Genomic DNA, 206,952 nt, shown 5'->3' on the forward strand with positions numbered 1-206,952 from the left:
TGGATGGTGCATGAAACTGATTCACTTCATTTACATTTTTAACATTTTAGGACAGTGGTCCCCAACCACAGGGCCCGCGGTACCGGTCCGGTACTGGTCCGTGGGTCATTTATTACATAATTATTAATATTTTAATTAATTTATTAATAATTACAGATCGCTACATCCATGTATGTATATACTGTATATATCTGCTATACTTATACACTTCACTTTATTTATTCTCATTCATTACCCATTCATGAAGTCACTTTAGTCACCTACATTACTGTAAATACATATTAGTCTATACACTGTACAATCATCATTATCTGTTAAATATTCTTATATGTCTCCTCATTTCACTACCTGGTCACCTCTGTATTATATATATATATAATCTCTATCTTGCACTTCTGGTTAGATGCTACTGCATTTCATTTTACATTTACATTTACATTTTCAGCATTTAGCAGACGCTTTTTATCCAAAGCGACTTACACGATGAGCAATTGAGGGTTAAGGGCCTTGCTCAGGGACCCAACAGTGGCAACTTGGTGGTGGCGGGCAACCTTCTGTTTACTAGTCCAGTACCTTAACCACTGAGCTATCACTGGCCCTTCGTCTGACATTTCGTTGGCTTTGTACTTGCTTACTCTGCACAATGACAATAAAGTTAAATCTAATCTAATCTAATCAGCAGTGAAAACACTGCTTCCATTTCCAACACACGGGTGTTTATCATCTCATATCACCCCCAGGTGGAAGCAGCGTCTCCATGCAGCGAAAAAAGCTCATTTATGAGCAGTATAGTTATTCTATTTTAAATCCTCCTGCCCCGCCGGTCCATGAAATTTTATCTTATATGAAACCGGTCCGTGGTGCAAAAAAGGTTGGGGATCGCTGTTTTAGGAGACGCTTTTATCCATTACAGTACTGTGACAGTATATTGTCTAAGCAATTGAGGGTTAAGGACCTTGCTCAAGGGCCCAACAGTGGGAACCTGGCAGTGGTGGGACTTGAACCAGCAACCTTATGATGATTACTAGTCCAGTACCTTAACCCTCATATTAAGTTCAGCATTTCTAGTAGGATTTTTTGACGTTTAGAGCTTACAAAACAATCAAAGGGGTCTGATTGTTGAAGGTGTCAGTCAGGAGAAGGTACAAAACATGTCCAAAACATTCTGAATACTATGGAGACACAGTTAAGACATAAATATGTAACACCAGTGACATTACCATGAACTGGACGTCCCTTCAGAAATAATAAACAGACCAGAAGAAAACTGGTTCTGGAGGCAGCCAAGAGGCTTAACAGCAACACCAAAGGAACTGCAGGAATTTCTGGCATGCTTTATACTGGTGGTAATGATAGTGCACATAGACATGAGAGGAGAACAACAAGTTTTTTACTTTAACTCAAAATAATGTGGACGGGTGTTATCATAACTGCTGGAATGTATGAATAAATATTTCTCTGTTGGAGATCTTAATTTAATTCTACTCATATAACCACAACAGCTTTCAAGTTGAGTTGAATATTTGTGTATATATACTGTATATATAAATATATACATAGTAGAAACTCCTCATTATTATAATTATTATTACTGTGGTTACTATTATTAATATTATCATTGTTATTATAATTATGGTTGCTACTGTTTTTATAACTGTTGTTATGATTATTATCAAACATTATTATATTAAAATAAATGATTAGTTTTAAGTTGTATTTCAATTTTAAATGTAAACTTTCATTTATCCATCACACAGGTGAACTGATTCCTCTTCAATCCGGGTGTAACACGCCCAGATAACCTGCTGTACTGCTCTCATCCACACAGCGGCGCTCTTTACTAAACTAACACTGAGCAAACAGCGTCGCTGCATCAGGCAAACTGCACATCAGCATTTATTTTTCTTTTAAGTTAAAGTGGAACTGAAAACAAACAAACAACAACAATAAAGCTAAATAGTTCAGATTCATACACACATGAAAAAGAGCGTTTGTATGGCTGGACTCAATGTTGCTCAAGAAAGTCACAGTTGATGTTCCAGTTCATTCCAGAGCTTTTCTTCATGTCTTTATAGAGCTTGCTTTGTGCACAGGGCCACAGTCATGCTGGAACAGCAAAGGGCCTTCCCTAAACTGGTGCTACAAAATTGGAGCATGTAATTTTCTTTATTTAATTGAATTATTACACGTTATATAGGCGGCACAGTGGCTAAGTGGGTAGCACTGTCACCTCACAGCAAGAAGGTCCTGGGTTCGATCCCCAGGTGGGGCGGTCCGGGTCCTTTCTGTGTGGAGTTTGCATGTTCTCCCCGTGTCTGCGTAGGTTTACTCTGGGATCGCCGGTTTCCTCCCACAGTCCAGAGACATGCAAGTGAGGTGAACTGGAGACACTAAATTGTCCATGACTGTGTTCGATATAACCTGTGAACTGATAAACTTTGTGTGAAGATGAACTACCGTTTCCTGTCATGAATGTAACCGAAAGTGTAAAACATGACGTTAAAATCCTAATAAACAAACAGACACGTTATATAAAGTCATATTTCTAACATGCAGTTAAACCGTGAGCCAGTGCAGATATATGATGTGCTTTATCTCAGTCACACCTGATGCAACTAAAAAAGTCCTTGATTAGCAAATGTGCTTGAATGAGTAATTGTATTCAGGGAGTTGAATAAGTCTGAGACCAAAGTCACCATCAAAACTGTTCTTGTTTGATTGGTTTATTGCAAGCAGCTGAAAGTTTGTACATTTAGCTAATAAATCTCATTTGTAAGTGTTGAATTATTTTGATTGAACTGTAGGTTTAAAACTGCATCATCTGTTCTAAACTGCTAAAGCTAAACTATATCAAACATGCTAATATAAAAACACAATAAGTCAGACAGTTTAAATTTCCGTTTAATAGACATAATAAACATGAGGCATGTTGTTGTTCCAGCTCTAACTGTTAAGGGTGTAACTTGTCAGGATGTGGTGCGCTCAGATGCCGTTCTCTTTTTTTCCGCCGCTGTTTCAGAGAAAGTTTTAGGTATTTGGTTAAACTTTTGATGTTTATCGGTCATCAGGAGAGGCCCTGTGTGCTCAGCTTTCATGATTCATCAAAACTAATCAAAAATAAATGCAGGTCAACGTCAATCTACAGTAAAGTGTTTATCCATAAATAAGGAATTGCAAGGGGGTCCAGAGCAACCAGTAAGAACCAGCAATGTGTCAGAAATACGCCTGGGACAAGGTGCCAGTCCATCACAGGAAATCACATCCACACACATTCACTTACTTGTTTATACCTGGGACAGTGGTGGCCTAGTGGGTAGAGCTTTGGACTATCAACTGAAAGGTTGAGAGTTCGAATCCCAGCTCTGCCATGCTGCCACTTATGGGCCCTTGAGCAAGGCCCTTAACCCTCTCTGCTCCAGGGGTGCTGTACAATGGCTTTCAAACAAGCTGAGATATGTGAAGAAGGAAATTCATTGTGCTGTACACGTGTTGATGTACATATGACAAATAAAGGCATTCTATACCTATAGGGGCAGTTTGGGATATAATTAAAAGTCAGGGTGAGCTTGAATTACCCTGTGGAAGTTCATGTAGACATGGTGAGAACATGCTAAAGTGTTTGTATACAGTGACCAGGTCAGGCTGAGGTGCAGCACCCACTTTACCAGCTGAACAAATGCTCCACTCAACAAAACTACAATCATTTATTCTCTTCAATCACTGTTTAATAGTGGTCAGGGTCACAGTGTGTACAGTGTGTGATTCAGTAGGTGAAAAGCAGGAAACAGGTTGCCAGTCCATCACAGGGCACACACACACACACTCACACACACACACTCACACACAAACACACAGACAACACACACACAGCAATTTCTAGTAGCTTTAACTAACCTGACTGGCATGTCTTTGGAATTGTGGCAGAAAACCGGAGCACCTAGAGGACACCCACACATACACAGGGAGAACATGCCAACGTTACACAGAACGGATTCTAACCACCCAGCCAGGGAATCGAACCCAGGCCCCCCTTGCACTACCCACTGTGCCACTGTGCTGCCCTTATCAGCATAACAAATTGAGTAAAGAGGTTTAATATTTGAAACATGCCCCCCCACCCCCCAATTAGGTCTGTATGTAGATGCCTGACTGGCACACCACTGAGGATTCGAACCCTGGATCTTGGCTGGGTCTGGATCCACATCTGGGCTTAACTGCCCAAGGAAGTAAGTAAACAAACGTTTGAGTGTGTGTTGCCATGCATGGATTGATCACCTGTCCGTGAAATCCTGGATAGTGTTCAGTGTTTCTGGGTGGCACCGGACCCACCACAACCCTGATCATTTCTATAACATGCAGATTCTCAAACATCACAGCTTTACTATTTATGTAAATGTTAATGAGAGGATGAATTTCACAACAGCATGTAAGATCTGGTTTCCTCACAGTTTTACTCTCAGATCTCACAGCTGGATGAGGTGAAGTGAGAAATGAAGGGTGGAGCTGCACCACCACGGGTCACCACCGGTCAGCAGGAGTTCCAGTCACTCAGCTGCTTTTGTGAAACCTTTTGTGTAACCAAAGTTTTGTGCTGAGCTTTTGTAAGACCGGTGGCATAATGTTGGGAGAACTGGGCACCTATTGCAATGTCTGTGCTCAGTATTGCAACAGGAACTGCTGGTGAAAATAATTTGCTATTACAATATAATGATAATGAAAAAACATCAAGCTACAGGGTTGGTAAAGTTGGTGCCCCACAGCAGTATGGGTCCAGGTCCAGAGAATCTCATCTCAACTCTATCCTGGCAAAAAGTAATTGGATGCCTGATCATGAGCTTGCTGGACGTCCCATTTCAAAAGCTAGAACAACAGCCACACTTCTGAGAAGGCTTTTCACAGGACTTTGGAGCATGTCTGTGTGTGGGAATTCGTCCCTATTCGGTCAAAAGAGGAAAGCATTTGTACAGCTGATCACTGATGTTGGTGTTCCAGTGCATCCCAGAACATCTGTGCAGGACACTGGACCTCTTCTTCATGTCTTTATAGAGCTCGATCATGCTGCAGCAGGAAAGAGCCTTCCCTAAACTGGAAGCATGTAATTTCCTTGCAACTGATTTATTACATGTTAGCAACTGTGAATTCAAGGGGTGTCCCAATACTTCTGTCCTTATAGTGTGTATTGGATTCAAATCTGGTAACTGGGGTGGTACCTGTTATATGTATGAAACCATTTATTGCTTAATTTTGGGGGTTAGACTCTATGGTTAGGGATTTGGGCTGTCACTCTAAAGGTTAAGGGTTCAAATCCTGGCACTACCAAGCACCCTTCTTTTCCATTTCAGCATGGTGAGATGTGATGTGAGGTCAGAATCCTGATCCCAGTCCTATATAGGATAAACTGAGAGGCCTCGTCTAACATTAACTGTTTTAATCTGTGCATTAAAATGAGAGAAAATCCCTGCAGTCACATTCTAAAGTCTAGTTAATCGACAAGTCACATAAAGCAGCAAAAAAGGGAACGACTCTGTGTTAACGCAGACGGTTCTGGATGTTCTGGATGTTCCTGCAAGAGCATGATGACAGGACCACGCAGACCGTCCTCTGGCAAGACGTCACGACTTTAAAGGCCTGTTAAAGAAAAAAGAACACGTGTAGAAACCATCTGAAAAGTGGAGTGTATTTAGTGCTCGGGTGTGTCAGCTTCCTTCCTCGTTTAAGCTGTGTGTTGTGCATGAGAGCAGGTCAGATCAGAGGATGGACGGCTGCACACACTCCAGCATCACACACACCAGGTAAGATGCATCACACTGATAACAGCAATTCAAACATAAATATTATAAATATTATTTATATAAAAATCAGTTCTCGACAGTGTTTACATGCTGTTTTAAAAATATGAAACTGGGATTTAAAAAAATACTCTTTAATAGCATCTATTATATTTAAACTACTTCTTTAAAAGGCTTATACTGTATAAGTAAAGAAATCAATGTAACATAAAATCTATAGACTCTCACTGAAGTGAAAATATGAGATTTCTGCATCACACCTACATCATTTTATACAGATTTTTATACTGGTGATTCTGTTTGATCTCAGAAAGATTCACATGAATTGACCATAATTCACTATAATTAATTGCACATTATGATTTGAAGCCCTGCAGTATTTCTGATTATGACGTTTTGGACCTTACATCTGTTATGAACAGGGCATTTAAACTGCAAAACACATGCAAGCTTTTCAAAACGGGCAAATAAAGGAAACTCCACCTATAACCACAAGAGTAGTACTGAAACTAACAAGATTTAAATGCACGGTGAAGGCCACGCCAGCCCAGCATCATCACATCTTTACACTTAAAGAAGTACTAAATTAGGCAGTTATGGTACAGATGCTTAAAGAAGCTCAGATTGTGCGTTTACATTATTTCGAGTGGAAAATATGTAAACTATGTAAATGTAGAACAAAATAAATGAGATTCCTGTCCATTTTCATGTTCCTATTTAATCACAGATCCTTTTTAAAGACATTTTACCCGATTCAAAATCAAATCAGGTTTTTTTTTTTAGCTCAAACTAATGTATAAGATATAAATAAGACTGGTGTCTAATGCACAAAACGTTTTGTTGTGGTGCTACCATAAGGTTTCTCTTATCTTTTAACCTACATAACTGAGCATAAGAGAGGCATGATGGTGCATCGGGTAGTGCAGATGCCGCACAGCAGTGTAGTTCCTATGGAGCTGGGTTTGAATGCCAACCCCGGTTACTGTCCATAAAGTGTTTGGCATGTTTCTACTGTCTGTGTGGGATTCTTACAAACATCTCAGAACTCATAATGCTTTGGAGAACCCACTTTACCAGCTGTGCCACCCTGTTGGTAAGTAATTATTATGAATAAACCCCACTAGATGTGATGTTTTATTCAAGGTACTCCACTTGAATATTGGTTTGATTGGTCAAGTAATTCATTCATTTATTATCTGTTTTACTGCTTTATCCTGTTCAGGGTTGCGCTGGGTTTAATTCACTGGGTGAAAGGTAGGAAACACCCTGGACAGGTCCATCACAGGGCAAACACACACACCTAGAAAATGTAGTATGTCTTTGGACTGTGGAAGGAAACCAGAGCTTTTGGAGAAAACCCATGCAGACACAGGGAGAACATGCAAACTCAGCAGTGAAGTATGCTAGCCCACCCTAGTCCAGGGTCGAATGTCAGCGGTGTTGCATGGACACGATTGGCTAATGTCTGAGGGGGGAAGGATGGCCAAAACAGCCTGGCCATCAGAAGGCGCACTTGTCAGTGCTCCCTCAGTGCTGGTCCCAAGTTCAGATAGAAATAGGAGGTATGTGGACCAGATCTGCTGTTGCGACTCCTAAATATGGGAATTGTTAGCCGGTATTGGAACAGTGCACTTTCCATTTATTCGTCAAAATAGCAGATTGCATGTACATTTCATGCACTAAACCCCTGTTTTTCTCCATATTAGCATGCTGTAAGAGGAGCAGAACTCAGAGGAGTGGAGTCTGATTGCCTGACAGTTATTTCAGCGAGAGTCGAACCAATCCTCCTGAATCATTCTTATTTATCAAGCATGGAGTTCCTGCACATGTTCAGCTCTTCAGCATCCTGCCCCACTGAATACAGCTGGGGCAACGCCAGCGTGATCGTGCAGCACTATAACTACACCGGGCGACTGCAGAACAGAACATCCAACAAGTCCAGCATCAGCGTGGGTTCAGCCATCCTCCTCTGTTTCAGCATCCTGATCGTGCTGGAGAACCTGCTGGTGCTGCTAGCTCTTCTGTTCAGACGCCGTTCACTCCAACGCTGGCTTAACATCTGCATAGCTAACATAGCGCTCAGCGATATGCTGACCGGCGTGGCCTACGTGGTCAACATCTGCATGTCAGGTGAACGGACGCTCAGACTGACCCCATCGCTCTGGCTCATGCGTGAAGGACTTCTGTTCGTGGCGCTGGCCGCCTCTGTGTTCAGCCTGCTGCTGATCGCCGTGGAGCGCTACGGCACCATGATGAAGTCTGAGATCCAGAACTCGGACAGGAAGACCTACCGCATCTATCTGATGGTGGTGCTCTGCTGGATTTCGGCATTCGTCATCGGATTCCTGCCGTTCTTCGGTTGGAATTGCGTATGCAACCTGAGCGGCTGCTCCACCCTCCTGCCGCTCTATTCCAAAAGCTACATCCTGTTCACGCTCGTCCTGTTCTTCGTGATACTCATCGCTATCGGTGGGCTCTACTTCTCCATCTACTGGCACGTCCGCAGAAACACAGTTCTGAAGAGCAAGACGCGCTCCATCCGGCTCCTCAAGGCGGTGATCTCGATCGTGGGAGCCTTCTTGGTGTGCTGGGGTCCGCTGTTCATCCTGCTCATGGTGGATTACTATTGCGATTCGCGCCTCTGCGACGCCCTCTTCAGCCCGCAGTGGGTGATCGCGCTGGCTGTCTTAAACTCGGCCGTTAACCCACTGATCTACTCGCTGGGCAGCCATGACCTACGCAAGGCCATCAGGACGTTGCTGTGCTGCATCTGCCACCCCAAGAGCCTCCTGTCCAAGGAGACGTCGAGCACCTCCGTAAGCCGCCACAGCAGCCTGCGCAACAGCTTCAACAAAGTAAAGAACATGAGCACGAGCCCGCAGGGCCGGGACAAAAGCTGCAAGAAGAACAGGCTGAGCTCCACAACCTCCTGTCTGTCCGCATCAAGCAGTTAAACCACAAACCTGCCCCACCTTTCACAACTAGACCGCACAGGAGTCACACCTATCATGCTTGTGCATTCATCCAGGAAACCAGCAAGTCTCTTTGTCAAAATAACCCTCCAAATGCACTGTGTAAAAACAAGATTTATGGAAGGGAGTATTAACAGAATTAGCCCTGGATTTAAGATCATATTTGACCATTTAAAGTCAAATTCTTCGACTTCTAAATACAGCACAAACGATAACTGACAGACCTGCTCAGTGAGGGGCTGTGTCCCAAATCACATGCAATACTTAAGAGTATTTTAAATAAGTGCATGGTCACCAATTGTATCTTTTCAGTTTTTCATACTGTGAAAACATGGACCTGTAGTTTGTTTCTCTTCTCTATTCTAAATATGTACGGGTTTCCCCCCAGGTACCCCTGATTACCTTTCACTTCCTAATGACAAGCAAAAATAGACTAGTTTACTCTTAACTGTCAGTGGGGTTATGAGTAAGCGAGTGAATGTGTTATCATGTGTTGCACTGCTGTGAAACGGCATCTTGTCCTGAAAGTATTGATACATATAAAAATAAAGTGGTTAGGAAAATTCATGCGTGTTAAAAGCACCCAGCAGGCTGTGTGGGTGCTACACAGGACCGGGTTTTTGAGGACCTGGGTTTGATCCTTGCCACTTCTTGTGCATCTGCATGTGTTCCCTCCAGATCTATTTTCTATGTCTGTTTCTTCCCACCAGACACATGCAGAAGGTGGATTGAAATGCAGTAAGTTTTTACAACAGAATCAGGTATTTGAAGCAGTATGTGAAATTTTACCATGCTCCATCACCAGGTGGCACCATAAATAAACAAGTGCATGTGAATTTTAAGCTTGAACGTTTATGGGTTGCATGACAGTAAAGAAGTGAATTATATATAATTTACATTAATTATTAAACTTAAAACTTCTTATTGTTTTAATTCATGTTTGTATATTTTTGTTTTTGTAAGAATGCATGAAATAAAACTGTTAATGAGCATGGATTGTAACTCAGTTACCCACATCTCACCCACATTTAGGTAGAAGTTTGTCTACAGGGTGGCACTGCTGGCACTGTAGGCGTTTAGGTGGCATCAGGAACCCTCACACTGGTGCTTCACGTCAATTACTTGATCCTAGTGCCTGTCAGACATGTGGAACTGATCTCTGATGGTGGTTGAGACCCATCTGACCTAAATTGTTTGTGTTTTTGGACCGTAGTTACCCAGCTTAAACCAACACTGGCCAGTTAAAACCATTTAATGGTTCACTATGGTGCAGCCCTAGTTCTAGCTGGTAGCAAGTTTTTGATGGTGTTTGATGGTTTTGAAAGTGTTTTGAATGCTGGTCAGGATGGTTCTGGTTGTTGGTGGAACCAAGCAGTCACAACATGAAAACATTTAGCTCCAGAATCTGTCTGCTAAGCAAGCCAGCTAGCTAACTTAACAGATGGAATTAGTTAATAAAATATATATTTTACAGACAGGCTTAAAAAAATTTTTTTTGCATAAATTAATGTGAATGTGACATTGCTAAATAAAACTTTGAAACTGAAAATGTGACCTATACTGAATGAGCTAGTTTAGTAGCACTAAGCTAGACGGCTAGCTAACTCGGCTAATGCACTGCCAAACGAAAACAAATGGATGCAAAACAGTAATAAAAATGCAAAAAATGACTTGAGAATTAAAATGATATAATAATATTATTGTTCTTGTGTGTTTATTGGTGGTTGTGGATTGTTAATTATTGTGTTTCAAGACTGTACATGTAAACCGAAGATGTTTGTAAGGTAATGTTATGATCTACATATCTGAAATAAAGGCACATATTTACTTATTAGACTATGTGATTCCTTTATTGAGCCCAATGTGTGAAATTGGGTTACAGCAGCTTCAGTACAGAATAAATACAGTTAAACAATAAAGAATAATAAAAATATAGACTATATGGGCAGTTATTTTACTGTGTCTGTTAATGGGCTTCAAGGTGGCAGTTGGTACAGGATCCAGCACATCAACGTGGGTCCTAAAGACCTGTCTGTGTTTCTTGTGTTCTCCTGGTGTGCCTGTGGTCCTCCTCCCAAAAGAACATTCCAACATTCAGAATACAGTACATGCGTGGATTTACTGTATAATAAAATGTACTAACCACTTCATCTAATCCACCTTCTGCGTGGAGATACTTGAGCACCTAGAGACTAGAGAGAGCATTTTTGACCAGGATAACTGAATGAATGAATGAATGTATGAATGAATGAACGAGAATTCAGTTAGTCAGTTACACGAATTGGCCATACGAGGGAGACTTTCACATGCATACATGTTATTAATATTTAAACCTGCACAATATGGTCAAACGTATGTAGACACCCGACCATGATCTTTTTGGACATCCCATTCCAACTTTCCATTTCTGAAAAGCATTTTGGACTGTGTCTGTGGCAATCTGTGCATTTACTGAAAAAGAGCGTTGGTCAGAACTGGGAAGGTCTTTACCTCTCGAGAGCATTATGTTCATTTTTTCTCAAAACCAGTTGGAAGGTGGAGTTAATAATAGTGTTATGGACTGTAGATTGTGAAATCCAAACATTCCTTGCAGTGTTTTTTGCTCTGTGATAAACTTTCGACTCATCCTTGACTGTAGGAGGAAACCAGAGCTCCTGGAGGAAACCCATGAAGACACGGAGAGAACATGCAAACTCTGTAAAGTATGCTAGCCCACTACTGCTGAGATCTGGGTATCCAGGGTTCGAATCTCAGAGGTGCTGCATGAACATGATTGGCTAATGTCCGGGGGTTTAGCAAAGGTTTCCAAAAATCAATGATAAATAATCTCTTAATGGAATCCCTGTGAAAAACATGCCAGTTTGTTGACTGGATCTCGGCTCTGTTTGAACGACCCGGTGCAGAAACGAGCTGTTTAAATTTAGGACCGTGTTTCTACAAGGTCCATTTGAACCTGCAGCACGCAGCAGACATAACATTTACACCTAGCACTGCAGCGTGGAAGATCTGTCATCATCCAGCCGCCAAGTTTCCAGATTATGTATCGCACGTCACGAGGATCATTAGGAATAAAGAACAGCAAGGCGTGGCAGGCGTTCACGCTCTGGCATCAGCTGGCATCAGTCTGTGCAAATACATCATAACCTGTCATAACAAAGAGCCGCTTTTCCGACTGCTCGATGCCCGGCACATTGGTCGTGACCTAAACTATCTGACCAGTTGCTTATTTTATGTCCTATTCCAAAACATCGAGCATTAATATGGAGTTGTGACCCATTGACCTACTGTACAACAGCCTTCTCACTTCTGAGAAGGCATTTCACTAGATTTTGAAGTGTATCTGTAGGGATTTGGTCCTATTCAGATAGAGGAGTGTTTGTGAGGTCAGGTCATGAACCCCTTTGTAGTGACCTGGTTTTCATTTCTTATAAATGTGGTCTGATCTAACAAATGACCGAGGAGGGCCTTGATTAACCCACTCGACACGTGTCCAGTACCAACCGCTTCTTTTCACCTGCACCAAATTGGTTCATATGGAGTCCCCATTATCCCACCCCCCTCTGTGCAGCACCATCAATCAGCCAGCAGAGGTCGTAATTGCAGCAATGAGGAATCACTACATCCCGCCCTCCCTCACACAAGCCAATCGCTCTCCGTCCAGGTGCCCATCTGGCCGATAGCAGAGCTGAGATTCGAACTCACAAGTCCAAAAACTTTTTAGTCCCAAGTCCAAAAAACACTTGAGTCTATTCCCAAGAAAATGTGATCAGACTAATCTGGAAGTTTCTTTGATAAATTAGATGCATGAATCTATGTTGCTACTGTTCCCAGGAGTGGACAGGCAATGATAAAAGAGGTTGAAAAACAAAAGGACATCAGATACATACCTGCAGAAATCACAAAACCTAAAAGTTTATGTTAAAAGGTATATTATATATACTATTTATTTCATTTAATTGCATTTTTATCAGTTGTTTTATTCTGTTCAGGGTCACAGTGCTGGATTCCTTGGTCTCCATCCACCCAAGCGAACAATAAGCTTAAATTATCTTCCTCGTAAGACTGCATTCACACACCTTACTTCTGAACACCGGAAGGGGCAAAGTAACCTTAGCACGCAACGGCCATAAACCCTACACGTTAGCACCACTGAATAGAACCGGCGGGCGTGGTTAATTGTAACCTTTGATGCATCGTCTGCGGCACTGTTACTGATTGTGACAGATTACGATCACGATAAACAGGTTACAGGATTTTAATGCTTTGACATTTTATGGACTTTTACTGGAACGCTTGGCTAATTTTTAATATCAGAAAGGAATATTTATGGAATATTTGTATGTTATATAAAAGAAATAGTATAAGCTCGTACCCTTCAAGCCACAAGTCTGACTTACAATATGTTGATCCACCTCCCAGGACTTAATGAAGACAGACATCAAGGATTAAATCAGATTAGATTCAACTTTATTGTCATTGAGAAAGTACAAGCCAACGAAACACAGTTTGCATCTAACCAGAAGGGCAAAGTGGATGTGCCGCCCTTCGCTAAACAATATATGTGACCTCATCTGTATCTACACTGCATACATTGTGTAACAGTGTGTGTGTTATTACTAAAGAACTGGATGTAATATACCAGGTGGGTATGTGGGCACTAACCTCCGGTGGGGTTTGATCAGACCAAACCAAGGATCTGTTTCCAGCATGTTGCTAAACACACTTCTGTATGGTGTGTTGCATAATTCAGTATGTCCTAAATCTGTCCTTCCTGAGTGATTGATGCCACCGCGGGTTTCCCTTACCTAATCGTGACCTCATATCTGTGAGAAAATAAACACAGTTGTACGTGTGACTTGTTTAGCTGATTTGCGTAAACTAATGTTTAACAGCGCATTATGAACTTGTTTTGGCTCGTACATCGTTCCTGTAACGGTTAATTGCAAAGTATAGACGTTATATAGACAAAAGTATTGGGACACCGCTTCTAGTGGCTGGTGTTCCGGTTCATCCCAGAGCTGGTGAGTGGGGCTGAGATCAGGGCTGTGTTTCTTCATAGAGTATGCTTTGTGCACAGGAGCACAGGGCCTTCCCTAAATTGTTGCTGCATAGTCAGAAGCATATAATTTCCTTTATATAATTGATTTATTACACCTGAAAGCAATTGATTTGGCTTAAACACAATAATTTGTGCTGGAGTCTCAATACTTTTGTATTATGTAGTGTAGGCCACAGACCAGGGCGGCACAGTGGCTCGGTGGGTAGCACTGTCGCCTCACAGCAAGAAGGTCCTGGGTTCAACCCCCAGGTAGAGTGGTTTAGGTCCTTTCTGTGTGGAGTTTGCATGTTCTCCCCGTGTCTGTGTGGGTTTCCTCCCGGAGCTCTGCTTTCCTTCCACAGTCCAAAAACATGCAGTCTGGTTAATTAGAGACACTGAATTGCCCTATAGGTGAATGGGTGTGTGTGTGCCCTGTGATGGACTGGCGCCCCATCCAGTGTGTTACTGTGTGCCTTGCGCCCATTGAAAAGCTGGAATAGGCTCCAGCACCCTAATTGGATAAGCGGTTAAGAAAGTGACTGAGTGAAACATTCTCAGACCCCCTTGACACGGGTTATGGGGTTATTCTAACACTTTCAGCAAGCATGGCAAAAGGTTTCGTGTTCTTGCTCATGGGAAATTCGATAAATCCACCACGATAAACAGAAATATCTTGGTATTTTCTGATTTGGTTGGTGTAGTTTGTTTACTTCTGGTAAACTGGTGGTGGTAGGAGCTTCCTCACCGTGGTCTCCATCAGCAAGATCTGCATCAACAATTCTGCTCCACCAATTCTGTTGTAGGTGATAGGAGCCCCAGATGGTACCCCAGATCCTGTACAGTGGTCCTGGGTTTGATTCCCAGGTTGAGTGGTCCGGGTCCTTTCTGTGTGGAGTTTGCATGTTCTCCCGTGTCTGCGTGGGTTTCCTCCGACAGTCCCAAGACGTGCAAGTGAGGTGAATTGGAATCAAAAGTGTCTGGGACTGTGTGACATTAAAAACTTCAAACCAAAGTGTGTAAAACATGAGGTTAAAATCTTAATAAATAAATAAATATTCTATCCTGTACTTTTGCTGTAAATATTACTCTGATCTTTCAGAGCACCTCTGGACACGAAGGATCAAAGCTAATGTTAGACCTCAGCGTGTGAAAGTGAGCTGACGGGTGGGCGCACCGGAGATGGATGACGCTCATTATTCACTCACCTTAATGGAGGTGACAAAGATGCTCCAAAATAAGGAGCCGGTCGTAACTCATCCTGACAGCCAGTAATGTCCAGGAACTCCACGGGCGTCTTCTTTTGGATGAGAAAATCAGGTTGAATTAGGCTAAGAGGTGAACCGTTGTGTCCTTTTTATAAAGAAAAGCCAGACTGGAGTCTCGGTAGGAGTCGTGTGAAGTTCTCATCCCTTCATATAAAAGGAAAATGGAGTGGACTGAAGGGGTTGTCCGTTATGATGCTGTTAGCAATTTAACTCATTTGGGTTTTTTCCCTGCATGACGGCCTCTATGCCCATGATGATGTAAAGCTTACTTGACTGTGGACAGTGTCACGTGTGTTCCAGCAGCTTCCAGTTCATATAAGAGGTTCCCTGATTAAATGCGACCATCCAGATAAGATTCCTCTCAGTATCAAGTAAAGGTTTGGGTCTTCTTCTGATGTTGTACAACCAGCTCTATTCGTCTGGGCACAGAGAAGTCACCAGCAGTAATCAATCATGAACATGAACAAAAAATAAGCAGGCAACATCACAAAACTTTATTAAGAAATAAAGATGCTGTATGAATATATTTGTTTGAATAAATAGTGTTCCAATCATTCGTTCATTCACTGTTTGTTTTACCGGCGCTTTATCCTGGTCAGGGTCACGGTGGGTCCGATTCTATGGGTTAAGGCACGAAACACCCCAGACAGGTCGCCAGTCCATCACAGGGCACACAAGGTCAATTTCAAGTTGCTCCAGTTGACCTGGCCGCATGTCTTTGGACTTGTGGGAGGAAATCGCAGCACCATACCTACACTATCCAGTTTTAAAACTATTAAACTGAAAGTTTCAGAAATAGGGTTACCATTTGACTTCATTCTTTCAGTGGTGTTTGAAAGCACTGGGTGGTTTTTCTTGTGGCTAACGCTGCACCACTATCTCTAGGTACAAATCCTGGTGTTCATATATTTACTGTTATTCATTCTTCTAATGCTGGAGCAAACGAACAGTTTATTATTAGGAATAGATCATATTTATTTGTTTCTTTATACTTGCAGGACACAAATTCACACCAAATGGCACGTTTTAGCTTGCATGTTATATATTTTTTCCTGTCAGTTCCTGCTGAGTTGGGTCAGTGGTCTGGTTCCTCTCGGGGTTTCTTCCTGTAATTTTAAGGGAGTTTTTCTTGCCACTGTCCCCCTTGGCTGCTCAACACGGGTTTTGGGTCTGTTGGTCCTGGATGCTGTAAAGCTGCTTTAAGACGATGTCTATTGTAAAAAGCGCTATATAAATAAATTTGACTTGACTTGATATTAGCATGGTATTTTATAGTTGTGAGAGTCTACGTCCATGATTATAACACGTGAGTGGTTTCATGGCTGTGCTGTGAAACATGGTGGTGGCAGCATCATGCTATGAGTGTGCTTCTTGGTGGCAAGACTGAAAGACTGGTAAAAATTGGGTTACCTCCTAAAAGAAAACGTCCTCAGCAAAACCCAAACTCAGTTCACAGCCATACATCCAAAACACTTCAATGAAAGTCTCTCAATGTGCTTTATTGGCCCAGCCAAGGGTCAGACCTAAATCTCATTAGGCATCTGTGGAGAGACCTGAAGATGGCAGGTCAGAGATGCTCACCATCCAATATTGCCATGAAGAACAGGATAAACTGCCCAAATCCAGGTGTGGAAAGCTTGAGACGTATCCCAAAAGACTTGCAGCTGTAATTGCTGGCAAAGAGGATTCTGCAAAGTCAAAGTATTGACTAAAGGGTCTGAATACTTTGGATTTTATAAATATAGATTTTGTAGACTGATGGTAAATACAATGATTCTATCCATTCAAAATCAAATCCACAACACAACTATGTGCAAAAAGTCAAGGGGTCTGAATACTTTCCGAATCCACGGTGTGCATCAATCTCGCCCTGATCTTGGCTGAACAACAAACAAATGAATGATTAAATGAACGTCCTGCGACGTCCTGCCGCGTTCTCCACTGTTGCCTGGCTTGACGGATGACTTTGACCCTGCTAACGCTGGAACGTTCATCAGAAATGCAGCAGACTGACCCTCGGTCCTTCCCTCCATGTCTGCTCATTCATATTTCATTAAGGTCAAACACGTATGTTTAATATTCAGGGTGAGATGATAAACGAGGAGCTGGTAGGACGGACGTTGGTCGGGACTCCTGTTCCTGCTGAGCTGAGCCAGTTCTCTATGGACACACTGATACCAGCTCAGCAGGCACCGGAGGCTCCGACCCTCCACCTCGGGTTTCTGTGTTCCTGTCCGTGCAAAAATGACGGGCATCACGTCGAGAGGTGATCATAAATTCCAAATCATTTCTTATTTTTTACTTCTGTGCAACAACACAATAACTTCTACACATGAGTCCATTATGTACCCAAAAACAAACGTGTGGATATAGCTAAGTACCCCACAAGTACTCTTATGACTGAATGGGCACAAATTTCCACAGACACACTCCATCCTATATTGATGCACATGTCTGGAATTGAACATCCATCCAAGCTCATGGTCAGGTGTCCACATACTTCTGACCATGCTGTTTTAAAATCTAATGGTTTTAAATTCTTTGGGGATTTTAAATGTGGAACATGAGCCTCCGGCTTCAGCTTCAAAGCGTCCATTAACGTCGGTCCGACCCGCTGCCCTCTCCGGTCCGAGGGTGGAACAGGATGTGTGCGTGTAAATCAACGCCGTCGTTTAATGCCAGAACTGCTCTTTAGGGAGCGTCGGAGGAAAGTACCCGAGTTTAATTGGTTTGACATTTCACGTGCATTCAAACACTTCACCTCGATGCCAACCGGGCAGAACCACGAGCCGGTGCCGGTGCCGTCGTCTTCCCAAAGTTGTTCCGCGGTTCCGGGAAATCCAGGAAAGCCTCTCGCTATCCGGTCAGCGCTCTCACTGCAGACGCTGAACTTAGCCACTGTGAACAGGATATTTAAGGGATCAATGCTCACCAATTAGCTAAGCTCTGTGCCTCCAGCAAGCAACAGTCCATGATACCGGGCAGAAATGTGGGTGAAATGCAGAGTGTAGCACCACGAGAGCCGTGCCGGGGTGGAAATCCCTGGCAATGTGATTTTCACTTCAGTGTCTGCACCAAATCACCATGCCAGGAACCCTCCCCACCACAGCTAGTCTGGCATCTAAGGGGGTCCATCAGTGGCACGTCGGGCGCTCCTCTGCCTCTGCGGTGAGAGAAGAAAAGAAGCTGGTAAAAAATCCACAAAATGCCAACTACACACGGTCCGTCATACTGCACATGATAATCAGTCCTGTTTATTTGAGTTCTTTTTCAGGGTGGCATGGTGGCACGGCTGGAACTGTGTATGCCACACGGAAGCATTACATTTACCTGGGTGCTCTGGTTCCCTCCCTGTAACATGCAGAAGGTGAACTGGCTGTACTAAATTTGCCCCGGGGTGTGAGACAGTAATTAATGCCCTGTGATAGATTGGCATCGAACCCGCTGCACACCGACATGAATTTAATACAAATTAATGAATAATGAGTCATGGCGCAGGGCGAGGTGGGAATACAGTCCAGACAGGGCGCCACGCTCCCGCAGGGCACCACCTATTCATTCGCCCACTCACACCTAGTGCCAATATAAAGCAGCCAATTCACCTACCGCATGTTTTGGTACGAGGGAAGAAAACCTACTTGGTAGAAAACAACCTGGAGGGCTCAGATCCGACCTGGGTGTTGATTTGCAGCACCCACACTGCCAACTGTGCCAATGTGCCCTGCTAAAATGTTGCACGGTGTACCAAACAGATTCTCACCAACCTTTATGATGATGTTGGGATGTGTTGTGATGTTGACACCTGGAAACACTGGCTGCGGTGCAGAATTCACCTACCGCATGGTGCCAGTTAAAAGAGGGCAGAGCTGGGACTTGAACCCACAACCTTCCAGGTGGTCACCCACAGCTCTTCCCCCAAATGTTTTTTTTAGCAATTGTATTGCGCTCTTGGAGCTAAGAGTGTTAAGAGCCTTGCTCAAGGGCCCAACAGTGGATTTGAACCCACAACCTTCTACTTGGTAGAAGTAAATGTTTTTTTTACACTTTACATATTAATTTGCTCTATCATTTGTAGGGCAGTTGTAGCCTAGCTGTTAAGGTACTTACCCCACCAAACCTTACCACTTCCAGGTTGTCACTGTTGGGCCCTTGAGCAAGGCCCTTAACTCTCAATTGCTTAGTTTGTATACTGTTTGTATACTGTAAGTCGCTTTGGATAAAAGCGTCTGCTTAATGTAAATATTTCAGCTTGTTTGGAAGCTGGAATCATAGTGCAGGGTCAGCCACTATACAGCACTTCGTGAGCAGACAGGGTTAAGGGCCTTGCTCAAGGGCCCAACAGTTGCTGCACGGCAGAGCTGAGATTCCTTCCATACTGCATCTTTTGACTGAAACCACAAAGCTCTCCACACTAGTCACTTATGAAAGAAAACACAGTAGACGTTCCTCTCAGACATGAAGATCAAGCTCTGGTCCCCAGGGCCCCGAATCTACGGTGCAACTGCAGTCCTCACAATTCAGAGCAAAATAATATTTATAGTCTATAGTCTTGATTAGCATGTTTCTGCTCTTGTATACCACAGTAAATAATCGCTTAGACTCCAAAAATGCCGGAGACAAAATTCTGAGCTCATAACCGGTGATTATTTTGTATTATTGTTGCATCCTGCGCTGTAAAATTCCTCCCCTGCTCCCTCGCAGTGGCTCCGTAGCGACTTGATTATGTCGCAACGATCTCCAAACAGTCTGATTGGCAGACGGCGCAAAACTTTGGAGTTACTGAGCGCCATTAAACCCAGACTTTAAAAGCACAGAACACAGATCATGTTCATCCATTCATTCATTCATTCAATCCACCACTGTATCCTGATCAGGGTCTCGGTGGGTCTGATTCACTGGGAATAATGCAGGAAAAAACACTGACAGGTCGCCAGTCCATCACAGGGCACACACACACTTAGGCCAGTTTAGACTAGTAGCACTCTACACACACACCTGCCACCAGGTGAGGGACAGGTGGTGACCATGTCTCTCACACACACACACACACACACACACACACATATTTACACAAACACACACACACACACACACACACACTTAGGGTAGTTCAGATGTGTGGCTAACAGTACTTTACACACACACCTACCACCAGGTGAGGCACAGGTGGTGACCATGTCTCTCTCTCTCTCTCTCACACACACACATATTTACACAAACACACACACTTAGGGCAGTTTAGATGTGTGACTAGCAGCACTGTACACACACCTGTCACCAGGTGAGGGACAGTGGGTTACCATGTTTCACACACACACACACACACACACACACACACACACACACACACACACACATATTTACACAAACACACACACACAGGGCAGTTTAGATGTGTGACTAGCAGCACCATGTCTCATACACACACACACACACACACACACACATACACCCACCCATGTTGTTGCTTAAATACATGAATTTTAATAATTAGACGGGGTGTACCAATGTTTTTGTCTTAATGTTGTATGTAAACACTTATAATAATTACTAAGTCAGGTGTTTTAGCCACGCCCATTACTGGCAGGTTTATAAAATCAATAATATAATTCAAATCTGCGTTTATAACTTTGTGTCAAGCTCTTTTTTGACTAAACTGGCACAAATCCCTACAGATCCACTCCAGAACCTTATAAAAAGCCTTCACGGAAAATTAAGTCTGTTATGAAGCAGCTCCTTTTACTATTGCCCATGTTTTGGGAATAGGACGTCTTGTGGTCGGGTGTCCACATACTTTTGGCCCTTTTGGAGAGCACTGAGTGCTAATGAACTAGCAAACATTCCACTCTCGCTGGTGTTAGCGAGCGCTCGGAGGCTCAGAGCCTCACCGGACCGTCGGGCGCTGAAAGGTCAGGAGATACGAGCTCTGGACGGATGAGGTGATGCTCACGCCGCGTGGTTTCGGATGTGGGATCAGCGAGAGCAGAGCGAGAGCAGAGCGATCTGTGTTTGAAATGTCAGCTCTCACTCCTACACACGCCATTATAGTTCTGATCACTGGTGAGCTGGTCAGGGTGTGGATCTGCTTACGGGAGGATATGATGCACGTCTTCAAACGTCATCGAGTCTCAACACGCAGACGATGAAAAAGTACGAATAAAAAAAAACTGCCAAAGTGAAGTCTCTTTTTATGTGCCCATGATAGAGCTCAAAAACTTACACTCTTACTGCACTACCGTTTCATGGGCTGTGTTCTAAATAGCCTATCACATATTACATGCTGCACTTAGTCTATACTGCATACTAAACTCAGTATATATACTGCATACTGCACTCTGTTTATACTGCATATTGCAATCAGTATATACTGCATACTGCACTCAGTATATACTGCATACTGCACTCAGTATATACTTCATACTACAATCAGTACCTAATGCTAAACTCAGTGTATACTACGTACATTCAGTATATACTTCATACTGCATACTGAACTCAGTATATACTGTATAAAGCTTGATTTGCGCACAAGGACGCAGTCATGCTGGCACGGGAAAGGCCCTTCCCTAAACTGTTGCTGCAAAGTCGGAGGCATGGGCACGCAGGTGGCGCAGCAGGATGTTCCTTTGGACTTGGACTCGCAACCCTTGCTGCATGAACGTTAACCACAGGCTGGCACAAGCATTCACCACACTGTGTGCATCCAGCCGACTTCCTTTCCTACCAAGAGCCCTACACATGCTGAGTAACATGCCAGGCTCTCTGCATTCCTCTGCTCGTGCCAACGCCTCAGTCAGACAGTAGGCATCACTGTTATGCCGTCAAGGAGTTGATTTACTGTCTGGCCTTTCCAGTTAAGATTGGAGTCTGGATCTTTGCGGTGGCGGGCGAGCACACTAGACTGCTGCGCCACCCGAGCGCAGAATTTTTAGTGTTTTTAATTTAAAATTGATTTAAAATATATTTAAAAAGATTGCAAGTTCACGTTGTGCTCGTTAATCGGACATGCTGTTCAGTGCACGTCCATTCCAAAAGGCGGTCACGTTCATTTTATAAATTTTAACGAGCGTCATGTTCTATATCAGCATGATTAAAAGAAATGAACGAACGACAGCCGGAGGAATTTTAAGAAGCCTGGGCGCCACGTCTGTGAACGTAAACGCTGTAAACATGTTACTCAGGGCCTGTGTGTTTCTGTGCATGTGTGAGCTTGAACCGATCGCATACAGCGGCGCTCTGGTGCAGAGCCGTTTACAGCCTGGTCGTAAAGCTAAAAATGTGGCTGTTAAAGAGGCTTGCTTTTTCGGCAGATGTGTGTGGCTCATGCGGTTGGAAGACGGAGCTGAAAGCTCGAACACGTGAGAGAAATCACGAAGACATTCAGCGGCCCGAGATAAACAATGAGATCCAGTCTGTGGGACTTCACACGCGATTTAGCGTCAGCATGTAAACATCGCGACTCGGCGTGCTTTTATTACCCCTATTGAATAAAACGAGACTAGACAAGTCAGTCTAGTTCAGTTTGACCATAAATGCAGTGAAGGAACATTGTTCGGTTATAAACTATTAATAGGGATAGCTACCTGAAAAACATGTCTGCACGGCGTTAGCCAACGAAAGTCAAATGAGAACAGGGATGATCATCTAACACTCATAATACAGTCACATAATACAGTGGGAATATTTACTTCCAGATGCCTGACTGAAAATACGTGCACATGTTAAAAATCATGTTAAAACTGGGTGGTGCTGCTGTTTGAGTCGGTCATCTTCTAGACCTTCATCAGTGGTCACAGGACGCTGCCCACGGGGCGCTGTTGGCTCCACTCATACCAGCACAACACACACTAACACACCACCACCATGTCAGTGTCACTGCAGTGCTGAGAATGATCCACCACCTAAATAATACCTGCTCTGTGGGGGGTCCTCTGGGGGTCCTGACCATTGAAGAACAGCATGAAAGGGGGTAACAAAGCATGCAGAGAAACAGATAGACTACATTCAGTAATTGTAGAACTACAAAGTGCTTCTATATGGTAAGTGGAGCTGATAAAATGGACAGTGAATGTAGAAACAAGGAGAGCTTGTCAGGTAAAGCGCGGGGAAAATGGTAAATATTAATTTTAGTTTTTGAATAAAATGTATAGGCGCTGTTGCTACAAATGCCTGAGAATCTATATATTTATCTCATAATACATTTATTTATGATAATATGAATTGTCATTCTGAATTGTCATTGTCATAATTTGCTAACATGTCTTAATGGTTAATGTAAAGGAAATGTAGGGTTGCTTTAAACCTAAACAACACACAGAAAAGCTCTTTACTCATCACTAGGTGTTTAAATACGTATGTTGGATGCTTTCATCCTATAGCCAAACAATTAAATACTAACATGCTAGTGGTGGAGTGGGCTCGAACCACTGACATTCTGTTTATTTAATGTTGAAGTTGAAGCCTCTAGTGTAAAGGTAAAAGGACTCATGATTTTGGAGGTGAGAGGAAACCCAGGGTGAAGAATGCAAATTTTCTGGAGGTGAGGATTCCACCCCAGTTCTTGGCACCTATACTAGAAGTCGTGCCAACATTCCCACCTGCAAAAAATCTGACCTTGTAATCTCGTTATTAAGGCTACTTTAAAAATCTGATCACGAGAGACCTCAGCCTACTGTTCCTCACCCCCAAAACCAAACATCTGTGAATAGGATCAGGATGGTTCTTGGGCAACTGCAGCTGGGTTAAACCTTTACCTCTGGTCAAAAATGCTCTTTTGAACAAATGAGTCTTGTCATTATATTCTGAAAAAACACACCTCACTACACCAAGGAGCAATTTAGAGCAACCAAACCAGAAACTGACTGGAGTGAGGATTCTACCTCAGTCTTTACTGCTGGTAAGAAATGCCCTAACTGAATGAGCGCTGATGCCCACAGCCACGATCCAAAATCATGTCGAAAGCCTTTCCACAGGAGTATTTTGGATCTTGGTATGGGCTGTCCAATAAACTCATGGTCAGGTGTCCACATACATGTCCAGTCTCTGCTAATCATGATTTGAGTTTTTACAAGCCGCAGACTTAAATATCCAGTTACGCTTAATTATGGAACCTAAAAAAATCAAACACCACGCAGTAAATGTTATAAGCCAAATCAACAAAGGTCAAGACTAGCAGTGTTTACAGTAACAGCAGGTATTGATGTTCTTAAGTATTCATTGTCTGGAGAGCTGGAACATGCCTGTCCGGGGTGCCCATCCGTCACAGGGCATCCATCACCCTTTCCATTTACACTCACTAGAGTCTGAGATTGAACGCAGAGCTGTGCGGCACCTACACTGTGTGCTGAGCAGCAGCCTGGTAAGGATCGCGTTATGCCTAGCTTCATTCGAAATACACACACACACGGTAAAGTCAGAGCAGCCAATGCACCTTCTGCATGCATTCAGAGTGCCCAAAAGAAACCGCGTGGACGTGGATCGGCGCACCGCACCAGACTCCACTTGCACCAAATGCGCATGAACTCAGGACGTCAAAGCTGTGCGGCACTCACACACGTCGCTCGGAACAAACCCAGCATGTGTGTGTTCAGAAAATAACACATCCTACCGAAATAACGAGAGTGTGGAAACATAGAAGAGACCCCACGCACGAGTTCCACGTTATCGTGGTGATCACGGTTTGGTTTTTCATGTACATAGAAATGATAATAATAATAATAATAATAATTATAATAATGGTATCATACCGTGTTAGAGTGCAGAGGCAGCGCGTTATATTCCACGCAGATTCCACGATCACGTTGTTTCCCGTCGCAGCGGCTGTAAATGTGGACGCGTGAAGCCGGAGTGTCTGAAAAGTTCGAGATGAAGTTCAGACTGAGCGGCAGCGAATAACTGGTACCACCCGACAGCAGAGACTCCAGCCAGAGCAGTGTGTGTGTGTGTGTGTGTGTGTGTGTGAAAGAGAGAGAGTGTGTGTGTGTGTGTGTGTGTGAGAGAGAGTGTGTGAGTGAGAGAGAGAGCATTTAGGGTGTGACTCAGTCATTCATCTCGTCCATATACGTGTTCAGCAACTGTTTTGTTGAGTGGCTCATTACAGAACATTACAGGAACATTAGATGCAGGAACACACCCTGAGCAGGTTGCCAGTCCTTCACAGGGCACAACACACTTACCCACTCACACCTAGGGGCAGAGGTTAAGGTACTGGACTAGCAATCCGGTTAAGGTACTGGACTGGCAATTCAGTTAAAATACTGGACTAGTAATCCGCTCAACATAAGGTACTGGACTAGCAATCCGGTTAAGGAACTGGACTAGTAATCCACTCAGCAGTTAAGTTAAGTTAACTAGTACTAGGACATGGAGGAAAGATTCACACCCTAGACAGGTTGCCAGTCCCTCACAGGGCACCACACACTTACCCACTCACACCTAGGAGCAGCGGTTGAGATACTGGACTAGTAATCTGCTCAAAGATTAAGGTACTGGATTAGTAATCTGAAGATTGCGGGTTTAAGCTCCACTATTGCCAGGAATCCACTGTTGGGCCCCTGAGCCTGACCGCTGCTCATGAACGGCTGCCACCATGTTACAAAGTTCATTATAGATTCGTGATATATTTGTGCCCCTTTACCACTCTGTACATCATTAATAATATAATGTTTTCATGTAGCAGTAGGATCACTGAGCGCTTCATATACGTGCATTTCTCTGTTCATGATTCCCTGGTGTCTTTCCTCCACCACTCTTCCTGTTCAGAGGCCTCCGACCAGAAGCAATTACATTAACCGACGCAGAATGGCATTTTTATTTCTCTCTCTCAGTCGGGTTCTTCAGTCTCTCTGTGTTCGTACATCTCGTACCAAGTGTGCTGTAAAGTACCGTTCATTTATATCAGGAGAACAGCAGGAAAATACAGCAGACAAATTAAATAACAATAATAATAATATTGTTATGATGACATTTACAAATAATTTGTATTAATACTATTATAAAGGGCGGCACGGTGGCTTGGTGGGTAGCACTGTCACCTCACAGCAAGAAGGTCCTGGGTTTGATTGTCAACAATTATGATCACACAACAATTAACCGGATTACTAGTCTGGTGCCTTAACCGAATTACTAGTCCAGTACCTTAACCTTTGAGCTGATTACTAGTCCAGTACCTTAACCGGGTTACTAGATGAATAACTGGTAAGATGAATATGATGAATAAGATGAATATACTAGATGAGTCTGGTACCTTAACTGCTGAGCTGATTACTAGTCCAGTACCTTAACTGCTGAACGGATTACTAGTCCAGTACATTAACTGCTGAGTGGATTACTAGTCCAGTACCTTAACTGCTGAGTGGATTACTAGTCCAGTACCTTAACTGCTGAGCAGATTGCTAGTCCAGTACCTTAACCTTTGCGCGAATAACTAGTCCAGTACCTTAACTGCTGAGTGGATTACTAGTCTAGTACCTTAACTGCTGATAGGATTACTAGTCCAGTACCTTAACTGGATTGCTAGTCCTGTACCTTAACTGCTGTGAGTTACTCATGTGAGTGGATAAGTGTGTGGTGCCCTGTGAGGGATTGGCAACCTGTCCAGGTCGGGGTCCTTTCTGTGTGGAGTTTCTCTGGACTGGCAACCTGTCCAAGTTGTTTCCTACCCTTTGTTCTAAATCAGACCCACTGTGACCCTGACCAGGAAAAAACGGTGGTAAAGCAGACAATTAATGGATTTTTAAATATTTTGCAAAGTTTTTTGGATCAATCACCAGCTTTGAAGTTAATAATTTTATCTTTTAATTAAACCCAGTTGTGACGTCTGTTGTTTTACTAGTAAATCTAGTGTTTGTTTGCTCAGAACTTCTCAGCAGATCGTCGACTTTATATTCACGATGTTCGTTAACGTCGCTTGTCGAGTGACGCTGAATTCTAACGATTGTCGTGAACCACAGAGACGATTTATTTTATGAGAAGCAGCTTGTGTGGATCTCAGCAGAAATGCAGATTTGTGAAATTCCTCCGTCCTCATGGTGGGCTTGTTTACCGAGTGCCAGTCTGTGATGGTTTTCCAGCCTGGGTGCCAGTCGATCTCAGTGTGAGAAGTGCTTGTTGAGATGCCGTGCAAGATGCCGGAAAATACGCCTACCGCATGCATACCCCCCCATCTTATACTCACGCACACACACACACACACACACACACAGTACAGTACTGTTTCCATTGGTGGCCAGTGTGCCACACCCAGTCTCATGCCATTCTCTGCAGGATTGACTTCTTACTATTAACTTACTACTTCCTTCATATCACGTTTTTGTTTTTTACCCCGAGGAGGTTCAGACGGGAACTTTGTTACCCACCTGAGGCTGAAGCCTGAAGCCTGCAGGTTTGATGCTGCCAGCCAACGATGCCAGTCCTGCTGGGTATAATAAAAATCTGCCGTGTCTGCACTCACAAACAGACTTTATTTTCCCCCAGACTGGAATAAACGATGGTGAACTCTGATTAAATTCTTTTTTACTTTATTTTATATGTCTGCTTTACTGGGTGACACGGTGGCTCAGTGGGTAGCACAGTTCAATTCCCGGGTGCATGTTCCTCCTGTGCCCGCGTGGGTTCCTGTATCATTAGTAGCTCCGTTCTCAAATCTAGTCGGGTAAATATAAGGTAATCAAGGACACTTTCAAGGTGTGAATCAGTACCGAACACCCCAGAATACCAAATTCATCCTAAATTAGACCAAATCACTGAGTAGTTTCTGATCTCACCACCTTAAACCCGAGGCTACAAAGTCTCTAACCAGCTCAGATCACCTGAAGTTCCCTGAGGAACCTGAGGACACCCAGACCATCCAAATCACCCGATGATCAATCCAGATCTCCCCAAAATATTCCAGTAATCAACACTATCTATCCCACAATACCACCTCAGTCTAGACCAGAGCTCCTGATGCTGGTAGGGCGGTGGTCTCTCAGAGCTTAGCTCAGACCATGTGTCCATGTGTTTACTGATGAACCAAAACATTAGGACCACCCAAAAAATGTTAACTATTAAACGTTTTATCGCTCCACATGTGGCATGTTTGGAGGATTTAATTACTGATAAGGGCATCATCCCTGCTTAAATACTCTTCTTCAGACCTCCAGCTAGTCTAACTGGGTTTCATTTTATATTTAGGAAATAATGTCTTTTGTGAGGCGTTAGGTACGTAATTCATTCTGGAGTAAGAAGCAGAACAATGGAGAGCATAAAAAATCTATACATTCAGCTCAGAGAGTTTTCTATTCTCATCTGTATCATCCAGACGTGGGTAGTAATGAACCTTATTAACTGACCTAAGTGTCTGAATGCATTAAACGTGCATTTTTAATAGTTAGTACGAGGTCCTAATCCTAACCCTATTAAACCTTTGTGGCCAGACGTAAACACAGCTGTGATCCACCCACTGTGAACTAACCTGCAGAACCTGCTCAGTAATGAGCATAATTTTAGACTTGAATTTTAGATCTGGGACACGACGTTAAGCAACGCGGCCTCAGCGCTGTCTGGTGAGATTTGTTTTGGGAACAAAACAAGGCTGTAAGGCAGGAGTTACGCTCACACAGTGGAACGGTCCGACCCGGGGTGAACTCCTGCTCGAACGCAGTGCCGAGGCGTCTGCAGAGAATTTTCTTCTACATCGTTCTTCAGAGATTAAAGGAAACACTAAGTGCAACCAGACATGAATGGAAATGAGAACGATGCCTTATCGCCAAAAGTATGTGAAAACCTGCCAACAAGCCTGCTGGACGTTTAAGTCCAGAAATCGCCGGCCTATAGAGCAATAACGACCTCCGGTCCTCTGGGAAGGCATTCTACAAGTTTTTGAAGTGTGCCTGTGGGGATTTTGGGCGATGATGGATAAGAAAGCAGGGTTCAGCAGGGTTGAAATCAGGACTCCACACCAAACATAAAAACACATCTTTATAGGCTCCAGTAAAATGCTAAAACAGGAAAGGGCCTTCCCTAAAATGTTGCACAAAATTGGTAGCATATTATGTATTTAATGTTTTGCTTTTCCAGTCAGTTGCTTTCATATTTTGGGGTCGCCACAGTGGGTCATTCTGGTCTGTTAACCATGGGTGTGGCTTAAACACCTGAATGATCGAAGCCCCGATGTTCAGTCCCACTGTGACCCTGACCAGGATAAAGCATTTGATAAAATAAAATGTACCGTGTCATCCTGAACACATCCTGAAGTACCACTGAGGTACACCCCAAAACCAGACAGGTGCATTTTACAGGGGCGCTCATATCGGGCACTCGAGTTCTAATGTGATCTGATCTGCTATCAGCCGGCCGGGCTCCTACACAGACCCACAACTGGATGCGTGTCTGTAGTTGGAGGGGAAATGCCTGAAACAGGGTTCTTCTTGTGACCGATTTATGGATGGTAGTGCGTGACTCTCTGCACTTGATACTGTGCTCTAAGAGACCATGCCCCTGGTAGGTGAAAAGAAGCGGTCGCGGCTGGGCTTGTTACAGCATCGACCCTTTTTAGGATGGCAGACGCACTGAGAGAGAGAAGCTGCAATTGTACACAACTGATTGATAAAAAAGAAAGTAAGGTGCATTTTTCTGTTGTGTAGACGTTAATGAGCAGTAGAAGCATAACCTTCACCTAATGCCACTCGGTCAGTCACCCAGAAAGTACTTCCTGCCCACACCCGCAGATGTGAATGGACTCTTTCTTCTCAGCAGTTAGTCACACACTGCGCCGTAGGAGTTTAATTGCTTTCACTCCTTCAGCGCCGTACCCAGCATGCAGTCTGCCTGGCCCACGCTGCATAGTTCAGGCCTGCTGCAATCTGTTTGTGTGCAGAGGCGTCTGAGTTGCAGCTTGTTCTGGCTCGGTACGCGTGAGAACGCTTCGGGTTTTGCCCTTTCCCCAAATGCAGCTGATTGACCAATGGCACGCCTGACGTCCAGTATCGCCCTAGAACTACAAAACAAGCTAATGGAGGTGTGTCTCACATATCTGCTTTTATAATCAGTCCAATGCTTAAGAATTTCAGCAGCTAATTTATTTATTAGGATTTTAACGTTTTACACTTCATGACAGGACACGTAGCTACTGCTTACGCAAGTCTTTGGACTGTAGGAGTAAACCCACACAGACACGGGGAGAACATGCAAACTCCACACAGGAAGGACCCGGACCACCCCAACTGGGAATCGAACCCATGAGCTTCTTGCTTCATTACGACCACCCCACAAAATCTCATTCTAACACTTTGCAATTTATATCTGACTTTTGTAATAGAATTAAACCTGTTTTAGGGCTGGGTTTGTAAAATAAGCAAAAGTTTTATTATTAATTCAATCAATAATTATACATTGTGCACAACTGTCAGGGTTTTCTAGGTCTCATCTCAGTCTCAATACTTAATTTAAACATCCTTAAATGAAATGAATTAATTATTATGAATATTAATGGCGTGACACATTTTGAATCACATCATTTAATTTAATTCAATTTTCATCAAACGCTTTATCCTGATCAGGGTCACAGTAGGTCCGGTTCTATCTGAAATCATTGTATGAAAGGCATAAACACACCGAGGACAGGGCGCCAATCTATTGCAAAGCTTCACCCTGACCCACTGTGACCCTGATCAGGATAACGTGATGGTAAAACAGACAATGAATGAATGAGTGAATGAATGAATTAAATCATTTTTAGCTGCAGCTGAATGTGAGAATGTGGCTTAATTTCATAATTTTAAATATTTATATTGAAGCAGAATATTTTCCTAAAATACGTGAAATTTCTACTTATTTCTAGTTAATTTCTTGTTATTATTTCTTGTTATTATATCTGGTGGTATGATGGAGCTGTGAACACCACACAGCATCAGGGACTGTCTGAATAGAGTTTAGCGTATGTTCATGTGGGGTTTTTCTACATCATTTGAATTCCTTTCCCTTCCAAGAAACATTAGCACTCTCTGTGTATGTGTTTCAGGTAGGCCTTAGGCCCACTGCAACCCTGACCAGGATGTAAATATATTTTCAGCTGAATTGACTACAGCATGAGTTTGAAGCGATCTGCTGTACACAGGACTGAGCTTCTTATCTATTTTGAATAACACACAGTGCTCGTGTCTGGACGGTTCGGCGGAGGCGAGGGCGAGGGCGAGGATGATAAGTCTATCCTGCTTCCTGCTACTCTGAGCCATTAGTGCAGCGGATCAGTTTCATCACATTACGTTTAGAAATCTGTAGATGTGAGCGTGATGGGGGTTGCTGATTGCCTCCTGAACACCCAGTCTTGCACTGACACACACGGGTGAAGAAACATTTACTCAAGTCACGTTTGTACCTTCTAGTGTTTCAAAATGATAAGTGCAAGTACATTCAGTAGATGGACAAACTTGTTGGACATTCCATTCCAAAACCACAAGCTTTCATATCGAATTGCTCCCTTCTTCCTTTGTAGCTTTAATATTATCCACTTCCTGGGGAAGCCTTTCTACAAGAATCTGGAGTATGACTGTAGGAATTTGTCCCCATTCAGTTGGTAGAGTCCATGAGGTCAGGCACTGATGTTGGAATAGAAGAGTCCGGCTCACAATCCGAGTTAAATTCAGCCTAAAAGTGTTGAGTTGGGATGAGACCAGGCCTTTGTGTAGAGCAACTAAAGCTCCTTTGCAGACAAACCAGGTCTTTATAAGGATTGCTTTGTGCTCAGGGGTATAAACATGCCAAAAGAGAAAGCGGACTTCCCCAAACTGATGCCAAAATGGTAAAAACATAGCAATGAACTGGATGCTCCGCTACTTTATTAGGATTTTAACGTCATGTTTTACACTTTTGTTACACTCATGACAGGAACGGTAGTTACTCATTACACAAGATTCATCAGTTCACAAGTTTAATATCAAACAGTCATGGACAATTTAGTATCTGCAATTCACCTCACTTGCACGTCTTTTGTACTTCAGAGGGAAACCGGAGCTCCCGGAGGAAACCCACGCAGACATGCAAACTCCACACAGAAAGGACCCACTGTCCTGTCCCACTGTCTACCCACTGTCAGTGCTACCCCCCTAAACAGGATAAAGCGATGGTAAAACAGACAAAGGGATGAATAAACGTTGTATGATGAAGCGGTTCACTTTCTGTTGACTGCAGCCCATTAGCGCCCTCCACTGTCTAACTAATGAATAGAATATTATTAGCAACAATAAAAAAGAATAAAGATTTATTTATTTATTTGATAGATTTAATAAATAAAGGACTGAAAGTTATTGAATGATTGAATAAATGAGTGAGTAAGTGAAGAAATTATATCCTAAACAGCCGCATTTGTTCAGTTTATGTTTATTTATGTTAAGTCTTTTCTTCATACTGATCAGGATTGCAGTGGGCCCAACTAGCAACACTGGGCGTAAGGCAGGAAAACTCTGTGAACAGGGCCTCAGTCAATATTTATTGTTTTGTGCCATTGAAATGAGTGAAAATGAATGGATAAATATACGAGTGAATTAATAAATGAATTAAATCTTACAAAACTGCATTAAAGGCACGTTTGGAGCACACTAGCAATAGCACAGTGAAGTGCGATAGATCGTAATCTAGTTTGCTGATTGAGACGTGTCCCGGGCTTCCGTTGATATTGATTGATTGATTGATTGATTGATTGATTAATTCATTTATTTATCTTCAGTCCTTTCTTCATACTGATCAGGATTGCAGTGGGCCCAACTAGCAACACTGGGCGTAAGGCAGGAAAACTCTGTGGACTGGGCCCCAATCTGTATTTATTGTGTTGTGACATTGAAATGAGTGAAAGTATATGAATAAATGAATGAGTGAATGAATTAATTGATTAATGAATGAATGAAATCCTAAAAAAAGCAAAACTATTTTGGAGCACACTAGCATTAGCACAGTGTAGTGCACTAGTCGGTAGACTCGTTTGCGGATTAAGACGTGTCCCGGACACGATTGATTGATTGATTGATTGATTGATTGATTGATTCATTGATTCATTCATTCATTCATTCATTCATTCATCTTCAGTCTTTTCTTCATACTGATCAGGATTGCAGTGGGCCCAACTAGCAACACTGGGCGTAAGGCAGGAAAACTCTGTGGACTGGGCCTCAGTCTGTATTTATTGTTTTGTGCCATTGAAAAGAGTGAAAATTAATAAATTAATGAACGTGTAAATGGATTAATGAATGAATTAAATCCTAAAAAGCAACATTAAGACCGCGTTTGGAGCACACTAGCAATAGCACAGTGAAGTGCACTAGATCGTAATCTCGTTTACGGATTGAGACGCGTCCCAGCGCGTCCATCGACATTGCCGGAGCAGAATAGTTGTGGGTCCTGTGAGCGAACGGTGCAGCGCTGCAGGAGACGGTCTGTCATATTCTGTCCCTGTTTTCATTCATTCTCTCGGTTCTCTCGGTTCTGTCGGCTCGGTTTCGGGTGATAAATGTTCACCATGTTCGAGGAGGCGAGCGAGGTGTTTGAGAACATGCTGAAAGCTTCGTTTCCTCTCACGTTTATCGTCTTTTTACCGGCGGTGTTGATCCTGGTGTCTCCGCTCCCGGCTGACGCGGCTCATGAGTTCACCGTGTACCGCATGCAGCAGTACGACCTGCAGGGTCACAACTACGGTAAAAGAAAGCCAGATATTCTCACTATAATCACCTTAATATCAACATTATCGCTGTAGGAATGTTTAATTGTATATAAATATCTTTGTTATGGGTCAGTAATGTGGATCTGAGTGGGTTTAGAAGGAGGAGGAGGGGGGGGGGGAGAAGTTGTTCACGGCTAGCTGGCTAATGACTACCTGTCGAGTACAGAAGTTTTCACACCCCTGCTCAAATCCCACATTTATTTACTTTAATTCCGAGGCTTATTTATAATAATAATCAAATGAATACAGTCTCTTTAGAAACAGAGCAAACTTCTACACACTTTTATTGTTGATCCTCCTTTAAAAGTTGCATCTGGGCTTGGGACCAGCACTGACAGGTGCACCTTCAGATACACTATATTGCCAAAAGTATTCGCTCGCCTGCCTTCACACGCATGTGAACTTGAGTTCATCCTGAAAAACTTACCATATCGAAGCACTTTGTAGTTCTACAATTACATTTGAACCTGCTTTCACCCTGTTCTTTAGCGGACAGGACCACCACAGAGCAGGTATTATTTAGGTGGTGCAGTGACACTGACATGGTGGTGGTGTGTTAGTGTGTGTTGTGTGCTGGTATGAGTGGATTTTTTTTTTTTTAAATACCTCACTGTCACTGCTGGACTGAGAATAGTACACCAGCCAACAGCGCCTTGTATTCAGCGTCCTGTGACCACTGATGAAGGTCCAGAGAGTCGGTCATCTTCTAGACCTTCATCAGCCAATCGTGTCTGCATGTAGGCTCCCGGCTGGCTGGTAACGGATATGAGGTTCGAACTTGTGAGCTTGAGGGGTCTGATATCATGGTTAAATAATCAACCCTAAATCAAAACCTTACATGCGTACAGATTCTTTTTTTATCAGTTAGTCTTGATATCAGGTTTAGGTGCTTGGATTTGTGGCTCGTTTGGCTCTGCAGGATAAAGCGGGTCTTTAAGAATTGTGTGGCACTTTGGGTGTGTAATTATTAGATATAATTATCTAATCATTGATTTTAATGTGTGGCAGTACGAGTGAATAGTAGATAAATGTACAGATTCCAATACTGAAATCATACTTTTATCCCCCCGCAGGCTCAAGAAATGCCATCTTGAACACGGAGGCTCGTACGGCGGAGGCGGAGGTGCTAAGCCGTCGCTGTGTGATGATGCGACTGGTGGATTTCTCCTACGAGAAATATCAGCAGGCTCTCCGACAGTCCGCCGGAGCCGTGGTCATCATCCTGCCCAAGAACATGTCCACTCTGCCGCAGGACATCGTCCAGGTACGAGCGTCTGCGCGTCTGCGCGTCTGCCGTACCGTGCCCACTGACCGGGCGAGAAAGGTTACGCTGTACTAGCTGTGTGTCTCGTCTCTCTCTGTAGCAGTTTATGGAGCTGGAGCCGGAGCTTCTGGCCACGGAGACCATCGTCCCGGTGTACTTCGCCCTGGAGGACGATGAGCTGCTGAACATTTACACCCAGACGCAGGTCTCCTCTTCCTCCCAGGGTTCTTCGTCTGCAGCAGAAGGTACATGAGGTCGAATTTGATCTTACCAGTGGGTGTGTGGTGTTACAGTGGCGCCTTTAGGCTGGATGGGGGGTGGAGTGGTGTTTGTACTGGCCACAGTGTTGTGGTAAAACGACCAGCAGCAGTTGGAACGTCTTTATTTGTGGTATATACAGACACACGTGTACAGTACAATGAAATACTCTGCTCATCCCAGTGCATCTGGAGCTAAGAGTTGGAAAGTGCTGAGAGGGTTAGGGGCCTTGCTCAAGGGCCCAATCATTAAACCCACAACATTTTGCATTGACGGCCCAAAGCTCTACCCGCTGTCTCAGATCGCTAAGTGCAGTACAAGGTTACTGTGCTGTATATAAAATGGTCTGCAGTAGGCCAAGCCATCCATCCAGCAACCCGTCCATACACTTATTCATTCATTCATCCATCCATTCACATCCATCCATCCATCCAACTGTCCATACACTTATTTATCCATCCATCCATCCATCCATCCACATCCATCTATATTCATCCATTCACAACCATTTATCAATTAATCAATTCACGTCCACCTATTCATCCATGTGTCCATCCGTCTATCAATTCATCCATTTATTCATTCACACATCCATCCATCTATCTATTCACACACCTATTCATCCATCCATTTGTTCACACATTCATTCATTCATCCATCCACATCCACCTATTCATCTATCTATCCACATCCATCCATCCATCCATCCACACACACATCCATCCATCCGTCCACATACCTATTCATCCATTATCTATTTATCCATCCATCCACTCACATCCACCTATTCATCCATCCATCCACACACCTGTTCATCCATGCGTCCATCTATCCTTCTATTAATTCATCCATCCATTCATACACCTGTTCATCCATCCATTCACACACCTGTTCATCCATCCATTCACACACCTGTTCATCCATCCATTCACACACCTGTTCATCCATCCATCCACACACCTGTTTATCCATCCATTCACACACCTGTTTATCCATCCATTCACACACCTGTTCATCCATCCATCCACACACCTGTTTATCCATCCATTCACACACCTGTTCATCCATCCATCCACACACCTGTTCATCCATCCATCCACACACCTGTTCATCCATCCATCCACACACCTGTTCATCCATCCATCCACACACCTGTTCATCCATCCATCCACACACCTGTTCATCCATCCATCCACACACCTGTTCATCCATCCATCCACACACCTGTTTATCCATCCATTCACACACCTGTTCATCCATCCATCCACACACCTGTTCATCCATCCATCCACACACCTGTTCATCCATCCATTCACACACCTGTTCATCCATCCATTCACACACCTGTTCATCCATCCATTCACACACCTGTTCATCCATCCACACACCTGTTCATCCATGCGTCCAAACACAAACCTATTGATACACATCCATTCATCCATCCATTTGTTCACACATGTATCCGTCCATCCACCTATGTATCCATTATCTATCTATCAATCAATCCATCCATCCCTTCATTCACACACCTGTTCATCCATCCACCTATTCATTCATCCATCCATCCGTTCACACACCTATTCATCCATTCAAACATAAACCTATCGATACACATCCTTTCATCCATCCATCCACACACCCATCCATCTATCTTCACAGCCATCCACACACCTATCTATCTATCTATCTATCTATCTATCTATCTATCTATCTATCTATCTATCTATCTATCTATCTATCCATTCATCCATTCACATCCATCTATTCATTCATTCATCCACCTATTAATCCATCATCTGTCCACACATCTAGACACCTATTCATCCATTCATTCATTCACACATCCATCTGTCCTTCTATCCGTTCATACACCTATCCATTCATCCATCCGTTCACACACCAATTCGTCCGTCCATCCATACATCCACTTGTTCACACGTTGCCATACGAACATTTCCTCAGTGTTAATGAGTTGAATGATTTGTGTTGAACACTTTGATAATTAAACACATAAAGAATTCCCTCAAACTCCTGCTGTACGTTATAATCACACACACACGTTTTTGTGTTTCGTTCCAGTGCTGCTGCACTCCGCCACTGCCAACGGCTTTCAGATGGTGACGAGTGGAGCTCAGAGTAAAGCAGTGAGTGACTGGGCCATTACCAGCCTTGAGGTGAGAACTCCTTCATAGATACCTGATACCTAACAGTGATTTGTGCAGCGGTATGTTAACGTCTTTCTGTCTTTCATCATCAGGGAAAATTAGCAGGATCAGGAGCTGAGGAACTGCCGACCATCGTACTGGTGGCTCACTATGATTCGTTTGGCGTGGCTCCGGTAAGCAAGGACACGTTTATTTATTTTCCATGCATTTTTAACCACTTATGGATGGATCTAGAGTTCATGAGGTCATTTCAAGGGCCATAGGTGTATATATGTATACCAATGTGTATAAACATTTAGGTGCTCTTTATTTCTTAGAATTTTTTAGACCCCCTGGACACTGGGTTTGTTCACTGTCAAACACTATTTAGGGAACGATACTGACCTGCTACAGGCTGATTATTAGTTACTGATTCGTGTCCAGCACACACAGCTTGACCTTTAGTAACACATTTTAAAACCGTTACCGTTTTGTGATGTCAGTGGCTGTCGCACGGGGCCGATTCCAACGGCAGTGGTGTTGCGGTGCTTCTGGAACTCGCTCGCCTTTTCTCCAGGCTGTACTCCCACAAAAGGACTCACGCTGGGTAACAGATCCAAACACGCGTTCACTTCCTGTATTCAGGTGTTACTGAGACTCGTTATCGTTGTCATTTGCCGTTTGTGAGCAGAGATTTTTCTTCTGTAGGTATAACCTGCTGTTTTTCCTGTCTGGAGGAGGAAAGTTTAACTATCAGGGTACCAAACGCTGGCTGGAGGACAATCTGGACCACACAGGTGAGCAGCTTCACCTGACAGACAGTTGACAACAGTTTGGGTGTAACGGGAATAGGATCAAATACCCCCAGTGGTGACCAGTTCCTAGAAAAGGCTGCGGCTAATGTACCGGACAGTTTATCAGAGGTTCTGTGGTTTGAGTTGGACCCCTGAGCAGAGCCTTCACTACTGTTCCAATTCAAATTAGATTTTCTCCCAGGTAATTGCTCATCCTTACATCAGACATAAGGGAAAAAATGCTGACAGCAGTGTTGCCTGGTTGGAACCTCAGCAGAGCCACAGACAGATCTGGAGGTCAGATCGGGCTCCTGCGCGAGTGTTTTTGAGGTGGGCTTCCACTGGTACCCTGCTGGTCGGTAGAACTATTAGTGGTCATTGTTAACCTGGGCCTTGATTGATCTGATCTGACCCTGACCTTTGAATGCCTGTCTTGATGCAACCCTCCTATTTTATCTGGGCTTGAGACCGGCACTTTTTAGGTGTTGCTAGTGATATATAAATAATAAAAAATTCAATATTTTAACACACACTGATAAATAATATTCTGATCGCACTTCCAGTGCTTGAGACCCTGTGGTACAGCGAATCAGAAGTTGTCCTGTTGGAGTAAACACTACTGCTGGTGTCTACAGTTAGTTACAACTGTTAGTTTTTGGCAGCCTTAATCTTTAGTAAGCTCCTCGTCGTGAGTACCCATATGTAGCTGGAAACAGACAATAGGTAGGTAAAGGGGTAAGGTGCAGGCAACCGTGGGGAACCGTGCAGTGGAAAAGTGGCTTTAGGTTAAACCATATCAAATAAACGGTAATATGTTAAACAATTACTTCTTAATAATGTGCAGTGTTTTTTTTGTGATGTTTAGAGTCCAGTCTCCTGCAGGACAACGTGGCGTTTGTTCTGTGTTTGGACACATTAGGGAACGGGGACAATCTTCACCTGCACGTGTCTAAACCTCCTAAAGAGGGAACCCCTCAGCACACCCTCCTCAAAGAGCTGCAAACGGTGAGCATCACATTTTCCCTTCCATATTTCTGCACATTACTGCTACATTCTGTACATTAAGCTGTTTTCCTTCAATTTTATGGACCAGTGCACCTCTTTTTAGTCCGTTAAATCAAGGTTCCACTGTAACTAGTTAATGTTTAAAATCAGGAACACGTTTAATTACTGCTCATATGTGTTTTGCAGGTCGTTTCTGAGCAGTACCCCGAACTAAAGTTCTCCATGGTGCATAAGAAGATCAACCTGGCGGACGACACCCTGGCGTGGGAGCACGAGCGCTTCGGGATCCGTCGCCTCCCGTCTTTCACGCTCTCGCACCTGGAGAGCCACCGCAGCACGGCGCGCAACTCCATCATGGACATTCGGTCAGCGGCCGCTCCTACGTCTCTCTTTTTCATCTGACGCGGCTCGTTCCGTTTGTTCCGTTCTCACGCTGTTGGGTTTGTGTTCGTGTTCCAGGTCACACGTGGATCTGCCCAAGCTCAGTAGGAACACAAAACTCATAGCAGAAGCTCTAGCCAGGGTAATCTACAACCTGACTGAAAAGGTAAGGGACCGAACAGTGATGTAGCCTTACCAGACTTGCCCGAATGGCCTTGTCGGTTGCTCTACAGACACGTTCAGCCCTGTCTGAGAGAAACGAAGGGCCGGACCAGGCCAGATCTCATTCATTACGGCAGCAGTTCCTACAGTCTGGCCGAGAGTGGCAGATTTGTGCGATATTGCCCACCAGTAGTCAGTGGCCACCAAAAATACTCACCTCTGATTGACTTGGTGCCTAATTAGAATGCCTGTACAGAAACTAAATTAGTGATACACACTACAAGGTCAAAAGTATGTGCATGCCCCTCTTCATTATTGAATATAGGTGTTTTAGTCACACTCATTGCTAATTCATGTATTAAATTAATAATATGAGGTAGTGGTTTGGGTTTACAGAGCCCTGACATCAAGCCCATCAAACACCTTTAGAATTTGGATGGTGATAACGAGCAGGGTCCATGGTTTTAGGATGGGATGTCCAACAAGCTTATATTCAGGTGTGCCAAAACTTTGGCCATATCAGTGTTTCTAAAAATATATATATGTAATAAAACATTAGGGTAAATAAATTAGGGTTGGGCTTTTGTTGCCCATTTCCTGTCACCTTGTATGAATGTAGATGAATGAAGGAGGCCGATGCCAGTTCGTTTAGCCAGTATAAGCTTAAAAACACCACGCATGGGGTGCGCAGCGGGATTTTGAACTCCCATAGTTCAAAACAGACAGACAGAATTGGCCATTAAGTCTGCTGTGTGGGAAAATACTGGACCGAAAAGGGGACAGGGTTTTCAACACTGTAAGGACTTTGGTTAGTAGCCCGGGGTGCCTGTACAGAAGGTGGAGGAGGTGGCGTGGGCGAATAATAAGGGGTTGTGGACTGCACACACGTCAGAGGGAGCGTGAGGCAGGCAAAATCACCCTCCTCACACACAACTGGAGTCTCTAGCAGCGGAAGACAGGAAAGAAGAAAGAGAAAATGCATAAATATAATAGCAGTGTGTTCTGTTCACACTGTGTGGATGAATGGAAGTGAAGCGAATACTGGACTAACAGGATTCTGTGAATTCCTCAGGGCACAAATGGAGATCTGGAGATCTTCACCGAGCAGATGGTGAGTGGACGATTTTCATCTTGCTGAGCTCTTATCATGACCAAGTTCTATTTTTAGAGCTAGAAACATGATTTCCGAGTCGCCACGCTGGCTCGTGCTGATGTTGGTGTTCTTGTGGTGCTGTGATTAGCAGGTACAGGAGGCGCAGCTGCTCTCTCTGGTGGACTGGTTGAGCTCTCAGCCCCGAGCTGCTCAGCTGGTGGATAAGGACAGCAATGTGGTCAGCACGCTGGAGTATTACCTCGGCCGCTACCTCAAAGACGTCAAGAGGCATTTCGTCAGAGCCGACAAGAGGTGCGTTTAACCTGACGCGAGCAGCCAGCATGTGCACGAAATAACACGCTGGGGTTCCACCACTCCACTCCAGCAGGGACAATAATCTGGGACTGAACGTAAACGTTCTTAAACCCTGTGGGTTGTTAAATTCAAAATGAGTTACGAATGCTCAGCTTATCTGCTTATATGGCCTGTCTGACTCGTTTTCGTTTTTATTTCAAATGTCTGTGAGGTACACAACATCAAACATCAGATTAAAGATCAAAATAAGCTAGAATGAATCCTTAAAAACTGCATTTCTCAGTCCTAGATCAGTCAGTTAGTGGATAAGAGTATTACACTGCTCATTAACATGTAATTAATTCAAGCTTCACATTCAAATTGCAATAAAACGGTACTAATGCGCTAGTGTAAAAATAAAACTTTCATCTGTTTTAATCTGTTGTAAGATTTTTAAAGAAGAACAATTGGGCACCTTTTTTGATTGAGTGGTGCAGCAGTCTAACACTAACCCTAAACCCTTCAACCGTGTGCCCCAAATCCCCAAGTACCTGTCCGGGTTTGGGGCACACGGAAGGGGGCACATGTCCAAAAACCCTGCTGTAGCACATCACAGTGGATTATTAAAATTCACGAGTTGGAATCTCAGGAGAGACGCTGACCTGGACACCTGGCCGAGCGTCCACACAGACACAGTCGGCGGTGTTTGAGGGAGGAAAGGTCGGACGGGGTCTCTTCCCACTGCCTCTGTGGTATGAGATCTTCAGTACACAATACGGGTGTGTGTGGGAACCCAAAACTGGCAGGTGATAAGAAGTGGCCTCAAATAAAAGAAATAAAAGTCTGTAGTGATAAATGAGAAGCTAAAAGGAAGCTGAGTTTTTGTTTTGGTTGATGGACAGGAGATGAAACCACCATGTTCTGCACATCTGAGCCACTTTTGACAGGCATTAATATTTTCCTTTTCTTTATTTCTCCTCAGGGATCCAGAGTTCGTCTTCTATGATCAGCTCAAACAGACCATGAACGCTTACAGGTGGGATTTCAGCACCTAATCCGAACAACTGACTCTTCGTTACAGATGCAGAGCTTCGTATGAATCTATTCTGTGCTTTTTCTTCTCACGTGTTCTAGAGTAAAACCGGCGATCTTCGACCTGCTGCTGGCGCTGTGTATCGCCGCGTATTTGGGAGTGTTGTACCTGGCTGTTCAGGTGAGTGGACGGAGAGCTTTACGAATCCCTACTATATTTAGTATATCGGAGGTGTCGAACTCATTTTCACCGAGGGCCACATCTGCATTATGGTGGCCCTCAAAGAGCCATTTGTAACGTATCTACATTTATATTGTACTCATTTACCAGACACGGCCTCATAACACAAAAGACGTACCGTTTTATGTTCTTAAAGCACAAACTTTGTATTCGCTTTCCCATCTTTCGTTAAATTCTCTTCCTTCTGCTTCAATTTTCTCTTTTTGGAGATTTTGGGATTATTTGTAGATATTTCTGAACATCACTTAGTAGTTCTAAAAAACCACCGTAGTTAAACGCTGATGTAGAAACACTGCCATCTAGTGGTGGGATGCGGTCGCTGCGGGTCACAAGATCATCATGCATTGTGGGAAATCAGAATCAGATTTATTGGCCAAGTATGTGGATACACACAAGGAATTTGGTTCTGGCTGATGGTATCTTTCTAGTATAAATACAGTATACAAGCAGTATATGAGTTGCAGACAATGCACAAGAAATTAAACATTAAACACAAAATTTCTCCAAAAAACTCCCAGAATCAGTGAAAACTGGTGAAAAAACATTAGAGTGAACTGTCTCAAGTTCAGCAGTTCGTCCCTGGTGTAACTGATCGTGTTTGGGTTACAAAACACACAGACAATAAACAAAAACAAGGAAAGTACCAGAGAGCAACGTGCCCAGGCTGCCACACGCGGTGCCGTCATGCACTATGTAGTTTATGTACTACAGTATCTTGGACATAAAATGAGTTTGACACGTGTGCATTATATGAACCAGAATATGTGGACACCCTGGGATGGTTCAGTTCAGTTGTTTTAGCGACACCCTTTGGTATAAAATTAACCCTCCTGTTATGTTTACAGGATGTTTCAAAATATAAAAAGATATAGTTGAAAATATTTTTTGGTATGAAACTTTGTTGATTTAACTTATCAAGCCAAGCAGAAGGAGTTAATAATGAGATATAAACAATTATTATTGGGATTTTTTTTTGGTTTCTGACACTTTTGGATAATTAAACATGCCCTGGGTCAAATTGACGAGAAACGAGGAGGGTTAATAACAATAAGGGGGCAAAATATTAGGACCAGAACAATGCAGTGTGCAGTGCACCAGATAATAATAATTATAATGTTTTATTTATTATGTTTTATTTATATTATATGTGGAAGTACTGAGAAAAAGGTCAGTTTTTAGCTGAGTTTTAAAAGAAGAAATTGAAGAACAGAGGCGGAGAGTTTGGCTTAAGGGCTTTCATAGTTTTGGGGCTGAATGACCTACTGCCAACCAATCCAAATTTCAGAGCGGACAAGACACCAGTATCCGAGGACCTTGGTGTTCGCACAGGGTGCTAAATAGGGCTGTTAAAGGTCTGATCAGTAGACCGGGTCCAGACCACTGAGGGATTTATATGTTAGTAATAGAACTTTACGAACTCGTCGGTTTGAAAGTCTGGGCGCCAACACGAACAACGATTGGCTTGTTGTTCATACAGGGTGGGAGTCGGACAGGGACCTCATAACTGATGCACGTATGACCTTTGCTGGCTGAGAGATAATGCGCTGATCAGGGTGTGTGTCTCCGTACACAAAGCTGATCCGCATATGAACTCATCTCTTGCGGGTAAAAAGATGCAGTCGGCTACTGCGCACGTGTCGGGGGGCGTGTGTCAGTCTCGATGTCCTCAGTCAGGAGTGGAGGTCAACATCAGTAGAGAGGAAGCGTAATGCAATCGGGGTAATTGTATACGACTAAATGAGACCAACATATAATGTTTTGTTTTTGTGTGTGCAGAATTTCGGGCTGTTGTATCTCGTCCTGCGTCGGGTCACGGCACCGAGAGTCAAGCAGCACTAAGCGGCTCCAGCTCTTCTCCTCCCTGCAATATGAGAGACTCGTGCAGTCGTACCACAGAGCCAAGAGTGTGTTCACCTTTCCTCTCTTTCATCACCTGTTCTTTTGTTCTTTTGTTGTTGTTGTTTTTTGCCGTGTGTGTCTTTTCCCGCTCCTCCGCGGGCCGGGAGCCGCCTTTTTGAGTCTTCCTTTCTTCCTAACACTGCCTCGACCCCTCGTCCCCCGGTGTGATCGACCTCTGCCAGCGCCGTGGTCCGTCGTCTTCTCGGCAGCTACAGTCAAAGCGGGCCAAAACGCAGCGCGAGTGTTAGCATACGTGAGAGAGCTCATCAGCCATCCTGTGTAATTTGCATACAAAAGGTACCGCGAGTGTGTTCAACCCTCTCAAACAACAACTAGAGTTTTATTGATCAGCCAATCACAGACCTCATCGTCATTATTGTCTTTATTTACTTAAATTCCACAATATTGGGATCTTTAGCATCTACACAGACACCTTTTATTATCACTAGCTTACATTGGCCAGACTGGACAGGACACAAGAGTAAATTAAACTACTTTAACTTACTAACGACGTAGACTAACCATACGCTGTTACACATCTACTAGCTATTAGTGACAGTGTTAGTGTCATATAGCTCAGTGGTTAAGGTACTGGGCCCCTGAGCAAGGCCCCTAACCTTCACTTGCTCTGATTATTCACACTTACAATTGCAAAATGGCTTTAATTTATGTTTCGGTATTTATCGGAAGCGACTTACAGTAGTGGGACAGTACACAGGCTAAGCAATTGAGGGTTAAGGGCCTTGTTCAAGGGCCCAACAGTGGCAACCTGGCAGTGGTGGGGCTTTAACCAGTGACCTTGAGTGCTAGTCCAGTAGCTTAACCGCTAGGGGGGTCCAGGACCATTATAATATGAATTTATGTGGGTGCAGCAAGTGGTGTTGGTTTCAGGTCCTTCGTTTGCAGTCACTGCCTCTGTAAGGCTAATCCAGTTCCTCTTCCCCAAACCAGTAGGTGGATTGGCTGCTGTATATTTTCCCCTATGCATCACTACAAACAGACTAGCACTAGTTGCATGGATGGGGTGGGTTTTGGATCCAGTGTGGGTGGGTGAAACCAGTAATGCTGTTCCAGCTGTTGTGATGTCATGAGTGCAAGTCTGTGATTGGCTGATCAGTCCGAATATTCAGTTATATGACGTTACACTTCTTGGTGTTTAATTTTCATTACGATTCAAGATCCAGAGTATTACTGTTATTATTTCTTCACTAGGTTTTGTAGTTATTGTCACGTTTGATCAGAATCAGACACTATATACCTCGTCCTTGCTTTCCCTCGTACCCTGTCGGTTACCGGGCGAGAGTCTGTGGTTCAGGTCCTTCTGCTGTAATTTATGGAAGCGGTTGATGCTTCAACTTGCACTGATTTTAAACCTGTTTCCTTTTTTTCCTAACGTTTTATCACAGTGTGTGTGTGTGTGAGCCTGTGTATTAATACTAAAACTAAAAAATGAATAAATAAAACCTGAAAACACAAATTGAGAAATAAAGAACGTCGTTGAAATCATCAGAGACTCAAGTTTTCATTTGACAGATTTTTATTCCCTGGAAAAAAATGTGTACAACAGGACCGGGTCAGCGGAATCACCGAAACGGTTCCGGTATAGAAAAATAGTGCGTTCTCGTTCATACAGCAGTAATCACACCGGTCAGAGCGAAACATCTCAGTCCTTCAAGTTTCCAGATTTGTGGTCCAAATAGAAAAGTGCAAATTACACAAGAAACTAATCGACGCACAATTAACACCAGAAAACAATTCAATTAAAAAGCAGTTTTAGATTCTGCAGAATTTCTTCGTCTGTGCAACATTCCGTCTCTAAAGGCTGCAGGGTTTTATAGCTCCAGTCTGCCTACAGAAAAAGTTGGTACTTATTAGGTATTTATTAATTTTTCCCTTATTTAACCAGTCCAGTTAAGGTCTAGCTCTCTGACATCTCTGCTGCCATTATCTCGCATGCCCTTTCTGGCACGGTGGCTAAGTGGGTAGCACTGACGCCTCACAGCAAGAAGGTCCTGGGTTCGATCCCCAGGTGGGGCGGTCCGGGTCCTTTCTTTGTGGTTTGCATGTTCTCCCCGTGTCTGTGTGGGTTTACTCCGGGTGCTCCGGTTTCCTCCCACAGTCCAAAGACGTGCACGTGAGGTGAATTGGAGATACTAAATCGTCCATGACTGTGTTCGATATAAACTTGAGAAGTGATGAACCTTGTGTAATGAGTAACTACCGTTCCTGTCATGAATGTAACCAAAAGTGTAAAACATGACGTTAAAATCCTAATAAACAAACATGCCCCTTCTGACACACTCAAAACCCATTGATCGCAGTATTCCATGCACAGAGCCACACAGTGCTATCCTTGATCATTCGCCCTGTGCAGGCACCTCGGCTGGGTAGTAAGGGGTCAAGCTTTGACCATTGCTTCCTCTACATACACACAACCCACCAGGCATCTGTGTAGCCACCAGGCCGATCCCAGCAGTGGTGGGCTAACACATTTTACAGCTAAAAAGAGTTGTATATAAATTGGGAACATGCAAGTTTTTGATGGCGTGTCACCTTTGAGATCCGGATTCGAATATCAGCGGTGCTATCGGCCGGCGGGGCATCTATGTTCACATGACTGGCTTTGTCTGAGGGGGGGATTGCTAACGTCCTGTGACTGGTCCACACCCTGACCTTGTGCCCTGTGCTTCCTGGGGGACCCTGACCCTGATTTATATTACATTACATTGAATGAATTATCCTGGTTATTCTGAGGAAAATATGGTAGAAAATAAGTTCAATAATGTTTGTTTTGTTTTTAAGCATATAAAGCGATGATTTAAGAGTGATCATCCTGCTGTTCCACTACTTTACCGGCGGATTTCACAAGAGCAAAAGTACCATGTATATAGAAATATACATATCTGGTAAAACAGTGCAACTGCACGTCAATTTAATTCTGCAGCGTAGTAACGCTTCTGTGCTGTGAACACTCGACCTGAAGTTCTGAAAGTACTAAATGCTCTAAATTTAAACATTAATAGCAAATACTTTCACCCTTTTAGTTCATTTCCTAACCAACAAAGAATAAAACAGCATTAAACAACCGTCTGTTTGCTCTGAATACCTGTTCCATCACTACATATCAACACCTCTCTGTCTCAGGCTAAGCAATCTTCCACTGATGTACAATCACTGACTGGTCCATCTGTTGCTCTGAACAGTGTTTGTGTTGTCAGGACCATCACAGAAGAGGCTCACAGGGGGGCAGAATCTTGTATATGGCAGGTGAATCTGATTAACTAGCAGCTCAGGATGTGTCTACATAATTTTGGCACAGTCAGCGACTTTTTGAACACTGGAAAACATCTCAGGGTACAACCGAATTCATTTCCTTTTAACAAGTAGAATACCTGCTTTATCAGGGCTATTATTAGTATAAATAATGAAGCTGCACTGCAGTGGTTCTGGAGGTCCAGTGGTGCACACATGCTTTCTGTCTGATGGGTTTTTCTGCGTCAGAAAGACAATGGAAGCATCACTCAATAAAACGAGTGTGCCCTTTTCGTTCTAAACTAAAGTTCTTAGCTTTCTAATAAGAGTTCTGAAATGTTTAATGCTTTACATGCTTTTTTACATCCATTTTTTAACTGGGCTGCTTCAGAACCACCACTGCTGAGTGGTAGTAAGGCTAATAAACGGCGGTATTTGGTTGAATAAAGCTCACAGTCAATGAAACGTGACCCTAGTGCCACTAGCTGGCCGCCGGCGATTGTTCACAATGCTCTTATTGTCATTATTGTAAAGACTAAACATTGTCCGGACCAGACGTAAACACACGCTGGAACTAAATGTTTGTTCTGTTGGGCTTCTGGATCAGGTTTTGTTTACCTTCATGCACTTATTAGCAGCTGAGTGTTTACTTTAAGCATGCATTATCCAAAAGCCCTTTTATTATTAATTGGGTTTAATGAAAAAAGCCATTAACCTCATTCCATCTTCCCAAAGGTCATTTAAGGTCTCTGTGTTTGGGCCACCTTCTCTGTCAACCCAGGGCTAGATTACCTATTACATAAAGCTGTTGGGGTCAGGTAAACATTCATACAGTTCTAAAGATTTTAGTGTAGTATCGATAATATACACAGACGAGCTAAAACATTAGGACCAGACCCAAAAATGTGCATGACAATGTCTGTTTTATAACACTGGTGCATGTGAGGATAAGGGATCTATTAGATGTTGATCTGAGGCCAGTCAAAGCGCCCATGCTGACTGATTGTCTAAAGCACCTACAATGTAATCTAACTAAAGCACCTACAATGTGCACACAGGCTTCAGAACTGGACATCAGAGCAATAGAAGAAGTTTATGTGAACGATTCTGTTCATTTACCTGTATTAGGTTTACATTTATGGCATTTACATGCGCTAGTGGGGCTTGAGCAGGCAGCCTTCTGATTGCTAATCCAGCACCCTGACTGCTGATACAGAAGTTCAAAAGACCTGCTGGTAACATCCTGGTACCAGATACCACAGAACTCCTCTAGATGTCTTGTAGGGTCCTGGTCTCCAAGCGGGTGGTCCTAATGTTTTGGCTGGTTGTAATGCATGTTACAGTGTACTGCGTCCAATTACCCCAATTATGCTTTAAAAATTATAATTATGATTTGATACCCATAACCATAAAAAAAACCCCAAAATAATTCTAATCTCAAGCGAGAAATAAAGCAGAAGCAAACATACAGTGCTTGGACATATCCAATAAAAATCTGTCAATCAACGGACGTAAACAAACAGCACATTTATAACCACAAGTAAAAGCCTGAGCAATCCGCTCTCAATAATCCAGTAATCCTAAATAAGCCCTTAAATGTTTCATATTTCTTAATCCTACCCAATTAATTCGACTGACTTTTATACAGGACGAAAGTATTGGGACACCACTTCTAATTTTCCATGTGTTTCAGCCACAAAAGGTGCAAACAGGCGTGTAATATGTTTCAACCAGTCCAGCTTTGGAATGAATTGGAACACCTACTTTCCAGAGGCTTTCTCGACCGACAATATTGTGATTGAACGGGCACAAATTCCCACACACGTCTTGTGAGAGGCCTTCTCAGGAAAGAATAGAGAGCAGTGGTAGCCTGGCGGGTAAATTACTGGACTAGTAATCGAAAGGTCGCTGGTTTAAGCCCAACCACTGCCAGGTTGCCACTGTTGGGCCCTTGAGCAAGGCCCTTAACCCTCAATTGCTTAGACAATATACTGTCACAGTGCTGTAAGTCGCTTTGGATAAAAGTGTCTCCTAAATGCCGAAAATGTAAATGTAAATGTAAATAGAGTGATAATATAATTTGTTTTTGGAATGGGATGTCCGGCAAGCTCATGATCAGGTGTCCGAATACTTTGGGCCATGCGGTGTATAATGGGCCCAAACTTGGACATCAAAGTCCAATCTCTCGGCCCTACATTTGAGGTAAGACGGACACTGTGGGGCCAGATTAAACACGAATGAACAAACGCAAACACGTGGAAATGAATCGATAAGTCAGTAGACAGGTAAAACACACATCAGTCACAGATCTAGACTTCATCATGACACCAGTATTCTAAAATTTTCATAATTAGGTCCCACATTTTGATATTAAAACCAGGAATCGACTGAAATAAAGTTCACAGTGCGTCAAAAAACAAATCTGAAATGATTCCTGCAGAATGATTCTGGAGTGTCTGGTCTGAGTGAAAGAATCTTCACCCTTGTTGTTCCTTCCATGGCTGTTTGGTACCTGCAGGTGGCGCTAGTGATGCACCTACAGCTCTTTCTTCTTGGAGACTCCGTTCTGCACATGATTCCTACAGAAATGACAGATAAAGCCAGTTAAGGACGAGGTGATTGACCTGAAATCTGATGAGATAAGGATGAGCTGAATGCAGCTGTGTGCAGAGGTCAGCGCTTTGATGCGTCCCGTGTTCCACAGGTCAGACTCTATCGTGACTGTTTGGAACGCTGATAGTGAAATTTCTGATTATATATAAGCGCTGAATCTGCGGTAAAAGGCAACAAACAGCACTTTTAACACGTTAAAGCACCGAAATGACTCGACATAACCTGTTCCCCTATTTTTACCCTGTCCAGGAGTCTCTCTTTCTCGTTGCTGCATCCATCCCCACCTAATCAAGGAGGGCTGATGCTGTCACGCCTCCAGCCACAGATGCTGAGATTAGAACCCGAGAGCTCGAAATCTTAGCACTGGTGGGCTAAAAAAGTATTAATAAAAAACGCAATACAGGTTTTTTTTACAGGAAGTGATATAGGTGTTGGATACCATTGTGCCCTCAGTGAATGATCTCATTAATCAGAAAGGGGGTAAATACTTTTTCACAGCACCGTAGCTTATGAAACATCATTAGTGAAGAATCGCTGCTGTCGCGTCTCACCCTTCAGCGGAGTTCCCATTTCCTGGCTTGTGCAACTTGCCGTTGAGAGCCTCCTGACCCTCCTCCTCCTCGTACTCGCGCACATCGTTCACCTCCTTCAGCTGTCCGGTCAGCACCTTCATCACACACTGCACTATGAACTGCAAAACACCGGCGGGTAGCGGGAAGTGGGAAGGGGGTTTTGGGAGAAGGGTGTGGGTTATACCTCAACAACTTCACAAGCTGTGACTTTAATCACTTCTGAGTAATCCGGTCAGTAAGCGACTCACCAGGAACCAGTAGATGTTCATGAGGAGCAGAATGAACAGCAGGATGTTGAAGAAAAAGTAGAAAGGAATTGTGGGTACGGACTGCAGGCTGGTGATACAGGAGGCGTAAAGCACCTTCAGAGGAAACCAGTACAACCTGAACCAGAACCTACAGAGAACAGAACATGGGGGGATTAAAAATAATAATGATTAATAAAAAAAATAAAGAACCAGAAATGTAGTGGCATGGGGCGCCTAAACTTGTACTGACTATCGCTGATCATGTGACTGCCCTACGTTATCGTTTCACATTTTTAAAAGGTTCAGTAGCAGAAGAAAAAGCAGAGCAAGCAGCAATTAAAGTACTGGAACGGTAATCGGAAGGTCTTTTGGACTCTTGAGAAAAGCCTTCAGTCCTCTAATCAATTGCTTGGATTTTATTCGGTCGAATCTGTGCTGAGATCTCGCCTATCAGCCGGTCGGGCGCCTATACAGACACAGGATTGGCTGTGTGCCTGTAGGAGGAGGAGGAATGGCTGAACAGGGTTCCTCATCAACCTCTGCATGAGGTTGCTGATTCACACAGGATACCAGACTGCACCCCCTGACCCTAATCAAACGGGTGGGTGTGGCAGCAGAGACGAGGTTAAGATAAGCTCCAACTGACCACGACTGGACTGTGTGATAAGATATGAGGTTATCACACACTGTCCGAATCACTAGATACGATTCTAACATGTTATTATTATATATGTGTGTGTGTGTGTGTGTGTGCGTGTGTGTGTGTGCGTGTTCTCTACACCAGCCTCACCACGTGACTCCGAAGCTGACGAACGCGATGGTGGACAGGATGTCATTGATCAGGTAGTATTTTCCTCCGCGGCTCTTGAAGTAGACGTTGAGTTTGGTGACCTCCAGCTGGACGTCGTTAATGTCGTGTAGAAACAGCACCAGGAGCCCGATGTTGTGGTACCTAACAGAGGAACGTAAACACAAACCAGCACGTCAGAGGGAATCATTCAAAATCGTCCATTTCAACCAGTTTGTGTGAAGTTAAGCGACTGTTGTGTTGTGTAACCACTTGTGTTGTGTTTTTGTGTATTGTGTTGTTGTGTAGCCACTGTTGTGTTCAGTAGTGACTGCTGTGTTGTTGTGTAGTGACTTGTGTTGTTGTATAGCGAATGTTGTGTTGTTCAGTAGCGACTGTTGTGCTGTTGTGTAGCGGATGTTGTGTTGTTCAGTAGCGACTGTTGTTTTGTTGTGTAGCGACTGTTGTGTTGTTCAGTAGAAACTGTTGTTGTGTAGCGACTGTTGTGTTGTTCAATTGCGACTGTTGTGTAGTGACTGTTGTGTATTTGTGTAGTGACTGCTGTTTTGTTGTGTAATGACTGTTGTGTAGTGACTGTTGTGTCGTGGCTTTTGTGTAGTGACTTGTGCTGTTGTGTAGTGACTGTTGTGTGGTGACTGTTGTGTAGCAACTGTTGTTTTGTTGTGTAACGACTGTTGTGTAGTGACTGTTGTTTTGTTGTGTAGTGGCTTTTGTGTAGTGACTTGTTATTGTGTAGTGACTGTTGTGCTGTTGTGTTGTTGTGTTGTGTGTAACATGGCTCACTGCCGAATTATCTCAGCAGCTGCCACGTTACAGGAATTGTTTACGGAGGGATCCACGAAGCACGAACGCTGTAAACAGCAATATAGAGGTTGATAAAAGGTAAATGTCTGACCTGAAGGCGTAGGAGAAGCTGATCAGTGCCAGCGTGATCACATGATGCAGTAACATGACAGCTGAGTCTTTTCTCCAGGCGTCCATGTACATGGTGGCGTAGATGGAGTGTCCGTAGAAGCTCCCCTGGATCAGGTAGGCAAAAGCAATATCCACAGGCACTGGCATCCCATTCTTCCAGTCTGCAAAGCAAAATAGGCATCGTGATGATGAGGTCTTAATGTGTGGATTTAAAGGTTCACTGCTTACGTTCGGTTTAGCCAATCAGACTCTGGGATTTAACATTTATAAAGTCAATAATGAATACATTGAAATGTAATAAATCACCACTGTTGACATTCATTCATTTTTATCAGCTACTTCGTCCTTGTCAGGCTGGCAGTAAATCCATAAACACTTTTACAAACTACAACCAGCACACAGGGACGACGTACACAACCCCTCACAGACAGCGAATAAAGACGAGGATCAAACCCTGGTACTCGGGACACGGGTTCTTCTGCAGCATCCACACTAGCAGCTGCAACAGGCCTGTTGCCCTGTAATGGACTGGTGATCTGTTTGCTACCTTTTGCCCAGTGAATCAGACCCACGCGACCCTGAACAGGATCAAGCGGTGATAAAACTTTATTCCACTACAATAGATAAAACAGTAACGTATTAAGTTGGCCGGGGAGATACTAGAGCTACTAGTACCAAGAACTGGTACAGAACCCTGGAACAGAACTGGAACAGTACCAAGAACTGGAACAGAAGTTGAACAGTACTAAGAACTGGAACAGAACCAAGAACTGGAACAGAACCCTGGAACAGATCTGGAACAGAACCCTGGAACAGTACCAAGAACTGGTATGAAACCCTGAAACAGAACTGGAACAGAACCAAGAACTGGTACAGAACCCTGGAACAGAACTGGAACAGTACTAAGAACTGGAACAGAACCAAGAACTGGTACAGAACCCTGGAACAGTACTAAGAACTGGAACAGTAATAAGAACTGGTACAGAACCCTGGAACAGAACCAAGAACTGGTACAGAACCCCGGAACAGTACTGGAACAGTACCAAGAACTAGAACAGTACTAAGAACTGGTACAGAACCCTGGAACAGAACTGGAACAGTACTAAGAACTGATACAGAACCCTGGAACAGAACTGGAAGCGTACTAAGAACTGGAACAGAATCTGCAATTTGTGATATTCAATCGTGGATGAAAACAGCTCAGAAGTAGAAAGGTTTTACGTCTGGCAACCCCGTCTGGAGCGCTGTAAGAAAAACAGCTGTCTGATTAGATTGGAGTCTGTACTACAGAGCTTCTCATGGAGCTACGACAATGTGTACACAGATAGGATGGTGTGGGGTTAGATCCCAGGCTGGGATCATAAATACAGAAGGCACATTGTGAAGCGCTTTTAAACATATCAGTGCGCTATTAGTGCTGGACGGATCATCCTGTGTAGCCACGCCCAATAAGAGCATTCAGAAAGGTGCTCTGGCGGCTCAGGGTTCCCGTGTACAGCCGTGAGAGAACTAGTGGGAGAGCTGGAGAGCCATTAACGTTATTGCAGACTTTACAGTCACTAATGTTTATTGATCGGATCTTCCCTTAGCGTTCAGGCTAACGGCGGAGAGCAGAGGAGAGCTTTCAACGTTTCTCTGCAGAGTTCGGCTAAGTGCAAATCAGTCATTTCCTTTCAAGCACGCGACTCATCATGATGTGAGAGAGGAGAACGTGTTCAAGCACTTCTAGTTTTGTTATTTACTCAAAGTACAAACCGCCTCTCCGCCAGCCGTTTACCAAAACGAGTTTCAGCTCCAAAACTGACGCTAATTCAGCAGCAGAAGCAGAACACGGGCGTGAGGTTAACGCCTCTCTGAATTTCTTTTCAGACAAATTGCTAATGTGATAGAGCAACGCGATCCTTACTGTAAAACACAGACGGCGGGTTCTGAAAGAAGTCGTAGTTGCAGCAGAACAGCAGGTAGGTGGTGTAGGACCAGGACATGGAGTAGAAGACCAGCTTCCAAGCACTCTCGGGCATCTTCGCCACGTCTTTAGGCATGAGACGACACCACTGGGCGAACGGCTGAAAACAGAGAGCGAAAAGATCAAACTAAGTTCAGAACCGGCCGGTAATGTGTGTATTTTAATTAATTATATTAAATAAGCCTGAAGCAGGAACACACGGGACCGGCTGCCAATCCATCACATCCAAGCAGGAAAGACATATCACTGAATCCCCACAGACACACTCCAGAATCTTGTGTAAAGCACTTCCGAATGTGACAATGTTACAGTACAGTTGATTGTTTTAATGCGTGTACACACATGATCATATTTTGTTTGATCTTTATTGCACGATCGCAGTGTTCATCATGCAAAGAACCTGCAGTTCATGCATCATCAGCAGAGCAGATCTGCAGTCGCAGGAAACACCTACTGCACTGCTGAAACCTTACTGAGACTGTATGCAGGTATAATAAAGAGAAAGTGAGAGAGCAACCCAGACATACACACATGCACACATGCACACATATTCACAGAGCCACACATGTACATACATACACACTAATATATACACACACACATCACACACACGTACACACACACACACACACACATATTCACAGAGCCACACATACACATACATACACACTAATATATATACATACACACACACACACGTACACACACACACACATATTCACAGAGCCACACACATACATACATACACACTAATACACACATGCATATATATATACACACACACACACATTTATGTATACAAACATGCACACAAATACACACACATAAATACACATACACGCACACACACACATACACGCACAGACACCCATATTACACACACACACACACACATTTATATATACAAACATGCACACAAATACACACACATAAATACACATACACGCACACACCTGCACACACACGTACACACACGCACAAACACAGACACCCATACTACACACACACACACATACGTATATACACATACACACACACGTTTATATATACAAACATGCACACAAATACACACACATAAATACACATACACGCTCACACACCTGCACACACACACACACACACACACAAACACAGACACACGAATCACACACACACACATATTACACAGGCACAAACACAGACACACATATTACACACACACACACACAATTGTTCATCCCAAATCTGCTCAGTGGGGTTCAGTTGGGTGGAGGTCAGAGCTCGGTGGAGGTCACTGGAGTTCCAAAATACCAACATCGTCCAGCCACGTCTTTGTGGACCTCAGTTATATGATTTTTAATGTTTAAGGCGTGGTGTAGTTAATGTTAAGGGCCAATGTCGGGGCCCAACAGAGATAGCTTTACAGTGGTGGGGCTTGATGGAGGGGAGGAGTGTCCACATACTTTTGGCCAGATATAAGTGGTGACACTGAACTGTAAAACACAGAGAAAGGAAGTGAAAAAATAAAGAAACACGCTGCGTTTACTCGACTCTACACACTTCTCAAAACGCAGAACGAGGTTCCTTTTAGATTTACGGTTCTGTTTGTAAAGCGGAAGGACACGAGGAAGTTGCACAGGAAGTTAGCATCGCCAACACGTTCGTACGCGCGGCTCTAAAATTAAAGTGCTATTTATGCACGTCTTTTCAAGAGCCGCTCACAGAGAAGCTCCATTCACTTCCATCCCCTGATGACCGATTATCCGCCTCTCGAAGCGTCACATGACAGGCGGGCATCGTCGCTCAGGCCTGGTGTAATGACAGATGAAGAACGGAAGAATGCGCGGTGTTTAAAAGCGCCACTCTTACCTAATCTCCGGTTTCCCCTGCACTCCGGGGGCAAGATGCACATGTGAAAGGAGGGCAGGCCAAAATGGGTCAGACGGATGGGCACTGCACGGCTTTCTGGTAATCCAGGGCACAGAAATCCTAGGGACTGGAGACGGCCCAGATTTTTGTCTTTGATTGGCCTGCAGTGGTCAGCGCGGTCTCGGAATGACCATGACTATTTTAAAACACTGAGGCATGGACACTATAGGGACAAAAGTATTGGGACACCCTTTCTAATTACAGACACATATATTTATATACACATAGACACACGTATATATATATATATATATATATATATATATATATATATACAGGGGTTGGACAAAATAACTGAAACACCTGGTTTTAGACCACAATAATTTATTAGTATGGTGTAGGGCCTCCTTTTGCGGCCAATACAGCGTCAATTCGTCTTGGAAATGACATATACAAGTCCTGCACAGTGGTCAGAGGGATTTTAAGCCATTCTTCTTGCAGGATAGTGGCCAGGTCACTACGTGATGCTGGTGGAGGAAAACGTTTCCTGACTCGCTTCTCCAAAACACCCCAAAGTGGCTCAATAATATTTAGATCTGGTGACTGTGCAGGCCATGGGAGATGTTCAACTTCACTTTCATGTTCATCAAACCAATCTTTCACCAGTCTTGCTGTGTGTATTGGTGCATTGTCATCCTGATACACGGCACCGCCTTCAGGATACAATGTTTGAACCATTGGATGCACATGGTCCTCCAGAATGGTTCGGTAGTCCTTGGCAGTGACGCGCCCATCTAGCACAAGTATTGGGCCAAGGGAATGCCATGATATGGCAGCCCAAACCATCACTGATCCACCCCCATGCTTCACTCTGGGCATGCAACGGTCTGGGTGGTACGCTTCTTTGGGGCTTCTCCACACCGTAACTCTCCCGGATGTGGGGAAAACAGTAAAGGTGGACTCATCAGAGAACAATACATGTTTCACATTGTCCACAGCCCAAGATTTGCGCTCCTTGCACCATTGAAACCGACGTTTGGCATTGGCACGAGTGACCAAAGGTTTGGCTATAGCAGCCCGGCCGTGTATATCGACCCTGTGGAGCTCCCGACGGACAGTTCTGGTGGAAACAGGAGAGTCGAGGTGCACATTTAATTCTGCCGTGATTTGGGCAGCCGTGGTTTTATGTTTTTTGGATACAATCCGGGTTAGCACCCGAACATCCCTTTCAGACAGCTTCCTCTTGCGTCCACAGTTAATCCTGTTGGATGTGGTTTGTCCTTCTTGATGGTATGCTGACATTACCCTGGATACCGTGGCTCTTGATACATCACAAAGACTTGCTGTCTTGGTCACAGATGCGCCAGCAAGACGTGCACCAACAATTTGTCCTCTTTTGAACTCTGGTATGTCACCCATAATGTTGTGTGGATTGCAATATTTTGAGCAAAACTGTGCTCTTACCCTGCTAATTGAACCTTCACACTCTGCTCTTACTGGTGCAATGTGCAATTAATGAAGATTGGCCACCAGACTGGTCCAATTTAGCCATGAAACCTCCCACACTAAAATGACAGGTGTTTCAGTTATTTTGTCCAACCCCTGTATATATAAACACATACATATACATACATACATACACACTACACACACACATATATATATATATACATACAGTATATACTGTACATGTATTTATATATACACATACTGTATATATATATACATACACATACATATACTGTACATACATATGTATAAACACATACATATATACACATACTGTACATACACACACATATATAATCTAAACTGTAAATAAAGCAACAATTTTGCAGCAACAGTTTAGGGAAGGCCCTTTCCAGCATGTTTCCCGTGCACGAAGCGAGCTTTATAAAGACGTGAAGAAAAGCTCCAGTGTCCTGCACAGAGCCCTGACTCAACAGCTCTGGGATGAACTGGAACGCCAACCAACGTCAGTGCCTAACAGTACAAACGCTGTTTTGCCCAAATGACCGCAAATTCCCACAGACACACTTCAAAGTCTTGTGAGAAGCCCTCTCAGAAGTGTGGCTGTTATTCTAGCTGAAAAAATACAGTCAGGCGTCCAGATACTTTTGGCTGTATATCTCATGTGGTGCATCTACGATCCAACATCCCGTCCTATTATCTGAAGGTATTTATAGGAACGAGCTGCAGTGTTTCCCTGAATCTATTTACCTCTCACTCCAGCCCTGACCCACAGACACACTGGCATCTTATCATTCTGCCAGCCAGCCAGCAGATACCAGCTCCACCCAGCAGGCACGAGACTGGATTACACGTCTGGCCTACAAAGTCAGCCAGTTCCACATTACTGGGATTTGTGCTGGAATATTTGGGACGCCATGGGACGATCCTGACAATCCTGGAAAAATCCACCCAGGGATTCGTTCTGTGTGTCTAACTGCATGTCGGGGATCCCAGTGGGTCCACGCCAATCCCACCAGCCAAACCGTAGGCCGTAGCTATAAATTGAACATTGGAAAGGGGAACGGGACAAATCAATGGGGGAAGGAGGGGGAACCAGCTATTCTGATGGAAACACGGATGGATACAAAAATATTACAATTAAAGAAACACAGACACGGACTGTAACAGAAAGAGAAATGAAAGTGAAGAAAAGTTTCCCCCAATTTAGTCGTATCCAATTCCCTGATCGTATTTCACCTCTACTGCTGCGGACCTCCACTCCTGACCGAGGAGAGTCGTGACTAACACACGACCCCTCCATCACGTGCGCACGGAAAGTCACACTAATCTCTGCTATCCCCCGACTCTATGCAACACCTTCGATCAGCCAGCGGGGGTCATAATTGCAGCAGCAACCCCTCTCTCGGACGAGCTGATCGTTGTCCATTTGGATGCCCGAGATTCAGTGTGAACAAAAATAAATGATTTATTTAATATTAGAAAAAAAAGAAAGTGCTGTGACATTCCAGGGTAATCATTTTATCTAACACACACACACACACACACACACACACACACACATACACACACACACTGGCTACTTGTGAATCCTGTTCTATCTATTCTTTAGTGTATTACAGCACTATTGACGTAAACTGAATGAGGAATTATCTGGGACTAATCCCGGGATTATCCAGGGGGTTTTATATGAGATGGACTTTTACATGCATATAAAGGAAATCCATCAAGATACAACAGAACTAAAGAAGCTTTATTCTCAATAAAACATGAAATTATTAGACATTAGACATTTATAATAAGTGATGATCATGTTGGAAGCTGTGTCAGATAGATGGAGGTTTTGGAGCGGGGTGTGGTCAGGTGTCCATGTATTTTTGGTCGAGAAGTGTCCTGGTTGGCGACTAGAACAAAGATGTTCACAAGTCACAAAATACGAGTCCGAGTCGAGTCACGAGTCATTAGGCTAGAGTCCGAGTCGAGTCCCGAGTCATTAGGCTGGAGTCCGAGTCAAGTCACGAGTCTTTAGGCTAGAGTCCGAGTCAAGTCACGAGTCTTTAGGCTAGAGTCCGAGTCAAGTCACGAGTCTTTAGGCTAGAGTCCGAGTCAAGTCACGAGTCAATATAATCTATTGCCTTTACTTTCCTAGTCATCGTGTAAATGAATGTAATTTCTGTAACAAGAAGGTTCCAGTTAAAAGCTTCAACTGATACGTTTTGTTTTCATTGCAAATTACAGCACAGCGGCCAAAATCCCAAACACAGCAAAATATCCATAACCACTGCTTACCTTAGCTTCTGTTCTTCCAGATGCTATTACATTTATAAGCATGCGTCCCATTAGGAATAGAATCCGTTATTTTGTAAATGTGCTTATAATTAAAAACCTCCAAACTTTTCCCGTAAAGTAAAACAGAAACTTGTTAGAAAGCCGATCGAGCGTTTCATTACCACGTCATCTGTGTGACGCAAACTCATTAGCGCCAATTCTGTAGGAGTGTTCCATGCACCCCAGTTGTTACTGTGAAGTGCACTACGTAGGGTATTCCACCATTTTAAGTAGGGAGCAACGCTTCATCACTACACCAGAAGCTGGCTGGAACATTTACACATTGCGTGCGTTGCGGGTTAAGACGGCCGGAGCGTTATTATTATTAGAGAGCAGAAAATGACACGATCAGAATGATGTCGGATCATATATATATATATATAATTGTCACACATAACTAATGTTGCTGACTTTTGTTGTCCACGAGTCATTTTATTGCGAGTCACGAGTCGAGTCCGAGTCATTTGCAACGAGTCCGAGTCGAGTCTGAAGTCGCTGTGTGTGCAGCAGAAACAGGAAGGAAATGTTCAGAGAGGGCGTAGAGACACGTGTAGTGTTGCGTTTAGCGTGAAAAAAAAAAAAACGAGCTAAAGTGCTGAAATGCTAAAGGGCTCCATCATTACGTGACCTCTCATGAAGTATTAATGCTGCTCTTCATCTTTAAAAGATCACAAATCCTGAATGTGAGGACTAAAGCATCAACGCTGTCCATCAAACACCAACACCAGCATGCTAACAATCTTCTGTAACACCCAGTTCTCCAGATCTGTCCACCAATGCATCAACAAAACCCTTCCTGACTAGTCATATCCAGTTCCCCCTTCTTATTCTCCTCTGCAGTCGTTTTTAACTGCTAGAGACGGAGTCACACAGAGACGCACTACACTCCATGATCCCCCGTCTCTGTGGAACCCATTCGACCAACCCTCCCCACAGACACAGCCAAAGGTTTAACCAACACCAAAATACCAACACCAACACTACTGCCAAAGAGCCAGCAAGCACTCTCCACCGGACACCAACACCCTAACGCTCTCCATCCACCATTAATACTTCAACACCGGTACGTGCACCAGTGTATCAACACCACTTATCTGACACCCACTGGGACCCCTGTCTTCCCAAGGGCCTCGCAATTATCCCACTCACGCTCTCTCTTTAATTATTTGTTTGCACCTATAAATAATGCACCGACGGTGCAACACAACCTGAACGCCGAGCGTCCGGCACAATGGCTGCAGGTTTACAGCCCGGGCAGTGAATGTGAATTCAAGCCGATCCTGGACACAGAGGGAAGGGACCGTTCTTCTCTCCGTCGTCTGTGTGTTTAGCAACATCCCGTGTTTAATAACTCCCATCTGGGTAGAGAATGCCCTGTTGCACCAACAATACGTCCAGATATGAGTCACAGATGGAACCAACATGAGAAAATAATTGCCCTCCCAGTAGACCCGGGTGAACTAGTCCTGCAGTGTCTTATAGCTGGAGGAACATTCGGTTGCTCTGGGTGCAGATCTGGGAGGGCGTACGTGGCTCATCCTCACCACAGGAGGAACAGCAGGGAACCTCTGCAAAACAGCATGGTGTCCACAAACAATAAGGAACTCAAATCAACACAGTCATGGCAGAATGAACCCAAGTTCAACGACCTGGTGTGTGATTTAATCCAGCACAGATGGTTTAGTAGCTCTGATTCATCTAACAGATAAATACTGGCTGGATGTTTTCCGCTGTTCTGGCTCAGAAGCTCGTAAAAGAAGGGGGTGGGATTTGGGACACGCCCACAGTGGGTTGTTGGTGTTTATGCCCACTGTGTTCTGAAGAGGGGATTTGGGACTGTTGGTTTTAAGTCCACTATGTACTGAAGGGGGTGGGATTTGGGACATGCCCACAGTAGACTGTTGATTTTAAGTCCACTATGTACTGAAGGGGGTGGAATTTGGGACACACCCACAGTGGGCTGTTGGTGTTTATGCCCACTGTGTTCTGAAGTGGGTGGCATTTGGGACGTAACCCCAGGGCCCTGCGGCCCTTGGCCTGTGTAGTTAACGGAGTGTGATTTGGGACACGACCAGAGTGAAACGTTGGTTTTTATGTTTGATTTCCTACAATCTTTAATAATGACTGAAACAAGCAGGATGAACCTGGTGGTATGTGGTGAGAGTGAAGATGGGCAGTTGTAGCCTAGCGGTTAAGGTACTGGACTAGTAACCGAAAGGTTGCCGGTTCAAGCCCCACGCCCCAAGCCTTGAGCAAGACCCTTAATCCTCAATTGCTCAGACTGTGTACTGTCACGGTACTGTAAGTCACTTTGGATAAAAGCGTCCGCTAAATGCAGAAAATGTAAATGTAAAAGCCTCTCTCGTTTAGTCAGCGCCTATTTAAACCTGCAACCAACACAAAGATGGTGAGATTAGAACATACTTCCTCCGACGTACGTGAAGCAATCGTCGTTTTTAAAACGTCTGCTCATACAAGCTCATCACAGAGCGGCCGAATCTAAATTCTATTTTGTATAGATAATCAGACCATCAGATCTACCAGACTGGCTAGTGTTCTAATCATCAGGGAGCTGAGAGACGACATCCTTCCCACCCTTTCCTCTAATTATGCCCTCTCGAGCCCCGTCCAGATTTACCATCTGGACAAAAGTATGTGGACGCCCGACAGTGAGCTAGTTAGACGTTCTATTTCAAATCCATGTCTACAGAATTTTGAGTGTTCCTGTGTTTCGGCATAAAAGGCATGTTTGGTTAGGCAGAAATGTTGGACAAGAAGGCTGTACGAACTCCTCATAACCGCTGCAGTTACGACCTCTGCTGGCTGATCCATGGTGCTGCACAGAGACGGGGGATCATGGACATCAGTGCGATACGGATCTCTATATAAACTAAACTGGTGCGGCGCTTGTTAGCAATTGGTGGGGCTCAAACACGAGTTCAATAATTAGAAGTCGTGTCCTAATACTTTTGTCCACACTGGGTCTGTCTGAAAACCTAGTGAGCTGCCTCACTGGAGGCGGGCGTATGTCAGTTTAGAGGCGTCCTCAGTCAGCGGTGAAGGGTCAAATCAGTATAGAGGAGCAATCAGGGTAACTGGACACAACTAGATTAGGGGAGAAAATTGGGACTGAATATATTTATATATAAAAGAATTAAGGTGCCTCAGTAGGAGCATTTTAGAGGATCTAAGAATTTAGACACGCTCTCCACCCAGGAGTGTAGGAGGACATAAAATGTGTCTATGTGGAGAGATCACTATAAAAGATTTCATGCCAAATGATTTGGGCCACTCAGTGACCCCTCACGCCTTGTGCACGGGAGCGCTGTCATCCTAGAAGTGACCACTCACATTATCTTCACCGTATAAATTCGGGTTCTTGGATTCGGCCTCTATTGACCCTTTCGTCTGGGAGGAAGTGTGACGGGAGGGGGGCGCGAGTTCGTCGGGTAACTTTGCATGAAGTTTAGCTTTGGTGGACCATGACGTGAATTTGCATGTTCAGCCAGAATCAAACTGCTTTGTTTTTTTTACTGTGGCACGTCGTCCTCCTAATCGTCTTCAGTAATCACCTTCGTTCAGCGACTTCAAAAATGGTGTAAGTACCTGGAGGAAACCCACATGGACAGGGGGAGACAAAATCCAAAACCAGAAACCAGAGACCAGAGACAGAAGGAAGTCGGGTTCATGAAAAACTGCTGTGTCATCGTCCCACCCTGAAGATGTAAATTCAGATTTAAATCCTGAATTAAAATCACTTAAACCATCGTGGATCTGCCGGGCAACATTTGACAACCAAAATTGCACAAACCACGGTGCCTGGTTTCCAAGAATATCCTATGAATACGTTCAAAAGTATGTGGACGCTTGACCATGAGCTTCTTTTTATACATATTGACCCCATTTGCAGGTCAAAGACACAGGGTGGTGTTGAGGTTTTAATGATAACTGCAGATGTTCTAAAGTTCTTGTGTCTGTAACAAGATCGACAGTGGGTTCAGATTACAGAATCATGCCAGTCTGCCTGCCACTAATGGTCTGCTCCATATGTCCATGTGGGTTTCCTCTGGGTGCTTCAGTTTCCTCCCACAAGTCCAAACATTACTAAACATTGCCCTAAGTGTGTGTGTGTGTGTGTGTGTGTGTGTGTGTGTGTGTCCTGTGATGGACTGGTGACCTGTCCGGTGTGTTTCCTGCCTTTTGCTCAATAAATCAGACCCACCACGACCCTGTGGATAGAACTAGACTAATTATATAATAATAATAATAACAATAAATAATTATTAATAATAACAAATTAATAACAATAATAAATAAATAATTAATAATAAAAAATAATAATAAGGAAATAATAATAGTAATAAATAAATAATTAATAATAATAATAATAGTGAATAATTATTAATAATAACAAAATAATAATAATAAATAAATAATTAATAATAATAAAACATTAAAATAGACTAGAAATGGATGAGGATACGACTGAAACTACTCCAGAGTCCTAACTGACTGCCTTTATATTTACCCATCAGACAAAAAGCCTTTTTTGCAAGATTCTGACAAAGATTGGATCACAATCAGTGTTCCAATTCATCCCAAAAGTGCTCAGCAGGGTTTGGGTTTGGGGTCTGTTTAGGCCACTGGAGTTCCTCTACACCAGGCCATCTCCAAAATGTTGCTACAACATTAGAAGCATTAGCATCATCATTAATAATCATTAAATATTCATTTGTAATCACAAAACTGTGAAGTACCATGTCGATGTTTAGTCCGATTCACTATTTGAAGCTTGAGTTGATGAGGAACGTGACCGCTCCAAATACAAGGTGTGATGTTATGTTAGGTTACAATTGAGCCAATAAATAAGGACCTCGCGTCGTGCATCGCAGCTGGAGGCTCCGTCCACGAGCTGCAGTCGCGTTATGAGCTCGTTTGCATCGAACACATAATGCAACAATCAGATTTTAATCTTTTTAACCTGCACATTTAACTACGAGTGGAGATACATGTGGTTAAGATCGTGTCAGGAAACACAACAGCTAAAAACACACGTATACAGTTGGAGTCTAAAATGAAACGTAGATGTCATGGCAGTCTTGGGCCACGCCTTTGAGTGTAGTGAATGAAGACGAATAATGAGACTGGAAGGGAAGGGAGTGGAACTTTGAGTACGCTGGGCTGGAGATCAGGATCAGGGTGGTTCCTTCTTTATGCTGGGCAGCTAAATACCCGTTTAATTCATTTATTTATTTATTTATTTAGGAAAACAAAAATGTGAAGAGCTGTGGAGGAAATGGGAGTGGGAAGTGGGAGTGAGCATTCGTCAGGATGGAGACGGGAATGATGTTCTACCCGCCTGGTCGCGGTGGCTCTGATTCATTGGGTAAAGGACAGGAAACAAACCACACACACACTTAGGTCAATTTTTAGTATCTCCAATTATCCTGACTGCACGTCTTTGGACTCTTGTGTGGAAACCGGAGCACCCGGAGGAAACTCACACAGACACACAGAGCCGACCATTAGTGGCAAGGCAGACGGGCATGATTCTGTAATCCGAACCCACTGTCGATCTTGTTAAAACCTTGTTAAAACCTGTCGATCTTGCACGCATTCAGTTTAAAACACTGACGCTCGCCTACAAAGCCAAAAATGGACCAGCCCCAAGCTACCTTCGTGGTCTAATCAAATCCCGCTCTGTACCACGCAACCTCCGAGCCTCTAGTCTATCTCGACTTGAGCCTCCATCCAGGACTAAAGGAAGACCATCATCAAGGCTGTTCTCTGTTCTAGCGCCCAAATGGTGGAACGAACTTCCTCTGTCTGTCCGAACATCTGAGTCTCTTGCTGTCTTTAAAAAACGATTAAAAACCCACCTTTTTACTAAACACTTAGGCTGACTTGTACTTATTTACTAACATTTTGTTCCATTCTTTTCCATTTAAAAAAAAAAAAAAAAAAAAAAAAAAAAAAAAAAAAGCAGCACTTTGGTTCTAACAGGTTTTAGCAGATTTGTGTTCTTTGACTGTTGTTTTCCTAAACTTGAGAAATGAAATGTTCACTATAGAAGCACTTCTGTAAGTCGCTCTGGATAAGAGCGTCTGCTAAATGCTAAAAATGTAAATGTAAATGTTAAAACCTCAAAACTGCCCCCTGTGTTTCTAACACTGTGTGTAAACGTTTGACCTGCAAATGGGGTCAATATGTAAAAAAACAAACATCTTACATTCCCATCCGAACTCAAAGTAAATGAAGTCAGTCGTGCACACACAACTAACATCAATAAACCACTTTTATCTTATAAATCACTGAGTTTAAGTCTTGATTGACTTTAATTCCTGCAATTTCACATGATTGAATCGTTCCAAGCCTTTTCTACTCCAGCCTGAATGCCCAACTCATTTCCATTATGGAAACAGCAGGCAAACGCTCGGTCCCTCGGCAGGTGCATGGTAGGTGTGTTTGTGCAGATGGTGCATTTGACTAAAGCTGCTCCATGCAGAGATGGGTCACTGGTGAATATAAATGGTACAGAGTGCGTAACTTAACACATGTGGTCGTGGCTGAGAATGTGCACTTATTGATGATTAATATGTGACCTTTTGTCGCTGAGTGGTGCCCTGTGTACCTCTATTAAAGTAAATAAAGCTGATTGTACAGTATCATGTACCTGACATGACCTTAATGTACAATAAATACAGCAGTACCTTGAAACTGGACTTCAGTTGGTTCTGTGAGTGGCGTTGAGTTTTAAAATCAGACGGTCTGATTGGTTCAGAAAGCGCTCTTTCAACCATTAGCGCCAATTCTTTTTTTTTAATGCATTTCCCTCCCGATTTAGCGACTAAATTTTGTCTTTCGCTGCTGAGAGATACCAGATTGCATCCAAGGAGAGCACGTCGCTATACACGCCTCTTCCGACACGTGTACAGCCCTCCTCTTCTCGCCCCTGCTTTCTGCACAGGTGTCTCTTCCGCCAATCAGGGTCCTTACACAGCGTATGAAGACCCATCCACACATAATCCGGTCCCCACCCTGCAGATAAGGTGGCCAATCTGCTGCAGGCACTGCCAATTATGCCCTCCAGATGGTGCCCAGCCGATCGGTGGCAACACTGAGTTTCGAACCGGGGGGTTCAGCACCAATATATTAGCACCAATTCTGTAGGAGTGTTCCATTCACCCCAGCTGTTCCTCTGAAGTGCACTACGTAGGGTATTCCACCATTTTAAGTGAGATTCCAATCCAAAGGTAACAAAAATGTTCAAATGAAGTGAACTTCATAATGTGTAGGGAGTAGGGAGCGACGTTTCATTAACATAACTAATGTTAACACATGCTCTTGTTGACTCTTGTTGTTTAAGAGTCATTTATTTGCGTCACGAGTCGAGTCATTTGAAACAGGTCCGAGTCGAGTCTGAAGTCGCTGTGTGTGCGACTTACGTGCAACTCGGACTCAGTTCAGTTGTGAACTGAAAATTTTACGTTAGTGATTCAACTAGTAGAAATTATGTCAAGCGATTGTAAAAGAATATTATATTTTAGTCCAGGAATTAAAATTGTTGTTTGCTTTAGTCGTATACATCCTCCTGTATTCAATCTGTTAGAAGCCTTGACTACTAGGATGGGAAATGGGATGGGAGACGTCCAGGGCTTTCGGATGACGGTTTCAAACAGGTACTTTTCATTCCCTGAAAAAAACAAATCCGAGACTATTCCAGACGCCCCCGGTTATTCCAGGTTATTCCGGGTTATTCCAGGTTATTCCAGGTTATCTGTGTTTTTAAAAGCAGGGGCCTGTTTTCATCTCTCTTTAACTGCAGCGCATGTTTGTTCAGCCTAAGGTCACGCAGCTATAGAGGGGGTAGTCGATAGACCCCTTCTTTCAACACAGAGGTTCAGAGAGAGACGTGAACAGAAGGCCAGCGCGGCCCTCCCTAAAGCTTCCCACGTTCTGTGTGGATACAGACAGTGCATGAATCACCGGGTGTTCAGTCTAGTCATGGTACCGTCATCTATAAGCAGCCGGGAGGAGAATAAGATACACACTTAGACAATCTCGTCATATCCAGTTACCCGACTGTATTTCACCTCTGTTGCTGCAGAATCCACCCTGACTGCAAAGTGTACAGCAGCCGACCGCTTCTTTTCACCTGCACCTGGCGGGTTCATGCGGAGATCCGTATCGCGCACTGTGCAGTGCCATCAATCAGCCAGCAGAGGTCATAATTGCAGCAGCTACACAGGGAGAACATGCAAACTCCATACAGAAAGGAACCCGGGCCCTTCTTGCTGTGAGATGACAGCGCTACCCACTGCACCAACGTGCCGCCCCACATTGGAACAGGGATGCCCGATTTTTTTGCCTATCTGACCCTATTTGAGCCAGTGACCCTGTTTACGTTATAAATTAAAAGCATTTAGCACACACGCTCATCCAGAACAATTACATAAGCTGCATATGGAGATCCGTATCGCGCACGGAGAGTCACGAACCGTTCTCCAATAGCAGACAGCACTGACCAGCCAGCAGAGGTGACAGCGCCACCTACTGCGCCAACGTGCCCAATTTCTTTACATATCTGACCCTATTAGATCCAGTGACCCTGTTTACGTTATACATTAAAGAGTATTTAGCAAACGTGCTTATCCTGAACAATTACAGAAGCTGCATATGGAGATCCGTATTGCGCACGGAGTAACGAACCGTTCTCCATTGGCAGACGCCACTGACCAGTCAGCAGAGGTGACAGCGCTACCCATTGTGCCAACGTGCCCAATTTCTTTACCTATTTGACCCTATTTGAGCCAGTGACCCTGTTTACGTTATAAATTAAGAGCATTTAGCACACACGCTCATCTAGAACGGTTACAGAAGCTGCATATGGAGATCCGTATCGCGCACAGAGAGTCACAAACCTTGCTGTGAGGCGACAGCACTACCCACTGCCCCAACGTGCTGCCCCACATTGGAACAGGGCTGATCAATTTTTTTAAATATTTGACCCTATTTGAGCCAGTGACCCTGTTTACATTACACATTAAGAGAATTAATTAAGACTAAAAAAATTACCCTTAATAAACTTTGTGATAAACATGCTGATATATATATAATAAACCTGGACTTGGATAAACACTTTTTCACGGCGCTGCACGACCACAGAAATGCAGTGACTAATAATTTGTGATGAACAGCACGAGTGCTGCGACGTCTCTGTACGCTGGTCAAAGTGCTCGGATAACTCATTAAACCCGGGAGCCTTGAACCTGAGCACTATGTGGTGAATCACTCAGCGCTCCCACAGGCTCCGGTACTGTTTAATAAACATGCGGCGTCACCGAGCGGCCTCAAATATTTCATGAGAGAGAGAGAGAGAGAGAGAGAGAGAGAGAGCAAGAGCAAGAGAGAGAGAGAGAGAGGAATCAAAGCGTTTATCACTGTTTACAATCTGAATCATTAAAACTCATCGTGTGATTTTAGCGTTTAGCAATTCAGCCCCGGAACTGCATAAGCAAAACTTCAGACGTTCTGATTGGACAGATGATTTAAATTTAGATAAAATCTACATTTGTTAAGCTAAATTATTTAAATTGTTTCATATATACAGTGTATCACAAAAGTGAGTACACCCCTCACATTTCTGCAGATATTTAAGTATATCTTTTCATGGGACAACACTGACAAAATGACACTTTGACACAATGAAAAGTAGTCTGTGTGCAGCTTATATAACAGTGTAAATTTATTCTTCCCTCAAAATAACTCAATATACAGCCATTAATGTCTAAACCACCGGCAACAAAAGTGAGTACACCCCTAAGAGACTACACCCCTAAATGTCCAAATTGAGCACTGCTTGTCATTTTCCCTCCAAAATGTCATGTGATTTGTTAGTGTTACTAGGTCTCAGGTGTGCATAGGGAGCAGGTGTGTAGTACAGCTCTCACACTCTCTCATACTGGTCACTGAAAGTTCCAACATGGCACCTCATGGCAAAGAACTCTCTGAGGATCTTAAAAGACGAATTGTTGCGCTACATGAAGATGGCCAAGGCTACAAGAAGATTGCCAACACCCTGAAACTGAGCTGCAGCACAGTGGCCAAGATCATCCAGCGTTTTAAAAGAGCAGGGTCCACTCAGAACAGACCTCGCGTTGGTCGTCCAAAGAAGCTGAGTGCACGTGCTCAGCGTCACATCCAACTGCTGTCTTTGAAAGATAGGCGCAGGAGTGCTGTCAGCATTGCTGCAGAGATTGAAAAGGTGGGGGGTCAGCCTGTCAGTGCTCAGACCATACGCCGCACACTACATCAAATTGGTCTGCATGGCTGTCACCCCAGAAGGAAGCCTCTTCTGAAGTCTCTACACAAGAAAGCCCGCAAACAGTTTGCTGAAGACATGTCAACAAAGGACATGGATTACTGGAACCATGTCCTATGGTCTGATGAGACCAAGATTAATTTGTTTGGTTCAGATGGTCTCAAGCATGTGTGGCGGCAATCAGGTGAGGAGTACAAAGATAAGTGTGTCATGCCTACAGTCAAGCATGGTGGTGGGAATGCCATGGTCTGGGGCTGCATGAGTGCAGCAGGTGTTGGGGAGTTACATTTCATTGAGGGACACATGAACTCCAATATGTACTGTGAAATACTGAAGCAGAGCATGATCCCCTCTCTCCGGAAACTGGGTCGCAGGGCAGTGTTCCTGCATGATAATGACCCCAAACACACCTCTAAGACGACCACTGCTTTATTGAAGAGGCTGAGGGTAAAGGTGATGGACTGGCCAAGCATGTCTCCAGACCTAAACCCAATAGAACATCTTTGGGGCATCCTCAAGCGGAAGGTGGAGGAGCGCAAAGTCTCGAATATCCGCCAGCTCCGTGATGTCGTCATGGAGGAGTGGAAAAGCATTCCAGTGGCAACCTGTGAAGCTCTGGTAAACTCCATGCCCAGGAGAGTTAAGGCAGTTCTGGGAAATAATGGTGGCCACACAAAATATTGACACTTTAGGAACTTTCACTAAGGGGTGTACTCACTTTTGTTGCCGGTGGTTTAGACATTAATGGCTGTATATTGAGTTATTTTGAGGGAAGAATAAATTTACACTGTTATATAAGCCGCACACAGACTACTTTTCATTGTGTCAAAGTGTCATTTTGTCAGTGTTGTCCCATGAAAAGATATACTTAAATATCTGCAGAAATGTGAGGGGTGTACTCACTTTTGTGATACACTGTATATATATACACCGATCAGCCAAAACATTAAAACCACCTCCTTGTTTCTACACTTACTGTCTATTTTATCAGCTCCACTTACCATATAGAAGCACTTTATAGTCCTACAATTACTGACTGTAGTCCATCTGTTTCTCTACATGCTTTGTTTGCCCCCTTTCACCCTGTTCTTCAGTGGTCAGGACCCCCACAGAGCAGGTATTATTTAGGTGGTGGATGATTCTCAGCACTGCAGTGACACTGACATGGTGCTGGTGTGTTAGTGTGTGTTGTGCTGGTATGAGTGGATCAGACACAGCAGCGCTGCTGGAGTTTTTAAATACCGTGTCCACTCACTGTCCACTTTATTAGACACTCCTACCTGGTTGGTCCACCTTGTAGATGTAAAGTCAGAGACGATCGCTCATCTATTGCTGCTGTTTGAGTCGCTCATCTTCTAGACCTTCATCAGTGGTCACAGGACGCTGCCCACGGGGCGCTGTTGGCTGGATAATTTTGGTTGGTGGACGATTCTCAGTCCAGCAGTGACAGTGAGGTGTTTAAAAACTCCAGCAGCACTGTTGTGTCTGATCCACTCATACCAGCACAACACACACTAACACACCACCACCATGTCAGTGTCACTGCAGTGCTGAGAATCATAGACCAATTAAATAATACCTGCTCTGTGGGGGTCCTGACCACTGAAGAACAGGGTGAAAGGGGGCAAACAAAGCATGTAGAGAAACAGATGGACTACAGTTAGTAACCTGCTCTGTGGGGGTCCTGATCATTGAGAAACAGATGGACATGGTTTTAATGTTTAACATTTCCAGAAAAGTTGGGTCATTGTATAAAATGCAGTAAAAAATAATCTGTGATGTGGTCATTTTTTTGATTCCTAGTCTGACTGATAAAAGCAGAAAGCATCACACTTAGTATTTGATGCCTGCAACACACTTCAAAAATGTTGGGACGGGGCAAAATAAGAGTGAAAAGTTGATAGAATATTCGAGTTACAATGAGCAGGTGAACTAATAACAGGTGAAGGAATCAGAATAGAATAGAAGAATAGAGGCGCTTTTATTTGTCATATATACAGATACACACGTGTTCATTCATTCATTCATTTTCTTATCCGATTATACAATCAGGGTCGCGGGGGGGTGCTGGAGCCTATCCAAGCTTTCCAGTGGGCGCAAGGCACTCAGTAACACCCTGGACACCACCTGGGGATCGAACCCAGGTTCGTTTCCTTTTTCACCTATCGCTGCTTGTTTGGAAGCTGGGGTCAGAGCGCAGGGTCAGCCATCGTACGGTGACCCTGGAGCAGACAGGGTTAAGGGCCTTGCTCAAGGGCCCAACAGAGGCTGCAGAACCTTGAAGTCGATAGCCCAAAGCCTTACATACAAGGCTACCACTGTCCCAGGGTTACGATCGGGTATGAAAACAGAATCCACCAAAGGATCAGTCTGTACAAGCAATGATGGGTCAGGGTTCACCACCGTGTTCCAAACTTCAGGAGAGGGTTGTCAGTCAGATTAAAAGAACATTTCTCAGTTTGTGCAAGACTACAAGAAAGCTGATAAAAAACAAGGGTTAAAAACACGCCCCAAGCTCTAAATATGTTTCTATTCACAAGCTACAATAAAATTAATCAGTAAAAGACTTTGTTATCATTTTTCTTCTATTGTTATCAGTTAAATACGATTAAAGAGACTTAACACATCACTGTTTTTTTTTTACTGCATTTTACACGGCGCCACACTTCTTCAAAATGGTGTTTGTAAAAAAACTCCATAAAATATAGGTGCTTTTATCATTTTTACTTTAAAATTTTGAGATTAGAATGAAAATGCTTTTTATTTTTCTCATTAGGGGGGCGGCACAGTGGCTCAGTGGGTAGCACTGTCGCCTCACAGCAAAAAGGTCCTGGGTTCGATCCCCAGGCGGGGAGGTCCGGGTCCTTTCTGTGTGGAGTTTGCTAGAGGATCTGAGAGAACGGTTGGGACAGTAAGGATAAAGAAGCAGACTGAATAAATATGAGTGAGGACATGAAGTAAGCAGGATAATTTTGTATCTGATGCCAGTAAAGCTGACGGAGATACCAAGACAAAGTCAGGGGAGAGTGTGAATGCAGTCCACCACTGTCAGAAATGATACAGTCCTGATTCTTACATTTGGGAAATTCGCAGGGGTCAGCACAACCCGAGTTTGATGGCCGAGCCTTGCCCTGGGTAAACCACCTTCTTGATCATCATCTCGCCCCTACAGGGTAAATAAACTATTTGACAGTCACGAACTGTGCTGCTCGTTAAAAGTTTATCTAGTCAAATTCAAGTCAATTAAATTCTTATTTCTGCTTGATTAAATAACCAAAGAAGCAAATACTTTTTCCACACTGGTCCAGTTGGTATTTGGTTACTAAATTAACGCATCAGAGACACTAAAAAGTGTGACGTGGTACAGCAACACCCTGTGTGACTATTAAAAGCTAATTTACCTACCGACATACAAATAATGTAAGGTATTGCACAGGACACTCCGTGCAGCATCCAGATCTGCATTTCCACAAGCAAACGATGCAAAATTGTGGCTCCTGGACAACTAAAGCTGTCGTTAAACAATGTGCACCTATGAAAATATGATATTCTAAACAAGAAAATATGCAAAATACCAGGATGACCTGGTATGGATGACATCACGTCCCCAGAGGACACTGATGGTGAGACGTTGGGCATATTCCCTTCTCCTTCTGTACCGACATACCTCTAAAACATGACAGTAGGTGGACTGGTTGTGCCGAGCCTAACGTCTTCAGGTCGGCTCCGTGATTGACGGGAGATTATTAAATTAAATGATTAATCCTCTAACAGACCTTCACATGATGGACTTCTGTATTGCTTTAGTTCCCACATCATTTATGCGCCAGCAAAACATGATCACAGCACCCAGTCAGGTCCTAAATGTTCATGATTATTATGTATTCATGGTTTTAAAACACACCATCAGGATCAGTACATGGATTTTCCAATCAGATCTATTGACTTTTCATGCTGTGGATATGGGAGTCATGATTTGGATTCCAAGTTATCATGGTATCAATACTCAAACTACACCAATCAGACAAAAAATTTAACTGGCAATGCCTGTTTCACAATACAGCCGTACCCTGAAACTCGACGTCAGTTGGTTCTGGGAGAGATGTTAAGTTTTAAGGTATTTTTTCCCATAAGGATGTTTGGGAAACTTGTTAATGTGTCCATGGTCCTGTAGAGCTGCAGATATTTTAGTCTCATGTAAAATAATGAGGTTGTTTTTGACACTTAAACACTGAAAATAACACAAATATAATATAAACACACTGAAATACAATAAAAGCTGCACTGTAGTTTTACTTCTTTATTGTTTCCTTATGCTTTTTAATGGTGGAGATGCTCGATGTTGGTTTGTTTTGTTTTGTTAGGAGTTTAACGTCATGTTTTACGCCCTTTACATCCACGACAGAAACGGTAGTTACTCGTTACACAAGATTCATCAGTCCAGACTTGCACGTCTTTGGACTGTGGGAGGAAACCCACGCAAACACAGGGAGAACATGCAAACTCCACACAAAAAGGACCGGACCGCCCCGCCTGGGGATCGAACCCAGGACCTTCTTACTGTGAGGCAACAGTGCTACCCACTTAGCCACCGTGCTGCCCTGCTTGAGCTTGGGATACCGTATTCCGTTCAGTACCGGCGCATTCACATGAGAAGTGGCTTTTTTGACCGTTTGTGAATGTGCCGGTGCTGAACGGAATACGGTATTCCAAGATCAAGCATCTCCACCAAGAATCGTAAATAAACATTAAAGAAGTTAAGCTAAAGTGCAGCTTTTATTATATATTTTTATTAATTTTTAACTGTTTTTAATTGTATTTCAGTGTTTTTATACAGACTTATTGTACAACAGTGAGTGAGGAATGTGATTCATTAAACCACGTTAAGCTTTATTTTTAATCAGAAGCGTTTTAGACTCTGGGAGAAGCTGATTCTGATTCTCACCATTTCTCAGAAGCTGGAGGTGTAACACGAGTTTAAAAGTAAAACAGGGAGGAGAATCCAGATAAACACAGATACGTGTGGAGCTGTAACCCTGGATCTGACGTTTATTTCACACTAATACTCATATTCACACTTTGATGACGTTTTAGCGCTCAAGCTGAGTGCTGAACAAAGCGGCTGTTCATTGTTAATCTGAAGACTGAACACATCGGATTTAAGGGAAACGTCGAGTTTAAGGGTACAGATTTTGAGTTTAGGAGAAGTTGAGTTACAATGTACCGCTGTAGTTGTGCACGTTATGGTCAAAGATCTATTAAACATCGGGCTGATGGAGGTTCCTCATAATTCCTGTGTTGAATGTAGCAGATCTGATCAGCGCAAAGACCTGAGGGACTTTGATAAGAACCAGATCGTTATAGCCAGACAAATGGGTTCAAGTATCTTCCAAACAGCAAGTGGTGAGTACCCACAGACTGTGGTCAGACTGGACAGGCTGTGGGAGGCCAAGGCTCAATAATGCCAGTGGACACAGAAGCTGCGGTGTCTGGTACGGACCTGACAGAAGATCTAGTGCAGATCAAATTGCAGATCCTTTTAATCCTGGTGATGAGTTGAACGTGTCCCAACACAACCCTTCTACAGTCTATACCAGGCTGTGTATATCACAAATGAGTGCATTTTATGAAACAACTGAATAGAGTTCATTCATTTATTGTCTGTTTTTATCAAAACTTTATCTTATTCAGGGTCATGGTGGGTACAATTCACCAAGCATAAGGATGGGTAGGAAACACCCAGGACAGGTCACCAGTCCATCACAGGGCAAACACACACACACACACACACACACATTCACACCTAGGGCAATTTTAGTCGCAGATACAAAGAGAACATGCAAACTCCACACAGAAAGGACCGATCCATCTTGGAACTGAACCCAGCATCTTCATGCTGTGAGACGACAGTGCTACCCACCCAGCCACTGTGCTGCCCATAGGCTGCCCACACAGGTTTATCCATGCCATTATGTCATACTCTATGCAGTAGTGATATATAGTGCATAGGAGGCTGTTTGAGATTTGACAGTCCCAGATACCTCTTTTGGGATTTCTCACGGCTGCCACTGTGGTCCGCATACCAGCCCTGGCACAGTTTTAACCATCCTATTTCTCCCTGGGCTTGGAACCAGTACTGAGAGCGCAGTGACAAGTGCATCCTCAACGGCTAAGCTGTTTCAGCCACACCCCTCCATCCCTGGTCAATACCTTTCTACAAACGGACCATAACTAAGGTCCATGATAATGGTCAACTAGTGGTTCATGATGTCATGTCAGGTAAGGTAAACAAGCCAAGCCATCTACTACATCTATGCAGCATGAGAACAAGCACCATAATAATATAGACAGCATATAGTTTGCTCATGTCAGTTTCTGTGTTCATACATACCACAAACACGTAGGTGGTCAGAGTCCACCTGAGTCCAGTCCACATCACCACGCAGAAGAAGAAGAGCAGGATCTCAGCAGGTCTGATATGAGCATTGTCTATTAGAGTCTGTATGGCCAGTTCGGTGCCACAGTCCTCGCACTCTCGGTAAACCCTGATGATGGTGCTGGAGGCTGTAGAGAACATGTCCAGATAGCCTGGCGTGGGCATCTCAGCTGGCACAGCCATGCTTTGAAACAAATCTGGATCTATTTCAGGGGTTCTTACTTCGTCCCAGATTGTAAAGGCTTACTCGGCTTCCTAAACAAGCACCTTAATCTTCTTAAATGCAATAATAAAAAGGAAGACTAATTGTCCGCACACGCACACGCACACGAAAGCATTATTTATGCATCGTTTAGAAAAGAATCCAGCTGTACAAATGATTCCAAATGATTACAGGATATCAAGGAGACCCAGTTATAAAAAAAAATCAGGAGATTAAATGAAGACCTGAAGGCGTTTTAGTGGAATTAAAGTTGTGCGGCTTGGATGGCGCACATGCGGTGCGTCAATGGCGGGCGCGCGTCTCTCTCCGTTCCGTTATTCGCCTTCATACAGCCGCTGTGTGGTTCATACACACCAGGACCAGCGCTTATAACGCAAGCTATAATCCAGTGTGTCTAAATACCTAAAAATGAATCTAGAGCAGCTATAAAACCGGATAAAAAGAATCCCGAGTGATCCTGAATGAAGCTGTGCGTGCGTTCCAGTGCCGCCGGTCCGCCTCGCATCCACATTATAATAATAATAATAATAATAAAATAAATTTAATATAAATCTTGTCCTGTCCTCGTTTTTCTTTTCAAATCCACTCAACGGAATGAAAGAAATAAACGAAACGAAAGTATTTATATAGAAATTCTAAGCAATAGATGGAGCTTCTGCTTCCTGAGTTTCCGTGCTGTCGGATAGACCTTAGAAAGGCAGAGCAGCATGCTTAAAAATCAGGGGGTGCATGCGAGGGCTCTGCGTCGTGACGTCATAGTGTCGTCCTACGAATCACCAATCAGTCGCAGAGGATCAAACCACTCGGACCGCCGCGCTTGGACCTTGGACACTTGCACTTTGTATCTACAATAAAGCGAGTGCGCAGTTTATCAGCTGTTGACTACCATGCACGCTATACGAGCAAAAGTATTGGGACACCCACTCTGACTTGCATTCGTGTGTTTCAGCCAGAACAAGGTGTACAGGTGTAATAAATACAACCCAAAATCAGAAGAAGTTGGGACAGCATGGTTTCTTACATTTACTTTGACTTTAATTTGATTGCAGACAGGATGAACCTGAGATATTTCATCTTTTATCTGCTCAACTTCATTAATTCATGATTAATAAACATCCATTCCTGCATTTCAGGCCTGCAACACATTCCAAAAAAGTTGGGACAGTAAAGCATTTACCACTTTGTAATGTCGCCGTTCCTTTTCACCACACTTATAAAAGACGTTTTGGCACCGAGGAGACCAAGTGATTTAGTGTTTCAGCTTTTATTTTGTCTCGTTCTTCCTACAAACACGTCTTAAGATGTGCAGCAGTACGGGGGTCGTCGTTGTTTCTAAATCCTCCGCAAGTTCTCTATTGGGGACAGGTCAGGACTGCAGGCAGGTCAGTCCAGCACCCGTACCCTCTTCTTATGCAGCCACGCCTCTGTAATGTGTGCAGCAGGTGGTTTTGCGTCTTGTTGAAAAATGCTGGACATCCCTGGAAAAGTCGACGTCTTGAAGGCAGCACATGTTGCTCTAAGATCTCAGTGTACTTTTCTGTATTAATGCTGCATCACAGAAGTGTTAATGACCTTTACCAAGAGTACTGACACCCCCCATACCATGACAGACCCTGGTACTGACACACCCCCATACCATGACACACCCTGGTACTGACACACCCCCATACCATGACACACCCTGGTTTTTGGACTTGTTGCTGATATCAGTCTGGATGGCCCAGTGTGATGGTCCATCCTAGATGTCTCCGAGCCCAGAGAAGTCAACGCCGCTTCTGAACATGGTAACATAAGGCTTCTTTTTTGCACAGTAAAGTTTTAAGTATCATTTGTGCCGTCTAAGGGATGGAAAATCACGAGCGTTCAGCTTAAGCTTGCACCCTTGACCTTTGTGACCTAAAATTCCTCCCAATTCCTTTAATGGTTTAATGATATTCTGCACTGTAGAGGGAGAAATATGCAGATCCCTTGCAATCTTTCTTTGAGGTTCATTGTTTTTAAACATTTCAATAATTTTCTCACACATTTGTGGACAAACTGGATCCTCTGATCATCTTTACTCATCAGAGACTCTCAGCCTTTCCTGGTGCTGCTTTTGTACCAAACCATGATTACAATCACCTGTTTGGAATCGCATCATTATTATTATTTTTTTTTCACCTCATTACTAGCCCTAAATTGCCCTGTCCCAACTTTTTTGGAATGTGTTGCAGGCCTGAAATGCAGGAATGGATGTTTATTAATAAATGAAATGAAGTTGAGCAGATAAAAGATGAAATATCTCAGCTTCATCCTGTCTGACATCAAATAAAAGTCAAAGTCAATGTAAGAAACTCTGTGTTTTTATTTTATTGGCATTTTCCATACTGTCCCAACTTTGCAGCAACAGTTTAAGGAAGGCCCGTTCCTGTTCCAGCATGACTGTGCCCTTGTGGACAAAGCAAGGTGTATAAAGACATGAAGAAAAGCTCAGCATGAGTGAACCATCTAACAATACATCAAGGACCATCAGGGGTTTCCAGATCCAAGGACGTAGCCTTGAATTGACCATCGGGAAAGAGGGGATGGAGACCTGGAGGGGGGCATTTTAAGCATATGCAAATATGGGAGGGTGGTATGTCCCAGATAACACCTTGAAAACCTCTAATATTGTGCTTTAATACAACCACTGCATATTATAAAGTAGCTGGCAACCCCCATTGGTGGGAACAATCAAGTCCCTGGAACGAACCTGGAAATGAATTTGGCTTCTTATATTATTTAAACATAAATAACTGGGTTGCAAAATCCCCTGAGCTGCACAACTGTTCCACTAGAACCTAAATAATCTTATTTTAATGTCACCTTTTGTCCCAATCAAATCCTTTACAACAGCTTCTCCACATACTCTACAGAAAAGCATATTGTGCCACCTAGTGGTGACATCCTGCATAAACCATTCAATCACTTTCATTAACGTTCATTCATTGCCTGTTTTATGATCGATTTGTCCTGGTCAGGATCGAGGTGAGTGGGTCTGAATCGTTGGGCGGAGGGTAGGAAGCACCCTGGACACACACACACACACACACTCCTAGGATCACTTTAGACCAACAAATCCACCGTCTGCATGTCTTTGTATTCAGAGAAACCCCAGTGCACAGAGACCAGAGGCAAAGGTTAGTAGTGTGTGGCAATTCCTTTCTTTACATTCCCTAACTGCTTTATCCTGGTCAGGATCTCGATGGGTCAGGCACCACCGAGGAAAAAAACAGGCGCAGTGCGAGAATACACCCTGTAGAGGGCGCCAGTACACTGCGGTATGTGGCCAATAATTATCGGGCACCTGACCACGAGCACTACTGCAGGTAACAATGTATTGGACTTGGGATGAACTGGAACGCTGATTTCTAGTTAGGCCTATTTGTTCAACACCAGTGTCTGACTTACCAAATGTTCTGTCGACTCCGAAATCATGTGGAGAGCCTTTACAGAAAAGTGGAGTCTGTCACAGCTGCTCCCAAAAGGCTAAGGCTTTGACATTTTCCAAAAAAGTTGGGACGGTTGTGTGTTTACCACACTATTCCTCTTTTTAACAATGTTCTGTTATTGTTTAGGACTAGAGGCACCAATTTTTGAAGGTTGTGAAAATTGATTTTTTTTTCTATTTTTGCCAGATAAAACACCTAACCCAGCTGCTTAACCCAGGCAGTCAGTGTCCTTTCTGTGTGAGTTTGCATGTTCTCCCTGGGTCTGCCTGGTTTTCCTCCCATATGTGTGTGTATGGTAGAACTGTGACGGCTGGCGGGCTGTCCAGGGTGTGTCCTGTCTTTCACCCAATGAATAAATAAATAGTTATTTAAATAGTTGCACGCCTTATAAAATAAATAAAATATTTGTCTGACATAAAAGTTTAGGCTCTTAACACATTTGGTTTCGTTTACAATACGTGTTATAGCAAAAAAAAATTATTGAATAGGACCGCAAAAAGGCTACAACCAGCTCTCACTTAAACTTTAAGCATAAATCTTCAGCCTCCGGTCCTCCTAAAGTCTGACTCTGCTCTTTGACCTTGAACTTTCTTGTACTGCAATAGTATGAGGAATAAAAACAGGAGTAAAGAAGCAAAACTTACATAGAAAACTATGTTAAATATGAAGTACTTTGCTTGTGATTGTATATTTCTGTTTATCTTTGACTCAAATATTGAACAATAGGCTCTTCTCACCAGTCGTCCATGTGAGCTGCATGTTCGACAGTGTGTATTTGCTAAGCTGATAGCTGCATTTTCCAACTCTGCTACTTTAGTGTAGTGCTACTTTACTTTAGTACTGAATGTTTTACAGTTTCTCTGTTTCAACATGCCATTGTAACCTCAGAAAGGACGTCTGTACACGCTGTGCTATTTCTTTTTACTGTTTACAGCACAAACTGTGCACAGAATGTGGAGGATTTTACAGAATCATGAACATAACAGACACAAATCATCTGATAAAGAAGAAAATAATTAATTAATTAATTTTAACCAAAAACAACACAAAACAAAATAAGCTGAATAAGAAGAATGCAAATAAAACCCCAAGTTTACCGTCTAACATAATTCGAGAATGGCTGCTCACAGTGTCAACACCAAAATTTTCCCCAGATGTAAATACCTACAGTATTTATTTAGGGTTTTTGAGCACACTCCATTGGTAAATCTATATTGTGATCATAAATGTGTAAATTGGATGTTCCAGCTTCCAGCCAAAATAAGGTTCCATTTTACAACATCAGGAAGATTCGTCCATTTCTCTCCATGGAAGCCACTCAGATTCTTGTGCAGTCACTTGTAATCTCACAGTTGGACGACTGCAACTCCATCCTGGAAGGTGCTCCTGTGTCCACTATTAAACCCTTGCTACTAATCCAAAATGCAGCTGCTCAGCTGGTCTTTAACCAACCTGAACACTGCCACATCACCCCACTGCTGCGTTCTCTTCACTGGCTTCCTGTAGCTGCACACATTCAGTTTAAAACTACCATCGTGGTCTAATAAAACCCCGCTCTGTACCACGCAACCTCCGAGCCACTAGTCTCGCGATCCTCCACCCAGAGCTCGAGGAAGACGAGCATCAGCATCAAGGCTCTTCTCTGTACCGGCACCCAAGTGGTGAAACGAGCTTCCCTTGTCTGTCCGAACATCTGAGTCTCTCACTGTCTTCAAAAGATGATTAAAAACCTTCATCACCTCTTTACTAAGCACTCAAGCTGACTTGTACTTACTTACTAACGCTCTTATTTCATTTCTTGGTTCTAACAGGGTTTTAGCAGATTTATATTCTTGGACGGTTGTCTACTTAAACTCGAATAAACTACGTAATGTTCACTATGGAAGCGCTTTTGTAAGTTGCTCTGGATAAGAGCATCTGCTAAATGCCGAAAATGTAAATGTAAATCTAGAGTAAAACAGGGGCTTGACTGGATCAAGTTTTTTCCAGGTTTTCTGGATTAGCACCCAGGTAGCAAAATAAACTTCCTCTGTCTGTTCCAGCTGAATGTCTCTCTGTCTTCGGAAAACGACTACAGACCCACCACTTTGACGACTAAAAATCAAACACCCAGTAAACTAATGGAATAAGAATTATACACTCACTAATGTCTCTTTATTTGGTGTCTAGGAACTCCAGTAGCTTATACAGAGACCTCATACAGAGGTGTTCAGCCCTTCTCATCAACATCAGTCCCTGACCTTACAAATACAAATGCTCTTTTGACCGAATGGGCACACATTTTCACAGACACACTCCAAAATCTTGTGGAACGCTCTCACAGAGGAGTGAAGGCTTTAAAAGGGATGTAGAAATTCCATATTAATGCTCATGGTTTTGGGGTGGGGTGTTTACCAATCTTATGGTCAGGTGTCCACACACTTTTGGCCACATTGTACATGCAAATGAGAAAATCAATGCACAGATCTACAGTTTTAGTACACATTTTTAACTATCTAGACCTGAGAGGTGAACCTGGTGCGTCTGTGAAAGACCTCAGTCATTTCGAGCTCTGCTAATGTCCTGTAGTAATGAGTATCTGGGACTCATTATAGAACAAGTCCAGTTGTAGAAACATATGATTCTCATTCTGTTCAGGTCCAATGTGCTGCTTCTTTAATAATGTACACGGCTGCAGTGCAAACAGTCCTAATGATATTTCAACACACTTTGTGTCATATTGTTTGCGAGTAGAAATTACATCTGTCGTACACAGTTCAGGCTAAAGAGTCGTCCAATCATATTGCAGACGTTTGTTCCTCGCCAATCTATATTTCTTGCATACGAGTGATGGAATTTTTTTTTCCCTTTTTCTCTTCTCAGAGACCATACAGGGCACAAAAATACAGACAAATAGTTATAAAACAAAATGACAACATACTATTAATTTACACAAATATTTGATCAGGTGATAAAAATAGGCACAAAACAAAGATGGGTGATCCAATTGCCCGATTGCATCATGTTTCTTCTCCACAAATGCTGACCCCGCTCTGATTGAGGAGAACAAAGCTAACCCACGCCCCCTCCGACACATGGGCAGCAGACGTATGCATCTTGTCACCCACACTTTGACGAGTGCATATGTGGATCAGCACTGTGTACGGAGAGACACCCTGATCAGCGCACTCTTTCCTGGTCTCTGTGCAGGCACCATCTCTAAATGTCATTGACAGGCTCAGCCAAAGCAAGGACTTAAACCCCATCAAACATCTGCATCCATGGAAAAAGATGTAATTTAAAAACATGTTTTCACTTTGTCATTATGGGTGAATTTGTTTAGATAGGTAGTAAAAAATTACATTCATTCCACACACCAGTGTGTGCAAAACTTCAAGGGATTTAAATACACATGTAAACTTAAGTTAGGCTGTTTTTGATGCTTGTAATGTGGAGAAATGTAATACAACATCGGGTTACAGTAAATATTGACTGTTAAAATAACTCTAATGTCCAAAAGTCAAGACCTTTTCCACACTCTTAATGTGCCGTGTGTAACACCTCATATTCAGATCGTACAGGCATTGTTTAGAGAAAGGCTGTTTCCTTTGATGAGGATGTGCCGTTTTTACAGGACGGAAAACAAAACATGGTTATTTGCTGTCTAGAAAAACATCCGGCAATGGAAATGTTGGCCTACCTGTTTGGGTGCATTATGTTGTTATTCAATGTGGTATTAACAGGAATTATATTTAAAAATGCTGCATTATGTGAGTCTCTTGTGTTCTGTGATTAAGGCACAAATCATAACATCTTTATTCAACAAATGAAAATAATTCTGGTAAAACGAATGCAGACCAATATTTCACCCTGAACATTTCATTCACAATATGTACCAACATTCTCACTATGGTGCTCGGTCCTCATCCTCATGTGCATCCATACAATAAGCATTTCCTGTTTTCTTACAACCGTTTTTGTTGTGTTATTAAGATTTATTAAGGCTCATGGTGCAACTTCCTTCCACCCCAGTTAAATGAATTTTCATTCAATTGTTTATAGAAAAAACCCAACAGGGTCCATGAATTCCCCGTTCTTATTGTTCTCTGTTGGCCATTTCCTTCGGGAAGTTCTCAGCCGTTTTTCCTTCTTCTCTTCTCACAGAACTTACAGAGCATGTACAAAAACACAGACAAATAATGTAGTTATTAAATGAAAATTAAAACCACAACATACTATTAACTTACACAATTACCATTAAATATTTGACCAGGTGCTAAAAAAGCTATCATTTTTAATGTGGCACTAGTAATTTGTTGGTACTTCTTAAAAGTAAATATGATTTTACAAATGTTGTAACTACCACATATGCCAAGAATTGCTGAATATTTTATTAACTTAAATTTTGTTAATAAAATCTCTGCTAAGATGGCAAAAACATTTAAAACTAAAATGAATTATATTTAGCTTTAATGTTTACTATCTCTGAATATGACATTTTGTCTAGACACAAGTTGGTATTTTAATATCGCCCACTCCTTGTTCATAAGATGAAGCATTCTCAAATATTATAGAGTATGTAGAGCCTTTTAATGTCATTTAATGTCACATCATATCAGCACTGATATGAAGCTTTATTTATGTCTTAATAGGGTGTTGTTTAAAGTTTAAAAAATAGTGTAGACCAGCACAAGTTGTTTCCATGTGTCAAATACTGATCTACTTTGGTTTAAGCTCAACATGAACAGCATGAATACACAAGTTCACAAGCTGTAGCAGCTGATTTTTGCTGGTCACCATCCAGTATTCGTTTAATAAAAACATTTTCACTTCAATTTTACTCTCACATTTTTGCACATAACATCTACCTACACAGTCTACTGTCTATTGTTTTATACTGTTCAGTGTCAAGTAATATCTGACGTCCTGCCAACTGTGTAAATACCGTCAGTTGTTTGTACTTTGCTCGAGGTTGTAATGTTTATTGCATGCAATGCATTGAAGTGTTCCTGATTCTAAAAACCAGCATTAGATTAGTACTTGTCTGCAAAAACCATTTCAGACCAGCAGTCATTTTATGCTGGTCTGTTTTAATAGTACATAATAGTTTAGAATTTGTAGCCATATTGCACAAAGGAACAAGAACGATAAACAGTGCAGTGAGATATATGGTGTTTGAGTGCTTTTCGGCATTGAGCTGGAATTTCTGGTGACTGTGGCTGGAAGAAGGACACTGAGCAAACTTCACTCCATCATGGACAATGAGAGCCACCCCCTGAACACAGTTATCATAGAACAGAGGAGTATGTTCAGTGACCGACTGCTGTCACTGAGCTGCTCCACGGACAGATTAAAAAGGTTCTTTGTCCCCAGAGCCATTAGGCTCTATAACTCCAGCAATCGTGGACAGCGGGCGATAGATAGCTAAGGACTGAGGGCCCTATACGCGTAGCCATGTATGTATGCGTATATATACATGTATATTCATACAAATGCGTTTGCATGTTGATATGTAAAATATATGAAGGCAGTGATAGCTCAGTGGTTAAGGTACTGGACTAGTAATCAAAAGGTTGCCGGTTCAAGCCTCACCACCACCAAGTTGCCACTGTTGGGCCCCTGAGCAAGGCCCTTAACCCTCAATTGCTCAAAATCGTGTTCATTCATAATTGTAAGTCGCTTTGGATAAAAGCGTCTGCTAAATGCTGAAAATGTAAATGTAAATGTATATGTAAAACTCAGGTTACTTTCAATCTTGGTTATTATGCTATTTCAAATTCATATGGTTAAATTGTTCAATAACAATGGATTAATAAAGTCAATAAAGTATTTATCTATGTCTATCGGTCTGTCTAGCTATCTGTCTGTCTATATATCTACTGTCTGTCTGTCTACCTATCTATGTATGTCTATCTATCTAGCTGTCTATTTATCTGTCTGTCTGCCTATCTATATACTGTATGTCTGTCTATCTACCTACATACCTATCTAGCTACCTGTCTATCTTCATGTCTGTCTATGTGTCTATCTACTGTCTTTGTCTGTCTATCTATCTATCTATCTATCTATCTATCTATCTATCTATCTATCTATCTATCTATCTATCTATCTATCTATCTATCTATCTATCTGTCTGTCTAGCCATCTGTCTAAGATGTCTAAAATTACATTAAAGAGTTTTATTCCTGATTTAAACTTATTTCGTTACACAAAAATGGTCTTTAAATGTAGTGAATTCACTTTAAAACGAAGATGTTTAATGATTTTATTGGCTAAAAACAATTTCTCGTTTAGCTTTTCCATCGTCCTCACAGATTTGCTAATTACTGGAAACCGTAGGATCGTGGGCGGGGAATGCAGCTTTCTAACGGCAAACTCTGCGTGCTAATTGGCTACACGGCGGCCGAGTCTATGCTCTCATTGGTGGACGTCGGCATCAATCATCAGGTCACTAAGAGCCTGGAGTTTGAAACTTTTGGTTAAAGGTGGAGTCATGTAACAGAAACTGCTGTAACTGATCTACAGCGGCGCAGAGACACAACTGCTTTATTATTTACTACCATAACTAACAGCTTCACGGCTTCAGCGGCGGATTTACTCCTTCATAAGCTTCTAACACGAGGTTTAAGTCTTCTACAGAAGAGTTATGATCGTGTAGAAGAGGTTTAACATGGATCTGACTGGCTGTGGCTGTTAGATGGAGGTTTGAGAGCAGGCTGCTGTACTGCAGTGGATCACGGATCTGACGCCCTGTATCCGCTTCAAATCACACAAGAGGTACTTTTATTTTCTTTTATTTTCTTTAAATATAGTATATACACACACATCTGCATAATGTCTGCTTTTATTATTAATATAACATTCTATCTTGTGCAGTTTACAGCAGCTCAGGTACCGAGTTTACACACTTGTAAGGTGATTGAACTGTATAACAGATTTAAATTGATTTAAATTTTTCATTTGATCAAAACGTGTTTATTTTTTAAGGTTCGGATGTTATAAGTAAGTTGAGTAAAAATATATACCCACAACAGCTTTATTATTAAATTTGGACGTGTAGAAAAGACCTAAATGAACCCATATTGTTTATGGTTACATTTGGGGACTTCTCTGTGCCCAGGTAAATAGGGTTAGTTTGACTGCACCCATTTGAAATGACATTGCTAACTTACAAGGGAAGCCCAGTATGTCAAAAGGTCTAAACTTTCCCGGCTGAAGAAAGTAGTCTGGAAGTTTACATGGCAGTTTTGAAACAGGGGCTTTTTGTGCGCTGATGTAAAACTTGATTGACTGTGGACAGCCTCACTGATGTACCAGCAGCTTCTAGTTCATTTTACCATCAAGACAAATTTGCTGTTAATGAAGGATGAATGTGTTGGGACATCATCGTGATTTAGTCTATATTAGTAATTTAAGATGCATTATTTGTTCTTGTTGGTCAGATGTATAGAACAAAATGTGTACTGGAAATATCAGTTGTATATATTATATAGTATATACACCGATCAGCCATAACATTAAAACCACCTCCTTGTTTCTACACTCACTGTCCATTTTATCAGCTCCACTTACCATATAGAAGCACTTTGTAGTTCTACAATTACTAACTGTAGTCCATCTGTTTCTCTGCATACTTTGTTACCCACTTTCATGCTGTTCTTCAATGGTCAGGACCCCCACAGGACCACCACAGAGCAGGTATTATTTAGGTGGTGGATCATTCTCAGCACTGCAGTGACACTGACATGGTGGTGGTGTGTTAGTGTGTGTAAACACCTCACTGTCACTGCTGGACTGAGAATAGTCCACCAACCAAAAACATCCAGCCGACAGCGCCCGTGGGCAGCGTCCTGTGACCACTGATGAAGGTCTAGAAGATGACCGACTCAAACAGCAGCAATAGATGAGCGATCGTCTCTGACTTTACATCTACAAGGTGGACCGACTAGGTAGGAGTGTCTAATAGAGTGGACAGTGAGTGGACACGGTGTCTGATCCACTCATACCAGCACAACACACACTAACACACCACCACCATGTCAGTGTCACTGCAGTGCTGAGAATGATCCACCACCTAAATAATACCTGCTCTGTGGTGGTCCTGTGGGGGTCCTGACCATTGAAGAACAGGGTGAAAGCAGGCTACTCTCTCTATTATAGGGATTTCTTGAATTTTCATCAACCGCTTTATCCTGGTCAGGGTTGCAGCAGGTCCGGTTTCATCAGGAAACACTAGGCGCAACAAAGGAAAACCCTGGATTGGGCAACAATCCATTGCAGGGCTTTGGGCACCCTTACCCTCAGACATAGCCAGTCATGTCTGCGTAGATGCCAGGCCAGCTGATAGTATGGCTAAGATTTAAACCTAGATCTCAGTGGAGGTGGGATAACATAATAGTGCCAATTTTTATATACGTTTAGTGTACATTTAAAATAGGGTTCAGGGTCAAATCTGGTCAAAGAAAAAAGTGATTTTAAAAGTTTTATTAAAGTTATTCAACATTAATTTGAGGTCTGATTGCTGATTACAACACAGCTATCAGATATAAATGAATACACAACCTTATTATTAAACTTATTAGTTATTAATTTGGTTAAAAGTGTGTGCCATAACACTGTAGAGATGCCCTGATCAGAGACCGAGCCCTGGCATCAGGCCGATATTTAATTAAACTGACTGGATTGGTGTGGAATCAGATTTTGCCAGTATGATTAACTGCTTTATATTAATGTCAATCGACACAAGTCACCCCATTAACACAGGACACGAATCCTATTATATTTACCATCAGCTTTTAAAATGTGGACTTGGTAACTGACCTGTCAATTAAACAAGGTGTGGGCACAGGAAGTACAGTGTGTTTGGCACGTTATCTCATATATTAGAGTCTGGCTGTAGGAAACTGCTGATCCAGATGCCTCCACACACACGTCAGAGGAGGTGTGTGTCAGTCTGAAGCCCTACTTGGCCAGGGTGGTCGTGGTGCACGTGGCACGGACAAGGGTCGACCTACAGGGCATATAGGGAATCCGTCTGACCAGTATTTTAGTGGTGGACAGGAGTTAGCTGTACACATACACATGTGTTGGGATCGTCAGTTTGACTGTTTTCGGTACACGGGTTGTGCCGCCCATAGCCCGTCGGCTTGAACGGCCTGAGGCTAATTGTGTTAGCTTAGTAAGCTAACACGGCAGCGATGTAATTGCCATGTATGTAGAGTGTCTAAATAATCTGCCTAATGAGCTCCACGTCTATTTAGATCCTCTCTACTGAGGCAGCTGATCAGGAATTTCAGACAGACCCGTAGTCCGATGACTCTGAAGGTGTCGATAGGATCCCGGGTAACTCATTTACCAGTAATGGTGACGTGAGCTGATTTACTGGCCCACAAAGTGCTCCCAGAGTTCACCTGTAACCCAGGAAACACTTCTGTATACGTGTGTGTTTATCACCGAGACCGTCTCACTAACAGTCGAATGTTTTTATAGTCGGCGGGACGTGACCTTCCAGCTTACGTCTGAGATCCTGGTTCTTAAACATTCCTGCAGAACACCAGTGCAGTGAGCATCAGCTGATACGGATTTAATCCCTACAGTGACCAAGCAACCGGGCCTTGGCGGCAACCAGACGTACTCGTTTCAATCAAGAAACCGACCAAACGTCAAAGAAATGTTCTGTGTCCATCGTGTCGGTCGACGTTAGCTGCAGTGGATTGGGTTGCAAAATACAGTCGACCCTTGACTTACAAATGTAATTGGTTCTGAAGGGCTGTTCTTAAGTCAAAATGTTCGTTAGTTAAACCTATTTTTCCCATAAGAAATAATGTAAACAGAATTAATCTGTGCCAGACCTCCCAAACCCCCCTTACCCCTAACCTAACCTCTCTAATGTCTTAAATGCTCTTTTTTGTTATAAATACACGTATATTCTCCCTTAAATCTTAAATTATAGAATAGACATTCCTGTAATAAACAATAATAAACAATAATACACAGTAGTACTGTACATAAACACACATCACATTTCAGTTCAGTACGTGTGCTGTATCATACACCATAATACATTTCCTTTTTATTTCAGTAGTGTTGTATTTTGTAGGTGTAATTGCACGAAAGAAAGAATACTTTACTGAGCCGAATTCCTTCTTCTCTCTCTCTCACTGTCCCCTCTGTCTGATACACAGTGACCCCTACTGGCAGGAGTAATTATACAACAACAGATGTAATAGATTTGTTCATTTTCTCGCCACTGCGCTTCCTCTGCACCTTCTTTGAGGCCATTTTAATATTGAATTTTACAAAGTATAAAGAAAACACCGAAAAAACACCGTCAGCTGTTCGAATGTTCATTCACTATATATATATATATATATATATATATATATATATATATATATATATATATATATATATATATATATATACAGTATATTTATAGAGAGACGGTTTAAGTGAACTTGTTCGTGACGTCATGCGTTTCGCGGATTTTGATTCGTAATCCAAAATTTGTTCGTATGTTAAGTTGAAAAAGATCGTTCCTAACCCAAAATGTTCGTATGGTAAACCGTTCCTAACCCAAGGGTCCACTGTACACCATATGGTCAAAAGTATTTGGACACCTGACCATGAGAATTTGTGTTTCAATTATTAGAGATTCATTCTGTCTAATATTAAAGTAAAAGCTTATTTGATGCGTTACTGTTGATGAAAAGTGAAACCGTCAATAGAAATCAATAATTCTAAATTAAACAGCACTAGCTCAAGCTACTTTTAAAGCTGTATACTGTGTCACCTAGACTATATCGTCAAAAGTATTTGGACACCTCACCCTCACCATGAGCTTGTCGGACGTCCCAATGTAAAAACAAACAGTATTGAACAATATAGAGCGACCGCTATGTGATTTATTCTGTTAGTTTATCGGGATTTTAACGTCATGTTTTACACTTTGGTTACACTCACGACAGGAACGGTAGTTACTCATTACACAAGGTTCATCAGTTCATAAGTTTAATATCGAACACAGTTGTGGACAATTTAGTATCTGCAGTTCACCTCGCTTGCACGCGGACACTGGGAGAACATGCAAACTCCACACAGAAAAGACCCGGACCGCACCACCTGGGGATTGAACCCAGGACCTTCTTGCTGTGAGGTAACAGTGCTACCCACTTAGCCACCGTGCCGTCTGATCTATTCAGTTAGAACAACTGACGCTCTTCTGAGAAGCTTCTCACAAGATGTGGGCAAGCTGTAGCCTAGTGGTTAAGGTACTGGACTAGTAGTCAGATGGTCGCTGGTTCTAGCCCCACCACTGCCAGGTTGCAGCTGTTGGGCCCTTGAGCAAGGCCCTTAACTTTCAATTGCTTAGACTGAATACTGTATCTGTAATATAACTGGACTAGTAATCAGATGGTCGCTGGTTCATGCCCCACCACCACCAATTTGCAACTGTTGGGTCTCTGAGCAAGGCCCTCGTGTAAGTCGCTTTGGATAAAAGCGTCTGCTAAATGCTGAAAAAGTAAATGGTACTTTAAAGTACGTCTGTGTATGGGAATTTGTGCCCATTCAGTCTAAACAGCTGTTGAGCAGGACTGAGGTCAGGAGCTTTTCTTCACGTCTTTATAGAGCTGGAACAGGTGCGGACCTTCCCTAAACTGTTGCAGCAAAGTTGGAATCACACCTGTTAGCAACTGTTGTGGCTGAAACATATGAATTCAGGAATTAGAAGGGCGTCCCAATAGTTTTGGTCATATAGTTCATGTCAAATCCATCAGCAGTCCACCAGTCTACACAGACATGATTGGCTGCGTCGGAGTGTGGGTGGATGGGCAAAAGTATTGGGACGCCCCTTCTAGATATTGAATCCGTTGGTTCAGCCACATCAATTGCTAACAGCTTAGGGAAGGTCCTTTCCTGTTCCAGTCTAACTTTGCATCGGTTTAAAGAACCTCCAGCGTCCTGCACAGGTCAGCCCGGCTCAACAGCTCTGGAATGACGTGGAATATCAGTGCCCAGCCACAATTTGGGCACAAATTCCCATACACAGACATACTTCAAAGTCTCCTGAGAAGCTTCTGCTGAAAAGAGCGGCTGTATTTAGCGGACGCTGTTATCCAAAGCGACTTACAGTACTGTGGCAGTATACTAAGCAATTGAGGATTAAGGGCCTTGCTCAAGGGCCCAACAGAAACAACCTGGCAGTAGTGGGGCTTGAACCAATGACCTTTGGATTACATTTACATTTTCAGCATTTAGCAGACGCTTTTATCCAAAGCGACTTACACAATGAGCAATTGAGGGTTAAGGGCCTTGCTCAGGGACCCAACAGCGGCAACTTGGTGGTGACGGGGCTTGAACCGGCAACCTTCTGTTTACTAGTCAAGTACCTTAACCACTGAGCTATCACTGGCCCCCAGATTACTAGTCCAGTACATTAACCACTAGGCTACAACAGCCCTATAAACAAATTTACATTTTACATTTTCGGCATTTAGCAGACGCCGTTATCCCAAGCAACTTACAGTACAGTTACAGTATACAGTTTGAGCAACTCAGGGTTAAGGGCCGTGCTCGGGGGCCCAACAGCAGCAACCTGGCAGTGGTGGTGCTTGAACCAGTGACCTTCTGTTTACTAGTCCAGTACCTTAACCACTAGGCTACGGCTTCTAGCTGACTAGATCACACAGAGGTTTTCGAAATGGGAAACCCGACAAGCTCATGGTCAGGTGTCCAGATACTTTTGGCCGTGTGTAGTGTGTGGGGTTTTGATTGTGTGGTCAGATGGATCATCTCCATCTGGCAGTCACAAAACAGCCATTCAGCGTGTTATTACAGAGCCCGGCGACCGCGAGAGAAAGCTCGGCCCGCAGCCAAATTAGGGCTGTAATCTCAGCCGAACGACTCTGAAGAGAGAATTTGCTTTTTTTTTGCAGAACACGAGCGAGTACACACACACACACACACACACACACACACACACACACACACACACACACACACAGCTACTTTTGTGCAACAGCGGAGTGCACAGGAAACGTTCCCGCCTGTGGTCTGCGCCGTAGCGTTCGGCCCGACAGTCGCCCTGTGTGCACGCCTCACGTGATCCCCAGCACGGGTCTGATTAGGACCGTGTGATTTCCAGCGGGAGGTCACCGTTAATTACCCACGGCTAATCACGCACCCCCCTGCCCGAGCGCCCGCGATTCGGGATGGTTCCTTATACGTTATTTACTCCCGGCTGGTTCTGTGGCGGCTCTGAATTATTCGGCGTGTCGCAGGATCCTGGAGATCCACGTGGAACTGATGAAAACGGGTAGCTGCCGGTGTCTGAGACCCTGTCCATACTAATACGGAGTGTTTTTATTGTTTACCTCTACCTTTTAAGATGCCATTAAGATAGCGGTGCTAGTAATCAGAAGGTTGCCGGTTTAATTTTACAGCTGGGCCCTTGAGCGCGGCCCTTAACCCTCAGTTGCTTGACTTGTATTCGGTCACTTTAAAATGCGTTGGATGAACACTGACCAGAATATAGTGGTGGTAAGCCATAGCTTAGTGGTTAAGGAACAGGACTAGTAATCAGAAGGTCGCTGGTTCAAGCCCTACCACTGCCAGGTTGCCACTGTTGGGCCCTTGAGCAAGGCCCTTAACCCTCAGTTGCTTGACTTGTATTTGGTCACAACTGTAAAATGCTTTGGATGAACACTGACCAGGACATAGTGGTGGTAAGCTGTAGCCTATTGGTTAAGGAACAGGACTGGTAATCAGCAGGTTGCTGGTTTCCCACCACCCAGGTTGCCACTGTTGGGCCCTTGAGCGCGGCCCTTTACCCTCAATTGCTCAGACTTTGTACTGTAACAGTAATGTAAGCTGCTACTATTATTTAAGCTCAATATCAGTGTAATGTGTAAATATTTGATTAACTGAATCAGAAGGTTGCCGGTTTAATTTTACAGCTGGGCCCTTGAGCAAGGCCCTTAACCCTCAATTGCTTGACTTGTATTCAGTCACTGGTATAAAATTTAGCCTAGTGGTTAAGGAACAGGACTAGTAATCAGGGGGTCGCTGGTTCAAGCCTCACTACCCAGGTTGCCATTGCTGGGCCCTTGAGCAAGGCCCTTAACCCTCAATTGCTCAGACTTTGTACTGTAACAGTAATGTAAGCTGCTATTTATTTATATAAATAATTATAAACTATTATTTAAGCTCAATATCGGTGTAATGTGTGATTACTTGACGTTACTCACAGTTATAAATGATCTCCAGATACCTTTAGGTGCTCCTCACCTCACCTCACATCAGATCATTCGCACCTCACACCCATGAAATCTCACATCAGACCAGATCTGCCGCGCGCGTGCTGCTCGTCTGCAGCTCACCACGTCTGGAATGGAGCCGGCAGGGCAGGAAGTGGGTGGAAGTGGGTTTCAGGTGCATCTAATTAGCCACGCCCTTCCTCACCTGAAACGATCAAGCTCCTCAGAACGAGCCGTGTGGACCTGAACGTTCCTCGAGAGCTCCTCAATCTGTGCGGTCTCCAAACAGCAGAACGGAGTCTGAACTAAACATGGAGAGTGTGATTTTATTTCTGCAGGAAGGTGAGCTGAGGTTCAAACACACGACTGGGTTCCTGTAGAGCTGCACAGTTTGTAATTGTTTGCTTTTGATTCTCTACGTTAGCCAAAGTTTTGCTCCTTGTTAGCTCAGATTCTTTAGATCTTAAGCTCCTTATCCATACTATATATTATTTTAAGTGCATTCAGTGGAGGTTTATCTCACTTTGTTGACTTTTACTATTCGAAAGATTTGATTTGATTTGATTATTATTGGTTGTTTATTGGGTACAATATTAAAGTAAAAGCTTTTTTGATGTAACTGTTGATGGAAAATTATACAGTCAATAATAACCAATAGATCTGAATAAAACAGCCTCTCATGGCAAAGTGTAAAGCTCCTTGTGTCTACACTCACTGTCCATTTTATCAGCTCCACTTACCATATACAAGCACTTTGTAGTTCTACAATTACTGACTGTAGTTCATCTGTTTCTCTGCATGCTTTGTTACCCCCTTTCACCCTGTTCTTCAATGGTCAGGACCCCCACAGAGCAGGTATTATTTAGGTGGTGGATGATTCTCAGCACTGCAGTGACACTGACATGGTGGTGGTGTGTTAGTGTGTGTTGTGCTGGTATGAGTGGATCAGACACAGCAGCGCTGCTGGAGTTTTTAAACACCTCACTGTCACTGCTGGACTGAGAATCGTCCACCAACCAAAAACATCCAGCCGACAGCGCCCCGTGGGCAGCATCCTGTGACCGCTGATGAAGGTCTAGAACGGGTATTCAACTAAAATTTAAAGAGGTCCAGTTAGAGAAAATTTCTTAAAGCAAAGGTCCGGAATGTTTAACTATATATATATAACTATATATTTAATGTTTAACTATATATATATATATATATATATATATATATATAAATATATATATATATATATATATATATATATACAGTGTATCACAAAAGTGAGTACACCCCTCACATTTCTGCAGATATTTAAGTATATCTTTTCATGGGACAACACTGACAAAATGACACTTTGACACAATGAAAAGTAGTCTGTGTGCAGCTTATATAACAGTGTAAATTTATTCTTCCCTCAAAAAAACTCAATATACAGCCATTAATGTCTAAACCACCGGCAACAAAAGTGAGTACACCCCTTAGTGAAAGTTCCTGAAGTGTCAATATTTTGTGTGGCCACCATTATTTCCCAGAACTGCCTTAACTCTCCTGGGCATGGAGTTTACCAGAGCTTCACAGGTTGCCACTGGAATGCTTTTCCACTCCTCCATGACGACATCACGGAGCTGGCGGATATTCGAGACTTTGCGCTCCTCCACCTTCCGCTTGAGGATGCCCCAAAGATGTTCTATTGGGTTTAGGTCTGGAGACATGCTTGGCCAGTCCATCACCTTTACCCTCAGCCTCTTCAATAAAGCAGTGGTCGTCTTAGAGGTGTGTTTGGGGTCATTATCATGCTGGAACACTGCCCTGCGACCCAGTTTCCGGAGGGAGGGGATCATGCTCTGCTTCAGTATTTCACAGTACATATTGGAGTTCATGTGTCTTTCAATGAAATGTAACTCCCCAACACCTGCTGCACTCATGCAGCCCCAGACCATGGCATTCCCACCACCATGCTTGACTGTAGGCATGACACACTTATCTTTGTACTCCTCACCTGATTGCCGCCACACATGCTTGAGACCATCTGAACAAAACAAATTAATCTTGGTCTCATCAGACCATAGGACATGGTTCCAGTAATCCATGTCCTTTGTTGACATGTCTTCAGCAAACTGTTTGCGGGCTTTCTTGTGTAGAGACTTCAGAAGAGGCTTCCTTCTGGGGTGACAGCCATGCAGACCAATTTGATGTAGTGTGCGGCGTATGGTCTGAGCACTGACAGGCTGACCCCCCACCTTTTCAATCTCTGCAGCAATGCTGACAGCACTCCTGCGCCTATCTTTCAAAGACAGCAGTTGGATGTGACGCTGAGCACGTGCACTCAGCTTCTTTGGACGACCAACTCGAGGTCTGTTCTGAGTGGACCCTGCTCTTTTAAAACGCTGGATAATCTTGGCCACTGTGCTGCAGCCCAGTTTCAGGGTGTTGGCAATCTTCTTGTAGCCTTGGCCATCTTCATGTAGCGCAACAATTCGTCTTTTAGGATCCTCAGAGAGTTCTTTGCCATGAGGTGCCATGTTGGAACTTTCATGACCAGTATGAGAGAGTGTGAGAGCTGTACTACTAAATTGAACACACCTGCTCCCTATGCACACCTGAGACCTAGTAACACTAACAAATCACATGACATTTTGGAGGGAAAATGACAAGCAGTGCTCAATTTGGACATTTAGGGGTGTAGTCTCTTAGGGGTGTACTCACTTTTGTTGCCGGTGGTTTAGACATTAATGGCTGTATATTGAGTTATTTTGAGGGAAGAATAAATTTACACTGTTATATAAGCTGCACACAGACTACTTTTCATTGTGTCAAAGTGTCATTTTGTCAGTGTTGTCCCATGAAAAGATATACTTAAATATCTGCAGAAATGTGAGGGGTGTACTCACTTTTGTGATACACTGTATATATATATACACACACACGTGTATATATATATATATATATATATATATAACATATATATTGATATATATATAACATATATATTGATATATATTATATATAAATAGCCTAGTAGTTGTATCAACATCTGCATGTAATCAATAACTGACTGTCAAATCAGATGTCTGTTTGTTTATTAGGATTTTAACGTCGTGTTTTACACTTTGGTTACATCATGACAGGAACGGTAGTTACTCATCACACAAGACTCATCAGGTCACAAGTTCATATCGAATACAGTCATGGACAATTTAGTGTCTCCAGTTCACCTCACTTGCACGTCTTTGGACTGTGGGAGGAAACCGGAGCACCTGGAATAAACCCATGCGAACACGGGGAGAACATGCAAACTCCACACAGAGAGGACCCGGGCCGCCCCACCTTATCAAACCTTTCTCTTATCAAATTAAGAGAAAATAAAAATAAATTGTGCTCCAGTGGGAAGTAAGAACAGAAATGAGTCTCTCCATCACGGATTAAATGCTGTATTTTTGCTGTACACGTTTCTTTTTTGGAGAGCGCTATTTGTCTCCTGTCTCACTCGTCTTTTTCTCAACTTTCTCCTGCACAGTCGTCTGTATCTCTCCCTTCGTTTGTTCTACGTTCGCTATCTTTTTTTCTTTCCACCGTCTTTCCACATGTAACTCGCCTCTAACTCTCTCTCATCTGTCTGCACTGTAGAGTCGCAGTGTTTACCGGCTGGAATGCACAGACTTGATTGGCTGAGTGGTGTCACGTGATTGGTCTGTGCGTTTCCTCATCCGCTAAACCGCTACCGTAAAGACTACAAAAGCTGCGCCGGTTAAAATAGAAGTGCTCTGTCAGGTTTCAAATAATAACTTTCTGTTTTGGCTGTAGGTCCGGGTCCGTATGGGACAGCTTCTGGGTCCGGATCCGGACCGCGGTCCGCCTGTTAGTGACCTCTGGTCTAGAAGATGACCGACTCAAACAGCAGCAATAGATGAGCGATCGTCTCTGACTTTACATCTACAAGGTGGACCAACTAGGTAGGAGTGTCTAATAGAGTGGACAGTGAGTGGACACGGTATTTAAAAACTCCAGCAGCGCTGCTGTGTCTGATCCACTCATACCAGCACAACACACACTAACACACCACCACCATGTCGGTGTCACTGCAGTGCTGAGAATGATCCACCACCTAAATAATACCTGCTCTGTGGTGGTCCTGTGGGCGTCCTGACCATTGTAGACCGGGGTGAAAGCAGGCTGAAAAGGCATGCAGAGAAACCGATGGACTACAGTTAGTAATTGTAGAACTACAAAGTGCTTCTATATGGTAAGTGGAGCTGATAACATGGACAGTGAGTGTAGAAACAAGGAGGTGGTTTTAATGTTATGGCTGATCGGTGTATGCGGTCAAAGGTGTTTGGACGCCTGACCATGAGCTTGCTGAACATCCAATTTCAAAAACAGAAAAGGACCTTCCCTAAACTGTTGCTGTACAGTATCATTCATTTATTACACCGGTAAGCAGTTTAGAACACAGGTTGTTTGGAAGCTGGGGTATTTCGTGCCTGGAGCAGACATGGCTAAGGGCCTTGCTCAAGGGCCCAACAATGGAGGCATGACAAAAGTGGGATTTGAACTCGCAACCTTTCGATTGATAGCCCAAAGCTCTACCTACTAGGCTAAATACGTTTGTCCATGTAGTCTGTGTTCCAGAAGCTTGTTATAAAGAAGTGCACGTTCCAGTCATTGTCACAGAAACGGGACTGTTGTGGCGGAAACATTCCAATCCCAGCGTCACCCTCGTGTCCTTTATTATAAGTGTGTGTAAACTTCTGCCTCTGTTGGACGTGTCTGTGTGTAGAAGTCGTAGCAGAAGTGCTTCTCCTCCACCGCCCGTGTTTAATAGGTTCATTTGTGGTGTGAAATTGCTTCTTCGTGCCGTTTTATCAGAACACTCGTTACGTGGGGATTTTCGGCTCGGTGCCGTCGTCCCGGCCGTTATTCCCCCGGCGCTACTTACGTTTATGGAGGTTTTTCTTCACGCTCATGTAAAATCCCACCACAAATTACAGAGCTCCTGACGGCTGCCCGCTGCCCGGTCGTTCCCTGGACCGGCTTCAAAACCATCTTCTGCTACCACAGTTGGCAGCATGAATCCTTCAGCAAGTGTGTTTCTGGCTGAGTTTCACCTCCGCGTTCCAGTCTGGCTAAAGATCTTCTGGAGACTCAGTTTTCTGTCTCTGGGTTCATTTAGAGCTCTGGACAGTGCTGGGATCTCATTCGTTTCCTGGCTGATGTTAGTAAAAGGTAATGTAGATGTGTGCAGTGGAACATAAAACCGAGCACAGGGAAAGGGCCTTCCCTAAACTAATGCTGCAAAGTTGGAGGCACAGAATCAGTTTCCTTTATTTTGTATAATTGATTTATTACACCTGTTGGCAACTATTGTGGTTGAAACCCAAACAGAAAAATCTTTGTTCATACACCGATCAGCCATAACATTAAAACCACCTCCTTGTTTCTACACTCACTGTCCATTTTATCAGCTCCACTTACCATATAGAAGCACTTTGTAGTTCTACAATTACTGACTGTAGTCCATCTGTTTCTCTACATGCTTTGTTACCCACTTTTATGCCACCACAGAGCAGGTATTATTTGGGTGCTGGATCGTTCTCAGCACTGCAGTGACACTGACATGGTGGTGGTGTGTTCGTGTGTGTTGTGCTGGTATGAGTGGATAAGACACAGCAGCGCTGCTGGAGTTTTTAAACACCTCACTGTCACTGCTGGACTGAGAATCGTCCACCAACCAAAAACATCCAGCCAACAGCGCCCCGTGGGCAGCGTCCTGTGACCGCTGATGAAAATTAGAGATCGTCTCTGACTTTACATCTACAAGGTGGACCAACTAGGTAGGAGCGTCTAATACCGTGTCCACTCACTGTCCACTCTATTAACCATGTCAGTGTCACTGCAGTGCTGAGAATGATCCACCACCTAAATAATACCTGCTCTGTGGGGGTCCTGACCACTGAAGAACAGCATGAAAGGAGGTAACAAAGCATGTAGAGAAACAGATGGACTACAGTTAGTAATTGTAGAACTTCAAAGTGCGTCTTTATGGTAAGTGGAGCTGATAAAATGGACAGTGAGTGAATAAACAAGGAGGTGGTTTTAATGTTATGGCTGATCATTGTATAGTGTGTAAGTTGGATATGTTGAGGCTCCTTGGTGGCAAAATCTAAATAAAGCACAATCCCAGTCCTCCTCATGGTGAGGAACGAACGCCCACCCAGACTGACGGCGACTGTTTTACGAGGCGGTGACACTGGTGTCATTTCATTTCGTGAGGACCGGGATTGATATTGATTAGCTCTGCACTCGTGACATCCTGCCAGACAGAAAGCACGCCGGTGCAGATTCCATCTCGCCCTCGTAGATCTCCCGAACGTCTCCGCGCCGCAAAGCCGAGAGGCTCTGACGTCCCGGCGTTCTTTCATCAGGGCTGGATTCTGTCTGGTTAGCTCGGGGCTACGCGGCGTGTGAAGCTGAAGTCCTGACGGTCACGTGAGCCGTCACGAGCCCGAGCTCTAACTGCAGGCTGTAAAACCTCTTTCTTCTCAACAACGTCTATTGTGAGGTCTTGTTTACATTGAGGGCGAGGGCGCGAGCGTCCCGTGTTGCATTACGAGATGCCGCCGTGACGCTATGCGGCCGAATGTATCCGGACAAACCCGTGGCCGCTGGGTGGAAGCAGTTTGGAAAACGTTCTGTCCTGTTCCAGCGAGGTCCTCAGATGTGGTTTGATAGGTTTGTTGTGGAGTAACCATGAGGTACGACCTGCACAGGTCAGAAAACTGACCTCGACCTCACAGAACGATGCTGGGGTGTGAGCTCTGACCTCACAATCCTCAAAGCCAGAAAAGCTTTTTTAGAAAATTGACCATGGTTAGGAATGGGATGTCCACCAAGCTCATGGTCAGCTGTCCACATACTATTGACAAGTCAGCCAAACGGTAGTGCCGGGGACGTCTTTGTTCTGGTTCCCAAATTTCTACCCCAATCTTCAGATCATTGGTGTGCATGGGAACCCCCTCGGTGATGTCCACCCTGAGCTGGAACTCTGTGGGAACGTCTTCAGGATGTACCGATGGTTTTTACTGTCGACTGGACGTTCAGAGTAAACATCTGCTCCACCGATTCAGATGACTGTTGTTTGGGGAGAACTCAGATCCCTGATCCGCCTCCCGCCCTCACTTCCTGTGTTTACTGGTTACTCTTACTGTTCCAGTTTCACGTGATGTTCTGCCTGGTGAAGAACGCTGGTTTGCTAAATCCTGTGATGTTTGGGCGGCTTACAGTTGCTAGTGCTGTTAAGCTACTCAATCAGGTTAAGGTACTGGACTAGTAATCAGAAGGTTGCCGGTTCAAGCCTCACCTCTGCCAGGTTGCCACTGTTGGGCCCTTGAGCAAGGCCCGTAACTATCAATTGCTTAAATTGTATACTGTCACAAAACTGTAAGTCGCTTTGGATAAAAGTGTCTGCTAAATGCCGAAAATGTAAAAATGTAAATCTGTCAGTGTGTCAGTATGAAGCCTGTCGGTCAGTCGGTGTGTCAGTATGAAGCCTGTCGGTCAGTCGGTGTGTCAGTATGAAGCCTGTCGGTCAGTCAGTGTGTCGGTATGAAGCCTGTCGGTCAGTCAGTGTGTCGGTATGAAGCCTGTCGGTCAGTCAGTGTGTCAGTATGAAGCCTGTCGGTCAGTCGGTGTGTCAGTATGAAGCCTGTCGGTCAGTCGGTGTGTCAGTATGAAGCCTGTCGGTCAGTCGGTGTGTCAGTATGAAGCCTGTCGGTCAGTCGGTGTGTCAGTATGAAGCCTGTCGGTCAGTCGGTGTGTCAGTATGAAGCCTGTCGGTCAGTCGGTGTGTCAGTATGAAGCCTGTCGGTCAGTCAGTGTGTCAGTATGAAGCCTGTCGGTCAGTCGGTGTGTCAGTATGAAGCCTGTCGGTCAGTCAGTGTGTCAGTATGAAGCCTGTCGGTCAGTCAGTGTGTCGGTATGAAGCCTGTCGGTCAGTCAGTGTGTCAGTATGAAGCCTGTCGGTCAGTCGGTGTGTCAGTATGAAGCCTGTCGGTCAGTCGGTGTGTCAGTATGAAGCCTGTCGGTCAGTCGGTGTGTCAGTATGAAGCCTGTCGGTCAGTCAGTGTGTCGGTATGAAGCCTGTCGGTCAGTCAGTGTGTCAGTATAAAGTTGGTAGATCAGTGTGTCACTATGCAGCATGTCGCTCGGTCTGTATAAAGCCTGTCGGTCGGTCAGTGTGTCAGTATGAAGTCGGTTGGTCAGTCGGTGTGTCAGTAAGAAGCCTGACGGACAGTCAGTGTGTCAGTATAAAGTTGGGGTCAATCTGTGTGTCACTATGCAGCATGTCGCTCGGTCAGTGTGTCAGTATGAATCCTGACGGTCGGTCAGTGTGTCAGTTTGAAGACGTCTGTGTGTCGGTATGAAGCCTTTCGGTCAGTCGGTGTGTCAGTATGAAGCCTTTCGGTCAGTCGGTGTGTCCGTATGAAGCCTGTTGGTGTGTCAGTATGAAGCCTTTCGGTCAGTCGGTGTGTCAGTATGAAGCCTTTCGGTCAGTCGGTGTGTCAGTATGAAGCCTGTTGGTGTGTCAGTATGAAGCTGGTCGGTCAGTCGGTGTGGCAGTATCAGGCCGGACGGTCAGTCAGTGAAGCTGGTCAGTCAGTCTGTGTGTCAGTATGAAGTCAGTCTGTGGCAGTATTAAGCCAGTCGGTCAGTCAATAAAGCTGGTCAGTCCGTTGGTGTGTCGGTATGAAGCCGGTCGATGTATCAGTCGTTTTTAAACAGATGACTGACAGTCAGCAGAAAACCATTAATTTTTTCGTGATGGTGCAGCTTTAGGTTTTAGTAACGAGGTACTATAACCTACAACCGTAACATAACGAGGTCAGCGGAGTCCGACCTTCACGTTGGAGCATCAGGTGAAACACACCGGACAGTGGGCGTGTCCACGTTTCAGCTAACACGTGATTCACCTGCGCGCCCATTGTTTATTCGGCTGATTGTGTGTGCGCGCGGTAAAGACAGGTGTGTGTGGTACAGTGGGAGTTATGGTTTGTTTGATGTTGCTATGGCAACTTCTGAGTATTCTGAGTAGTGTGGTGAAGGAGGTGCGTGTGTGTGTGTGTGTGTGTGTGTGTGTGCACGGGCGCTCAGGTTTTTCCCACATTTATCAAGTGAACCTGAATATACAGTACGTGTCCAAAAGTATGTGGACATCTGACCCCTGCAACAGTCTCTACTTCTTTGGGAAGGCTTTCCACAAGAATGTGGAGTATGCCTGTGGGAATTTGTACCTATTTTGTAAAAGAAAATGGCACCGATGTTGAATAAGAAGGCCTGACTCACGGGTGACTTTCCGAAACATCCCAATGGTGTTCACTCTGAACCAGGTCTTGCTGACCTGGAGGTTCAGGGGTGCAGTCAAGGCTGAAACAAGAATGGGCCTTCCCCAAACTGTTAGCTCAAGGTTGGAAGCATATTTTATTTGTTTATAAATGTGAGTGTGTGGGTGTGAAGCGCCTGGATTCAGTCATTCGAAGGGATTTCCACACACACACACACACACTTTTCCCGACAGTGCCGCTTATCAAGATCTTCCATGTAAATATCACAAACTCCAAAGCAGCTCAGAGAGGGACTGTAGCGCCGAAATCTGACTCGCCCCTCGATATTCGACACCCTCGGCCGCGCAGGCGTCCTGACGAGCACCACGGCGGTGTCGAATTACAGTCAGTCTCAGTGTTTTATACATAATGAGCAGGGAAACGAGAATCTATTACAATAATTTCAACTGTAACTGAAGGGAGGACGGCGCATTTAAATCATCAACAGGGAAACTTATGTACATTCGGTCATGTCTTTGATGTCTGACCATATAAAAGTCCAGAGGACCTGAGGGGTGATTTTAGTGATACAGGTGGGTGGGACATTATGGTCGGTCGGTCGGTGTGTCGGTATGAAGACGGTCGGTCAGTCGGTGTGTCTGTATGAAGACGGTCGGTCAGTCGGTGTGTCTGTATGAAGACGGTCGGTCAGTCGGTGTGTCTGTATGAAGACGGTCGGTCAGTCGGTGTGTCTGTATGAAGACGGTCGGTCAGTCGGTGTGTCTGTATGAAGACGGTCGGTCAGTCGGTGTGTCTGTATGAAGACGGTCGGTCAGTCGGTGTGTCAGTATGAAGACGGTCGGTCAGTCGGTGTGTCTGTATGAAGACGGTCGGTCAGTCGGTGTGTCAGTATGAAGACGGTCGGTCAGTCGGTGTGTGTATGAAGACGGTCGGTGTGTCTGTATGAAGACGGTCGGTCAGTCGGTGTGTCAGTATGAAGACGGTCGGTCAGTCGGTGTGTCAGTATGAAGACGGTCGGTCAGTCTGTGTTTCAGTATGAAGATGGTCAGTCGGTCGGTATGTCTGTACGAAGCTGGCTGGTCGGTCAGTCGGTGTGTCTGTATAAAGACGGTTGGTCAGTCGGTGTGTCTGTATGAAGATGGTCAGTCGGTTGGTGTGTCTGTATGAAGCTGGTTGGTCGGTCGGTGTGTCAGTATGAAGCTGGTCAGTCTGTGTTTCAGTATGATGATGGTCAGTCAGTCGGTGTGTCTGTATGAAGCTGGTCAGTCTGTGTGTCAGTATGAAGCCGGTCAGTCGGTTGCTGTGTCTATATGAAGCCGGTCGGTCGGTCGGTGTGTCAGTATGAAGCCGGTCGGTCTGTCGGTGTGTCAGTATGAAGCCGGTCGGTCGGTCGGTGTGTTAGTATGAAGTCGGTCGGTTGGTCAGTGTGTCAGTATGATGCTGGTCAGTCAGTCGGTGTGTCTGTATGAGGTCGGTCTGTGTGTCAGTATGAAGCTGGTCAGTTGGTCGGTGTGTCAGTATGAAGTCGGTCATTGGACTTGAGACAGACCCAGTGTGTGAGTGTGTGAGTGTGTGAGTGTGTGAGTGTGTGTGTGTGTGTGTGTGTGTGTGTGTGTGTGTGTGTGTGTGTGTGTGAGTGTGTGTGAGTGTGAGGACATCTTGCCTTGTTTTGTCCTGACCATGAAGTGTACCTTGTGGACACTTGTAGACCCACAAAAAATTTCCAATTAATTTGGATAGAGACAGGTCGACCTTTAAAACCCTAATAAATAAATAAGAACATAAATCCTAATTCTCTCTCTCCTCCCCTCGTGATTTGTTTGCAGAGAACATGGACTCGTTCAGCACCAAGAACCTGGCCCTGCAGGCGCAGAAGAAGCTCATGAGCAAGATGGCGACCAAGTCTGTGGCCAGCCTGTTCATCGACGACACGAGCAGCGAGGTGCTGGACGAGCTGTACCGCGTCACCAAGGAGTACACGCGCAACCGCAAGGAGGCCCAGAAGATCATCAAGAACCTCATCAAGATGGTGGTCAAGCTGGGCGTGCTCTACCGCAACGGGCAGTTCAGCGCCGACGAGCTGCTGATCATCGAGCGCTTCCGCAAGAAGGTCCACACGCTGGCCATGACGGCCGTCAGCTTCCACCAGATCGACTTCACCTTCGACCGGCGCGTCATGAGCGGCCTGCTGAACGACTGCCGCGAGCTGCTGCACCAGGCCATCCAGCGGCACCTGACGGCCAAGTCGCACGCCCGCGTCAACCACGTCTTCAACCACTTCTCCGACTGCGACTTCCTGGCCGAGCTGTACGGCCCGTCCGAGGCGTACCGCGCCCACCTCCAGAGGATCTGCGACGGCGTGAACAAGATGCTGGACGAGGGCGACCTTTGACACCCCCTGTTCCCCTAAATATTGACCTGAGGCGCTTATACGGTGGTGTTTATTTTATATGTGGACTTTTTTTTGGCCTTGTGTCTGTGTTCTTGTTCGGCCGTGTCCACCTTAGAGTCCACTAAGAACTCGTGGGGCTTCTACGGGGTGGGCCGGGCCGGACAGCTGTGGACTTTCCAGTTACGAGGGGCACCACCCTTGTTTTTAAGTAACAAAATCGAGCATTTCAAGCCCTCTGATCATCTCCGACCGGGGATTGAGATTTGTAATCCACCGTGGTTTGTTTTGACTCTGGAAACACGATTCCAGCTTTAATCCCGACCCTCAGAGCTCGTACACGATCGCTCACGATCCCTCGGCGCAAACATTCCAGCCTGTTAAAGCTTCAATACCCGCGTGAGTCACGCGAGGGCGAGGAAGGAGGACCGAACGGAGCCGCACGTGTACAAGAAACCGGTTTGTGAAGTCCGGAACGGTCGCTAGTCCTCGGTTTTATAGGTTTGCGCTGTATTCGATGCAGTTCCTGGCAGGAATGAAGAAAATATGAACATTATTCATGTTTTATATTTGTAATCACTGAGCCTTTATTGGGGTTTTTTTTGTTTGTTTTTTTGTATGTAATACGTCCTCCTCGAGCGCTTCCCTGACCCGATAACTGATTTGTGTCTGTTATGCTGCCCAGTGCTTCTATTTCGGTTTCATTCAGTCCTACTGTACGTGAAGCAGCTACCAAAGATCTCGGGCAGATCAGATCTCGCTCTATTTTTAATGCAGGGAGATAAAACGGTGTAAAACGGCGACGTTGCTGATCTGGAGGATCAGACTGAGCACTCGGTATCTACTCTAATGTAAGAATTTGATTCCAAACTTTATAAACTGTGTACTGTGGATATTTTATTGATTCTACGTCCACGTTGCTCTTCTACTCTGAATATGAAACACTTCCTACACATTTATAAACATCCACATTCACACAAAGTTCCTTTTTGTTTCCCGTTCACTAATTTTAACCCAGAAGTGTAGCGATATTGTATAATTATATAATTTATATTGTATTAAAGTGCCCAACCAAGCCAGAAGCACCACTGAGAAGCTTGTGCACAAACCTTCCTAAAGAGCGCCCCCTTAGGCTGGATTCTACCTACTCGCTGCTTTAAGCGCTACCGTTCACCCTGTACTTGTGGATTTGGTCGTCTTCTGCTTCGAAAGCAGCCACATCACATCTGGGGTCCTGATTTTACATCACAGTCTGTGTTTTACTTACAAACCCGGGGATGGCTTGGTGGGGTAGCACTGTCACCGGGTCCTTTCTGTGTGGAGTTTGCACGTTCTCCCGATGTCCCTGTGGATTGAGTTTCCTCCGGGAGCTCCGGTTTTCCTCCCACAGTCCAAAAACATGCACATTATGACCGGTCGTGTCATAAATGGAACAAAAGTGTAAAACGTGACGTTAAAATGCTAATAAACAAACAAACGAATTTACGAACAGGGAGGGCGAAGGTAACCAAGCCCGAAATCCATCCGTTCATTTAAGAATCAGACGAGCCTCCGAGTTTTGTCAACACGTCAGACTTTAGTGAATCTAAAATTTGGCTTAACGTGGCGGTAACGAAGCCCCGTTACAAACATAAACACCCTAAGATAAACATTATAAAGTGTGAAAGTCAGAAGCTTGCATCTCGCTTTCCAGATGACGTTATTGCAGTCGCACCTTCTAATTGAGAACTCTTGTTGAGAGAGGTGCAGAGGTTAATATAATTCCTCCTCCTTGCACATTGGGAGTTGGGGGCTGATTGGTGCTGCTCTTTGGGTGGGTGGGATGGCGTTTTCGTCCTCCTCGACCATTAGGCAGTGCCAGTCATCCTCAGGCATCTAAAAGCCCGTGCCATCAGAAACGGGCTGGACGCTGCTCTTCCTGGTGTGATGATTTTCTTAACAACATTGCCTGGCCTACAGCTTGTCTTGGAGGAAGCACGTGCTAGCCAAATCTCCCGGATCCTTCTGTTAGCAGGGGGGCAGACCCAAAAAGCGGGTCTATGTAAAGCGTTTAAATAAGGGAGAGAATGATTAAAGGTTTATACACTATATGGACAAAAGTATTGGGACACCCTTTCTAATTTTTTCAATTCATGTGTTTATATGATTGCAATTTTGCAGCAACAGTTTAGGGAAGGCTCTTTCCCGTGCCCCTGTGCTCTATAAAACAAGAAAAGCTCAATCTAAAGAAACGCCAGCGTCCTGCACAGGCTCAACAGCTCTGAGATGAACCGGAACATCAACTGACATCAGTGCCCAGACATACATATGCTGTCGTCTTTTCGCTGAATGGGCACAAATTCCCACACAAGTTTCAAAGTCTCATTAGAAGCCTCTTCAGAAGAGCGGTGGTGGTTCTAGCTGAAAAGGTCACACAGAGGTCGGGCGTCCGAATACTTTTGACCCTATAGCGTGTGCTCGATTTTTGACCGTTTTTATTAAAATAAATGGACGCTGAGATTTTCTCAGGTTAAAACCCGCCGACGCTCAGAGCTCTGATTCAAACGCACCCGAAGACCTCAGCCGATGGGAGGACCGTCGGTCAGCATCCCGATTCGACTCTTTTTTTGTGTGTGTGTTGTCCAGTGTGCCTTCACTTCACATCTGTTGTATATAAATACAGTCTATATAAAGGAAACCTTGTTTTTAATCCAACCCTCGTGGACGTCTTTTATTTTTTCCTCTTAAAGAGTCTTAATGAGGTTTAAATAGGGTTTTTAGGCCTGGATTAATCCGTTAATCCCTGAACTGTGTTGTAATTTACTCCGTCAAATTGGGTCAGTTTGCATCGTAAAGTTCCTCATACGGTCACAAACTAGAGAGAGATGTGATCTGATTACCTGCTTATGTTTGGGTCCCTGCTTCTGTTTAATTGAATTTAGCTGCCGTTCAAACTCTAGGAAAAAAAATGGTGTGCTAGCAGAATATCCCGTTGTGCCGCCTTGGCGCTTTAGCGGGCGTGTTCTTTTGGAAGGGAGCTGACCGTGGAGCCGCCAGGAAGGCCAGAGAGGAGGTTTATGGATGCAGGGCAACTGAAAGACGATCGTTTATGATCTTATTTAAGATTTTTATGCGTGTACACAATACAGTGTCCTGTAGCTGCCTATCAGTGTTGCGATTGTCGGGTGCCCAGGTGGCGCAGCAGGATATTCTGCCATCTAGCGGGCACAATTGGCAGTGCCTGCAGCAGACAGTAATTGGCCACCGTGTCTGCTGAGTGGGAAAATGACTGGACTAAGTGGGTGGGGTCTTCAAACTTAGACGACGATCTGATCCAGAATCCTGGTCATTTTGGCAGTGGTAGCTTAGCAGTTAAAGTACAGGACTAGTAACTGGAGGGCCACTGGTTTAAGCCCCACATCTGCCAGGTTGCCACTGTTGGGCCCTTGCACAAGGCCCTTAACCCTCAATTGCTTGGAATATATACGGTCACAATTGTAAGTCACTTTGGATAAAAGCGTCTGCTAAATGCTAAACATGTAAATGTGATCTTCCTCAGTCAAGGATGTGCCATGTTCGAGAATCCATCGACAGACCGACCCGGATTCTATAGCGGAAGGTTATGAAACTACCTGCATTTTCAGTCGTTTATTATTATTCCCAGCATGGTGCTGAGATCGCCGGGGTACCATCCTCGCCTCTCCTCTCCTCTCCTCTCCTCTCCTCGCCTCGCCTCTCCTCGTCTCTCCGTCCTGTATGCAGATGCCTCTCGCCTCAGGCAGCCGTTACCCGAGACGCGCCGGTAACCCGAGACTCCGCGTCCTATTACGGGGCGGATTCCTTTTGTTTTCCTTTCCTTTGAGGAGCGTCCTGCCAGGACGACCATGACTGACAGGTTTGTTTTGGGTTCAAAGCGGTGAGGTTGAAAAAAAATATGCGAAAAAGTGATGAGAATGTGTTAAATTTCCATACGTGAGTTTAAAAGTCATGCGGAGGAAGGTGAAGGGGAAGACATCGTGACTGGGGATGAATTTTAAGTTTCTTCGCGTCCGTCTCTTCTCCGAGAAGTGATATTTATAACGTCCTGGTTCCATTTTTTTTTTTAATCTGTAGGTTTTGTCTGATCCTAGCACTCGATTTACACTTCTGAGGTTCTCCTGATAGTCTCATCCTGGTAGTTTCCAAAAGTTGGTAAAAAATGAAGCCACTTTTACTGTGAGAACACAGCCTAATTCCAAAGTTTGGACATCCCTGGTTAACCCTTTAATGGTCTCGATTCCCAGGTGGGGCGGTCCGGGTCCTTTCTGTGTGGAGTTTGCATGTACTCCCCGTGTCTGTGTGGGTTTCCTCCGGGTGCTCCGGTTTCCTCCTACAGTCCAAAGACGTGCAAATGAGGTGAACTGGAGATACAAAATTGTCCATGACTGTGTTCGATATAAAAAAGCCGAGCGCTGAGCAAATCGGCTATTTGTACCGAGGGTCGCGGTGAGAGTGAAGCGCAAACCACTTCTCACGTCAATGAACTAAAGAAAACAACAACTCAGACAAACACGTCTACGTCTTCTTATCACCGACAGCTGATCCATGCTTTTTACATAAAAACCAACATCTGTAACAACAGCACAGATGCTCGCAGGTGATCTACATGCTTTGCCATCATGTTACTACTCTTGATGATGCATTTTTGGTTCCCAAAAACTGGTGGAAACGCGGGTTGCTTCTCTACAACACACCAAGTTTTGAAAAATATCTGAACAGAACCGGTTCAAGAACCAGAATTCTTTTGGTGGAAAAGTGCTATTTGGGATTGAGTTTGAGACCTCTGGCATAATCAGTTCAGTTTGGTCTTGACTCTGGTTTAACAATTTCCTCAAACTTCTGTTTCTTCATGACAGATCTGACAGTGGAAACCCTGAGTTAAGCTGTGAGCCTCTTATGTCTCTGTAGCTGTTTCCTGCTTTGTAACCGTCAATAAGCTTCACTTGAAGATCGTTATTCAGCTGCTTGGAGAAGCTTGAGGTCTGAACATTGATCAAACTCTGAAACTGTCTTTGGTTTAGACAAATCACACGTATCGATCGGCCTAACGAGTCCGTTAATGAATTAATCAGGTTCTCTAGAGACTACAGCTGGAAGGGCGTCCAAACCCAAAGAACCAGACTGGTCAGTGTGACATGGAGGTGTGTGTTGTTCTGGTATGAGTGTAGCAGGTGCAGCAGTGTTGGGATTTGAAGCTCCTCAGAAAGGTTCTTGATGATGGGGGTTTAATCCTTGCTTGTGGTCATTGTGGTCCATTTCTCCAAAACATACAGATAGAAAAGGTTTGAGCAGCTGAGAGTTAGGGGCCTTGCTCAGGGGCCCAACAGTGGCATCTTGGCAGAACCACTTCAACCACTGAGCTACCGCTGTTAATGTGTATTGACACCCTGTTCCGATTGGTTTACAGATTCATACCCAGCGTTTCCGGGTGCCGCCGGACACAGTGTGACCCTGACCGTAAGGACCCGGTTTGTAAGACTGGCGAGGGCTTGTGATGGGCAGGCGGTTAGCGGCGCCGTCTCCGCGCCCGTCATGGCGCACCAGCACGTACTTGTCCGAAGCTAATGTGACGTGAAGTGCAGCGCGAGCATTAGCGACTATTTCTGGCGCTCACACACAGTAAGTGGGCGGCGGTGTTGAAGGCTGAGTGTTTACAGAAAGCAGATTCATTAGCCGGGCGTCATCGCGGGCCCCCGTGACAGCGCCGGCACGGAGTTTAGCACGACCGAGGGAGCATGTGATACCCAGAGCTGTTTTTCACCGAGAAGCGCCTGATGTGTTCGGTTCATAACGAGAAATTTGCATGAAGTGACCTTTGTTAGGATCTGATTCACACAGACAAGCGTTTCCTCCTTACTTTGTTTATAAAGTGTAGCGTCGGTGCTGTACTGCTTCACCGACCCGGGTTCCATCCCTTCCTCATGTTACTGTCTGTAAGAAGCTTCGTTCTCTCTGCGTCTGTGTCTGAATCTGTCTTCCAAAAAAAACACCAGCATGTGGTTTCGTTTCATTTTTATGTTTTACCACAAGTTTATCCTCATCCTGGTCAGGGTCATGATGGGTCCAGCTCCCACAGAATCACTGGTTGCAGTGCAGTCCCTGAGGTGCCACTTTGGGCATTTCGGTTTCCTTCCATCACCCAACCATGCAGAAGTCGATTGGCTGCTCCGTATTAACCCTTAGGTTTGCTGTATTCTGACCTTGTGCCCGGTGTTTTCAAAAGGTGCTGGACTAAACGCCACCCCGACCAAGATACAGTAGACCCTTGAGTTACGAAGGGTTTACCATACGAACATTTCGGGTTACGAACGATCTTTTTCAACTTCAACGTAAGAACAAATTTCGGATTACGAACCAAAATTCGCGAAACACGTGACGTCACGAACAAGATGACTCCAACCGTCTCTCTCTCTATATACATACATACAGTGAGCGAACATTCGAACAGCGGACGGTGTTTTTCCGGTGTTTTCTTTATATTTTGTAAAATTCAATATTAAAATGTCCCCAGAGAAGGTGCAGAGAAAGCACTGTGGTGAGAAAATGAACAAATCTTTTATATTTGTTGTTGTATAATTACTCCTGCCAGTAGGTGTCACTGTGTATCAGACAGAGGGGACAGTGAGAGAAAAGAAGGAACTTGGCTCAGTAAAGTATTCTTTCTTCTGTGCAATTACACCTACAAAATACAACACTACTGAAATAAAAAGGAAATGTATTATGGTGTATGATACAGCACACGTACTGAACTGAAATGTGATGTGTGTTTATGTACAGTACTACTGTGTATTATTGTTTATTATTGTTTATTACAGGAATGTCTATTCTATAATTTAAGATTTAAGGGAGAATATACGTGTATTTATAACAAAAAAGAGCATTTAAGACATTAGAGAGGTTAGGTTAGGGGTAAGGGGGGGGGGGGGTTTGGGAGGTCTGGCACAGATTAATTCTGTTTACATTATTTCTTATGGGAAAAATAGGTCTAACTAACGAACATTTTGACTTAAGAACAGCCCTTCAGAACCAATTACATTTGTAAGTCAAGGGTCGACTGTATTAGGTAAACTTTAAAAGGTTCTGGTGTGTGAATGAAGAAATTCGAAATGGTTTTGGGCTTAAAATACAAACGTCTGCTGTTGCACAACAACCTCCCTTGCGCAGCTTTTGGATCCAGTTCTGATGACGCAACTGCACCGGAAAACTAAAGGACGCGTTTTTGGAAAGATCCGGTGGATGTGCTGCGTAGTGTTTAAGTGGAGATTTTTATATCTGATGGAGAACGTGCAAGTGCTGTAACATGAAGAGGATGAGCTGAGCTTAGGATGCAAATACACCCCCCCCCCTCCCTTCCGGGGGTGATACTTTCTCAAATCCTGTCTTTAATTGCAGCACTGTAGCGTAAGCCATGCAGGGACGGGAGGCGCAAGACAAAAACGGAGACAAAAGATGCGACGTATCGAGATGCGACCTACCGAAAAAAAAGCCCTGATAAAGTCGTCCTGTAAGAGACGGGGAAGAGCTGCGAGAGCCGGTGGGAGGTTGAAAACGCGAGCGAATGCGATGCGAGAGAGGAAGTGAGAGAGGGATGGAGGAGGGGGTCGAGCGAGGCGAGCAATAGACAGGAAATGTGCAACAGCCACTAAAGCCGCTAAGCCTGGAAGGCAGAAGGACTGAAGGGAAGGAGCAGAAGACGGAGGCTTATTGCCGGGCGAAGGCGTGATAGGAGACGAGGAAATTCCCGTATGGGAGGAGGGAGGGAGCCGGGCGACGGTCCAGCTGCAGAGAACAACGTGGGGACAGCATCCGAAAGGAGTGCGGACAGGAGACGGAGGGTACGAGCCGAGGAACACGTCAGGAACACTCGGAGAAGAAAGTTTTCAGCTCGGGCGAGACTCCCGAGCATTGGCATGATGGAGAATCTCAATATGAAGCCATCGACCCGCTGTCACTATGTTTACTGAGACGAGGGGACTTGGACGGCGTGCCGCCTCACGTCACTTCCGGCTCCTACAAAAGATGGGTCACTCCGTAAAGACCAGAAAAGAACCTTTGGCGAACGAGGACTATAAGACGAGTTCCGGCGGATCTGCCAACACCCCCAATAATGGGCACACCCATCTGTCCAGGTTCTCCCTGGCCACCCTGAAGCTCTTCAAGCCTGTCAGCAAGTCGAGCGGGACAAGGTGGCGCAAGTGTCAACACAACAGCTCCTCTGTGGATGAATGCAGCTTTGTGGAGAACCCTCGCCAAGCCCAGACTCCCCTCCCTCCGAGAAAATGCGCTCTGGATTTGCCGGCGCAGTTCAGAGGTCAGAAAAACTGTGGCGCGCCTGTTTGCGTGGCGCACCAACAATCCGGCTCTGTTCCGCAGCCCCAGACGCCCGAGGTTAACGGACACACCTTCGACAGACGTCACGGAACTAAAAACAGCTGTCGGGTCGAGCAGGAGACCTGCAGCGTGGACAGCTCGATGGGACAAGTTCAGGAGGAGGAGGACGGTGATGGGACCAGGTCCCTGAAGGCTATATTTGCTACTGAAGTTCCTCAGAACTCCACCGTCAACCGGCAGAAACGTTCTCAACCAGGATTTGAAGAAACGGACCTGCCGAGCACGCCCGACACCAACGGAGAGACGAAGACGTTTCAGACGGTTCTCCAGGAGCGGATCAGTAAGGTGGTCGTGAATCTTGAGGAAGTTCTCCGAGGTCTGAAGGAGGTGCATCTGGAAATGAAGGAGGTAATTCATCCGGAGTTTGTGATTGTGCTCACACCTGTTTCTGATCATGTAGAACAGAGGCGTGGCACTCTCTACAGAGTAGCGTCCAAACATTTTGTGGGAGTAGAACAACTCAGTTGCTTGTTTCTAATCTCCCTCCCATTTTTTTTCTTATAGTTTGGGTCAAAGTGAAGAGTAACTGTTCTGCAGGTTGGAATCCCAGTCCACATTAACATAACTGCTAGTCTTAAAGTATTGGGACACCCATTCTAATTTTTAATAATTCTTCCAATTATATGAAGGGAATTATACACTTCCAACTTTGCAGCAACAGTTTAGGGAAGGTCCTTTCCTGTCCGGTTTCAGTAGTTCAAGCCCTACCACTGCCAGGTTGCCACTGCTGGACCCTTAACCCTCGATTGCTTGGACAGTATACTGTAATTTGCTTTGGATAAAAGCATCTGCTAAGTGCCAAAAAATTTAAATAAAACTATCACACAGACGTCGCTCTGTTTTAATATTTTTTGTTTTTGAAATGGGACGTCCAACGAGCTCAGGTCAAGCTTTGGTCAGGTGTCCAAATACTTTTGGCCATGTAGTGTATGTCTTGACAATATAGCATGTCCGGAGAAGAAGACTTATACTTGGAAACATCGGACAACCCTGGACATTTCACTCTCATTTTAACCGAGAGGCAACGTAGCCCCATGCAACTCCTTACAGAACTTACAGAAAGTGACCAGAGGTGAGGACTGAACCCGGGTTTTCGCACTAGAGTTGCTGTGCAGCACCCACCACATTTCCCAGTGTGTCTACATGAGCTTACGTCTCAGTTCTAACTCCAACAAATCAAACAAATGTTCTTTCACTCTCAGATTCATTAAAGGCTCAGTTATGAAACGATCATTTTACTTACATTACAGTTACAGTATACATTCTGAGCAATTGTTGAGCAAAGGTTAAGGGCCTTGCTCAAGGGCCCAACAGCAGCAACCTGGCAGTGGTAAGGCTTGAACCAGCGACCTTCTTATTTACTAGTCCAGTACCTTAACCACTAAGCTACAACTGCCTGCTGGTGATCATCTTTCCACCACTAAAATACATCATCATTTTCAATACATACACTATATGGCCAAAAGTATTTGGACGCCTGACCATGAGCATGATGGACAAATGGTATTAAAATAGAGTGACCTCTGTGTGATCTTTCAGCTAGAACAACAACCGCTCCTCTGAGAAGGCTTCTCACAAGACTTTGAAGTATGTCTGTGGGAATCTGCCTCAGTTGGCGTTCCGGTTCATCCCAGAGCTGTTGCATGGGGCTGAGGTCAGTGTTCTGTGCAGGACACTGGAGCTTTTCTTCATGTCTTTATAGAACTCGCTTTGTGCACAGGGGCACAGTCATGCTGGAACAGGGAAGGTCCTTCCCTAAACTGTTGCTGCAAAGTCGGAAGCATATAATTTCCTTTATATCATTGATATAACATTTACATTTAAATTATCAGCATTTGGCAGACGCCTTTATACTAAGCGACTTACAGTTGTGACAGTATACAGTCTGAGCAATTGAGGGTTAAGGGCCTTGCTCGAGGGTCCAACAGCAGCAACCTGGCAGTGGTAGGGCTTGAACCAGCGACCTTCTTATTACTAGTCCAGTACCTGAACCACTAAGCTACAACTGCCTGATGGTGATCATCTTTCTACCACTAAAATACGTCATTATTTTCATTACATACGCTATATGGCCAATAGTATTTGGACACCTGAGCTTGATGGACGTCCCATTTCAAAAACAAACAATATTAAAACTGAGTGGCCTCTATGTGATCTTTTCAGCTAGAACAGGGGTGTCAAACTCATTTTCACCGAGGGCCACATCTGCATTACGGTGGCCCTCAAAGTGCCGATTGTAACGTATCCTGATGTGACTGCAGTCGCCTTTGAAGTCTTGGACAATTTGTTGTTTTTCTTGGAGGCTAAATTCTGTGTTTTGTGTCAAAATGCCACATTTATCCTGTATATTTATAATGTATATCATTTATATTGTCCTCCTTTACCACAGACACGGCCTCATAATACGACAGATGTACCGGTTTCTCTTCCTGAAGCACAAACTTGTTTTCACTTTCACATCTTTCATTAAATTTCCTCCTTCTGCTTCAATTTTCTCTTCTTGTACATTTTGGGATTATTTGTAAATATTTCTCATCATCACTTGTTGGAAAATCGCTTCAGTTAAGCGCTGATGTGGAAACACCGCCATCTAGTGGTGGGATGCGGTCACTTTGCAGGTCACAAAATCGGCATGCATTGTAGGAGATGCAGTTTATGTACGAGTTTACAGCGTATTTTAAGACAGTTATACATCTTCTAAGCTCTCGCCTTGAGTTTGACACGAGTTAGAACAACAACCACTTTTCTGAGAAGCTTCTCATAGGACGTTGAAGTATAGTTGAGTTGGGCTGAGGTCAGGGTTTCAATGCAGGACTGGATTTTCTTGGTTTATAACCGAGCTTTTCTTCATGTCTTTATAGAACTCGCTTTGTGCACGGGGCACGGTCATACTGGAAAAGGGAAGGTCCTTCCCTAAACTGTTGCTGCAAAGTCTGAAGCATATAATTTCCTTTATATCATTGATATAAAACCTGAACCTTTCATCCAACATTAGTGCCTGATCTCAGGGCAGTTGTAGCCTAGGGGTTAAGGTCCTGGACTGGTAATCAAAAGGTCGCTGGTTTAAGCCCGACCACTGCCAGGTTGCCACCGTTGGGCCCTTGAGCAAGACCCTTAACCCTGCAAATGTAAATGTAAAAATCTCACAAACACAGTCTAAAATACTAGCCATGGTTTTGGAACGACATGCCCATCAAGATCATGATTAGGTGTCCATATACTCTTGGACTCGTGTCGTAGTACCATGTGATGAGCGAATTGTAATTACAGCGTGAGAAACCTGTCCAATAACGTTCCCCAGCTAAAACAGGTGCAGTTTCAGAGGAACAGGGGTAAGCGGCACGTACTAGAGCTACCTGCTCCACTTCTCTGATAAATGCGGCGCTGGTGAAGGATGGTGCACCTTTTTTATCATCGTCCCTCGTCAGCAGGTAGAGTGGGGCAGCTGGAACGCAGGGTAACCGCCTATTTTTAGCCCTGCTGCTGCCGCAATCGCTGCTGTGGTCTAATCTCATTTACACAAAGCATCTCGTTGGCGTCATGGCACGTTTTCCGTGTCCGTGTGGCCCTGATTGTTTGGCGTGTTGGCGTGTTGGACCTGGAAAGGATTCAGGCTTTCATGAATGTGAGCTGGGTAGGTTGGTACATCAGATGAAGCATCAAAGCAATTCTAGTTCCGGGCAGCCGAACAGCCCACATCTTGAAGCGCCAACTGTCCCAATGGGTTCCTGTAGGCTCCGGGCATGGAGCGGACGCCAAGCTGGGCGTAAAAGCCCTCCTGGTGTTCCGCCACCAGCATACCCGACCAAATTTACAAACGGAAAACACATAGAGGTCCGTGTGGCCCTGATTGTTTGGGCGTGTTGGACCTGTAAAGGTTCCAGGCTTTCACATATGTGAGCTGGGTAGGTTGGCAGGTTGATGATGATGCCAATTGTGTTTTAAAATGCAGGTGGTCCAACAGATCGATCAGCTGACGTCCAAAATTGACCTGAACCTGAAGGACGGGCCCGAGGCTTCGAGATGCCACGGTTCCTGTGGAACCTCCAGAGCTTCGACATCAGAAGAGGCATCGAAGCCGAACAGCCCACATCTCGAAGCGCCGACTGTCCCACGGGGTTCCTGTAGGCTCGGGGCATGGAGCGGACGCCAAGCCGAGCGTAAAAGCCGTCCCGGTGTTCCGCCACCAGCGTACCCGACCGAATTTACACACGTAAAGGAGAAATCTAATCGTGGAGCGGCGCCGCTCAGGGCAAGAAGCAAGAAGCCTCCTCCGTACCCCTCGGACGACAAAGCCTGGAGGGTAAATAGAGAAAAAACTCCTCACGCGGGCAAGCGAATACATCTCTCGACTACGGTGTGACAGGTCAAGCTGCTCCAGGGCAGCTAGAGGAAGATTGCGGTCAGTATGCGGTATCCTGGGCGACGGGCAGCGCTCGGGTGAGTACACTCGATTTGTCTCCGCATGCCGTCGGCTGATTCATCACCTCGCCGTTCACACAATCCGTCCTGAGTGCACGTTAAATGCGGACCCCGGTGCGAACGTCTCTGCGGTACCCAATTTAAGCCCATTTGGGAAAATGCCAGAGGGCACCTGTAGATTAGCAGCAGCCCTGAGAGGCGTTCCGAGCCGCTGTGATTACGGTTCCGCTGCTTTTGCTCTCAGCGGCCTCAAACTGTGAAGGATCTCTATAGGGACCCACTGTTACCAGCTCGCCGGAAATTACCCATGAATAATTAACGATCTATTATGGTCTCCGGTCGATACGGGTGGCAAGATTCACACAAATCTGTACGCTAGTCTCGATATTTATTAAACGACCGAATCAATACAGGCGCCACACACACACACACACACACACACACACACCATAATAGAAGTGTTTCCACAGTGAAGAAGTCTCTCTCTATTACATTCCTAAGTCTATTATTTTCTAACCTTTACGGACCCCTGGAGGAAATTTTGGCTGGTCATTAAGCAAAAAGAGAGCTGGCGGCTCGGTGGGTAGCACTGTCGCCTCAGAGCAACAAGGTCCTGGGTTCAAGTCCCAGATGGAGCGGTCTGGGTCCTTTCTGTGTGGAGTTTCATGCATGTTCTCCCCGTGTCTGTGTGGGTTTCCTCCCACAGTCCAAAGACGTGCAAGTGAGGTGAACTGGGGATGCAAAATTGTCCATGACCACCAGCGGCTCAGAAATGAATCAGATCTGCAGAGCAATACGTGTTAATCCAGACATCTGATGCATCAGTCAAAATCCTTTATTTAACAATTCATTCATTCATTCTTTGCCTGTTTTAACACCATTTTTTCCTGGTCAGGGTCGCTGTGGGTCTGATTCGTTGGGCGAAAGGCAGGAAGCACCCCGGACAGGTCACCAGTCCATGACAGCACACACACTTATACCTTCTGGTGCTCGGTACACTTGATCACCTTCTCACCTCGATACCCCATGTATTAGGTGAACAGGACCCCTATAGGACCCCCACTGACCTGGTGATGTTTGGTGTGTGTTGTCCTGGTATGAGTGTAGCAGGTACAGCAGTGTTGTTGGTTAAACTTACTGCCCTCTTTATTAGGAACACGTACCTCTTTAGCACTGATGTAGCTGATGCACCAAACCTCAATAATTAGATCCTGTTGTGTAGCTACAGGTAAGTCCTGATGGGTGTGGTCTCCTCCAGGTTAGCATGACCGGGCGTCTCACTAAACGGTGAGCTGAATATGCAAATGACGTAAATCACAGCCTGTGCTACGGCTAATGCTGTTAGCTCCGTGATTGTTAGCTGCGTCAGCACGGGCGTTTACTGATGATAAAGCCGCTCTCATTTCGAGCAGCGCTCACGTACGGCTCCGTTATTTCATAAAGCTGTCGGCTTTATGTTCTCCTCCCGGCATTGATGTTGAATTTAGGTGTTTTAAAATCCCAACAACACTGCTGCACCTGCTACTGCTACACTCATACCAGGATAACACACACTACCATATCATCCCAGTGCTGAAAATGATCTGGTATTTGTATCTGTCAATCTGAGTAAAGAAATACATACCAAATATTTGTTAGCAGAATTTCCATGTGTGGTTTATAACCACAGTCTTTTGATTTGATTTATGGTGCTTGTTAGCATAGCGGAGCGGACTACAGCATAAGTGTTTTGAATTAAAGGTCATAAACATGCCGCTTGTGCACAAAGACTCGAGGAGAGGGAAACTGCAATCACAAACTGATAAAAGTCAGTGGTGAGAATTTATACAAACTCTGTTCTTCTTTCTTCTGTCCTCGTTCTGGTTCCTCTGTGTCAGGTTGATTCTTTTGAATTCTTAGTGCACAATAATTATGATGGATGTTCATGATGTTAAAACCACACAACACGTTATTGCCGTGGATCGCAGGAAGTCGAGAAGCTGCCGAGAATCTGTGTTTTCAATAAACAGAGGCTCATTGTGAAGTTTCCGAATCCTATAACGGCTTCATTTGGAATGTGTCACTCTCCCTGTCGAGCATTCGGCGCCCAGCTGGGTATTTCAGGCTGAAACCCATTTTAAGATGAATTGATTAGCTGGAACACCTGGAGGAACGTAGAGATGGCAGCGTTTGGGCACAGAACCGCCGAGGGAGAGGAATAATGGATGCGGTTTCGCGAGGAACGCGGCGACATCCACTGACGTTCTGCTGATGTGAGGAGAAAAGGCTCGTGCAGGACCGGATAAATGAGCGCAAATGAAATAACGGAGCCGTACGTGAGCGCTGCTCGTAATGAGCAGTATTATCAGTAAACGCTCCGGCGCTTTAAACACAGAGTCGGGAGGAAAAGTGCCGACGCAGCTAACAATCACGGAGCTAACAGCATTAGCCGTAGCATGGGCTGTGATTTACACCATTTGCATATTCAGCACAACGTTAACCTGGAAGAGACCACACCCATCAGGAACTACCTGGATCTAATTTTTGAGCTTTGATGCATTACCCGGATCCAGTGCTAACTCACTCACTTATCCAATCAGGGTCACGGGGGGTGCTGGAGCCTTTTCAATGGGCGCAAGGCACACAGTAACACCCTGGATGGGGCACCAGTCCATCGCAGGGCAGTCACACACACACACACATTTACCTATAGGGCAATTCAGTGTCTCCAATTAACCTGACTTCACGTCTTTGTACTGTGGGAGGAAACCCACTCAGACACGGGGAGAACATGCAAACTCTGCACAGAAAGGACCCGGACCGCCCCGTCCCGCCTGGGGATCGAACCCAGGACCTTTTTGCTGTGCGGCGACAGTGCTACCCACCGAGCCAGTGCTAACAGGTGCTAAATATTAGCAATATAAAATAGATATCCTTTTTACATGTGGCAGCAGTTTAGGGAAGGTCCTTTTTTGTTTTAGCATGTCTGTCTTCCTACAAAATATGTAGTCAGGTGTAGAGTAATTCTGCACAGAGTCCCATCCCAAAACCAAAACCAATGAATTAGGACATCTGTGACAAGCCATGCCCTCTCGTTTAAGGTTACTGCATTGTAGAAAGCCTACCCAGAAGAGTGGAGACTGTTATAGCTGCAAAGGTGTACTGTTTTGTAATAGTATTAACAGGATATTGAACAAGCTTGTGGTCACGTGTCTGCATATTTTTGGCCATACAGGCCATATAGAGGGCACTGTGTTTCCAGGTTTCCGTACCCACCGCGACCCTGAGCAGAATAAAGTGGTTAATTAAAATAAACAATACAAGTAGCGGTGCTGGCATCTCACTGCTGATCATAAAGCTGAACCGATACCGTCACCTCGTGTACTGTGCACGCTGTAAAACGCACTCTGGCGACTCCTGGTGGTACAATTTGCAATCACAGCGTTCATTCATTCGGTCATTGTCTGTTTAATCACTTTACCCTGGTCAGGGTCGCAGCGGGTCTGATTCATTGGGTGAAAGGGAAGGAAACCGGAGCATCTGGAGGAAACCCACGTGGACACAGGGAGAACATGCAAACTCCACACAGAACGGACCCTGGCCACCCGGAGCTGACAAAGCAAAATATTAAAAAGCCATTTTTATGCTGCTCAGGTGGCGCAGCGGTAAAAACACACGCTGGAACCAGAGCTGGGATCTTAAATACATCGTATCGAGTCTAGGCTCGGCCTGCCGGCTGGGTTGAGCAACCACATGAACAACGATTGGCCTGTTGTTCAGCTAGGGGTGGGATATTAAAAAGCCGGATAGGGTCTCTCTCATAACTAATGCAATTATGACCTCTGCACGGAGACCAGGAAAGAGTGCTGTCAGGGTGTGTCTCTCCGTACACAGTGCTGAGCTGCACTGCACCTGTCAAAGTGTAGGTGATTATATATATATATATATATATATATATATATATATACAGTGTATCACAAAAGTGAGTACACCCCTCACATTTCTGCAGATATTTAAGTATATCTTTTCATGGGACAACACTGACAAAATGACACTTTGACACAATGAAAAGTAGTCTGTGTGCAGCTTATATAACAGTGTACATTTATTCTTCCCTCAAAATAACTCAATATACAGCCATTAATGTCTAAACCACCGGCAACAAAAGTGAGTACACCCCTTAGTGAAAGTTCCTGAAGTGTCAATATTTTGTGTGGCCACCATTATTTCCCAGAACTGCCTTAACTCTCCTGGGCATGGAGTTTACCAGAGCTTCACAGGTTGCCACTGGAATGCTTTTCCACTCCTCCATGACGACATCACGGAGCTGGCGGATATTCGAGACTTTGCGCTCCTCCACCTTCCGCTTGAGGATGCCCCAAAGATGTTCTATTGGGTTTAGGTCTGGAGACATGCTTGGCCAGTCCATCACCTTTACCCTCAGCCTCTTCAATAAAGCAGTGGTCGTCTTAGAGGTGTGTTTGGGGTCATTATCATGCTGGAACACTGCCCTGCGACCCAGTTTCCGGAGGGAGGGGATCATGCTCTGCTTCAGTATTTCACAGTACATATTGGAGTTCATGTGTCCCTCAATGAAATGTAACTCCCCAACACCTGCTGCACTCATGCAGCCCCAGACCATGGCATTCCCACCACCATGCTTGACTGTAGGCATGACACACTTATCTTTGTACTCCTCACCTGATTGCCACCACACATGCTTGAGACCATCTGAACCAAACAAATTAATCTTGGTCTCATCAGTCCATAGGACATAGTTCCAGTAATCCATGTCCTTTGTTGACATGTCTTCAGCAAACTGTTTGCGGGCTTTCTTGTGTAGAGACTTCAGAAGAGGCTTCCTTCTGGGGTGACAGCCATGCAGACCAATTTGATGTAGTGTGCGGCGTATGGTCTGAGCACTGACAGGCTGACCCCCCACCTTTTCAATCTCTGCAGCAATGCTGACGGCACTCCTGCGCCTATCTTTCAAAGACAGCAGTTGGATGTGACGCTGAGCACGTGCACTCAGCTTCTTTGGACGACCAACGCGAGGTCTGTTCTGAGTGGACCCTGCCTCTTTTAAAACGCTGGATGATCTTGGCCACTGTGCTGCAGCTCAGTTTCAGGGTGTTGGCAATCTTCTTGTAGCCTTGGCCATCTTCATGTAGCGCAACAATTCGTCTTTTAAGATCCTCAGAGAGTTCTTTGCCATGAGGTGCCATGTTGGAACTTTCAGTGACCAGTATGAGAGAGTGTGAGAGCTGTACTACTAAATTGAACACACCTGCTCCCTATGCACACCTGAGACCTAGTAACACTAACAAATCACATGACATTTTGGAGGGAAAATGACAAGCAGTGCTCAATTTGGACATTTAGGGGTGTAGTCTCTTAGGGGTGTACTCACTTTTGTTGCCGGTGGTTTAGACATTAATGGCTGTATATTGAGTTATTTTGAGGGAAGAATAAATGTACACTGTTATATAAGCTGCACACAGACTACTTTTCATTGTGTCAAAGTGTCATTTTGTCAGTGTTGTCCCATGAAAAGATATACTTAAATATCTGCAGAAATGTGAGCGGTGTACTCACTTTTGTGATACACTGTATATATATACGTATATACTGTATATATATATATATATAAAGCCACTTTTATTCAGTTTAATCTTCGTTATCCCTCATCTATGAAATTAAAATGCATTTTAAAAGCCCCATTTCCAGGAACGTTGGTAATACAAATAAGAATCTGTGATTGGTTTATTGTTTTAAATCTAAATTTTTTATATAACTGATAAAAGTAGAAAAAAAAGTGTTTTTATTTTATACAGAAATTTCTTCTTACCTTTGCATTTCAATTCATAATAAAGAACTTTAGAGGTTTGAATCTGTGATACCCAGACAAACGTATTTATTAAAATCTTCTCTCTCATTAGAACCAGGATAACAGAATCAGAAGCAAACATACACGTGTAGATCTGATAATAAACAGTAACGCTTCTTGTTTTTTATTCCCTGCAGATATAGTCCGATGGCGTCAGAAGTCGTACTGCGGAGGAATCCAGGAACGGAAGCGTCTATAATATTTTCTTCAGCTGCTTCGTCCTTCAAGGAAACAGTTCAGAACGTACAGATGAAACGGTCAGAACCTGACAGTCTTGCCCGTGGTTTCTCCTTGCTTATAGAGGAGTCTCAGGGGGGACCGATCAGAGCTCGTCGTGGCGCGTCCTACCGATGATGGTAAGCTTGGAAAGTTCGGAGCGGAATTTACCATCCTTGTGGGTCACTAGAGGAGAGAAAACACACGTATGTTATGAGTGAAGTACCAAAGCTGCTAAGATCTTATTTCTGAGCAGATGATTGGAGTTTAAGTCCTGAGACTGGTGCAGAATCTGTTTGTATAAATTCTGCTTTTATTTTTAATTCACTTTGTATAAAGGTCTCTGCAAAATGAATGTATTAAACAAGTTTGCACATTTATTAAATCCTCCTTCAATATAGACACACTGTGTATTCATTTCATGGTTCGAATTACAGGGAACACTGTCACCTCACATCAAGAAGGTCTCCGGTTCGATCCCCAGGCGGGGCGGTCCGGGTCCTTTCTGTGTGGAGTTTGCATGTTCTCCCCGTGTCTGCGTGGGTTTCCTCCCACAGTCCAAAAACATGCAGTCAGGTTAAATGGAGACACTGAATTGCCCTATAGGTGAATGGGTGTGTCTGTGTGTGTGTCTGGCGTCCCGTCCAGGGTGTTACAGTGTGCCTTGTGCCCACCGAAAAGCTGGGATAGGCTCCAGCACCCCCCGCGACCCTAACTGGGTAAGTGGATAAGATAATGAATGAATGAATAATTATATAAAGTTGACCCTGTATAATTCAGAAGTGATCGCTACTGTTTGTATTTTTTGCCGCTTGAGCCATCACGTAAATCAGACAGCAGGAGTACACCTACTACAAGGAAGAGATTCTTCATTCTGCCCTCCCTCAGGCACTGCGCCACCGCCAGCAATGCCACCGTAAATCTACTTACTTTCATTAAAACAGTCAGACAAAACACTACACTTACACCCACACTGTAAATAATGCTCCTATACACCGACCAGGCATAACATTATGAGCACTGACAGGTGAAGTGAATAACACTGATTATCTTCATCACGGCACCTGTTAGTGGGGGGGGTATATTAGGCAGCAAGTGAACATTTTATCCTCAAAGCTGATGTTAGAAGCAGGAAAAATGGGCGAGCGTGAGGATCTGAGTGAGTTTGACGAGGGCCAGATTGTGATGGCTAGACGACTGGGTCAGAGCATCTCCAAAACTGCAGCTCTTGTGGGGTGAATCTATCAAAAGTTGTCGAAGGAAGGAACAGTGGTAAACCGGCGACAGGGTCATGGATGCACGTGGGGAGCGAAGGCTGGTACGTGTGTGGTCTGACCCAACAGACGAGCTACTGTAGCTCAAACTGCTGAAGAAGTTCATGCTGGTTCTGATAGAAAGGTGTCAGAATACACAGAGCATCGCAGTTTGTTGCGTATGGGGCTGCAAAAGGGGGACCAACACAATATTTGGAAGGTGGTCATAATGTTATGCCTGATCGGTGTATGTAGCATAAGTAGCAGTTTAGGTGAATCCCTAACGAGAAATGGTGCAATAAATGAAGCTCACCTGTAGTATCACCGATGACGAACTCCTCCTCCTTCAGAGCGACGTCCCTCTGCCCCCCTACAGCCGACTGAGACTGGAACAGACAGCAGACGGGAGTGAGGACCAAAAACCTCCACAAACTAAATCTATTCTATCTGAAGTTTCATTCCTCACAAAGTCTCCAGATCACCAAATAAAAAACCCTCACAATGTAAGCCGGCTGCATTGATCAGACGAGCTCTGAAAAGCTCAAAAGAAGAACCACCGTGCTTTTGATCTGACATGAGAAGATCCAAAACTCAAATTAGAGCCTGATGGAGTCGCTCTGAGATGTAACACCACAGGGGAAATAATAAAAAAAACTCACACATGATTATAATATAAGAACAATTAAATATTAATCATTTATCACTCAGGTTCAGTGTTTCATTTATTCATCTTCATTAGCGACTTCATCCTGATTAGTGCCGTCATCTCAGATTATAGCAATTCATGAGTTGATGGTGTTATAATGATGGCAGGCCTAGATGTCTGCTTCATCTGACATTTCTGTGCATCCTCTCACACTTGTTTACGATCTGCGGTTACACTGATGGACGGCGAGGAGGCCGACGATGAATCCTGTGCTGTAACCTAAATGACGTGAAAGACGAGCGATACTCACGTAAGCGCTGGCGTACTCGATCTTGGCTCCTTTAATCTCGGCTTTGAACTGCGTGAAAAACAAGTAGGATTTTCCCTGGGGCCTTCGATTTAAAAAAGAAACGTGGGAAAAAAATAAATCAATAAGATTCTCTTCATCTCAAGATACATGACAAGTATGAAAAAGACTGATTAAATGTGCCAGCTGAGCTTTTCCTTTGTTTGTTTCCTGCGTTTATTTGCATCTTTTTCAACCAGAACAAATGCAAAACATGCTAAAGGAAATGAAACAAACGTACATGATGTATAGAAAGCTCGGACATACAGAGAATTGCCTCAAAACACTAAATCAGCTGCACAGTTGATGTGTAATAAATAAAACATTACATCCATCTTACTAAACTGGTGCTGTGAAGTACCACAGATATTCTTAAGCATTAAATTTGACCATGTCAGTCACCCACTGCATACAGTGATCATTAAACAGAGGAGCATGTTTAGTGACAGGCTGCTGTTACAGAGCTGCTCCACGGACAGGCTTACAAGGTCCTTCGTACCCAGAGACATTAGGCTCTACAACTCCACCAGGCAGACGCATTTAGCATTCGGCATTTAGCAGACGCTTTTATCCAAAGCAACTTACAGTAATGTGACAGTATACAATCTAAGCAATTGAGGGTTAAGGGCCTTGCTCAAGGGCCCAACAGTTGCAACATGGCGGTGGTAAGTTTTGAACCGGCAACCTTCTGATTACTGGACCAGTACCTTAACCACTAGGCTACAGCTGCCCCCAGGGACGGCTGGCTGTAGCTAAAGACTGAGGGTCCTAATGTAGCCATGTGTGTACGTACTTGTATGCACATGCATGTGTATATATATGCGTATGTATTTGCATATGTGTATATGTATGTATATGTGTATATATGTGTATGTATGTATATATGTGTATGTATATATATGGCTATATTGGCCTCATTGTGTAATATTGTCACATGTCACTTTACTATTTAATAGTTTAATTACTATTCAGTCTTTATACTAAACTATACCTCATGCATAGTCATTACAGTTACCAGTTATCCATTTTTATGTAAAACACAAGAAAATACTCAGTTCTAGTTTTTCTGTTTGGTTTGTTTTGTTTTGTCCTGTTAATTACTTGTTGTATTATGCTACTGGGGCTTTAATTTCCTTCGGGATCAATAAAGTATCTATCTACAGTATTTGAAATGTGTATTAATAAATACATGTCGTAAATAATCATTAGCAATTTAACTTTTGAACAATCCAGTCCTAGCCAACTGGAATTCATCTCTCTTTCTAATCGCTGCCTCTATCCTCTGGCACACGTGCAGCCACCGATCACTTCTTTTCACCTGCAAGGGGTGAGTTTCACAGAGCCTCACCAAGTGAATTTGTGGTAAAGAGAAACATGTACACGTTGAATTTTTGTCTGAACAATTCTGTTTAACTACATTGTTAGTAGGAAAAGGGGTGAAAGAAATAAAGAAAAAAAATGCTGTTATCAACTGACCTTAAATCAAACTGAAACATGTATGAACATAAATATATAACATTATTAGTATAAGCACAGTTGCTTTGGAATTTTAAAAGGTTGAAAAAAAAACCTCCTTTAAATCATATGAAATTATGCACTACACTGAGTTATTTTGGAAAAATTGCTAATAACGTTGGTTAAATGCTTTTAATGTTAGTAAAGTGTTGCGCTTACCTCCAAACTGAGCAAGAGAAGAGCCTGTCATCATCACTCAGACCTACACTCATCTGCCATTGCTGCAAAATAAAACACACATAACATATTACAATCCATGTAAGAGTCCGGGAACACTGGGAGAAAAGGCAGGAATACCCTGAACAGGGTGCCAAGCCATCGCAGGGCATAGCAGGGATGCACCACCTAAGCACCAGGAGTGTTAATAGTAAACAATAATTTTACAGACAGTCTGTAACAAAGCTGTAAATTAATTCACTGTTTAATGCACTTGAGTGTTTATGGATTGATTTGTCACTGAACAAGGGCAGCAAATTGGGAGCAAAATGTGCATCCTACAGTTGATCACAGGACCAGAGCTAGAAAAAAATTCATGGCCTTAAAGCAACCAAACTTTTTGTTATAAAAAAAAGGCAATTTACATGCTACTCATTTCCATTATGCTAATGACCCACAGGCTTACCTCATTGGTACCTCCTTGAGAAGCGTAGGTGAAGGTGCACTCGTAATCACTCTACAAAATAAACAAATAAAAACTGGTATCAGTGTTTCGCTAGATGTTCTAACCCCTGACCAACCTATAACATACAGTATATACAATATATAAAACTGCTATAAAAAACAAAGTACTTACTTAAAGGATAAATTACATAATCATAGACCTCCAGCTCCTGAATTTAGCTTTTTTTAATAAAGACTGAAAGATCAATAAAATGATTTGGACTAAATATAGAACTCATGTTGCTTAAAGGCTGGCTCACTCGCTTGCTCGCTCGCTTAACCGCTTATCCAATTAGGGTCGCTTTTTAATGGGTGCAAGGCACACAGTAACACCCTGGACGGGGCGCCAGACACACATATATACACACACACATACACACACCCATACACCTATAGGGCAATTCAGTGTCTCCAATTATCCGGACTGTGGGAGGAAACCGGAGCCCCCGGAGGAAACCCACAGACACAGGGAGAACATGAAAACTCCACACAGAAAGGACTCGGACCGCCCCGCCTGGGCCTTCTTGCTGTGAGGCGACAGTGCTACCCACCGAGCCACCGTGCCGCCCTTGCTTAAAGGCTAAATTATTAAACTTCTAATTATTATAACTTCTCAAGTCAATTATATTTAGTCCTTCAGCTTTAACAATTTCACTGGAGTTCATTCGAACCGGTTGCGCTTGCTCAGAGCGACCAAGGTAAAATATACTATACAGTTTTTAGTAGACACCTGATATTAAAGGTTTATGTAGACTTATAAGAGACGTCAGGCTTTTAATATCTGGAAATGTTTTTGTTCTGTGATTAAATCATTAAGATTGATCAGATTATTCATTCGGTGGTGTAGAAATTCTCTAAAGTTACTTAGCTTTGTGTTCCAGCCTCCAAATGCTTTGTATGCAATGTTCTCTGTGTCCAATTTGACTACACTGGTTAAAAAGTAAACGGATCAGTGATCTCTTGCAAATGTTGGGAGGGATACCCAAATTGTGAGCAAATGCTGAGGAGAATTTGTCACATTGAGAACAAAACAAAAAAGATCTGCCATGAATTAAAGGCTGGAACGTCGGTGACACTGTGCACAGTCAAGCAAGCTTAACATTCCCATTGGTTTATAAGATGTACAGCAAGTTTAATGTCAAAAACAGTCATGGACAATTTTGTATCTCCAATTCACCTCACTTGCATGTTTTTGGACTGTGGAAGGATCCCACACAGATACGGGGAGAACATGCAAACTCCACACAGAAAGGACCCGGACCGCCCCACCTGGGGATCGAACCCAGAACCTTCTTGCTGCCCCCTATTGGTTTATAAGATGTACAGAATAAATAAATGAGTCCAGCCTCCAAAAATCAGCAATTTGAAGCTCGGCTGAAGTTTGTTGTTAGTTAAAATCAAAACCTGGCTGCATTTATTCATCCTATTTGGCTTATCAGTTAAATTTTGTGATCTGACTGTTTGAAAAATCAAGGGTAACTTTGTGATGTCTGAAATCATTCAGTACAAATATGAAAGGGAGCAAAAACCTTTTCTATACTATTGTATACATTAAGCTAAAGCTACATGAATGAAAGAACTCTCGTCTGAAGCAAGTCTGACGTCACAGCAGGACGACACACATTGTGCCACACCATTGGTGCTTATTCTTCATGTTCCGCCCACTGACCAATCAGAAGCTGACTTGTGGCCATGCACGGATCACGTGATTTCAACTCCGCTCCAACGGTGGGAACAATATTCGTGTTTCGTGTTTTTATTTAAAGTTATTCCATATGATTAAACGTATAATTTTGAATAGCACATAATCCCAATTCCTCATTCGTATTGTTTTTGTATATGGCTCATTTATTTACTTTAAATTTATCAATTTATAATGTCAATATGTAATCATGCAGCGTTTACTGCACTGTGCATTCTGTGTTAAAAAGTATTTACAACATGTTTAACGCAGTACAAGTAAAGCAGCCGTACATGTTAAGTTAAGGTTCTAATATGCATATTTAGCGGAATTCACTATACACAGCGGGATAATAACAAACCAGCCCAGTCCCTAGTCATTTCCTTCTCTTCAAGCATTAAACATTAACGTACTTACAATTTTCTCAGTGAATGAATGCACCACACCTCCGGGTTTCACGTTAAACTCCACGGTTTTGGCATTTTCTGAGGCTCTTCCAAGCGTCAACAAGCCAAATAAAACCACCAGTTTAACCCAAAACAAACCAGCTGGACTGCTGTAAGAGAAAGCCATGTCGATGTGTGAAATCTAACAAGCTAAACCTGCTGGTCTGTCCAATAAAAGCGGCTTAGTTTTTCTCCCACCTGTTTTCAGGCAACCTCCGCCCCTATTGCGTCAAGGCTTTCGTCTGCCCTACTGGCACAATAGAAGTTATGTCGCCACCTACTGGTCTGAATCAAGCACACAGCCAGTACACTAAACGACCAAAAGTATGTAGACACCCCTCCTGATTATTAATTATTTATTTAAGTTGATCTGTACAGCAGTTTACACTCAGTTTATATCAAGCAATTCTGATGTATCATTTTTAAATAAAGGCCTATATATTGTCACATTTCTATTATTTTCAATATAGACTGTTAATAAAAAAATTCTCTAGTTTCCACAGAATAATGATAGTACACCATCTGTAGATGTCACTCAGTTAAAATCAAGCAATTCTGATGTGTCATTTCTAAATTAAGGTCTTTATATATTGTCAAATTTAAAAAGAGTTAAAATAATAGAAATGGGACAATATAAAGGCCTTTATTTAGAAATGACACATCAGAATGTCTTGATATTAACTGAGTGTAAACTACAGATGGTGTTCTATCATTATGAAGTAGATGTTGCCAAGTTGCCACTGTTGGGTCCCTGAGCAAGGCCCTTAACCCTCAATTGCTCATCGTGTAAGTCGCTTTGGATAAAAGCGTCTGCTAAATGCTGAAAATGTAAAAAAAAAAAATGTAAAATGAAGTGGAAATATTGTGTGGAAACTAGAGAATTCTTTTTTATAACAGTCTAGAGTTAAAATAATAGAAATGTGGCAATATAAAGGCCTTAATTCAAAAATTATACATCAGAATGTCTTAATATTAACTGAGTGTAAACTACAGATGGTGTACTATCATTATGAAGTGAAATTGTCCTGTGGAATTTAGAGAATTCTTTTTAATAACAGTCTAGAGTTAAAATAATAGAAATGTGGCAATATAAAGGCCTTTATTTAGAAATGACACATCAGAATTGCTGTCAGGTTATTACCAACTCTTTTTTTCAAAGCTTGAAATTGTATCTCTAATACAGTTTGCAGGAAGAAATGGGTTTATTTATTTTTTCATTTTTAACTGATATATGTATATATTTTTTTAATCGATAAATGTATATCGTTTGTCGTTTGAGTGACTGAATGGGAGCACATTCTCAGACACATGCTAAAACGTTGTGGAAAGCCTCCTGAGAAGCGTGGAGCCTGTAATGGCCAGAAAGGTGTGGATGGGACTCTACATCAGAGTCCATGGTTTTAATTGGATGCACAACAAGCTCACAGTCAGGTGTCTACATACAATCGTTCTACTGTACATTACAGGCATATCTACTGCCGGCATTTATTCATTGAACCAACACAACTGGCATGAAGTGCCATCACCACTGGGGTGCAGTGTGCAATACAGAATTGGTTCAGGTCAGAGATGTAAAAACAACGTGAAATCCAGTAGAACATGTATTCTATTAAAAGTGATTTCCCTCTTTTAATAAATACTCCTGTATATAGAAAAAATTGTTTATCTGCATTCCAAGTTGAGACACACCAGTCCAGGACTTATTGTGGCATGGTTGTGCACAAGGCAAATTGGCATCATCCTACAATAAATTAGGGTTCCAGCTGTTTTGAGGTGCTACCAGTCCAGCCAGGTTGGTCAATATTACAATAATGTTCAATAAAATCAATACATAAATATATTTACTTTTCCAAAACTTGGTGTATTCTGAGTTTTGTTCCAGAAAACATCAACTCCTAATTCCATGATTTTTCTCTGACCGTATGAACCCTGTACAGTCGTATTAAATTGCATATTCGGTGCTTTTTCTTGCCCTCCAGCGTGGAGCTTAAATAAATAACTTGCTGTCGGTTAGGATCAGATTTATGAACAAGGTCCATAGAATGATGCAACTAAGCACCTGGAGTTTTCACCCCATTTTTATAAATAAACACTTAATAAATCAGTGTCCGAGGCAGTGGGGGGTGGGGGCACTTCAGCACTGGCACACATTTGAAAGGGTGATAAAGGAGCAGATAAAAACATCCAAAAAAGACATAGATTGTTTATAAATGCTGAAATATAAATGCTGAAATAAATAAATTAAAAGCCAGAACACAGGATTTAGTGGATAGTAACAATCTGGAATTTATTTGATCAGGCTTATGTGAAATAACCCGACTAAATGATTCACAAAACGGCTTTTACAAAAGTAGAAAATAACAATTGAATTTATCATAAAAAAAACAACAAAACATGAAATTGTTTCTCCAATGTTATAAGTTAACAATCATCCTATTTACAAATCAATTACATTTGGTTTAAGAAGCTTTTTTTTAAAACAAAAAAATAAAGAAAATAAAAGAAGGGACTCCTGAGTGGATGCTATTTACATCTACATACAAGGTTACGGCAGGTCAGGATGCTCCTGCTGAAAGAAAAGAACAAAAGAAACACACCACAATGTTAACGGTTGGATCGAGAGCTTTCAAGATCTGCTTAAACAATGAGAACAATAACATCACTTTAAATTCACTGGCCGGTTAAAGTGAAAGGGTCGTTCTGCATGAATACCCCACCAGACCACAGGACTTCTTTTAAAATGCTAAATCTATTGTGCTTTACTCTTTACGGACCAGGGAATATGCCATGAATCAAGACGGTAACATTCCAATTAAATATAAAGAGTTAAAGTTGCATATGAAGATATGAATGTATGTGCTTCTCTCTCTAGCTGCCCTAGTATGAATAATATTATTATTTCTTAAGTTCAGGGTGACCAAAATGACTAAATGGTATTTTAAACCCTTGAGAATGTAAGTGACAGTTCAGACAGATGAGAAATGACTACCCCCATAGGCGATAGAACCACATCAGCTATGATGACCAAGCAGTTATGGGTTTAAAGGACTTAAGCTGCTGAGCCACAATTGCCAACAACTGTAAATTGTAGCCTTTATTTAAATTTTAAAAATCAAATGTATTTAAATTTGAGCTATCTACTTTACTTTTAAAAGTAAAATCCACCACCGACATGTTTATCTTACCTATAAACGATTCAGCAGTGTATTGTGGATGTCTTCGTACACCTGATTGTAGATCTCGTCTTTGGATTTCAAGCCATCCAGGGTTTCTGGTGATTGGAATATTTAGAAGTTAGAACATCAGTCACAGAACTTCCACAGAACTGCGTTCATAGGAGAGGTCTATGCACCGGTTGGTAAACGGCTTTCCAACATCTCGGCCCTGTGTTTCAAGTACATGGGCCAGACGTGACCGTCGAACAGGCCGGGAGGATCGGGGACAGAGTACCGCCTCGTACTGTGGAGCAGAAAACACACACAGCGTTACCTCAGACTCGTCCTAATCTGATCTTGCTTAAATGTGAACACGTGCCTAATTGTTATTTTTGTTTAATTGAATCTGAGCTTGCACTAAATCAGGACATGATTACCAGCTGTACATAACTAATTACCATATAAATGATCTCTAGGCAGCAACTGCGGTGGAAATAAAATAAAAACACCACACACACATACCTTCTTCTCCTCTTGCACTCTTCGTAGGAGATCGTTATATAATAGCACTTGTCGAACACGTCCACCAGAGGCCTGTAAAGAGTAAATTCCAATTAATAATTCAGTACATTAGTACAGAACATGCTGGGTAAGATAATCAGGAAATCGTACGTTCAGTTCTGAGGCCCCGGAAAGCCTGAGGACCCTGATAGCTTCTTATCAATGGGACCACAGAGGCAGGACATATGACCTGCCTGGGATGTTCCTCTACCACCCAAAATGTGACCGTAGAGGGCCTCAATGTGTCACATGACCCGTTATGAACTTGGCAACCTTTCCTATAATCTCGTCTGTACACTTAAGTAATTGACTGTACATCCAGTACTGATGTGTAATGCTTACTTGTAGTTGTATAAGAGAAATCCCTCCACGATAAGAATGTGGTCCCGATCCTCAGGGGACCCGATTTCTGTGGCTGGGGTCACCTGAATGCCGTGGGATCGTGCAAATTTGACTGGGTTCTCTATCCAACCTTTAACAGTGTTCACCATGGCCTCCATATCCAGTGAAGTTATCACTAGAGAAGAAAAAAATGGAAAGATATGTTTAAACCACAAAACAACAAGGGTTGAATATTTATTAAAACTCAGAGCAAGATGTAAATGGAGTAAAAATTACATTGGATGGGTTTTGTTAGAGGCAATGTTTACTGTGAGAGGAGTTATTATTCTATCGCCTATGGTTGAATCTTATTCTTACCATCCCACTGTTTAAAGCCGTCCTCTCCGACTGCTATCTGATCCGGCGGCTGAAATAACAGTGACCAATAAAACACTGCAGAAGCCTCTGATCCATGATCTACTAGATCTGATCACAGTGTTATCAAAAAACATGCTTTATTTATCCCACCCCCTCCCTCCACAAAAAATAAACTATTTTTTGTATGTAGCTACTCTTCTTAAGTTTAAAGCTTTAAGGATGGGCGCTATAATGACTAGGATGATCAAGATGTTGAGCCACAATTGCCAACAATTGTAAACTGTGACGAACTTTAACAAATGTATATTTCCTAAAGAAATTCAAACAATAAAAAGAGGCAACATCATAATTAGATTAACATTTAATTTAATTAAGCAATAGAAGTGTAAAAGCACCAATTTTTACACCAAATATTTATCAATACATCATATCGCCCAGCCCTAGATATTATGCCCAAATCAAACATTACAAATATTTTCTTTATAATTAGAGGAAAAATCTATTTTAAAATATTATAACATACTACAACAGCTTAAAAACACCTAAGATTACTAAACAGACCCTTGTCCATCTTGTAATCAAAAAAAAAAAATATATATAATAATAATATTAACTAAAAAGTAAAATATCCCTTATAACTTTACTCACCTTGAAGAAATCATCTTGATGTACCACGCAACAGTTAGGCAAGGCTTTGACTAACCTGTTGGTTAGTGTGGTTTTACCACCATTGGTCACACTGTAGAAATATAAAAAATAAATAAATAAATAAACACAAGCACATAGATGAAGTCTAATATACAAAAAAACATTTCACTGACTAAATTTCTGTTGCCAACATCATTTCACCTAGCATACGAGTCGGCACAGAAATAAGAAAATTGGAGGGAAAACACCTGGCAGCAGGTAACGCACAGGTTACAATACAGGACTTCATATCAACAATATTGTTCTTACTGAGAAAAATTACCAGCAACATCTGAGTGCTGGTAAATGACTTAATGCATGACTTATCTTATAGCAACATATGGCATTACCTTAAATAACCCATATACTCCTCCATTGATTAATGATGTAACCATTCGAAAATTAGAATTATACAATAATATAAAATACATAATTAGTTTTATAATTTCATATACTATGTTAAAAACAGCTCGTCTTGTTACACATGAGCCAGGTTTTATGTACATGGTTGTAAAGCACTTCGAGCGACCACTGTGTCGGTGTGGCCGGAAATACTATCGACTCTAAATATATTTTACAATGTGAGAGACACGGAAGGCAAAGTCGTTCATGTAAAACACTTGGCTGCTTAAGTGCACTTAATATGCACGCACTAGATTTCACTGCCAGCTGACAATGCAGGGACGGAATTGGAGGGAAAATCCTGGTGGAAGCATGGGTGCCAACTAAAGGAAACAATGAACTAATGTTCCTTCCAAAGCAAAATTTATATTTAATAGTGTGCTAAATTGATTTATTTGGGTTTTTCATGCCATGTTTGACACATGTGTCATTTAATGGCAGCAATAGGTGTTATGTACAGTATCTGTATATTTTATCTTGCCTTTATATTTTTCAATAGTATGCTAAAAGACAAACCACAAGAGCATGACGGTTATATCCTACATGGCATATAAAGCAAGCCGGGAAACCAAATATGTATGGTATTTCTATTGGTGTACTGTACCCTTTATTTAGGTTTTATTTAATCCTGATTTATTTACAATATACATTTTATTGTAGCTGTTTATATTGATCTGCACATTGAAATGCATTTTAAACACTTATGTCTGATATTTACTAATTTCTTTCTTTATATGAGGGCATCTCTAGTTAACTTTAAAACATATTGACTAAGCATTTGTCTATAATACATAAAATAACACATATGTGTAATATATAGACATTATAAATAAAATGCACTTAATTCTACAACATTATTATTATTATTATTATTATTATTATTGTTAGTTTTGGCACATCATGGTGCTCAATGGAAAATTGGAGGGAAAGTCCTGGTAGAATAAAAAAACCAGGAAGCATGACTGCAAACTGCAGAGAAATAGTAAACAAATGTTCTTGAGGGAGCAACAAAGCTGGTAAAATATTTAAAAAGCTTAAAATTGAAGATTAAATCAGCATTTCAATGAATTGTGTCTAAATAAAACACATCAGAATTCCAATCATATGACTGAATAGCCCACATATAACCCCAAGCAATATAATACTAATTAATCATATTATTATGTCAGTTATCATGATCTTTAAATTGTATATATTATATTGTACTTCATTTTTTTACTATTAATACTTTTAAGCACTTTTTAATTTTAGTGATGTTAAGGCACGTCAAGCTACTGCAAGAATGGACACCTCGCTTTGATATATAACCACAAATTACTTTATAAACTTTGAATATAGTATAATAATTTCAAACACTTTATATTTCAATTATAATAATAACTAATAGTATTATTGTTGTTATTATTGACATGTGTGTGTGTGTTACTGCCACACGTGGTGCTCGCGCGCACTGTTTTTAAATCTCCCGCTCAAAATCCGTCCGCACGCGCACACACCGATCAACCGTCAATTTTCATTCAAAACTTAACGTACATTTCTTAAAGAACCGAAATTAACACTTATTAAAGATTATCAAAATCTATTTAAATACAAAAACACAAGCAAAATATGACCGTAAACATTTAATGTTACGCTTCACCAGCAGCTCAATTCATCAAACAGTAAAGTTAAACATGTAAATCACTTACCCGCCGATTCCTATAATGTACTTCATTTTTATTCGCTCTGTTTCCTCCAGCCGAAGCAACACACTCGACACGAACGATATTATAGCTAAAATATGGGCTAAATGTTTCTTAATCTGACCCGAGTCTGCGGTCTGCCTACGTCTGAACACCAACACACTTCAGCTCTGTTGATTCAGCTCGCCAACATGTTTATATGAGGCTCCTATGGTACGTCACTCAAACCCAACCTCCTCAGAACCTACCAATCACATGCCGAGGTGGGCGTGGCTACCGGCCCTCCGGTCAACCCATTCACTGTAACACTGACAGCAGACTAAACGCTTCAGCCATTTTAAACATTAAATAGATTTTTAGTTTTGCTTAGTTTTTTCTCACATAGTCTATTTTCTAATTGCTGTTCCGTTTCAGATTGCATAGATCGTTTTATTGTGATATTTTATTTAAAAAAAAAAAGGACAAGAACTAATTTAGTTTTGCTTCAGTTTTAGTATTAGTGGTGCTGATAGGAGCACTGGAGGTCATTTAATAGGGGGCATGTGGCAATTATTTCTTCAGTTTAGGGCTGGGCGGTATGACGGTACATTCGTTATACCGTCTTTAATTCCTCATACGGTATGGATTTTTCATATCCTTAATTTCCTTCGGGATTAATGAATCTATATACCGCCATACCGTAACATAGTTCATTTTAACAGCTGTAGGCTATACAGGCAGCAGATCATATAACATTGTTCGCCGCTAAAAGCGCTATGGAGCGCCGTGCAGATTAAGTACTCCGCCAGGTAGTGTTAGCATGACAGTGTTAACAGATGAGAGAGGTTTCCTCAATATGGTGAAAAAAGAAACAAAAACAGATGGAGGATGAAGAGAGGAAGACCAAAAATGCACTAAAACACTATATACTGTCTGTCGAGCCACGGCTGTCGCAAACGACGACATTATGAACACAGTAACAATCCACATATGCAAGGGCAACACTTAAAACAATTAAAACACTGGATTCCAGGTCTGTCTTAAGTTTCATGTTAAGTTTTGGTAACTTAAAACGGCACCTTTAACTCTTCTGAGTTTATATATATTGAGTAAGCCGTGTAACATTTACATGTAAAAACTGCTCACCTGATTTGTGTGAATTCTTTTCATTCAAATTATCCTCTGGGCCACCCAAGGAGGATGGAAGTCCCTGCTGAGTCTGGTTCCTCTCAAGGTTTCTTTTCGTAATTTCCTTGCCACTGTCGCCCTTGGCTGCTCAACAGGGGTTTTAAGCTGCATTAAGACCATTCTGTCCATTCTAAAAAGCGCTATATAACTTAAATTGACTCGTCTTGATTTGACCTGTCCTAAAACAGTGTGCTTTACGGTCAGCGTTGCTAGATTTATGCGGTCCACTACCACTAGGATCTTGAATTTCCAAGTTTGAATCCCAGGCTGTGCTATAGACCTAGCCAGGTGCCCACACAGGAAAAATGGGCATACAAATGTAAATGTAAATGAATCATTGATCCATACATTAGTAAAGCTCACTGTGTACAGTTTGTGGGTATTATTCGGAGCTGGGCCTTTGAATCATTTAGCAATTAATAAGTAAAGTGGTGTCTGTTACTGTAAATTGGGATTTGCAGTCAGTGTTCTTCTTTCCTGATGCTGTTTGGCTGTAAATGTCAAAATCTGAAGATTTTTGTGATTGATACGTGTAACCTGAGCACCCACCAACTGGCATCATGTTACACCACACACTTAAACCAGCTGATTCATGTTGGTTATCAATAAACAACCCAGTATACAAGTTTTCCATGGGCTGTTTCTGTATTTCGTCCAGCACCTTCATGACTTTTCTGCAGCAAAAAATAGAACGTTTTGAAAAATAGACTGACAGACTTTTTAAGGCTTTCTTTAAATAATGACATAATTGTGGTGAGCAGAATAACATACTTTTGGCTGTCGTTCTAACCGTGACGCTGTGTAAAAGAGTTTCTCTTTATTATGTGTTTGTGGAAGAAACCAGACAGACTGAAACGACTATTTATTCATAAACACACCAGCTGTAACGTGGTTATACGTGCTGATGTACCCGTCACAGCTCTGACCCAGTGTTTATGTATGGTCATTCTACACGGTCATGAACAAGAGCTTCTCAAGCCCACGTTTGTTCCATTTTAGGAACCTGTGCTTGTTTAAAAAGTAGTCATAAAGTATTTATCTAACAATTACACAACCTACAAACTGCAGGATTCATTTTCTACCTGCTATAAATGTTTTCATCAAACAAAATGTGCCTGTAACACATCACAGAAATGTAAAAGAGGTCATTTAAGACTAGGAACATTGTGAAATGTTCTAACACACTTCTATTTATCGATGCATTTTCTCCCATTTTCTCCCAATTTAGTGTAGTCAATCTGATTGCATTAGAGGAGGGTATGTTGCTGCTCACGCCTCCTCCAACACGTGGCGTGCCCAGTTCTAGAGGTCCCCTTTTTTTCGCCCATGCACTCTGCACAGGCGCCTCTGTCTGCTAATCGGGGTCCTTGCACAGCGTTTGAAGACCCCACCCACATAGTCCGGTCACCCCACCCACATAGTCCGGTCATCCCGCCCTAGCAGACACGGTAGCCGAGGAGTTCAGAATCTCGGCACTGGTGTGCTAGTGGAATATCCTGGGCAACTTTTCTATTTTAATTTGGGCCTGGGACCCGCACTGTTTAGTACCTACATAATTATTAGGCATCGTTAAAGATGATAAAGATGATATAACAGTGGTAAACTTCTGTCTCAGCTTATCTGGAATGTGTTGCAGCCATCAAATTTGGAATGAATATATACTTACAAATCGTGTTTGCTTGGATTTTGTATTGCTATTCAGGTTTCCTCCCAGCCTCAAAGCATACCAGTAGGTGGATTGTCTACTTTAAACTAAATGAAGCTGTTTCGCACTGCACTGGACTTGCTTGGGGTTAGTTGTTTCTGGTAAAGAGCTCTAGATCCACCACTTCCCTGACCAGGAAAAGGCCGGGACTGAAGACTGATGAATGAGTGAATGGAATTTTGTCTTATCTAGCTGTAAGATCAGACAGCTGTAGCTTAGTGGTTAAGGTACTGGACCAGCAATTCGAAGGTTGCCGGTTCAAACACCAGGTTGCCACTGGTTGGGCCCCTGAGCAAGGCCCTTAACCCTCAATTGTTTAGATTGTACACTGTCACAACTGTAAGTCGCTTTGGATAAAAAGCGTCTGCTAAATGCCAAAAATGTAAATGCTCATTTATTTTTATAAACTGCTCCATCCTGGTCATGGTCACAGTGGGTCCAGAGCCACCTTAAAACACAGACCTTTCACCCTGGACACGGCGGGTATCCTGTTTTATCCTGTAGACTTATTTCAACATAACTGAATCTGTTTCTGATTCCATTTGTACGCTGCAGTGTGTGAGTTTGGGTGACAGAATTATAATTTTTATAATTATGTGTTGATTCACACAATCAGAGGATTATCCACATCTTTACACACAATAATAAATGCATATAAACGTGTATAAACGCTGTAACTAGCCGTGGGATAATCAGACCGTTACGGCCCCACCTTGATGTGATTCATCACATTATGCAGTGGATAATATTCAATAATACCATTTTCCACCATCTGGTTTAAACATGTCGAGGCGACGTGAATGTGAGGAGTCTTACCAGGAAAGAATGTTGTGATCGCGGTTACTGTGCCATTCCAGTATATTTTAACAGCACGGGCACGGCCCATAATCTGCCGGAGTTCAAACCAGCCAGACGAGCAACGTTTGCATAACTGGATTTAACCAGAACCTGCCATTTCTCACAGCCACGCCTCAGCACCATCCTTCAGAATGTAGAATTAAAATCATATATTATAATTAATAATATATTTGTAGCATGAAAATTAAAATGTAAATTTTTAGTGTATGCTTTTATCCAAAGTGACTTACAGCACTGTGACAGTATACATTCTGAGCAATTGAGGGTTAAGGGCCATGCTCAAGGGCCCAACAGTAGCTACCTGGTGGTGGGGTTTTAACCAGCGACCATCTGCTTACAAGTCCAGTATGTTAACTGCTAGGCTACAACTGCCCTGAAATGTCTAAGAAGCTACTGAAATGGCCCTGCAACACATCCACACTTTTACATTCAGTAAGATTTAAATAACAGTACACCTGAAGCCTGTCCTAAAAACACCTTGTGAGTCAGGAATACAACCTGAACTACGAAGTTAACTGGACTACCTAGAAGAAAGCCATTTGGATGCAGGGACAACATGTAGAACTTGAAGATTCAAACCCAGGTTCAGTGTTGCTGTGTGGTGCAACTGTGTGTCACCTAGTATTTATCTCATTATATGGAAGAAATGATCTATAAAATGCAACCTTGGAAACAAAACAAGAGCCTTTTTTACACACCGCTGTTTAATTTCGAACCGTTGACACTCAGAACGTGAGGCAACAAAAAATAACCACTAAACACAATCTGCACCAAATTCTCCAGCAAGCATCAATAAGCACTTCAAGCACTTCAATCATTTACCCAGATATTAAAGGGGAAAAATATTTTCAACATAAAAAATAAGCAGAAAAATAGAATACATCTGAGCTGGGTACATGTGCACAGAGACAAAAACAAAGCTGGCACGATGGTCCCAAAACTTCGCATGCATCATTTCAAAACATCTCTCCTGAGCAAACGCACCTACGTGTTGTACAGGCAGGTGATGAGACATTCTGGTCAAAAAAGCAGACATCAGCAAATTTTAATAAAGCGCAAGGGAGCTGAGCACGGTCAAGCTGGTACCTCATATGATCAGAAAAAATAATGAAAGTTTTTTTTTTTTATATATAAACATTTCCTCCTTTTTCTCCCAATCTAGTCATATTTAATCCCCCGGTTATATCTCTCCTCCACTGCTGCAGACCCTGACCCTGGCCGAAGAGGGCCGTACCTAACACATGCACCATTCAACACATGTGCAGTTGCCAACCGCTTCTTTTCACCTGCACAGACAATCACGCACTGCTCTCCATTATTCACCATCTCTGTGCAGCGCCACAACCAGCCAGCAGAGGTCGCAGTTGCAACAGTGATGAGGAATTCCGTCGGCCCTCCCACCCGGGAGACATTAGCTAATCATATCTGTGTGTGGGCGCCTGGCAGGCTGGTAGCAGAACTGAAATTCTACCTCGCGAGCTTGAGATCTCAGCACTGACGGGCTAGCGTGTTTTACCGCCTAATTTCATGTTTTACCACCTCTTTATCCCGGTCAGGGTCTCGGTGGGTCCGACTCCCGGAATCACTGGCCTTATACCACCTTAGATATAGCCATTTGTACAGAATTACAGGCTACCAAATAAGTCAAACTTTAATTCTCAGATTTTCCACCTGCTAAGGTTTTGTATTGTTCTTTCAGTGATAGTTTGTGCTGTAAAACCATAATTTGTGCTGGCAATGTTTTTTAATTTGCATTATGAGCTGTTATTTAGTGGTGAACCTAAATATTGTTAATATTTTGATGAAGTGGTCACAAAATTATGAAATATTGCATAGTAACTACAGAAATAAGCAATACTTGGCATTAATGGGTTTTTTCTTTAGCTAAAAAGACTATTTTGGTGTAATTCATGTGGTAGAATTTCATCTCCAGTATTAACAGGGTGGAAAACAGCAGGAGATTGTGTCTCATTCCCCATAGCTGAGGAAGAGTCTGTCATGTTTTTACTTGTGAGCAGTGAGTTAAATGCTTTGAGGTAGGTCTATAATGGAATATTAACAAGCCGACTTGGTTCTGTTTTCTTTTTATCTCATAATAAACTTGCATTCATTAGCAAAAGTAAAAACAACTAATGACCAGTGCAGATTAATAACAGTTATAGGAGGAAGGAAGGGGAAGAAAGCACAAACGTTTCATCTCTGACAGCTTACACAAGCTGTTAGTGTGTTGAGTGACGTCATAACATTTTGTACTCAATGTACCAGCACATTTGTTTATCAGCACAAACCAAAATGTTTCATTTCATTTGATTTCTGATCACATGGGGTGTTAGATGTATCAGGGAGGAGGAACTCTGGTACTGAATGATGGAACACTACAGAAACGGGTCTGAATGAGGTGCCACCTGGTGGTTGGATCTCAGAATCTTCAGAAGATTTTTGGAAAAGTGGCTCTTGTGTTTTGATAGTGACCAGGGTTTGATTTGTTTAGTGCAATGGTTCCCAAAATGTATACGACCAGGGCACCCCTGTAAATAATCTTTCTGTTTATGGACCTTCAAAATGACACTTATGATTAACAAAACCTTCAAATATCAATAATAATACTAATAATAATACTAATTATTATTATTTTTGTTATTATTATTAAAAGGGGGTTACCACTGATACTACTCCTCCTCCTACTACTACTACTAATAATAATAATAAAATTGTAATAACTTTGGTTGTGGCAAACTGATTTATTGATTTATCTATGTATTTATTATTTCTACATGACCGGTTTATCCTGGTTAGGTCTGAGTGTGTCTAATGCCTCCCAGAAGTAATAATAATAATAATAATAATTTTTAATAATTTATTATAAAATTTGAATTTATATATATTTTTATAATTAATATGTTTTAGTATTTATTAATTTACTCACTTTCTAAGCTGTAACCCATGCGGTTCATTAATAATTAAACACATATTACTTAATTGTTTTATTTATTTATGATACTAATACTACTAACACTACTACTAATAATAATAATAATAAAAAATTGTTAATAACATTAACAATTGTTATAACTGTAATTATAGTTTGTATGTTGATGGCTCTTATTAATTAATTGGTTTATTGATATACTGTATGCAATTTATTTATTTATTTTACATGACCGGTTTATCCTGGTTAGGTTTGAGTGTGTCTGATGCCACCCAGAAGTACTGGGCACAAGACAGAAATTCACCCTCGACAGGGCACCCGTCCGTCGTAGGGCAACACTTAACCACTCACTCAAACATGTGGGCAGTTTAAAGTAACCAGTTCACCTTCAATATATCTTTGAAAGGTGGATGCAAATGTAAGAACATCTGTGCAAATGCAGAAAAAACTAAAATCCGCACAGATCAAACCCAGGTTCCCAAGGTCTCTGTAGCTGTGTGGCACCCACTCTTCAAGCTGTACAACTGTGTCAGACTATTATTATTATTATTATTAGTAGTAGTAGTAGTAGTAGTGGTATTATTATCATCATTATTATTATTATTATTATTTTTAGTAGCAGTAGTAGTATTGCTATTATTATTATTAGCTATATTATACTACAAACAAAACAGAAGAAAATATTTAATATTTGTTATTCACTGAATTCCATTTTTTCAGTTCTGATTTGTCTGATTAACTGCACACATGTCTGCAGTTACATCCCTGTTTTCTGTAATAATACTATAAATAACTGTATTTTACTATTATTTCTTGTAGTAGATCGTTCATGTCCTGCTTATGGCTAAATATTCTGTCTTTGGTTCTTTATCTTTTTTTAAATATAAATGTGGTATTATTTTACTGTCTGCAAGCATCCAGGAAGAATATTCACACAGTCTCGCTTAATCACATGAAACGTTTCTGGATTTAAATAAAATAATTGCTGAATTTTTAGCTTTTTAATGTCTGTTTATGGATTTAAACCCTTTTATTGTGAGAGATTGTGAAACATGTTTGGACAGGGTGCTGCTGCATGTACTTTGGAAGCGACTGGTTTGGGGATCTGATTAGGAATCTGTAAGCTGGTCTCAGATCAGCAGACGTCTCACTCACAGGACGGGATCTTCTACCGTCTGTGTGGCTGTTGTGGATGGTCTGAGAAATCAAAAGTAAAAGGAGCTCTTGAATTTAATTTAATGTCTCTGTTAAATGAATGAGAATGAAAGATCACGTCTATAGTATCTACCTATCTGTGCTGGCTGACTCTTGCTGGTTTTGTTGATGCTCGCTCTCCTCCTCTTCCATCCTAAACACACACGAGCATCATGGGTAAATGCAATATTACATCCTGCCCCATTCAAACCCACTTATCCATAAAGGCCAAGGCCAGTGGGTCTTTTTCCTGTTTGACCCTGTCTGGTACTTCAGTATAACATTATTACCGTTCTTTACGTGCTTGGATCCTCTCTTCATCATACCTGCAAAACAAACAGTAACGTAACATCATACATCATGAATCTGAGTGTATCAGGAGCCATGTTTGCTTAGCGTGATGTGGACGACGTACTGTATAACACACTCGGGGATGTGGATGTGCTCCATGGGGACGATCTGCTCCAGTTCCTCTAAACTGTGCACGTAGCGGATTTTGTTCATAAACTTCACACTGCAGAAAGCATAAAAAATAAAGGTATATTTTTCATTTAAAACTCAAATTTTAAACATTCAATATACAAATCAAACTGGAAATATATGTAATATTATTACATTTATTTTATTGTAGAACTTTGGCTGTTGATTACGGCTGGTAGCTTTTATCTTTCTTCATTTTTAGACACATTAGCTTGAACGCTGCAGTTTAAAATTAAAAGTGCAAATTTAGGACATAAAACATGACCTGCATGCCCCCCTCACCGCATCAATGAACCTCCTTTCTGGCCTTCCTGTCCTCCTCAGCACCCTTCCCCTGATAGAACTCTCATCCCTCCTCTGCATATGCTCAGAACATCTCGATCTCTCCTCCAATTGGTTCCTAATCCTGTCTATCCTCAAAATCTTCATCTCTGCCTCCTTTAGCTCCCTCTCCTATCTTTTAGTCTGTGTCTGCATCTCCAAGCCGTACAGCATAGCAGGCCTCACTACTGTCATGTAGACTTTACCTTTCACCCTTCCACCACAAATCACTAATACTAGCACTGTAATTAAACCCATTTTATTTCAGTAATGATGAAGATGATGATGTTTCCTACCTGATGAAGGGTCTGGAGATGGCCAGGACTGTGCGTATAAACCAGGATGGATGAGCAATAATCAGTGACTTCAGGTTCTTCCTTAATCTAAAAGAAAATGTGCACATTTGTGAAACATTTTTTCCTTTTTCTCCCAATTTAGTCATATCCAATTACCCAGTTGTATCTCCTCTACTGCAGCAGACCTTTACCCTATCCAAGAAGGGCTGTATCTAACACGTGCAGTTGCAGACCACTTCTTTTCACACAAGGAATCAGTATCGTGTACAGAGAGTCACGCACTGCTCTTCATTATTCACCGTTCCTGTGCAGCGCCACGAACAGCCAGCAGAGGCCGTAACTGCAGCAGTGATGAGGAATCTCTTAAGCTGTTCCACCCAGCACCTGGCTGGCCGATAGCACAGCTAAGTTTAGTTCTCACAAGCTTGAACCAGTAAGGCAATGTAGGCTTATATTATACAATGCAATAATAAAGTGTGTTAAAACATTTTAAGCTCTTATATGTTTTGTTAAATGTAAACTGTGATTTGAACATATAGAAATACATGTCGATGTGTTATGTGAGCCATTAGTGAGCAGCTCTGTAGTATAACAAAATAATGTACATGTTTTTACCTTCTGTCGATCATCTGATAGCACTTTTTCAGCCAACTGATCCCGGGCATCTTGCTGCGTGTCGTTCCTCCGTTCATGTAGATTATCATGTAATCCTCAGCAACTAACATCTCCAAACTGCTCACTACGTACCTGCATCCAGATGTACCAGCAAACGGGAGTCAAACACAAAGAGAAGTTAGAAAAGATAATATTATTTGCAGAAATTAAACACTACAAAGTGCTTCTATATGGTAAGTGGAGCTGATAAAATGGACAGTGAGTGTAGAAACAAGGAGGTGGTTTTAATGTTATGACTGATTGGTGTAGATATACAAGTAAAATCCTTATTTTTAATTGTGGTTGCTGTTTTGCTGGTGAAGTGTTCAGTGGATATGGTAAAAGGTGACTATGTGGGCATGGAATTTAAGTTCATTATATTTCTATAACTTGTTAACACAGCAGTCAAACACCAAACATGTTCTGGCTGATTAGTTGTGACCAGTAAAGTTTTACCTTTTGTAAGTTTATCTTTAAACTCTATTTACTTTCAGATATGTAAACATGCAATACTATATTTTACGTATTTTAATGAACGTATCATTTATTACTCACAGGAAAAGGTTTTCCATGATGTAGTGATAATCTGGGCAGCTGCTGTCGGGTAGATAACATGCTGAGAACACAATGATGGCATTCATCCCGTCTCCATAATAACCTACAAATCCAGAAAAGGAAAACATAAGGCCAATTATATTATTTAAAATATTATTTGCCTCCTTATTGTTCACAGTGTTGTTTCTGACCTTTAACAACATTTTATATTAGATAAAGACAACTTATACATTTTATAAATTGGCATCTCATTTATCAAAAGGTTATCCAACACAATAACTGGCCCTGGGTTTCTCCAGGGTGGTGGTGCACTGGTAAAGCACACTAGCCTACCAGTGTTGACATCTCAAGCTTGTGAGCTCAAATCTCAGTCGTCCAGGGGAGGTAGGGTCGAAATCATTCCTCATAACTGCTGCAATTGCGACCTCTGCTGGCTGATTGATGTAGATAAAGCTGCGTGACTCTCCGTACAAACCCTTATCGTGCAGGTGAAAAGAAGCGGTCGGTACTACACACGTGTCGTATGGGTGTGTTGTAGTAACAGCCCCAGTGATGAAGATGATAAATGATTTAATAGTTCAGAAGGGGGTTCACAAAGTTATGAGCACATGGTGTTTACACAAATAAAAAACTGTGATTTATTAGTACTTACCTCCATGAGATATCACCCTCACGTATGGTCTAATGAGCTGCATGTCGATCCGATGCTCCTGCTCGCCAATAATGACGGTTCTCCACAGACGCCCATTTCCAACCTCGCCATCTTCTTCGGCTCCATCAGAAGGGCCTGGTTTGGCTGAGGCCACCGGCGTGTCATCTGTGTCCAAAAATACAAACACTGAATCTATTAATGTACTATACACTCAGTAGTCTTAGTCCCTGAAATAGCAACCTTAAGTCTTAAATATCGTTTGACCAGTGGCCAGTGGGGTGGGGGGTAAGCACAACCATGTGATGGTTGGCACCCTGTTCAGGGAATTGCGCCCAGTGGTTCCTGGTGGAACCAGGCCTGTCGTGACCCTGACGAGGATACAGAGTCATTTACATGCCATCTAGCAAGCTCCAAGTGGGCTGTCATATGATTCTGTATTCAACACTGGACTGATTTATGGATTTACAACACAAACTGAGCAAAAAGACAAGGGGTCTGAATACTTACTGAATCCACTGTACATTCATTCTGCAATAAAATCCCCCAATATCACAATACACATACAGCAACTTTTAATATGATTAAAAAGTCAATTTAAAAAATGAGTTGTCCAAACCTGACCTTCCCATTCTATATCGTTTCCGTTGGCTGGAAACTCCAGAGAGTCCGTCTCATCGGGAGTTTCAATGTCATCCACGTTGATGTCCAGATCATCGGGCGTGTCCAAGAAATCATCAGACAGCAGAGATCCTTCACTCTGATCCAGGGACAGGTTCATATCCGGTGCTATGAGGGTGCGGCGTTTGCGATGGGTCGAACCTCCACCGGCATTGATGAGAAGGGAGCTCGGGGGAGCTGGGCGGGCGACAAGGAAAAAAGGGTGTTTTACTTAGTGGGTGAATTGTTTAGATCAGAATCAATTCTCTTCATGTCAGTCTATATTTTATATCCAAAAGTAAAATATTAACTCTCTGAACAGCCGGTACAATAGTAACGGGTCTACTTGCATCTTCTCTGCCCACACCGTTTATTTCTGCTCGCTGCTGATGGGCATTTTGTCAGGTTTGTGTGGGTTCATCTGTGACAAATTACAGACATTCTCTTTATGACGCTGTCATCTCACGGGCTAAACTTAATGTAGCTGCCACACTCCTTGACATAATCATTAAATGTGATGGAGGCGGTGGCCTCGGTACATTTTCAGCCTATAAAATAGGGTCACTAGCCAAAAATGAAAACATTTTCACCTGCTAACTATTCTGTCTGTCTGTCTGTCCATCTGTCAGTCCGTTCATCCGTCCATCTATCTGTCTGTCTGCCTGTCCATCTATCTGTATGTCTGTCTGTATGTATGTCTATCTATCCATTCATCCATCCATCTATCCGTCTGTCCGTCCGTCCGTCCATTCATCTATCTATCTGTCTGTCTGTATTTCTATCTATCTATCTATCTATCTATCTATCTATCTATCTATCTATCTATCTATCTATCTATCTATCTATCTATCTATCTATCTATCTATCTATCTATCTATCTATCTATCTATCTATCGGCCTGTCTTTCTGTCTGTCGGCCTGTCTATGGAGAATTAAGGGTTCATATCTTGGCTGTAATACGTCTATGGACACTTAGTCAAGTTCCTTAACCCACTTTGCTCTAGGGATGCTTTATCATGTATCACCCTGCTTCTAAAACAAACTAGGCGATGCAACCCCCCCAATATTTTAGTGTACTGTACACCCGGGGATATGCACTGCATATTTGCCATTAATATTTTATTAAAGTGGGTGTGAAATGTACTCTACTTAGGAGCACTTACATGTTCTCTCCTCCCCGAGAGCACCTGAAGAATCCATGATTTACTTGTCTGTTGGTGTCCTTCAAAACACAGAACATCACAAACCCTGTTTAGATCTGCAGTCTGCGACATCTCTTTTTCAACACTGATGGATTAAGGGGGGTAAAAGAGGGTAAGATATATTATTTCACCCTGCAGACACACCACTGAATCGGGCTTTTGTTAAACGGTATGAGAACGTGATCAGTGTGGCGGTCTGCAGCTGCTTCAGCAATAATTAAGTGCTGCTTAACTTGCACCGGGTGTCAACAACCCCCCACATGCACCCTCCTCCCACACGGCATACAGCCAGCGGGGAACGGCGAGGGTGGAGGGTCAGAATGGCCATGTTGACCAAGTAAAACCAAGCAAATGTCACCCTGAGCTTTCAAAACCACACACTTATTTATTCTCTCAGAATAACATATTTTCAATGTGGTGCAGAACGTTATTACATCTACATAATGAGAACAATTCCACCAAGCTAGCTTTAGCTTTAACTTCAGGCCACAAATAGAAGCCAAATATAGAAAATCAAAGCAGATTCATGACTTACCTTGGATAAAATAATGACTTCAGTAATGGCTTTGATTATTTTCCTCAAGTCTTTACTCCCCTACACCGTGCTTGTCATTGTTTCCGATGCGTGTAAGGTCTAGAGCATCATTTGTGCATTTGTGTGGTGCTGATGCTGAGGCTCTGTGTGTGTTTCTCTATGCCTGCCCTGCCTCCATTTTCCTGGTGATGCTGTGTTGTTGGCTCAGCCTGCGTCACATGACGTGGCTCATTTGTATTTAGGGAGGGAGCAGAGCAGCACCTGCGCCCCGTTTCCACAATATAGAGGCACCATGTGAGGACGACCACGGCAGTTCTGATCCAGGAGCAGATGCTGCCAGACTAGAGCCAAGTCGGTTAGCACCGATGACAGCACCAATGTGATTACTGAGTATATCTTATCTATCTATATCTATCTTAAATTGCATGTCACAGTGAATTATTTTAAATCATTAAACCAAACATGGATGAGTTCTGAAAATTCAAACAATATATTTCTTCCTTAACATAAAAGTCAAGTAGCCACAAACAAAATTTCAAACTGAGGCAATATTTAAAATAGTTAAAACTAAATATTTGGTCATTTCAACCAAAAATGGTAAACAAATGAAAACAATTGCATTTGACAAAACCTAAAATGTATTTATTAGGATTTTTAACATCATGTTTTACACACTTTGGTTACATTCATGACAGGACAAGATGTTACTGCTTACACAAGATTCATCAGGTCACAAGTTTATATCGAACACAGTCATGGACAATTTTGTATCTCCAAATAAAGGCATTCTAGACATTCTATTCTATTCTAGCAGGAGCAGCATTGTTGGCACGGCTGTCTTGACTTGCAGGATTCAGGGTAAAAAACTGAAAATGTAGTTAAAAAGTGAAATCATTAAGAGTAAAATGTCAGATTTGCAGAGAGTAGCATGAGACTCCGGCACCCCTAATGATTACAGCATAACTAAACGCTCCCCCACCGTCATCAAACCTGAGCGATCGGTCAAGAGAGGCAGAAGAGAAATCAAACATCTAACTTACATAGAACTAGGGTTGCCAACAGTCCCGTAAAATACGGAATCGTTCCTTATTTGGAAACCAAACATCGCGTTCCATATGTAACTGATACGGGACGTGCTTTGTTCTGTATTTTTATCAATGGGAGAGAAATGCTGCAGATCAGACTGAGACAGGCTGATGTGTATGAAACAGAAGGAAACTGCTGCTACCGTGGGAATTAGAAAGCGTTTGGTTATTATTTTAAGTAGTGTTCAATTTTTTGTCTTAATAACGCTGTGTGTGCGCAGGCTTATCAGCATAACAACCTGTTTAATACTCCGCTGTTTGAGGCTTAGGGCGAAACTAAAGTAACACGAGCAGGGCCGGCGATATGGGGGCGCTGGGGTGGGCATTGCCCCCCATCCTCAGATTTTCTCACTGCCCCCCTAAGCAACGTAGTCCAGAACCGGGGCTGCATGTCAGTGTGAAGATGGATTATGTAAAAATGTTGTTTGCACTATTGAGAAAAAAATGTTACATGATGTTCTTTATGTTGTTTTGCCTAAAATATGGTTCTGATTTATTATTATAAAGAATGAAAATAATACATTTTAAACAGCCTAAATAAAACAATTTGATCATGTTCCTATGACTGTGTAAGACCCGTTATATTTTTTATAGGTGCAACCCTAACCGCCTACCCCCCACTCCCGCTCAGGTGAACAACCGGCATCCCACTGGTGGAAGGCGTAGGGTGGGGGGTGGAAGGTGTAGGGTCCCCCACCCTACACCTTCCACCCTACACCTTCCACCCCCCACCCTATGCCTTCCACCAAGCCGTCAGCCCAGGGTGTTCCTTATTTCCAGTTCTGAAAGTTGGCAACCCTACATATAACCTTACAATTTACAATGGATTTACAACGTATTCAGTATTCAGTTCATGTACAGAGGACAGAAATAAGCAATCACATCCAAAAAGATTCTGCATACATTTATAAACTAGCCTGAATGAAAGGCTGCACTTTACACCCAGGAGCTGGACCCTGAAAATACAGTGTTAGTATCTGCTGCAGGATTAATAAGCTTCAGGACCAGCTGACCAGGGGAAACATTTCGGGGTTTAACTCTTGGATCTGTACAACTATAAAGCGCAGAGTTTAAAGAATTTAAAAGCATACAGACAGATCATGAGGTTGTTCATGGCTTAGAGAAAATCGGCCTCATTCTGGATCGGTGCTGTGAATGACTTCTCATCTGTCCAATCAGCGGACGGATTGTGAGACTACTATCCAATCCGGCGTAAGAAGGCGGGATTTATCGGAAAACAGGTGGGGAAAGAAATAACACTGATTAAAATGGCTGCTAGTAATTATTACGGATACACACATGGAGCCGTTGCACCGCAGTACAGGTACAACACGTCATTTGCATTCGGGTTCGCATTAAACCGGTGATGATTTATGATGATTTGGTGGAACGCCAGGTTAGATCAGTGATTAAATAGGCCAGCTAGACGAGTTCTCAATGCAAAGTTATTTGGCTAAGCTAGCTAGCAAAGTCAGCGGCGGCGTCCCATCCTGCATACTTACCTACTAGATAGTATGGAAGATTAGTACTCACTTATAGTGCTTGTATTCAGCTAGCATACTATGTAGTAGGGTAGTATGCGGTTGGGCGGCAGCCAGTTGGATGTACTAGCTTAGCTTAGATAACTTAATAAATGATGTAAATAAACCCGCTGGAATTAAACTGGAGATGCAATTTTGTCTTAAATTATCTAACAACAAACTATACTTGAAGCAGCTTGACGTTATTTCTGTTATGCTGTGTTTATCAGGTACATTTACATTGCACAGACAGGTGACAGATTAAAGGAAAACCCACCACCCAGCACAACGTGTCTTGGATTATTATTTGGGATCTGGGGTCTAAATGCCAGATCATTTAACATACATAAGGTGTGGTGACCCCTCGTATCCTGTTGGGGTGGGGGGTGGGATCATGAATCACCACCTGAGATGACCAAACAAGAGGTCACACCCTGACCATAACTGCATAGGAGCTATAGGTCAATCCACACTAAAACCTCCAGATTCAAGAGCAGTTTCTTCCCACAGACTTCATCTCCCTCCTAAATAAAATAAATGACTGACAATACAGACTTGAGCTAAATTTTGTAGTACCCATCCTACATGCTGTGTACTTTACTGTTTTTGTAAATATTCCACACGCTGCTAACTTACATATCTGTATATTACTGTATATTGCCATCGGTATGTTACCAGATGTTGTGTACCTCTGCTTATATGTACATACATACATTGGTCACTGAATACTGTAATACATACATTCACACGTCCATACATTTTCTATATATTGCCTGTATATATAGTCCGTCTTATAGCTTGTATAGTGTGGCTCCAGTGTAGTGTAGGGGGTATCACCGATCAGTCCTGCAGTGTGAAAGCCACACCAACTTGAAAGACTCCCGATTACAAGAGATCCAGTCGTGTAGTGTGAACTGTACAGCGACCTGACGACTTGGAAAGTCGTGTAGTGTGAACTTGGCATAAGCTGCAGAGTGGATTGCACTACAATGCGTTCTTGCTGCACCTCTTTCATCGGCAACAATGCACCGTGTGTTGTGACACATCACCAGCATCTAAATCATCTGCAATTTAAGCCACAGTAGATCGTTTGTTGGTCCGTGTTGGCATCACCTCACAACCTGTAGTGTATATAGATGCCCATCTGGCCTTTTTTATGAATCGAATCTAATAAAATGTATTCCCTCTGATTTTTTCTTTTTGCTCTCATTCAGTATTCAGCAGCCTCCTGCTTACTCCCAACCAACCACTGCTAGCTACTGCATCCAACCGGCTCCTGCTGTAGCCCAGACGGCCTCGTACGCTCCTGCTCCTGCTCCTGCCGCTGCCACTGCACACAATCCTCAGCCGCCGGTGTCTCAGACGTACCAGCCGTATCAAACTCAGATGGCTCTGGATTACCGTTATGGACAGCAGCAGGAAACACCAGCTCAGCCCACCACCACCCCTCAGAACTATCAGGTTCGTTTTGTTGCATGTAAAAATATTGATGTAATTGATGTGTTCCTGTTTGATAGCTGCTTGTTCCGAGCTACTCTGAACTGCCCTGTGATGCCCTGTGGCAGACTGGCATCCTGACTAGGACTCATTGTCCTCAATGGGAGATTTATTATTATTAATGGTGTTTTCTTTAAATTACTGATTGTGTGAAAATACTCTTAATGATTTGATTGACTGTTCCGCAGGTTTGACCATGTGGAAATTTGCAAGATTTGAAAACTATCATTGAAATTTGAGCAAATTTGACCTTATAAAACCTTTATTATATAATACTTAAACATGTAAAAGTCACTTTTAAGTCTAAGATTGTTCATTCGGGTGCATACAGGAGAACTACAGCTATGGAAGGGCGATGTCAGTCGGCAGTTATGATAACAAGCAGTACTATCAGACGAGCATCGCTCCTGCTCAGCACACGTCAACAGGACCGTACTTTCAGCAAGGTACGTTCAATCTACTACCTTCTGTTATCACCTGCCAGTACTGGGTTTATTGGGTTCCCTCACAGTGCCGTATCACATACGTACACCCCCAACCCCATCCCCACAGTGGCACAGGCACCTTGGACATGTCCTGGAGATGCTTCATGGTCATACGTTGATTGTGGTCATACATTGAGTGTCCACAGACATTTGGTAATACAGTTCGTTTATTCCTTCAGATGTTAAAAGTGAATACATGCCGGTAAACGCAGTGTACAGCCAGACGCCTAGACAAGACACGCCCGTCAAAGCCCCGCTTCCTGCCAGCTCCATGTCTACCAGCTACAACACCTACCCTATTTCCACCAGTGTACAGCAACCATCCAACCCCTCCACCTACACGCCTAGTTCATCCTACAACTCTACACCCGCTACGTCATACTCTGGTGAGTGAATATAATATATTCTAATATATAAACTAATATATATATAAACTAATATATTAGTTTTCTATTTTTTATCATTATAATAGCATGACGATTCACTTCTCTCCATTTTCGCAGGACACAGCTACTCCACTTACGAACCCAGCAGCTACACGTCCACTCAGGCGTATTATCAACCAGCTCAGCATCTGTGCCCCCAGCAGAGCCAGAATCATCTCCACGCTCCCTCCCATCATACCCCGAGTACCTCGCATCAGCCCCAGAACCCTTCCCGTCAGTTCCAAGGTCCTTCCCATCAGCCCCACCCTTCCCAGCAGCCAGCCCAGGTACCTGCTAAGCAGTTCACCAGTTCGTCGTGGAGCAACTCGAAGAGCAACCCGGTCACCAGTGCAGCCGGCGGTACGTACAAGACGCCGACGTTTTACCAGCCTAAAGCGCCGAAGCCCAAAGGTCCTCCGAAACAGCCTCAGCTGCACTACTGCGACATCTGCAGGATCAGCTGCGCCGGTCCACAGGTATGTCATAATGGTCAGAAATATGAATTTCAGATTTATAATCAGTAATTAGCTCTGAACAGATCCAGTGCTTGCAGTATTTGGGTTCTAACCTCACCTCCAGTCACTGTCTAAACTCCTGTTTTGAGTTTGGCATGTTCACCTCTTGACCGAGTCTGGGTTTGGTGGTTGCCAGGAGTCGTGCTCGGCCCCTCAGTTCCAGTGAAAGGAACTCTTAATGCTTCAGCGTACCAAGAGATTTCGGACAATTTCATGCTCCCGACTTTGTGGGAACAGTTTGGGGATGGTCCCATAAAGACGTGGATGAGCCAGTTTGGTGTGGACGAACTTGACTGGCCCGCACAGAGTCCTGACCTCAACCCGATAGAACACCTTTGGGATGAATTAGAGCGGCGACTGTGAGCCAGGCCTTCTCGTCCAACATCAGTGTCTGACCTCACAAATGCGCTTCTGGAAGAATGGTCAGAAATTCCCATAAACACACTCCTAAACCTTGTGAAAAGCCTTCCCAGAAGAGTTGAAGCTGTTATAGCTGCAAAGGGTAAGCCGACATCATATTAAACCCTGTGGATTAAGAATGGGACGTCACTTAAGTTCATATGTGTTTGGCTTATCCAGAATCGCTGGGTTCAGTGCAGTAACACACCCAGGCAGGACACCAGTTCATCGTGGGGCCTCGGCCGCCCCATCCAGATTTGAACCCTGGAACCCAGAAGTAGCGTCATTTACCACTGCAGCACCATAATACCCATAATGCATTTCAGTCTTTTCCTCCCCTTATCATTTAAAAAGAAGGTGTAGGATTTGATCTATCTTTGCATCGTCCTCTGGCGACCTCAGCCTGATGTACGATGTCCTCGAGGATGTGTTGCTGCCGTCCACATCTTTACTCTGACCAGCGGCGGATTTTCACATAAAGCGTCACCCTGCCTGGAGGACCACACTACTCTCTTTGTATTCTTTCTCCACTCATGCTGGCTCCTTTACGGGACAGTAAGGGTTGCTGTTGCAGTCAGTTGTGTCACGTCATTAGTGCCATGAGCGACCATTATTTAAAGTTTTAATAGGTTTTATATTGATTAGTTATCATGAATATTATAATAGTTATTGATTGAGGTGGCTGTAAAAAGCATTTGTACTTTTTGCACTCGTACCTTATGCTCCTCTTTCTCTGCTACAGACCTACCGAGAGCACCTTGAGGGTCAGAAGCACAAGAAGAAGGAGGCAGCGCAGAAGTCCGGCGCTCAGACCGCTAACGGGCCGCATAACGCTCAAACTCAGCTCTGCTGTGAGCTCTGCGACATCTCCTGCACCGGGTCAGACGCCTACAAAGCGCACATCCGTGGAGCCAAGCACCTGAAGGTCGGTGCCACTCGAGCTTAACGAGCTCATGTGCAGACTTGTGTGTGATACATTCTGTCACATAATAAAGGTGCTTATTTTGGAATCATCATCAGGTGGTGAAGCTGCACACAAAACTCGGCAAACCGATACCGTCAACCGAGCCGGTTCTGGTCAACTCTGCCCCTGTTTCCACAACGACCCCCCTGGCAAAAACTCAGGCTTCTGCTGGAGCTCCTGCAGCGCCGCAGAAACCCGCCGTCTCGAACCCTGTTAAAGCCCAGGCTCCAGTTAAACAACCTGCTGCTCAAAAAACGACAGTTGTCGGTAAGTTCAGACTGTCCAGTGTTTCCTGACCACAGTAATGACCTGAATACCTGCATGTGTAGTCATGTGTGCTTTATAGACCCTTTCAACCTCTATATAGAATTCTAAACTACAGGGAGATTCACTCCAAAGAGGCCCCGAATATTCTGTAATTACTCTCGCTAGGACGAAGCAACCTGAACAAAACAAAGTGCAATGTGCTCCTCAGTATATGGAGCTTCGAATAAGCGTGGATGCGCCTGCGTCGGAGACACGTTTAAGCTCCGTTTGCAACTTGCGGCTCCATACCCCGTACCCCTTCACTCAGTCACTCGACCTCTCATTAGCATGGCGGTGCACAGTACTGAGCTGCGCGTCTTCGTGGTGCCAACCTATAGGGTCGCCAGGTCGTTTAAGCGATGTCTGAGTGAATTTAGGATGAAATATGGTGTTCGTGACATATTGTTAAAAAGGCTGGAAATGACAGGATCATTGATCGATGGATGACGTGCAACATCGTCTGCAGCTGTCGCCTATGATACCCCCGAGACGCCGAGCACAGGAGACTGGGAGGTCTTATTTAACATGTCAGAGGGCTGCAAAGAGGGCAAAACTGTCTGGCCCCAGATCATCGCATGTAATGCAATCGATTACACATACGTCAAGACGTACGCAAAACCTGGAATTCACCAGGGACGAGGCATAGATCAAGTCATATACACAAGGTGCCGAATCGGCCACGACAGAATAACCCACCAACACCCTTTAAAAGGTGAAAACCCCCCAACCTGTGAAATCTGCCAAACGCCTGTAACAATAAAACACATTCTGATAGAACGCCCCAAGTACACCAAGGAAAGAGAACAAGTGCACATGCCTGAAACCATAAAAGAAATTCGAACACAAGACAACACAAGAACAATCTTAACCTACCTCGCAGCCATAATAAAGATGAAAATATAAAAATGGACCAAAATATAAACACAGATACGTAATACCTATTGTTGCCATTAAATGACACAAATGTATTAAACATGGCATTAAAATCCAAACAAACACATACAGTATGTCGAGGAATGTAGCATATTTTTTTGGTTCAGATTGCTTCATCCTAACTGGAGTTACAACAGAATATTCTGGGCTTCCTTCAAGTGAATCTTCCTGTATTTTTATTTTCTTTAGCCATGCATTAATATACATGTTTAAGAATCTCTGATTTCTGACCACTTCTGCAAAGGATTTTTGGCTTTTCATGCACGTCCTGGGCATTTGGATCATTCGCTGTTTTTAATATCATGTCCTCTTCTGTTTTGGATGCAATATAAAGCTGCTTCTCCAGAGCCGGTGAAGAACGAGCAGGTGATGAAGTCTGATCCTCAGAGTGATGGTGAAGGGGACGGATGTGGCTCTCAGTCAGACATCCAACCTGTCGGGAACGATTACGTAGAGGAGGTACGGGATTCGATTTATGTTTAAGCTTCTCACGTCTTTGTTGTGGATTTGTTAAAGGAGAACCAGTTATCGTCCATAATGTGTTGTGGCTGTAATACCAGGTAATAACCAGTAATTTACCGGGTACAGTCAAAATGTTGCTATTTAGTTGGAGATAAAAACTAGTCAAGAAAAAACTGTCTGCTTTATACTTAAGTAGGAACGCTGTTAAAATAGTGTGTGTGTTCGAAAACCTAGTGAGCTGTCTTACTGCCTACATAGGCAGCTTCCTAAGTAGAGAGGATTCTAAGTCATTGACTTATAAGGTAGGCATCATGCCATCCAAACCAATAGGATGGGGTAACACAACGCGCTAGCATGTCCACTAACATCTCCCTTCGTGTACTGAAAACGGTAAAATTCACTGACAAGCCCGAATTTGCAAATAAATACACTTGTGCACGTTTATACAAATTAAACATCAATAATAATTTATTTACGTTTGAAAATAACTCGTTTCTCTGCACCGTCCATCATATATTTAAATGCTGTCCATGTAGAGAGCTTCCTAGGTTTTCACACCATAGTGTCCAGATTTCTGAGGAGGCTTTCCACAAGGTTTTTGAATTTGTGAAATCAATCAAAAAGCATTTGTAAGGTCAGACTAATGTTGGATTAGAAGGCCTGGCTTTCAGTTTATGTTAAATGCAACGAGATAATCATAAATTGATGCTTCTTTTTAATCCCGTTTTTACCACTCCTATTAATATTCAAATCTTCGTTCGCAGATACGCAACGAAGACGGCAAACTGGTCCGTTTCCACTGCAAGCTGTGCGAGTGCAGCTTTAATGACCCCAATGCCAAAGACATGCACTTAAAGGGCAGGAGGCACCGACTTCAGTACAAGGTCTGAATCTGAATATTAAACTCCGCTGTAGAACTTGATGATTGTGCTCCAAATTAACTCCCATCACGGCATCAATGCATTAAACCTCTTGCAGAAAAAAGTCAACCCGGAGCTGGTGGTGGAAATCAAGCCGAACAACCGGGCACGGAAGCTTTTGGACTCCAGACTGACGAAGCAGAAGGTGCAGACGAGACATCACGAGGACGAGCAGCACTGGCACATCGAGATGAGGTTTGTGGATTTTCGATCCTAGAACTTTCAAAGTGTGTGTGTGTGTGTGTGTGTGTGTATGGGCCACTTGAATACTGGTGGGCATCACATCCGACCCCCATCCTTCACCTTGCTGGTAGAAAGCCCACAAGCTGGTCCACGTCCCCAGTTTGGGCTTGGACGGCTGCTATGAACTCAGTGATCTACAACCATGAGTCCTGGGAACACTGAATCTGGGCAGCTTAATTTTTTTGTACCCTTTATTAGGGTTTTTAGGATCAGTTTTTGTTTGACCGTTCAGCTGTAGTGCACGGTGGCTCAGTGGGTAGCACTGTCGCCTCACAGCGAGGAGGTACTGGGTTCGATTCCCAGGTGGAGACCTTTCTGTTTGGAGTTTGCATGTTCTCCCCGTGTCTGTGTGAATTGATTTATATCAACTGTTTGATTATTTGATGTAGGAGATATGAGGAGGACCTGTACTGGAGGAGGGCAGAGGAGGAGCAGATGTACTGGGATGAGCGGCGCAGAATGGCACCCCCGTCACCCGCCGGTCATCCTGGCATGGCAGTGCCCCCTCTACTGGTGAGAACAAATATCATAGCGAATAAGCTTCATTTTTAACCGTGTCATATAAACAGTTTGTCTCATTGGCGGCAAGGTAAGCGTCTTGACCATATTCTGTAGGAAACAATGGCACAGTCGGTGCAAACGTGGTTCTGCTGCGTGTCATGCGAATGCCGCCATAGTCTTCATGTCCTCTGACATGACCTCTTGCTGTTTCGGCGGTTCTTCATTCCAGTCGTCCAGCCATAACGATTTGGTCCTTATCAAAGTCTCTCAGGTCTTTATGCTGATCAGGAAGGAACAAGGAACCTTCACGTGCACCGTTGTTACCAATCAGGCAGCTTATAGTCCTCAAAACCTTCATTATATACATGGTGAAATTACAACTTATGACAGTAGAATCAGCCACAGACATGCAATAAGTCCCGGTCTTCCAAAAATAAAGTGAAATCTTAAATAGTTATTTTTGGTCGAACCGCCCAGCCCTAGCCTAGTCAAATTCCATGTTTTGTTGAAAATAAATAAACATGGTCTACGATTAAACGGACTAAAATATGACAGTTTTCTGTACTTTCAACTGCTCAGTTTTAAAAAGTTGGTACGACGCTGGGAAAATGCATTGGAAGGTGACTGTGTAGAAATGTAATGTTGTTTGATTTTGAAATTCTTAATAAATAGAGTTAAAAAAGTGCGGAAACCTTTTGAAGAACCCTCTTAGTAATTGTAAGGGCTCTGGTTAAAGCTCCACTTACTGGTTGCCACTGTTGGACCCTTGAGCAAGGCCCAAATTCCTAATTGCTTGGATTGTATTTGGTCACAATTGTACGTCACTTTGGATAAAAGCTGATTTCTGAAAGGTTATTGTACTGCTGACTGGATGACTGAAGAAATGCTTTTTATTTGTTCTTCAAAAGGACCAGGGAGATTTGTGATGTGATCTGAGGGTAAACAATAAATAATAAAATAGCATCAGATGGGCAGTGTGGATACAGTTCAGACACGGAGCAGAGAAACGGAACAGTACTGTAGCGCTCACGTGTGCTGGTAAATGAACAGTATGATATCTGGGTTCCTGCTCTGTATCGTTGCAGCCGGCGGTTCGCAGGCCGGATTCACCGGACGACCGGCACATCATGGCTAAGCACGCCGCCATCTACCCGGCGGACGGCGAACTTGAAGCTGTGCAGCGGATCGTCTCGCACGTAGAGAAAGCCCTGAAAAAAGTGTCGGACGTGCTGCAGACGCAGGAGGGGAAAGATTCAGCCAATAACAAGTGAGTCCTTTTATTATGTCTGTACAACACAAGAACAGGTTGGACCCACAGTATAAAGACAAGATAAAATAAACAGAGATACTGAACACCTGTATTAATGTATGGTATGGTATTAAAACCCAAGTAAATAAATTAAGTTATAGACTGTTTTTTGAACAGCATTTACTAGCAGTGCTCGATGGTCCAGCGGTGTATTATGCTGTCCCACCACCGCTGACATCTGGGTTCCTGGGGGTCGGCGAATAAAGCCTAACAATGGATTAGTGCTCTGTCTGGTGTATTCCTGCCTTGTGCCCAGTGTTTGCTTGGAAACCAACCCCACCACAATAGCAAAGTGGTGGTAATATAAAATAAAACGACCGTTTAGTAGCAGTTTAATTGTTTTAAATAATGTTTGAGCTGAGATTAGACATACCAGCTTGCCCCTCTGCTCTCAAACTTTGATTTCAGTTTTCCTGGAAAGGGAACCAATGTTGACCTCTACTCTGACTGAGGAGAGCCGTGACTAAGGCGCCATCAGTCAGCCAGCAGAGGTCGTAAATGCATCAGTTGTTAAGAATCCCCTTCCGGCACTCCCATTGAACAACAACCGATCGTTGTTTACGTAGGCGCCCAGCCTGCCGGTAGCAGAGCTGAGTTTCGAACCGACGAGTGCTAGTGTGTTTTACCACTGTTCCACCTGAACACCCATTGGAGCATTTTATTTACAAGATATTATACGTCTTTCACTATTTAATTTTGTGATACGGGTGACACTAAGACTGTGTACGTGCTATTTGTGACTTGTAATGTAATATGACTTTTTTATTATTAAAGAAACGTTAGCATGTTATTTATCTCTGGTTGATTGTGGATCAGGGTGGACCAGGGTCGGATGCTGAAGGGAGTGATGAGAGTGGGGATCCTGGCTAAAGGCCTCCTGCTACGTGGAGACAGAAACATTCAGCTCATCCTGCTCACTGATCAGAAACCCACCGTGTCCTTGCTGAACGACATTGTCCAACTTCTGCCCAAACAACTGGTAAGAAATCATCCGTTCTGTTCGTCCTGTGTCTGCGTCTGTCCGAGGTGTTGGGCGACCGTGGACTCCAGGTTAAAGTGAAAACGTAGACCATCATGGCTACAACAGAGTAGCCAGGTTCTCTATAGTGAATGTGTTTATTATTAATAAGGGTTATGTCTTACGTAGCTGAATTGGTATGAGCTGTGAGGTCAGTTGGATTGAAGTAATTTTTCGAATTAACTACAGAAAAACAAAAATTAATAATTAAATGTCAATAAGTCACTTTGCACTATCGCCATCTACAATTATTGGTCCGGCTATTTGTCACATTTGAGGATGTGAAGCCTCTTAGTGCCATTTCCAAGCCTGGATAAAAAGGAGGGGTGAAATCTGTGCCAAATCTGGTATGCAGACCTCTATCAGCTGTGGCGACCACCAAATCAAATAAATATGTATTCATATATATACTGTATATATATATCCGCACTGTAATCGGTCGTGTCTGAGAGACGCTTATAGTCCGGATTTAGCTCCATCTGGTTTCCACCTTTTTGGACGCTCAGAGAAGCTTTAAGGGGAAGAAGATTTTCATGTGGTGATGATGTGAAGGCAGCGGCGCATCAGTGGCTACGCGCTCAACCAGAAACGTTTTTTGCTGACGGCGTTAATAAGTTGGTACGATGCTGGAAAAATGCATCAGAAAACGAGTGTGTGGAAAAGTGATGGAGTTTGTTTTTAAAATTCTTAGTAAATAGAGTTTAAAAAGTGTGGAAACTTTTTGAATAACCCTGGTATATATACTTGTTAAACGAACTATTATTTTTTGCCCCAGAACATGAATGTGCCATTAATATATACTCAACAGTTCATGTCCTATCTGTTTTGATTCTGCTGTTGATTAATTTGGGGCTGCGTCCCAAATCGCATACTTAAACAGTACGTACTAGATTCCAGGCAAGTACGCGCTGCTCGGCCGGTAAAGAAGTAAGCTCTGTCAGTACACAACCTCGTACGTACTACGTCCGCCATCCTACCAACGTCACGTCGCCACAGTTCTAACGATTTTTAATTTGGACAAATTCATCGTTCTCCACGAAGCTGCTCATAACGTTACTCAGGAACATACCTATTCACAACATTTTTAATGTTTGTCTTACTCCACTTTCCGCCGTCTTTCTTCTTTGCTACGGACACCTTTGCAGCTCCAGTTGAATTATGGGATAGATTATCAGACCGTAAGTGTAAGCACCACAAAACAGTTAAAAATCAATTCACATGTGTAACGATTCAAATCGGTTTGCATGTATAATGAATCGATATTCGCTTTAAACAGCAGAGGGCGCTGGCGCTATTCACCTCGCCTGGTTGACGTCACTACAGGGTTGCCAGGTTCGTAATTTTCCAGCCAAATTTATTTATGTGAGGATACTTCCTTTATTTGTATTATTCATTTATTTATTTAATGTGGGATTTAGTTTAAAATTTCATTTTACACAAAAAAGGGAAATGTGCAGCATTGTTCTGCATAGTTTGTACCTACCTCAGAAATAAAAGGACATTCATTATTTAGATAAATAAAAGACAGGCACAAATACAGGATTTTATTTTATTTTTAAAAAGAAATAATAAAAGGAAACTGTCATCATTTAGTTTAAAAAATTGGGAAAAAATTGTATCGTGAATCACATCGCATCGTGGGTAGAGTGTATCGTTACATCCCTAGTAAGTGTGCATCATTTGCATACTTAAAATAGCTGCCCAGGCAGTAGGTCACCCGGGTACTTCTAGCGTACCGTTTAACGTATACTACGCATTCGGACGTGCTAGTATGCGATTTCAGACGCAGCCTAAGGATCGGTTTTATTTGCAGAAACTTTACTTTCTATAAATAAATAAATACATTTTCACGTGACTGTCGGGGAGGCTCTCATCGTCACGGATCAATAAACAATAACACCTTCAGATCAAGGTGGGGGATTACCAGTAACACTGGTTTTCTTTTTCCTGCTTTCTGAGAATCGAAGCACGTTTAAGCCACTTTAAAGTAGTTCTCTTCCTCCTCGCTAAGAATGTGGTTTTAAACAGTCACGTGGCATCAGGGGGCTCGTAGCGTTTTGAAATCTAACGTGGGTGTTTGTTATTTTATTTGGTTCTTTTTAAGTACTAGGTTTAATATGCAAAGTGCTGATCTTTAGTTGCCCTGCCTGGTTATGACACCTAATCTTTAGGGCTGTCACAGTCTGCAGGTGGGAGGACGGGGGCAGAATATTTTAGTTTCTATTGGACATTTTAGCATTTTAGGTTCCTGAAAAAATGAGGATGCTCTGCTGTCTGTTGTATCTTGAGCAACGGCCACACAGAAGCTAATATACCGTAGATACGATTTGAAGAAATCTGTGGTTTGGTGTTTATTTGGTGACTGTGACAGCCCTACTGGACCCTACAGAGACAGCCGGGTTATGTATATCCTATATATTATAGGACACAAAGCTCTAGCATCATTCCCATCTCTCGGTGAAAGTGATTATTTCCATGTCACTGTTCTCGAGGGGGCTACAGCCCCGGCGTTCCGTGTTCCTCCCGGCCGTCTCCTCTGTAGTGAGTAACGCAGAGTGTCCTTTTAACCCGGCAGAACTCTTCTGAAGATCAGTATCTGGTGCGGGCTCAGCCTGAGGAAGCCAGCATCGTCATTCTTTCCAGCACGGATCCAAAAATGCAGGTGACCGTCTGTCTCACTTCGCCGGTGATGCGGGAGGAGCCCGGCACGGAGGAAAAGGCGGGCAACAGGCCGCCTGAGAAAGGTTAGAGAACCCCACGCTTTCAGTCAGCAGCTCTGTATGTTTCCCTTTCAGTGATAAAAACAGATGAAGAAGCCAAATTTGAGCTCAATCTGACTTCTAGCACGTAATTAATACAGATCAGTATCAGCATCACTTATTATTTCTATTACTGTATTTATCAGAATGTAAATTGGCCCCAAATCCTCTCGTTATTAGCGCCCATTTTCTGATTTCCCTGGTGGAATCTAAAGCTGGATCTCTGACCTTTCTGTAATGTTGAATGTATGATTTTGCTGTGCATGACGATATATATATATATATATATATATAAAAGACAGACCTCTGTCTGTGTACATTGTCTAGAATTTAAAACAGCACAGGGTGGATTTAACTGGCTAATCAGATTATGTCGACAAAAATAAAACTGATCCTCGTGTAGTGGTTTAGCCTAGACATGTTTGGTTGCCACTGGACCTTTTCTAATTGGAACGCTGTTTCAACAACGTTCATCTGATTGGACTGTTTGATAATACTAGACTAAGGGTGTTAACCGAGGATTGAAAGATGGAAGTCCTGCACCTCTGGACCCCTAAAATTAAAGAGTAAAACACTAACATGTCTTTGCTGACTCAATATTTATGTTAAGGGTAATATGGAGATTGGGTTTGGATATTTTACAGACACACTATATGGACAAAAGTATTGCGACACCCTTTCTAATTACTAAGCAGCAAGCATTTAGGGAAGCCCCTTTCCTTTTCCAGCGTGAAGACATTTTAAAGAAACTCCAGTGTCCTACATAGAGCCCTGACCTCAGCCCCGATCAGCAGCTTTGGAACACCAACTGAGGCTTTCTTGACCAACATCAAGATGCTGTCATCTTTTGACTAAATGGGCACATATTCCCAAGCTGAAAAGATCACATAGGGTCTTAGAACATCCAGCAAGCTCATGGTCAGGTGTCCGAATACTTTTGACCATATAGTGTATATGCTGAATTTCTTTCTACCCTTCTGTAGCCTGTGACCAATTACCAAGGACAAGAATTTAATATACTGAGTGCCTATAATGCAGCTCTTATATCAGTCTGAAGAAAATGGTGTTTAAAACCACAGTGTCCATCATTATTGGTGTAGCTTTGCTCCTTTGGGATGTACAAATCCTTTTAGCATGTGACCATTACTACCAACCACTTCTTCTTCTTACTCACAAATCCATCCCAGTTCTAAAAGGACCAAGTGCGTGTAGGATGTTTTAGAGGGAACATTACAGAGGCGAGATTGAGAAGGTTTGGGCACGTGCAGAGGCAAAGTGGGAGTTCTGTGGGGAGAAGGGTTCTGAGGAAGAGGAGGATGTTTACGGATGCAGTGAGGCAGGACATGCAGGTGACGATCATAATGCCTTTATAGACTGCAGTGCCAACAATGCTGCTCCTGCTAGATGTGACGGAAACCTGACGTTTGCACCAAAAATGTCCAGAACTTACAATGGACTTTCTCACAGACTGGACTGAACAGTGAAGAACTCCAATTATTTTTTTGCTAGTTATAACTTTCAGTTCAATTTAATGTTGTGTTTTGTACGATTGTGTAAATTCTATTTAGTTAAAGTTTCCTCCAGGCCACCCAAGAAGGACAGGGGTCCCGTCTGAGTCTGGTTCCTCTCAAGGTTCTTCCTGTATTTTTAAGGGAGTTTTTCCTGCCACTGTCGCCCTCAGCTTGCTCAATAGGGGTTTTTGGTCTGTTGGTCCTGGATTCTGTAAAGTTGCTTTGAGACCATGTTCATTGTAAAAAGCACTATATAAATAAATTTGACTTGACTTGACTTTTGAAAATCCAGTTTCAATGGTTTCCACGACTGGTGCTTCCACTTTTTCTCTATTTATTTCTCATTATAGGAAAATGTGTTGCAATAATTGTTGCTTGTAATTGGTCATGTACTACAGAAGCTCTAGAAAGAAATAAGGTTATAAATGTTGAATTATTTCTTCATAAAGGGGGATTTTTAATGTACAGCTCATCACTGTGAGTTTTGTACGTAAGTTCATCCTTGCATCACGAGAAGATTTTATTTTCAGTCTTTGCGTAACTTGTTCCACTGTAATAACTTTTAGGAACCTGGGGGTTTGGAAAGCGCGCGTCTGGTTATTTCCTTCCCCTGATAGATTCCTCTCTGTATTCTATCATCTTAAAGTGCTTTACCGGTGATTTCCCTCTTTCAGAATTCCTCCGTTATTGCATTTATCACACAGAATGATTTTAATTGAATGTAAAATGAAAAGGGAACACTTTGCTATGCAGCTGTACAACAACTGGAACATCTGTATGATTGTGCTCTATGATGATGTGCCTCGTTCGTCTCTTTTCAGTGCCTGAGGAAGATCTTGGAGACGTTCTTAAACGGAAAAAGTGCCTTGAGTATTTGGCTGCTCTGCGCCATGCGAAATGGTTTCAGGTAAACCGTTATAAGATTTAGGAATGATTTCTAACCTGGGCCCTTGTTTATTCATGCTGTGTTTAATTGATTAAGAAATTTACATACACTAGTGAACATAAAGTCTTGTGCAAATGGCTGGTTTGGAGTATGTCAGACACCTTTTATCCAAAGTGACTTGAGCCTTGCTCAAGGGCCCAACAGTGACAACTTGGCAGTGATGGGGCTTGAACCAGCGACTTTTTGGTTACTAGTTCATAACTTTACCCACGGTGGCTAAGTGGGTGGCACTGTCGCCTCACAGCAAGAAGGTCCTGGGTTCGATCCCCAGGTGGGTCCATGTGGGTTTCCTCCGGGTGCTCTGGTTTCCTCCCACAGTCCAAAGACGTGCAAGTGAGGTGAACTGGAGACACTAGATTTTCCATGACTGTGTTCGATATAAACTTGTGAACTGATGAATCTTGTGTAATGAGTAACTACCGTTCCTGTCATGAATGTAAACAAAGTGTAAAACATGACGTTAAAATCCTAATAAACAAACAAACTTCACTCACTAGGCTACATCTGGTTTGGTGGGTTGCGTGTACACCCATACCCCCACCACAATGTTGTGTCCCAATTTGGCTACATTTAATTCCCTTACATACCCTCGGTCACTTGTTTAATGCCCTTGCTGGTTGAGAAGGGCTGCTGCTTTGACACCAGTCAGTGTTGCAGCTACAAGGACGTCATTTATAATGGAATATTAGACATCTGTGCCCTTGTGTGGACATTCCAGGGCCAATTCCATGCCATGATGATTTTCCAAGTTTTCTACAGTAAATAAACTCTCGTACATGTTAATGAACAGTTACTCTTTATTTAATTTAAGTTATTCATACTGGAAGAGAATATACATAAATATACATACAGCAACTTATATCATTAATGTGGAGGTGTAGAACAATCCACAGTGCTGTTAAGCTTTGTAGCTTCGCAGATTCCATTAATAAATGAGTGACCCGGGCTTGTACGTATGACGTCCTTATGGCTTTTGTCGACAGGCTCGTGCGAATGGTCTCCAGTCCTGTGTGATCGTCATCCGTGTGCTCAGAGACCTCGGTCAGCGCATACCGACCTGGAGCGAGATGTCTGACTGGGTGAGCTTGGCATTCGTGCCGCCTGAACGTCACGGTTTATGGGTTTGTTCTCTGATGATCGGTACGTGAATGTCGGTGTTGGATTTGATGTTTGAAGGTGATGGAGCTGCTGGTGGAGAAAGCGATCAGTAGTGCCGCTACCGCACTGAGTCCAGGAGAGGCCATGAGGAGAGTGCTGGAATGTGTAGCTAGTGGAGTCATACTGGAAGGTACGACACTACGTGTAAACTACATTTGTGGCATTTAGCAGACGCTTTTATTCAATGCGACTTACAATTATCATTGAAGACAATTTAAGCAATTGATGGTTGAGAGCCTAAGTGGTGATGAAGCTTGAACCGACAACCTTCTGATGACCAGTCAAGTACCTTAACCACTGAGCTACCACTAAAATACTGTAAACACTTAGCTTTATTGTTTTTAAATACTACTACTAAAATTAATAATATAAATAAGACGACCACATGGATAGTGTTTCTCCAGAACATCCGGTCTTCTGTTGGGTCTTTAGGCGTCTTAATGGTTCGTTCATTATCCCTCTGATTGTATCCATACATCTTGTTGCTGGCCGTCCTCTTCCTCATTTACCTTCAGCTCTTCCAAGCATATTGTCTTCTCCTAGGAATTAATTCTTCTCATAATGTGTCTAGAATAAAAGCTTCAGTTTGGTTATCTGGGCTTGGAGTGAGAGTATGGATTTGTTTCGATCGAGGGTCGATCCGTTTGTCTTCTTCGCCATTCAAGGACTCTGAATGACATGAATATTTTGGATATTGGAAGAAAATGTCGGCAAAGCAAGAAGGTCCTGTGTTCGATCCCCAGGCGGGGCGGTCCGGGTCCTTTCTGTGCGGAGTTTGCATGTTCTCTCCATGTTTGCGTGGGTTTCCTCCGGGAGCTCCGGTTTCCTCCCACAGTCCAAAAACATGCAGTCAGGTTAATTGGAGACACTAAATTGCCCTATAAGTGTGTGTGTGTGTGTGTGTGTGTGTGTGTGTGTCTGCCCTGCGATGGACTGGCGTCCCGTCCAGGGTGTTACTGTGTGCCTTGCGCCCATTGAAAAGCTGGGATAGGCTCCAGCAGCCATTGTTTTTGACTTCTAAGATAGTTAGAAGTAGGGTGACCGTTCCAGAGCTCACCTACCTGCACGGGTATTGATTGTTAGCTGTAATAACAAGATGGGTGGGTGTTGGCCTATCAGTGTCCTTACACATCGTCAAGGACTCCACCCATATTCAGTCCGGTTTTCCCACCCAGCAGACGTTAACGGCCGATTTTTGTCTGCTCCAGGCACTTCCTATTATGCCCGCTAGGGTGCGCTCAGCCGACCGGAGTTCAAAATCCCAGCACTTGTGTGCTAGTGGAGCATCCTGGGGCCACCTGGGCACCCCAGTGATTTTTACTCAGTCTGCAGGAAAGTGTATTAGTATTTATTGCTCTGTCTTTATTATTGTGTGTAAATCTATAACACAGTACAGTGTGCTCAGATGTAAAGATTTTTATACTTATTTACACTTTTATACTTTTGTTCTGCATTCAGACGGTCCAGGGCTGTTGGACCCCTGCGAAAAAGGTCAAACTGATGCACTGGAGGGAATGACCAAGCAAGCCAGAGAAGATATAACAGAATCCGCTCAGGTATCTAAACACCAAAAATAATAATAATGGATAAAAAATCTATCAATTGTTGTGGCTGAAATATATACAGTATATACACACTGATCAGCCATAACATTAAAACCACCTCCTTGTTTCTACACTCACTGTCCATTTTATCGGCTCCACTTACCATATAGAAGCACTTTGTAGTTCTACAATTACTGACTGTAGTCCATCTGTTTCTCTACATACTTTTTAACCTGCTTTCACCCTGTTCTTCAATGGTCAGGACCCCCACAGGACCACCACAGAGCAGGTATTATTTAGGTGGTGGATGATTCTCAGCAGTGCAGTGACACTGACATGGTGGTGGTGTGTTAGTGTGTGTTGTGCTGGTATGAGTGGATCAGACACAGCAGCGCTGCTGGAGTTTTTAAATACTGTGTCCACTCACTGTCCACTCTATTAGACACTCCTACCTAGTCGGTCCACCTTGTAGATGTAAAGTCAGAGACGATCGCTCATCTATTGCTGCTGTTTGAGTCGGTCATCTTCTAGACCTTCATCAGTGGACACCACCACCATGTCAGTGTCACTGCAGTGCTGAGAATCATCCACCACCTAAATAATACCTGCTCTGTGGTGGTCCTGTGGGGGTCCTGACCATTGAAGAACAGCATGAAAGGGGGTAACAAAGCATGTCGAGAAACAGACAGACTACAGTCAGTAATTGTAGAACTACAAAGTGGAGGAGGTTTTAATGTTATGGCTGATCTGTGTATATTAATTACCTTCAAACAATCACATGACTGAGGGGCAGATCTTTACCTCCTGTTTCCAAGCATGTGTTTTATTCATATTAAAGTTGAAATTCATCCTTTGTAAGATGATCAGATGAACATGAGCTCTGATCTTTCAGTACGCGCTGAGATTACTGGCCTTCCGTCAGATCCATAAACTCCTGGGCTTGGACTCGCCGCCAGCCTCCAAGATCGGCGCCCGCAGCCGCAAACGCCGGAGAGACGGAGCGGACGAGGGCGAAGGCGAGGGCAAGAAGGACAAGAAGCACTTCTGAAACGCTGGAGAAACACTAAACATCAGAGAGAATCTCGATCATAACTCGAAACGTTGAAATATTACAGAGAATGACTACGTCTACTCTAGACATTTAGCTGTTTTGATAAGAGCTAACCAATGAGGAAGTTTTGTTTCCCTTTTTTGTCTTTTTTTATTAGAGTCGTACTGAAAATAGACGTTTAAAGTTTACGTGTTGAAATCGGACTGCGTTCTGTTTACAGATTAGCAAAAAAAAAAAAAAAAGTGACTGAACAGTCTGAAATAATGTGACTCGGCACCGTCACGCCGAGGCAGGTTTATTTAACATAGCACTTACAACAAAGAGAAGCTTCACGCTCGTCCACAGAGGCCAGTTTTATTATTTTCATTTTTTATAGCGTTTACACAGGACCCAAAACGTAACAAACCACTTTGTTTCATTTCAATTCCTTCATTAGTGAAATCGTGCAGGAAAATAATCGAATTCTCACAACATACTACTGCAAACAGACTCTAGAGAGATAAATGTATATATTTATATTCTTTGATTTAATCTTATGAATAAATAGATTATTGTACTAAATATCCTGTGAGAATTTATAAAAACTAATAGTGGAGTAATATAAGTAAGACGCGTTCTCACAAAGAGACAAATATATTTCATTCATTCATCTTCGGTGTCTGGTTCAGGTCAGGGTTGACTTGGAGACACAGAGTACCTGGAGAGACTTACAGTTACAGAAAGAACATGCCAAATTCCACATAAGATAACAAGCTGGTTTGTGGAACTGTGTAGCACCAATAATATTTGTCAGGTCAGGTTGTACCTTAAATCTGGACAGCTTGGTGACGGTTCCAGAGCCCACGTACCTGCAAGGCTATTGATGGTCCAGTCTTTGCGGTCTGGTACGAATCTCCTTTTCGAACACCCTAGGAGGAGAGTGCAAATCTAAGAAACTAAGCTAACAAACAAGGTGGGTTGGTGTCGGGGTATCGGTGAAGATGGGACTGTCAAGGCAAAGATGGGCAAAGATTTTTGGGGAAGAGATTTTTATTATCATTCAGTGATCTAATTCCTGAAGTAAAAGGTGTGGCAGCATCATGGACGACCCCGGATACCGTAATGATCTGAAGATGAATGAATGAATTTAGAGATTTCAGTAATTTTTTTATTATTTGTTTATTTACTATGAATGTTTAAGTTAGTAACGCTGTAGAATTGTGACTGCGACTGAGGACATTTGTATCCGTCGGTGTCCGAGCATTTCATTCTTAATTTCAACAGTAGGAAACAGAAACAGACTTGTACTTGTACTGTAATATATGTTCTATTTTTGTTTGTTTTAATCAATTTGTTGTTTGTTTGATTTCTTTTTCTGTACGTTCAGGCTTGATCGTGCTGATTTTTATTAGGTGTTTGGACTTTGAAAGCAGTACAGCAGGAAGGAATGATAGAACGAAAGTAATTCTGGAATAAATTCATCAGTCTTGCACATATGAAACGAACACTTGAAGTATCGGTCAGTGTTTAATCACAGGACTCTTAAATCTGGGTACTTTTCGACACCAGTGAGCAAACCCCACTAGAATGGAATGAGGCTCTGACAACAATAACCACTCTCATTAGTTAGGAGGACGTCTTGCCTTATGTTGTACTTGAAGTCTGATGTTTCCAAGGCATTCTTGATGCATTTCAGTGATTCTACTCCATAGGAATGTGGCTTTCTACCATCTACCACTAACAGTAGGTCATTCAACACTGGACTCAAGCCAGTCTTGCAGGCCACACTTCTTCTTTATTATGTAGTAGTTATTGGCCTGGGGTACATAAGAGTCTCAGTGGGCGTAAGATGACTGGACGTGGTACGTCTCGGCTCTGGCAGTTACGCGAGTGTCTCATAGGGAGTGTAATGGTCTGCAGTTTTCACAGAATGTGGACCAGGGATGCCAAGGCAATTTCTTAAGGAATATGAATTTGGAGACCTGGAATAGGAAATTGGAATATGAATTAAAACCTTCAGCACTGAGGTTCTCAACCCTTGGAGCAGCACAGAAAGAGCACTAGTAGGCGAGGAAACCACAAAGAACTTAAGTTAAATTCTACTCAGTCCTGGTGCTCAAGTGGCACGGTAAAACACGCTTGCCCAGCTACACTAAACTCTCCGGCTACCAGGCGACTACACAGACATGATCGGCCTGTCTGGGGGAGGGAGCGCTGCAGGGATTCCTGCTGCAATTACGACCTCTGCTGGCTGGTTGTGGTGCTGCACATAGACTGAATAATGGAGAGCAGTGCGTGACTCTCTGTACACTATAGTGATCCCTGTGTGAAACCACACGTTTGAGGGGGTGTTGGGTATGGCCCTCCTGGATCAGAGTCAAGGTCAGCAGCAGTGGATACGAGTAGATTGGGAGATAAGAGGAAAAATACAAAAATAGAATAAAGCTCCAAATCATTTGAATTGTATCGAATGCAAATTCGTAATATTAAATAAAAATGATGCAGTTGGGAGTTTTGTGCAGTTCACTGGGTGTTTTGCCGGAAAGTTTAGTGCGATTTCTTGTTTTCCTTAGGGAATATTTTTGAGTGCAATGTAATGCAGGGTTCAAGTGTTTGTGTGGTGGAGTTATGATGCGTCTTAGATCTTTAAATCATTTGTTGTTTCTCTTCTTTTACATTGGATTTATTGTTATTATAAAGTCAGTTATTGAGTGGTGAGTTGTTCCTTTAATTTTAAAAGGACCGATTATAGGAAACTTGAACTGTGCGGAACGTTCTGGGTGAAGATGTTCTTTGTTTCATACTGTGACAACATGCAATACTCATCAGTCTGTTAATCGGAACATTAAAGTCGATACCTTTTCTTTCTTGAAATTGCTCTGTATAATGGCAGAATGTTTAAAAACGTCTGGTTTTGGAGTTGTATATAGCAGTGTGAATTTTTTTGGAATATAAAAAAGTCTTTGTAGTGCTGCTTCAAATGATGTATTAAACTTGGAGATTGTAAAATGTCTTTATTCTTCTTTATTGCCATTAATATTACAAACTTCAGTCGATATTTTCCGCCGGTAAGGTCGATGTTAATGAGAAGAAGAGCCACTTGAGGTGGTTCGGTCATCTGATTCGGATGCCCCACTGACATCTCCAGTTGGATGAGGCCCTGGGGTCGACCCTGGACCCACTGGAGGGATTATATCTCCTGCCTTTTACCCTCTTCTTGACTCACTTATATACAGTTCAACAAACTCCAAGCAAACATTCATATGTCTTTCATTCAACAGTGGATTCAGTTTTGCTTTTCTGCCTTTAAGACCTCATTCATTTGGAGTACACGGCAAGCACTGTCTAATATGTCTGGTATAAAGAACAAATGTAATCGGCTTGGTGGGTAGCACTGTCGCATCACAGCAAGAGGCCCTGGGTCCGATTCTCAGATGAAGTGGTCCGGGTCCTTTCTGTGTGGGTTTCCTCCGGGAGCTCCGGTTTCCTCCCACAGTCCAAAAACATGCAGTCAGGTAAACTGGTAGAAGGTTGCTGGTTCAAACCCACCACTGTCAAGTTACTACTGTTGGGCCCTTGAGCAAGGCCCTTAACCCTCAGTTGCTTAAACTGTATAATGTAAGTCGCTTTGGATAAAGGCGTCTGCTAAATGCCGAAAATGTAAATGCTGTATAAGCAGTAACTACTTGTCCTGTCATGAATGGAACCAAAGTGTGTAAAACACGACGTTAAAAATCATCATAAAATAAAAAAAAAAATATATGAAAAATGGGACAAATTGCCCAAATCCAGGAGTGCACAGCTTATATAGATGTATATATGAGGACTGAGATAATGTAATTGCTGTTAATTGTGGGTTTTGATTTTCGCTTCAGTAAGTCAGTATGTGTGATTAAGGGGCAGTTGTTGCCTAGTGGTTGAAGTACTGGACTAGTAATCAAAAGGTCGCTGGCTCAAGCCCCACTACTTCCAGGTTGCCACTGTTGGGCCCTTGAGCAAGGCCCTTAACCCTCAATTGCTGCAGTACTGTAAGTCGCTTTGGATAAAAGCGTCTGCTAAATACTGAAAATGTAAATGTAAGTGATGGCTGACGGTAAAAATAATATGAATATTGAATATTTTTTGAAGCAGCTCTTGCTCTTTTCATCATGGCTCTTCTGCCTCCTCCTTCTTGTGCTTCAGTGCCCTATTACAATCATGTTTGTGTTCAGTGATGATGAGGAAGTGAGTTTAAAACCACAATTCACCCTCATAAAAACAAAATATCGCTACAGTCTGTGAGCCCTTGAACGTTGCATGGATATTCATCTATAATCTGAAGCGACTGTTTAGTGTTTAGGTGAGTAATTCATCTTTTATTTTTATTATTATTTCTTTACCTAAAATGATTCAGATTTGTTTATTTTTTGTAAATACAGCAGATTAGTACTCTAGATTTCCTACATTTTCTACTTCAGTATTAAGTTCTTGTAAACTGGAACCACAGATCATTAAATACAGTAAACAACCTTTATACAGAGGAGTATTTTAACACTTTACCTTTTATTAAATGTGCTTCAATTTACTCTGCTTTGAATGTACACACATTATCTTTTTAACTTTAACTAACACTATATGGCCAAAAGTATTTGGACACCTGACCATGAGCTTGTCAGCTTTGACAACAGCCTGAGAAGGATTCTCACAAGACATGAAGTGTGTCTCTGGGAATTTGTACCCATTCAATCGAAAGATGACAGTATTGTACGGCTGGACATTGATGCTGGTCAAAAAAGCCTCAGTTGGAGTTCCGGTTCATTCCAGAGCTGTTGAGTGGGGCTGAGCTCAGGGCTCTGTGTTGGACACTGGAGCTTTTCTTTATGTCTTTATACTAGAGCTCGCTTTGTACGCAGGGGTACAGTCAAGCTGGAACAAAAAAGGGCTTTCCCTAAACTGTTACTGCAAAGTTGAAAGCATAATTTCCTGTATATAATTGATTTACTTCACCTGTTAGTAGGGATGTAACGATACACTCTGCCCACAATGCGATGCGATTCACGATACTGGGTTCATTATTCGATTTTTTGTCCCAATTTTTTTAACGAAATGAAATTGAAGACAAATTATTTTCTTTTATTATTTCTCTTTAAAAATAATAAAATCCTGTATTTGTGCTTATCTTTTATTTATCTAAATAATGAATGCCCTTTTATTTCTGAGGTAGGTACAAACTACGCAAAACAATTTCCTTTTTTGTGAAAAATAGCGCCATTTAAATCATTACACATGTGTACTGATTTTTAACTGTCTTGTGGTACATCGTTACATCCCTACCTGTTAGCAATTGTTGAGACTAAAACACACAAATTCAATAATTTGAATAGTTTTGTCCATATAGTGTTTTGTCTATAAGCATAAACAGAAATAGGCATTTACAATGATTAGTAGGGGAGACGTTATTGTTACATAAAATTTATATATGTAGGTTCGTGGTACAAATTAAAATCAAAATGTTTTTGTCCAAGTTGCACCTAGTTTCATGTTAAAAGATGTGATTTGATGGGTGCTGGGGTGGCACAGGGTTTGAATCCCCAGCAGTGCTTTTGGCAGGTCAGGCGTCTACAGACAGATACGATAGGCTATGATTGGGGAAGGGTCGAGGCCCTACGGTGGATTGTGTTGCTATATTGCGCCCAGTGATTATGGGGAAGCTGGACCCACTACAATATTGACCAGGACAGAGTGATGGTAAAACGTGAAAGTAAAATGAAATGATGTCCTTGGTATTTCGCACACCGAAATCGTGCTGAAGGTTAAAGAGCGTCCTGATGTTCTCAGAAACCAAATGATTACAAGACTTAAATAGAAAAGATGCTTCAGTGGAAACTTCATGTAACCTTAAATCTCTCCAGGGCACACACAAAAACGTGTGTGTGTGTGTGTGCCCTGTAATGGACTGGTGACCTGTCCGGCGTGTTTTTTACCTTCCTACAGTAAACTGTACCCAGCGTAAACTTCAATAGGATAAATCCATGGTGAAACAGACAATGAATGAATGAATGTTCCCGAAAACATCAAGAAAAGGATGGTGCGTACGACAGTGAAGTATGATGGTGGGAGCATCATGACATGGGACTGCTTCCCTGCACAAAGTACTGAAGCCATTGTACCAGGACAGATCAGCCATGAAGCTAAACCTGGTGAGATGGCTGAATAAAAAGTAAATGCTCCCCCATCAGGTTGCATCTGTTATAAAATACTTTAAATACACTTTCATCCAAAGAACTTACACTTGTGACTGAATACAGTGCAAGCAACTGGGGGTAAAAGGCCTTGTTTAGGAGCCCAACAGGAGCAACTCGGTGGTGTCATCTCATGGACAGATGTCTTTACACTGTCCATAAAATAAAAATGTTCAGATACTGAAAAGATTCTGACACATAAAGCACCCACACGCCATTACAACACCGCCACCACGTCTGATAGTCGATATTCTGTTTTCACTATGAAATGCTTCATTTGATGTTTAACGTAAATACAATATCTGGGGATTATCCTGTTTCATTTTAGGAATGTCAGATGAACAATGGTGTTCCTTTTGGTTAGTAATAGTTTCCCTTTTGTTGCCTGTCCCAGAATTTTCTGGATATCTTTGACTGCTTGGCAAGCCGTAGCCTAGTGGTTAAGGTACTGGACTAGTAATCACAAGATTGCTGGTTCAAGCCCCACCACTGCCGGGTTGCCACTGTTGGGCCCTTAACCCTCAATTGCTCAGACTGTATACTGTAATGGCAATGTGAGTCACTTTGGATAAATATTGAAAATGTAAATGTAAATACTTAAATGAGTCCTTAAATACGGGCATAATGGTTCTCACTTGGAGTCAAAAAAGTCTCAGTGCCTTAGAGACAACCAGAATGATAGGTGATCCTATAGAAACTTTAAAGTAAATGCTTGATTTTGATGGTCTGGTCAAATGAGATTTACGATGGATCTTCAAAAAGTTTCAGCATTTTTATATTGTGGTTACAATTAGCGGTGAGGGTGTAGTAGGAGGAGTAATCCGTCGTGTCTGAGAGACTGAGAGACTGAGAGACGCTTATAGTCTGGATTTAGCTTCATCTGATTTCTACCTTTTTGGACGCTCAGAGAAGCTTTAAGGGGAAGAAGATTTTCATGTGATGATGATGTGACGGCAGCGGCGCATCATTGGCTACACGCTCAACCTAAAACGTTTTTTGCTGACGGCACTAAACAGTTGGTACGATGCTGGAAAAATGTATCAGAAGGTGATGATGTAGAAAGGTGATGGAGTTTGTTTTTAAAATTCCTAATAAATCGAGTTAAAAGAGTGTGGAAACTTTTTGAACAACCCTCGTATATACTACAGGTCTGTGAGGGTTTTTTCCTGCTTCAGAATCTCTATTTATGTCTCTGCAGGTGGTCTAATGCTGCTGATGTAGATTATTATTGACTCACACTTCACCTCAGCGATGGCTACGGTAAAACACCTACACATTATCAGAGGTGCTACTTCCTACTTCCGGTGAATGTGTGTGAAAGTGTTTCTGGTTCTATTTTTGCAGAAAACATGGCCGCCCGGAACACAGTGTGTCGCCAAAGCTGACCACACCAAGCCCAAGCCCAACGAGCTTGCGTATCGCAAAGGAGACATCATTACCGTCTTACATCTGGAGATGTTAATGGTACCATTTTATTATCCTGTACAAACGTACGTGTGGTCCTGAGGTCAGACGGAAACCTCACAGACCGAAACCAGACCTGATCTGTACGGATGTGGATTATTATTTCTAGTAGAATTAGATTTGTGATTGATGTGTTATATTGGGACGCTGCCCGGTGGGTAGCACTGTCGCCTCACAGCAAGAAGGTCCTGGGTTCGATTCCTAGGTGGAGCAGTCCAGGTCCTTTCTGTGTGGGTTCTCTGAGTGTCTGTGTGGGTTTCCTCCAGGAGCTCCGGTTTCCTCTCACAGTACAAAGATGTACAAGTGAGGTGACGCAAAATTGTGTTTGATATTAAACTTGTGAACTGATGAATCTGTCCTGTCATGAATGTAATCAAAGTGTGTAAAACATAACCTAAAATCCTAATAAATAAATAAATACACATGGTTGTTTGACAGGGGAAGTCCATTTACAGGGCCAAACACAACAGGACCGGTGAGGAAGGTCTGATCTTCGCTTCCAATATGCGGGAACGTGAGGCCCTGCGCGTGGACCCCAGTCTCAGCCTGATGCCGTAAGTCTGAAAGCAGATTTTACAACCAGAGACGTTATTAGGACGTCATCCTTGGGTGGGTAACAAGAAAACAGTTGCTTTTCTTAAACAGGGTGTGTAATTGAGGGCGTAGTTTAATTTTGAGTGGGCAAAGGAACATAATTACAGCATCCAAGTCTGTGTTTTACTGCCTTGGTGTGGAGTTTTAACATTTGTCCTCTCTTCCTCCTGTTTCTCAAGTGCTGAGTAGATATTCATTCTCGTTTTGTGCCATTTGTAATGAAGCTTTGAAAGTAGGCCAAAACAAAATCACACCCCACAACCTGTGAGTGCATTTTCAAACAATCCCAGATTGGCAGGAGAGCTGTAATGTAAAGGAGGAGCACTGACTAATAATGCCAACAAATTCAACACGCCAACAGGAACGTGGTGCATTTTTAATGACCGGGGACAAAATTATGGTAAACTGTGTACTCTCAAAAATAAATCATGGGCAGATGAATCCTCAGGGTGGGCAGTTCTTAACCCGGGGTGACCCTTCTTTCTGTGAAGCCACAGCGCTACCCACGGTGCCACCATTTCTTGGGTATTTTTCATTTTATTACCAGCAGTGTTTATGTCTTTGTCTGCTTCCTCTCAGGGTTTCTTCCTGTAATATTAAGGGACTTTTTTGTTGCCACTGTTGCCCTCGGCTTGCTTAACAGGGGGTTTTTGGTCTGGCGGTACTGAATTCTGTAAAGTTGCTTTGAGAAAAAAAAATTGACTTTGATTTATCAAAACATATTTGTTAACATGCTCTTTGCGAAGGTTTGTGGGAGGTCGTGAGCATCATAACGTCTTGATGATGTGGTGTGGTTAGTTGGCAGAAGAGTGTGGGCTGCTTACAGGGTATTTCGAGAGGAACTGAGGGTCTAAAAGTGTCTAAAGTGTCTCTAAGCAAGTGTGCTTATCTAGGATCCGTTTTCTTAGTTTTACTGTATACTATATGAGCAAAAGTATTGGGACACCTTAGTATTCTTAGTCTTCGTATTCAAATTTTTGGATTCATGTTTTCCAGCCACAACAGTTGCTAACAGGTGTAATAAATCAATTTTATAAAGGAAAGTATATGCTTCAAATTTTGCAGCAACAGTTTAGGGAAGGCCCTTTCCTGTTCCAGCACAAATTAAACTCTATAAAGACATGAAGAAAAGCTCGGTTTAAAAACCAAGAAACCTCCGTGTCCTGCACCTAAGCCCCACTGAACAGCTCTGGAATGAACCGGAACATTAACTGAGGCTTTCTTGACCAACATCAGTGCACAGCTATACAAATGCTCTGTTGATTGAATGGGCACAAATTCCCACAGACATACTGCAAGACAAGTCTTGCTGTTCTAGCTAAAAAGACCACACAGAGGTCACTATTTTAATACATTTACATTTTCAGCATTTAGCGGACGCTTTTATCCAAAGCGACTTACACAATGATCTGAACACGATGAGCAATTGAGGGTTAAGGGCCTTGCTCAGGGACCCAACAGTGGCAACTTGGTGGGTGCGGGGCTTGAACCGGCAACCTTCTGTTTACTAGTCCAGTACCTTAACCACTGAGCTATCACTGCCCTAATACTGTTTGTTTTTGAATTGGGATGTCCAACAAGCTCATGATCAGGTGTCCAAATACTTTTGGCCGTATGTATTGGCTTTTTAATGTAATGCCTGCTAAGCAACAAAGAATTCAAACATGCTTGGACTAATGGGTTTGTCTTTTTTATTTATGTCAATGCAGTTGGTTCCACGGGAAGATTTCGGGTCCGGAGGCGGTCAGCAAACTGCGGCCCATGGAAGACGGACTGTTCTTGGTTCGGGAGTCCATCAGGCACCAGGGCGACTATGTGCTGAGCGTGAGCTTTAAAAAGGAGGTGCTTCATTACCGCGTCATCTACCACGAATCCAAGCTCACCATCGACAACACACAGCACTTCTACAACCTCATCGACATGGTAGAGGTGAGATTCACCCGTCAGGTTCGGATTTTTCTACTATATATCTATCGCAGTGGTTGGGCGTTCCCCTCCCTGTCCAACAGACATAGACAATTGTGTCTGGACACCTGTCTAGCCAATAGCACCACTTAGATTTGAGCCTGGATCTCAGCAGTGTTGGGTTACAATAACAATATAATAACACATGTTCTTCACGAGCGCATGAAAGACTTTGAACCTTAAATTAAGTTTAAAGTATTACATTAAAATCTTCAAATCTTTTGTTTGCATGTGTAAGGAACCCAGTGTACTGGGTATCTTTGTTATGCAGTTTATTTCCTGTGGTGTAAACCATTTCCTGAGGATGTAAAAGTGCAGTGAAATCTAACACATCTGTCCATAACAAAACCATTAACATTTATTACATTCTATGTAAACAATATTCACTTAAATAAAGTATGAATTCCTTTAATCTATTTTTTGTTATAATTCACTGTCCTATGACGCCGTCGTGGCGTGACCATGTAGGACTGGTCACGCCTACCATGTGGCTTCAATCTTATGCTACACTTAACCATCGTAAGTTCATTAATTCTCAAACACCTGTGCAGGAAGTGTGTGTTTCTAATGACTTCACAACGATTTAGTTTTGAACTTCTTGCCCCTTTTCTCTAAATTTAGTCATTTTCAGTTCCCTATTACACGCTCTCTTTTGCTCGCACCATCTCCAACATGAGCGAGGAGGGTCGTAGACCAGTTTCAAATGCCTATCTCTAAACCACCCAGAGCCATGTCGCATATAGAGAGTTATGCTATGCTCTATGTGGAGCTCCACTACTCGTGCCAGCACCTCGAACACACAGAAATGAGACCAAGACGGACCCCCGTCCCCAAATAACACAGCTATTTGTACCTGTTGAACATCTGGACAGACCGGTTGCACCAGTAAGACTCAAAGCTGAATAGTGTGTTTCTTTGTGAGGTCTGTCAGTATAGTAGAGACTATTTACAGGCGTTAAATTATCAAACAATAACAAAGGCCATTAAAACATGTCAAGGATCTATTTGTAGAATAGTGCAAAAATACCACCGTTAGGCTGCAGTAAAGTGTGTATAAAGTAGAGGAGGGAACAGACACTCTTTAGACTTAATTTACTAGAAAGAGAAGTGGTTTAATGGTTCTTGTGGTGCCAACTGTGTCATCTGCTATTAAAAAAGGATGTTCACACCACTGGTGGAGATGTGCACTAGTCTGTGGACGTCCTCCACAGGACCACTTGAGGTCAGAGCACAGGGAAACTGAGTATATCCAAATCAGGACGCATTAAGAAGGTTGTTTTTGACAAAAAAGCATTATTCACACAACAAAACAGCAATAAGTCCAGTGGTCATGTGATTAAAGTGGACATATTTATCTTAATCAGTATGTTTGGGAAAATCTGTTTTTCTAACAGGTTACTCTAAAATATGATGGTGGTAGCATCATTTTGACATTTTCTGCATTTATCCAAAGCGACTTACACTTGTGACAGTACACAGTCTAAGCAATTGAGGGTCAAGGGCCTTGCTCAAGGGCCCAACAGTGGCAACCTGACAGTGGTGGGTCTTGAACCGGCAACCTTCTGATTACTGGACCAGTACCCTAACCAAGTGAAGTGAAGTCAAATTTATTTATATAGCGCTTTTTACAATAGACATTGTCTTAAAGCAACTTTACAGAATCCAGTACCAACAGACCAAAAAACCCCTACTGAGCAAGCCGAGGGCGACAGTGGCAGGAAAAACTCCCTTAAAATGACAGGAAGAAACCTTGAGAGGAACCAGACTCAGCAGGGACCTCCATCCTCTTTGGGTGGCCTGGAGGATACTTGAACTAAATAGAATTTACACAAATAACAAATAATACAAACAAAATTTTTTAAATTGAATTAAACTGAATATATATATATATAATTGGAGTTCTTCATTATTCAGTCCAGTCTGTGACAAAGTCCATTGTAAGTTCTGGACATTTTCGGTGCAAACATGCCAGGATTCCGTCACATCTAGTAGAAGCAGCATTGTTGGCACAGCAGTCTCGACTTGCAGTCTTTAACCTCGAGAGGGTGAACAGGTTTCCGTCAGAACCACCTCAGGGTAAAACAACAGAAGATGTCGTTAAAATGTAAAATCGTTAAGAGTAAAATGTCAGTTTTACAGAGAGTAGCTTCACCACTAGGCTACAACTGCCCATCATGTTAAGAAGATGCTTTTTAACAGCATGGACTGGCAATCTGGTCAGAATGTATTATTTTAAATGAGTATTGCACAGTGCAAGTGAGTTCTTAGATTAAAACCTTCTTCACTTCGAGCCGCTGTGTTGTGTGTCTGTGTGTTTGAGGTCATTAGACAGGAAAAAAAAAAGTACACGCTAAATGTGACTACTTGTCTAACAGAAACAGGAACTGTAGGTCAGATGTTATGATACTTATGACCAGCAGATGACTGAATGACTGATTTTCAGGTGATTGTGTAAACAGGTTATGCCATCAAACCCAAGCCTAGAGCGAATATATGGACAAAAGTATTGGGACACTTCTTCTGTGTTACAGCCACAATAATTACTAACAGATATATTAAATCAATTATATAAAGGAAATTACAGTATATGCTTCCAACCTTCCTGTTCCAGCATCAGCAGCTCTATAAAGACCTGACAGAGAGCCCTGACCTCAGCCCCAATCAACAGCAATCAGCATCAATTCCCAGCCATACAGATGACTGAATGGGCACAAATTCCCATACACAGACATTCTTTAAAGTCTTGTGGAAGCCTTCTTAGAAGACTGGCTGTTGCTCTAGCTGAGAAGATCATACCACGGTACCACACAAGTGCCTAAATTAACATTAACATTAAAATTTTTATTTATAGAACTTTTACAGAATGTTTTGAGGTACAGTTAGTACTTATAACTCCACTGGGACACAGGCATGTCCAACAGACTTATGGTCAGATGTCCACAAACATATTATTAAAAAAAATATGATTTCTAATTTTGTGTGTATAATATTTTACACTGTTTTACACATATAGTCTACAACGTCTAGATTCTGTTTTCACTTTGCGGCCACTGATTCCAGTTTAGAGCAGACTATATCGGATAATGCCGGCACACTACCCTGGAATCCAGGGTTTGAAACCCCAGTGGGGGTAGCACTGTCGCCTCACAGCAAGAAGGTCCTGGGTTCGATCCCCAGGTGGGGCGGTCCGGGTCCTTTCCGTGTGGAGTTTGCATGTTCTCCCCGTGTCCGTGTGGGTTTCCTCCGGATGCTCCGGTTTCCTCCCACAGTCCAAAGACGTGCAAGTGAGGTGAACTGGAGACACTAAATTGTCCATGACACCTTGTAAACTGATGAATCTTGTGTAACAAGTAACTACCGTTCCTGTCATCAATGTAATTAAAGTGTAAAACATGACATTAAAACCCTAAATAAATAAATCCGCAGTGGTGCTATTGGTCAGTCGGGCGTCCTCAAACAGACATTTACATTTGTGGCATTTAGCTGATGCTTAAATTTAAAGCAGCTTACACTGTTAAGAGCCTTGCTCAGGGGTCCAGTAGTGACTCTAATCAGGATAAAGTGGTAGTAAAACATACAAATTAAATGAAAATAGAAAAAGCAAACTGATAATACTCTAGGGCAAATATAGAGTTCGAATAAAAAGCGCAGTTGTGGCTACTATCTAAATACTTTATAAATGTAGTGTATAATAAAATAGCATTTTGCTTTTTTTCTTTCAGTACTACTCCAAGAACAAAGGCATCATTGCAACCACCCTGCAAAAACCCAAAGAGAAAGAGGGCACCAAGTCAGCAGCATTACAGCTATCTAAAAGTAACTCCTCCTGTTTCAAACGCTCTTTATTACAGTAACCATGTTTTATGTTTATTCCTTTTTGTAATTATTAGTATTTATTTCTCTTTTCCCCCTCTATCTTTTAGCTGGCTGGCTGTTGGATCTGTCAAAGCTTACTCTGGGAGAAAGTATCGGACAGGGAGAGTTTGGAGGTCGGTTATACGTTCCTGCACTAGTTACTTCCTGCCACCAGGTGGCGACACATGTGAGGTTTATGACGATCAGGGATGCTGATGTGTATATTTATGATGTATAAAGTATCAGCTAAATCTTCTTTAGCCTCTTTATTGAGTTCTATCAGTGTTTTTTTTGGTCTTCCAGATCTTTCTGCTATTATATTCTATATTCTAATTGGACCCTGAAGCCAAGTTTGCTTACAGTGGTACGAATTTTCACCCACTGATTTTAATGAACACCGTTTCTACACTGCTGTTTGGCTAGTGTGAGAAGTTTTAGACAAAACCTCCAGTTCATTAGATAAGAAGTAACTGCATCAACATTTGCAACAAATAGTTTTATTAACCTCTGTTGGGTCCCTGAGCAAGGCCCTTAATCCTCAATTGCTCATTGTGTTCCGCTCACTGTGTAAGTCGCTTTGGATAAAAGCGTCTGCTAAATGCTAAAAAATGTAAATGTAAAATATTAACTTGTGCAGAGCTTGTGTTTATTTCTTAAATATTCAACCAAGGATGTGAATTTGTGGGCCAGTGATAGCTCAGTGGTTCAGGTACTGGACTAGTAAGCAGAAGGTTGCCGGCTCAAGCCCCGCCACAACCAAGTTGCCACTGTTGGGTCCCTGAGCAAGGCCCTTAACCCTTAATTGCTCATCGTGTTCAGCTCATTGTGTAAGTCGCTTTGCATAAAAGCGTCTGCTAAATGCTGAAAATGTAAATGTAAATTTTTACACACATTCTGCATTTTCCATTCTGTGTCTTCCAGTCTCATCTTATTCAATTACCCAGATAGTCCTACCCTGACCAAGAAGGGTCGTACCTAACACACACCCAGACACGTGTGCAATAGCTGACCGCGTCTTTTCACTGGTGTGTGGCAGGTTCATATTAACCATTTCTGTGCAGCACCTCGACCAGCCAGCAGAATCCATTCGTCCCTACCACACTCAGACACAGCCGATGATGTCTGTGTAGACGCCTGGCGACCTGATAGCAAAGCAAAATAAATAAATAAACTTGTGTTTATACTACAAGGATTATCTTCATGGTTCAAAATAACCACCTAAAGTTTTTACTTTTACCCCAAGCGTTATGGATCAGTCAGGCCAAGATTGAAGTTTAATATTTTCACTTTTACGATTGCCCTTGAGCTGTAATGCTAATGGGGCTTACAAAAATGGAGCGTAGTTCATTTAAATTATTGTGTTTGTTCTTCTTCAGACGTGTTTCAGGGCGAGTACATGGGCAGGAAGGTGGCTGTGAAGAACATAAAGTCTGACGTCACAGCTCAAGCTTTCCTGGATGAGACATCAGTCATGACGTGAGTGTGTCACTACTGTTTGTGTTGGTTCTTTAACACTGCGGCTCATGATGTGTGAAGATGCTCCCCACACTTCTGTATCATGGGCATATCGTTACCTCAAATGTATTTATTAGTGCGGCCGCTGAGAACCGCTGCATTATGGGGTTTATCTGTTTGTGCCTACGGTCCAAACTCTCATCCTGGTTTTTTAAACTCTGTGTTGTTTTGTAGAAAACTGCAGCATAAGAATCTGGTCCAGCTGCTGGGAGTGATTTTACACAACGGCCTTTACATCATCACTGAATTCATGGCGAAGGTACGAGTGACACCAGGATTCAAGACTAACTTTATTGTCATTTCACTGTACACCGAGGTGCATAGAAAGTACGAAATGACGTGCACTGGGTTCATCCTAAAACACTCTCACTCACTCACTTACTGTCTTATCAGTTTATTCAATCAGGGTCATGGGGGGGGGTGCTGGAGCCTATCCCAGCTTTTCAATGGGCACAAGGCACACAGTAACACCCTGGACGGGGCGCCAATCCATCGCATGGCAGACACACACATACACACACACACCCATCCACCTACAGGGCAATTCAGTGTCTCTAATTAACTTGACTGCATGTTTTTAGACTGTGGGACGAAACCAGAGCTCCCGGAGGAAACCCACGCAGACACGGGGGAGAACATGCAAACTCCGCACAGAAGGCGACAGTGCTACCTACTGAGCCACCGTGCCGCCCTCATCCTAAAACAATGCAGATTTAAAATAGAGAGCATGTACTGTATAAAATAGTAATAAACATATAGAAATATGTAGGTACATCAATACTTGCATAGATTAATATTCACATGCTGAAAAAGTTGCTCATAGTTACATATTACCAGCACTGGCTTGTAGACGTTTTATGGGAGAGATTTCAAACAGAGCAGAAATGTGTGTGAAAGGCATTTTCAGATGTTTTGACATTTATTTGGAGCTTCTGTAGACATTTTTACACTAACTAACATTCTACCTGGATTAGTGCCATGTCCAGGGTTTATTCCTGCTGGGTTCCAAGTGTTTTTGGGTGGTACCAGATGCATTGTGACCCTGTATAGTTTTCACTATTTTACTAGCCCACCACCAGTGAGATCTGGGTTGGAATCTCAGGAGCTGTAGGCTGGACTGGCGTCTACACAGACATGATTGCCTATGCCTGGATAGATGAGAATTTGTCCAAAGCTCGTCTGTAGTGTTTCTGTACCGCTCATTTAAATATTATTTTTCTAATGTCCTGCAAGAAGTTGAGTCAAACAAGTTGGACATTAAACAAATATTTTTTGTTTAATTTGTCAGATTTCATTTAATTGTATAATAATAATCAAATATTTTGTTCTTGTAATTTATATATTTACACTTTTTTGTCAAGAGTAAGAGAAATGCAAGAAATGCAATCCTGTAATTGGCTACAAAATAAATTAGAGACAATGCATCCAGATATTATTTACATTTTAAATAGAATTATATTTGTTATTATTATGTGCTTTGTTCTGTTTTCCTAATGTCTGTGTTTATATTATAGTGAATGTGGCTGTTTTGCAGGGTAATCTGGTAAATTTTCTGCGATCACGAGGTCGCTCAGTTGTTACTACGTCCCAGCTTCTGCAATATGCACTGTAAGCTTTAAACACACACACACACACACACACACACACACACACACACCTCAAAAGTCTATACACATGTTTAACATGGCAGATGTGGCTGTAATAGCTCCAAATAGTTGTAATTTTTTTAAAAATGTCATTTCTGTGTGTATATTACCTAAATACGCTGTATAAACTGAATCTCAGGTTCTCAACTTTGGTGTCGCCTTCCTACGTCCCCCATCGATGCGTTTGTGGAAGATGTTTGCAAACCATTGCTGCAAAGTTCTAGGCCCTGTTTAAAATAAAGAGTTAAACGTGCTTGGCATGTAATTTTTTATTATGTATTTATTACATATTAAAATGTTATGTATTTTATAGGCCTTAGGAGATCTATTCGGTTTGGTTGCTTCTTTCTATTCATGCCAACATTCTGTGGTCTCCTACTATATTTTATACAAAAACGGTTGACTACAACGTTCCTACTTTTATAAATAAATAAGAACATATTTATTAGCCAACATTCTGTGGATGCATCGCTTCTTTACAGTAATATGAAAAGGAAAGAGTTCCAGTTAAATCCACTGGAAAGGGTTTTGGTGGGGCTGGAATAATCTAATGCCCTTAAAACAGGGGTCACTGACCATACAGAGGTGGAGACCCCTGACCTTGATCTGAACGTAATGAGCGCTCCTCTCCTGGCTTTTCAGAGAGGTGTGTGAAGGGATGGAGTATCTGGAGTCGAAGAAACTGGTTCACCGAGACCTGGCTGCTCGCAACATCCTCATCTCGGAGGATAACATCGCCAAGATCAGTGATTTTGGTCTGGCCAAGGTCGACCATCAGAGTCTATGCGATCTTCAGGACAATGCGAAGCTACCGGTGAAATGGACCGCACCCGAGGTCCTGAACAACCAGGTTAGAAGATAAAGTCAAGTTCTACATAGTACAGCATTTTATTGTGACGTACATTGTATGACCAAAAGTATGTAAACACCTGATTGTAAGCTTATTATTATACACTGTATATGTCTGTATAGCCTGTCAGTCAATCAATTCAATTTCCTCGGCTGCTCCCGTTAGGGGTCGCCGGCAGATCGTGATCCGCGTTATTGATTTGGCACAGTTTTTACGCCGGATGCCCTTCCTGACACGACCCTCCTTATTTATCTGGGCTTGGGACCGGCACTACAATGCACTCGTTTATGGCTGGTACCTATAGGACAATTCAGTGTCTCCAATTAGCCTAGCTGCATGTTTTTGGACTGTGGGAGGAAACCGGAGCACCCGGAGGAAACCCACGCAGATACGGGGAGAGCATGCAAACTCCGCACAGAAAGGACCCGGACCACCCCAACCTGGGGATCGAACCCAGGACCTTCTTGCTGTGAGGCGACAGTGCTACCCACTTAGCCACCGTCTGTATATTCTGTCAGTAAAATTGCAAATAATGTTTATATTAAATATTTCACTCCTATTTATTGTTTATTTTTGGTAATATTGGTATTATTGCTGTTTTTCTGTTCTTTAGAAGTTTTCCACACGATCAGATGTTTGGAGTTATGGCGTACTACTATGGGAGACGTTTTCCTACGGTCGACAGCCGTACCCTAAGATGGTGAGTTGATCTCAGTCGAACTTGTGCCCATCTGTGGTTGGTTCTCTTTTGTTGGTGTTTTTTTTAAATCAGTTCATATTGAGCATCACTTCACCCCTTTTGTCACCCAGTCCAGTCATGGCCGATTGGAGCTTATCTTTCTTTAGCTGCTGCCGCCACTGGCTGTGTACAGTCACCGGGTCTCACAGGCCATAGTATCATGATGACATACTGAACTGCTGATCAGGTGCTTTGACTGGTCAGCAGAGGCCTAACTGACCAGCTATAAGGAGCCCTGCTTGTCCCACACCTATAGACCTGCTGATATGAGAGCTGAACATCGGATTTCTTGGGCATTTCATGGCATCATTCAGCAAACTGGGTTTCCATTATTATTTGGCCACTCATAATTTACAAGGTTGAGGGATGAAATGCTTCCACTGACAAACATGAAGCCAGCCACAGCATCTTTTTAAACCCTTGCTCAGGCATAATATGGCGGCTGAACATGCTTGGAGGTGAGCACTCACTTCACCATTCCTATATACACTAATCAGCCATAACATTGAAACCACCTCCTTGTTTCTACACTCACTGTCCATTTTATCAGCTCCACTTACCATATAGAATCACTTTGTAGTTCTACAATTACTGACTGTAGTCCATCTCTCAGTCCAACAGTGACAGTAAGGTGTTTAAAAACTCCATCAGCGCTGCTGTGTCTGATCCACTCATACCAGCACAACACACACTAACACACCACCACCATGTCAGTGTCACTGCAGTGCTGAGAATGATCCACCACCTAAATAATACCTGCTCTGTGGGGGTCCTGTGGGGGTCCTGACCATTGAAGAACAGCATGAAAGCAGGCTAAAAAAGTGTGTAGAGAAACAGATGGACTACAGTCAGTAATTGTAGAACTGCAAAGTGCTTTTATATGGTAAGTGGAGCTGATAAAATGGACAGTGAGTGTAGAAACTAGGAGGTGGTTTTAATGTTATGGCTGACCAGTGTATATCATAGATTTTAAGACCAGACCAGATTTCAAGCCCCACCAGAGGGCTCAAATCTGATCTTACACATATGTATTTTGGGTTAAAATATGCATGCATCAGCTAAACTTTTTAATCTGTGAGTGAGTGCAGTATGTAAAGCTTTCTTTTCTACGTATATTTCTGCTCCTCAGACTTTGAAGGAGGTGAAGGAGAAGCTGGAGGAGGGTTACCGCATGGAGCCACCCGAAAACTGCCCGCCTGACGTCTACGCCCTGATTAAGTCCTGCTGGGAGCAGGAGCCTAAGTTGCGCCCGTCCTTTCATAAGCTCAAAGAACTTCTGCAGGCCGAGTTAAACAAATGTGAATCCAGGAGCGAGTCGTGACCCTGCGCAAATCGTCCCTTTATTACCAGATCACACTATACTGCTGGAGGAGTATACTGCTTCCACCACAGTTTCAATCATTATAGACACCAGACCTGTTTGTAATGTTTGTTTTTATGTAAATGTATTTTAAAAGTAATTTACGATTAACGTTTAAATCGTTTAACTGAGGGCACAGGTCTGAGGGAACATGTATGAATCCATCTTGTCTATAAAACATAACGCTACTTGTACACGACTTTATTTTGTTTCATTTTAACTTTACATCACTGGTTTGCTTTTCTGGCTTTAAAACACAAAATAAAAAATAGTTTTTTTGTTAATTAAATATTAAAATATTTGAAGTTAAAAGTCCTGTTTTATAGTTTTATAGTGTACATTCATTATATAGGGCAGATAAAGCACCTTTATTTGTCGTTTACATATGTACAGTACAGTTAATAGTTTCTTCCACATATCCCAGATTGTTAGGCAGCTGGGGTCAGCCATTGTACAGTTAAGGGCCTAGCTCGAGGGCCCAACAGTGGCTGCATGGCAGAACTGGGATTCAAGCCCACAACCATCAAACCCCCGGAACTCGGGCGCTGCCGTTTCCGGCAATGTGACTTTTACCATTATGCCACACAGCCTCACAGCCAACAGCATTTCTCATGTTATGAGTAAAAGAAATGTGGGTCATTGGCCTTAAATGTATTTTTAATTAGTCTGAAATATCAGTTGTGTCTAATGTGGCCTTTAAATCATCCTTTGAAGTGTTTGAAGTTGACAGAATAACCTGAAGTGTGTTTATGTGTTTCAGGTCTGAAACAGTATAGTCATTTTAAATGTTCCACCTTGTAAAATGTATTTTTTATGCTTCTATTGTTAAAGCGAGAACGTTTACTTCGCTTACTGCAACCAAATGAACAGCAGAGAATGTGCACCACTTCCAGAGGTACACGAACCACAGAAAGAACACACTCCCTGTGGATTACAAACACAAAAATCACTTCTTGTTCTACAAGAAGAGATTAAACTAGAGCCTCTCGGCTTGATCTTCGTGTTTTCCTTCCGATCGGGTCCCTCTAATCCGCCTATCCTGAACCGTAATCCACCGCACAGGAGAAGAAAGTCATGTTCTACTGATGAGTAAGATGCTCATCATGGTGAAAACATGTGCTTATGGTTTATGAAGATTGACCTGGTATTTTTATTAGGTCGCCAAGATTCAGTCTGCATGTTTGGTGCTTGGCCTCAGAACAGGGCTATGATTGTGGAGTCCTGATGTGCTGATTTTGGTGAGGAGAACCAAAGTTATATGGCCAGTGTTTCTCGATTTGCTGTCTTACTAAAAGCCTCAAAATTATTATAAATAAGGCCCTACCTAATTCACGGCTGTGAAAATCGCATCACGAACCATTAAATGAGCCGTTTCCCAGTGTAATATGCCATTTAAGGTTTGTGTTTAGTAATTTAACATTTTTGACTCGTGCAGCGTTCAAGTACCTCACGTTTGCTGGTTAATCTGCTCTATGAGGCATTACAACAATCCTACAGCAATTCAGTTAGCAATCGCTTAGTCAAAATGTCCAAGACCAATTCAAATGTCCAATTCTGTGGATTCAGGAGGAGGGGTTCAAAACAAGAATGAGTATTTTAGTATTTGAGACAGAACATTAAGCCTTGCACAGGCACTGGATGTTCTAGGTTTACATTAAATCATTAAGAGAGCTGTGCTGTGTATTGTTGCTTCTATTTAGTCTATCGTTCAATTAATGAATGTAATTTAATATCTGCAGTGAAATGAAGCTCTTTTCTTTAAACATCTGTGAAATCTGTGATTTTTTCCCCCATAAATTTAGTAGGGCCCTAATATCATATATACCATTACAGCCGTGGAGCAGTCGAAGCTCAGGGGTCCATGCTAGGGGGAAGAGGTACTTAGGTGATATTTGACGTCTTGCCAAACTATGTCAGTGTCTGCTGGAGAAGATCTTTCTTAATGACCTTAAGAGAATCGGATGAAGTGCTTGGGAGGAAGGTTTACGTACTGCTGACAGTCAGTGCACTGACCCACAAGCTTCAAGAGGTCAACTGAGGCAAGATTTAACCAGGGAGCAAGCTTTGGCCGGTCAGGTAAGGTCAGGAACATCTTGTGATTGAATGGCGTATTTACTGTTAGTGCTGGACCATTATGACTTGAATGAGTAAATGAATGTATATACTGTGTATATACGTATATATATATTCCCCATGTAAATGAGGACAAGGCATTACAAACATCACCTGTAATTTTTGAGACTCTGCTAAATAAGGTTGCTTATACAAATACATTTATCTAGACTTTTGATTTTACTAATTTAAGAATCAAGTCAATTTGACTTTCTTAAACCCCAAAACATTTAAATAAAAGTCAACAAAACGTCAGTTTCTATCATAAATACAAAATTCATAATTAGAATTTATAACAGGCACCATTAAAACACTGGTGGCTTAAGAAAGCTTAACTGCTTACAATTCCAATTTATTGTATTTTGTTTCTTTATTACTTTAAATCTTACTATAAAAATCACTAAATATATTTGGGGCTTGAATAGTTACTCATGTACTTGTGTACTAATTACCCTGATTACCTTTTGGAGTCTTATATGCTTAACTGCTGATTACAACAGGATACTAAGGTGTGAAAGTACAAGAAGTTATACGAGGACGGGCCAAACATTGATACCTGGATGTGCTGGACAAGCATGTCATACTATACAGTATATAACATTAGAGATATACGTCATATCTACAGCCTGTGCTTTTTACACTGGGGTCTGTGGGTCTGTCGTCAAAAAATCACCTGGATTCAACCTCACTTCAGGTCAATGCCTGTGAGGAGTTTGGTATGTTCTGTGTGTGCAACCTCCCAACAACGTGAATTGGTAACCTGTACATTCTAAGTCTCTGTGCATGAATGGGTGAATAGGTGAGCATGTGATGCCCCGCACTGGATTGGCACCCTGACTAACGTGGCACCAACCCCACTGCCACCCTAACAAGCAGTTACTGAGGATGAATAAATGAATGAATAATCATAATCACAAGACAGCCAAATTCTGGGACACGTCACTCTCCCTTTTCACCCTCTCTCACCACCCCCCTAATCTGACTCAGGACCTCTAACCGTTAGCTGCTTTGTTACTAATAGGATCAGAGGGTTTTACACTGTCATCTGATAAAACTAAGCCATTCGATAGCTCTGCCGCAGCTCGGCTAATTTCTACTCAATTAGCATAATGAGGAAACAAGCGAAGGATTTCTAGTAACACATCGACATGATCGAATAATTGGCTGTCCTGTACCAGTATACTTTAGACTGACTTATTACAGGTAAAGTGGATCTGGGTACAGATAGTCACCTGGCGAGCTCTTAATCTTACAAATCGAAGCCAGTAGTGACTTCCAGTAGCGCCTGCACACCAACGTATGAGTTCATCATTCACAAAAAAACATGTTTAATCTTCAGAAAAGTCAAATCTATACATCAGTATTAACTGGATCAAGTTTGCACCTGTAATGTGTATGATAACATCCTGAATATGTCTTATATTATACTGACAATCTGCACAATCTGCTCGTAAACCTTCTGCATGTTCCAACCTTCTAGCCCTCGGACGCATGAGCTACGGATTATGCAATGAAGCATCAAGCTTTCCTGGAATTCAGCATCTCCTCTCTAAGCCAGGATATGTTTAGAAAAGGAACCTCAGCAAGGTGCTCAACAGGTTGGAAGAAAGCACAGCGAGTTCTTTGATTGTAATTTGTCACAGTTGCTCGCAGGCTGCTAATTTTCTGATCACAGATTGATTATTGATCTTGTGAAAATCTTTAAAAAAAGCCTTTCATTAACCTTGTCAAGAGGTGTTCATTAATTAATAGCAATTAATTAGTAATGTACATCATTCATTTATTATGATACTGTCCTGCTGCATGCAAAAAAATATCCTCGTTTATACCTTGTTTAAACTTTAATATCAGATTTAAACATCTTTAAACCAGTGGATCTGTAAAAGAAAGGACATTATTTAGGTTCATTAGTTTCGGCCTCCTTCTGTGTGGTGTGCACAGCGACATCTTAGCCAATTACTTGACCAGAAACTGGCTGTCACTCTTTCTTAAAAAGCTAGTAATCCTAATTAATGAGCCCATTCATTCTGCTTTATTATTTGTCTGTTGTTTGAAGATGGGCTTTTCAAACAGCAGACGAAAAGGCACCAGATCAATTTGATCAGATTCATTAACCACAAACTATATGGACGAAAGTATTGGGACAGAGGACCATGAGCTTGTTGGACATCCCATCCTAAAATCATAGGCGTTTATCTTGAATTGCTCCTTTTGTCCTTTGTAGCTTTAATATTAATCACTCTTCTTGAAAGCCGTTTTACTTCAAGACTTTGGAGTGTCTTTGTGGGAATTTGTGCCCACTGATTCTGGAAGAGAAGAGAAGGCCTGTCTCGCAATCATCCCAGTAATGTTGAGTTGGGTTGAGCTCTGGAGCAACTGGAGCTCATTTGCAGACAAACCATGTCTTTATAGACCTCGCTTTGTGCTCAGGGGCATAATCATGCTAAAAGAGAAAAGGAACTTCCCCAAACTGTTGCCACAATGTTAAAAGCGTATTATTTATTTATTTTTTATACACCTGTTAGAGATGGATGTGGCAGAGACAACTAATTCAATCATTTGAAAGGGTGGCCACATGCTTTTGGTCATATATTGTAGGTATATTTTGTAGGTATACAGTTCTTTGTTTTAGCATTTTTGTCATTTTGAAGGCGTAATGACCAACATCAGACCAAACTTTTATTTATTAAATATGTACGTTTACACTTTATTACACCCGTTATACAGCTTGTTGTTGTAAAGTTATCTTCAAGTGACCTTATTATTTGAGCAATGGAGGGTTGAGGGCCTTGCCTTGGTGCTCAACAGTGGCAAATTGACGTTGGTGAGGCTTGAACCAGCAACCTTAGTCCAGTACCTTAACCACTGAACTAACACTGTTACTGCTATAGCCCATTTTTCCATTAACTTAAGGTAAATCTAAGCTGCTCTTAGGTGTGAGTGGGTGTGCAGTTGACTGGTGCCCTGTCCAGAGTTAATTTCCGTCTTTTCATCCGGTACTGCCTTGCTCCCAGTGTTTTCAGGTTGTTCCAGACCCACTGCGACCCTGGCCAGGATATACGGATGAATCTGAATTTATTGCTGATGCTCTGGAGTAAAATTATTATTATTTTATTATAATTTATATTCATGATTATTGTATTTTAGTAGAACTGACCGCTGTGTAGGTAGGTGTGTTAAATACAGTATATACATACTAGAGTCCTGTCATTGTTAACCACGCCCACTTTTGAGCTGAAGCGCTGCTATTGGTTGCTGTGCAGCGCTCGTGAAGGACTTCTTATCACCGATTGGTCAACGAATTGCGCTCGTGAATGCGCTCGTACTACAAAAGCGATCGCAAACTGACGGTTAGCCAAAGTTGCTTCAGCTGACTGAACGTAACGTCATTTATACTTTAACGTAAATTTTACTTTTAATTCTTATTTTAAGTTTGTTAAACGCTTTATTTTTTATTATTCGTTTTTTTAAAAAGAAAAAAGACGCACCTGTATTTAAGAAATGTGATGTTTTCTGTTATATCGACGTACTAAATATCATTTTTGTCGGTTTGTCGGTTGGTCCTGAGATGATTTGACCCTTAGGACCGTTTTCATCTGAGGTGACACGGAGTTTAGATTCACTTTTACCTCATTTTCTTTCATATTTTGGAGTTTTACCAAAGTTTAATTAATTAGAAGCAAGTGTCAGTCTCGGAGTGAAGCAGATGAAAGACAGCTGGGAGCTCTCTTTACAAGTAAGTCTCAATACTTCCAATCCAATTTGCATACTACTGTTTTAAGTAGTACGCGAAACTAGTACGCATCACAGGTTATCATGGCTGTCGCATACTGCGGGAGAGCATACTTTGTAGTAGAGTAGTATGTGTAGTATGCGGAGCCTGTTTTCATATGTGCACACAGGGTTATTAAAGCAAGTGGGCAGAATTGAACATATAAATTGACTGTAATTAAAACACTGCAATTTAATCATCCATAATTAAGAAATAACAACTTTATTTTGTTTTTAAATTGCTGTTTTATTGCAATGATGTGATAAACCGTAGTTAAAAACCACACTGATTTATTTACTGATCTATTTAACACCATTCATTTTTAATAACAGTAAAACTATGATATCATGATCAGGGTGGTGGTGGTGGTAGTGGCTTTATTTTGAGCATGGGTGTGCAAGGGTTTGATTCCCAGCTGAAGCGGTCCGGGTCCTTTCTGTGTGGGGTTTGCATGTTTCCTCCGGGTGCTCCGGTTTCCTCCCACGGTCCAAAGACGTGCAAGTGAGGTGAACTGGAGACGCTAAATTGTCCATGACTGCGTTCGATATGACCTTGTGAACTGATGAACCTTGTGTAATGGCTAGCTACCGTTCCTGTCATAAATGTAACCAAAGGTGTAAAACATGACGTTAAAACCCTAATAAACAAACATTATGAGCATCCCAACAACACAGCTGCACCTGATACACACAGTGCAACACACACTACCATGTCTTACCATGTTAGTGTCGATTATAAATAGGCACCAATAGCACATGTTGATGTTTTATCTATACCTAGATCAATAAAACCAACTAACTGATTACTGTTTACCTTAGTACCAGCGTAACAGCATAACATTTGTGATCTGCTGTGGTTAATCCAGACCTTGACACCTTAGACAAAGCAAAGCATATTAGTAATAAATAGTGGAGAGAATAGTTTGTTTTAAACAGTTTTGAATAATTAGACAGTCCGGGGTAAAGAGCAGTATAAATATTTTGTGGAAGAGTTGACTGTGCTGGTAGAATAGCTCATCATTCTGATTAGAGTCGTGGCGGGCCCGGCTTCACTGGACAGGGTGCCAGTCCATTGCAGGGCTTTGGTCATCCCCCCTCTCTAAGCAATGGTGGACTAACGTAATAGACAGCACCTTCCGAGATGCTAAAATGTAGAGTTTATAGGCGTAGTTGTATACCATTACAATCTTTTAAAATGTATGTCTTTTAATACAGGAATTTGTCTTTTCGTGTTTTCTAGGACAACGTTTTGGCATTTTAAAGGGTTTCCCTTCATGGGCAGGACTATCTCAGCATTCGAATGCATTTGTCACTAGATATAATGAACATGGTGGATGACAGCTGCCCCTCGCCCGGCACCTTCCATGAGATGGTAAAAGGAGCCGTGGCGTCTGTGGGCACCCACGTCCACAGCATCGATGTCATCCTGGGCTTTACACAGGACCACGGGACCTTGCTCGGTCACGGAGTAAACGTCGTACCTCCTGAGATGGAAAGGCACGAGGAGCCGACAGAACGAGCGAACACGGTGCACTCACTTGACAGTGTGTGTCTGAAGGAAAACTCAAAGCATCCTGCTTGTCCAGGTACGTTCATCACAGGTGTAACACAAGATCTTTAGCCTGGAACAATTGTTTCTTATTTTCTTAGTGTGTGTGTGTCTTCTGGACTTTTTAGCTCATGAAACCTTCTCCAATAAGTGTGAGGACGAGCCAGGAGAGGTGTGGGGCTCGACCGAGAGCGATGGGAAATCGCCAGAGCGGGCGGATGAGGATCATCCCAAGAAGAAGCACAGAAGAAACCGCACCACGTTCACCACATATCAGCTTCACGAGCTGGAACGCGCCTTCGAAAAGTCTCACTACCCGGACGTGTACAGCCGCGAGGAGCTCGCCATGAAGGTGAACCTACCCGAGGTCCGAGTGCAGGTACGTTCACAACAGATACAGTTATAATGTCAAAGAATAGGATGAAGGTGGAACACAGAGTAAACATAAGGAGGAAACGTGCATACTTATGTTGGAAAAGATTTAGGGTTTCAATTTCAGAGGTGCTATTAGTGTTGGGAGAGGAGGGGGGGAACAGGCTAGTCACTGGGAGGTGCACTTGTCAGTGTTCTCTCAGTGCTGGTCCCAAGCCCAGATAAAAATAAGGAGGGAAGGTTGTCCAGCCTAAAAACAGCTCTTTTATTGTCTTGCTTCTCTGGCGATTATAGTATAACTGTTGCATTTGATCCCAGAAGGGTAACCAAATGTAGCACAGGAACATTACTGGTCGATGGGCAACGGAAACGACTAAATGTGAGATCACGATGTTTTTTTAAATGTATTTTCTCCCCATTTTCCTCCCGATTTAGCGACTCAATTTCGTCCTCCGCTGCTGAGGGATACCCGATTGCATCCGAGGAGAGCACGTCGCTGTACACGCCTCTTCCGACACGTGCGCAGCCCTCCTCTTCTCGCATCTCTTCCGCCAATCAGGGTCCTTACACAGCGTATGAAGACCCACCCACCCAAACATAGTCCGGCCCCCACCCTGCTCTGCTGCGGGCACTGCCAATTATGCCCGCCAGATGGCGCCCAGCCGACCGGAGGCCACCGAGGAGTTCAGAAACTCCGTGCTGGCGGGATATCCCGCTGCCGTACCATAGGGTGCAGTGCAATGTAAAAGAGACATAGGTCTTTGAAATTAAGTATAAAACAAACAGAGTACGTCGAGTTTTATGGCACAAATTGTAAAATATTCCCTTTATCCACCTTTCCTAATCAGTTTGCATCTTATTTAACCCATTTATTACAGCTGTTTGCTCAGTTTACTGATCTATCCAGCTGTTTAATTTTATTAATATGTAAATAAATATAAATATGTAAATAATGTGTTGTTAGAACACCTAGTGTAGAACATCTATGTCCTATGAGTGATAGCAATTGTTTAGCTGTTTACTAACAGTCATAAGATCAATATTTAAGCTCATTAACTTTGGAATTTGGGATTATTATATCATCCAGTTCATGTATTTATTGATAAGGGTCTAGGAGGGACAGCCACTAACACTCAAACACGCCCATGTTCCAATCCAGGTCTGGTTCCAGAACCGTCGTGCCAAATGGAGGCGTCAGGAGAAGATGGAAGCCAGCGCAGTAAAACTCCACGACTCACCCATGCTCACCTTCAGCCGACCGTCCATGCAAACCAGTATGAGCCCCATGACCAACTCGCTGTCCGTGGACCCTTGGCTAACGTCCTCTCTGACCAACACCACGTCAGTGCACGGCGTCCGGATATCAGAGCCACAGCTTCCTGAGCTTCCAGGTCCAGGGTGTGCAGCCCATGGCGGCCCCGCCCTACCAGTGCCCCCCGGTGTTCCCTGAGAAATTCCCACTGGAGGAAGTGGATCAGCGCAGCTTCAGCATCGTTGCCCTGAGAATGAAAGCCGAGGAACACGTTCAGGCCATGGATAAAACGTGGCAACCCATGTGATAGGGCAGAGCCCAGACTGTCAGGGTTTTACATGAACGGACAAAACTTGGCAACCCGTGACATTGATGAGCCTTCAGGAACCAGAACCAGACATGTCCAATGTCAAGTAAAGACTGTTGATAAGAGAAACATGTAGCAAGTAATAAACAGACTGAATAACATGTTTTAATAATTAATTTTTACTGCATTTAGAACTCCTCCTGAACACTGAGCAATATTTTTGTACAACACTTGATTGACAGATAGCTGAAATAACTGGAATTCATGGTAAAAATGGGGTATGTTGCTTTATTTTTATTAGTTCTGGATCATTCATGTTACAGCATTTGATGCTATTTTCTTGTCGTCCATTCAGAGGATCCTTAGTAAGATGCGATAGATCTTTAAGTCACCTAAACTGCAAAATCTAGGAAACAAAACTTAAATATAAATCAAATAAAATAAGAAAATCTAAAGTAAGGATAGAATATGGGACGCGTGATACACGTTGGCCTGGGTTTGAGTCAGGGTCCTTTCTGTGTGGAGTTGGCATGTTCTCTCTGTGTCAGTGTGGGTTTCTATTTGAAGTTACTACTGTAGAATTTGCCCTACATGTGAGTGTGTTTATGAGTGTGTGCGTGTGCTCTGTGATGGACTGGCGACCTGTCCGGGTGTTTCTCCCGACGAATCAGACCCACCGTGACCCTGACCAGGATAAATCGATGGTCAAATGAATGAAAATCCCGAAATGGCCCAAATATACTGTATGTTGACTTGTATTTCTGTGTGTATGTGCGCCTCCCCGTTATCTCCCCGCATCGTACCAGTACGTCCTAACACTTACTTAACTTACTTATAGCCGATTAGTTCTTAATTCCCAGGACGGACGTCTTCATGGACACAAAAGCCCACAGACCCGCCCTCACACAGGAAGGTCACACCGGGCGAGTGGCGTGAGGTCATTTTGTGCATCCAGGCGGTGCGTGTGAGGACAGATCGGCCTAACGAGCAGAACAGAAATGAGGCGACTGGGAGAATAAAAGTCCGTGCGCCTCAGCGAGCGTCAGAAGAAAAGACCTGTTGGCAGGTCACTCGCTCGGTAACGATCCCTGTGCAGAAAGCTGCTCAGCTCACGCAATTTAAAAGAAAAACATACTTTCAGTATCAAAAAGAACAAAAGAAAACTAATAGGTCTGCTGGGTGACTGGATAACGTCCTTCATATGATCTAGGAATGAAGGACGTCATGGATCTACTGCAGAATGTATTAATTGAATGTTTTTATAGTGTATTATGCATCGCCAGTGGGCGGTACAACACTTAAAGTGATGCATAAACTGCATTTTCCTACATTTGTTAACATATTATTACCTGGAGTTAACTAACAAGCATCCGAAAATGAAATTAGACAGCTAGTAAATACACAACAGTGCAGACAGATAACTACCCTGTATGAACAAAAGTATTGGGACGTCCCTTTTTTTTAAATGCATTTTCTTCCCATTTTCCTCCCAATTTAGCGATTAAATTTTTTGTCTTCAGATACTACGTGCTGGTGTGCAAACGGAATATCCCGCTGCGCCGCCTGGGACGCGCCTTTTAATGATTGAATTTATGTGTTGCATAAACAATTGCTAGCATATGTAACTAACATGTAGTTTGTGATGCTGGACAAAAGTTATATATTTTTTATTTGTACTCAGGAGTGCTGTAACAATCAATAGCTTAAAGGTAGCTTAATGTTTAAGCCCCGCAACTGCCACTGTTGGACCCCTGAGCAAGGCTCTTTATGCTCAATTGCTTGAATCGTATACAGCCACAATTTTAAGTCATTTTGGATAAAAAGTGTCCGCTAAATGTAATAAATGTAAATGAACTGGAATATGTAGAACATTTGTGTTCAATAGTGGTTTAACCAAAGTTCAGCCCTATAACATGTAAAATTAATTGATTAAATGATACGTTTGAGTTTTTATATTATTTAAAAACACTTACAGAATTGTGTTCTGACTACGTAAACATTTACTTCACCTTTTCTCTGCTTCGAAACTGCATTTATTTCTATAATTTCTAAATAAACACGTCTAGTTTAATAGACACGGACGATCTCTGTCCTTGTGTACCTCTCCTTACTTTTATCCCACCACCCTTCCCCTTCATTTCGACCCTTCCAATCCTCCTAATCGCCCCTCTCTTCCTTGTTCTCCTCTGATGGACGGCCAGCCCGTTAGGGAGATGTGGCTCCAATCAGTCAGGGCTCCCCGGGTGCTGTGGGGCCTCGGTGCTCCCTAAATCTCTGTGTCCGAAATAGCCAGGGACGATAGACAAGTGGGATCTCTGTTCTTAAACTGTCTCTGACGGATACAAATTGCGGATCATGGGTTCTGGAATGCCAGGGTGCTTTCTGTGTGAAGTTTGCATGTTCTCCATGTGTTTGTGTGGGTTTCTTTAGGGTGTTCTGCTTTCCTCCCATAATTCCAAAGACATGCAGTTATGTTAAGCGACCTCTCCAGGTCTTTCACTCAATAAATCAGACCCACCGCAGCCCTGACCAGGATAAAGCGGTGGTAAACAGATAACGAATAGTTTTAAGCTCTCCATAATGATAATGAGAATAAAACACGAGACTTTTATAAACCATCCAGCTCATGTGGTGCAGGCCTAATGCGGATCCCCCTTAAATTCAGTATTAATGATTCCAGAGATGGACGGGAAGGTGCTCATCGGGCTTAATGTTGTAGAAAATCCCCCAATTAGAGCCCTCTCCTGCAGGCCAGAATGAGTTCACTGTGGGGATCAGGGGCAAGGCCTTGGCCGGGCAGCCAATGGAAACATGGGCATGGGAGTAGGCATGGTGGTCAGCCTAAACCTTGGAGCAACCAGGAGACCAGCATCTGACCACCTTAACCTACGAGAAGGGACATAGTAAATAAATAGTAAATAAAAATTTGCCTGCAACACACTCAAAAAAGTTGTAAGTGGGCAAAATCAGAGTAAAAAAAGTTAATAGAATAATGTTCCACAATAAGCAGGTGAATTGGTAAGGGGTGAGGGATTGGGTAGAGAAGAAGGATGCTCCAAAGCCTCTTTACAAGCAATGATGCAAAACTTCTTAAGAGAATGATCAATCTGTTAAAAAAGAACATTATTTAGGTTTTTCTTTTACCATCTACTGTACATAATAGTGTGGAAAAAATCCAGGGAATCCTGAATCCATAAAACTTAGTCTGTGTAGGATGAAGCCCGGAAACTGCTGTTGAATGTGTGCAGCCTTCAAGCC

General features: G+C 42.9%; 11 protein-coding genes, 1 long non-coding RNA gene and 1 other non-coding gene across 15 annotated transcripts; 7 read left to right on the forward strand and 6 right to left on the reverse strand.

Moving 5' to 3' along the window:
• The first annotated feature begins 7,600 nt into the window (after window positions 1-7,600).
• On the forward strand, window positions 7,601-8,743 carry s1pr4 (sphingosine-1-phosphate receptor 4). Its single transcript, XM_063013304.1, has one exon. The coding sequence runs from the start codon at window positions 7,601-7,603 to the stop codon at window positions 8,741-8,743; it is 1,143 nt and encodes a 380-aa protein (XP_062869374.1).
• A 7,271-nt stretch (window positions 8,744-16,014) lies between these two features.
• LOC134331574 (uncharacterized) lies at window positions 16,015-17,931 on the reverse strand. The gene is made up of 2 exons (XR_010015136.1): window positions 17,826-17,931; window positions 16,015-16,752 (listed from the first exon to the last, which is right to left on the reverse strand). It is a non-coding gene; the product is annotated as an uncharacterized LOC134331574 (long non-coding RNA).
• A 15,606-nt stretch (window positions 17,932-33,537) lies between these two features.
• Window positions 33,538-45,828, forward strand: ncln (nicalin). The gene is made up of 15 exons (XM_063012477.1): window positions 33,538-33,729; window positions 34,829-35,019; window positions 35,120-35,264; window positions 37,357-37,451; window positions 37,535-37,615; window positions 37,925-38,028; window positions 38,130-38,218; window positions 39,081-39,220; window positions 39,407-39,585; window positions 39,680-39,767; window positions 40,836-40,874; window positions 41,005-41,168; window positions 42,133-42,186; window positions 42,285-42,363; window positions 44,200-45,828. The coding sequence occupies exons 1-15, from the start codon at window positions 33,546-33,548 to the stop codon at window positions 44,260-44,262; spliced, it is 1,695 nt and encodes a 564-aa protein (XP_062868547.1). The 5' UTR covers window positions 33,538-33,545; the 3' UTR covers window positions 44,263-45,828.
• Window positions 45,829-45,841: 13 nt separating this feature from the next.
• On the reverse strand, window positions 45,842-77,405 carry cers1 (ceramide synthase 1). The gene is made up of 7 exons (XM_063012478.1): window positions 77,055-77,405; window positions 54,637-54,796; window positions 52,711-52,891; window positions 51,798-51,959; window positions 51,008-51,155; window positions 50,739-50,878; window positions 45,842-50,153 (listed from the first exon to the last, which is right to left on the reverse strand). The coding sequence occupies exons 1-7, from the start codon at window positions 77,280-77,282 to the stop codon at window positions 50,111-50,113; spliced, it is 1,062 nt and encodes a 353-aa protein (XP_062868548.1). The 5' UTR covers window positions 77,283-77,405; the 3' UTR covers window positions 45,842-50,110.
• LOC134331961 (U1 spliceosomal RNA) lies at window positions 73,681-73,844 on the reverse strand. Its single transcript, XR_010015188.1, has one exon. It is a non-coding gene; the product is annotated as a U1 spliceosomal RNA (small nuclear RNA).
• Window positions 77,406-87,297: 9,892 nt separating the features above from the next.
• Window positions 87,298-109,435, forward strand: tnfaip8l1 (tumor necrosis factor, alpha-induced protein 8-like 1). Of its 2 annotated transcripts, none has more exons than XR_010015157.1 (2): window positions 87,298-87,548; window positions 90,261-90,819. XR_010015157.1 is itself a non-coding variant. In XM_063013215.1 (2 exons), exon 2 carries the CDS (start codon window positions 106,184-106,186, stop codon window positions 106,742-106,744), a length of 561 nt encoding a protein of 186 aa, XP_062869285.1. In that variant the 5' UTR covers window positions 87,298-87,548; window positions 106,179-106,183; the 3' UTR covers window positions 106,745-109,435. The 2 variants fall into 2 exon arrangements, 1 of the variants encoding a protein (XP_062869285.1); XM_063013215.1 differs by lacking the exon at window positions 90,261-90,819 and adding an exon at window positions 106,179-109,435.
• A 5,160-nt stretch (window positions 109,436-114,595) lies between these two features.
• On the forward strand, window positions 114,596-119,579 carry LOC134331749 (uncharacterized). Its single transcript, XM_063013261.1, has 2 exons — window positions 114,596-115,498; window positions 119,103-119,579. The coding sequence occupies exons 1-2, from the start codon at window positions 114,713-114,715 to the stop codon at window positions 119,511-119,513; spliced, it is 1,197 nt and encodes a 398-aa protein (XP_062869331.1). The 5' UTR covers window positions 114,596-114,712; the 3' UTR covers window positions 119,514-119,579.
• A 5,862-nt stretch (window positions 119,580-125,441) lies between these two features.
• mydgf (myeloid-derived growth factor) lies at window positions 125,442-132,384 on the reverse strand. The gene is made up of 6 exons (XM_063013010.1): window positions 132,173-132,384; window positions 130,037-130,087; window positions 129,574-129,635; window positions 127,864-127,945; window positions 127,221-127,293; window positions 125,442-125,840 (listed from the first exon to the last, which is right to left on the reverse strand). Exons 1-6 carry the CDS (start codon window positions 132,326-132,328, stop codon window positions 125,761-125,763), a joined length of 504 nt encoding a protein of 167 aa, XP_062869080.1. The 5' UTR covers window positions 132,329-132,384; the 3' UTR covers window positions 125,442-125,760.
• Window positions 132,385-134,462: 2,078 nt separating this feature from the next.
• Window positions 134,463-139,568, reverse strand: mibp (muscle-specific beta 1 integrin binding protein). Of its 2 annotated transcripts, none has more exons than XM_063012394.1 (8): window positions 139,394-139,568; window positions 137,265-137,355; window positions 136,617-136,665; window positions 136,260-136,434; window positions 135,879-135,950; window positions 135,554-135,660; window positions 135,387-135,472; window positions 134,463-134,767 (listed from the first exon to the last, which is right to left on the reverse strand). In XM_063012394.1, the coding sequence occupies exons 1-7, from the start codon at window positions 139,417-139,419 to the stop codon at window positions 135,387-135,389; spliced, it is 606 nt and encodes a 201-aa protein (XP_062868464.1). In that variant the 5' UTR covers window positions 139,420-139,568; the 3' UTR covers window positions 134,463-134,767. The 2 variants fall into 2 exon arrangements, with proteins under 2 accessions (XP_062868464.1, XP_062868463.1); XM_063012393.1 differs by having other exon boundaries at window positions 134,463-134,770; window positions 139,394-139,566.
• Window positions 139,569-147,058: 7,490 nt separating this feature from the next.
• On the reverse strand, window positions 147,059-152,696 carry atcaya (ATCAY kinesin light chain interacting caytaxin a). Its single transcript, XM_063012938.1, has 11 exons — window positions 152,593-152,696; window positions 152,019-152,077; window positions 150,820-151,053; window positions 150,199-150,363; window positions 149,547-149,649; window positions 148,953-149,084; window positions 148,338-148,424; window positions 147,656-147,754; window positions 147,531-147,566; window positions 147,335-147,394; window positions 147,059-147,243 (listed from the first exon to the last, which is right to left on the reverse strand). Exons 2-11 carry the CDS (start codon window positions 152,053-152,055, stop codon window positions 147,198-147,200), a joined length of 999 nt encoding a protein of 332 aa, XP_062869008.1. The 5' UTR covers window positions 152,056-152,077; window positions 152,593-152,696; the 3' UTR covers window positions 147,059-147,197.
• Window positions 152,697-154,934: 2,238 nt separating this feature from the next.
• On the forward strand, window positions 154,935-177,117 carry zfr2 (zinc finger RNA binding protein 2). Its single transcript, XM_063012730.1, has 19 exons — window positions 154,935-155,001; window positions 156,412-156,658; window positions 157,026-157,140; window positions 157,359-157,565; window positions 157,683-158,080; window positions 159,261-159,443; window positions 159,539-159,749; window positions 161,056-161,180; window positions 161,948-162,067; window positions 162,162-162,298; window positions 162,736-162,859; window positions 163,933-164,114; window positions 164,973-165,135; window positions 167,750-167,918; window positions 170,266-170,351; window positions 171,374-171,469; window positions 171,567-171,678; window positions 173,007-173,104; window positions 173,985-177,117. Exons 1-19 carry the CDS (start codon window positions 154,946-154,948, stop codon window positions 174,138-174,140), a joined length of 2,985 nt encoding a protein of 994 aa, XP_062868800.1. The 5' UTR covers window positions 154,935-154,945; the 3' UTR covers window positions 174,141-177,117.
• A 1,302-nt stretch (window positions 177,118-178,419) lies between these two features.
• On the forward strand, window positions 178,420-194,582 carry matk (megakaryocyte-associated tyrosine kinase). Its single transcript, XM_063012794.1, has 13 exons — window positions 178,420-178,461; window positions 181,542-181,603; window positions 181,688-181,807; window positions 182,246-182,361; window positions 184,111-184,330; window positions 188,089-188,182; window positions 188,290-188,355; window positions 189,598-189,697; window positions 189,911-189,995; window positions 191,271-191,344; window positions 192,025-192,232; window positions 192,846-192,932; window positions 194,101-194,582. Exons 2-13 carry the CDS (start codon window positions 181,595-181,597, stop codon window positions 194,290-194,292), a joined length of 1,371 nt encoding a protein of 456 aa, XP_062868864.1. The 5' UTR covers window positions 178,420-178,461; window positions 181,542-181,594; the 3' UTR covers window positions 194,293-194,582.
• Window positions 194,583-199,859: 5,277 nt separating this feature from the next.
• On the forward strand, window positions 199,860-205,719 carry rx1 (retinal homeobox gene 1). The gene is given in 5 exon segments (XM_063012795.1): window positions 199,860-200,179; window positions 201,455-201,800; window positions 201,892-202,142; window positions 203,295-203,491; window positions 203,493-205,719. Coding segments are annotated over 4 exon segments (936 nt in total). The 5' UTR covers window positions 199,860-200,179; window positions 201,455-201,514; the 3' UTR covers window positions 203,695-205,719.
• Window positions 205,720-206,952: the final 1,233 nt, after the last annotated feature.

The sequence above is a fragment of the Trichomycterus rosablanca genome, chromosome 17, assembly GCF_030014385.1.
Source record: "Trichomycterus rosablanca isolate fTriRos1 chromosome 17, fTriRos1.hap1, whole genome shotgun sequence".
Taxonomy (NCBI): Eukaryota; Metazoa; Chordata; class Actinopteri; order Siluriformes; family Trichomycteridae; genus Trichomycterus; species Trichomycterus rosablanca.

Coding starts and splice junctions, on each gene's coding strand:
- tnfaip8l1 (XM_063013215.1), top strand. CDS start 106,184: ATGGACTCGTTCAGCACCAAGAACCTGGCCCTGCAGGCGCAGAAGAAG.
- mydgf (XM_063013010.1), bottom strand. CDS start 132,328: ATGGCTTTCTCTTACAGCAGTCCAGCTGGTTTGTTTTGGGTTAAACTG. Junction 127,946..129,573: donor TTCTCTTGCTCAGTTTGGAG/GTAAGCGCAACA, acceptor TTTAAATCGAAG/GCCCCAGGGAAAATCCTACT. Junction 127,294..127,863: donor TCGAGTACGCCAGCGCTTAC/GTGAGTATCGCT, acceptor TGTCTGTTCCAG/TCTCAGTCGGCTGTAGGGGG.
- mibp (XM_063012394.1), bottom strand. CDS start 139,419: ATGAAGTACATTATAGGAATCGGCGG. Junction 136,666..137,264: donor ATCAAGATGATTTCTTCAAG/GTGAGTAAAGTT, acceptor CTGTTATTTCAG/CCGCCGGATCAGATAGCAGT. Junction 135,661..135,878: donor GAGTGCAAGAGGAGAAGAAG/GTATGTGTGTGT, acceptor TCTGCTCCACAG/TACGAGGCGGTACTCTGTCC.
- atcaya (XM_063012938.1), bottom strand. CDS start 152,055: ATGGATTCTTCAGGTGCTCTCGGGGAGGAGAGAACAT. Junction 148,425..148,952: donor TATCAGATGATCGACAGAAG/GTAAAAACATGT, acceptor ATTTTCTTTTAG/ATTAAGGAAGAACCTGAAGT. Junction 147,244..147,334: donor GAGTCAGCCAGCACAGATAG/GTAGATACTATA, acceptor TTGATTTCTCAG/ACCATCCACAACAGCCACAC.
- cers1 (XM_063012478.1), bottom strand. CDS start 77,282: ATGGCTGTGCCAGCTGAGATGCCCACGCCAGGCTATCTGGACATGTTC. Junction 51,960..52,710: donor AGCTTCTCCTACGCCTTCAG/GTCAGACATTTA, acceptor TTCCTCTGTTAG/GTACCACAACATCGGGCTCC. Junction 50,154..50,738: donor AATGGGAACTCCGCTGAAGG/GTGAGACGCGAC, acceptor TCATTTCTGTAG/GAATCATGTGCAGAACGGAG.
- ncln (XM_063012477.1), top strand. CDS start 33,546: ATGTTCACCATGTTCGAGGAGGCGAGCGAGGTGTTTGAGAACATGCTG. Junction 37,452..37,534: donor GGGCCATTACCAGCCTTGAG/GTGAGAACTCCT, acceptor TTTCATCATCAG/GGAAAATTAGCAGGATCAGG. Junction 42,187..42,284: donor CAGACCATGAACGCTTACAG/GTGGGATTTCAG, acceptor CACGTGTTCTAG/AGTAAAACCGGCGATCTTCG.
- s1pr4 (XM_063013304.1), top strand. CDS start 7,601: ATGGAGTTCCTGCACATGTTCAGCTCTTCAGCATCCTGCCCCACTGAA.
- LOC134331749 (XM_063013261.1), top strand. CDS start 114,713: ATGTTTACTGAGACGAGGGGACTTGGACGGCGTGCCGCCTCACGTCAC. Junction 115,499..119,102: donor TGCATCTGGAAATGAAGGAG/GTAATTCATCCG, acceptor TTTAAAATGCAG/GTGGTCCAACAGATCGATCA.
- zfr2 (XM_063012730.1), top strand. CDS start 154,946: ATGGCTGCTAGTAATTATTACGGATACACACATGGAGCCGTTGCACCG. Junction 156,659..157,025: donor CCACCCCTCAGAACTATCAG/GTTCGTTTTGTT, acceptor GGGTGCATACAG/GAGAACTACAGCTATGGAAG. Junction 162,860..163,932: donor TGGCAGTGCCCCCTCTACTG/GTGAGAACAAAT, acceptor GTATCGTTGCAG/CCGGCGGTTCGCAGGCCGGA.
- matk (XM_063012794.1), top strand. Junction 188,183..188,289: donor AGCATTACAGCTATCTAAAA/GTAACTCCTCCT, acceptor TCTATCTTTTAG/CTGGCTGGCTGTTGGATCTG. Junction 188,356..189,597: donor CGGACAGGGAGAGTTTGGAG/GTCGGTTATACG, acceptor GTTCTTCTTCAG/ACGTGTTTCAGGGCGAGTAC.